We start from the raw sequence: 288,358 nt of genomic DNA, 5'->3' as shown, positions 1-288,358 counted from the left end.
ATATTAATCCTAAAATAGCAACAATATAATTATAATTTATATTGTAGCTATATTAGGGTTTATTTTACAGGTAAGTATTTAGCTTTAAATAGGAATAATTTATTTAATAAAGAGTTAATTTATTTCATTAGAATAAAATTATATTTAACTTAGGGGGGTGTTAGGGTTAGGGTTAAAATTAGCTTTAGGGGTTCAAAAATTTATTAGAGTAGCGATGAGCTCCGATCGGCAGATTAGGGGTTAATACTTGAAGTTAGGTGTCGGCAATGTTAGGGAGGGCAGATTAGGGGTTAATACTATTTATTATAGGGTTATTGAGGCAGGAGTGAGGCGGATTAGGGGTTAATAACTTTATTATAGTAGCGGTGAGATCCGCTAGGCAGATTAGGGGTTAATAAGTGTAGGCAGGTGGAGGCGACGTTGAGGGGGGCAGGTTAGGGTTTAATAAATATAATATAGGGGTCGGCGATGTTAGGGGCAGCAGATTAGGGGTACATAAGGATAACGTAAGTAGCGGCGCTTTGTGGTCGGCAGATTAGGGGTTAATTATTGTAGGTAGCTGGCGGCGACGTTGTGGGGGGCAGGTTAGGTGTTAATAAATATAATATAGGGGTCGGCGGTCTTAGGGGCAGCAGATTAGGGGTACATAAGTATAACGTAGGTGGCGGTCGGCAGATTAGGGGTTAAAAAAATTTAATCGAGTGGCGGCGATGTGGGGGGACCTCGGTTTAGGGGTACATAGGTAGTTTATGGGTGTTAGTGTACTTTAGAGCACAGTAGTTAAGAGCTTTATAAACCGGCGTTAGCCCAGAAAGCTCTTAACTACTGACTTTTTTCTGCGGCTGGAGTTTTGTCGTTAGATTTCTAACGCTCACTTCAGACACGACTCAAAATACCGGAGTTAGAAAGATCCCATTGAAAAGATAGGATACGCAATTGACGTAAGGGGATCTGCGGTATGGAAAAGTCGCGGCTGGAAAGTGAGCGTTAGACCCTTTCCTGACTGACTCCAGATACCGGCGGTAGCCCAAAACCAGCGTTAGGAGCCTCTAACGCTGGTTTTCACGGCTACCGCCAAACTCTAAATCTAGGCCATAGTGTCTCATTTAGAGATATGCAAAATTATGTGCATTTGGTAGAGTGTACTGTGTTTTTAGTGTCCTAAAACTCTTGATTGAGTTGTCTGATTCATCAAGAATATGTTGAATATTTCGGAGCCCTTCATGATGCCATATTTTGAAAGGTTGTGTAGTGATGCCAGCAATAAAGTTGGGGTTTCCCTTAAGTGGTAGGTTATTAGCGCAAATTTGTGGGATTTTAAGCCACTTACAAAGTGATCCCCAAGCTTTTAAAGGCCCTGTAAGAGGGAGTATTTCTCCTATGTGTCTTTGGATTTGCTGTGGAGTTAAATGAGGTAGTACTGCTAATGAGTAAGGTTTAATTAGTTCTTCTTCCAAAGTTTTGAAAGTGAAGTGATTTTGCTGACTTAGCCAGTCTAATATAAATTTTGAGAGGGCAGCCCAATTATAGAACAAAAGATTTGGTAGGGCAAAGCCTCCATGAGATACTGAACTCATAAGCTTTTGGGAGCTGATACGGTACTTCTTTCCGGCCCAAATAAAGTCTAGGATTTTAGAATTGAGTACCTTTAGGTCTTTTTTTTCTAATAGAATTGGCAACATTTGGAAGACATATAATAATTTTGGGAAGGTTATCATTTTAATTAAGTTTATTCGTCCAGATAGTGATAGGGGTAAACCTTTCCAGCTATTCAGTTAATCTGTTATTATCCCAATTAGAGAGGTATAATTAAGGGCGTACCAGGAGTTAGAGTTAAGTGATAGCTTAATTCCTAAATATTTAAATTCCTTTGAGACTACCTTAAAATCATAACCAAGGATATCTTTGGGGGCTTCCCTAGTTAACCAGATCAGTTCTGATTTGTCCTGGTTGATATGGTATCCTGAGATACTGCCATATCTTTCAATTAGTGCCATTATCTGAGGTAAATTAGAGTATGGGTCTGAGATGAATAAGATCATGTCATCTGCATATAGTGATAAATGCATTGAAGTGGTTCCAACCTTTAAGGGGTATTTGAGCAAGAAGCTCTATTGCGATGTCAAATAATAGTGGGGAGAGTGGGCAACCCTGTCTAGTGCCTTTAGATAAGGGGAATGTCGGGGCAATTCTACCACTTACTATGACAGCTGCTATTGGGTCTCTATAAATGTTTTGGATAGCCTGAAGGATGTTGCCGGCAATGCTGAAGTGTTCTAATGTGGAAAAAGGTAGCCCCATCCAAAGCTAACATACAGGCTTTAGTCTGATTCGATAACTGTGAGTCGTTTCTATGTTTCCAAAAATATGATAGAATTAATTGAACTTTTGTGATGTTTTTAAATGAGGACCTGCCCTGTACAAAACCTGTTTGATCTTCATAAATAATTGATGGTAATACCAGTTCTATCCTAGTTGCTAAAATTTTGGTCAGTAGCTTATAGTCTGTGTTGAGTAGTGAGATTGGGCGGTATGATGCTGGCTGTAATGGATCTCTTCCCGGTTTTAGAATTATACTGATATGGGCTTCAGTGAATCTTTGACTGGGATGAGTTTGTCCTCTAACAATACTGTTATACAAAGCAGTTAGGTTATCAGAGATCTCAGTTTTCAATAACTTATAAAACTCTGCAGGCATACCATCTGGACCCAGGGTTTTACCAAGGGCAGTATTTTGTATGGCCCTAAGCACTTTGTCTATTTCTATTGGGGCATTGAGTATTTCTACTTTATCTTCTGAAAGTTTAGGCAGTTTTAAGTTTTCTAGGAATCTATTAATCTGATCTTTATTCGGTTTATGGGGACTATACAGGTTAGCATAATAGTCAGTGAATACTTTTTGAATGTCGTCAGGTTTGGAGATTATGTTTCCATTATTGTTAATTACAGATATTATATTAGGTGGTCTGACTAATTTAGTTAGGGTTGCAAGGGAGTGACCAGTTTTGTTGCCAAAATCTATAAAATCTTGCTTGCATTTTGTTTGTAGCTTTTAATGTTTTTTTGTAATAAGAGATTATCCCTAGCAGATTTGACTTGTGTATAATAGTCTCTATTTTTTCAGTTGGGGTTTTAAGGTATCTATTTTGAGCGTTTATTAGTTGTTTAAACATTAGTTCCTCTTGGGCTGCAGATTTCTTCCGAACTCCAGCGGCATAATTTGTGATAACTCCTCTCAGAAGCGTTTTAGCAGTCTCCCTGAAGAGTAAGGGATTCTGAAGATGTTTTGAATTTAGAGAGTAATATGCATGCCATTCCCCATCATATAATTGAGGAGGTTGGGATCTTTGTATAGATAAGTTGGGAAAAACATCTATTTTCTCTAGGAGAAGTTAACTTTACTGGGAAGTGATCGGATAAGGTAACTATATAATTTTTAATGTTTGTGATATGAGTACTTAGTGTTTTGGATACCAAAAAGTAATCAATACGGGATAAAGTATGTTTAGAAGGGGCAATACATGTGTAATCTTTGACTTCAGGATTTTGTGACCTCCATATATCTATCAATCCAAGTCCTTTTTTAAATTTTATTTAAGGTCCTGGAGTCTTTTAGTATGTCGCTGGTCGGAATAGGAGTTGTGTAAATGCAGGGTTTCTTAATCTATCTAGCGGTACATGTGGTGCAATATTATAGTCACCCCCCACTATCAGCGGAAGGTGAGCAGATTTTAGTAGGTGTTCATGCATTTTGGACCAAAAGGTGTCTTTTCTGTTAAGTGGGCCATAAACTCCCGCTAGTACTATTCGGATGTCTCCAAATTCTAGGTGTAATAATGCAAATCTACCCTCAGGGCCCAATACAGTATGGGAAGATGGGAAGATAAACCCTTCCGAAATAGCAAAGCTACCCCTCTGGCTCTGCCTTCTGAGTATGAAGTACTAATAACTTCTTAGACCCAACCTTGTTTTAGCTTAAGATGTTCCTCTGTATTAAGATGTGTTTCTGTTAATATAGCTATGTCAGTTCCCTTACTCTTTAGTGATCTTAGTATACTTTTTCTTTTAGTTAGGGATGTAATTCCACCAACATTCCAAGTAACCAGGTTTACCTTAGTATTAGCCATTGTGGGTACAAAGGTGTATAAAATGGTGTATAAAAGCAACATTATGTAAATACAATCATTATAAATATAGTATATTGGGTTGATACTTGCAGTTTGACTTGGATATAAGGTATCTGGGCTTGATTATTACTCTTCTCACTTTGTTGCCTGTTTCTTTGTAGAAAATGCAATATATAAGGATTATGGAGTGGTAGAAACTTTCTGTATTCATACCTTTAAATAAGCATATGGTACATAATCAGAGTTATATTGTAAAACAATAACCAACAATAACATATATAACCTAACAACAATAGAACTTTAGACTTTTCCATTTGGCACTTTATGTCCTCTTAAGCATCCCCCCCTTTCTATGAAAGAAATTTGAAAAGGATATGGTATCAGCCTTCACCATTTCTTTACGGTCATCTTCTGCTAGGTGTTAAAGAAAAACAGAGATTTAACTCCCATTTGTAACTGCTCTATTTTGGGAAGAAATAAGGCCGATATTTGAGCGACTATCGGGTGTGGATCTTGGTTTGTGGTTCCCTCTTCTGAAGAGCCTGGTGTCCCTAGTATTGGTGGACCACTGCCTGGTGCCCTGCTCTTCAATCAGTGTATTTGTTCTTCAACGCCATTTTATATGTAGCTTTATGAAAGCTATTATAGTATTTCTGCATGCACTGAGTAAGTTAGAGAATTATTGCAGAGAATTGTGTTCATGGCTTGCTTTATTTTTGTATTGGTTTTCCTGGAGTAAAGTGTGACATCCAGTAAAGTAGGACCCAGCAGTGACTAGTGCAGTAATTGGTAGTTGCGTAGAAATGTGAAAGCACATAGAAAGCTGACGGTAGCTATGGAGGGGGAGGTGTCCAATCTCCCTTAGATCATTGTTGTATTAGCAGAGATACAAGTAGCTGTATAGCACATATTCTGGAGTATAACCCTTTAGAAGGAGGTGTAGGTTTTGCAGTGGCAATGAAGGCTAAATTGTGGTTAATCCCTCCCCTCCAGACCTGAATTTTTATTATTTTTATTGTTTTTTTTTAATATATATGTAACACTAGATGGCAGCAAAAGAACAGTTCCACAATTCTTAATGGAGAAAGCAGAGAACCTTCAATTAAACTGATCTAGGTCTGCAGTGTATTCACTTAACATTTATTCCTTTGTGAAGTAAATTGTTTTCAGTAGTGCAGATAACCAGTTTAGGCAGTCCACTTAGAAAGAATCAATCACTCAAATATATGAGGGGATAAAGATGTTGGAGGTGCTCTTTTTTTTTCTCCTATCGTTATAGTTATCTCCTTGAAAGTTTAGTCGGTTCGCCTCACACTCAAAGGCCATTTAGTGCAGCAAAGGCTATTATTAGTTTATATTATATATTTTGAGGGCATTCTAACTCTATGATGCAGTCTATGATTCATTCAGATATTACCCTTTTCCTTCGTCTGCCATGCGATATCAGACAAGATGCGTGTTTTCCTTCCAGAGCCACTCTGGGGATGTTGCTTTTTATTCAGCTGTATCTAGGAGCTGATGAACGTCTGTGATATCAGTTCAGGGTGTTGCGATCGCCATACGGTGTCCCAGCCAGATCCAAGATGGCGCCAACGTGCCCTCCCTCTATTCCTGTGACTTCGGCAGTAGGCAGTTGTAATAGCCTTCACGTTGTTTTGCCGGTGATAAAATACTGCTCAGAAGTCTTTTAAGCAGTTGTCCGCAAAGGCTTGTGCGTGGGAACGGTAGATGTGCTGTTTAAAGCAGTTACTATGGAGCGATAACACGGAGCTCACATAGCCTGCTACTGCTTACATGCTCCTCCCACCAGAGGTAATCCAATCTTTTATTAGCAAGTTTATATGGGGGGAGGGTCGCAAACCCAGAATAGCTAAGCAAACTCTATTCAGATCCAGATAAAAAAAGGAGGGATGGGAGTTCCCCATATCTTCCATTACTATCAAACAAACATCCTACAACAAGTTTTAAATTGGCATACAAGCTTGCAAGACAAAGCATGGATTTTGTTGGATACACATATTTTGAAAACCCCTCAAGTGGGCCCCCTATGTTGGTTACCAAATAATTACCAACCTCTAAAAACCAGAACATCCCCCCTATATAACCATATATTTTCCACATGGGATACCATTAATAAGCAAACACCAGGAATTTCCTATATATGCTCTCCTATATCTCCAATCTTTTAAAATTTCAAATATGCACCTTACCATGGGCAATACAAACTATAAAGTCCTAGGTTATTTATCACCTATGATTAATTTCCTTCATCAAGGGAAGCTGAGACCCAGAAATGAGCTAAATGAAATCCTAGAGGGCACATTAACTAAATGGTTAAAGTACTCACAATTGCAACATTTATTACATCTCTCCCCACATAAGTCCTCGCTCCTATGTCTCCTGACCCAGTTCGAGGAGCTCTGTAGACAAAATACCTCTCTGAGGGGATCCCTAGCTATGTCCAGACAAATCCTGGATGATTGTATTTATAAAACACCTCCAAAATGTACCCAATCCTGGCAGGATGAGTTGGGCGTATAGGTTTCCCCCCAAAAAATGGTATACATTTTTTGAATTTATATATAAATCTTCTACCTCCAACCAAATCTTGGAAATTAATTACAAAATCATATCAAGATGGTATTTGACCCCATCTAGGTTGAAATTGATATACCCTGGGGCATCCCCTCACTGCTGGAGGGACTGCAGTGACATTAGTAATTTATCCCATATTTGGTGGTCATGCCCCTGTCTGAGTGTCTTTTGAACAGTCTTGGAATAAACCCTGAGTCCCATTCTCCATCCGAATTTAAATTGACTTCTTTAATGATCTTATTTAATGAAAAACCTAGGCTAACATGCAAACTTAGACTCTCTCTCTTCCAAATCTGTTTAAATGGGGCTAAATATTTAATAACAAGGAAATGGAAATCTGACATAATACCCACTGTAGCAGAATGGACAGAGAAAATGCTGGAATTGCTGTTACTAGAGGGATATTCATACTTTAAACAAAATAGGAAAGACACATTTTTTAACATCAAATTATATTGGTAGTCTTTGCAGGCATGGTGGTGACAATAAAGATAATTTAGTTTTAAATGTCCTCGGTTTGAACATGCAGGACTCCAACCTATTCCTCCCTTACCCCAACTTTTAACAATAAAATCGTTCTCATTTTTATTATTATTATATTATTATATTTATATTATTATTTATTATATTCTTCCCTCCTTTTTCCTCTTCTCTCTCCTAATCAATTTCTTTCAATGTCCTTAAAAATCTTTTTATTCCCCTTCTTTGCTCTGTCTCTAGTTTTTTCTTTCCTTTTTTCTTCTTCTTCTCACTTTTTAACAATGTAGAAACAACAAAGTTAGTTTACCCATATTGTTTTTTCTTGTTGTGTCTACAGCATATACAAACTCTTACTTCTTGTAATACCTCTCTCATGAGGGATGAATCTATTTTTTTTTTTTTTTAAACTTTTAATGAAATATAATTGCGATACAATACAACACAGAATCTAGGAACAATTATACAGATGGTAAGTGGTTGCTAACATCCCCACGCTCTGTAAAAGTCCATGGAGTTTAATGTCCAAGTGGTCCTTGCATTGGGGCGTATTAAGTGAAGGGATCCAGAGACAACCCTCCAGACTATGGCAAGTTCCCAGCATATTATATAAATAACGCAATTAGAAGGTTAATGAGTCAGTACATTTCAAAACTGCAACGTACGTAACTATGAACAGTTATAAACAAACAAATAACTAATACCATTCTGTCCTTTAGTATAACCTTTCCTGTCTGTATGACATAAGAACAATATATGGTGAGGGGAGAAAGAGGGAGAGGAAAAGTGGGGGGGGGGGAGGGGGAGGGAAAGGAGGGGAGGGAGGGGGGGGGGAGGGGGGGAAGGGGGGGAGGGGGGGAGGTCTGGTCGGAAGCGTCGTTCCCTAGGGAATGCCGAGTGGGATAGAGTGTGTCGTCTCTCTCAGAGCATGGGAGAAAGACTCCCAATAGAATCGGACTTCATGGAAGAAGGCCAGATTGCCATTCTTGAAGAAGGAATACTCTTCCCCTTCCAAGAGTTCCGAGTTGTGGTGGAGCCACTCCTGGGTCGTGGGGACATTTGTGGTTTTCCATTTCCGGGCGATAAGTGCTATTAATGGTAATTTGTAGGAGCTTCCATCTGATCTTACAAACCTTTTCATATTTGTGCTTCAGGAGGGCAGTGAGGGGTGTTAAACTAAATGTTGGATCCATGAGCTCCTTGAGGAATTTCTCTACTCTCCTCCAGAAAGGGGATATCACTGGACAATGCCACCATATATGGGCCATCGTTCCCACCGCCCCACACCCCCTCCAGCAAGTGGAGCCTGCTCTCGGGTAAATTTGTTTAATTCTTTTGGGTGTGAGGTACCAACGGAATAGGACCTTATGATTCAATTCCAAGATTCTAGCTAGGGACGAAGACTTGGAAGTGCTATAGAGAATCGCCTGCCATTGCTCTTCTGATATTTCCCTCCCTAGTTCTGCTTGCCAGTGGAGCTTGTGTGAGGGGGGCTGTGCCATAAGGGTGTTATCTAGCATTTTCTTTGCTATAGAGAGGGAGCTATGGGGCGGGGAGCCCAACAGGCACAGCCCTTCAAATGGAGTTAGTTCTCTAGTTAAACTGTCCTTATGGGGTGAGATTTTCAGGAGGTGTGTCAGTTGGGCATATTTGAGCCAGGAGGAGAAACTCCCCGCAGCGACATCTGTCATTTGTGAGCGTGTTTTCAGTGTATGGTTAGAGACCAGGTTGGCAAATGGGGTTGTGTTTGACATGCCGCCTGGACAAATCCTCTCCGCCATTAAACCTCCCAAGAACTCGGCATTGTGTGATATTGGTGTCATCGGGGAGACAGGAGAAGAGATTCCCCTGTCTTTGGCTCGTATTAAGTCCCAGGTCTTGAAAAGGTAGGCATAGAGTTGGGATGTCTTTGCGAGGGGTGGTCGGGCTGAGTGTCTGATCCAGGTAAGGGGGTCCAGGTTAGGTGAGGTTAAAAGGAAAGAGTCAATAGATGCCCATGCTTTGCTATTTGTGCTGTCATGCCATTCAAGAACTCCCTGCATCACTATTGCCCTGTAATATTGCTGGATTGAGGGTACCCCCAGTCCTCCCGCTCCTAGTGGGGACATAATGACTTTTTGCTAATGCGTGGTTTAATACTTCCCCAGATGAATCAATTTAGCATTGACTGTATTTGGTGGAGGTATGTATTTGGTCAGTGTATCGGCACCGCCTGCATTATGTAGAGTATCCGCGGGAGGGCAGTCATCTTGACCGCCTGTATGCGGCCCCACCACGAAAGTGGCTTGTTTTGCCAGTTGTCTAGCTCTTTCTTGAGTCTGTGCATAATTGGTATATAGTTATGTTTAAAAAGTTTGCCACTATTCGGGGTAAGATAAACACCAAGGTATTTAATTTTGTCACAGCTTAGTTTGTAGGGGCAGCAGTTCGCCAAAGCTGCAAACTGCTGCTTTTCAATATTTATATTTAAGATTTCAGACTTCCTAGCATTGATGAGGAAGTTGGAGGGGGCACTAAATCTATTAAACTCTTCTAATAGGTAAGGGAGTGAGGCACTCGGGTGGGTGAGTAGGAGCAAGACATCGTTCGCATAGAGTGTTACTTTATATGTATTAGGACCTAGCTCGATTCCTGTAATGTTGGGGTTGTTTCTGATCTGAGAGGCCAGGACTTCCATTGAGATGGCGAAAAGGAGTGGAGACAGGGGGCATCCCTGCCTCGTTCCATTTCTTATCTCGAAGCTGTCGGAGAGAATACCATTAGCCTTAACCTTTGCTGAGGGTTGAGAGTATAAGCTGAGAATTCTTTGGATCATTACCTTTCCTATGCCAAAGGCAGACAGGCAAGAATGGAGGAACTTCCAGTCCAGCCGGTCAAAGGCTTTTTCAGCATCGGTTGATATTACAATTGACGGTGCGTTCAACCGGCTGGACTGTTCTATTAAGTGGAGTACCCGAATGGTGTTGTCTTGCGCTTCCCTTCTGGGAATGTACCCTGTTTGGTCTACGTGAATAATTTTGGGGAGGATTGTATTCAATCGTGTTGCTAATATTTTTGCATAAAGTTTAATATCAGAATTTAGTAGCAAGATAGGTGTATAATTTTCCACTTTTTGAGGGTCTCTATCCGCCTTTGGCAAAACAATGATATGGGCTTCTAGGGTGTGTTTGGGCCATGGTACCTGCTTATCTATTGTTGAAAACATGGAGGTTAGGTGTGGAGCTAAAAGCTGTCTAAACTGTTTATAGTAGATGTTGGTGAACCCGTTGGGCCCTGGGCTCTTGCATAATGGAAGGGATTTTATTGCTAAGAGTACCTCCGAGGTAGTTATTGGGGCCTCCAGGGTTTCTGATAACTCTGAAGGGAGTACCGGTAGGGCAGTTTCCTCAATGTACTGTTCCCGTGCCTGTGTGGTTGCCGCAAGTGGGGGGCTCGGCAGATTGTATAAATTGTTATAGAATGACCTGAATTGGTCAACGATTTGGTGGCTGCTAAAGGCTTGATGACCAGCTGAGTCGATTAGACTGTGTATGTAAGAGCTAAGTTTTTGTTCCTTAAGGGATTTTGCTAGGGAGGGGCCTATCTTATTGGAGTTGGCTAGATACGTTTTCCTGAGGAAGAGTGCCTTCGTTTGAGCCTCTTTATAAATTAGTCTGTTTAGTTCGTTCCTCGCCTGCCTCAATCTATCTGTTAAGTTCTTGTCTTGTGGGGACATTTTATGATTTAGCTCTATGTCGCGAATACTCTGTGTCGCGGATCTGTATGATTCTCGGTATTGTTTCGTCAGCTGTGCTTTGTGTTTAATTATTTCACCCCTGATTACACATTTGTGGGCCTCCCATAGGGTGTGCGGTGCTACACCTGGTGTGTTGTTTAATTCAAAATATTCTTTTAGTTTTTTTGCCAACCATGCAGAGAACGCAGGTTTTTTTAGCAGTGATTCATCGAGCCTCCACACGTAAGGGGAGAGGGGCCTATCTAACCAGTTTAATGTGGTTGTCACCATAGCATGGTCTGTCTAGCTAATAGGCTCTATGTCACCATCCCTCACTAGACTGTAGGTTATTTGGTCAGTGAAAATGTAGTCTATACGCGAGTAGCACCTATGTGGATTAGAGAGAAATGTGTAGTCGCGCTGACCTGGGTGTTTCGCCCGCCATGCGTCAATCAGGGTAAGTTTGTGGGTGGTCGTAGTTATGTCTTGTATGGTTTTAAGGGGCATGCTGCCTCAGCCTAGGGAGCAGTCAATACAAGGGTCAAGGGCTACGTTCAGATCCCCAGCCATGAATAGAGAGCCCTTCTGGACCTGGAGTATCTTATTTGCGGCTTTTATTAAAAAACTGTGCCTGTTTGGAATTCGGGGTGTAAATGTTGGCCAGGGTTATAGGTCGATTGTATAGGAGGCCAATGAGGATTAGCCATCTGCCCCCTGGATCTGCCTCTACTTGCGACAATTGAAACGGTAGTGATCTGTGAAACATAATCCCCACCCCCCTACGCTTGCTGGCGTGGGACACGAAATATGCAGTGGGGAAATCTCTATTTGAGAATTTAGGTGAATTATCTTTCGGGAAGTGCGTCTCCAGTATGAAGACCACATCCGCTTTAGCTCTTTTAAAACAGGAGAGAGCAACCGACCTCTTCGTGGGTGAGTTCAGACCCCTGGCATTAAGGGTTATCAGTTTGACGGTGTGTGTTCCAGTGGGGAGGGAGTACTGTGACACTTTGGAGGTAATTCTAAGCTATCAATGGGGTAGGGGAGGTGGGAGGAGTGGGAACCGTAATGACTCTGTGGTGTGTGCTCACAAGGGGGGTTGTACCTTAGGTCAAATGGATCCAGATCCTGGGAATGAGTTATAGGGTGAATCGTGCGGGTCCGACCAGACCAGGGAGAAGGAGGAGGAAAGGTAGGTTGCGGTAAGGGCAGTTCGAAGAAGGTATATCTGAAATGGTAAAAGGCAAAAGTGAACAAAACAACATATATAAAACTTAATCTAAAAGCATAAACGTAAAACATACTACGCTTTCAGGTGAGTAAAAATGAAAAAAAAAAAAAAGGGGGAGTAGGGGGGGGAATAAGTAGCTGCTACGACTTGCGGTAGCAGGTCGGCCTCAGAGTATGGGACTGGAATTACGAGGTATAGACACTGCTAAGAGGAATAAACTCTCTATTGAATGGTTAGCCTTTTGTTGTACTTATGGCGCATATGGCGCATTAATCACATACATAGTTTTATTGTACACATGGCGCATACGGCATATTAAACATATACACAGTTAAATATTAGTGCTGTGCAAAAACTGTGGGGTAACTGTAAAACCCCTTAAGGGGAGAAAAAACAAAAACAATAACAAAGCAGTAGATAGGTGCCTTGGATGTGACATAATGTCTATAAGGACCACGTAGTGCTGTGGCAATGTGTAACATGGCAATCAATAAATATAGGTTACTTAACACAAGGTAGTCCTCGCAATCAGGTGACTGCTCCTTGATTTGCAGGTATCCCCTTGGAGGGCTTGGTCTTTTTTCCATGGTGGACAGGTGTCCATTCTTGTCTGTGTTGTCTTGGTAGGCGCTGGTCTTTAGGAGATTCCTGTAGCGATGGGAGGCTGGGATGCGAGATCTTTAATGATGAGCAGAAGTCTTCCAAGTCCTCTGTTGATCTGTAGGTTGCAGTTGTATTATCCTTGATCACTTTGAGGCAAAATGGAAAGCCCCATCTGTAGGGGATTCCAAGATCTCTGAGGTGTAAAGTGAGGTATCTGGTCTCCCGTCGCTTGGCTAGTGTGAGCTTACTTAGATCTGCAAAAAATTGAAGTGCACATCCCTTGTGTGATATAGGTGATTTCTTCCTCGCCGCAGTGAGGATGTCTTCTTTGTCTCTGAAACTTGTGAATTTTATAATTATGTTCCTTGGAGGAGCTGCATCTTTTGGGGTTGGTCTCAAAGCTCTGTGGTATCGATCAAGCGGATACTCAATTTCTTCTTTATTATCCATAAGTGTGTTAAACAAGGTCTGTAGATAGGGGGGGAGCTCTGGAGTTTTGATGTTCTCAGTGACACCCCTAATTCTAATGTTCTGGCGTCTCCCCCTATTATCCAAGTCCTCCACTTGGTTCTGTAGTTGTGTTATTAGGGTGGAATGGTGGGATGTCTGCTGTGACTGGACATCCAGCAGCCTATCTGTGTGTTCTGAATCATCTTGTAGTTGTGCTATTCTATTGCCAATTTCGCTTATCTCTTTTCTGACTTCAGATAAGCTGGACTTTAACATAGAGCTGACTTGGGCAATAAAATTGTTGAAATCCTCTTTGGAGGGCAGAGATTGAAGGTCTGCTTTAGTGAGCATTGTCTCTGTTATGCCTGTATCTGATGCAGATGTTAAAGAAGGCAGTTTATCTGAGTGTTCAGTCGGATCTGTAGCTGCCATTTCCACTACTTTGAAAAAATTGTGAACTGTGGGGGCTGTGCTGCTCTTACTGGACTTTTCAGCTCTAGGTGCCCTACTGGCTGACATAGTGAGAAGGGAGCCCTTCTGTTTCAATACACTGATTCAATTGTTGTGATTAGGTATAAGTGTATTGAGAGGGTTAATGTTCATAGTTGAAGCACCTGTAAGTGTGTATTATCTCCCTCTTCTCTAAGTATAGTGAGGCTGTGATTCCTGTACTGATGTGTCTAACGGCGCCATCTTTGTGTCATGCAGCACAGTGGGCTATGTAGAATGCAGGGATATTTGCCGGGTAAAGGAGGTTGGATAGGCTGCATAACGTGAATTGCCCGGTTGTGGGAGCAGTTTCCCCTGTGTGATTACAGTGTTGAGGCCACAGTATGTGTATTATATGGTAATGGAGACTATCATGTCTGCATTACGTTCTCACCCCTCACATGGTGTCCGCGTGGCTGGTTAGATGGAAAGCACTGATCGTGCGGTGTAGAATTGTTCCTCCGGTGAGCGGTGTGAAGGCTTCTGTGTGCGCCGCACCTCCGTAACGGATGCTGTTAAGGCTCGATGTGGGCCATGTGGGTAGCCGTCGGAAGGCCGCGGGAGGCCACGGTAGTGTAGGGTGCTAGTTTCAACACCGGGTCTTCTCCGCCTCACCTCATATGATCCCTGGGCTACTAGGCAACAAGTGCACTTGTTTTTAGCTTCCAGCTCGCAGGTTCTGTGGTGCTAAGGCTGTTTTTAGGCCGACCCTACTTCAGAGCTCTACATGCTAGCGACCATCTTGGATGCCAGCTAGCTCCGCCCCCGGGATGAATCTATTTTATTGTACTTAAGAACATTTATCCCTTCTCCTTTTCTCCTTTTCCTTCTCTAAATGCTGTTCACTTCAAAACCTTTCAATAAAAAATTATAAATAAAAAATAAAACTGTCAAATTGCACTGAGATAAGAGGAGGCCTTCAATGGCTTAGAAATTAGCATATGAGCCTACGTGGGTTTAGCTTTAAACAAAGAATACCAAGAGAAGAAAGCAAATTTGATGATAAAAGTAACTTGGAAAGTTGTTTAAAATTAAATGGAAATTAAAGTGGAAGAGCTTTGTTATATCTTAACAGTGTTTTTTCTGAATAATAGTCTCTGATGAACATTATTATTTTTATTATAGCACAAATACTGCCTGACTACTAGGGGTTAACACTTTTGACCCTAAGTTTTAAGTTTGGAGCTTTGAACGCAGGAGATCCGACCTACCTACATACAGCCACATCTCCAGACTACATACCCACAGCTATCCTGTCATCTACATCTCTGGAGGTTCGGGGCTCTGCTCCAGAGCCGTCCCTACAACGCCTGGATGTGCACAAAGGATCATCCTACCTAAACCGTCCTGGTCGCCCTGTCACCACTAGGGGCCTATACATATAAGACTTGTGGCGGGGTGCAGGCTGCAGTTGGGGCCAAACAGACAGACACTATTGGTTTACACAGCGGCAATACGCTGCCAACACTTTACCCCTTCCACTGGGAGCTGCCTCTAGCGGACCTCAGGAATTCCCTTATATGCAGACTGACCTCACTGGGGAAGAGCGGAAGGCATGAACGGCCACCATCTTGGCTGCGGCCTAACAGGAGAGGTTGCGGGCTAGCGGTTCAAATGACCGGAGGGTGCACTCTGCTTCCCCGGAACTTTGGTTACACTGCCTATCTGTTACGCACAGACACCAGCAGGACCTAGAGATTCTGGCTACACATAGGGAATGCATCATTCTCAGGTAATACCTAGAAATAAAGGGCAGCAAGTATAACAACTCAGACTTGCAACTGAGCACTTCTCTGACACCACACAAAAAGACTTTCAGGCGCCCTCTTATCCTAGTAGTGTGACTGCAGTCCCCCCACCACCTAGAGCCTTTGAGGAGGGCTGGGCCAAATTGGGGAAAAACATTTAGACGGACCAACATTTTTAAGATTGGCCGGTAATTATAGGGCACAACTTTGTACTGCACCAGATTTACTACAGCCCTACCAGGGTCCTGCACCACCTTAGAGCTATTTTCTAATCCTGAGTGACCAAGCATCCCCCTGGATGTAACATTGCCCTGATTCTTATTAATAGCATTTGAGCTGTCTCATCATTGTACTAAGGTCAGAGAACCTTCTCCCTGCAACTTACTGAGACAACTTCACTCTCATAACCCCCCTGTACCTGCAGGCTACCATCTCCATCTGCTCACAATACTCGATAGCACTCTCTCCCCCCCCTTTTCCCGCTGCCTTCAGTGACAGCGGGTCATATCCCTCTTCCCCTATCTGTGATCACCCTGTGAGGGCAACTTCCCTGGGGAGAGTGTGTAGGGGGAACCCGATACCTGCCTCAGGACACTACAGTAGTTGGGAATTAGCAGCATCCTTATAGCACAGCTATAACATTCGGTCCCACTTGGGGCATGCCTGTTAGGCACACAAGGATGGCTCGCTGGGCATAAAAATGCACTAGGGCATGGGCCCAGGGGTGAACTAAAATTAATCTACAGCACTATGGGAGCAACTTTCAGCACACTTCATCTTCCATAATCCATTCTGAGGGTACCTGTCACTTCCTACAACACCTGTCTACAAACATTACGCTTGTGGAATAATGGCGAAGGCCCAGAGGAGGAAATCAAAATGTCTCACAAGCCCGAAAAGAACAATGAAAGAACATTTTCAGCTACCCCGAAGAGAGCAGGAACAATGCTCAGAGGATGATTTGTCTGACTCAACTTGTCATTCAGAACCAAGTAATGAGAGAGACCACAACGTCACCTCCCAACCCGCAAGCCTGGCAGATATTGCTAGTGCTAATAACAACATGATGGTCCAGATAAAATCCATGCTGGCATCACACCACAAATCCATCTGCAAAAGGTTCGATAAATCATGTTCAGAACTGAGGAGAGATATAGCTGCAATCGGAGAATGCACTGACACCCTGGAGCGCAAACATGAAGACCTCTCAGTCGACCACACCAACCTGGTCTCATACTCAGAATGTCTTGCAGGACATATTTCAGCACTTGAATCCAGACTGGCAGATCTTGAAGACCGCTCCAGGCGCAACAATGTCCATTGAGGGGCATCCCTGAAAGTGTTCTCCCCAAAGATCTTCAAACCTATCTATAAGAAGTATTCACTGCTGCACTGGGACCTCTAAAAGATCCGGAATCCCTCATTGATAGGGCCCACAGAGCAATCAGACCGAGAACCATATCTGATGACAAGCCAAGAGATGTAGTTGTAAGACTACACTATTACACCTTCAGGGAGAAATTCCTGAGAGCAGTTAACTTGGGGTCCCAAAAATCCACAAGGTTTGATACTCTTCAGATCTTCCCAGACCTCTCCCCTCACACTCTACAACAGTGCTTTCCAAACTGTGTGTCGTGACACGTTAGTGTGTCAGCGGGAGTGTGTAGGTGTGTCCCTGCTTCAGCACTAATTTCTTTTAAGTGTCATTTTTTTACATTTTTTTGGGGGGTTTCCGACTTTCCACCTACCTGGTACGCATATCACATGGTTGACACGTGATTGATACATAGTGGGTCACAGATCATCTTAACCTATTGGCGCAGCTCAGTGGGAACTGAAACTATTCCCATTGGTGGCTTTGGCGGCACATTGGCTCCTGACTACACATGTAGTCTCCTCAATCGGCTCGTGACTGCATGTGTAGTCAGTGAGTGGGACAGCAGTGTGTTTGCTGCACAGTCACTAGTCAGTTGGACTTGCAGAGCTCTGAAGGCAGAAGCTTAAATGCTGAGCTGAAGTCAGAAGTCAAAGTGATTTGTTTTTTTGCAGCTAGATTCCAGTAGTGCATTGCTGCTCCGGCTCTTGATATATGCATAGGAAGTGGATAAAAATGCTTGATGATAAAATGCAATTGTCTTTATCTAATATTCCACCAAATATTCAGAAATGGTGTTCCTCCCATCAACCTCATACCTCCCATTAAAATATTAAGTAGCTATTGGTGTTATTAAACATTTTTAAATTCTTGCACATACATACTGTTACTTGTAAATACATTTCGGTATTATATCATTTGTGTATGTGTCCGTATCTCTTAAAACAATTTAGTGTGTCCTTCTGATTGCTACTACAACTGAACTACTGTGTTGCGAAACGATGTAGGTCTAAAAAGTGTCACCAACATGAAAAGCTTAGAAATCTCTGCTCTACAACAATGGAAGGCATACCAGGACTTTACAAGGATCCTTAGGAACAAAGATATTAAGTATAGGTGGGGTTTTCTGGTGAGATTACAGGGAGTGCAGAATTATTAGGCAAGTTGTATTTTTGAGGATTAATTTTATTATTGAACAACAACCATGTTCTCAATGAACCCAAAAAACTCATTAATATCAAAGCTGAATAGTTTTGGAAGTAGTTTTTAGTTTGTTTTTAGTTATAGCAATTTTAGGGGGATATCTGTGTGTGCAGGTGACTATTACTGTGCATAATTATTAGGCAACTTAACAAAAAACAAATATATACCCATTTCAATTATTTATTTTTACCAGTGAAACCAATATAACATCTCAACATTCACAAATATACATTTCTGACATTCAAAAACAAAACAAAAACAAATCAGTAACCAATATAGCCACCTTTCTTTGCAAGGACACTCAAAAGCCTGCCATCCATGGATTCTGTCAGTGTTTTGATCTGTTCACCATCAACATTGCGTGCAGCAGCAACCACAGCCTCCAAGACATTGTTCAGAGAGGTGTACTGTTTTCCCTCCTTGTAAATCTCACATTTGATGATGGACCACAGGTTCTCAATGGGGTTCAGATCAGGTGAACAAGGAGGCCATGTCATTAGATTTTCTTCTTTTATACCCTTTCTTGCCAGCCACGCTGTGGAGTACTTGGACGCGTGTGATGGAGCATTGTCCTGCATGAAAATCATGTTTTTCTTGAAGGATGCAGACTTCTTCCTGTACCACTGCTTGAAGAAGGTGTCTTCCAGAAACTGGCAGTAGGACTGGGAGTTGAGCTTGACTCCATCCTCAACCCAAAAAGGCCCCACAAGCTCATCTTTGATGATACCAGCCCAAACCAGTACTCCACCTTGCTGGCGTCTGAGTCGGACTGGAGCTCTCTGCCCAATCCAGCCACGGGCCCATCCATCTGGCCCATCAAGACTCACTCTCATTTCATCAGTCCATAAAACCTTAGAAAAATCAGTCTTGAGATATTTCTTGGCCCAGTCTTGACGTTTCAGCTTGTGTGTCTTGTTCAGTGGTGGTCGTCTTTCAGCCTTTCTTACCTTGGCCATGTCTCTGAGTATTGCACACCTTGTGCTTTTGGGCACTCCAGTGATGTTGCAGCTCTGAAATATGGCCAAATTGGTGGCAAGTGGCATCTTGGCAGCTGCACGCTTGACTTTTCTCAGTTCATGGGCAGTTATTTTGCACCTTGGTTTTTCCACACGCTTCTTGCGACCCTGTTGACTATTTTGAATGAAACGCTTGATTGTTCGATGATCACGCTTCAGAAGCTTTGCAATTTTAAGAGTGCTGCATCCCTCTGCAAGATATCTCACTATTTTTGACTTTTCTGAGCCTGTCAAGTCCTTCTTTTGACCCATTTTGCCAAAGGAAAGGAAGTTGCCTAAAAATTATGCACACCTGATATAGGGTGTTGATGTCATTAGACCACACCCCTTCTCATTACAGAGATGCACATCACCTAATATGCTTAATTGGTAGTAGGCTTTCGAGCCTATACAGCTTGGAGTAAGACAACATGCATAAAGAGGATGATGTGGTCAAAATACTCATTTGCCTAATAATTCTGCACTCCCTGTATTTGTGACTAAGGATGACATTCAACATATTATCACCTCTCTGAAGCAAGCCAGAAACCTCCTTTCCAAATGGGATCTTCTACCAGATAGACCCCCCACTTCATCCTCTAAATCCCCAGCTGGGGACCTGAGAGCTGAGGCCCCACCCTGGACACAACTCCCTCCTAGGGACTGCAACAAAACCCTTCAATGGACTTCCTCAACCGAGCCCCCTCTTCTAAACTCTGATTCGAGTAAAAAATCCATGCAGGTTTCTTCACCTTAGAATCTACCCCGCCCTGGAGACCCGGTGTGAGGTCTTGGGACATCCTTCTCTGCTATACTTTCTTTGGTTCCCCATCGAGCTGGAGTGTCTTAGCTCAGAACCAGGGACATTGAATTTTGAATTTAAATATCTTGACTCCCTTCCATTTTCATATACATCCTCAGGGATTATTGACTGAATGGTCCTTGAACTATACACTGTGGACAATTTAAAAATGGCCCACAGCAATGGATGCAAGAGAACTGATTATTTATGTGGCTAATGTTGCTGTTGCTTTTGATACCCCTTCTTTTTTTCAGGGACTTGGCTGCTTAAACTCGGAGGATCCATAGAACATGCAGGAGATTGATTTGGCCCGGATCCTGATTTCTTAAGAGTAAGATAAAGGGGTTGCTGATTTTAGCACCCCTTCTGACCACTCTGATAGACATGTTACAGTGTTATGGTTTAAATGTGTTATTATTTAAGTTACCTGGTTTAAAATTCAATATTATTAAGGGCCCACTACATGAGACCTCAGAGCTCCTTCCCTCTTCAGATACCAAGGCTGTACTTGAACCCTGGAAGGTAATGGTTTAACTCTTCCCCACTTTCATCGCATATTACTATTTTGGAGGCCTTCTTTAGATCTCATGCCCCACATACAGCTAGGTGGTCATCCCCTTCCCAGATTACACATAGAGAGGGATCAAGGAAGTAGGGTAAGGTCTCCTTTTAATCTATCCACACGTGAGGCCTTTAAATTTCCCAACTGTTAGGGCCTCTTGGGTTGAATTTCAGTAGCTCCCTCACCCACCTTTCATAGTAGTGGTTAAGGGGAGGGAGAGGAGCCTCACTATCACTATACTTATATTATTTTATAGTTATACTATATCAAGGTGAGGGTGTAATGTTAATTTTATCTAATTTTGGTTGTCCCAGGCTCACCTCTATTGCTATGCTCATTTACACCCCTGTTGCTCTCATGTCATTACTTACACGTGATGCTCAATCATTAACCTTTTGTTGTTCTCATGTTATCACATACATTTACTACTACACTCTAACTGAAAATTAACATTGATGTATTGTTAGAAACTGTTTGCTGTATTAATTGTCCTTTGCAAATGCCCATCCCAATCTTTCCAGTTCACCCCCTTGTGCCCATTTGGCCTTTTGCTGGTAGAAATTATTGCTTATTAGCTTGCTTCTGGTGCCATCGGCACTCTCCCCCCCACTTTTGAATCTGCTTTGGTCTTCACTGTTAAGGGAAGCACAATGCAGATATTGGCTGTGTTCTTTTATCACAGACCTCAGTTATTGATTCTTACCTGAAGCATATCACTTCTAAGCAGAGTCTAGGAAATTGTACTTTTATTTGTCTATGCCGTTTTGGTTAGAGAACAAGTCTCACTGACCCCTACCTTCCATTCCCCACTTTCCTCATCTACCCCCCCTTTTTTTTTTTTTAGTATGGCTCTCAAATTTGCCACTTTGAATACTCAGGGACTAAACTCTCCCTCTAAGAGAAGCCTCCTCCTTTGCTACCTTCAAAAAAACAATGTAGGGTTTGCCTTCCTCCAGGAGACTCATTGGCCCAAGGGCTCCCCTTTCCTTCAGAATTCTAAATTACTTCCGATTTGCTTGTCGGCCTCCCATTCAACATGGCCATCATAGTTCACAAGTCAATTGCATTTGTGGTCCAGCACGTGGTGAGAGACCCGGAGGGTCAGTTCTTGATAGTGGTCTGTACCTTGGAGGGCGCCCAATATACCCTTGTCTCGCTGTACGCACCAAATGTTGGTCAGATGGCCTTCTTAAAAGCGGTTCTCCCCCTAATAGAACAACTATATAGAGGCACTCTATTAATAGGGGGGACCTTAGCCTAGTCTGGGACCCAATTCTGGATAGGAAATCCCCCAAACACAAGCCTCTAGACCCCGCAGTCAAACGGCTCTCAAATCAGTTTAGATCATTAATGTATCAATAAAATCTGTATGATGCATGGCGCTGCCTGTCTCCTTTTAAGAAAGACTTCACTTTCTACTCAAATCCACATCTATGTTACTCAAGAATAGATTATTTACTATGCCGTTCCCCATTTTGGACATGCTGTCCCTCCCTTCTATTCGGGTCTGCCCCTGGTCAGACCATGATATGGTTTCCATTACGAAGATGGGTGCCCATCTTCAGGGACCTTTGCCCTCCTATGGGAGATTACACCCCTCGTTAATATCTGGCCCAGCTGGAGTTGAGGCCTCTAAGGCTATTTCTGAATTTCTGCTCACTAATGATAATGCACTTACTGATGACTCTGTATTATGGGCAACCCTGAAAGCATTTATGAGGGGTCACTTCATAAAACAGGCTTCAGTGAAACGTAAGCTATCGGGTAAACCCCTGGCCCAACTATATTCGGAACTACGGTCTTTGAGGAGTCTTAACAAGAATGGCCCCCCAAAACAGATAGCAGATCAAATAGCTGCCATCAGATCCAAAATTAACACGGCCAAATAAAAAAGGGTGCAATCAAACCTCCTGATCCTCAAACAGTTGTATTATTACAAAGGCAGTAGAGCCGACCGGCTCTTAGCTCACTAACTTAGAATCCGTAGACAGCAACGCCGAATTCCGTTGATTAAAACCCCTAGAGGGACGGTACAGGCCCTCAAAGATATAGCAAGTGCATTTGCTCACTACTACACCACCTTATACAACTTGGACTCTTCCCTAGAAAGTAATATAGCCCCTAAATGGAAAATATATCAGTTTCTGTCCTTACTCCCTCGGACGCGGACGCCCAAAGCCTAGCTGGCCCTCTGACTGCAAAAGAACTGAAACATGCGATTTCCTTGCTTCAGTTAGATAAAGCCCCGGGACCAGACGGGTTCACCACTTTGTTCTACAAGACCTATTCCTCGCAACTGACACCTCTCCTTACTAGATTTTTTAACCTCACCTTTAAAACAGGCAACCTGCGCCCCAAATTTCTTGAGGCTTCCATTATAACTCTGCCTAAAGAGGGTAAAGATCACTCTCTTTGTGAGAATTACAGGCCAATCTCTCTCATTAATGTTGATATTAAACTGTACGCGAAAATTCTGGCCACAAGATTAAATAGACTGCTCCCAGATCTAGTTAACCCGGATCAAGTTGGCTTCATCCCGGGTAGACAGGGCCCAGACAATATGAGTCGTCTCCTTAACATCTTTATGGAAGCCGCGGACATGGGGGTCCCTCTCCTCGCCCTGTCAATGGATGCAGAAAAAATGTTCGACAGGGTGAGGTGGGACTATATGTTCTCAACCCTACAAGCGTTCGGCCTTCCAGATTTCTTTATCACGGCAGTGAGATCCCTGTATTCTTGTCCTATGGCGAGGGTGAGGGGCCTGGTCTTTTGGTCAGACAAGGTGCAGATTTCTAATGGCACAAGGCAAGGATGCCCCTTCTCCCCTCTATTGTTCGCACTGGTTATTGAACCGCTGGCTGCGGCATTAAGGACCTCAACTCAAATTAAGGGCCTAATTCTACATGATACCCCCCAGAAATTAGCCCTATATGCGGATGATTTGACGCTGTTTATCACAGAGCCAGATGAATCGCTTCCTGCTCTTTTTGAACTCTTAGATAGATTTGGTAATATTTCTTACTACAAAGTGAACTTAAGTAAAACAGAGGCATATCCCTTAAACTTATCTGACCCCGAACTAAATTCACTCAAAAAGAGGTATCACTTCAAATGGTCCTTATCCAGTCTAAAACACCTTGGAATGTTTCTCTCCCACAAGATTAGCACAGTCCAGGCAAATAATTTTCATACTTTTCTCTCCCAGCTCCAGACAGATCTGTGTTCAAGAAGATATGATGAAATCTCCTGGTTCTGGAGAATAGCCATAGTAAAAATGATGCAGATTCCCAAATTAACATATTTCTTCCGATACTTGCCAATAAAAGTTCCACTCTCACTGCTGAACAAACTCCAAGCAGTAATTAATAGGTATATATGGAATGGGAAGAGGCCTCATATCGCTGCCTCCTTACTACAATGCCCAGTCTTGGCGGGTGGCCTCGGTCTCCTGAATATAAGGCTATACTACGAGGCTGCTCTCTTATCCCATATTTCAGAATGGAATTCAAAGAAGGCTTTCCCTCACTGGCTAGAACTTGAACAGGCTTTCATACCAGCCCACCTATCGCTGATGGACCTAATTTGGATCCCAGCTCACTGTGCCTCGGAATATCCAACGCACAATAAAATCATTTTGCATTGTAGGAACTCCTGGTCACACCTTCGTCACCATAATCCGGTCTCCCCGCACACATCGCCATATCACTCAATGTCAGGCCTCCTATTGGGACTTCCCTCTACTGGACCGGCAGCACGCCGGGCCCTGTCTACTCTGAAAATCACAGACTTCCTCTTGGGAAGTAATCAAGTGGCCCATGAAGTTCTGGCCCATAACTATGATATCCAACCCAAATTTAGATTTGATCCACTTAGACTCTCCTCCATACTAAAATCATGGGGCTTCCTGGATGCTCCCCACAGACCGCTAACACCTTGGGAGACTCGACTATCCACAGACTCCCAGCATATCTCCCACTTGTCCTTCCATTACCAAATTCTCCTGAATACTTCTAAACTTACTAAAACTAGGCAAATGGAGTAATGGGAGAGAGATTGGGGGGTGGATCTACCAACAGATGTTTGATCGGAGGCAATTCAACATACTAAGTCATCAATTCACTGCATAACACTCTTTGAGTTGTTCTATAAGCTGCTAACTAGATGGCATTATGTTCCTTCTAAGCTACACAAAATGTTTCCAAGCAGCTCACCCCTTTACTGGATAGGATGCCAACAAGTAGGTGACCCCCAACATATTTGGTGGACTTGCCCAGTCATAGCCCCCCTGTGGAGCAAGTTGGAGGCCTTGTGCCGCCGCTTGTGGTTGATTGTCTCCCTACCCCCGGAAATTGCCCTAGTTCACGCAGGACTGCGGTCTTTCCCCATGCCAAGCCGCTTTCTACTGATAACAATCATGATGGATGCCAAACTTTTAATCGCAAGGAACTGGAAGAAACTTGACTGCTCTAACTGGCAGGCATTGATCCATCTCATTTCCTACTTTTGGTCTATGGAACGTTACGTTTATAGCTCCCGCCAACAGACAGACCTGTATGCGTTGACGTGGGAGCCCTGGGACCTTATGGGAGAGAACAAGATTCTTCCTATTTGAAAAAGAATGCAGCCAATAACAACTGCTAAAATGTACTGATCGGGAGGGTACTGTATTATTCCCCCCTCCCCCATGATTGGTCTTACGAATGTTCCCCCCCTTTTTTTCCCCTCTCTCTTCCCCCTCCCCACTACCTTCCCTGTCCCAACCTATTTAAACACCCGCTAGTCAGTGAATGACACACGAGTCTTTGTCCATAAGCGCACTCTGTTATACACATGGATTTAATTTTGGTATTCTAGACTCTAGTCGAACAAATGTCTCTCTAATGCTTTACAAACTTACTTATAGGGGCCTAGTTATCAAGCCGTCAACCTCAAATACGTTGGAATTCCGCAGCGTATTTGTGGCGAGGCTGATTCGCCTTAGTTATCAAAGGCTAGATCCCGGCAAAAGTAGAATTTTGTGACGTAAACTTCGATCTGCCTGACTCTTACGTCACTCCAGATGTTCCGCACAATCTGACTACTTTTGCTAGTTATCAAAAAACTAGCAGGTACGCTCTGCACTTTTCCGTCCCAGCGTACCTGGTTTCAAACCGCCACCCTGGAGGCGGCGGATCCCATAGGAATCAATGGGAGTCTGACCATAGCGAAAGTACAAGTTCGCTGCTGCCCGACATCCCATTGATTCCTATGGGAGATGTCTGCACCTAACACCCTAACATGTACCCCGAGTCTAAACACCACTAATCTGTCTCCCCCTACACCGCCGCAACGAAATAAAGTTATTACCCCCTAAAACGCCGCTCCCGGAGCCCACCGCAAGCTACTCTATACATATTAACCCCTAAACCGCCACTCCCGGAGCCCACCGCAACTATAATAAATGTCTTAACCCCTAAACCGCCGCTCCCGGAGCCCACCGCCACCTACATTATACCTAGTAACCCCTATCCTGCCCCCTCTATACCGCCGCCCTCTATAATAAAGTTATTAACCCCTATCCTGCTGATCCCGCACCTCGCCGCAAATAAATAAATAGTTTAACCCCTAAACCGCCGCTCCCTCAACCCGCCGCAACCTATATTAAATTTATTAACCCCTAATATGCCCCCCCTACACTGTTGCCACCTATAATAAATTTATTAACCCCTATCCTGCCCCCCCTACACCGTAGCCACATATAATAAATTTATTAACCCCTATCCTGCCCCCCCTACACCGTCGCCACCTATAATAAATTTATTAACCCCTATCCTGCCCCCCCTACACCGTCGCCACCTATAATTAATTTATTAACCCCTATCCTGCCCCCTTACACCGTCGTCACCTATAATAAATTTATTAACCCCTATCCTGCCCCCCCTACACCGTCGCCACCTATATTAAATTTATTAACCCCTATCCTGCCCCCCTACACCGTCGCCACCTATATTAAATTTATTAACCCCTATCCTGCCCCCCTATACCGTCGCCACCTATAATAAATTTATTAACCCCTATCCTGCCCCCCTACACCGTCACCATCTATAATAAATGTATTATCCCCTATCCTGCCCCCCCTACACCGTCGCCACCTATAATTAATTTATTAACCCCTATCCTGCCCCCCACTACAACGCCGCCACTGTAATAAAATTATTAACCCCTAAACCTAAGTCTAACACTAACCCTAACACCCCCTAACTTAAATATTAATTAAATAAATCTAAATAATATTTCTATTATTAACTAAATTAATCCTATTTAAAACTAAATACTTACCTGTAAAATAAACCCTAATATAGCTACAATATAAATAATAATTATAGTGTAGCTATCTTAGGATTTATTTTTATTTTACAGGTAACTTTCAATTTATTTTAACTAGGTACAATAGCTATTAAATAGTTATTAACTATTTAATAGCTTACCTAGCTAAAATAAAGAGAAATGTACTTGTAAACTAAAAACTAACCTAAGTTACAATTACATCTAACACTACACTATACTTTAATAAATTATTCCTATTTAAAACTAAATACTTACCTGTCAAATAAACCCTAAGATAGCTACAATGTAATTAATAATTACATTGTAGCTATCTTAGGATTTATATTTATTTTACAGGTAACTTTGTATTTATTTTAGCTAGTTAGAATAGTTATTAAATAGTTATTAACTATTTAATTACTACCTAGCTAAAAGAAATACAAAATTACCTGTAAAATAAATCCTAACCTAAGTTACAATTAAACCTAACACTACGTTATCATTAAATAAATTAAATAAACTACCTACAAATAACTACAATTAAATACAATTACATAAACTAACTAAAGTACAAAAAATAAAAAAAGCTAAGTTACAAAAAATAAAAAAAATAAGTTACAAACATTTTAAAAATATTACAACAATTTTAAGCTACTTACACCTAATCTAAGCCCCCTAATAAAATAACAAACCCCCCAAAATAAAAAAAATGCCCTACCCTATTCTAAATTAAAAAAGTTCAAAGCTCTTTTACCTTACCAGCCCTTAAAAGGACCTTTTGTGGGGCATGCCCCAAAGAATTCAGCTCTTTTGCCTGTAAAAGAAAAAATACAACCCCCCCAACATTAAAACCCACCACCCACCACCCACATACCCCTAATCTAACCCAAACCCCCCTTAAAATAACCTAACACTAATCCCCTGAAGATCATCCTACCTTGAGTCGTCTTCACTCAGCCGAGCAGCGATGGAACCGAAGTGTACATCCGGAGCGGAAGAAGTTATCCTCCAAGGGGCGCTGAAGAAATCTTCCATCCGATGAAGCGATCCTCCAAGCGGCGCTGAAGAAGTCTTCGATCCGTGCGATGTCATCTTCCAAGAGGCGCTGAAGAAGTCTTCTATCCGGACGATGTCAAAAATGTGCATTAAAAAAAAAAAACAATACAGATGAATGCTGATCTCTGTATTTTAGTAAGGGATCTGGGAGGGGGAGGGATGTAGATTGTTGAGGGGGGCCAGCTACACTACAGAAAACAAATGATTTACATAAAAAAGTTAAAAAAAAAACTAATTTGGGGGGCAAATTGGGTACTGGCAGACAGCTGCCAGTACCCAAGATGGAGGCATATATGTAGAGGGGGTCCAGGGGAGTGTTAGAGAAATGTATGGGGGGATCAGGGAGGTTGTGGGGTAAGGGGGGATCCATCACTGCAGACAGTATAAAAAAAAAAAAAAAAAAAAGCTTTTTATTTCAGTACTGGCAGACTTTCTGCCAGTACTTAAGATGGCGGTGACAATTGTGAGGTGGGGGAGGGAAGAGAGCTGTTTGAGGGGGGTCAGGGGGGATCAGGGGGTGGGATGTGTCAGGTGGGAGGCTGATCTCTTAAATAGAGCTAAAAATTAACCCTACAAGCTACCTAATTAACCCCTAACTGCTGGGCATATTACAAGTGTGCTGCGCAGCAGCATTTAACGGCCTTATTATTACCAAAAAGCAACGCCAAAGCCATATATGTCTGCTATTTCTGAACAAAGGGGATCCTAGAGAAGTATTTACAACCATTTGTGCCATAATTGCACAAGCTGTTTGTAAATAATTTCAGTGAGAAACCTAAAATTGTGATAAATTTAACAGTCTTTTTTTTATTTGATCGTATTTGGCGGTGAAATGGTGGCATGAAATATACCAAAATGGGCCTAGATCAATAATTTGGGTTGTCTACTACACTACACTACACTACACTAAAATTAAACCTAAAAGCTCCCTACAAGCTCCCTAATTAACCCCTTCACTGCTGGGCATAATACACACGTGGTGTGCAGCGGCATTTAGCGGCTTTCTAATTACCAAAAAGCAACGCCAAAGCCATATATGTCTGCTATTTCTGAACAAAGGGGATCCCAGAAAGGTATTTACAACCATGTATGCCATAATTGCATAAGTTGTTTGTAAATAAATTCAGCGAGAAACCTAAAGTTTGTGAAAAAATTTGTGAAAAAGTAAACAATTTATTTTATTTGATCGCATTTGGCAGTGAAATGGTGGCATGAAATATACCAAAATGGGCCTAGATCAATACTTTGGGATGTCTTCTAAATAAATATATATACATGTCAATGGATATTCAGGGATTCCAGACAGATATCAGTGTTCCAATGTAACTAGCGCTAATTTTGAAAAAAAGTGGTTTGGAAATAGCAAAGTGCTACTTGTATTTTTTGCCCTATAACTTGGAAAAAAAGCAAAGAACATGTAAACATTAGGTATTTCTAAATTCAGGACAAAATTTAGAAACTATTTAGCATGGGTGTTTTTTGGTGGTTGTAGATGTGTAACAGATTTTGGGGGTCAAAGTTAGAAAAAGTGTGTTTTTTTCAATTTTTTCCTCATATTTTATATATTTTTTTATAGTAAATTATAATATATGATGAAAATAATGATATCTTTAGAAAGTCCATTTAATGGCGAGAAAAACGGTATATAATATGTGTGGGTACAGTAAATGAGTAAGAGGAAAATTACAGCTAAACACAAACACTGCAGAAATGTAAAAATAGCCATTGTCATTAAGGGTAAGAAAATTGAAAAATGGTCCGGTCATTAAGGGGTTAATGTAACTGTGCTTCCCAACTGTTTCTGTATGTATTTTGCAAACAGAATCATTGCTTCATCTTTCATTGTACAGCTCAATAGACTGTCACCACACCATAAATCAATGAACATAACAACGCTCTTGGGCCTAGATTTAGAGTTCGGCGGTAAAAGGGCTGTTAACGCTCCGCGGGTTTTTTTCTGGCCGCACCATAAATTTAACTCTGGTATCGAGAGTTCAAACAAATGCTGCGTTAGGCTCCAAAAAAGGAGCGTAGAGCATTTTTACCGCAAATGCAACTCTCGATACCAGAGTTGCTTACGGACGCGGCCGGCCTCAAAAACGTGCTCGTGCACGATTCTCCCATAGGAAACAATGGGGCTGTTTGAGCTGAAAAAAAACCTAACACCTGGAAAAAAGCAGCGTTCAGCTCCTAACGCAGCCCCATTGTTTGCTATGCGGTAACCCTTCCTACGTCTGCACTTAACACTCTAACATGTACCCCGAGTCTAAACACCCCTAACCTTACACTTATTAACCCCTATTCTGCCGCCCCACACTATCGCTGACCCCTGCATTACACTTTTAACCCCTAATCTGCCGCTCCGTAAACCGCCGCCACCTACGTTATCCTTATGTACCCCTAATCTGCTGCCCTAACATCGCCGACCCCTATGTTATATTTATTAACCCCTAATCTGCCCCCCACAACGTCGCCGACACCTACCTACACTTATTAACCCCTAATCTGCCGACCGGACCTGAGCGCTACTATAATAAAGTTATTAACCCCTAATCCGCCTCACTAACCCTATCATAAATAGTATTAACCCCTAATCTGCCCTCCCTAACATCGCCGACACCTACCTTCAATTATTAACCCCTAATCTGCCGACCGGAGCTCACCGCTATTCTAATAAATGTATTAACCCCTAAAGCTAAGTCTAACCCTAACACTAACACCCCCCTAAGTTAAATATAATTTTTATCTAACGAAATAAATTAACTCTTATTAAATAAATGATTCCTATTTAAAGCTAAATACTTACCTGTAAAATAAATCATAATATAGCTACAATATAAATTACATTTATATTATAGCTATTTTAGGATTAATATTTATTTTACAGGTAACTTTGTATTTATTTTAACCAGGTACAATAGCTATTAAATAGTTAAGAACTATTTAATAGTTACCTAGTTAAAATAATTACAAATTTACCTGTAAAATAAATCCTAACCTAAGATATAATTAAACCTAACACTACCCTATCAATAAAATAATTAAATAAACTACCTACAATTACCTACAATTAACCTAACACTACACTATCAATAAATTAATTAAACACAATTGCTACAAATAAATACAATTAAATAAACTATCTAAAGTACAAAAAATAAAAAAGAACTAAGTTACAGAAAATAAAAAAATATTTACAAACATAAGAAAAATATTACAACAATTTTAAACTAATTACACCTACTCTAAGCCCCCTAATAAAATAACAAAGACCCCCAAAATAAAAAATTCCTTACCCTATTCTAAATTTAAAAAGTTACAAGCTCTTTTACCTTACCAGCCCTGAACAGGGCCCTTTGCGGGGCATGCCCCAAGAATTTCAGCTCTTTTGCCTGTAAAAAAAAACATACAATACCCCCCCCCCAACATTACAACCCACCACCCACATACCCCTAATCTAACCCAAACCCCCCTTAAATAAACCTAACACTAAGCCCCTGATGATCTTCCTACCTTGTCTTCACCATGCCAGGTTCACCGATCCGTCCTGGCTCCAAGATCTTCATCCAACCCAAGCAGGGGCTAGACATCCACTGAAGAAGTCCAGAAGAGGGTCCAAAGTCTTCCTCCTATCCGGCAAGAAGAGGACATCCGGACCGGCAAACATCTTCTCCAAGCGGCATCTTCTATGTTCTTCCATCCGATGACGACCGGCTCCATCTTGAAGACCTCCAGCGCGGATCCATCCTCTTCTTCCGACGACTAGACGACGAATGACGGTTCCTTTAAGGGACGTCATCCAAGATGGCGTCCCTCGAATTCCGATTGGCTGATAGGATTCTATCAGCCAATCGGAATTAAGGTAGGAATTTTCTGATTGGCTGATGGAATCAGCCAATCAGAATCAAGATCAATCCGATTGGCTGATCCAATCAGCCAATCAGATTGAGCTCGCATTCTATTGGCTGTTCCGATCAGCCAATAGAATGCGAGCTCAATCTGATTGGCTGATTGGATCAGCCAATCGGATTGATCTTGATTCTGATTGGCTGATTCCATCAGCCAATCAGAAAATTCCTACCTTAATTCCGATTGGCTGATAGAATCCTATCAGCCAATCGGAATTCGAGGGACGCCATCTTGGATGACGTCCCTTAAAGGAACCGTCATTCGTCGTCTAGTCGTCGGAAGAAGAGGATGGATCCGCGCTGGAGGTCTTCAAGATGGAGCCGGTCGTCATCGGATGGAAGAACATAGAAGATGCCGCTTGGAGAAGATGTTTGCCGGTCCGGATGTCCTCTTCTTGCCGGATAGGAGGAAGACTTTGGACCCTCTTCTGGACTTCTTCAGTGGATGTCTAGCCCCTGCTTGGGTTGGATGAAGATCTTGGAGCCAGGACGGATCGGTGAACCTGGCATGGTGAAGACAAGGTAGGAAGATCATCAGGGGCTTAGTGTTAGGTTTATTTAAGGGGGGTTTGGGTTAGATTAGGGGTATGTGGGTGGTGGGTTGTAATGTTGGGGGGGGGGTATTGTATGTTTTTTTTTACAGGCAAAAGAGCTGAAATTCTTGGGGCATGCCCCGCAAAGGGCCCTGTTCAGGGCTGGTAAGGTAAAAGAGCTTGTAACTTTTTAAATTTAGAATAGGGTAAGGAATTTTTTATTTTGGGGGTCTTTGTTATTTTATTAGGGGGCTTAGAGTAGGTGTAATTAGTTTAAAATTGTTGTAATATTTTTCTTATGTTTGTAAATATTTTTTTATTTTCTGTAACTTAGTTCTTTTTTATTTTTTGTACTTTAGATAGTTTATTTAATTGTATTTATTTGTAGCAATTGTGTTTAATTAATTTATTGATAGTGTAGTGTTAGGTTAATTGTAGGTAATTGTAGGTAGTTTATTTAATTATTTTATTGATAGGGTAGTGTTAGGTTTAATTATATCTTAGGTTAGGATTTATTTTACAGGTAAATTTGTAATTATTTTAACTAGGTAACTATTAAATAGTTCTTAACTATTTAATAGCTATTGTACCTGGTTAAAATAAATACAAAGTTACCTGTAAAATAAATATTAATCCTAAAATAGCTATAATATAAATGTAATTTATATTGTAGCTATATTATGATTTATTTTACAGGTAAGTATTTAGCTTTAAATAGGAATCATTTATTTAATAAGAGTTAATTTATTTCGTTAGATAAAAATTATATTTAACTTAGGGGGGTGTTAGTGTTAGGGTTAGACTTAGCTTTAGGGGTTAATACATTTATTAGAATAGCGGTGAGCTCCGGTCGGCAGATTAGGGGTTAATAATTGAAGGTAGGTGTCGGCGATGTTAGGGAGGGCAGATTAGGGGTTAATACTATTTATGATAGGGTTAGTGAGGCGGATTAGGGGTTAATAACTTTATTATAGTAGCGCTCAGGTCCGCTCGGCAGATTAGGGGTTAATAAGTGTAGGCAGGTGTCGGCGACGTTGTGGGGGGCAGATTAGGGGTTAATAAATATAACATAGGGGTCGGCGATGTTAGGGGCAGAAGATTAGGGGTACATAGGGATAACGTAGGTGGCGGCGATTTGCGGTCGGAAGATTAGGGGTTAATTATTTTAAGTAGCTTGCGGCGACGTTGTGGGGGGCAAGTTAGGGGTTAATAGATATAATACAGGGGTCGGCGGTGTTAGGGGCAGCAGATTAGGGGTACATAAGTATAACGTAGGTGGCGGTCGGCAGATTAGGGGTTAAAATTTTTAATCGAGTGGCGGCGATGTGGGGGGACCTCGGTTTAGGGGTACATAGGTAGTTTATGGGTGTTAGTGTACTTTAGGGTACAGTAGTTAAGAGCTTTATAAACCGGCGTTAGCCAGAAAGCTCTTAACTCCTGCTATTTTCAGGCGGCTGGAATCTTGTCGTTAGAGCTCTAACGCTCACTGCAGAAACGACTCTAAATACCGGCGTTAGGAAGATCCCATTGAAAAGATAGGCTACGCAAATGGCGTAGGGGGATCTGCGGTATGGAAAAGTCGCGGCTGTAAAGTGAGCGTTAGACCCTTTAATCACTGACTCTAAATACCAGCGGTAGCCCAAAACCAGCGTTAGGAGCCTCTAACGCTGGTTTTGACGGCTACCGCCGAACTCTAAATCTAGCCGTTGGTATTTAAGCACTAGCGGCTAGATTTAGAGTTCGGCGGTAGCCGTCAAAACCAGCGTTAGAGGCTCCTAACGCTGGTTTTGGGCTACCGCTGGTATTTAGAGTCAGTGATTAAAGGGTCTAACGCTCACTTTACAGCCGCGACTTTTCCATACCGCAGATCCCCCTACGCCATTTGCGTAGCCTATCTTTTCAATGGGATCTTCCTAACGCCGGTATTTAGAGTCGTTTCTGCAGTGAGCGTTAGAGCTCTAACGACAAGATTCCAGCCGCCTGAAAATAGCAGGAGTTAAGAGCTTTCTGGCTAACGCCGGTTTATAAAGCTCTTAACTACTGTACCCTAAAGTACACTAACACCCATAAACTACCTATGTACCCCTAAACCGAGGTCCCCCCACATCGCCGCCACTCGATTAAAAATTTTAACCCCTAATCTGCCGACCGCCACCTACGTTATACTTATGTACCCCTAATCTGCTGCCCCTAACACCGCCGACCCCTGTATTATATCTATTAACCCCTAACTTGCCCCCCACAACGTCGCCGCAAGCTACTTAAAATAATTAACCCCTAATCTTCCGACCGCAAATCGCCGCCACCTACGTTATCCCTATGTACCCCTAATCTGCTACCCCTAACATCGCCGACCCCTATGTTATATTTATTAACCCCTAATCTGCCCCCCACAACGTCGCCGACACCTACCTACACTTATTAACCCCTAATCTGCCGAGCGGACCTGAGCGCTACTATAATAAAGTTATTAACCCCTAATCCGCCTCACTAACCCTATCATAAATAGTATTAACCCCTAATCTGCCCTCCCTAACATCGCCGACACCTACCTTCAATTATTAACCCCTAATCTTCCGATCGGAGCTCACCGCTATTCTAATAAATGTATTAACCCCTAAAGCTAAGTCTAACCCTAACACTAACACCCCCCTAAGTTAAATATAATTTTTATCTAACGAAATAAATTAACTCTTATTAAATAAATAATTCCTATTTAAAGCTAAATACTTACCTGTAAAATAAATCCTAATATAGCTACAATATAAATAATAATTATATTATAGCTATTTTAGGATTAATATTTATTTTACAGGCAACTTTGTAATTATTTTAACCAGGTACAATAGCTATTAAATAGTTAAGAACTATTTAATAGTTACCTAGTTAAAATAATAACTAATTTACCTGTAAAATAAATCCTAACCTAAGATATAATTAAACCTAACACTACCCTATCAATAAAATAATTAAATAAACTACCTACAATTACCTACAATTAACCTAACACTACACTATCAATAAATTAATTAAACACAATTGCTACAAATAAATAAAATTAAATAAACTATCTAAAGTACAAAAAATAAAAAAGAACTAAGTTACAGAAAATAATAAAATATTTACAAAGATAAGAAAAATATTACAACAATTTTAAACTAATTACACCTACTCTAAGCCCCCTAATAAAATAACAAAGCCCCCCAAAATAAAAAATTCCCTACCCTATTCTAAAATACAAATATTACAAGCTCTTTTACCTTACCAGCCCTGAACAGGGCCCTTTGCGGGGCATGCCCCAAGAATTTCAGCTCTTTTGCCTGTAAAAAAAAAACATACAATACCCCCCCCCCAACATTACAACCCACCACCCACATACCCCTAATCTAACCCAAACCCCCCTTAAATAAACCTAACACTACCCCCCTGATGATCTTCCTACCTTGTCTTCACCATGCCAGGTTCACCGATCCGTCCTGGCTCCAAGATCTTCATCCAACCCAAGCGGGGGCTAGACATCCACTGAAGAAGTCCAGAAGAGGGTCCAAAGTCTTCCTCCTATCCGGCAAGAAGAGGACATCCGGACCGGCAAACATCTTCTCCAAGCGGCATCTTCTATCTTCTTCCATCCGATGACGACCGGCTCCATCTTGAAGACCTCCAGCGCGGATCCATCCTCTTCTTCCGACGACTAGACGACGAATGACGGTTCCTTTAAGGGACGTCATCCAAGATGGCGTCCCTCGAATTCCGATTGGCTGATAGGATTCTATCAGCCAATCGGAATTAAGGTAGGAATTTTCTGATTGGCTGATGGAATCAGCCAATCAGAATATAGTTCAATCCGATTGGCTGATCCAATCAGCCAATCAGATTGAGCTCGCATTCTATTGGCTGTTCCGATCAGCCAATAGAATGCGAGCTCAATCTGATTGGCTGATTGGATCAGCCAATCGGATTGAACTTGATTCTGATTGGCTGATTCCATCAGCCAATCAGAAAATTCCTACCTTAATTCCGATTGGCTGATAGAATCCTATCAGCCAATCGGAATTCGAGGGACGCCATCTTGGATGACGTCCCTTAAAGGAACCGTCATTCGTCGTCTAGTCGTCGGAAGAAGAGGATGGATCCGCGCTGGAGGTCTTCAAGATGGAGCCGGTCGTCATCGGATGGAAGAAGATAGAAGATGCCGCTTGGAGAAGATGTTTGCCGGTCCGGATGTCCTCTTCTTGCCGGATAGGAGGAAGACTTTGGACCCTCTTCTGGACTTCTTCAGTGGATGTCTAGCCCCCGCTTGGGTTGGATGAAGATCTTGGAGCCAGGACGGATCGGTGAACCTGGCATGGTGAAGACAAGGTAGGAAGATCATCAGGGGGGTAGTGTTAGGTTTATTTAAGGGGGGTTTGGGTTAGATTAGGGGTATGTGGGTGGTGGGTTGTAATGTTGGGGGGGGGGGGTATTGTATGTTTTTTTTTACAGGCAAAAGAGCTGAAATTCTTGGGGCATGCCCCGCAAAGGGCCCTGTTCAGGGCTGGTAAGGTAAAAGAGCTTGTAATATTTGTATTTTAGAATAGGGTAGGGAATTTTTTATTTTGGGGGGCTTTGTTATTTTATTAGGGGGCTTAGAGTAGGTGTAATTAGTTTAAAATTGTTGTAATATTTTTCTTATCTTTGTAAATATTTTATTATTTTCTGTAACTTAGTTCTTTTTTATTTTTTGTACTTTAGATAGTTTATTTAATTTTATTTATTTGTAGCAATTGTGTTTAATTAATTTATTGATAGTGTAGTGTTAGGTTAATTGTAGGTAATTGTAGGTAGTTTATTTAATTATTTTATTGATAGGGTAGTGTTAGGTTTAATTATATCTTAGGTTAGGATTTATTTTACAGGTAAATTTGTTATTATTTTAACTAGGTAACTATTAAATAGTTCTTAACTATTTAATAGCTATTGTACCTGGTTAAAATAATTACAAAGTTGCCTGTAAAATAAATATTAATCCTAAAATAGCTATAATATAATTATAATTTATATTGTAGCTATATTAGGATTTATTTTACAGGTAAGTATTTAGCTTTAAATAGGAATCATTTATTTAATAAGAGTTAATTTATTTCGTTAGATAAAAATTATATTTAACTTAGGGGGGTGTTAGTGTTAGGGTTAGACTTAGCTTTAGGGGTTAATACATTTATTAGAATAGCGGTGAGCTCCGGTCGGCAGATTAGGGGTTAATAATTGAAGGTAGGTGTCGGCGATGTTAGGGAGGGCAGATTAGGGGTTAATACTATTTATGATAGGGTTAGTGAGGCGGATTAGGGGTTAATAACTTTATTATAGTAGCGCTCAGGTCCGCTCGGCAGATTAGGGGTTAATAAGTGTAGGCAGGTGTCGGCGACGTTGTGGGGGGGCAGATTAGGGGTTAATAAATATAACATAGGGGTCGGCGATGTTAGGGCAGCAGATTAGGGGTACATAGGGATAACGTAGGTGGCGGCGGTTTACGGAGCGGCAGATTAGGGGTTAAAAGTGTAATGCAGGGGTCAGCGATAGCGGGGGCGGCAGATTAGGAGTTAATAAGTGTAAGGTTAGGGGTGTTTAGACTCGGGGTACATGTTAGGGTGTTAGGTGCAGACGTAGGAAGTGTTTCCCCATAGGAAACAATGGGGCTGCGTTAGGAGCTGAACGCTGCTTTTTTGCAGGTGTTAGGTTTTTTTTCAGCTCAAACAGCCCCATTGTTTCCTATGGGAGAATCGTGCACGAGCACGTTTTTGAGGCCGGCCGCGTCCGTAAGCAACTCTGGTATCGAGAGTTGCATTTGCGGTAAAAAATGCTCTACGCTCCTTTTTTGGAGCCTAACGCAGCATTTGTTTGAACTCTCGATACCAGAGTTAAATTTATGGTGCGGCCAGAAAAAAACCCGCGGAGCGTTAACAGCCCTTTTACCGCCGAACTCTAAATCTAGGCCTAGGTAAATAAATGCATCTTCTGTTACACTGATCATTTTTTATATTATTTATCTATTTGTTTATTTAAATATACTATTGCCAATACATTGTTTTTTTTCTGGACAGAAAATTAATTGAACTGGAGTTTATTTTTCAGCTTTACTAATTTGCTAAATAGGAGACTTATTTTCGCCTAGATTTGGAGTTTTGTCGGTAAAGACCTGCGGTGCTAACGCGCTTTTTTTTCCAGTGCACCCTTAAGACAACGCTGGTATTATGAGTTGCCTGAATGGCTGCGTTAGCCTCAGAAAAGTGAGCGTTGAGCAAATTTAGCTCCACTTCAACCCTCAATACCAGCGTTGCTTACGGTAGCGGTAAGTTGGAAAAACGTGCTTGTGCACGATTTCACCATAGGAAACAATGGGGCTGAGCTGGCTGAAAAAAAACCTAACATCTGCAAAAAAGCAGCGTTCAGCTACTAACGCAGCCCCATTGTTTCCTATGGGGAAACACTTTCTAAGTCTACACCTAACACCCTAACATGAACCCCGAGTCTAAACACCCCTAACCTTACACTTATTAACCCCTAATCTGCCGCCCCCCCGCTATCGCTGACACCTACATTATACTATTAACCCCTAATCTGCCATTCCGGACACCGCCGCAACCTACATTATAGCTATGAACCCCTAATCTGCTGTCCCTAACATCGCCGACACCTATATTATATTTATTAACCCCTAATCTGTCCCCCCCCCAACGTCGCTGCCACCTACCTACACTTCTGCTGACCGGACATCACCGCCACTATAATAAATGTATTAACCCCTAAACCCCCACACTCCCGCCTCGCAAACACTATAATACATTGTATTAACCCCTAATCTGCCCTCCCTAACATCGCCGCCACCTACCTACAATTATTAACCCCTAATCTACCACCCCCAACGTCGCAGCTACTATAATACATTTATTAACCCCTAAAGTCTAATCCTAACACCCCCCTAAGTTAAATATAATTTAAATAAAACTAACTAAGATTACTATCATTTAATAAATTAATCCTTTTTAAAACTAAATACTTACCTATAAAATAAACCCTAATATAGCTACAATATAATTAATAGTTACATTGTAGCTATTTAAGGATTTATATTTATTTTACAGGCAACTTTGTATTTATTTTAACTAGGTACAATAGCTATTAAATAGTTAATAACTATTTAATAGCTGCCTAGTTAAAATAATTACAAAATTACCTGTAAAATAAATCCTAACCTAAGTTACAAATAGACCTAACACTACACTATTAATAAATTAATTAAATAAATAAATTAACTACAATTATCTAAACTAAAATACAATTCAATAAACTAAACTATAATACAAAAAACAAACACTAAATTACACCTAATCTAAACCCCCTAATAAAATAAAAAAGCCCCACAAAATAATAAAATGCCCTACCCTATACTAAATTACAAAGTAATCAGCTCTTTTACCAGCCCTTAAAAGGGCTTTTTGCGGGGCATTGTCCCAAAGTAATCAGCCAATAGAATTGAACTTCAATCCTATTGGCTGATCCAGTCAGCCAATAGGATTGAGCTCGCATTCTATTGGCTGTTCCAATCATTGCATCAGCCAATAGGAATTTTTCAACCTTAATTCCAATTGACTGATAGAATTCTATCAGCCAATCAGAATCTAAGGGACGCCATCTTGGATTTCATCACTTAAAGGAACCTTCATTCATTGGGTAGTCGTCAGAAGAAGAGGATGCTCTGCGCTGGATGTCTTGAAGATGGACCCGCTCCGCTCCGGATGGATGAAGATAGAAGATGCCATCTGGATGAAAACTTCTGCCCGTCTGGAGGACCCAGTGGCGTCACTAGGTTTGGTGTCACACAGTGCGGTAAGTTATGGTGTCACCCCCCACCTCCCCCAGAAATCAGACACACACAAACACAAAAACACAGGCACACACACATACAAACACTCTGACACACTCAGACACACTTAAAAACACACTCAGATGCACACACAAACACTCGGAAACACACTCAGAGACACTCAAGCACACACACACAAACACTTAGACACACACACACTCAAAACACTCAGACACGCACAAAAAAGCACTAAGACACACACACACAAAAACTCAGACACACACACATACAAAATATGTAAACTGCACTGCATTCATTATAAAACTCATGCCTAGAGCTTCTCCTTGGCTCAGCAGAGCATCAAATGAAAGATAAAAAGAGCACTCTAAAAATAAATCACTAAAGAAAAGGTTTCGGCATGCAAACTATGAAAATTCTGCTCTTATGGCCAAGCACCTCTGCTCTCTGCCCACCCCCAGACCCCTGCCTGCCCTCCCCTCCTACCTCTTCAGTTTGAACTTAGTGTACCGTAACCGTACTGGTCTGGTGGGCATTATACGTGGCTTCTTCACTTTAGAGAAAGTGTCAGACAGTCATGCGGTCAGGTGCCAGGCATCCCCCTCAGGATTTCCCAGTTCCTGTTTAGAGAGACAGCACAGCAGTGAGTGACTACACTGCTCCACACGCGACTGAGCAGTGAGCATAGATAGGCAGGCAGGTTTAGGCTAGCAGCGCAACTTTGCATGCCCCACGGCACGCCCACAACATTCATAGTAAAATTGGGCAGGGAAGGAGCAAAGTACAAGCAAGCAAAAGCAGCCGGGAAAACTATTTGTTGAAATTGCAGCGGTGGCTCAAGGGGCAAAAAAATGAAGTGTCTACAACTTCCCCAGTCCCACTAATGTTCACAAATGCTGGACCCTCTAATATAAAAATACACTGGAGGGTGACACCCGGGCCCGCACCCCCCACACACCCCTAGTGATGCCACTGGGAGGACCACTTCTCCCGGCTTGGATGAAGACTGTAAGTGGATCTTCAGGGGTTAGTGTTAGGTTTTTTTTAAGGGTTTATTGGGTGGGTTTTATTTTAAGGTTAAGGCTTTGGGCTGCAATAGAGCTAAATGCCCTTTTAAGGGCAATGCCCATCCAAATGCCCTTTTCAGGTCAATGGGGAGCTTAGGTTTTTTTAGTTAGGGTTTTATTTGGGGGGTTTCTTCTGTGGGTGGTGGGTTTTTCTGTTGAGGGGGTTGCTTGTATTTTTTTTTACAGGTAAAAGAGCTGATTTCTTTGGGGCAATGCCCCGCAAAAGGGCTATTGGTAGTTTAGTTTAGGCTAGGGATTTTTATTATTTTGGGGGGGCTTTTTTATTTTGATAGGGCTATTAGATTAGGTGTAATTAGTTTAAATATCTTGTAATTTCTTTTTTATTTTGTGTAATTTAGTGGGTTTATTTTGTAATTTATAATTTAGGTATTTGTATTTAATTTAGTTAATTGTATTTAATTTAGGTAATTTATTTAATTGTAGTGTAAGGTTAGGTGTTAGTGTAAGACAGGTTAGGTTTTATTTTACAGGTAAATTTTTATTTCTTTTAGCTAGGTAGTTAGTAAATAGTTAATAACTATTTACTAACTATTCTACCTAGTTAAAATAAATACAAACTTGCCTGTAAAATAAAAATAAACACTAGGCTAGCTACAATGTAACTATTAGTTATATTGTAGCTATCTTAGGGTTTATTTTAGAGGTATTTCATTTTAAATAGGAATTATTTAGTTATTAATAGTAGGTTTTATTTAGATTTATTTTAATTATATTAAGTTAGGGGGTGTTACGGTTAGACTAAGATTTAGGGGTTAATAAATTTAGTATAGTGGCGGTGACTGGGTCGACAGATTAGGGTTTAATAACTGTAATGTAGGTTGCGGTGATGTTAGGGACAGAAGATTAGGGTCTAATAATATTTAACTATTGTTTGCAATGTGGGAGTGCGGCGGTTTAGGGGTTAATATGTTTATTATTGTGGCGGCGATATCTGGAGCGGCAGATTAGGGGTTAATAATTTTATTTTAGTGTTTGCGATGCAGGAGGGCCTCGGTTTAGCGATTAATAGGTATTTTATGGGTGTTAGTGTACTTTTTAGCACTTTAGTTATGAATTTTATGCTACAGCTTTGTAGTGTAAAACTCATAACTACTGACTTTAGAATGCTTTACGAATCTTGCAGGATAGGCTGTAACGCTCAATTTTTGGCCTAAAAAAAAAAGCTTGTAATACCAGCGCTATGGAAGTCCCATTGAAAATATATTTTATGCAAATTGCAAAAGTTAATTTGCGGTACGGCCAAAAAAGTGTGCTGGACAGCTGTACCTACAAGACGCGTAATAGCAGCGGTAGTAAAAAAGCAGCGTCATGAGACTTAACGTTGCTTTTTTACTCATAACGCAAAACTCGTAATCTAGCCGTAATTTCTCAGATTATCATTTTTTCTACATTCTCTTGGTATCTTTATTTGAAAAGCAGAAATATAAGCTTAGGAGCCAGACCATTTTTGGTTATGCACCTAGGTAGCGCTTGCTAATTGGTGGCTAAATGTAGCTGCTTTATGAGGTCCCTTATTAAAAGTACTTACATGGGTATATTACAATAAATAGGTTAGATACAATGAAATGTTTATTATTAATGAGTAAATCTAAATGTTGGGGGGAAAAAGCAATGGATTGTTGTATGTTTATGAAATTGTGTACAAGAAAGACTAGGTTAAAGGGAGTATGTATTTTTTTGTTTTAAAATATAGATAATCCCTTTATTACCCATTCCCCAGTTTTGCATAATCAACACTTAAATTAATACACTTTTTACCTCTGTGATTACCTTGTATCTAAGCCTCTGCAGACTTGACAGAATTGCATTTCAGCTAATCAGTGCTGACTCAAATAACTCCACAGGAGTGAACATAATGTTTATCTATACGGCACACATGAACTAGCACTGTCTAGCTGTGAAAAACTGTCAAAATCCACTGAGATAAGAGACGACCTTCAAGGAAATAGACGTTAGCATATGAGCCTACCTAGGTTTAGCTTTCCACAAAGAATACCAAGAGAACAAAGCAAATGTGTTGACAAAAGTAAAACGGAAACTTGTTTAAAATTGCATGCCCTATCTGAATCATGAAAGTTTCATTTTTACTAGACTGTCTATTTAAAAAAAATATATATATATTGCATTTTTTTGGTCCTAAGTCCACATTCCAGCTCCTATGTCAAGGTATAACACCATATCCTAATAGATCTCATTTAATAAAAGCTGGTATTCAGTATTTTTCTCATATTGTCCCAAATAATTGAATACAAATAACTGATAATCTGTGAATGTTGCACTTTTATTTAACGGCTAATTGATGACGAGACCTGCATTATTTTACAAATTATAAATGGTTGAGTAAAAATTGTAGCTATACTTTTTTTTTTTTTTAATTCTTTTTTATTTCCAACACTTGTTACAGCGATAAACAATCATAATTGTCAAGACATGATATTAACTACAATAACATTAAACTTGCACTACAACAGTGTTGGGCTTTTATCTTTTGTTGTTCCCCTTTAATTCTCCTACTTCCCTCCTCTCCCTCCTCATTCCTCTCCCTCAATCTTAGGGAGTCGACTAGCTTGTTGAAGTGATAATTACCCAAAGTCAGTGTTTCGGACTCCATTCTTTCTACTTTCCCATATTTCCAGGTTTCTGTTGGTTCACAATGATTATAGATATTTGTCCATATTGCAGGAGTGAAAGTTGTGGAGTGTTATAACCTTGGAGTAAGCTGTTGCCTGGATAAGTCTTCAATATCAGTCTTTGATTGTTGACCACCCTAGATAAAGTTGTGTGATTGAAGATCTTCGTGAGATCCCCTCTAGTGTGGTACTGTAAGCGTCTTATATTATCTCTTAATAATCTTATATAGGGCATAACATCCATTGCAAATAATAAGTCTTTGATTTTTCACTAAACTTCTCTCAAAATATTTGTTTCTCTCCCTGTTAACAAACATTCAATCTAATTACCGATCTCTAAACTCTTGATTCACTTCTCCGAGGCATCACTCCTGATTCCCTTCTCTAATCTATGTTCTCACCATAATTGCTCTTAAAACCTTAAGTTAAGTTCTTAAAAGGCCATCTTCCATTTCCCATTCAGTTGAGCATTGAGTATGTACTCTGAGTCTTTAAAAGGGTATATAATCTGTTACTGATGTGTTGGGTCTTGGCTGCGTATTAGGGGCTCCCATTTAGTCATAAAGTGTCTTGTCCGCTGTGCAATGTCCCCTTGTGTGTCTATTCATACAGCATTTGTTTCATTAAGGATTCCCTGAGCTGAGGTAGACTAAGTGGTTTGTTTGTCAGCCATTGTTTGAGGATTAGCTTTCTAGCTTGCAAAATTTCATTGTGTACAAACTTTATGTGTGATTTATGCACAACCTGTGTGTGTAGTAAAATTACTGTTTCTAATGTTATCTTGACTTTGTCTTTATTATCTCTATCCATCTGTGTATCATGGCCCAAAGTTTTGTCAGCCTTGGACACTCCCATATCATGTGTATAATGTTTGGGTTGGAATGTGAGCATTTTGGGCACAGGCCAGAGGCATCCTGATTCCATTTGTTAAACAATCTAGGTGTCACATACATGTTGTGTCATAGTTTTATGTGCAATTTACACACTTCAGCCAATAAAGGCGTTTCTGACTTTTGTGAAGCTTTGTATGAATCTGGGATCACCTTTCCCGACAATGTGTCCCATGTGATTTGAAGTTGAGCTTTAGTGGATGTGTTAGTTATAGCATGAAGGGCACTGTAAGTATAAGAGATAGATGTCATCCCTCCTTTCATCAGGGTCAGAAGTTTATAAATGTCACAGTTCATGTTCGGCATATCCTTTGCTTTTAGGAGGTCATTCATATAATGCCTCATCTGGAGGAAAGCAAAGTGTTGAGTGTTGGGTATATCAAACTCTCTTTGCAGTTCTCTAAAGGATTGGATCGATTTTCCATCCTCTGAAAGTACCTGTCTTAGTGTTGTCACCCCCCTCTCCTCCCATTGTTTGAAAGGTTTTGTAGTAAGTCATGTTTGGAAGTCCAGATTACCCTGGAATGGCAGATATACGGTGTGTCATTGTGAGAGGACAGGAGGGGGAGGTCCCCAACTATGGCCTCAGCCTGTGAGGGTGTGAAGTGAGGAAGCATTTGCAATGACCATGGTTTAATCATTTCTGTTTCAAGTACATTATTTGTGAAGTGGTTTTTATGTGTCAGACAATCCATGATATATTTAGCTAGGGTTGCCCAGTTGTAATGTTCGATATTTGGTAAGCGGAAACCTCCCACAATTGTTGGGGTGGTCAGTTTTGAGTAGCTTATTCTGTGTTTCTTTTTGTTCCACAGAAACATTAAGATGTCTCTGTTTAGGGTTTTGAGGTCTTGCTTATGTATGAGTTCAGGGAGCATTTGGAGCGTATATAATAATTTGGTAAATACAGGGAGTGCAGAATTATTAGGCAAATGAGTATTTTGACCACATCATCCTCTTTATGCATGTTGTCTTACTCCAAGCTGTATAGGCTCGAAAGCCTACTACCAATTAAGCATATTAGGTGATGTGCATCTCTGTAATGAGGAGGGGTGTGGTCTAATGACATCAACACCCTATATCAGGTGTGCATAATTATTAGGCAACTTCCTTTCCTTTGGCAAAATGGGTCAAAAGAAGGACTTGACAGGCTCAGAAAAGTCAAAATAGTGAGATATCTTGCAGAGGGATGCAGCACTCTTAAAATTGCAAAGCTTCTGAAGCGTGATCATCGAACAATCAAGCATTTCATTCAAAATAGTCAACAGGGTCGCAAGAAGCGTGTGGAAAAACCAAGGCGCAAAATAACTGCCCATGAACTGAGAAAAGTCAAGCGTGCAGCTGCCAAGATGCCACTTGCCACCAGTTTGGCCATATTTCAGAGCTGCAACATCAGTGGAGTGCCCAAAAGCACAAGGTGTGCAATACTCAGAGACATGGCCAAGGTAAGAAAGGCTGAAAGACGACCACCACTGAACAAGACAAACAAGCTGAAACGTCAAGACTGGGCCAAGAAATATCTCAAGACTGATTTTTCTAAGGTTTTATGGACTGATGAAATGAGAGTGAGTCTTGATGGGCCAAATGGATGGGCCCGTGGCTGGATTGGTAAAGGGCAGAGAGCTCCAGTCCGACTCAGACGCCAGCAAAGTGGAGGTGGAGTACTGGTTTGGGCTAGTATCATCAAAGATGAGCTTGTGGGGCCTTTTCGGGTTGAGGATGGAGTCAAGCTCAACTCCCAGTCCTACTGCCAGTTTCTGGAAGACACCTTCTTCAAGCAGTGGTACAGGAAGAAGTCTGCATCCTTCAAGAAAAACATGATTTTCATGCAGGACAATGCTCCATCACACGCGTTCAAGTACTCCACAGCGTGGCTGGCAAGAAAGGGTATAAAAGAAGAAAATCTAATGACATGGCCTCCTTGTTCACCTGATCTGAACCCCATTGAGAACCTGTGGTCCATCATCAAATGTGAGATTTACAAGGAGGGAAAACAGTACATCTCTCTGAACAGTATCTGGGAGGCTGTGGTTGCTGCTGCACGCAATGTTGATGGTGAACAGATCAAAACACTGACAGAATCCATGGATGGCAGGCTTTTGAGTGTCCTTGCAAAGAAAGGTGGCTATATTGGTCACTGATTTGTTTTTGTTTTGTTTTTGAATGTCAGAAATGTATATTTGTGAATGTTGAGATGTTATATTGGTTTCACTGGTAAAAATAAATAATTGAAATGGGTATATATTTGTTTTTTGTTAAGTTGCCTAATAATTATGCACAGTAATAGTCACCTGCACACACAGATATCCCCCTAAAATAGCTATAACTAAAAAACAAACTAAAAACTACTTCCAAAACTATTCAGCTTTGATATTAATGAGTTTTTTGGGTTCATTGAGAACATGGTTGTTGTTCAATAATAAAATTAATCCTCAAAAATACAACTTGCCTAATAATTCTGCACTCCCTGTAGTATCATCTTCACTAATCCCACCCTTCCCGACACAGTCAATGGAAGGGAAGACCAGTTCACTAATATTTGTCTTAAGTCTTTTAGGAGTGGCCACTAATTGGATTCATACCATTGGTTAGGATTTCTGGTCAGGATTATACCTAGGTATTTAATTGTATTATTAACTATTTTAACTATTTTGAAGTTAGAAGAATGGGGTCTTGGTTCCGCAGCCACAGGAGCTCCGATTTATCATGATTGATCTGGTATCCAGATATTACGCCAAAATCAGTAATAATCTGCATAATTTTAGGGATATTCTTTCTTGGTTCCCGCGTATACAGAACCATATCGTCCGCAAATGGAGAAAGGTGGACATTCTATATCCCTATATGCAAGCCTTCTGTGTCCTTTCTAATCTTGCATGAGAGAGGCTCTAGTGCCAGATAAAAAAGGAGTGGGGAGAGAGGGCATCCCTGTCTTACCCCCCTTAGGAGTAAAAAAGGTTTGGAAGGTTTAGCATTAATCAATATCGCTGCCTGGGGTTCCCTGTAAATAGTGTGAATGGCTCTTTTAAAGGGTCCTTGAATACCACATTTTCCCAAGGTAGTAAACAGGTAAACAAAGAGTATCTTGTCAAACGCTTTTTCAGCATCCACAAAAATCAGACAAGCTTCCTCAGGATTTACCTGACAGCCGTTATTGCTACCTTTCCAATAATGTGTGAGTATTAACTGTAGCTTTCTTGTGTTTTTAACATAGGATCTGCCCTTCACAAACCCTGTTTGGTCGTCATGTATTAAATGAGGAAGTATGTCCACTAATCTGTTGGCCAATATTTTTGTGAACAGTTTATAGTCAGAATTCAGTAAGGATATAGGTTGGTATGAGAAGGTTAGTAGTGGGTCTCTGCCAGGTTTGGGGATGACTGTCACATTGGCCTCAGAGAGTCTGTTTGATAGTCTTGCCTCCCCCTCCAAGATCGCATTGTTAAGTAGTTTAAGGGTGTCAGAAGTCTCTATTATCAACAATTTATAAAATTCTCCTGTCAGTCCATCAGGTCCTGGGGTTTTCTCTAGGGGGAGTGTTTCTATGGCACAAATTACTTCAAGAGATTGGATTGGGGCATTTCATTTCTGATTTTGGTCTTCGTCTAGTTGCGGTAACTGCAAGTCTTTTGCCAGAAATGTTACTTTTTTCCCATATTTACTGCTTGATGGCTATATAGTTTAGAGTAATAGTCAGTGAATGCCTTATGTATGTCAATCTCTTGTGTGAGGATTTTGTCTCTTTCTCCCTAATGGTTACTACTGTATTTGGCTTTCTGTCCAGTTTAGTAATTTGTGCAGGTAATTTACCTGTGTGATTCCTGTATCGATAAAATTTGGCGTGTAGTCTATTTTGGGCACAAACTGATGTTTGTGTGATATGTGTATCTAGTAGCGATTTCTAGCATTTAAGAGTTGTCGCAGGAGCAGTTCTCCTCTTACTTTTCTTTTTTTTGTTACTTTTGCAGCGTATGCTGTCACTACCCCCCTAAGCACTGCTTTTGATGTTTCCCAGAACAATGAGATATCTTGTAAGTGCTGATTGTTAAGCTCTTTGTAAGCGATCCATTCCCCTATCAAATGTTTATGCAGGTTTTGATCATGGTAAAGATAAGTAGGGAATATGCATCTATTGGTTTGTCTGGGAATTGTGTTTGTGTTTATTGTTAGGAAGACTGGGGCGTGATCAGACCCCATATATGCGGTTGTGGGGTGTTGTGTTTTGGGTTGCGAAATCTGCTGGTGTAAGAGGAGCAATGTTATAATCCTCTCTTGCTATTATCGGAAGAATTGGGAACTGCATAATCTTATTCTGCAATTGGCTGAGGAATTCTTTCTTTTGAGTATGTAGACCATAAACCCCACACAGTATTAATTGGAGTGTGTCAATCTGCATTTTTACAATTAGGCATATACCCTCTAGATCAGCTATGGTTTGCAGTATCTTGTAATTTAGACCTCTCTTCCAGTATCGCTATATCTACTTTTTTAATGTTTAGATGTCTCAGAATTGCTTTTCTTTTGATTGGGGATGTAATCCCCCACGTTCCAAGTCATTTTCATTTTGCTAAGATAGTATCAACTGGCCTGTGCCCAATGCTCCACCCAAGAGAGCTTGTGTGCAGAGTGTAATGTACGTGCAGACTAGATTTATAAAAGTGTGTTGTGCTTACTTTTGTGGAGAGTTCATAAAATCCCCCCCCCCCCCCCTCAGGAGTGACACCTCTAGGTCGATGCTTAAGTCCTAATTTTATGTCAGGCAGGGGGAAAAAATAGACAGTGAACAATACAGTAAACGATAACTTTCCCTCCGTTCAACCCTGTAACTATTTAACAATAAACAATAAATCCAAAAAGAAAGGTCCCCCCCTCACTTGCAAAGGATATAATCTGTATTACTAAGTCATAAAGTTTCTTTCATTTCCTTCATAGCCTTGGTTCTGATCTTCAGGTTGGTGGTTCTGGACATCTCTGGGTGGATAGTTTTCACTCTCTCTCTGCAAGTATAGTTTGAGTTGTTTTGGTGACTCAAATAAAAGTGATCCATTTGCTGTTTGAAGTCTAAATCTTGTTGGGTAAAGCAGGGCTGCTGTTCTTTTTTGCTCCATTAGTTGTTTGCAGTAGGGCAAGAATTCTTTCCTCCTACTCGCTACCTCTGCAGAGTAATCCTGGAACAGGTACAATCTCCTTCCCTCATATTCCAGAGAGGATATCTTCTTGTACTGCTGCAAGATAGACATCTTAACCTTGAAGTTGAGGTACTTCACCATGATCTGGCGTGATTGTTGATTAGTCTCTCCTTGTCTCCTTGGCTTTCTCACCCTGTGAACTCTTTCCATCGTGCACAGCAGGCATGAGTTTGACATATGCAATAGGGTTCTGCAAATTCTACTAGTTGAGCATTTGGGAGTTACTCTGGTATTCCCACGATACAGATGTTATTTCTTCTCGACCTTTTTCTAGATTGTCGATCTTTGCCATCAGCTGCTTGGTCTGTCACTGAAGAGTCTTTACATTAAATTCTGTCTCTCGATGTCTCGATTCTCCCTCTGATATCTTTTTCTCCATTTGTGTCAGCCTAGTGTTGAAAGATTTTACTTCTGCTGTGAGCGAGTCCATGCCCGTTTGTAGCTGTTCTATCTTTGGCAAGAACAAGGCAGAGATCTGAGACACAATGGGGTGTGTGTCTATAAGGTTATATTCTAAAGAACCTTCTGGAGATGGTAGGTTAGATTGTGATTCCACTTGGTTCTTTTTCTTGTCAGCGTTCTTTAGCCTATTCAACATAGTGGCTGTTGTTTTAGTATATGAGTTGTAGTACTTTTGCATGCAGAAGTGTGGATATAACATTTTTTAGTAGATTAGTATGAGTGTCTTGAATAAGGTAAAACAATCTCAGAGGTAAATCAACAATGATGAAGCTGCTACCAGCCAAGCAGCATTTTCGTCTTTGTCCCACTGCCGAGCACTGGTATTCTTTTGCTTGTCTTGTGAGTCAAAGAACTAAGTTAAGAGTCTCGAGTATTGACATGATTAGGGATACCCCTAGGCCATAAATGATAGAGTATATTAAATCATACAGTTAAGTTTTATTCTGCGGCGGGTGAGCGGGGGCGTGGACTCATTTCGTCTAGTCTTGCATGTCTCTCTCAGAAAATCTCAATGTTAGGAGAAACTGAGAAGCTGCAGTATACAGACTTAGAACTGATGTGTGATACCTATTCAGAGTGTTACCTCCTCCATTGCTCTGTCTAAAAAGAGATTTGGGAGTGCGGGTGACTCTGTACAATTAATCTGCTTTTCTCAGTTTAAACTTCTGCTTTTCCCTAAGGCGTCCCAAAACTCCGGATTGGGCTGTCAAGGGTTAAGTTGTCTGTCTCTTTAATTGCTGGATAGCCTGCAGTTTAGTCATAGAAACATAGAAACATAGATATTGACGGCAGATAAGAGCCATAGGCCCAGCAAGTCTGCCCCACCTTACCTAACAGTATAAACTTATCTAGTTCATAGGATAGCCCTATGCTTGTCCCATGCATTTTTAAAGTCCCCCACAGTGTTTGTTGCTACTACCTCTTGAGGAAGTTTATTCCATAAATCAATCACTCTTTCTGTAAAGAAGTGCTTCCTCAAATTACTCCTGAATCTACTACCCTTTAGCTTGAGCTCATGACCCCTTGTTCTTGAATTTTCCATTTTATGTAAAATACCCACAGCCTCAGTTTTACTAAACCCTTTAATGTACTTGAAAGTTGCTATCATATCACCTCTTTCCCTTCTCTCCTCTAAGCTATACATATTTAGGTCATTGAGCCTATCCTGGTAAGTTTTATTTTTTAGACCATGTACCATTTTGGTAGCCCTCCTTTGCACAGATTCAAGTTTGTTAATATCCTTCTGAAGATATGGCCTCCAGAACTGCACACAATACTCAGGTAGTCCGCTACCTTCTGATAATTAATCGTAGCAGTTCAGTGCTCAACCCTCAGAGAGCACTCCAGGACAAAGCAGAGTCTGTGTGCAGTTTACATATAAAGTCATTTAGAAGGATACATTGCTTAGATACACTTCAGCCGAAACAAGGGGTTTATTGTGGGTTGAAGCTCCCCTACTGCCCGATTGAGAAGTAATTCTTTCTCCTACTTTCCTTTTCTATTTAAGTTATTTGAAATGAAGCTCTGTAATGCAATTTCCATGTGCATGTTATAGAAGTAAACCACTGTTGGGTAATTTGAGTTGATGTCACTGTCCCCACTTGATCTAATGATATAAAAGGATATATGGCTACAATCTGGTATTGTTAATCTTGACCGGAGTTCATACCCCCTGTGCTGCTATAAGTTACACTATTATGGATGACAGCAAGATGGCGGCTTCCTGCCAAGTGCACAACTCATTCACCGCTCTACTCTCTAGATGTTCCAAGCAAAACTGTCTGGCTGCAGGGTGACTGTGTTCCTTCTTCTTTTCTCCAGCTCCCTGGGATGCAATCTATTTGGCATCTTTGAAGCTGCAGCCGCAACCTCCCACTCTTTCGTCTTTACAGCGACTGTTGTGGTGGGGGAATTGATTGTTTGATTCCTCGCTATGTAGAGTCCAGGCAGCTCTTTCACCCTCCTACCAAGGATTTTAGCTGAGTATGGGGGTATTTAGAGTGTGATCTAGCAAGTTAGGGAGCCTTTGTCTCCGGAGCTCCGTTCCCTGCTTCCACTCTCTACGCCCGTCCACCGGAAGTTTCCATAGAAATATTTTTATAGCCACATTAGAACCATGGATTTTCTCATCCACAATCTGTGTAAATTTAGTCACATTTATCTCACTATTTCTGAAACATTTGCTATTGCATAATTTTTTTTTAAAATGCCTGTAACGAAAGAAAGCAAGAAATAGTGTAGACAGCAACCATAGACTTAGTTTATCAAATGTATCCTGCTCACAAACTTCTCTTCAAACAATAACACATGTTTAGCTTTGTTAATTTTTTTTTCAATTGAATAATTTGTATTAATTGTCAAAAGACAGACAAATCCAACATTAACAGTACAAATATGGAGTAGTTTAAAAATCATATGAGAAAAAAAAAGCTAAATTATTTGATTACAATGGTTACTACAAATACAAGACTTTCGCATTATGGACAAACACATCTTATGATACTCCCCGTCATAAACTGTTGATATCCTCCAAAAGAAAAGAGAAAATTATATTAGTGTGAATCCAATTGTTTACCCTGTAACACATATGCCAGATTGATCTGTGAATATGGGTGTTCTATGTTTATTGGCAGTGTCTGATCTAGGTCAGCAAGTATGTTCTTGATATGTATGTTCCAGACAATTTATTTCAAATTCTAGCATAGGCACTGGACAGGCTACCCCTTTAAGCACTCATATCCTTCATACTTTATTGATACAGTTAAAAATGGGTAACAACAAATTAGAACAAAATGCAGTGAGTGACTGAATCATATATATATATATATATATATATATATATATATATACATACACACACACACACACATACATATATTTATAAGACGGTTTCTGCTCTTTATGGATGTGCAGATCTGGTTCTATTTTATAATCAAATTGTCTTTGTTCTCTTGGTATGCTTTGTTGAAAGCTAAGCCTAGGTAGGCTCATATCCTAACTTCTAAGTGCACAGCTAGAGGGTGTTAGTTCATGTGTACCATATAGATAACATTGTGCTTACGCACATGGAGTTACCTAAAAGTCAACACTGATTAGCTAAAATTCATGTCGGTCAAAAGAACTAAAATAAGGGGGCAGTCTGCAGAGGCTTAGATACAAGATAATAACAGTTAAAAAGTATATTAATAACTGGGTTGAATATGCAAAACTGGGGAATGGGTAATAAAGGGATTATCTATCTTTTTTAAATAATGACAATTCTAGAGTAGACTGTACCTTTAAATAGCCTTGTGCTGCCTAGCAGGTAATAGTCCAGGCACTTCAATTACTTATTCATCTAAAGCAGCTTGCACTGCCTTTTATAAATGTGCAGATGCAATATTTAATCTAGATATCAAAACCTAATTGCTTGTGTGTATATTAAAGATGAAACTGTTCAAAACAGCCAATAGGATTTAAGCAGCTCTCATCCTATTGGCTGATTTGAATTTGAAGAATCAAATCAGCCAATAGGAATGCAAGGGACACCATATTTAAATGCGTACCTGGAATACACAGAGGATCCTCCATGCTCCATGGCTCTGCATTCGCCGGTCCTGCTCCATGCTCATTTACACTCCGGCTTGGTCATGGGTGAAGAAGGAAGAGGGTCCCGCTTGGAAGATGTCAGCTGCTTAGAAGACGGCTTCATCACCTGGAACAGGACCTTCTGCACCAGACTTCATGAATGGTGAGTTCCTATTTGGGGGTTAGACTTAGGGATTTATCGGGCACTCTTAAAAGAGCTGAATGCCCTTTTAAGGGCAGTAAAAGAGCTAAATGCCCTTATAAGGTGCAATGCCCATACAAATGCCTCTTTAGGGGCAATGGGTAGTTTAGAATTTTTTAGTGTTTTTTTTATTTTGGGGGTTTGGTTTGTGGTGGGACTTTACTGTTAGAGGGGGGATTTAGTATTTTTTAAGGTAAAAGAGTTGTTTAACTTAGGTCAATGCCCTACAAAAGGCCATTTTAAGGGGTATTGGTAGTTTAGTATTAGATTAGGGGGTGTTTTTATTTGGGGGGGCTTTTTTATTTTCATAGGGATTAGGTTTAATTTTTTTAATTTTGATAATTTGGTTCATTATTTTATGTAATGTTAGACTTTTTTATTTTTTGCAATCTTAGATTAATTTAAAGTTAGCTTTCTTAATTTAATTTAGTATTTTTTAATTGAGGTAATTGGGGTTAATTTAGGGGGTGTTAGGTTTTGCGTTGTGGGGGTTTGACGGATTAGGGGTTAATCGATTTATTAGGATTATTGCGTTGTGTGGGTTTGGCGGATTAGGGGTTAATAGGTTTATTGCATTGTGGGTTAATGGCGGATTAGGGGTTAATAGTTTTATTAGGTTTATTGCGATGTGGGTTAATGGTGGATTAGGGGTTAATATACTTTATTAGTTATTGTTGTGGGGGATTGCGGTTGACAGGTAGATAGATATTGCGCATGCGTTAGGTGTTAGTTAATATTTTCAGGCAGTTACAGGAGTTACGGTGCTCACATTTTCAGCATAAGGCTTGTGGTCTGTCTTTGTGTGGTGAGGTGAAAATGGAGTAAAATTTCTTCTTTTTCGCCACGTAAGTCCTTGTCCATAGTCTTTACAGATTACTGATATTACCCAAATTTGTATAATATTCGGTTGAATTTAGTCAATCCTGTCACTTAAAGTGAAAGTGACAGAATGTCTAAAATGGGACACAATAAATTGCAGTTTATGAAATCAGGGTTAATATATAAAATGTATGGTCTTGATTTAGCAGACTGTGTGTACAATGTTATCTTAGTATGAAAATGGATTTTATATAAACAACTTCTAATTTACTATTATCAATGTTTCTTCGTTCTCTTGGTATTTTTTATTGAAAAACAGGGACGTATGCTTAGGATCGTTCCCATTTCTGCATCACTATATGGCAGCAGTTTTGCAAGAATGTTATCCATTTCCATGTGGTGATCCAGATACTTACATAGGTAGCATTTCAACACATAATAGCATGGGAATGAAGCAAATTTGATAAGTATCTATCCCAGTGGCTTGACTCCATATTACAACCTTTTGTTGTTTCCATGCCCTCATATATTAAGGACACAAAACATGTTCTGAATTTGATGGAACATGTTAAATGGGAAAACACTTTTTGTTGGGTAACTGTTGATGCCATATCCTTGTACTCATCTATACCACACCAGGATGGAATTAAAACAATACAGTTTTATTTGAAAAAATACTCTGAGTTTACATCTGAGTTTCAGGCTTATGTTGTCACTGTCACCAAATTTCTTCTTACCCATAATTTTTTCCAGTTTCTGGATGTTTTCTATCTCCAGATGGGACAGCGATGGGGGCAAAGCTTGCCCCCTCACACGCCAACCTATTCTTGGGTTGGTGGGAATCGTCCCACATCTTTGGAGATAGAAATAAATACAACTACAAAATTCACACATATTGCAGATACATCGATGACCTCCTCTTCATTTTGAAGGGGAGTGAACAAAATGTTGTCTTCTTTGTAAACATGCGGTACAATAACACCATTGGTCTTAGTTTTACTTTTAAATTCAACCGGGAAGAAAATTAACTATCTTGATGTGACTCTAATAGGCTCTGGAGAAAAATGGGTACCATCTAGGATATACAGAAAGTCCATCTCAGGCAATCCTTGCTTCATGGCAAGAGTTGCAATCCCAAGCACACAGCAGCTGCTGTGGCTAAAGGGGAATTTATACATTTGAAATGGAATTGTACCAAGCAAGGTGACTTCTGTCATGAGGCCAGGGATTTGGAACTGAGACTGAAGGAGAGGGGCTATTCCCAAAAAACTATCAACACTGCCAGAAGACAGGTTGAGAACATACAGAGACCATCTCTTTTGGGTGACAAAACAAGCAAACATGACTCTTTTAAAGGTGTCAATTTTCTCACCAGCTACAGTGCACAGTTTCCTCTAATTGCACAGATAGTATGGAAACACTTTCACATACTGGCAGCTGATGATACATTGACTGAGTTGGCCAAAAATGGAGTCAGATGTAGTTAAAAAAAATGCCCCACTTTGGGGTCTTTACTCTCGCCTACACTACTGAGGTCAGACAATACCAGGACATCAACATGGCTAACCAGCTTGGGTATGTACCATTGTGACCACAGAAAGTGCAGGCCATTCGAATATCTTGAGAAAACTAAAACTTTCAACTGGTGAAGAATTTAAGATAAAGTCATGCAGTAATTGCATGTCAACAGAGTTAATATACATGCTGAGATGTCAAACTTGTGAAGTGCAATATATAGGCTTTACCTCGAGAGACATAAAGTCACGTATGAGGGAGCACTTTTCTACCATTTCCAGAGGAAGGTCTACCACACCATTAGTCTGCCATTTCATAGAAAAACATCAAGGAGAGATAACCTCTCTAAGATGGTGTGTAATAGAAAAAGTCAAGCTACCCAAAAGAGGTGGTGACTTAGACAAACTATTAGCTAAATGTGAGGCCTACTGGATGTTTAGGCTCCGAACTAGACATCCAGAGGGCCTCAATTCCAGGTATGACCTAATAAACTTTTGGGAATAGGCAGACAGTGGTTCTTAGGTGTATTCGGAACATAACTCTCAATAGACTGTCTTTGCTAACTTAATAGGCAGACAAACATTTTCTATTCTTCTTTGTATACACTATATACTTATGTTGTTACTGTAACAAAATAATCTGGTCTTGTGACCAAATTTATCAACAAAACCACAGTGGTATATTGTCAGTTACAAAGTGCTTGGTATTTCATTTTTTACTATAAATATTGTTAACTATTTTTTCCAGCCTTACTGTGGGTGTTTTTGTGTATTACTTACAACATATGTTTATTGGCATGTAGGTGTATATTTTAGTACACACAGTAATGTTTCATTGTATCTTGTACCCTTTCTACTCTCAGGTACCATTTGTCATTATCAGTGTCCATCTGCATGTATCAAAGCACTTCACAGCAATGTGTAATTTCATAAAAAAAATTCTTATTCTTTGGTATCTGTTGTCAATAATATTGTCCACTTTTATTGCCAAGATCGTGGTTAATTTACCAACTGTTGGGAACATCGCTCATGTTTATTGCCTGTACTAATGTTTCATGAATATTATATATTAGGTGTCCCAATTATGTATAAGGCAGACAATATTGGCTCTTTACTTATACTGGCATTTGTAAATAGCAAAGGGAGGAGCATTTTTGATTATCCAATTTTAACACAGGGGTACTGCATCTAATCAGGCTATGACTATGGCATTTTGCTGAAACGCGTAAGCCCGCTTGCTACGCTCCTCTCACTACATATGGTTTCAGTGATTGCTGTCCATAGATATTTTTAACCTAATTGGAATAAAGTCTTTATTTTATTTAAATAGCGATGGTATCTTTTCGTTTCTTTGCATTGATACTCATGATACCAGCTTTACCACGCTCAATAGTCTGTCTATAGTCATTGCCACAATAGGATTGGTTTTGCTGACACACACCCCTGGGAGGACATCATCAACACTCGCTGGGAGGATATTGGAAGTTTTGGACCTGTAATACAGATCAAGATAGATCGAGGATGCGGACAGCGGTGAGCACACATAGTGCAGTGGAGTCCCAGAGGGAATAGCCGCACCACATCGGACACAGGTACCTTCTGTTCTGAAGTTCCTCCCAAAGTCTTAAGGAGGTATGTCCCTGGGCCCACAGAGGTACTAAGTATACACAGTAACCTGTAATAGGAGGTTCATATGGGACTTTAGAGACATATCCCTGGACGGATATCCCTGGAGAGGCAATAGTTATGAAGTAACGCTTTACTTTTTATCACCATACTCTTTTTGGTTTATCAGCAAGTGGTTCATTCCTATGATATGTAAAGGGGTATAGGAGATGCAGTGTCGGTAAAGGTCTTTAGTATCAAACCAATCCTAACGGATTTTACAATATGCTATTGAAATATTTATGTATATAACCTTACTTTTCCTGATCTGCAAAAAGTAATAACCTCAAGGGACATGAAACCCACAATTTTTCTTTCATGATTCCCAAAGAACATATGATTTTAATCAGTTTTCCAATTTACTTCTATTATAAAATTTGCTTAATTCTGTTCCTCGGTAGAAAGAGCAGCTGTGCACTATTGGGAGCTAGTTAAATATATCAGTTGAACCAATTACAAGAGGCATTCATGTGCAGCCATCAATCATCAGCTAGCTCCCAGTAAAGAATTGCTGGCTCTGAGCCTACCTCGGTATGCTTTTCAATTAAGGATACCAAGAGAATGATACAAATTAGAAAATAGAAGTAAATTGGAAAGCTGATTACAATTGCATTCTCAAGTGCTGTTAGAAGACTGCTGCTTCCTAACCTCTCTTCCACCTCAGAGGAGGTAAAGTCTATTCACCCCAGTCTGTCTAATCAAGGAGAGAATAACTACCCCTTCTCTAGTACCTTTGATTGCACAAGCATCACCGATGATGAGCTCCGGGAGAGAGAGATTCCAAATGGGCAGTTAGGTGCATCAGAAATATACATGAATATATTTTGATTATTTATAACTTGTATATTTTGGACATTCCTATTAGAACCCAGTACTAGACAACAGAATCATTTATAAAAAAAAATAATAGCAATAAGAATTAGTGCAATGTTTGAGAAAAAGGCTGTCTAGCAATATGGACATCCAGGACATTTTATCTGACCTTGTACGCCACCATAAATTATATACTTGTCGTTATTTTGTAGATATTATAGTGACACATTTAGATATGATCCCACATATGAGACTCACCCATTCCACTAACTGCTACACTGGAGTTAACACTTGCTCTTCTTAACTGCCTCTGGCGCATTTCGGTCCTTTTTAGGAGGTTAAATACATATAGTACTGTGCAAAAATGTTAAATAAAAGCTATTAATCCAATCACTTAATATAGAAAAAATCAAAAGACAGAGTGCGCTCGGTAGAGGGTAAAGAGAGAAAAAAAAGGGGGGGGGTAATACTAAACTAAAAATACACAGAAAACCAGCAGAGTCCAAGGCTAGTATCAATAGTGGGCTGCAGTGAAATTCATGAAAGTCTCTTAAGTCAAATGTAGCGGTAGATAGTGAAAGGTCATCAGGCAGCTCTCCGGCTGGGAGTATCTTTTTGGGTTACGCTGTGGTGTATTTTTTCTTCTTGAAACTTTGTTCCTATCTCCTTTTTCACTTATAGCAGCATCCCCAGTAAGAATTCTTAATATGGATATCTTTAATTTGAGAGATAATCTGTTAGCAAATATAAATACAGATATACAACATATAGAAGAAGATGAACCAGATATAGAAGAATTAAGGGAAGAGTTAGAGAATATACTCATGAAAGAATTAAAACAAAAAACAGAGATTGCATTTTTGGATAAATACATAGAACATAAAATGGTACCGAGGGGCTTGAGAATAGATAAAAAAATGCACATTTAACCTCAATGAACCATTGCAGGAAGAATGGTTCCAAGTTCTAGAAAAAGCATCATTTGGATTAATAGAGATAATAAAGAAATCAAGGAAATTCACACTAGATACATTTAGTAAAAGAATTGATGAAATTAAGGGTCAACTTGATACACAAAAAGAAAATGAACAGTTTAAAGAAAAAACAACGCAATATTATAACACATATTACAGATTTAAACCTAAGTCTACAGAAAACAAAAATCAGAAAATGTAATAGAGACAAGGGAGATTATGAAACACAAACCACAGAGGGAGGCATGAAAGAAAATATGGAGGAACATAGCAACAAAGAAAGAGATAATCTTGACAAAATTTCCAATACAATTGACAAAAAACAACCAAGGGAAGAGAAGGTAATGAAAGACCTCATTACAACCAAAGAGAAAATTGGAGAGGATGGAATAGATATAACAGACCTAGAGAATATGAAGAGAGAGGTTGGGAAAGAAATTACAATATAAATAGAGCACAACATAATTACAAAGAAGAAGAATATGCTTTTAATGGAGTAAGAAATTATCCAAGAAAAGAAAGATATACTTCTCAATATGGAGATTTCAGAGAAAGGGAAGTTAGACAGTATACTACCAGACATGATAATAGAAGGGAGAATAAACAATATACCCCAAGGAAACATAATAAAACACAGAAAGAATGGAGAATACCTCTCAGAAATAGGTTTCAGCCAATAGAAAATATAAATGTAGATAATGAACAGAGAGGAAATTGCAGGTCCCAGCAACTCAAGTAATCAACAGTAACCTTGTTCCACAGCACCAATGATGAGGAGAAAATTAGTCCTTAAAGCATTTATTGATCCTTTTGCTTATACAAAGCGTAAGCACACAGCAGCAAATGCAACGTTTTGGGCTATTAACCCTTACTCATGCTAATACAGGACACCTGTATGCTGCTCCTTAAATACCATATGATTTAACCATTACCTCACCTCAGTACAAAAACATATGCATTTAAAACCACAATATACCACCACCTAGTGGTCAAAAACATTTTCTGTTCATACATGGAAAACTAATTTTACCATTAAAAACAAACTGCTGATACATGTATCTTTTATATTCTTATCATATGATAAATTCATTTATGCTGTATGTAGCCTATAAACAAAGAACCATATATCACCTCTTGTTAACTTTATCTACAAAAATGCTGTAATATCAATTTCCCTATTGATACCTTTAGGAACTACAACTACTACTACTGTACAACTACAACTACAACTACTACTACTACTACTACAACTACAACTACTTCAACTGTAGCTCCCTATTCCCTCCTCTCCTAAGGGGTCCTACACTATCAATGACTTGCCACCTTAATTGTGATATGTTATGACCTGCTTCAAGGAAATGACAGGCCACTGGAGCCTTCATATCACCACATCTTATATTTGATCTGTGCTGACTAAGCCGATCTCTTATTTTCCTTGCTGTCTCCCCTAAATATATTTTTGAACACAGACATTTTATTAAGTATATAACATGTGTAGAAGGGACAGCCATGGGGTCCAATGTCGCCCCATCATACGCCAACCTCCTCATGAGTTGTTTTGAGGACAAGTTTGTCTATGAAAATACATTATTTGTACAATATGGAACTGCCTGGTGGCGCTTCATAGATGACGTGTTTGGTGTGTGGTGGGGTGACATTGGATCCCTATTGGAGTTTGTCAATCAGCTTAACAGTGCAGTACAGGGTTTAAAATTCACTTTGAATTTTAGTGAAACTAATATGGCATTTCTGGACACTGAAGTACATAAGGATATGACTATGGGCAGTTTAAATATTGACATATACAGAAATTCCCTGTTAAAATATCATAGTTTTCATCATGAGTCCCTTAAAAATTCACTTCCAAAAAGTCAAATGATGAGAGTACATAGAATAGTGAGAATTCTAAAAAGGAGGTAAAACTTGATTAAATGACAGAAAGGTTTATCCAAAGGGGTTACCCATCTAGACTTGTTGAATTAGAAAGACATAAAGCTATTGATAGTCAGGGTACAACACATAAATCCAAGGACAGGCAAGACAGACTTGTATGTGTTACACAATACAACCCATATAGCAAAGAAATAGCACAGTACCTTAAGAAACACTGGCATGTTTTAAAAAAAATGCAATAAGGATATTAGCATATTCCAAAAATATCCTCTTATGGCTTATAGAAGGGTCCCTAATATTAGAGATCTGGTAGTTAAAAATGGCATAGGGTCAGTTAAAGTTAAACAACAAACATATATGTCCTCTAAGTCATATGGAACATATCCATGCCTTAATTGTGCTAGTTGTAATTCTGTGATTAAGAGTAAGGAATTTGTTCATCCTCATACAGGTAAAACGTTTAAGATAAATGGATTTTATACATGTGAATTTACACATGTTATATACTTAATAAAATGGCCGTGTTCAAAAATATATTTAGGGGAGACGGTAAGGAAAATAAGAGATTGGCTTAGTCAGCACAGATCAAATATAAGATGTGGTGATATGAAGGCTCCAGTGGCCTGTCATTTCCTTGAAGCAGGTCATAACATATTACAATTAAGGTGGCAAGTCATTTATAGTGAGGGACCCCTTAGGAGAGGAGGGAATAGGGAGCTACAGTTGAAGAGAAAGGAATCCCTTTGGATACATAAATTAGATACTTTAGTTCCTAAAGGTATCAATAGGGAAATTGATATTACAGTATTTTTGTAGAAACGTTAACGAGAGGTGATATATAGTTCTCTGTATATAGGCTACATACAGCATAAATTAATTTATCATATGATAAGAATATAAAAGATACATGGTAAAATTAGTTTTCTATGTATGAACAGATAATATTTTTGACCACTAGGTGGTGGTATATTGTGGTTTTAAATGTATATGTTTTTTGTACTCAGGTGAGGTAATGGTTAAATCATATGGCATTTAAGGAGCAGCATACAGGTGTTCTGTATTAGCATGAGTAAGGGTTAATAGCCCGAAATGTTGTGTTTGCTGCTGTGTGCCTATGCTTTGTATAAGCAAAAGGATCAATAAATGCTTTAAAGACTAAAGATTTTCTCCTCATCATTGGTGCTGTGGAACAAAGTTGATGTTGATTTACTGAGAGGTGTTTGCAGTGGCCCTCTGCCACTTGCATCAGGTGTGTGCTGTTTGTCAGATGTGAACAACAGCAACTCAAGTAATAAATAGTCAACTTTTTTTTAGAGACAGGCCCCCACAAACTAAGCAAAATGAGAACAAGAAAAAGAAGCTTAGAGGAAAGAGGGGGAAGTAGCGCAAACCCCCAAAAAATGGAAATGAAAAAAGATTATTACAAAGGTATTTTCAATATCAGCAAAGTCATGTTATCAGAGGAAGAGAAAAAAGTTTTAAATTTAGGTTTATCTTTTACCCCTATGGCAAAATTAAATAAATGTGAAACACATATACATGTTACCCAGTTTATACGAAAATTAACCTTAAAGAGATACTTCCTAAAAAACCCAGTAGAAAGAACGACTATTCAAAATACAGGTAAAGAAACACATTTGAAACAGAAATCTACATTTTATCCTACTCATGAAAAAGGAAACAGCTTGAGTGTATTCGAAAGATTAGTGCAAACAGATTTGGCAAAAATAAATACAAATAAAAACATCAAATACAATCTAACGAAAAAGGAGAGAGAAATTCTTACTAATCTAAAAAAAATCCAGAAATAGTCATTAAACCGGCAGATATAGTAGTAATGGACAACGAATACTACTTGCAGGAAGCAAACCGTTTATTGGGAGATACCGCCACTTATCAAAAAATTAAACCCCATAGAAAAAAACAAGAAAATCTTAAACAATATGTTAGAAGAAGCAAAAAAGAAAGAAATAATTACAAAAAAAGAATTTGAATATATAAATCAGAAATTCCAAAAAATGGCTTTTTTCTTCTTTCTACCGAAAGTGCACAAAAGCAGAGAAAATCCACCCGGACGGCCAATAATCTCTGGAATTGATTCCCTGACTGCCAATCTCTCAGAGTTTCTGGATCTACATTTACAGGATCATGTAAAAATCCTAACAACATACATAAAAGACACTGCTCATATTATAAATATATTAGATAACTTTCCATGGGATGAGAATTTTATAATAGCCACGTGTGATGTAGCATCACTGTATAGAAATATAGACCACAATTTAGGACTCAAAGCAATAGAACACTTCCTAAAAGGCACAAGGTCAGAATTGGGTTTATTAGGTCAGTTTATAATGGATAGTGTTAAAGGGACACTGAACCCAATTTTTTTCTTTTGTAATTCAGAAAGAGTATGCAATTTTAAGCAACTTTCTAATTTACTCCTATTATCAAATTTTCTTCGTTCTCTTGCTATCATTATTTGAAAAAGAAGGCATCTAAGCTTTTTTTTTGGTTTCAGTACTCTGGACAGCACTTTTTTTATTGGTGGATGAATTTATCCACCAATCAGCAAGGACAACCCAGGTTGTTCACCAAAAATGGGCCGGCATCTAAACTTACATTCTTGCATTTCAAATAAAGATACCAAGAGAATGAAGAAAATTTGATAATAGGAGTAAATTAGAAAGTTGCTTAAAATGTCATGCTCAATCTGAAACACAAAAGAACATTTTTGGGTACAGTGTCCCTTTAAGTTTATTTTGACACATAATATTTTTTCATTCAATAATGAGATGTTCCTCCAAATAAAAGGAACAGCCATGGGTATGAGGTTTGTGCCCAGTTATGCTAACCTGTTCATGGGCAAATGGGAACAGGAATTTATAGCACCATATTTACTGGGCGCAAACCTCATACTCTTTAAGCGCGATATTTTAATCATCTGGAGAGGAGATGAAAACAGTCTACTCAATTTTTTTATGGAAATGAATAATAACCAAGTAGGAATACAATTTACCTATAATTATAGCAAGAAGAATATTACCTTTTTGGATTTAGATATAATGGCAGAAGAAAATACATTAATCACAAAAAACCATTTCAAAGACATAGATGCAAATAACTATATTCACTCAAAAAGTTGCCATCTAAAAAGATGGATAGAGAATACTCCCAAGGGACAGTTCTTACAAATCAAGAGGAACTGTACCCGGACAGTAGATTATGAAAACCAAATCCAGACTTTGGAAGAAAGATTTGTGGAAAGAAATTATTATAAGAAGGTACTTGAGAAAGCGAAGTTAGAAGTAAGTAAGAAAGATAGAGCAGCCATCTTAAGGAACGATAAATCAGCTACTAATGAAAAACAGGGAATACCCTTTATAACCACCTATAATCACCAACATAAAATTATGGAAAAAATAATAAGGAAGCACTGGCATGTTGTTAAAGGGACACTCAAGTCAAAATTAAACTTCATAATTCAGATACAGCATGCAATTTTAAACAACTTTCCAATTTACTTCCATTAACAAAATGTGCACAGTCTTTTTATATTTACAGTTTTTGAGTCACCAACTCCTACTGAGCATGTGCAAGAATTCACAGCATATACGTATATGCATTTGTGATTGGCTGATGGCTGTCACATGATACAGGGGGAGTGGAAATTGACATAACTTTGCAATTTATTTAACAAAAATCTACTACTCATTTGAAGTTCAGACTAAGTGCTATTGCATTGTTTTATTATCATGCAGTTGATGCTTATGCAAATCTACTGTATTGACTGGTCCTTTAAATCAGATATGTTTTTGGAGAAAGAAATATCAGAAAAAACTACTTTTATATATAGAAAAGCAGAAAATTTAAAAAATATTCTGGCCCCAAGTGAATATAAGAAGAAAAAAGAGAAAATAAAAGAGGTAGACCTGAAAGGGAATACGATAAGTGATTTCTTCCCGTGTTACAGCTGTAAAGCCTGTGAACACAGCAAAAAAGTAAAAACATTCACATCAACAAGCACAGGCAAAGAATATCCAATAAAAGACACTATCAGGTGTAGAGACAAATGGGTACTGTATATATTACAGTGCTCATGTAATTTACAGTACCTAGGTGAAACAACTAGACCCTATAGAGATAGGATCAGAGAGCATCTGAACAATATAGAAAAGGGGAAGTTAGAAACATGGTTGTATGATCATTTCAAAAAAGTACATAATAATAGTACAAAAATATTACATGCTGGGCTATAAAAAAAGTAAAAAAAGAGTTGGAGAGGGGGGAATTATGAAAAACTAATTCTCAGAAAGGAAGCAGAGCTTATTTATGAATTGGGAACATTATACCCTTTGGGGTTAAACTCAGAATTTGACTAAACACCTTTTATCCTAGACACAAAATTGTAACAGATCAATCAATTTGAACCCCTAATACAGAGCTTTCCAAACTTTTCATGTTGGTGACACACTTTTTAGACCTACATCATTTCGCGACACAGTAATTAATTCAGTTGTACTAGCAAAAAGGAGGTTAAACTAACTTGTTTTAAAATATACGGACACATACATAAATTATTTAATAATAATATGTATTTACAAGTAACAGTATGTATGTGCAAGAATTAAAAAAAAGTTTAATAACACCAATAGCTACTTACTATTTTAATGGGATTTATGAAGTTGATAGGATGAACACAATTTTTGAATATTTGGTAAAGATACTCGCATTTCATCATAAAGCATTTTTAAGCTTCCACTTCCTATCCATATATCAAGAGCAGGAGCAGCAATGCACTATTGGGAGCTAGCTGCAAAAAAACCCCTCTGACTTCAGCTCAGCGTTTAAGCTGCCGCCCTCAGAGCTCTGTGAGCCCTACTGACTACTGCCTGCGCTGCAAACACACCTAAAAAAAACCCTAAAAAATGTTTTTTACAAAAATGACATTTTAAAAAAATTGTGCTGAAGCAGGGACACACCTACACACTGCTGCCGACACACTAGTGTGTCCTGACACACAGTTTGGAAAGCACTGCCCTAATAGAACAACAAGATTAAGAAATATATATGTATGTAAAGCTATTTTATAGTACGTATGCATCCTGTGAAATATTTAAGGTTGATAGAGATGATAAATGTTTCAGCTAAACCTTTTTAATCAAGCCTCAAAGTCATATGGAATAGTCAAAAAAAGCCTGAAAATATTTGCAATCTGTTTACACCGTGGTTAATATGGAAATAAAAAAGAAATGTAATGCTCTATTTATAAAGAAACACGGATGAAGTTGAAGACTGTAAAACATTAATGTACAAATAAATGGAGAGGATTATATAATTCACCTTAAAGAAAGATTCCACCTTAAGAGAATTGAATAGGACGAATGGACCAATTACTGCCCAGAACAGTGGTATATAAGGACTCAACAGACACTCAGCACACATCTTGAAAAAGCCTTCATGTAAGGCGAAACGCATCGATTGGATGCCAGTGTCTGTTCTATATGCTCATGCCTAAACCCTGTACCTTGTATCCTCCCGTTTTTGAAGGACCGTGATTGGCCAGCGTGTCACTCGTAATGCGGAAGAAGCCAGGACCAACGAACACAGCCGGAATACACAGTGTGGAGATGCGGCAGCATCTGGAAGACAGGACTACACTAGAAATTACCGGAGGTGAGAGAGAGCAATATTTGAGCTCATAACACAACAGAGTTTTTTCCTTTGCCTGCAAAGTAGGAGACCGGAGCATTGTCAGTTTTACTCAGCATCCGGGTCTGTATAAAAGGGAAAACACAGAACTTTGAACTGTATATTGGCATATGGTAATTAACAAAATCACATATACTACTTTACTCCGGGAGGCACGCAGGACACCTTCGGTCATTTTGCAGCAGCAGGTCTCGTATAAACATTATTATATAGTTGCACTTGTTTGCACTTTTTGTGTCTTTTGTCTTTTGTTTTTTCTTTAGGATATTTGTTTGTCTTCAGGAGTTTATGTGTTTTTTATTACTTTTATCCTTTTGCATTTGAATTTTCTTTTGTTAGCCTGTTTGGTCTATTTTTATATGTGCTGTATGTATATGCTCATATATGCTTGTTAAGAAAGACAAGTAGACATTCATTATAAGTGGCTCTCAAATAATATACGCAAATCCATTTTATTTATTTATTATTTTTTATTAATTTTTATTATTATTATCTACTTCACTGAATTTGTGTTTATTGCTTTATATCATAGAAATTTTGAATCATCCCTGGCAGCTAGCGCTGTTTAATCAGTGTGTTTTGTAACAAAATCACATGTGTAAAGGCAATAGAAACAGTGTGTAACTAACGCTATATGTAGTATGCGGTGTATAATGATGTACATATAAAGAAGCTTTTTGTAAGAGATTATTTGAAGTAAAACAGAGGTTTGTTTTTTAAGATATTTTAAATAAGGTTTTTTATTAGTGACCGGTCACTTATTCAAATATTAATTCGTTAAATCATCCACCAATGCATTTATGAATTTTAGAAGATCGTATACATGTTAAAATAAAAAATATTTATACTTTCAGATTGATTGATCTTTCTTGCTATAGGAGCATTTAAGCATATATCAAAGCATATTTATATATTCTCGAAGGAAGTGTTAATACATTTTTCATTTTCTTACTGATTGATCTTCCTTGCTGTAGGAGCGCTGCTCAAACCTTTTCATTTTTGCGTATTACTGTCTTGATACAACTGTTAAGGAGAGTTGTAATTTGGAGCGTCTGAGAGTATCTTTTTGGGTTGCACTGTGGTGTATTTTTTCTTCTTGAAACTTAGCTCCCCAGGTGAGGTCACAGCTGTCCCCCTGGTAGAAGCTAAAAAAAAAATGCAAAAGACTGGGGCGACCAATGGCCTAGCACATTGGTAGTAGCGGATGGTAGTGTCTAGGTGAAGATAAAATACTCACAAATAAGCTGCACCTGCAGATGCTATATACACCTACTGGGATATTGCAGCCTCCCAGCTGACTGGTCACCGCTCAATCTCCAAGAAGGATTGGTCACTTCCACGTGAACTGGAATATAACAAAACACAACATGCAATAGCCTAGCACAGTTGGAATAAGGGGTGATAGTAAGTTCATCAGCAAAATACTCACAAAGAAGGCACAGTCAGGTGCTATAAGAGCAGACAGGGAACTCACAGCCTCCCAGCTGACTGGTAGCCCAACATACTCCAAGAAGGGGGAGTGGAGTCTCCAACAGTGTGAAAACAATTAAATTGTATCATAAAAAACAAACATAACTGCAGGAATGAAAATTGTATAAAAAATGGTTTACTAAGATTAGAATAACAGGCGAGGTGTTTGTCATCTAAAAGGCTGTTTAATCAGGCCTAAATATATATATATATATATATATATATATATATATATATATATATATATATATATATATATATATATATATATATATATATATATATATATATATAGTTAAAATCATCCTACTGCAGTTCAACAATATAAAACATATTACAACCATACAAAAATAAAAATATGAGGTGTGTGAGATATCCCTTTAAAAAATTCCAACTTATTCCAACTGTCCTAGGCCATTGGGCGTCCATTGTGTTTTGTTATATTCACACGGTGTGACTAGTGACCGATCCTTCTTGGAGATTGAGCGGTGACCAGTCAGCTGGGAGGCTGCAATATCCCAGTAGGTGTATATAGCACCTGGAGGTGCAGCTTATTTGTGAGTATTTCATCTTCACCTACACACTACCATCCACTGCTACCACTGTGCTAGGCCATTAACCGCCCCTATCTTTTCATTTTTTTCACTTAATATAGACACAATATATTATTAAAACAGAGAAAAATAAACATTGAATACAACATAAACTATGTTGTATGATTTTAAAGCAAGTCAATTTTTTGTTTTTTTTGTGACATCCTTAAAAATGACAAACAGTAACAACATGTTACACTGCTCTGCTACATTCTTACAAGGTTCTCACAGGATTTCCCATAACAGTTGTGACTTTAGCTGCTGTTTAATTCTTTTCCTTGACCAAGTGATTCTTTACAGCTGAGATGGCTACTATGTTAATGTGAGTGCTCTATCTGCAGAAAACTGCTCTAAGTAGGAATTATTCATGTTTGTTTTTTGGAATATTTATGATAAAAGTTACAATCTCATACATTTGCCACTATCCTAAATGTACAGCAAGATTTATATTTGTTTTCATTCATAAATCCATTGATTTTGCCTCTACCATTTGATGCAATAAACCCAAGCACCATGATAGATGATGTGCACCAAAAACACTGCAAAGAGGCATCCAATATATTTTGACAACTTTTCCGGCATTTAGTGGCTTTTTTATCCAAAAATATCAAATTATCTGTCCCCTAATACTTTCTGCTAATGATTGTTGTTCTATGCCTTATGGTTTTCCTTTGCTGCTATCAATTGTGTTTGATGGATTTCTACGATAACTAATTTATCTTAACTGCAAAACACTCTATAATATATCTGGTATAACATCTTACAGTTAAACAATGTACTTTAGTATCAAATATGACTGCAAATGAAGAAGCTATTCTCTGAATTTATTTATCTCCCTCAAGGTTCCTAAAGACAGCAAATTGGTTCTCCCACTATTAATTAGATTCAAACATGCCTGACTATGTAGTGGCCACTGTTGTACTCAATACAGATGAAGCTATATGTGTATTTTGACTTGTGGTGTAATATGGGTCGACCTAAAAGGCTGGTTGAACCCCCAGATGCTGTTGGAGGAAACCCCTGCTCCCTGCACCCCTTTTTTCTAAATAACATAAGGGGCAGGTAGATATGGCGTTTCATTAACAGTCAGTGTAGCAGATGTATTTACTTCTGCTGCTCCCTATGATGATAAATATTATGTTTCCCTAAGTCTGACAAGTCTAAACTTCTGCTTTCACTCCAATTAGGACGGATACTAAAACAAAGAGCTTGGACTCCTGACAAGTTAAATATTTGTGCAAAAGTTTTTATATGGAACCAAAGGAGCTCTCTAGAAAAGAGCTGGAGAACTTGTGTAGTGTATTTTAGTGCAGATTTACATGGAGGAAACAAACTTACTTTCTTGAATAGACATCTAGACAATACGGCTGCAAACATTGCAAGTCTCTATTGATTCCTGCAACAACAAAAAACTCCTGAGGAAGAGCCACAGAGTTCCCCAAGTAATGCATGAAACTGCTATCATACAAATGAGTTAGAATTGTGGCTGCCATACTTAACAAGTTTTAACATGCATTTTGCTACCTGCATTTTTAAAGAGATTTTTGTCTTCTTTTGATTTTATTTTTTTAAAAAACAAAGGGGCCGATTTATGAAGCAATCATAAGACCGCTGCTCCTTAACTCGTCCACCCCCTGCTGGAAGCCGATTGGCCGCAAATGTGCAGGGTTTGGGATTGCACAAGTATTTCACATGATTGTGCATACGCTGTCGACATTTATCGATGTTGAGCGGACATGATCTATTACAGCAGATCATGTACGCTCGACAGTTGATAAATCGGCCCCATAGGCTTTAGTAACTCTTCCCTGTATAAATACTTTTTAAAATTTCTACCAAAAATACAAAATTTGTCAATGTCAAAATACAAATTTCTCAAACTGTGAATAAACTGAAGTTTTTATATGAGAAGGTATTAGCTGATCTTTATATCATTTGAAAAAAAATCCACATATTAAACAAAAAATAGATAATGCAATTGAGTTTGAGCTATCACATTCATTTTCAACTTGTATTATGAGCATAAGTTAACACGATCGCCATGTTGCAATATCGCGTTTATGTTACCACTCCACTAATCTAGCCCAGAATGGGGTAATTTCTTTGCCATAATTTAAATAGAAGGATAAAATAAATGCCATCTAGTAGGAGATTTTCACATTCATATTACATTGTAATTACATGCTGCACAAATCTTTTAGCAGAATATTATAAAGCATTATACTTTTTAAGAAAGGAGCGCTGTGTATAGAATAATGTTTGATTCACTGTGGATCCGGTAAGAAAAACATACAAGAAGGTATAATGGCATGCATGTGATTTTCTGATATCTGAAGGATGGAGAATGTCTCATCAGTTTACTTATGGATCAAAACAAATTAAGGCCCACTAATGATCTCATAAAAATATTAATACCTTTATATTATTATTATGAGATCATTAGCAAGCCTTAATTCATTTTGATGCATGAGTAAATCATTGGTGTCAGTGGCAACTTACGTTCTTTTCTGCTAGCACATGGTCTTCTGACTGGGCACACAGGTGATCTGGTTTTACCGCTCCCTATCCTTGTGCTCCTTGCTCGACACCACCAGTGCTGAATCTTCAGGAGATCCTCACACTTCCTTCTGGACAACCCACTGCTAGCACATCCCAGAACTCAATCTTCAGGTCCCAAAGATCATCATGCTTCCTGCAGGAAACATGACTTCAGGGCTGCTGGCACACAAAATACTGGCTACAGGAACAACGCCAGACCACTTAACTGAGTTAGTGGACTTATAGGTGACACTTGCACACAACTACATTCCCTATCATAAATGGGAAATGTAGTTAGGAGCTTGGTGGTGCAGCAAAACGAAAAGAGACTGCTGCAGACTGGACTATTTAAAAAAATACTGCTTGCCCGGTGCCTATAACTTAATGTCCCTGGTGTTGGGGGATATGATTTACACACTCCTGCTCTACATTGTCAGATACATTTGTAATACCAGAATTAACCTGAGAGTGCTAAGTTTTTACTTAAAAAAAATGTATTGCTCCACTTTTAATCTAGGCCAATGTGTCAAAATATGCAAAACACTTATTATCCTTGTAGCAAAATGACTACATGTGAAAATAAAAATTAGTGTAAGGTACATGCTGAAGGCAAAGTAATATAATTTGTTTAGGCTGTAGAATTTAGTTTTAAAGTGTGCCCCCTGCTTCCTTCTAACTTCTCTCTCCCCAGCAAAGCTTCCATTTTCAGACAGCTCCATTTTTTTGTATGAGAGACATCTCACTACTCACAGGTATGAGGGCATAACTTGTTAGTATCAGAGAGGTTTTCCATGTATAATCTAGCAAATTTGCCTCAAGTGTCATACTTGACTTGCAAATGTTGTATTACTTTTAAGAACATATTCGTGTGTGTTTTTAGAAAATTTACAAGACAAATGAACTATTTTAACATTGTTAACTTTGAAAGTGATTTTAAACAAATAAAAATGTAAGGCCCCTTGATCTAAACTTCGCCCAATCAGATGTGATTGTTCTCGCTGACCCTCACAGGGGCTCCCCTCTTGGATCTATCTTTAAAAAGGGGCAGTTCCTGTGAGTGGCAAGATGTCTTATAGAAAGTAATGGAGATCGCTGGAATAGGGAAACCTTGCTAGGTAGAGAGAACTTAGCAGTAAGCAAGGGTCACACTTTAAAGATTCAATCATGCATCAAAAAGAAATTGCATTGTGCTGCTCTCTGCAACTTACAATCGGCTTTATTTTCATATGCATGTGTTTTTCTAATAAGCTATTAAGGGTCAGATTACGAGTGACTTGCTAACAATTATGCACAAGCAAAAAGGGGTTTATCGTGTCTGTGCACATCAGGTGATGCGTTCGAATTACAAGTTGAAAGTAAAAATGATCGCTTGAGCACAATTAAAGTTAACACTCGTCAACATAGCGTATCCTCAGAGCTTAAATGATTTGCGGAATAAAAAAGGTCACAAAACACATCAATTACACATTACAAAGTACAGTTACATTCATAATAACACTCACCTAGATTACGAGTTTTGCGCTATAGAGGGTACAAAACAAAAGCTATTTCACCCTCCATAGCACTGCCATTACAAGTTTCTGTTCCTTGTGCATGCGATATGGTTGCGATATGCTCCATACCGCACAAAATCCAAGGGCTGCTTTGACGTGCTTGTGAACGCTTTCAACATAGACATCAATTGGGAGAGAGTGTTAGAGATAAAAAACTAACACCTTTGATCGCGGAATGAAAAGTTCGGTAATGCAACCCCATTGATGTATATGGGGAAAAAAAATTACGTTTAAACCTAACATAAACCCCAAGTCTAAACACCCCTAATCTGCCGCCCCTAACATCACCAACGTCTAAATAAAGTTATTAACCCCTAATCTGCCGCTCCCGACATTGCCTCCACTAATAAAAGCTATTAACCCCTACTCTGCCGCTCCCCGACATCGCTGCCACCTTAATAAAGTTATTAACCCCTATTCCGCGCACCCCATTGCTCCCCGACATCACTGCCACTTATAAAGGTTATTAACCCCTGAACCTCTGGCATCTCACATCACTGCCACTAAATAAACTTATTAACCCCTAAACCGCCAGCCCCCCACATAAAAAAAACTAAATTAAACTATTAACCTCTAAACCTAACTTTATATTAAAATTACAACTATGCCTATCTTAAAATAAATAAAAATTTACCTATGAAATTAAAAAAACCTAAGTTTAAACTAACAATTAACCGAACTACTATAATACTAAACTATTATACTGAAATTAAAATAGTTAATTTAATTTTAGTATAATAGTTATGTTAGGTGGCAGGGATGTAAGCGGGTGGCAGATTAGGGGTTAATAAGTTTTAAATAGTGTTTGCGATGTGGGAGGGTGGAGGTTTAGGGGTTAATAGGTAGTTTATGGGTGTTAGTGTACTTTGTAACAGTTTAGTTATGAGTTTTGTGAAACATTTCTGTGGTGCAAAACTCCTAACTACTGGTTTCAGATGGCGGTATGGATCGTGTCGGTATAGGGTGGAACACAAGCATTTTAGCCTCACTGTACAACTTGTAATACCGGCGCTATGGAAATCCCACGCAAAAACGTCATTTTTTTGAGTGCGGGATTGACGTTGCATTACAGGCTAAAATGCTTGCGGTATAGCTATTCCGACAAGACTCGTAATGGCTGCATTACTGTTTTGACGCAGAAATGGCAATTTTTTCAGTGTTACAACCGTAACGACTATCTAATAAATTTTAAACATAAGAGAGCACCAATATTCTGTTAATTTTTGTCAAAAGTAAAAGATTTCTTTCCAATACACACACGAGAAAGAAAAAAAATGGGATGCCAGAAAAATGAATAGTAAAAAATCAATATGCAATAACAATATATAATATATTACAAATATATGTCCAAAAACATATTTATTTATAAAGCAGCTATCATAGAATGAAGCAAGTAGATTATATAACCATCGCCCTTCTAAGAGGGAAATAAAAGACAGCGCTTATAAAAAAGAAATTCAATTCATTGAAAATATTGAGAAAGTTTGATAAAAACATCAAATATACAATAACTGTGACAGATCCCTCTGTCCTGGAACTATTTGACGTGAGTTACCAAGATCTGAGGGCCTGTTATGGAACATTCTTTGGGCTGGAGGTACATGGACTTAAGGATACCCAGAAACTGCATGGAAATGTAGAATTTTATATTCTGGACACCCCATGTACTTTCAGAACCCTGTCATATGTCCATGTCACCCTGTATCCCCCTGTGGGAGCAATTGTGACTCTATAAACCAAGGGGGCATAACGGACTTAATAGTTAATAAGAGCTGTTTTTATATTCTGTAATAAGATATTTTTTTATGTTTCTGATCTGATTGTGTCTCAGGAGTCTGTCTGGGTAAACTGATTGTGTCCCTGTGTGATTATGTTAACTAGACAGCCCAAGATCAGATTGTCTGAGTAAACTTTCTTCCCCAGTTAATTAACTTGATATGTTAATCTGTTTTACCTGTGAATAGACAATTGTTAGAGGTTTGCTGTATTGTTCATATAATTAGCTTTGCTGTTTAACCAATTTCCTATGTAACCTGAAGCTCTGTGACTCTGGAATGCCAGGGTGTATAAATCTGTGTTCTACGTTCAAATAAAGTGTTCATTTCTTGTGTTCAGAAAACTGAGCGGTGTCTCAGCTCTGTTCCCCTACATAACTTTATACTGCGGTCAAAGGGAGATACCAGGAGCTATTGCTCTGGGTAAAGGGATGTCCAGGACAAGGGAAGAGATCTGACGGAGGTACTCATTTGGGGTACCAAGCATACCGTAACAATAACATACAAACATTACATTAAAAAATACTAAAAAAGTGATGTGTACTTGTAATATTGCAATCAAATTTGGGATGCCATGGTCCACAGTTCATAACAAGCAACCGAGCAAGCAGGATAACGGACGGAAAATCCTAGACAGTCCTGTGTTGTATACATATACGGTATATACATTTATAAAAGTGCATTGGAGTCATTTGTAGTCAAATGATGAAAACATGAAAAAACATGTTATGCAATATTCATATTTAGGGCTAGATTACAAGTGGAGCAATAATTTAGTGTGTGGGCAAATTCGCTTATGGTAGCAATTAATTAACCAGAGATCAGATTTCTGGTTAATTTTCTAAAAGTGTCTCAAATGCCCCAAAATAATGAGTCTTTTAGTTCTTTATGATTTTTTTTTAGCTTTTTTTATTATTTTTTACAAAAAACGACTGCACTAGGCAGTTTTTAGGGGTTAAAAGTGTTGGGTGTGGGTTGTTAGAAAAAACGGCACTGAAAAGTGCCTTTACATCGCAGTCTATGGGAACTGTGTGTTCCCTGTAAATTTATATGTATATGTACATATATATTTATGTGTTAATATGTGTATATACAAATATTGCAAGAAAGGGAAATCCGATCCGCTTCCAGGTAATATAAAATCCAACTTTTATTGAAGACAAACTTTAAAACAAAAGAGACAAGCACCTTTACAGATTGCAAGTTGTAGCAGACAAAGCACTTGGCTTACATGTTTCGGCTTAGTGAGCCAGGCTATGATTACGGCTCACTAAGCCAAAACGCGTAAGCCGAGTGCTTTGCCTGCTACAACTTGCAATCTGTAAAGGTGCTTCTCTCTTTTGTTTTAAAGTTTGTCTTCAATAAAAGTTGGATTTTATATTACCTGGAAGCGCTTTGAATTTTCCTTTCTTGCATCTAAACGCATCTCAGCAGATCAGTTCTTTGGTTCCAGAACGGAACGATTCATTGCCAGCACCTTCGGCTGTTTCCTACAGGCTTCAGGCCAACAATAGTGACGTCACTGGAGAGCGCCAAGGAGGAAGTACCGGAGAGCGCCAAGGAGATGGATGCGGTTTGACGCGGCTTGTACATGGAGACACGCTGACACAGGGTGAGTGAGGTAGGGAGCACGGCTCTCTTCGCACCACAGGGATAGCGGAAGGTCCTTCAACCAATACAAACAGCGTGAGTCTGCATAAAGTGTTAAGCCACTTCTCTGTCATATTGTTTTATGTTGCCTGAACCTATTAAGGACTGCAAGAGGACTTGTATATGTATTATTGAAAGCACTTATGAGGAATCGTATGCCAATTCACACACACAACCCCCTTTTTGTATATACAAATATTAACAGATAACTATACATTATATATTCATATTAATATATCTTTAAAATTGCAGCCCATCGTTGTGACTTACCCCCTTCGCTGCACTAGCTCTGTCTGACGGCAAGAGAACAAGGCTTCTTTTAGAACCTATGGAAGCGCGCTTTCACACTTGGTGTTGGGTCTGGAGAGTGAAGCTCATTCACAGAGGCATATTCAGTTACAGGCTATAGTTTATTCACTGGGGCTAATATAGCCTTCTTACTTTTAGGCATAATGACAGATTAGGAATACAAGAGCTATCACAGGTATCACAGCACAGGAACTTGGTTTCAGGCAAGCAAGAGGGTAACACAGGTCCTGGCAGTTCCGGTAAGCAATAGGGTAACACAGGTCCTGGAAGTTCAGGCAAGCAAGAGGGTAACACAGGTCCTGGCAGTTCAGGCAAGCAAGAGGGTAACACAGGTCCTGGCAGGCAAAAGTTAAACAAAAGACCTTAACAGTCCAGGCAGGTAAAGGTTAAACACAGACCTTGGCAGTTCAGGCAGGCAAAGGTTAAACACAGACCTTGGCAGTTCAGACAGGCAAAGGTTAAACACAGACCATGGCAGTTCAGGCAGGCAAAAGTTAAACACAGACCATGGCAGTTCAGGCAGGCAAAGGTTAAACACAGACCATGGCAGTTCAGGCAGGCAAAGGTTAAACAAAGACCTTGGCAGTCCAGGCAGGCAGAGGTTAAGCACAGGCCTTGGCAGTCCAGGCAGGCAGAGCTTACGCAAAGGCCTTGGCAATCCAGGTAGGCAGAGGTTAATCACAGGCCTTGGCAATCCAGGTAGGCAGAGGTTAAGCACAGGCCTTGGCAATCCAGGTAGGCAGAGGTTAAGCACAGGACTTGGAAGTCCAGTCAGGCAGAGGGTAACCACAGGCCTTGGCAGTCCAGTCAGGCAGAGGTTAAGCACAGGCCTTGGCAATCCAGGCAGGCCGAGGTTAAGCAAAGACCTTGGCAATCCAGGTAGGCAGAGGTTAAGCACAGGCCTTGGCAAATCAGGCAGGCAGAGGTTAAGCACAGGCCTTGGCAATCCAGGCAGGCAGAGTGAAGAAAAACGTCAAGGAAGAAAATCCAGCAGGAAAGTCAAAATCAGGCTTTAAGGCAAATAGATTCTTATTTAAAAAAAAAAAAAAGGCACAGACTGAGTAGACTCAATGTCAGACCAAAGACTGATCGGCCAGGCAGGTTTAAATAGTCTGTTAGTAATTGCACATTACCAACAGCTGACATGAGGTGGAGCCAGAGAGCCTGAGAGAGAAAGCAGAAAACAAAAAGGAATGCATTCACAACTAGAAGCCCTCTGGTGGCCCAGTGACAAGTTACTGCACGGGTGTCAAACACAAGGCCCGCGGGCCGAATCCGGCCCGCTAGACCTCGTCATGTGGCCCGTGTAGCCGCCGCCGGCCGCCAGCCTTCACCTTTTATTCTCGCTTTTTTTTTTTTTGACACAAGAAAGCCGCCTCTTCAGCGCATGCTTTGCAGCCTACAAGCCAGCCCTCTAGCGGCGCCGGACGTTCTACACAGGAAACCTCCACTTTATGCATGCATTCACACTTGTTTTTATATTGAGCGCATGCCATCCTGTGATGTGACATATCCAACGGCTGCCTGAACCCTTCTCTCCTGTACTGTAAGTACATATGATGTATGTGGGGGGGGAGGGGGGTCTGCTTATTAGGGGGGTCTGATTATTATTCTGCTTAAAAGTCTGAGCAGTAAACTTTGGATATACTGACCACTTCCGTGTCACTTTACAGTGGTATAACGTTTCAGAGTGCTCTTGTGCTGTAGCAATCCGCAAAACAGCATGGAGGTTATCAAAGCTGGTAAAGGTTAAGTTCTGTTCTTTAAAGTCAGAAAAGCGTCAATTGAATTCATCAATCAGCCGATTCACTTTGGTACCATGCCGTTTTGCGGATTGCTACAGCACAAGACCTAACGCCAGACATCGATGGACTGACCTCAGGAAAACGATGTCAGCCATCTAGTCAGAAAAGTTAAAAAAAAGTTAATGCCTTGTGTTTGCCATATGTGTAATAAACAGTGTTTGGCAATATTTGTATGTTTAAAAAAAAATAATAATTACTGTCTGTTACCAAAAATCATTTTTCAATAAATTGTACAATAATTGTACATTTGAATATCTACTTGCCATTATTCTTATTATTAACAGTAATAATTGAATGCAGTGACAATAATTTATGATAATAAAGAGTGGACACATAGTCCTACAGATACAACCGGCCCTTTGAGGGTGACCAAACTGCTGATGCGGCCCACGATGAATTTGAGTTTGACACCCCTGAGTTACTGGGATACAACATGGGAGACCAGAGTTCAAGACACAATGGGGGCATGACACGCGCTCTCGTGAGCACAATGCAAATGCAAGGATGCGTTTGCATTGCACCTAACTTGTAATACCAGCGCACATTTGCGTGCACAGGTATTTCTCAGCTGAGCTCAAATATATATATATAAATATACATTGTACCAAAATACCATTAGATATATGTAGAAATAGGAATAAATAGAACATATTCTACTATGTGAAGAACATTGGAATGTGAAATATTCCTATTTTCATGTTGGGTTAGCGTACTTGAGGTTTGCACATGAGTAGGGTGTTTTTTCCGGACTTTTTTGCTCCATTGATTTCTATGGGAGAATACGTTAATGCATGCGCTATATTCTAAGTTCACCTTTTTCCAAACATCAGGTTAGCGCAATTGCGAAAATTCTTTACTTTCAACTTGTAAAACTAATGCTACCCAACTCTTGTAAAAATCTCACTTCTATCGGAGTTAGTGTACTAGCGGAAGCGTTAAATACTGCTCCATTTATAATCTGTAATCCTAAATAGTTTGTTTATCTTATCACAACCTGGCCACCTTTTAGTTTGCAATAAAAAATAGAGAGATCTGATTTTTAAATTACAATTTTCATTGTGCACTTTTTCAAAGTATTCATCTCCTTCACATACAAAAATGCAGTATACGCCCCATAGCGAGACACCCTGTTTTCAAGGTAAAAGTGGCTTTAGATAATTCCACCAGGGAAATAGAAGTACTGGCAAGCATTCTTAAGTAATCTCGCCAGCCCAGAGACCTTTAGATCATCGGGCCCTTACTGTTCAGATAACCAATTTTAATTTAGAATGTTTAGACTATTGCACAGTACTGTATACACCTGGGTATTGGTGTATAGATAGATTTCTGCTATTTTGTGTGCATGTGCTATGCCATTCATCATACAAAGATATTGCTCTTTGGGTTATTTTTAAAATAAGTTTATAATTTGCTTCATTGATAACATTTATGAATTTGTTTATGGGTCCTACAAGTAACAAAACAAATCTGGTTAAGTAGGTATTTTGTGATGATCTAAGATGGTTGTTCTAGAATATTCTGTTTACTGTTAGAAACTTCAATGGCTTAGGGAAATTAAATTATTTGCAAAAAAGTAGTAAATTATGTGTATGCATGATTAATCATGTCTGCAGTTGGAAATCAAATTGCTTTTACTTTGTTTTGTTTTAAGTAAAAAAACTACTTATGGTGCACAGTTTATGATTAGTCAAGAAAATCTTAGAGGGTAGGGGTGAAACTATCGAGGGTGCAGGATCGCAACTGCGACTGGGCCCCTGAGGGTGGGGGCCCAGCTTAAAAAAATATATGCTGTATATATATATATATATATATATATATATTTTATTTTTTCAATTAAAATCGTTGACCTGCCACTGCCTGCACTGATATCATGGAGTGTGACATGATGCTTTACTAGTGTCTCTGACTACATGTGTTAGTGTTTCTGTTTTACCCATTGGTGTTTATGTGTGTGTGTGTGTATGTATGTATGTATGTATGTATGTGACTGTGTGTGTATTTATGCATGTATGTGTGTGTGTATGTATGCGACTGTGTGTGTATTTATGCATGTATGTGTGTGTGTGTATGTATGTATGTGACTGTGTGTGTATTTATGCATGTATGTGTGTGTGTGTGTATGTGACTGTGTGTGTATTTATGCATGTATGTGTGTGTGTGTATATATGCGACTGTGTGTGTATTTATGCATGTGTGTGTGTGTATGTATGCGACTGTGTGTGTATTTATGTATGTGTGTGTGTGTATGTATGTGACTGTGTGTCTATTTATGCATGTATGTGTGTGTTTGTGTGTATGTATGTGACTGTGTGTGTATTTATGCATGTATGTGTGTGTGTGTGTATGTATGTGACTGTGTGTGTATTTATGCATGTATGTGTGTGTGTGTGTATGTTTGTGGAACCAGCAAATTGCAGACCTTGTTTCTACAGCATGGGGGGCAGGGGGTAAACAGTGTCACTATACAGTACCACTATATCAGTATGGGGTGGGGGGGGGGGCTAGACCATGTTACTGACTACTGTGGTCACTTTATAAAGTACTGGGGTGGGTAGGGTCAGGCCTGCCATCTCACCGGCAGATTACAAACTGTGTCATCAACTCACTATATACAGTACTGGTGGATTAAACAGTGTCACTATATACAGTAATAGGGGGTCAGACCATCTCACAGACTGTGGGCACAGACATGTAATCTGATTCACATTTTTTTCCTGTGCTAAAAGTAAAAAAAAAAATATGTATCAAATTCAATTATTTTTTTTTTGGGGGGGGGGCTTCTTAGATTCTTGCACCTGGGCCCTGTGGTTTCTAGTTATGCCTCTGTTAGAGGGTATTGAAGATTATATTATTCATATTATCATTTTCTGTCAACAAGGTGACCAAGAGAATACCACTGGTCAGCACATCTTATTCTATTTCTTTCTTTGAGAAATTGTCACTCTTAGTATAAAAAAATAATAATATTGTAGCTAAAGAAACCGCAGGCAACATCTCTGTTTAGAAATAAATACAGATAAACTGTGCTCAGTTGATATCGAGCTATTCTGAGGCCTGACAGGAGTTTTTGCTCTCTTCAATAGAAAAAAATGCCAATACAAAGACTACAAAACGAGCAAGTTGCCATTGAAAGGCAAGATTGTTAAACTAAATGACAGAGATAAGCAAACCTTATATAGGTTTGTAAAATGATGTCCCTCATAGATCAGCCATATATTTTACATCTGTATTTAAAAAAATATTTGTTCTCTACTGGAAAATGAATGGCAGCTTCAACCTTTTTACTATTAGAGATCCATAACTTGTCCAGAAATAGTTATTTCTAAGGAGAAAATATAAAGCTATTGATAAAAATGCTATTTTATTTTATTATAAAATTTATTTATTTTTTAAAATAAAATGGTATTAGTAGCAAAATGTTAAGTTAAATCAAATTTGTCTTTGCATGTAATTTTATGTTTATGTGTTGTAAAATACGGCATGTACTGGAAGGCCGAAGGCCTAACTGTTAGCCATATATAACAACATAGATCTGAAAACTAGTAATATAGTTAAAGGGACACTGAACCCATTTTTTTTGTTTTGTGGTTCAGATAGAGCATGCAATTTTAAGCAACTTTCTAATTGACTCCTATTATCAATTTTTCTTTGTTCTCTTGCTATCTTTATTGGAAAAGAAGGCATCTAAGCTTTTTTTGGATTCAGAACTCTGGAGAGCATGTTTTTATTGGTGGATTAATTTATCCACCAATCAGCAAAGACAACCCAGGTTGTTCACCAAAAATGGGCCGGCATCTAAACTTACATTCTTGCATTTCAAATAAAGATACCAAGAGAATGAAGAAAATTTGATAATAGGAGTAAATTAGAAAGTTGCTTAAAATTTCATGTTCTATCTGAATCCTGAAAGAATTTTTTTGGGTGCAGTGTCCCTTTAAGAGATAGTAAAACTATCTACTGTGGATCAAGTTTGCAACAAACCAAGATACTTGATTTCTCAGTTTTTTTGTTTTTTTTCTCATTATAAAGTAATTGAGTTCACTTTTAAAATGAGTTAATTTTAAAACCATTCTCACAACATAGCTGTATGAGAGCTTCTCAGTGCCAGATCTTTGGCCATTATGTGCACTCTGGTGGTGACATTTGATTCTAGTAACACTTTAACTTAACCCTTTCCCTGCTGCTATTGTAGAATGCAAAAGGTTTTTATAAAGATGCTATTTGTTTTATTGAAATGGACCTAAACTCATTTACACTCAAAATGAATTGAGCATTGTTTCACTTATGTCTTCTAGTATTTGGTTAGCGGCTGTTTCTCCCATTAACACCAATAATTGCATTAGGAGTGTGAGATATAATATCTTGCACACCAATCTATCGCCTAGATTTAGAGTTTGGTGGTAGCCGTCAAAACCAGCGTTAGAGGCTCCAAACGCTGGTTTTTACCGCCCGCTGGTATTTGTAGTCAGTCAGGAAAGGGTCTAACGCTCACTTTCCAGCCGCGACTTTTCCATACCGCAGATCCCCCTACGCCATTTGCGTATCCTATCTTTTCAATGGGATTTTTCTAACGCCGGTATTTAGAGTCGTGGCTGAAGTGAGCGTTAGAAATCTAACGACAAAACTCCAGCCGCAGCAAAAAGTCAGGAGTTAAGAGCTTTCTGGGCTAACGACGGTTCATAAAGCTCTTAACTACTGTGCTCTAAAGTACACTAACACCCATAAATTACCTATGTACCCCTAAACTGAGGTCCCCCCACATCGCCGCCACTCTATTAAATTTTTTTAACCCCTAATCTGCCGACCGCACACCGCCGCCACCTACGTTATCCCTATGTACCCCTAATCTGCTGCCCCTAACACCGCCGACCCCTATATTATATTTATTAACCCCTAATCTGCCGCCCCCAACGTCGCCTCCACCTACCTACAATTATTAACCCCTAATCTGCCGACCGGACTATATATAAAGTTATTAACCCCTATATATAAAGTTATTAACCCCTAATCCGCCTCACTCCCGCCTCAATAACCCTATAATAAATAGTATTAACCCGTAATCTGCCCTCCCTAACATCGCCGACACCTAACTTCAAGTATTAACCCCTAATCTGCTGACCGGACCTCACCGCTACTCTAATAAATTTATTAACCCCTAAAGCTAAGTCTAACCCTAACCCTAACACCCCCTAAGTTAAATATAATTTAAATCTAACTAAATAAATTAACTCTTATTAAATAAATCATTCCTATTTAAAGCTAAATACTTACCTGTAAAATAAACCCTAATATAGCTACAATATAAATTATAATAATATTGTAGCTATTTTAGGGTTTATATTTATTTTACACGCAACTTTGTATTTATTTTAACCAGGTACAATAGCTATTAAATAATTAAGAACTATTTAATAGCTACCTAGTTAAAATAATTACAAAATTACCTGTAAAATAAATCCTAACCTAAGTTACAATTAAACCTAACACTACACTATCAATAAATTAATTAAATAAAATACCTACAATTATCTACAATTAAACCTAACACTACACTATAAATAAATTAATTAAATAAAATATCTACAATTATCTACAATTAAACCTAACACAACACTATCAATAAATAAATTAAATAAAATACCTACAAATAAATACAATTAAATAAACTAACTAAAGCACAAAAAATAAAAAAAGCTAAGTTACAAAAAATAAAAAAAATAATTACAAACATAATAAAAATATTACAACAATTTTAAGCTAATTACACCTACTCTAAGCCCCCTAATAAAATAACAAAGCCCCCCAAAATAAAAAAAAATGCCCTACCCTATTCTAAAATTAAAATAGAAAAGCTCTTTTACCTTACCAGCCCTTAAAAGGTCCTTTTGCGGGGCATACCCCAAAGAATTCAGCTCTTTTGCCTGTAAAAAAAACATACAATACCCCTCCAACATTACAACCCACCACCCACATACCCCTAATCTAACCCAAGCCCCCCTTAAATAAAACTAACACTAAGCCCCTGAAGATCTTCCTACCTTGTCTTCACCATGCCAGGTATCACCAATCGCTCCAGGCTCCGAAATCTTCATCCAAGCCCAAGCGAGGGCTGGAGATCCATCATCCGGCTGAAGTCTTCTATCAAGTGTCGGCTGAAGAGGTCCAGAAGAGGCTCCAAAGTCTTCATGCTATCCGGGCAGAAGAGTAGATCCAGACCGGCAACCATCTTCTTCCAAGCGGTGACAAGCGGCTCCATGTTGAAGACATCCGGCGCAGATCCATGCTCTTCTTGCGATGTTCTAAGTCCGAATGAAGGTTCCTTTAAATGATGTCATCCAAGATGGCGTCCCTCAAATTCCGATTGGCTGGTAGGATTCTATCAGCCAATCGGAATTAAGGTAGGGAAAATCTGATTGGCTGATTGAATCAGCCAATCAGATTGAGCTTGCATCCTATTGGCTGTTCCGATCAGCCAATAGAATGCAAGCTCAATCTGATTGGCTGATTGGATCAGCCAATCGGATTGAACTTGAATCCAAAAGGCCCTATTAAGGGCTGGTCAGGTAAAAGAGCTTTTCTATTTTAATTTTAGAATAGGTTAGGGCATTTTTTTATTTTGGGGGGCTTTGTTATTTTATTAGGGGGCTTAGAGTAGGTGTAATTAGCTTAAAATTGTTGTAATGTTTTTATTATGTTTGTAATTAATTTTTTTATTTTTTGTAACAGCTTTTTTTATTTTTTGTACTTTAGTTAGTTTATTTAATTGTATTTATTTGTAGGTATTTTATTTAATTTATTTATTGATAGTGTAGTGTTAGGTTTAATTGTAGATAATTGTAGGTATTTTATTTAATTAATTTATTGATAGTGTAGTGTTATGTTTAATTGTAACTTAGGTTAGGATTTATTTTACAGGTAATTTTGTAATTATTTTAACTAGGTAGCTATTAAATAGTTCTTAACTATTTAATAGCTATTGTACCTGGTTAAAATAAATACAAAGTTGCCTGTAAAATAAATATAAATCCTAAAATAGCTACAATATAATTATTATTTATATTGTAGCTACATTAGGGTTTATTTTACAGGTAAGTATTTAGCTTTAAATAGGAATAATTTATTTAATAAGAGTTAATTTATTTAGTTAGATATAAATTATATTTAATTTCGGGGGGTGATAGGGTTAGGGTTAGACTTAGCTTTAGGGGTTAAAAAATGTATTAGAGTAGCGGTGAGGTCCGGTCGGCAGATTAGGGGTTAATACTTGAAGTTAGGTGTCGGCGATGTTAGGGAGGGCAGATTAGGGGTTAATACTATTTATTATAGGGTTAGTGAGGCGGATTAGGGGTTAATACATTTATTATAGTAGCGGTGAGGTCCGGCCGGCAGATTAGGGGTTAATAATTGTAGGTAGTCGGAGTCAACATTGTGGGGGGCAGATTAGGGGTTAATAAATATAATATAGGGGTCGGCGGTGTTATGGGCAGCAGATTAGGGGTACATAGGGATAATGTAGGTTGCGGCGGTGTACGGAGCGGCAGATTAGGGGTTAATAATAATATGCAGGGGTCAGCGATATCGGGGGCGGCAAATTAGAGGTTTATAAGTGTAAGGTTAGGGGTGTTTAGACTCGGGGTTCATGTTAGGGTGTTAGGTGCAGACTTAGGAAGTGTTTCAACATAGGAAACAATGGGGCTGCGTTAGGAGCTTAACGCTGCTTTTTTGCAGGTGTTAGTTTTTTTTCCGCTCAAACTGCCCCATTGTTTCCTATGGGGGAATCGTGCACGAGCACGTTTTTGAAGCTGGCCGCGTCCGTAAGCACCGCTGGTATTGAAAGTTGCAGTGGCGGTAAATTATGCTCTACGCTCCTTTTTTGGAGCCTAACGCACTGAAAACGCAGCCATTCTGTGAACTCTAAATACCAGCGGTATTTAAAAGGTGCGGGGGGGAAAAAAACATGCGTTAGCTACGCGGGTCGTTACTGACAAAACTCTAAATCTAGCCGAATAGCAGCTAGCAACATAAAAAAAAAAACAACAAGAAAAAAACAATAATTACAACTGCAACATTTGAAAACATATTTGGTTTAAATCTGTTTGTAATTGTAAAATATTTGCACATCAGTTTAATTATAGTAAAATAGTCTTGGTGGAAAGAATAAAGGTGTCTATAGGGGCTGGCAGTAGATGTTCTGGGGTGCTCCAGGGGTGTGGTCAGACTTTTTCACCAACATCTTGATCCAGTATTTGGAATTTATAAAGAATGCATTTGCCCTGTGCAATATCTCATTTTAAAGCTGAAGACTATGGGGCCAAATTATCAAATGGCTGTAGAGAATCATGTCCGCCCTGCATCACTAAATGCCAACAGAATACGTTGTCGGCATTTAACATTGCACAAGCAGTTCTAGTGAACTGCTTGTGCAATGCCACCCCCTGCAGATTCACTAGCAGAGGGTGTCAATCAATCCAATCTTATCCGATCGGGTTAATTGCTGTCCGCCACCTCAGATTTAAGGAGCAGCAGTCTTAAGACTGTTGCTTCTTAACTGCTGTTTCCGGTAAGCCTGAAGGCTCACGCGGAAACAGGGGGATCAGGGGCCATTCAGCCCTTGTTAAATCTGCCCCATTGTTTCTTTTCTTAAAAAATGTATTTATTTCTCAATGAAAGTTTTCAAGTTTTTTTTTTTTTTAATATATTTAAATGTTGAATATATGGGGGGGCGGAGCTAGCCTGAGAAGTGTGAAGACGTAACTTGACAGAGCCCCTGCTTGTTTTTTAGATTTAAAGTTTAGAATTGGCCACCTATATATAATTGGGGATATATTAACAAATTTAAGTGTTGGAGGACTTATAGCAGTATAGGACTGGAAACATACTATCTTTCTCCCCTGCCTGAGGATACAAGATAAGTGGATAGCGGTCTAAGTGCCTGACAGGGACGACTGTAAAGTCCTAACCACCCCTTCTGACTTTCTACAAAGCGGCTGGATGTGGGAACACCCGAGGGATGAGGTGAGGTAAAGCTGGGAAAAAAAGGAAAAAAAACAACAACTGCCAAGTGTAACTGTAGCCGGGGAGCCCAAGTAACAAGTGGCATGAAAAGCGCCATTACTAAATGACGTCACAGGGAAGAAACTGCAGAGAAAGCTCCCGCTGTTTTAAAGTGACACAGCAGTGCGATATGAAGGACTGACTTAGCGGTCGGGAGATTAGAGGATTTCCGACATCCATACACACCATCAGAGCTATCACACAGGGTTCTAAGGAGACAGACCTATCTTGCTACGGTATAAGGTGACACTGCCTGTTCCGGAGGGTCGGGGCTTCGCTCCGGAACGAATCTTGCATAACACAGAGAGCTTGGGAGCTAGATGTCTGCCAGCAGCCGTAACAAAACAGCAAAGAGGTTATCAGACAGTTAGCTGCTCAAGGGAGACAACACCTGAATTAGGTACTGCTCTGAGGAGGAAATGCAGTCATACCCACGCGGCTTACAGTGAGTACAACTCCTTCATTTTATAAACAGGAGAGGTTATCTAGAGACACAGCACCACCTCACATAACTCCCATGATATTATAACTGTACCTATTAACCCCCAGCACATCTGACCTACACTAGTATCCCTGGACCATCTTATGCAGCAGGGGCAGTTTTCTTAGTTAACTCACAGGACTCAATTATACGTGTGAAAGCTTGTCTGCAAACATTTCACAAGACTTAACCTGCAATACAGGAATTTACAACTCACAGATCCCACATGGAGTGGGTCTTTCTTTTGCTTTAAAGTTTTCAAACTGCATTGGGGATACAATATTAACTGCAGCAGCCAGTATTGCTTCCGAATAAAGAACAGAACCCTAAAGAGCATCTGGCTGTTTGATTCTGCTAATAAAACCTAAGGCCTAGATTTGGAGTTCGGCGGTAGCCGTCAAAACCAGCGTTAGAGGCTCCTAACGCTGGTTTTGGCCGCCCGCTGGTATTTGGAGTCAGTGATTAAAGGGTCTAACGCTCACTTTTCAGCCGCGACTTTTCCATACCGCAGATCCCCCTACGCCATTTGCGTATCCTATCTTTTCAATGGGATCTTTCTAACGCTGGTATTTAGAGTCGTTTCTGAAGTGAGCGTTAGAGCTCTAACGACAAAATTCCAGCCGCCTGAAAATAGCAGGAGTTAAGAGCTTTCTGGCTAACGCCGGTTTATAAAGCTCTTAACTACTGTACCCTAAAGTACACTAACACCCATAAACTACCTATGTACCCCTAAACCGAGGTCCCCCCACATCGCCGCCACTCTATTTAAATTTTTAACCCCTAATCTGCCGACCGCCACCTACGTTATACTTATGTACCCCTAATCTGCTGCCCCTAACCCCCGCCGACCCCAATATTATATTTCTTAACCCCTAACTTGCCCCCCACAACGTCGCCGCAAGCTACTTAAAATAATTAACCCCTAATCTTCCGACCGCAAATCGCCGCCACCTACGTTATCCCTATGTACCCCTAATCTGCTACCCCTAACATCGCCGACCCCTATATTATATTTATTAACCCCTAATCTGCCCCCCTCAATGTCGCCGACACCTGCCTACACTTATTAACCCCTAATCTGCCGAGCGGACCTGAGCGCTACTATAATAAAGTTATGAACCCCTAACCCGCCTCACTAACCCTATCATAAATAGTATTAACCCCTAATCTGCCCTCCCTAACATCGCCGACACCTAACTTCAATTATTAACCCCTAATCTGCCGACCGGAGCTCACCGCTATTCTAATAAATGTATTAACCCCCTAAAGCTAAGTCTAACCCTAACACTAACACCCCCCTAAGTTAAATATAATTTTTATCTAACGAAATAAATTAACTCTTATTAAATAAATGATTCCTATTTAAAGCTAAATACTTACCTGTAAAATAAACCCTAATATAGCTACAATATAAATTCTAATTATATTATAGCTATTTTAGGATTAATATTTATTTTACAGGTAACTTTGTAATTATTTTAACCAGGTACAATAGCTATTAAATAGTTAAGAACTATTTAATAGTTACCTAGTTAAAATAATAACAAAATTACCTGTAAAATAAGTCCTAACCTAAGATATAATTAAACCTAACACTACCCTATCAATAAAATAATTAAATAAACTACCTACAATTACCTACAATTAACCTAACACTACACTATCAATAAATTAATTAAATACAATTCCTACAAATAAATACAATTAAATAAACTAGCTAAAGTACAAAAAATAAAAAAGATCTAAGTTACAGAAAATAAAAAAATATTTACAAACATAATAAAAATATTACAACAATTTTAAACTAATTACACCTACTCTAAGCCCCCTAATAAAATAAACAAAGCCCCCCAAAATAAAAAATTCCCTACCCTATTCTAAATTAAAAAAGTTACAAGCTCTTTTACCTTACCAGCCCTGAACAGGGCCCTTTGCGGGGCATGACCCAAGAATTTCAGCTCTTTTGCCTGTAAAAGAATAAATACAATACCCCCCCCCCAACATTACAACCCACCACCCACATACCCCTAATCTAACCCAAACCCCCCTTAAATAAACCTAACACTAAGCCCCTGAAGATCTTGCTACCTTGTCTTCACCATACCAGGTTCACCGATCCGTCCTGAAGAGCTCCTCCGATGTCCTGATCCAAGCCCAAGCGGGGGCTGAAGAGGTCCATGATCCGGTCAAAGTCTTCATCCAAGCGGGGCAGAAGAGGATCTTCCATCCAATTGAAGTCATCATCCAGGCGGCATCTTCTATGGTCTTCCATCCGGAGCGAAGCGGCAGGATCCTGAAGACCTCCAGCGCGGAACATCCATCCGGACCGACGACTGAACGACGAATGACTGTTCCTTTAAGGGACGTCATCCAAGATGGCGTCCCTCGAATTCCGATTGGCTGATAGGATTCTATCAGCCAATCGGAATTAAGGTATGAATTTTCTGATTGGCTGATGGAATCAGCCAATCAGAATCAAGTTCAATCCGATTGGCTGATCCAATCAGCCAATCAGATTGAGCTCGCATTCTATTGGCTGTTCCGATCAGCCAATAGAATGCGAGCTCAATCTGATTGGCTGATTGGATCAGCCAATCGGATTGAACTTGATTCTGATTGGCTGATTCCATCAGCCAATCAGAAAATTCCTACCTTAATTCCGATTGGCTGATAGAATCCTATCAGCCAATCGGAATTCGAGGGACGCCATCTTGGATGACGTCCCTTAAAGGAACAGTCATTCGTCGTTCAGTCGTCGGTCCGGATGGATGTTCCGCGCTGGAGGTCTTCAGGATCCTGCCGCTTCGCTCCGGATGGAAGACCATAGAAGATGCCGCCTGGATGATGACTTCAATCGGATGGAAGATCCTCTTCTGCCCCGCTTGGATGAAGACTTTGACCGGATCATGGACCTCTTCAGCCCCCGCTTGGGCTTGGATCAGGACATCGGAGGAGCTCTTCAGGACGGATCGGTGAACCTGGTATGGTGAAGACAAGGTAGGAAGATCTTCAGGGGCTTAGTGTTAGGTTTATTTAAGGGGGGTTTGGGTTAGATTAGGGGTATGTGGGTGGTGGGTTGTAATGTTGGGGGGGGGGGGTATTGTATTTATTCTTTTACAGGCAAAAGAGCTGAAATTCTTGGGGCATGCCCCGCAAAGGGCCCTGTTCAGGGCTGGTAAGGTAAAAGAGCTTGTAACTTTTTTAATTTAGAATAGGGTAGGGAATTTTTTATTTTGGGGGGCTTTGTTATTTTATTAGGGGGCTTAGAGTAGGTGTAATTAGTTTAAAATTGTTGTAATATTTTTATTATGTTTGTAAATATTTTTTTATTTTCTGTAACTTAGATCTTTTTTATTTTTTGTACTTTAGCTAGTTTATTTAATTGTATTTAATTTGTAGGAATTGTATTTAATTAATTTATTGATAGTGTAGTGTTAGGTTAATTGTAGGTAATTGTAGGTAGTTTATTTAATTATTTTATTGATAGGGTAGTGTTAGGTTTAATTATATCTTAGGTTAGGACTTATTTTACAGGTAATTTTGTTATTATTTTAACTAGGTAACTATTAAATAGTTCTTAACTATTTAATAGCTATTGTACCTGGTTAAAATAATTACAAAGTTACCTGTAAAATAAATATTAATCCTAAAATAGCTATAATATAATTATAATTTATATTGTAGCTATTTAGGATTTATTTTACAGGTAAGTATTTAGCTTTAAATAGGAATCATTTATTTAATAAGAGTTAATTTATTTCGTTAGATAAAAATTATATTTAACTTAGGGGGGTGTTAGTGTTAGGGTTAGACTTAGCTTTAGGGGTTAATACATTTATTAGAATAGCGGTGAGCTCCGGTCGGCAGATTAGGGGTTAATAATTGAAGTTAGGTGTCGGCGATGTTAGGGAGGGCAGATTAGGGGTTAATACTATTTATGATAGGGTTAGTGAGGCGGGTTAGGGGTTAATAACTTTATTATAGTAGCGCTCAGGTCCGCTCGGCAGATTAGGGGTTAATAAGTGTAGGCAGGTGTCGGCGACGTTGAGGGGGGCAGATTAGGGGTTAATAAATATAATATAGGGGTCGGCGATGTGTAGGGCAGCAGATTAGGGGTACATAGGGATAACGTAGGTTGCGGCGGTTTACGGAGCGGCAGATTAGGGGTTTAAAAAAATATGCAGGGGTCAGCGATAGCGGGGGCGGCAGATTAGGGGTTAATAAGTGTAAGGTTAGGGGTGTTTAGACTCCGGGTACATGTTAGAGTGTTAGGTGCAGACGTAGGAAGTGTTTCCCCATAGGAAACAATGGGGCTGCGTTAGGAGCTGAACGCTGCTTTTTTGCAGGTGTTAGGTTTTTTTTTCAGCTCAAACAGCCCCATTGTTTCCTATGGGGAATCGTGCACGAGCACGTTTTTGAGGCTGGCCGCGTCCGTAAGCAACTCTGGTATCGAGAGTTGCATTTGCGGTAAAAATGCTCTACGCTCCTTTTTTGGAGCCTAACGCAGCATTTGATTAAACTCTCGATACCAGAGTTAAATTTATGGTGCGGCCGAGGAAAAAAAGCCCGCGGAGCGTTAGCAGCCCTTTTACCGCCGAACTCCAAATCTAGGCCATAGTTTCCCCCCTCACCCTTTCCCGATCCTAGCATAAGAGCGGGTCATATCCTCTTTCCCTTTCTCGTCAGGGCCCAGTGATGGCATAGTCCTTGAGGGGAGACACATATCTAAGACGGACAGCAGTCTAGGCCCAGACCTGGTTTAGACAGTGAGAACAATGACCACCTACTCCATCACTGAATATCTATTTTTATAATGCTTTGCTGAGAACCCTCATGGCTTAATACTCCACGGCTATATACACCTGGGGGAAGACGCAGAGTCTGTGGGGGCCCTATAGAACCAGATTCCAGACTGTACTGAACTTAACATGCCACAAGGCAATAGAAAGAAGCATTCTACTACACTACCTAAAAAGTCTCTAGCTGATCACTTCAAAGCAGCTGTTATACCTGAAGTTACGCCACAAAGCCCTGAGATAGTACTTCAACCTGAGTCCCAGGCTAACATTACGACAAAACCCCTCGCTACAACTCCAGCTTCTTTAATTAAGATGACTGACACTACAGTTTCTGAAATTTTTGATACTCTCACTGAGAGAATGAAGACTCTAGAAGAGACGCTCACTAAAACTATAAGGGGATCTGTTGCTGAATTGAGGAGAGACATTGGTGCTATAAACTAACGCACTGAAGCCTTAGAATGCAAGCAGGATGATTTAGCCATAGAACAAGCCAATTTAATTTCCTACTCACAAAATATAGTGGATCATGTTGATATTATTGAGGCGAAGGTGGCAGACCTCGAAGATCGCTTGAGACGAAACAATCTCAGGTTCTGGGGTATTTCTGAAGATGTATCGCCCAGTGAACTGGGAGACTTTATACTAGAATATTGCAAACATCTCAACCAAACAATAAATACATCGGAATCCCATTTAGACAGGGTACACAGACTTCCGCGAGGCAGGAATATCTCAGCTGACAAACCAAGAGACACTATTGTGCGATTTCACTACTTCACATACAAAGAACAAATACTTAAAGCAGGATTCAACACCTCCTCTTTACCGGAAGGAGTCAGACATATTCCAGTTTTCCCGGACTTATCTCAGTATACTATGAAAAAACATAATTTATGTAAGAACTTACCTGATAAATTCATTTCTTTCATATTAGCAAGAGTCCATGAGCTAGTGACGTATGGGATATACATTCCTACCAGGAGGGGCAAAGTTTCCCAAACCTCAAAATGCCTATAAATACACCCCTCACCACACCCACAATTCAGTTTACGAATAGCCAAGAAGTGGGGTGATAAAAAAGTGCGAAAGCATATAAAATAAGGAATTGGAATAATTGTGCTTTATACAAAAATCATAACCACCACAAAAAAAGGGCGGGCCTCATGGACTCTTGCTAATATGAAAGAAATGAATTTATCAGGTAAGTTCTTACATAAATTATGTTTTCTTTCATGTAATTAGCAAGAGTCCATGAGCTAGTGACGTATGGGATAATGATTACCCAAGATGTGGATCTTTCCACGCAAGAGTCACTAGAGAGGGAGGGATAAAATAAAGACAGCCAATTCCTGCTGAAATAATCCACACCCAAAATAAAGTTTAAAGAAAAACATAAGCAGAAGATTCAAACTGAAACCGCTGCCTGAAGTACTTTTCTACCAAAAACTGCTTCAGAAGAAGAAAATACATCAAAATGGTAGAATTTAGTAAAAGTATGCAAAGAGGACCAAGTTGCTGCTTTGCAAATCTGATCAATCGAAGCTTCATTCCTAAATGCCCAGGGAAGTAGAAACTGACCTAATAAAATGAGCTGTAATCCTTTGAGGCGGAGTTTTACCCGACTCAACATAGGCAAGATGAATTAAAGATTTCAACCAAGATGCCAAAGAAATGGCAGAAGCTTTCTGGCCTTTTCTAGAACCGGAAAAAGATAACAAATAAACTAGAAGTCTTTCGGAAAGACTTAGTAGCTTCAACATAATATTTCAAAGCTCTAACAACATCCAAAGAATGCAACGATTTCTCCTTAGAATTCTTAGGATTAGGACATAATGAAGGAACCACAATTTCTCTACTAATGTTGTTGGAATTCACAACTTTAGGTAAAATTCAAAGAAGTTCGCACACCGCCTTATCCTGATGAAAAATCAGAAAAGGAGACTCACAAGAAAGAGCAGATAATTCAGAAACTCTTCTGGCAGAAGAGATTGCCAAAAGGAACAAAACTTTCCAAGAAAGTAATTTAATGTCCAATGAATGCATAGGTTCAAATGGAGGAGCTTGAAGAGCCCCCAGAACCAAATTCAAACTCCAAGGTGGAGAAATTGACTTAATGACAGGTTTTATACGAACCAAAGCTTGTACAAAACAATGAATATCAGGAAGATTAGCAATCTTTCTGTGAAAAAGAACAGAAAGAGCAGAGATTTGTCCTTTCAAAGAACTTGCGGATAAACCTTTATCTAAACCATCCTGAAGAAACTGTAAAATTCTCGGGATTCTAAAAGAATGCCAAGAAAAATGATGAGAAAGACACCAAGAATATAAATCCTCCAGACTCTATAATATATCTCTCTGGATACAGATTTACGAGCCTGTAACATAGTATTAATCACAGAGTCAGAGAAACCTCTTTGACCAAGAATCAAGCGTTCAATCTCCATACCTTTAAATTTAAGAATTTGAGATCCTGATGGAAAAAAGGACCTTGCGACAGAAGGTCTGGTCGTAGCGGAAGAGTCCACGGATGGCAAGAGGGCCATCCGGACAAGATCGCATACCAAAACCTGTGAGGCCATGCCGGAGCTACCAGCAGAACAAACGAGCATTCCTTCAGAATCTTGGAGATTACTCTTGGAAGAAGAACTAGAGGCGGAAAGATATAAGCAGGATGATACTTCCAAGGAAGTGATAATGCATCCACTGCTTCCGCCTGAGGATCCCGGGATCTGGACAGATACCTGGGAAGTTTCTTGTTTAGATGAGACGCCATCAGATCTATTTCTGGAAGCTCCCACATTTGAACAATCTGAAGAAATACCTCTGGGTGAAGAGACCATTCGCCCGGATGCAAACGTTTGGCGACTGAGATAATCCGCTTCCCAATTGTCTATACCTGGGATATGAACCGCAGAGATTAGACAGGAGCTGGATTCTGCCCAAACCAGAATTCGAGATACTTCTTTCATAGCCAGAGGACTGTGAGTCCCTCCTTGATGATTGATGTATGCCACAGTTGTGACATTGTCTGTCTGAAAGCAAATGAACGATTCTCTCTTCAGAAGAGGCCAAGGACTGAAGAGCTCTGAAATTGCATGGAGTTCCAAAATATTGATCGGTAATCTCACCTCCTGAGATTCCCAAACTCCTTGTGCCATCAGAGATCCCCACACAGCTCCCCAACCTGTGAGACTTGCATCTGTTGAAATTACAGTGCAGGTCGGAAGCACAAAAGAAGCCCCCTGAATTAAACGATGGTGATCTGTCCACCACGTTAGAGAGTGTCGTACAATCGGTTTTAAAGATATTAATTGAGATATCTTTGTGTAATCCTTGCACCATTGATTCAGCATACAGAGCTGAAGAGGTCGCATGTGAAAACGAGCAAAGGGGATCGCGTCCGATGCAGCAGTCATAAGACCTAAAATTTCCATGCATAAGGCTACCGAAGGGAATGATTGTGACTGAAGATTTCGACAAGCTGAAATCAATTTTAGACGTCTCTTGTCTGTCAAAGACAGAGTCATGGACACTGAATCTATCTGGAAACCCAGAAAGGTTACCCTTGTCTGAGGAATCAATGAACTTTTTGGTAAATTGATCCTCCAACCATGATTTTGAAGAAACAACACAAGTCGATTCGTATGAGATTCTGCTAAATGTAAAGACTGAGCAAGTACCAAGATATCGTCCAAATAAGGAAATACCACAATACCCTGTTCTCTGATTACAGACAGAAGGGCACCGAGAATCTTTGTAAAAATTCTTGGAGCTGTAGCTAGGGCCAAACGGCAGAGCCACAAACTGGTAATGCTTGTCCAGAAAAGAGAATCTCAGGAACTGATAATGATCTGGATGAATCGGAATATGCAGATATGCATCCTGTAAATCTATTGTGGACATATAATGCCCTTGCTGAACAAAAGGCAAGATAGTCCTTACAGTTACCATTTTGAACGTTGGTATCCTTACATAACGATTCAATATTTTTAGATCCAGAACTGGTCTGAAGGAATTCTCCTTCTTTGGTACAACGAAGAGATTTGAATAAAACCCCATCCCCTGTTCCGGAACTGGAACTGGCATAATTACTCCAGCCAACTCTAGATCTGAAACACAATTCAGAAATGCTGAGCTTTCACTGGATTTACTGGGACACGGGAAAGAAAAAATCTCTTTGCAGGAGGTCTCATCTTGAAACCAATTCTGTACCCTTCTGAAACAATGTTCTGAATCCAAAGATTGTGAACAGAATTGATCCAAATTTCTTTGAAAAAACGTAACCTGCCCCCTACCAGCTGAGCTGGAATGAGCGCCGCACCTTCATGTGGACTTAGAAGCAGGCTTTGCCTTTCTAGAAGGCTTGGATTTATTCCAGACTGGAGATGGTTTCCAAACTGAAACTGCTCCTGAGGATGAAGGATCAGGCTTTTGTTCTTTGTTGAAACGAAAGGAACGAAAACGATTATTAGCCCTGTTTTTACCCTTAGATTTTTTATCCTGTGGTAAAAAAGTTCCTTTCCCACCAGTAACAGTTGAGATAATAGAATCCAACTGAGAACCAAATAATTTGTTACCCTGGAAAGAAATGGAAAGTAGAGTTGATTTAGAAGCCATATCAGCATTCCAAGTCTTAAGCCATAAAGCTCTTCTAGCTAAAATAGCTAGAGACATAAACCTGACATCAACTCTGATAATATAAAAAATGGCATCACAGATAAAATTATTAGCATGCTGAAGAAGAATAATAATATTATGAGAATCATGATCCGTTACTTGTTGCGCTAAAGTTTCCAACCAAAACGTTGAAGCTGCAGCAACATCAGCCAATAGCAGGTCTAAGAAGATTACCTGAACACAGATAAGCTTTTCTTAGAAAGGATTCAATTTTCCTATCTAAAGGATCCTTAAACGAAGTACCATCTGACGTAGGAATAGTAGTACGTTTAGCAAGGGTAGAAATAGCCCGATCAACTCTAGGGATTTTGTCCCAAAATTCTAATCTGTCAGACGGCACAGGATATAATTGCTTAAAACGTTTAGAAGGAGTAAATGAATTACCCAATTTATCCCATTCTTTAGAAATTACTTCAGAAATAGCATTAGGAACAGGAAAAACTTCTGGAATAACCACAGGAGATTTAAATACCTTATCTAAACGTTTAGAATTAGTATCAAGAGGACCAGAATCCTCTATTTCTAAAGCAATTAGTACTTCTTTAAGTAAAGAACGAATAAATTCCATTTTAAATAAATATGAAGATTTATCAGCATCAATCTCTGAGACAGAATCCTCTGAACCAGAAGAGTCATCAGAATCAGAATGATGATGTTCATTTAAAATGAATCTGTAGGGAGAGAAGTTTTAAAAGATTTTTTATGTTTTCTAGAAGGAGAAATAACAGACATAGCCTTCTTGATGGATTCAGAAACAAAATCTCTTATGTTATCAGGAACATTCTGCACCTTAGATGTTGAAGGAACTGCAACAGGCAATGGTACATTACTAAAGGAAATATTATCTGCATTAACAAGTTTGTCATGACAATTAATACAAACAACAGCCGGAGGAATAGCTACCAAAAGTTTACAGCAGATACACTTAGCTTTGGTAGTTCCAGCACTAGACAGCGATTTTCCTGAAGTATCTTCTGACTCAGATGCAACGTGAGACATCTTGCAATATGTAAGAGAAAAAACAACATATAAAGCAAAATTGATCAAATTCCTTAAATGACAGTTTCAGGAATGGGAAAAAATGCCATAGAACAAGCTTCTAGCAACCAGAAGCAATAAAAAATGAGACTTAAATAATGTGGAGACAAAAGCGACGCCCATATTTTTTTGCGCCAAATAAGACGCCCACATTATTTGGCGCCAAAAATGACGCCACATCCGGAACGCCGACATTTTTGGCGCAAAAGAACGTCAAAAAATGACGCAACTTCCGGCGACATGTATGACGCCGGAAACGGAAAAGATTTTTTGCGCCAAAAAAGTCCGCGCCAAGAATGACGCAATAAAATGAAGCATTTTCAGCCCCCGCGAGCCTAACAGCCCACAGGGGAAAAAGAGTCAAATTTTTAAGGTAAGAAAAAATGTTTGATTCAAATGCATTATCCCAAATATGAAACTGACTGTCTGTCAAGGCAAATAAATGTTTGAATACATATATTTAGAACTTTATAAACAAAGTGCCCAACCATAGCTTAAAGTGTCACAAAAAATAAGATTTACTTACCCCAGGGCACTCATCTACATGTTTGTAGAAAGCCAAACCAGTACTGAAACGAGAATCAGCAGAGGTAATGGTATATATATAAGAGTATATCGTCGATCTGAAAAGGGAGGTAAGAGATGAATCTCTACGACCGATAACAGAGAACCTATGAAATAGACCCCGTAGAAGGAGATCACTGCATTCAAATAGGCAATACTCTCCTCACATCCCTCTGACATTCACTGCACGCTGAGAGGAAAACCGGGCTCCAACTTGCTGCGGAGCGCATATCAACGTAGAATCTAGCACAAACTTACTTCACCACCTCCATAGGAGGCAAAGTTTGTAAAACTGAATTGTGGGTGTGGTGAGGGGTGTATTTATAGGCATTTTGAGGTTTGGGAAACTTTGCCCCTCCTGGTAGGAATGTATATCCCATACGTCACTAGCTCATGGACTCTTGCTAATTACATGAAAGAAAAAGAAATACTTTTTGGGAGATCACAACTATACTTTGGAAAAAAGGAATCAAATATAGATGGGGATACCAGACAAAGCTTTTGATTCATAAGGCTCGATAATTAATCACTCTTGAAGACTCCTCCTGAGGAAAAGGACTTCTAGACAGGTGGTTCCAGGAGCCCTCAAGGCCCCTGGATTCCACGTGGACTCAACTTCTAGAAACTCAGGATACCATAACCTCAATACATCTCAGACTTGAGAGACTCAGCCCTATGGCTAAGGAGTGGGATCCTCTCCCACAGAGACTACAGGCCCCAAGTGCAAAGCGTCAAAATCAGGAACTGGACTCGGTCTTGACCTGATTATGCTGTATCTGTTTTTGTTTGTTCCTAGATTAAATAAGCCACGAACTCAGTTACTGCTGATCTGTAATGTATAATTTTTCTTCTTCTTCATGTTAAAATGTTTTTCTTTATTTGTTATCTATGTTTACATATAGAACCATATCTGTTGAATGCTTTGATGATGGGTCCCAAATGGACCTCTATTGTACATTGTGATAAGGATAATTCCAACATGACTATGAGTTTAACCATGAGGACACACCACTAGATACAGAAACCTCATGCTCACATTCTCAACTGACATGACACCATATCCAGGATACACTCTCAGGCTACTTAAGGAGGACAATACCACATACAGTACATGTCTCTCTAGTTACAAGACACACCGACACTCGCTAGTCAGTGAAGTCACAAATGGTAACAGCTATCAAAAGATAAGGGTAGTCTGATACTTTCAAGAGCTTTAGATACGTTCTCTAGAAGAGATCAGTGCTTCACTAAACCCACAGACAGCTGGTTAAACACTTTCTGACACATTAACTTAACAAATGATGTGACAAACTACAGGAAACAGAACCAGCTACCCTCCTTAGACGGCGTTTTCCCGACAGTGGGAGACCCCATATTAACATAATCCAGCTTTAATATGTTAAAATATTTTCCGGGTTAATTCCTCTCAATGTAAAGTTATGCCTAAAATGTGTTTATTATGGGATGTTATTTCATGTTCTTTCTCCTATTTAGCAGTAGTCAAACTTACTTGATACCCCCCTCGCAAGCTTTGTGTTAATATTAATAAGAGGTTCTGTTTTGTGACGCCTATTTGGTGTTCACTGTTTTTTACCCATATACTATTATTATTCCATGAGGTAAATTATTCCTCGGCCCCACAAGACACCGATTGTTTCATTATAGTATTCATTTCAATATGCCCCCCAGGGGATAGGCCCCCATATTACTAATATCTTTCTCATTATCACTATTTTTTTTTTATTGTTCTATGTTAAACCTGGAGTCTTGCAATGATCCAGACTCCATTTGGCTGCATTTAAGTACCCACCTCCCTTCTAGGCTATTAGCCCAGGATAACTACAAGCTTAGGCGGATCTGTCTTTTAAGACTCCGCCCCCCACCTCTTCTCCATTCCCTAATCCCTAACCATTCCTCCCTTCCCTCTGCCTCCCACTGACTTCTCCCCTCCCTTACCCTTCAACTGAGTGTGACAATTATTGAGTTTCTGACATTCCCTACCCTACCCTACCCTAGCATTCCCCCTGTCAGGGTGCCAGGAATCAGACTTAGACGAGAAGTGCAAAAATAATCACACCTTTATTAATAGCAAAAAATAATAAAAAGTCCACAAGTCAAATAACAAGCCAGGAGTCAAAACCAGAGCTGGTAGTCAAACAAGCCGAGTCAGGAGCCAAAGCAAATAGTCAGACGAGACGGAATCAGGAACAAGGAAAACCGCAGAGTCAGGAACAAGCCAGGTATCAGGAACCAGGAAGGACGTCAGGCAGCCAGGTAATACACAGGAACTCTCACAAACAGGTCTGAGACAACGCAAAGGCAAAGCATACTGAACAGAGGCCCTTTAAATAATAAGTGATGACATCACAATTCTGAGACTGCATCCTGTCTTACCTGGATGATGCACACCAGTCTGGCCATAAAAGGAAGTGCAGGAAGTGAGCAGCATACCCCACAATGCACCAAGTCAGGAAGAGAGGTGAGTAAAATGGATGCCACATGGCAAACACAACAGGAAAGCAAACCCTGACAGTACCCCCCCCTCAACAACCCCTCCCCCATGGGAGGACAAAAGGCTTATTGGGGAAACGGGCATTGAAGGCATGGAGGAGGGGGGAGGCATGAACATGAGAGGAGGGAACCCAAGAACACTCCTCCAGACCGTAGCCCCTCCAGTGAACCAAATACTGTACACGGTCCCTGAACATACGAGAGTCAATAATGCTGCTGACCTCATACTCCTCATGGTTGTTAACAAAGATAGGACGGAGACGAGGCAACACAGTGGTAAACCGATTACAAACCAATGGTTTCAAGAGGGAGACATGAAAAACATTGGAGATGCGCATAGCAGGAAGAAGGTCAAGAGCGTAGGCCACAAGATTAACCCGTCGGAGTAATCGAAAAGGACCAACATATCGGGGAGCCAATATATTGGAAGTCACACGAAGCTTCAAGTTGCGAGGGACAGCGAAACTCTCTCACCAACCTGGTAGGAAGGAGCGGGCAGATGCCTACGATCAACCTGGAACTTTTGGCGCTGCATAGAATGATAAAGGCAATATTGAATCTGCACCCAAGTGGAATGGAGTTGCCAAAGATGCTCCTCCAAAGCCGGAATACCCTGAGACATGAATGAATCGGACAACAAGGATGGTTGAAACCCATAATTCGCCATGAACGGGGATAACTTGGAGGAAGCATTAATAGCACTATTACGAGCAAACTCTGCCCAAGGTAACAGTTCAGACCAATTATTGTGGTGATTTGAGACATAGCAATGGAGGAACTGTTCTAGAGCTTGATTAGACCGCTCCGCAGCCCCATTGGATTAAGGGTGATATGCAGAGGAGAAGGAAAGCTGGATCCCCATTTGAGCACAAAAGGAACGCCAAAATCTGGAGACAAACTGGCTACCCCGGTCCGACACTATCTCCTTGGGTAACCCATGTAAATGGAAGACCTCCTGGGCAAAAATTGAAGCAAGCTCCTGAGCGGTAAGCAGCCTCATCAAGGGAATGCAATGTGACATTTTAGAAAAACGGTCAACCACCATAAGGATAACAGTATTGCCATTGGAAACAGGGAGATCGACAATGAAGTCTGTAATGGACCGTTTTGCACACAAGGGGTTACACTCCTGGCAATCTGCCTCTAACAGCATACAGTAAATCCCCCCCAAGAATGAGACAAAGCTCTGTGTTGAGGATCAAGCAGTGATCAGCCAGAGCTGTGGGTTTATTGTTCTTATATACACATTCTTACACATTAGTATCACCCACAGGCAGGGTCGGCTCCAGAACTAATGAAATGGGGGGGGGGATTTTTTTTTCACAAGGGGGCATTTACAAATCATGTATGAGAGTCAAAATAAGAGCAGACCTACATATTCTGCAAGAAAGTGTAGCTTTAAAACTTGAGACCCCCAGTGCAATAGCTCCTTAAAAACAATTCACCCCTTAACCACCATGATCCAAAACCCTTAAACTCAATCTCAAATCTCAATCATGTCCCCTAAACAGCCATGCACCCCCAAACCCCCCAATGCAATTAACTCCTTTGTTTGCACTAGCAGTGAGGATACTAGGTTTTTAGGTACTGGAAATTTTGTAGATTAGATTTAGCTATACCTGTTTTACAATAACAAATTGATATCAGGCTACTTAATACAACCTATGTACTGTGAACCTTTAAGAACCTATAAGAATATGATTGTATCATATAAATATAAGTCTATAAATGGCTACCAGCTTCTATCGATGCCTCAAAAGTGCACTGTGATCTTAGGGCCCGGCCTCTCTCACTTCTCTCTCTCTCTCTCTCTCACTTCTCTCTCCCTCTCACACACTTTTCTCTCTCTCACACACACTTTTCTCTCTCTCACACTCACTTTTCTCTCTCACTTTTCTCTCTCTCTCTCACGTTTCTCTCTCTCTCACTTTTCTCTCTCTCTCTCACTTTTCTCTCTCTCTCTCACTTTTCTCTCTCACTTTTATCTCGCTTTTCTCTCTCTCACTTTTCTCTCTCTCACTTTTCTCTACCTCTCACTTTTCTCTACCTCTCACTTTTCTCTCTCTCTCACTTTTCTCTCTCTCTCACTTTTCTCTCTCTCTCTCACTTTTCTTTCTCTCTCACTTTTCTCTCTCTCTCACTTTTCTCTCTCACTTTTCTTTCTCTCTTACTTTCTTTCTCTCTCTTTTCTCTCTCTCTCACTTTTCTCTTTTCTCTCTGTCTCCAATCACACACAAAGATTAAACACACACATATTGCAGTAACATGGACTACTTTTCTTTTTCTTTTCAGCGAATGCAAGTACATGTTTGTTTTTTGTTTTATAACAAAATCGCCATGTCCTTAAATCAATTATTTTAAAAGAAAATATTCCTGCGCTAGTTAACTAAACCATTAACACATCTGCTTTGCCTGTGTTCACATAGCAAAACTGATTAAGTAGACCCTTGCCTAAAAGAAGCAATAGCCTTACACATACTTAGTTCTAAAGGTATAGTTGCTCTAAATATATAAAAACTGTCAGCTTGTGACATAGAGCAGCATCTCTTGCTTAACCTCCTCACCTCCTTACAGCTTGTGAGCATCATTTAACCCCATGTCTGCCAAAAAAAGGCTACAGTGCATTGTACAGGAATACACTGCTATCCTCCTTGGTAGCCATGGGGTTAAATAGTGTTTTTCTTGAAAGAATGCTGAATTGAGAGAAATAAAGCCTCACCTACTCGGCTGCTTCTGGTGTCTGTATTGAGGACAGCACTTCTTTCCTCTGACATTCTTGTTTGCTGGAAGTGGCTGTCCTTATTATTTACGGAGTTTTACTAATATACTTGTGTAATGCATTGTGTCTGCTGCTCTCCCTGTTTAAATTTTCCCGGTCCCTGACAGCGCTGTGTGATTTATGCACACAGCTGTCAGTCAGTTTAGGTCCTTCCCTCTCAGTGTGAGGACTGGAATTCAGGAACTAGCTGTGCTGCACGGGGATGTGAAAATGGCTTTGTTTATTTTTATTTCCGCGTCTTGCTGCACAGTTTCCTTAAGAGGTCAGCACTGTTGGAAAAAAATAATGAGCTTTTCACCTACCTCTTGTGTTGCACGGCCTGATGTTCTGCCTGTGCGACACCGAGAAGGAAGACCTTAGAGGGAACATTGCCCCTGGGTACCTGCACATATTTTTATCGCAGGACAAAACTAAAATGTTAGATACAGTGGATCTGTGACAGTAGTCAGTGCCAGATACAGTGGATCTGTGACAGTAGTCAGTGCCTTGTGTCCACGGTGTCTTCCTTGAGAGACAGTTACTGCGCAATACTACTACTGGCTGCTTGGCTTTAATCTTCACTCGCTAGTACAAAGGCTGTGCACTGGGGAAATTATATATTTTATTAATTAGCACATTGAGCAGTGCAAGTGTACAGAGAAATAACAGTAGCTCTGTACACCTGCACTGCTCAATGTGATAATTAATAAAATATATAATTTTCCCAGTGCACAGCTTCTGTACTAGCGAGTGAAGCTAAAGCTAAGCAGTCAGTAAGTAGTGATTGCGCAGGTAACTGTCTCTCAAGGAAGTCACCAGTGAATTTTTATGGTCCGCGGTTGTCTTCCAGAGTGTGAACGTGGGATGTGAGTGGAAAAAGGCAGATCACTATTTCTGCTCTGCATAAATGACTTCCCCCCCTTCGCTTGTGTCATAGTAAATTCAGTCATTTTTAGCGCGGTACAAAGCCCCCAGAAAGGTTGCGGGGCAAAATTTTTTTTTTTACTAAAAAAATAATTTTAAAAAATCCTGTGTTTTGAGGGGGCACAGATTCCATTTGGGTGGGCATTGCCCCCCCAAAGCCCCCCCCTTGGAGCCCGAACCTGCCCACAGGGTTTTGTTAAAACAACCAATAAACACATAAAATACTCTCAGACACTCCCATCATAAAATCCTCCCCTCTGCCTGTGATACAATTACCTTACACAATGGGTTACAAAATCCTACCATCTGCCTGTGATACAATTACCTTACACAATGGGTTACAAAATCCTCCCCTCTTGCCTGTGATACAAGTTACCTTACACAATGGGTTACAAATCCTTCCATCTGCTGTGATACAATTACCTTACACAATGGGTTACAAAATCCTCCCCTCTGCCTGTGATACAATTACCTTACACAATGGGTTACAAAATCCTCCCCTCTGCCTGTGATACAATTACCTTACACAATGGGTTACAAAATCCTCCCCTCTGCCTGTGATACCAATTACCTTACACAATGGGTTAATGTAATTATCACAGCAGAGAAATACAGTTTCCTTTGTGACCAAATGAAGCATGGCTTTTCTGCCCAAATCCAGTTCCACAGAGTCTTCTATCCTGGAGATAATTGGGAAGTAATCCAATTAATCTACAAGGACAGAGGCAAAACTCCATTGAACATATGGTAGCAAAGGACAATAATATACATAAAAATATATCACTGTGCAGCTATTGCATAAACAGGTACATTCAACATATCCCCATATAGCGTAGATCTGAGCGCACATTATTACTGAATGGTGCTCAGGTCACACACATACAGTTCAATTGCCATGGAGCCAAAGTCATAGCTATCTGGGGTATTACTGTTCAAATAGGGCAAGCACCGAACGACCCGCCTTCGTTTCCCTGCAGGGGAAAATCAAGTGTTTCAACATGGGGCCATAGTCTAAAGCAGAAGGCGGGCAAACCAGGCTCCTCCAATGCACAGTGGCGAGATTAGTCTTGTCACAAAGTCCATGGAAAGATGTAGTCCAAGGATGCTCATCATTAGCAATAGGTTGAAGAAGACCCACAGGAAGACGTCGAGGAGTCTTATTCTGTGCACAAACTGAGCAGGAGGCAACATATGCAGCAACATCAGAACGAAGACCTGGCCACCAGAATTGTCGAGTGACAGACCAAATCATTTGGTTCTTGCCCAGGGTGACCTTCGGCTTTAGGATAGTGGTAAGTGTGCAAAAGTTTAGTTCGAAGATTCTCAGGAACAAAACACTTACCACTAGATTTCTCAGGAGGTGCATTGTTTTGTGCAGCCAGGATGTCCTCCCCCAAGGGAGAAGTCAAATTAGTACGTATGGTAGCCAAAATATGGTCAGGAGGTATAACAGGAGTAGGTACAGACTCCTCCTTGGACAGAGGAAAAAATTGTCAAGAGAGGGCATCAGCCCCTAACATTCTTACTACCAGGCAGGTAGGAGACCACATAATTAAACCAAAACAAAAATAGCGCCCATCTGGCCTGTTGGAGAGACAAACGTTTTGCTTCAGATAGATAAGTTAAATTCTTGTGGTCAGTAAGAATGAGCACTGTCACACTAGTACCCTCGAGAAGATGCCTCCATTCCTTGAGTGCCAAAATTATGGCCAGTAATTCCCTGTCGTCAATTTCATAATTGCACTCCACTGGAGACAATTTCTTAGAGAAGAAACGACACGGATGCAAGGAACCGTCAGGCGTAGGACTTTGAGACAAGAGGGCAACTACTTCAGTCTCAGACGCATCAACCTCAAGAACCAAAGGCAGGACAGGGTAAGGATGAGCCAAGACTGGAGCGGCAGCAAAGGCAGTCTTAAGACTATCAAAGGCCTTAATGGCAGTAGGTGACCAATGGAGTGGATCATTCTCTTACGGGTCATGTCTGTGATAGGTTTGACCAAGGAAGAAAAGTTTTTAATAAACTTTCTATAGTAATTGGCGAACCCGAAAAATCATTGAGTAGATTGAAGACCAACTGGGCGAGGCCACTGCAGAGCTACAGATAACTTACCAGGATCCATGGAGAACCCCTGCAAGATAACATAACCTTAGAAGGTTACTTGAGTCTGATGGAACTCACATTTCTCGAGTTTACAAAACAGGCCGTTCTCACATAGTCTCTGAAGAACCATGTAACATCAAAACGATGAGCCTCAAGTGTGGGTGAGTGTATGAGGATGTTGTCTAAGTACACACACAACACACTGTTGCAACATATCTCGTAGGAGATCATTAATAAATTCCTGAAAAACAGCAGGAGCCTTAAATAGGTGACAAGGGCATTAACAAGATACTCATAATGCCTGCTCCTGGTGTTAAATGCTGTTTTCCATTCGTGGCCCTCTTTAATCCTAACGAGATTGTACGCACCTCTCAAATCAAGTTTAGTAAAGACCGAAGCTCCCTTGAGGCGGTCAAAGAGTTCCGTAATGAGCGGAAATAGGGTAAGCATTCTTAATGGTAAGACGATTAAGACCCACTATAATCGATACATGGTCATTAACTCTCCACCCTTTTTCTTCACAAAGATGAAGCCAGCCCTGCAGGAGAGCAGGATTTGCAGATGATTCCCCATGACAGAGCATCAGCAACATACTCCTCCATAGCACAATTCTCTGCAACAGACAGAGGGTACACCTGGCCCCGAGTAAGAATGGCTCCGGGTTGCAGGTCTATGGCACAATTGTATGACCGGTGATGAGGCAACGTATCGCACGCACCTTGTCAAACACGTCTAGGAACTCTCGGTACTCCTCTGGCAATTGAGATACCAAAGAAGTGCACAAGACTTTAACTGGTTTCTGAAGACAAGTGGAAATACATTGCATGGACCACGACAAAATTTCGGGACCTGCGCCAGTCAAGACTGGGATTGTGATTTTGGAGCCAGGGATAACCCAGAACAACCATAAATGCAGAGAGTTTATCACCTGGAACTGGAGGGTTTAAAAATGGAAGAGCCCCCAACAGCCATGGACAACGGAGCAGTTTCGTGAGTAACGCGTGCGGGCTGAAGGGGCCCTGCCATCAATGGCCTCAATAGCAAGTAGGATGGACTGAGGCAAAAACAAGAATGGAGTGTTTTGATACAAAAGCAATGTCAATGAAATAGCCCGCCGCACCGGAGTCAACAAGAGCCAGAGTGACTATGGAGGAGTCCACCGAGGAAAGGACAAACCGTGACCAAAGGATTTCCTTTAGAAGTTCCAGGGACGAGGATAAATAACCCAAAGTTTGCCCCCGACAGGACCTTAGGGTGTGAGCATTTCCCGGCCTGTGTAGGACAAGACTTCAAAAGGTGGCCCTGTAACCCACAATAGAGGCAGAGCCCCTCCCCTCCTCCTAAAGGCCCCTCTCTGCCGCGGAGAGACGTGTGAATCCCAACTGCATCAGCTCAGCAGTACCTGGTGACTCAGGGCCAGGAGGCATGGGAGGAGAGGGAGGCATGGGTGGGAAACAAACACGTAGGAGACAACGGAACAGGAGGCTTCCGCAAGTGCTCCTTGAAAGAGGGCCTCTCTCTGAGTCTGATGTCATTAGGATCAAAAAATACACCCAATGCCTCAAGATCCTCTGTTAAATCTCTAGGCAGCAACTTCGTCTTTATTCACATCAGATAGTCCATGAAAGAAGGCTGGGCAACAAGAGCTTCATTGTTCCAACCTACCTCTGCAGCAAGCGTACGGAACTCAATAGCATACTGAGCAACAGATCTTGTACCTGCTGAATGGACATGAGTCATTTAGCAGAAGAGGAGGAGCGGAGTCGGAACATCAAATACCCTTCGAAAGGAGGACACAAATTCAGGGTAATTTGAAATCCACAGGTTTAATTAGTCTCCCACAAGGATTTAGCCCAGGCAAGAGCTGTGTCAGAGAGTAACGAGATGAGAAATCCCCACCTTAGCTCTGTCAGAGGGAAACGCCTGAGGTAACATCTCAAAGGAAATGCCCACCTGATTCAAAAACCCTCTGCACTGAATAGGATCGTCTCCATATCGCTGAGGTAGAGGTGCAGAACCGGACATGCTCCTGATAGGCATAGGTGCAGCAGCAGAAACAGGAGCAGCCATAACTTGCGGGACACTTTGGTCCAAATGTGCAGTGTGATTCAGCAAGGTTTGCAGGGCTAGTGCAAGTTGATCCAATCGGTGATCCTGTACATCCATCCTGGAAATGATGGCAGGTAAAGGTGGATTATTAGCACCATCAGGATTCATGGCTTTTGCATAATGTCAGGGTGCCAGGAATCAGACAGACGAGAAGTGCAAAAATAATCACACCTTTATTAATAGAAAAAATAATAAAAAGTCCACAAGTCAAATAATAAGCCAGGGATCAAAACCAGAGCTGGTAGTCAAACGAGCCGAGTCAGGAGCCAAAGCGAATAGTCAGATGAGCCGGGAATCAGGAACAAGGAAACAGCAGCGTCAGGAACAAGCCAGGTATCAGGAACCAGGAAGGACGTCAGGCAGCCAAGTAATACCAGGAACTCTCACAAACAGGTCTGAGACAATGCAAAGGCAAAGTATACTGAACAGAGGCCCCTTTAAATAATAATTGATGACATCACAATTCTGAGACTGCATCCTGTCTCACATGGATGATGCACATCAGTCTGGCAATAAAAGGAAGTGCAGGAAGTGAGCAGCATCCCCCACAATGCACCAAGTCAGGAAGGAAAGGTGAGTAAAAATGGCTGCCAGCAGCACATAGCAAACACAAAGGGAAAAATTGGCAGATTGGAGGGTGAGCAACTAGCGCCTGAATTTATTTACCTGCTACGCTATAAACAGACCCCCTAATAGGTCCTAAAGAAATCTGATGTGTACGGTTTGTATAACTCTTACTATTGGGTTATTTATCAGTGCCTGATTCGTATGCATTATTATATCAATGCCTGATTCCTTTCTGTATTTCTTAATACAGTATATTGGTTAACTTCTTCGGAACACGATTTTAAAAAATCTTTTATCAGCATAATTTTTATAATTAGTACGCTTTTGCCTAGGCAATTTTTTATATCGTATTTTTTGCATTTCTATTAGATAACTATATCCCTAGTTTTGAGGTCTGATGGTCATATTGACTTTCCATAGTTTTTATGTATGATTATATGTATATGTTAATAAACATTTAGAGCAACAACACCTGTTGGTGGAGATAATTTATACACCATTAGAATACTAATGGTGGTGTCGGTATATTAACCTGTCGTTTACCTTAGCCTGTGGCCCTCCTATACAAACCGTACACAACAGGGAAAAAACCCTGACACCCCCTCCCCCTTACTCCTGTACTGCAATTGTTTTTATTTCCCCCACTTCTACTAACCTTCTCCCACAACTTTCTTATTTACTCGTATTCTTCTAGTTTGGTCCCCTATATAATTTTTTTTCTTCCCCCCCCCCATTCCTTTTCCAAACATGATACGCTCCCCCTCCCCTTACGTTTACTACATTAAATGTTAGAGGATTAAATTCCCCAACTAAAAGGAGCCATCTTGTTAAATATTTGACATCACCTAAAACTGATGTCGGCTTCCTTTAGGAGACCCACTGGATCGCAGGTGACGAATTGAGACTTAAAACTCCGCTTTTCCCCTATGTACAGTCATCGTCCTATATTAGGCAAAAGTAGAGGAGTTGTGATCTTGATCAACAGAAATCTCTCTTCCCAATGTTTGCATACAGAACAAGATAAAGAGGGACGATATGTCATGATAGTATGCAAGCTGAATAATTGCACGTACACCCTAGTCAATCTATATGCTCCCAATCAGGGACAATTGACATTTTTGAGAAAGACCTTAGCCTTAGTTTATCAAATCTAAACAAGGCAAGTCCTTATTGGAGGGGATTTTTAACCTAGTGTGGAACCAAGTTAGATAAGAGGTTTTCGGTCCAGGATCTAGAGTTACCTATATAATTCACTCCGCCCCCAAGGTTCCGGGACTTGGTCTTACCAATATCAACTCTTCAACATCTGGCGCTCCCTAAACCCTACCACAAGAGATTATTCATATCTGTCCCCGACTCATAGATCCTATTCCAGGATAGACTTTTTTTACAGATTCTTGGACGTTAAATGAAGTCTGCACAGCTTTTATATCCCCGTGTTCATGGCGGATCATGACTCAGTGGACTATTACATGCCAAATAATACGTTGCTTACGTCTAGACCAAGTTGGAAATTTTCACACAATTTATGGTGAACAGACCCCCTTTTTTCTGGGGTCACTTCAGGATGCGACAACTGACTTCTTCTGACATAATTCAGAGGATGACACCTATTAGCAAACTAGATGGGGGGTATTTAAAGCATGCATCAGAGGCTTTTGTATCAGCAAATAGCTAAGGCTAAAAAAGATAAAGGAGGGCCCCTCTGGGAAGTTGGTGTGCGACCTACAAAAAGCAGATAGGTTGAACAAATCAATTCCCAGCCCAATCCTTTTAAATGAAATTCTTCACCTTAAATCCCTCATTAAAGAGAGGGAAACAAAGAACTGCAGGAAGCTTGTAATGCGGTTTTAGGCAACTTATGTATTCTAAGATTAATAAAGCTGACTACGCTTTTAGCGAAAAAACTTGCACGTATCCCCTTCCTATCCCATGAGGGCTGAACTGTATCCACTCCAGCAGACATCAGCACCCATGTTTGCAGATAATACTATTTTAAATTGTTCAATATAGATGCACATGAGCGCCCCATCGCAGACCCAGTTCCGGATATCTCAGATTTCTTGAAACTTTAAAACTACCACAACTGACGGAGGGAGATGCGGAGATCTTGCTGCAGCGTTTTCGTCTAGGAAGTTGAGAATGTCTTAAAACAGATACAAAACAACAAATCCCCAGGCCCAGATGGCTTCACGGGAACATTCTATAAGAAATTTAAAGCCAGCAGCTCCTGGGAGTCTGTCGGGTGAGATACGTAAGGAATTTCTGGAGGATACGATTATCCCCATTCCTAAACCAGGAAAAGACCAAACAGAATGTGGTAATTACCACCCTATTTCACTTATTAACTTGGACACCAAGATTTATTCAAACCTAATCACCAACTGTAATCATCCACTTACTCCCCACAATATTACACCATGGCCAGGTTGGATTTACAGACAAGGACCGGACAACACAAAAAGGTTGACCTCGGTCTTCACAGAGGTGAATAGACTGGACATTCCCATGTGGCCCTGTCGCTAGATGCCAAAAATGCCTTCGACAGGGTCAGATGGGATTACATCTGGGAGTTTTTCCGCTCTTTTGGATTCGCCAAACCCTTTATCACTGCAGTTGGACCCTATACTCGGCCCCATATGCGAGAGTGAAAGTCATGGGATTCTATTCTGCTGGAGTTTCCAATTAGCAATGGTACTAGGCAGGGCTGCCCTCTCTCTCCACTCATCTTTGCGCTGGCAATGGAACCATATGCCCAGAGAATCAGACAGTTTGACCAGATAGTAGGGGTACCAATCATATCCCCCCAGAAAAGATAGTTCTTTTCGCTGATGATGTGACCCTGCTTTTAACGATGCCATTGACCTCATACCCGAAGTCTTTAATGTGATTCATAACTTTGGTGAACTCAGTTATTATAAAATCAATTTCGCTAAGACTGAAGGATTCCCCCCATTCAGATAGACCAATCCATTTTGACCGTTTGCAGTCCCTATACTCATTCTCATGGTCTACACAAAACTTGAAACATTTAGCTATCCAAGAGTAGGAGGGGGGGGTGTGTCTCACAGCACCCTATCTGTTTCCTTCTGGCTCCCCAAAAATCAAGATACCTAGTATATCTTGTGGTTAGATAAGTGTCAGATCTAGGGAGCACCTCAAAGTGGGCGAAGGACATAACTCGGATAAGCTATTATAGATGGTGTACACATTTTTAAAAGTTGTAAAAATATTACAAATTTTATTATACAATGTATGCACAACTAAAAAATAATGACCAGTCATGTAAACTTAACATAAAAAATCAGCATAAAATACTTAGATATATAATCATGGATCCATGTCTCATATGTTAAAAAAACTGTTAGCGTTCAAAACTAGTTATCACAAATAGTTAAAAGACAAGGATAAAACGCAATTGATACAAAACATAAGATCTAGTCTGTGGTTGATTGAATATAAAATACAATACACTCCTCTCAGGTGTGAGCGGGTAGTATTATATCAATACATATGTAACAATAATTACAAAAATATAAAAATAAAGATAGATAGATAGATAGATAGATAGATAGATAGATAGATAGATAGATGATAGATAGATAGATAGATAGATAGATAGATAGATAGATAGATAGATAGATAGATAGATAATGGTACTAATATAAAAGACATGTGTTAAATGTGATACGTGCGTATCCGCACTGAATGTTGCAAGGTCCCTAGTGATAAAATAATGTCCAAGTCTCTCTGTGACGCCAAAATAAGAAAAAATAAGTTGCACTTTATCCTGTATGAGTGATGAGTAATATGTGAAGATGTCCAAGAGATGGTGATGAGGTTAAAAACAAAACGTGAAAAATCACAAAACCTAGAAAAAATGAAAAAAATCACAATTGTGAAAAAAATTACCAAAATCAAAAAATTCCTTGGTGAAAAATGAGTGAAAAAATTATAATGCTGCTATCCTTGGTGTTTTTGGGGTAAATTCCATATAACAGTAAGTATATTAAGACCAATGATAGAATAAACATTCCAGTGAACCTGTGGAATACAAAAACAAAGATCGTGCAAGACTGCTTCTTAAATCCTAAATATAAATGAATGCGGCTTACCATAAATAGCCATCACGTTTCGGCCCCTTCCTTAGGCCTTTTTCAAGACTGTATTTATCGTAAGTCAAATAAGCCTCCTTAAATATAGTGATGTATCCAATCAAAAAAGCGCCAATTTTTTTTTTTTAAATTCTGTTTAATTGAGGACAAAGAGATATTGCAAAAATACAGTTATGTCCTTACATCCAGGACAACATTGACATGAATAAATAGGCAGGTATACAACTGAGTAAACGTGTTGCAATGTACAAAAATGTCGTATATCATATATCAATCTTCAGGTCCTTCTTTCTGGTTTTTACAGTTATTCTATGACAGTTTTCCTTTAGGATAATAACTTTCCCTTCCCCAGTCCCACCCCCCTTAAAACCTTAATTAACACCAACATTTGCGCCTAGCATTAATGCGCAGCCATTTCCAACATTCTATATAAGGTTGCTGTTTCAATTTATACTGTGCGGTCCGGATAAAAGAGGGAGAGGAAGAGAGAGAAAAAAAAAAAAAAAAAAAATCCACTCACACATCAAAGGGTCTACAAGGGTCAGGGGTAGGGGGTAAGCAGGAGGGGGTAGGGGCCATAGAGCAGCTTCATCATCCTAGATAGCGGTATTCTCTCTCCCCCCCCCCCGCCCCCTCGTGTTTGTTGTAGGAATGTCCATTCTCCCTTAAAGAGGCCGTCAACATGTATTCAGTATGCGCAAATGGGAGCAATAATTGTTTTTGTGAATCCAATGGTAGAGTATCAATGTACTTCCGCCATTTAGTAATGAAGTGTCTAAGCCTTCTGTCAGTGTCCATTTTGGTGTCTAATTGTTCAGTGAGTAATTGCTTATGCAAGTTGTGTTTAAATGCAATAAAGGTGGGAGCAGCGTTTTCGGTCCAAACTCTCAGTATGACCTTTCTGGCAATCAAGATCATAGTGGTGAGTAGTGAGGTGTGTCTAGTATCTTGTTCTTCCCAACTCAGGAAGCAGACTTGCTCTATCCCTATCTTGACCTTGATTTTAATTACCCTTGTGATCCATAAGGCTATTTTACCCCAGAAACTGGTGAACCTCGTGGGCAGGTGTAGAAGTAATGAAGAAAGTTCGGGTCACCAATCCTACACTTACTACACTCATTCCTCACCCATGTTCCATTTAGCTAGCCTGCGATGGTATAATGTAATCTTTTATGCAGCATTCTGATCTGGGACTCTTCAATGTCATGGACAGCGTTGCTTTTTTAGCGTTTTCTACACTGCGCTGGATTAGCTCTGGAAGATCCTCCCTTTCAAGTGGCCTCTCCATCTATTCTCTAGCAGGGCCAGATGTTTAGATTCAATATGGCTCAGCAGTGTTTTGTAAATCCCCCGAGATAGAGAAACTTCCAAGCTTAAAAGTAGACATTGACACAGTAAATATGTGCGGTTCCCAGATTGTGGGTCCTCTCTAATAGTGGTTCACGTAATGCCTCATCTGAAGATAGGCGTAGAAGTGGGCCCGCGGTAGCCCAAATTGAGTTTGCAATTCCTCAAGGACTTAACGCATTTTTAGAGATGTCAAGAGCATCTCCCACTGAGCATAAGCCTTTGGTTTCCCAGTTGGGTAAACGGGGAAGTATCAATCCCAGGAGGGAAGCAGGTATTATTTCGCAGAGGATTAGCCTGGGGGACGCGTGACGCCGGCCCAGGTATTTTAGGGTTTGCCCACCATGCCCGCAGTACGTCCTTATAGAGGAAACTATCATGACCCCCGTCGGGAGGTTATTAGACGGGGTTGTAAGGCAGAAGTGAGGTTCAAACCCTTTTTAGTGCATTCCTCTCGAGGTTCGGGTGTGTAGAAGTGGTCCGTCTTTAATTGCCAATCCAGCATTAGACGGTTGAGTGCTGCCCAGTTGTATAGCTTCAGGTCGGGGAGACCCAGACCACCGAGGAGGGCCGTGCATATAATTTCTTGAGAGCTATTCTAGATCTGCCCCCCCTTCCATAAGAACTTAGATAGGGCTTTTGAGTAGATCGCCAGGTCTTTTCGGTGTAATCAGAAAAGGGCAGCATCAAGAGAGCATCTAGTATCCGTTGGTAGGATGACCATTTTTCACCAAGTTGATTCGCCCAGTGAGAGAGATCGGTAAGTTTCTCCATCCTTCTAAGGTTTGAGCTATGTCATAACACACCCGCGTGATGTTATTACGGTATAAGGTTTGCCTATTGGTGGACAATTTAATGCCCAGATAGGTCAAGGTGTCCCCAGCCTCTTGAAATGGATAGGAGCGTGACTGTGCCTTATGTCTCCAAAGCCATAAGATTTCTGATTTTGTTTTGTTTATCCTATAGCCGGAAAAGGACCCAAAGGCCTCAATGGTTGCCAGGATTTTTGGGATATGCTTTGCAGGATGTTCCACAAATAAGAGCATGTCATCGCATATAATGCCAGATGCATCCTTCCTCTCCCATCCTCATACCCGGATAGACTTTACGCAACTTAACAGCCAGTGGCTCAAGGGCTAGGTTGAAAAGAAGGGGGGATAGAGGGCACCCTTGACGGGTGCACTTTGTAGTGTGATACGCGGCGAGAATAACCCGTTAGCCATGATAGCAATCCATGGGGCCTTGTAGATATTGCTGATATATTGGGGAAATGATCCCGAGAAGCCAAAGCGCTGGAGTACGTCCTGCAAGTGGCTCCACTCAACCCTGTCGAAGGCCTTCTCTGCATCCAAAGATAGCAGGAAGGCCTCTGGTTGATCTGCCGTCTCGGGAATTCCAGTCCCCCCTCATAGTGAGCAATGGCATGTAGTACCCTTCTCACATTAGTCACTGATGTTCTGTGGCTCATAAATCCCGTTTGGTCCGGGTGGATAATGTCGGTCAGGACTTCTTTTAGTCTATCAGCCAAGATCTTCATCAAGATCTTGTAGTCCGAGTTGAGTAGGGAGATGGGACGATAAGATTCGGGCGACCTGGATCCTTCCCCGGCTTCGGAATCAATGACACATGTGCATTGTAAATGTTTGAGAGGGAAGGTATCAACTCCTTGTAATATAAGTTGTATAATTTTGTTAGAGTCGGTGTGATCTGGGTCTTCAATAGTTTGAAGAACTCAGCCGGGAGGCCGTCAGGACCTGCCGCTTTCCCATTGGACATAGAGGAGATGGATTTAGGATCTCTTCAGGGGCTATGGGTGAGTTGAGAACCGCCAATTGTTCCTCCCTGAGCTGCGAAGATCAAGCTCCTTCCAGAAGGATGCTATGATCTCCCGAGGCGGTTTCTTTTGACTGGCATATAGGTCGGCGTAATAATCCGCTAAAGCCGTCACTATAGACTCTGGTGTTTTATGAGTCTTATTGCGGTAAGTAATTGCCGCTATAGGCTTGCAAGCAGTCTTCTTATTTACCAAGGAGGCTAATAGTCTACCTGATCTGTCCCCCTCTCTGTAATACTTAGCCTGGGTTCTAAGTAGCCGTGAGACAGCCTGGTGGCCAGAAAACACATCTAACTCTCCCTTCCTTCAAGGTATTTATCCCTTAGGGCTTGGCATGGACTTCCACAGTATGCTTGGTAGGCTTCCGTTAAAGCCTCCTGCAGGTTTTGCAGTCTAGCCTGAGTTTTTCTCCGTAGGGCGGATACATAGGAGATGATATCCCCCGTGAGAAACCGCTTTTGCCGCGTTCCAAAACAATTTGGATTGTCCTGGTGCGCCAGATTGTCTGTGTAATAGTCATTCCATGCATGCGTTAAATGCTTGGAGAATGCGTCAGAAGTGTAAAGGAAGCTTGGGAACCTAAGCGTTCTGCTTATTGGCAACTATGGTTCCAAACTGAGAGCACTAGTTCAACCGGTGCATGGTCGAGACCACAACATTGTGAATCCTAGTTCCAGTAACCCTAGGGATTAAGCTAGAGGACGTCATAAAGAGGTCTATGCGCGACAGTGTTGGAGTGGCCTAGAGATACAAGTAAAATCTTTACTATCCGCGTTTCTTAGCCTCCAGATAATCAACAAGTTGTAGGGATTCAGAGATTCTAGAAAATGTTTTCTGTTCGAAAGTGTTGTTGCACGTCGAGCGATACTCTCGGTTGTGCGATCTGGATCCCGCATCTGTCACATGCTGGGTTTGGAGTCAAATTAAAGTCTCCTCCTCAGGATAATCTCAGAACCCGAGAAGGGGACAAGTGCTTGTATGAGTCGCGTCCAGAAGGTTTTAGATTTACAGTTGGCGCGTATATGTTACATATCACTAGTACCCTCTGATTTATCTTAACTTTGACTATCAGGAATCTGCCCTCCTTATCTTTGAGTGTGTGCAAAATTTCAACGTTCCCTCTTTTCCCAAATAGAATAGCAATGCCCTACTAGAGTTAGTGAATGAAATGTGTTCTATTGCCCCCACCCAGTCTCTCTTTAGTTTCTCGTGTTCTGTCTCAGATAGATGGGTTTCTTGTAGTAGTGCTATGTCAGTTCCCAATCGTCTTAAGTGTGTCAGTATAGTGCTCCTCTTAGTGGGAGAATTAATCCCTCCCACATTCCATGTCATAAACCTTACCGCCATTCAAGCGATGTCATGTGAGTTAGGATCTCTCCGGTATCCTGCGGGAGGGGAGAAATGGGGAAAAGACAACAAAAAAAAAAAAAAAAAAAAAAAAAAAAGGAAAAAAATAATAATAATAATGCATGCATCCTAACTCTCTCTCCCTCCCCTCCCCCCGCACCCACAGCAATTTCACATTACCTTCTGTGATATCCTAGATGAAAGCAGAATCATGACCTGCAGACCACAAAGGACATTTGACAAGTTATAAAGCACTCTGGAGAGGGGCTTGTGATTTACATTTATATTGTAATGAGCAGTTAAACTAATGAACCTTGGAACGCCACATCCAGGCATAGAATCATTGGGCCGTCCCTGAGTGAGTATATCAATATATTGGTTGCAGTATTTAAAAAGGTAAACATATACAAACTCATGCAGGAGTCATTAAAGTAGTCAGTAACATAATAACATAATATAAATTTCTAACCATTGAACCTACAACATTAGGTTTGACCAAAACAGTAACGGTACTTACAATTCTGCTTTGAACAAGTGGTGTCGTTGCATCAGATAATTTCAACCATTGTACCTACAACGTTAGGTTTAACCAAAACAGTAGCGGTGTTACATTTCTGCTTGAACAAGTGGTGTCGCTGCATCAGATCTCTAAAGGTTTCCATTATCATGGATAAAAGTGTGATAGTGACCTGCAAGCCAGAAGGAGCACTTGACAGGGTATAAATCGTTTGGAATGGGGGTTATGTTTTACATATACCTTGTAATGAGCAGTTAAACTAATGAACCCTGGTACGCCACATCCGGGTATAGAATTAATGGGCCATTCCTAAGAGAAGATATAAGTAAATTGGCTGAAATTTTTAAAAGAGGTAACATACGCAGAAAATCATTGAAGTAGTCAATAACATTGCAACATAACCTAAATTTCTAACAGTTGAACTTAGAACAGTAGGTTTAACTAAAACAACAGCATTGTTTATATTCCCCCCTAAACAAGTGGTGTCGTTGCACCGTGTCTCTAAAGGTTTCCATTAACCCTTAAATTCAAAGAAAAGAGATAAGAAGATCCCTTAGTACACAATATGGACCCCCCATCTCTCATCCCGGGTCTGAATGCGCTGATCTGGGTGAGCCTGCCATTGAGCCCCTGTGTTCTCTACCCAGGAAGTCAGTAACCTCTTGTGGGGTATCAAAAAACTTAGGTCCTGAGGGGGTTAGTAACTTTAGTCTGGCTGGATATAAAAGGTACACTTTTTCTGCCCTCTCCGTTTAGTTGAGAGCAAAGGGGGGAGAATCCTTGCGTTTACGCATGAGTTCGGAGGAGTAATCTTGAAATATTAGCAATTTTGATCCCTCATACAAAACTGGGGAAACCTTTCTGTAAGCCTCAGCTATCTCTATTTTGAGCTGAAAGTGTAGAAATTTTACCATGACCTGCCTAGGTGCGTGTTGCCTCTGTCTTGCTGTCTCTCGGGGCCTACTCTATGCGCCCTCTCTACGCCTACCCCTGACAGTGCAGGGGTTAGATTAAGTAGTGTAGGTAGTGTATCCTGAATGAAATGAATGAGGTCTCGGGGCTTAACATTTTCTGGGATCCCAGGATGCGCAGGTTATTGCGACGGGATCTATTTTCTAAATCCTCTAATCTTTGGTGTAGGACTACATTTTGCTTCAGTAGAACATCTAAATGTGTATCATGTGTGACCGATGTGTCTTCGAGCCCTGACACCCTGTCCTCATCTCGGTAAATCTGACGGAGAATTGTTTCATCTCCCCTGTCAAATGATCAAGACCTTTTTTGTAAACTTTCAATTTTGGGGAGAAAGATGGAGGAGAGCTGCCGCACCACCACATGTGTGTCCAAAGAGATTGTCTGCTCATTTTGTGGGACAGAATTTGACTCCTGTGGATGGTCTGCAGCTCCCCTCGTCCTTCCAGAACTCTTGTTCTTCCCTGACATTCTACTGCCTGTCCAGGAATTTATCCATAAAAGTTACCTAGGCACAGAAATAGTTTACCTATGCATACAGTATCAATATGTACCCAGCACACATAAAAAGGTTATTGCAGAATCAGTAACGTAACAAGTAAGCCTAGGATATAATATGTCTCAACAATAATTATCTTATGCTTTAAAAGACATTATATAGGTGCAAAGTAGACAGTAGGTCAGCCCAGATTTAGTTATGCTTTGATATTACAAGGTGAGCCTAGGCAATACATCTGTGTTCCAGCTGACAGCACCTAAATTTTGGTTTTGTATAGCTGTAAGAAAAACTATCAGTCACACACTGAAGCACTGGGTTTTGCCCCGCAGAAGCACTAGACTGTTATGCCAGATAATATATTCATCAATCAGCCGGGTTTAATGGTGCAGGAAAGGGCCAGCTATGTTGGATCAGTCCCTTGAAAGAGTTAATTATTCTTAGCTTGCCCTTATGGAGAGAGTCACACAATGCAGTCTTTAACAGTTTTCCCCTTGAGCAAAGAGCCTTTACAGAGGGGGACCAGCAGAGCTGTGTCGCTGTTTGTGTCCGGGGAGGGAGGGTAGGCTGCCACTGGTCTAACACCCAACTATGTCTCTGGTAAACCAAAAGCCCTTTCCCTTTTTGTCAGCCCTCAGTGTCTGTGCGGTCGATAGGTCGTTTACCTGAGCCGGAGTCGACACTCCACAGCGGCAGAGGCCCTATCCGCACACCAGCAGGGCAGAACGTTCTCTTTTCGTTGTTCCTTGCAGGACCAGTCCCTCCGGAGGTGCGATGTCAGGGTCCCGGTTAGGCTGGCCAGCAGTGCACACCCCGCCCCCCAGTGCAGCAAGATGCGTTGCCGCCTCAGCACTACTCTTCTTCCCGGCAGAGGTATGGTAGCAATATGGCGGCAATATGGCGCTCACCGCTTTCGCGCCTTTTTGCCTCAGTCTGTGTTCTCTTGGCTTTGCTCACTCTCTAGCCGCCCGCTCCCTCCCGTGATACTGCAGACTCTGGGGATTCACCGAATGCTCCGCTTGGGGTGCTGTTGCTGCCGGTTCTCTGATCTCGGTCAGTGAGACGTGTGGGGGAGTCTCCGCACCCGCGTGTTCCGTGGCTGCAGGATTCCGAACTGCTCCTAGGCCCGAATCCGGTATGAGCCTCACTCCCTCTCCTCTAAGCCAGGCCTAGGTATGGGAAGCGTGTTGTCCGTATGTTTACACTGCTGGGCAAGTTCAGTCATTCAGGCAAAGATAATTTATCAGGGAGCCTGTTTGATGTGGTCGCACTTCCATGTGCAGGTCAGCTTGCCGGGGGGGCGGAGATGGTTGTCGCCTGTGCTCAAACACGCCGGAGGATACCAGCTGTATCAAGGCTATCATGCACTCGGTCAATTCAGGAGCTTAGTTTTATATGTTGTTGGGGTATATAAGTATTAATTATGCATTAATATGCCAACTAACTCAGGAGCTGTTAGCACTAGCTGCCTTCTCCTTGGCCCGCCCACCGGAAGTCCAAAAAAAAAAAAAAAAAAAGCGCCAATTTTTTACGCCAAAAACATACCTCTGAACCGGAAGTAATATTTTCCAGTCCGTTTTTTTTTTTTAAATTAGTCAAATATACACCTAGTTATTAACAAATGTAGTGACCAAACTTTCTCACTGTTGGTATAATATAACCGCAATCATCTTGAAGCCTAATGTTGCTTCTCTAACTCAAGAGTTTATACAAGTATCCATGTTCATTTCATCAAACCGGAAGTGGAATCATGTATCTAGCATCACTTCCGGTTCAATGGTACTTTGTTTACTTATCCGGAAGTCTGATTAAATCTTAGCCCTAATAATATGTGTTAAGTTGTGTGACCTATATCCTTTGGTTTAGAGGGTCCTGTAATGGTAGGTTGTGATAACGTATCTACAAATCGTTTCGTCAAACCGAAACACTGTTCAATACATAATACTGTCCAAAATATCTAGGCTGGGGGTTAGCTTACTTAAGGGGACCTCGCATCAGAGGTCATCGTTGCAAGTTAGGGATCTAATGGAAAGAGATGTTTAAAAATAAATGTAATTAACACCGCCAGACTGGAAGTGACCTGATTACCCGTCACTCACGGCATCCCCAGTGCATCTAAATCTTAATCTCCAATAGGGTGATAGCGTAGAATGAGAACATCATATGTGTGATGTTCATCTATCAGAAGTTGAGATCATTTCTTGCCATAAGGGTATAAGAATACTTACGGTTCCTTCAAAATAGTTCATATATATAATGAATGAATGGTCAGTGTATGATCGGCCATAGTAAAACAAAATTAAAAGATGTGTGGGAGACTGGGCTTATTTAAACTTTCTCTTTAAAAATGATAAATTTCATTGTGTCTAAAATTGGTTGCTAAGGGGTCCCAGAACCTTATAGTTCAGTTTATACATATACCTAGGAATCTGTATGAGATTCTCATTCCTCATAATTTAAAATTTAAATTGTGCGGAGTAAGAAAGATTAGTTGGAACATGGTGTTAACTGATAATCTAAAAATGTGAATTTTTGAGGGTAAAAACATTACTAAGAGAGATAAAATGGAGAGATATGCAGGAGATCTGGTAAATTTATAAAAATATATAAGAAGATAACTGTGCATATCAGCTCATAAAATGAGATTCGTACGAGCAGATTGTGCCTTCCAACCTAAAGAAGTGTTCAGATGACACCCAGAAAATAAACATCTTATGCTATACTCTACATTTAGGAATTATTCAATACTAAAAATACTAAAAATACAAAAAATTTGGAAAACAAGGTTTTGTAACTGTACTGGGAATCTAGGAGATGTGGGGAAAAAAAAGGGGGGTAATGCTCAACCTAAAACACTGCTGATGTTAGACATGTATCTAAATCTGGATGGTCCCCATGTATGAATATAAAACTCTTAGACTATGGGACACAGGACTCAGTTACGCTAGTATGAAAATACATGCTAATAAAAGGGTTATGTGTTCACCTTAGTGAGTGTATATGTAAGGGGATTATCTCAGGTTAAATAAATGTGTAGGTCTTCCTTATTATTTAGACCCCTGGGATATAAACAGTCTAAATTAAAAATCCATCTAGATTCCTCTATTAGTAATTTCTTTTCTTGGTCTCCTCCTATCCAACTGGGAGTTACCAGTTGTATACCACAGTAGCTGAAATAAGGGTGAGTGTATATGTAAGGGGATTATCTCAGGTTAAATAAATGTGATAGGTCTTCCTTATTTCAGCTACTGTGGTATACAACTGGTAACTCCCAGTTGGAGAGGAGGAGACCAAGAAAAGAAATTACTAATAGAGGAATCTAGATGGATTTTTAATTTACTGTTTATACCCCAGGGGTCTAAATAATAAGGAAGACCTATCACATTTATTTAACCTGAGATAATCCCCTACCATATATACTCACTAAGGTGAACACATAACCTTTTTATTAGCATGTATTTTCATACTAGCGTAACTGAGTCCTGTGTCCTGTGTCCCATAGTCTAAGGCCTAGATTTAGAGTTTGGCGGTAGCCGTCAAAACCAGCGTTAGAGGCTCCTAACGCTTGTTTTTTACGGACTCCGGTATTTAGAGTTCAGTTACCGACACTCAAAAATCACCCAACGCACAAATCTCTACCGACAGCTCAAACCCAAGTAGTTAACATATACCAAACAAAATAAACATCACGAATCACAAAACAATATTACACAAGTACACTTACACTCATACAAACACTACGCTATATTTATTTTTCATATTTAATAATTTTTCATCAAAATACAAAGGATCAAAGTTGCGAGAGCTCGGGTGTTAGAAAAAAAAACAACACAAATCCATTTTACCATTGACTTACATTGACACACGGGAAAAGACCCTCATATAGCTACATCTAACTAATAAGATTATCACAAACATACACTCATCGATGCATACAAACAATATACACCACATTACATACACAAAAATGTTATTTATTACAAAATGAACACGATTTAGTTACTTTTTCACACAAGCTCATGACGTTACTCACTTTACGAGGAAAGCCAGTCTTTGAAAAAAATTTGTTCAAAATTTTGAGCCTCCATTGACTTCTATGGGGAAGACGTGCTTGTGCACGCGACAGACAGATTTCCCTAACGCACGCAAATAGCGTAGACAAAAAAACTCCAAATACCAGCGCTAGAAATAGGAAAGAAATACATGCTTTTCTGCGTTAGACCCAGCTATGATAAATAGATTAAGAAATTACTATTTCCCTATGGTGGACTTATGGATTGTACTTATTGAATATTCACAACAGCATTAAATTGTTTCATACTTTTATATTACATCAACTACAAATCAACATCACTACTAACAAACTTTTTTACCAAAAAATCACATTTAAACGGACACAAAAATAATTTAAACTTTTCAGGATTCACAAACAATACACAATGGGAAACACCTCTCATTTACCTTTATTATTGCATTTCATTTATTCAACTCATATGCTTGCAGCAACTGCATATCTACATAGGCTTAACACATGATCAGTCATGGATGCACATACATTACTTTTAGCTTTCACTCATACATGTGCATTCAAATGATGGGGGAAAACACATTACATTCTCTTTAGGAATCACAAAACAGAACATATGGATTTTACTGTACTTTTAACATCATGATTCCATTACAATAAACCATTAGGAATTACGTACAAGAAGAACATCATTACACCAGATTACAGATGTCACTTTATGGGAAGGAACAACAATGCCAGACCGCTATATAGAAGTCAGCATATGTGGGACACAATCACAATATATACGTATATGTACATAACACGCATCACCCATCACGCAACCACAAAGCACACATTTAGATTTTATTCAGCACACAATAACAATGTAGCACAATACAACAACACAATGAGGATTTCAGAACTACATAGGCAGGTTAATAATATGATGACGTCATTAGAAGATTCAACCATACACATTACAGATTCGCGACTGTACCGCCCCTTTCTGAACTTTAACACTCAATACTACAATACAACATATACGTAAATAACAGTTTGGAACAGCATTATTAGGGAGATTTGAATGGGACAATTAATAAATATTGTCAGATCGCAAATCACTTATATATATAATACTACAGATGACAGCCGGAAGTTATTCAGTATTAGTGCCATTTGAATGGGACGCATACAATATTGACAGCTCGGCAATCACTTATATATACAATACTACAGATGGCAGACGGGAAGTTCTGAATTATTATTGCGATTTTAAAGGGACGCGTACAATATTGACAGCTCGGCAATCACTTATATATACAATACTACAGATGGCAGACGGGAAGTTCAGAATTATTATTGCGATTTTAAAGGGACGCATACAATATTGACAGCTCGGCAATCACTTATATATACAATACTACAGATGGCAGATGTTACTTTATCGTTTTCAAACAATGTTGCAGCAACATTGATCGATCACATTCGATGCACATTATACACAACTATGCACTTTCATTCATGTTAGCCTGGACGTGTGCTTGTTACTATAAGATCGCGTTTAAGAAATATTGATTACGCATATGATCAAACATTACAAACATGCACTGTATGTGTGATATTTGACACTTTCACATTGAGATTCATTGTGGGAAAACAACATTTCAGCAAACAACAAAAAAACGCCCACTGTGAAAGCATTCGCGCCGCTCACATACAAACAAGTGAATACAATCAGCAATCATTACAAACTCACTACCATTGGACTAATTGTACTATAAATCCCCCAAACAACATGGCCAATGCATCACTTGTGATCCACATCAGATCAAGTGCATACCTTGTTACGCTGTTTTGAAAGATGGATGACGATGACATGGTAGACACTGCTTGTGCTGCTATTGGTGAACTAGCTGTTGATCGAATCAGGCAGCCTCGGCGGCTCAGACTGAGACGAAGGGGTCGTCTGGTTCGAGGTCCTCGTGTCTACAGGGTGAGACCCACCTTGGAAAAACATGAGCGACTTTGAGGTTTATGATAAGTATCGGCTCAATCGCGAACAGCTCATTGGCCTTTACGATCTTCTTAAACCTCATTTGAAGCCACGTATAAGAATAAGGACTGCTGTTCCCGCCATGAGTAAGATGCTAAGTTGTCTATACGTCCTGGCCTCCGGGAGTTTCAATCCGGAGAAATGTACATGCATGGCCTGGCTCAAGGTACATTCTCTGTGGTGTTTGATAACTTTCTGGATGCCATGGTACGTATCAGTAAGCAATACATAGGATTCCCACAAAATGATGGTGATTGGAGGTGCCTGAAGCGGGAATTCTTTGATATTGCTCAATTGCCCAATGTCTTGGGAGCCATAGATTGTACCCACATTGCGCTGCATGCTCCAATTGATGACTTGCCCTTCAGAAATCGCAAACATTTTCATAGCCTCAACGTGCAGTATGTTTGTGACGCACAGATGAGGATTATGCATGTGTATGCGAATTTTGGAGGAGCTTGTCATGATGCCCGCATCCTCGCTCAGTCGTCCTGTGGAGACCGTTTGAGAAAGACAAATGCCCCCTGGGTATCTCGTTGGTGAGTATTTGTGCACAAAATGGTTAATTAGTTTGACAATTGCCACTGTAGTTTTAAAATGTTAGCGTAATGTTCAGCTATAGGATGCAATTTAACCATTTATTTTTTTTCAAGCAAATGTCTACTTTTAGTTCAATGCAGATATGTAGCATGTCTTACCTTAAATGCTCAGATAGAGAATGCAATGTAACCATTTAGTTGCCATTTTAACAATGTCTGGTTTAGGAGAAATACGCATATGTAGCATGTCTTAGCTGAATGGGAAGATATTAGCTAATGTAATTTAACCATGTCATTGTCTCTTTCCGCTAATGTCTACTTTTAGTTCAATGCAGATATGTAGCATGTCTTACCTTAAATGCTCAGATAGAGAATGCAATGTAACCATTTAGTTTGCATTTTACACAAGGTTTGGTTTAGGAGAAATACGCATATGTAGCATGTCTTAGCTGAAATGGGAAGATAGAGAATAATATTTAACTAGATTATTCTTTTAAAAAATAAACATTTGTTAGTGGATTATCGTGTACAAAAACTTTTATTGGACTCGAAATACTATTTTGATGATTCAGTTTGAATTATGTTCTGTTCATCATTTATAGGTGATTCTGGGTACATGAGCCGGCCTTGGCTTATTACCCCCTTGCGTAGCCCGACTGATGTGTCTGAGGAGCGCTACAATAGGGCTCATAAGAGAACCAGGGCGGTGGTTGAATGAATGTTCGGGCTCCTGAAGATGAGGTTCAGGTGCCTGGACAGGTCAGGAGGAGCCCTCCAGTACAACCCAAAGAAGGTGGCTAAGATCGTTATAGCCTGTAGTGTCCTGCATAATATTGCACAGCGGGCTGGGATGCTGCAGGGCGTCCAGGCACACCGAAACCTCCTCAGAGATGAGGAGGATGATCCTGTTCTAGAGGGGCCATTCCGGGACGAGGGGCTCAATGTCAGAGCAGACATCATCAACCGCCACTTTAGACGGTAAATAATAGAAGTTAGACTGGAGTATTGTCAATAGATGTGAACGCTAGGGAAATGACAAGTAGAGAATTGTGCAAACATGTTAGGATTGTTCATCAAATGCTAAAAATGTGTTTGATTTCTTAATATAGGTGATGCTCTGGTCATTGGGTCCTGTAGCGAGTCTTTGCCACCTGGTTTTTAAAGAGGACATCAGCTGGTAAGTATAAATGTATGGACTGTTGCTGGCATGAATTGTACACAAATACATCATATGGCATACATTTTCTAAACTAGTATTTAGTTTACACATTACTTAAAATGTAAATACTCAGAAAGGGATCATCTAGCATAACTATCCTCTAGCATGACTATGGTTCAATGTCACACATTAGAGGTTCGTTCTGCTCAATATGTCTCATCTTCACACTTGATAGAACATAACACAAGATGCTACACATGCTTAGTAAGCTAGTGACAGAAATATATCAGAAATGGGGGGTGGGAGAGGGGTACAGAACTGATTCACACACTTGTATTAGTAATTTTAAAAAACAATTTTATGCCATTAGGGAGATGACTTCACTGTAAAGACTGAAAGGGAAGAATTCGAAGAATGACAGTGAAGAATTCCCAGACTGACAGTGGAAAAAGACAAGATTGAAATTGAAGAATACCAATGGGATCATGTCTGGCATTATCTTTCAAATCTGCTGACCTTGAAAACCATACAAAGACATGATCACATGGTAAGTGCCAACTATTTTTTTTTTTTTTTTAAATAATTTTTTTATTGAAGTTAAAGCATGAATCAACAAACAAAGACTCGCCCTTAGGCCAAAATTACAACAAGAGAGTAACACCTTTGTCTATACGAGGCATTATTGAAGAAGCAATATGCACATACAGTAAAATGAATACATTTCAAATCTGAATATAAAGATAGACAATAGCTTAGGCGAGATGAAATAGAACTTCATTTTATGGTAAATTATTGGCGTATGATCTCCACAGTATAATAGTATATTATCTAAGACCAAAATAACTGTCTGCAAAGAATTACCTTAAGTAACGGCCACTCTTGGGCCCGAGTTATATAGGGGGGGGGGGAGATTCAGCGGATAAGCACCGCTATATACTATAGGAAAAGGGATGGAGGGTCGGAGCCATATATATGTGCAAGTAGAATAGAGAACATGGAGTGGGTCTAGGAGTGCCCGATCACTGAGATCTTAGGCCTGTCGACGGGTTCACCGTAGTATAAGTTAAGTATGTCTTGGAGAGTTAACTATACTTAGAAATAGATTATGGTATACAGTGACCTCTTAACCCAAAAAAAAAAAAGAGTAGTTATATAGGGGCCCCTAAGGCTATGTCTGCTAGTTAAACATCAGCTTACATCGTAGTGGAAGAGGAGAGTCTGTACTATTATAGTTAGTATTGCATATTCAGTACTTATAATGTACTCCAGTGGAGTGAGTATGGACTGTAACATACTATTTCTATAGGGGCAATAACTTAAAACTTCACCCTACCTCCTAAGGGCAGGAGCCTATCCTACTTTAGCTTTTTGCACATCAATAAATGTTAAGTGCAATAGCTCACACTGGCAGCAAAAAATATACTAAATACAGCTTCTATTAATGAGCAAAATAGTTTGTTTTAGTCCACGATACATCACCATATATATCTATTATTCAATGCAACAGGCATTTAAACTATAACAGAAAAATATATCATACAAACTGTAATATATATTTACATAAGGCATTCTGGAGCTTAGAATTCTGTCAGCCTCTATGTAAGCTTAAACTGTAGAGGGGTTTAACAGAACTAGGGTTTCTATTTAATATAGGGAGTATTAGCCTCCTTTAATCACAGCATAGAAAATTACTTCTAGATCTCAAGTCACTCTCCTGATAAGAACATGAATAGTGAGAGTCTGTTTACTTTTAGCTGGCAATCTGCCAGGACATATTGTATATCTGTCTAACACTCTGAATACTTAGTGTGTTTTAGGGTATATAGAGTATTGTATCATTATGAAATAGACTGCAAAATTCTAAGATATAACTCCTGACATATAGAGTATATTCTGTCTTTATAAGGCTCGACAGTGAAGAACATAGTCAGCGCCACACTTACCTCTCTGAAATAATATAATCCTATATCATATTGGCGGTTTAATATGGCTGCGTGTAAAGGCAAAGTTAGCAAACTAGGGGTACTATAGTAGGAAGGTGTGGGGTGAGATGCGATCCCCTATAGCGATTCACTACGGGCAGTAATGCTTGATTTATTAAAAACATATGCCTTTCAGATTATTTTAGTGAGAGTCAGACCTCTTCATTAGGTTCCTTGCTACAATATTATCAATATATATTAAAAAAAATCATTCCCAGCTACCTCAGAGATTGCTAGGCGTGTAATACTGCCACTATACGATACTACTTATGTAAGATTATCTATATAGCTACCTAAAAATTTAAAGGAGGATATTTGCGTCAAGAAGTGCCGCTATTAAAGTTGGAAGTTGAGCACTGCATTATAAACAGGCAATTTAGTATAGTAAGTGGCCCTAAATGAGCCATATTATTTGCTTATACAGCAACCTTCAGGCAGCATAGTTTTCCTCTGTGTGCATAAATTTACACTGTCTCGTTCTACACAAAAGGCTATGCTATATTCTTAATTGACAGATACACAATACTTCAATACAAACATATAGGTTGGCAATAATATATAACACATACTTTCAAGCCGCCTAGCTAGCTTAGTCGATGTATTGAATATTTTAACCATATTTGGGGCTAAGCATACATGAAAAAAAAAAAGGAATAAAACATATTAAAAGATAAAAAAAATTCCCAAAGCTGCCTACCGAAATTTTATCTGCTTCTGACTGCAAATATAACAAATATCGCCATATATTAGACTTATCAATGCAAGTATATTATAAAGGAATAGAAACATTGCACTAAATTACTGGTGTGTAATAGAAATTATTATAGAGAACATCAAACATAATAATAAATGTGATGGCTTAAAATATAAACAGAGTAAAACACTTTGGTGTTAGTATTACTAACTGATGAGAACAGTCCATGTGCGTTATGAAGGGCATCGCTTCAGCATAATGCCTAAGAGCAGGGAATTTATCCTATGCCAACATTCTGCACAGTTCCTGAAGCCAAAGCTGCTATCCAGCAGGTACTATCATCATTGGCCATAAGGAGGGCTAGTGTCTGTGTCTATGAGACCCTTGGAGCTTATACTCCCGGTGTGTAGAGAGAAGAAATATTATAGTCTGCCCTGGAGAGAACTTACATATTTGGTGTGTGCATCACCATGTACTCGCAGCCAGATCTGTGTGTGCTGAGCCGCCTGGAACTCTGCTCCCAAGGGAGGCCATTCTACCTCCGCGCTGCACAAGGTCTGTCTGAGGAGGGATCGCATGCTCCCTCTGGATTGCGGCCAAACTTCGTGCTGAGAAAGTGCTCCCTTGAGCCGTATAGATCCAACCGCTGACCGTTCTGAATCCAATAGCCCCATCTCCGCTGCCACAGGTAGTGTATGTGCTGCCTCTCTCTTGCGCTCTTCTAAATAGATACTGGGCCCCGGGTCTTCAGCTGATGTAAGCACCTGTACGCCAAGTTCACTTCGCCTTTCACTCAGAGTGACCTGAGGTGACTCATAGGTGGTTAGCGCACGACTGTTTGTTTGTGTAGCCCTAGTAGTATCGGCTTTCTCAGGGATAGTGGGTTCTGAGTCTCCCATGAGCTGGGTATTAGTGGTGTAAGACGGTCTCCGCTGATCGCCGCCATCTTGACTCCCACGTGGGCCAATGAGCTGTATACTGAGCTGTACAAGTAAGTCATTCATCTCCAAATAATGAACTTCCAGGGTCATACAGCAGCGATCCTCAAATTCATCTAGTGCTGACTCTAGGTCCATCTTCTTAGTGGCAAAGCAAGGTTTCATCGAGCCCTTCATAAAAAATTGCACCTCACCCGGTCTGATCTAAATGCAAGGCCTCAAACTTCACTGCATTCTATATAGGTTGACACGCCATAAATTCAGGGTCTGTTCACAGAGTAATAAGCAGAAATGATTGTCCTTGGAATCTGTAAAGTTTATAGGTCTGGTTCACTTGAGTACTAGATGCAAAAATCTTTAATTAGACATAGTACAGGAGCTCCATGAATATGCGTCTGCTCTCTTTGCCAGCCGGCTCCGCCCCCCGGTAAGTGCCAACTATTTGATAGAATAAGGCTGTGGAGGCATCCTATTGGAGACACTTAGATTATTTTCTAATTTTTAGATGGTATTTCACAGTCCTCTATTTTTGAAATGATGAATAAGACACCTATTGAAGATCAACTGTTTACCCCTGAATTGACTTTCAAAGACCATGCATTATCCAGGTTGGTGTACAAATGCATGCTAGTTAAGAATCACAGGAAGAATGTCGAATATTAGTAGCTTACATACATTAGTCATATTTAGTTCATAATTAGATATTTAGGTATCACAATCAGACACTTAGATGATTTTACTTTTTTAGATGGTATTTCAGTCCTCTATTTTATGAAATGATGAATAAGACACCTATTGAAGATCAACTGTTTACCCCTGAATTGACTTTCAAAGACCATGCATTATCCAGGTTGGTTTAACAATGCATGCTAGTTAAGAATCACAGGAAGAATGTCGAATATTAGTAGCTTACATACATTAGTCATATTTAGTTCATAATTAGATATTTAGGTATCACAATCAGACACTTAGATGATTTTACTTTTTTAGATGGTATTTCAGTCCTCTATTTTATGAAATGATGAATAAGACACCTATTGAAGATCAACTGTTTACCCCTGAATTGACTTTCAAAGACCATGCATTATCCAGGTTGGTTTACCAATGCATGCTAGTTAAGAATCACAGGAAGAATGTCGAATATTAGTAGCTTAAATACATTAGTCAGACTTAGTTCATAATTAGATATTTAGGTATCACAATCAGAAAAAGGAATACATATTATAGTTGATATAGAGGTATTTGAATGGACATGAAATATTACATTTATGTTCAGCATACATATATATTTATTATTGAAATGTGATATACATTATTATGTATAATTAGAAATTCTGATATTTAAATTTAATTTTTATTACACAATATAATGGTGTATGTTTATTGTATTTATTTTTAAATTTAAATCATAAATATCTTGATAAAATGTTGCACAAAGTTAGAGCATAGACACAAGATGATTGTAAATGTATTTTATGAATATTTGACGTGTGTATTAACTTTGTAAAATTTTGTTTTTTAATTTCAGATTGTCATCTGATGACTTTAAGGAATATGTTTTAGTTTTTGTTTAAAAACTTTTTATTTTTAAATGGTAATAATCAACATTTTATTATTAAATACACTCTTTTGAACAGATTATAATAAATATCCATATAATCTGTCAATAAAAAACAATTTGACTCCCATGACTGGTAGTTGGCTATTTGACAAGCACATGCATAAGATCAAATTATGCATTAATTTTAGAAAATCCACTGATTCAGAGAATATTAAATTAAACTATCTTTTTAAAATTAATTGGGGAGTGAGATCCATTGATGCTTTTCTTTTGAAATTCTTAGATGTTAAAATAATTTCGGATATGTAGTCAGAATTTGACCTAAATTTTTTCATTTCACTTTTAAGAAGGGGAAGTAGTTCACTTACATTAAAGTGACAGTGTTGTTGATTAATTTTATAAGATCTTGTATCTTCCTTAGGTATGTCAAAACATTATTTTATTAAATTTATAAATATTTACATTTATAAATGGTAGGTCATTTAACTTCATATTTTTCACAAGCTAGTTATTGGATGCCATGTTAATAGATTTTATTTTCTAGTGGAGTCATTTAAAGGGACATTTAACTATAGTTATTAATGTAGCTTTTAAAATCTTACCTCTTGGGTTAGACATCACATATCTATATATAATTTTCATTCCCCTTTAGTTTCTTTCGACAATGTTAAATCAACATTCCGAATGTTTTGGTCCTTAAAGGGACATTCACAAAGTATATTGTGTATTGATTTTTAAAAAATCATAAAAAATTTAAACATATTTAGAAAGTAGTATAGAATTACATTCAGTCTTTAAATATACTTTGAAAAATATACATCAATGCACATATCTTAGTCAATTACATAAGGCATCTATGTGCAACCAACAATCAGCATCAAAATAGCCTATGTAGATATGTATTTAATACAAGAATATATATAATTACAATCTAATGATTGAATACCAAAACATATTAAGTTGTTCAAATATTATAATCTTATCAAAAATGCATAAATAACATATAGCTTAATGTCCCTCTAAGATGAAGACTGCGAAATACATCCATTACAATATATATTTTAGTCAGTGTGTAAAACAATCCAGAAGTTAATCTAAATATGCTTTACTCATATGTTATACTAATTTAGCAAAAGGAAGGTGCCTAGGTTTATGATTTTTCAAGCATTATTGTGAAATGTCTCTTTAAAGGGACATGAACTCAAAATATACTTAAAGGGAGACAGTTAAAAAATTAATGATTTATACATTCTGAATGAGTATTCTATTTTAAGCAACTTTGATAATTTATTTGCTTCAGTACTCTGGACAGAACTTGTTTTTTTTTGGTTGGATTAATTTATCCAACAATCATCAAGGACAACCCAGGTTTGTTGCAAAAATTGTCCGTAATCTAAAATATCATTATTGATTTGCAAAGAAAGATAACAAGATAATTCTTAACATTTGAGAATCGGATTAAATTATAAAGTTGCTTAACATTTCATGCTCAATCTGAATCACGAACGCTAAATTTGTTTGGACAGTGTCCCTTTAAGAGATTTAAAGAGTGTATTTACTTCTCATTCTTATCTTGACATACTTTGCCTTGAAAAGCATATCGAGATAGGCCTCAGTAGATGAAGATTGGTGGATGCACAGAGATGCCTTATGTGATTGGCTCACCATGTGCATTTAAATTTCATCTGTTGAGGATATCTAAATACTAAGATAAATTGAGTTACATTTTAAAGTCCTAAACATTTTCGATCTCTACAGATCATTTGATACAATTGTTTGTTTGTAATGTCTATTTAAAAATAAATACGCCATTGCACAATAAAATATATGAGCAGTTCAGACAAATACAAGCTCGAGGTTTATTTACTAATAACAAACAAACAAACAGTTTAACATCTATAACAGATTAACCAAGTTACTGACATTATAACCTGAATTTGAACATTCAGAAATGTTGCGTGGGAAACCGGATCTTGAAACACCAGATTTGCATCTTTAAACATTAGAGTCCTAATGTCACGCAATAGCACACAAATCAAATGTGCCCTTATGAAATATTTAATAGAGCAATGTCAATACTTCACAATAAAGTCAACAAATTGATTTTTATGAACAATAAAGACATACAATATTAAATGTGTATTTGTATTAAAGAAACAGACCATTATTAAACCGAAAAATGTATACAACATTTAATAATGTGACAGTATTAGATTTAACGATAAATGCTAAACATTAATATTTAACGGATCACGGATATTAAATCTGCGTCACACATATTCGCATGACAGGCCCATGAGTTACAAATAAGTGTACATGAAAAATGAAGTAACAGCACCACCCGGAGGTATGTGTAAGGAAGTTACTAAGATATGAAACATTAAGGAACGGCCAATCAGAGTTCATCACACAAACACAACTTGAGTCAAGGATGGTCTCACAGACATTCTAACAATATTTCAAACTTTATCAATCAGATGTACAGATAACTTGTCCCATGGTGCATCTCATTGTTTACTTCACCATATAAAGTCCAATACCACGTTGCCCATCTTTGTCAGTCTCTCCAATGCTGCAGGCAGTTTATATTATTATAATATACTTTATTGGACAACCCAGCAGGCATGTCATCTCCCAGGTTCACCAAGCAGGAGAGCGCTGCACTGGTCCACGCCGTCAAGGACTTTTATCCCCAGCTGTTTGGGAACAAGAGGAGGTCGACAGATGCGCCTGTTAGAAGGCCCTCTGGGAGTCTATCACCAATGCGGTTAAATTGGTGTGTGGCGTCCCAGAGGAGCCAGGATTAAATCATGAGGAGATTCGGAGATATGAGGTTGCGCTTGAAAAAAAAGTCAACCACATAAGGCGACTGGGTACAAGCCCGAAAAAGAGGGGGCTAAAGAAACGGCCCCGCGGAAACTATACCCTACTCCCTTATGAGGTGACTTTATGCGAGCTCCTCAATCTCCGGGTCCCCAAAAGATTTAGATCCTCGCCATCCTCGGCCTCCTCTTCTTCCCTCCCAGCTGCGGGATCTGAAGTCCCTGACGCGGGGGCCAGGGCAGCTGCTTCTCCGTCCGGTGGCCTTGGGAGGAGATGAAAGAGAATCTGAACCAGGTAACTATCCAACTTCTATAATATCTTAATATTTGTTAGAATTTTAGAAAATGTGTATATAGTCAGATACTAAACCTATACAGATCTCACAACCATACACTACATATGATGTTTAGATATATGATTTTAGATTAGTGACACATGAAATAGGAATGATGTTTCTTGCGCTCTACAGATATGCGTCACAGAGCGAAAATTGAATTGCGCATACACGTTAACATGGGTTTGCTGTAAGTGGCATTGCTTTATACATGTTGGTCAAATGACGGATGCCGTACATTCCGCTTGGAATCATTGCGCAATGATTCGCGAAAATTTGAATTGCGCATACACGTTAACATGGGTTTGCTGTAAGTGGCATTGCTTTATACATGTTGGTCAAATGACGGATGCGTAATTCCGCTTGGAATCATTGCGCAATGATCGCGAAAATTATAATTGTGCATACACGTTAACATGGGTTTGCTGTAAGTGGCATTGCTTTATACATGTTGGTCAAAATGAAATGTGAATTATTATATATGTGAAGAATACAGTATTCTTATTTTCAATATTATACATAATAAAAAAAAAAATAGCAGAATCCAAAAAAAAATAACATATACCCATCAATTGATGAGAATGAAATAACACAAAAAAATAATTAAAGCTACAGTAAACAACACAACTGATTGAAAATAACAGTACAGGATATATTTATCATGAATTGAATTGAGGAAACAATTAACTCATGGGACTACCAAAAGATTAATAGTTTTTAATTGATTTGCTAATAATGTAAAGATTTTAAACATGGCATGATTTGTATTAATGATATCCAATCCTCATTTAATATATTACAGATCTGGATGTTGGTGCTGGATCCTCAAGCCAGGGCTTGTCACAGTATGGTATGTCTCATTTTAATTGACATTTGTCTTAGAAACATGGACAGAACATTACATACTAAATCCACATTGTTCAATATTTATATGTATCTGCAAAATGGATTAGTAAAATATTTACAAATAAGAATAAAAAAAACAACAACATAGGATTACATTGTAAGACTACTCTGAATTTTTTTCAAATTTAAAATATCCCATCTATTCTGGATATCTTAATTTTAATGTAAGATTCTTTGAATGTCCAATTTATATTCTTCCCTTGTGTATTGCTTAATCTTATTTGTATACATTTTGAAAAAATTCACACACATTTGCATATGATTTGTTTTTAAAAATATAGATTCCATATTTGAAATTGATCACGTCATTTAAGGGACATGCCAACTAAATTTTACATTGAATGATTTGTAAACGTGATTTTATTTTTTTGTTTAAACATTTTATGAGCTACATTGGTTCAGTCTATTGTTTTAGTTCTTCTACATTACTGGTATTATCCGGCTGTTTTTTTATGCATATATTGGCATTGGGTCAAAAGTTAAAATCATGTGTTCAGATAACAGTAGTACATAGTTTCAAAAAGTATACAATTACACATTTAGAGCTTCATGTCCCTTTAATAGATGAAAATTAAATAATTCTTAGGATATCCTTAAATAACATATTAGATTCGAATTGCATGCTCAATCACATTCATTACATCAACATATGGAGTAGAGAATTCATTAACACCAACCTTGTCAAATCAATATATTTTTATATTAAAGGGACACTGAGCGAAAATTATTAATGTTGTCATTCAGATAGAGCATGCAATATTAAGCAACATTTAAATATAATACTATAATCATATGTGAAATATTCTATTGCTAAATGTATTTTAAAAACAAGAATGTACGTTTATCTGCAGCTCAATTTTGGTTGACCAACCTGGGTTTTTATTGATGATTGGTGGATACTTTCAACAAACAATATTTATTGAATCCAATATTGCTTATCTGCCTTTAAGATTAAAATGTATCAACATTAAAATTATAATAGGAGTCAATGTTAAATCATTTGGAACAGTTTGAACAGTGAAATCAATGATTGAAATAAATCATGTCAGTGTCCCTTTAATAAACAATTGATTCATTAATCCTTACATTCTTTGGATTAGACAATATTGATATATAATTCACATATTCACTGTTGGAGTTACTTTATAGATATAAGCATACTCTAACAGCACCATGATTACATATTTGTACTAATCAATTTGGTTTGGTATTGTGATCAATATGTGTTGTGTCCTAAACAAGATTACTGTACATTGCACAAATGGCTCGATGTGCCACATGTCTTTGTTTATATTTGTCAACAGCTGTTATTCAAAATGTGGTTTGTGTGTATTCTTTTAAGAACATTGATCAATGGGTATATTTAGATATGCAATAGCATCGTATGAGATGAGTTTGATGTCTAATATAGTCAGAAATTAAACATATGTTCAATACATAATTTTTTACAGAATCCCCTTGATTCAATGAAGCAAATTTTTTTTATAATGACTGCTCTATTCTTCACATTTTCAAGTTGATTATTCTTATAAATCGATACAGATGTGATTTAGTGCTATCCCAAATGTGTTCACTAATATATATCTATATCAATCATAGAGAGAGTTGGTGTGGGGAGCCCAGAGGAATCCAGCACCAACACAGAGCTGCCTTTGCGGTCTTCTGGTAAGTCCATTGACTCATTTATATGTCATTGAAGGTGTATTGGTAATCAATATTATGAGCATGATTCTGATGAAGCATAACATTTGAAACAAACATATAATTGACTCCTCTGATTATATATTAATTTTATTTGAATATTGAAAGATTAATAATTAAAACTTTCTTAGTCTACACCTTTGTTATTCAGAAGATGTATAGCATATGTTTGTTTCCAGGTTCATTTTTGACAACAATCATCAAGTGATACACACATGAGAAATCTTAAATGTTCAATGTACTATGCTTTTATGATTTTAAAATTAATACAAACAATAAATAGAAAATCTGAATCATTGAGAATAACAAATCTAATGTCATTTGTATGCTCCATCAAAATGATGTAAATCATAACTTTGGGTATGTATATCTTTAATGCAACATTGATGTGTGTCTTTGAGCAACAGTAACATATGTTATAATATCTGATCTTAACGTGTACACAACATGTTATGTTTTACAGAGATTGATTTAACATGTGGGACGGAGGAGGAAGAGGCTCCCTTGAAGTCTGATGGTATGTGAAATATATCTAACATGTTTCCAACATGTTGCTTTATTGGAAATCATTTTATTGAAGACATTCAAAGTCTACAGCTTTTGCACTTTAAAAAGGAATATTATTTGTCTGTTCAAATACACTACTGCCCCCTTTATATATCAGGCAGCATGAAGATATTCTTGGATTTGTTTAAATATTTGGATTTGAAATTCATGCCATCATGATGTCACATGCATATTCTAGGCCAAACCACAATAATAATTTTAGAATTGTACAGACAGTCATTGATATTCATGTGAGTGCCTATATGCATACCATATCCTCATGTCATCATTGTTTAGAAATTCAAACACACTCCTAAGTATATTGCAAACATAATCAAGTTGAAATGCGTTGATTTGATTTCATGATGTATGAGATGTTAATATATTTATTATATTTATTTCAGATGGATCATCTGCTTCTGGTCATCATTGTTCCTCCCCTGCCCAGTCCCCTGCCCAGCCCCCTGCCCAGTCCCCTGCCCAGCCCCCTGCCCAGTCCCCTGCCCATCCCCCTGCCCAGTCCCCTGCCCAGCCCCCTGCCCAGTCCCCTGCCCAGCCCCCTGCCCCTCCCGGCCCTTACCATTTGTCCTGTCGTATCCCTCCCAAAAAACGCCCCTTCGTCCCCCTTCGCCGCTCTCCCCGTCTTTTGGCCCATACAGCTACCCCAGCTGCCCAGCCCCCAACTCACCACTCCCCAGCAGTACGGGCTACCCCAGAGCAGCAGCCCATCCCTCCCCAACCCAATCCCATCCCTCCCACCTGTCTCAACCTTCATTGTCCTGGGTGTCGGATTGTCCTTCCCAGGCACAGCTGTAAGTATCATTCAAAATCAACATTATAAGATACTTAAAGGTACACTGAATGAATATTTTTCAATTGTGATTCAAATAGAGCATGCAATGTTAATCAAATTTATAATTTACTACTCTTATCAATTATTCTTCATTCTCTTGCTATCTTTATTGAAACAAAGAAATGCCTATATATTTTTTTTATTAATAAAAAAATTATGGACATCATTTCTTTATAGTTGGATGAATGTATCCATCAATCAGCAGGGACAACTAAAGTTGATAACCAAAAATGGCCTGCCCTATAAACTTACATTCTTGCATTTAAAATAGAGCTCGAGAATTCAAACATTTAAAGAATACGAGTAAATTAATAATTCTTTTTAATGTCATGCTCTATCTGAATCAGTAACTAAAATATTTAGGTTTACTGTCCCTTTAATTTGATATCACTACATATACCAATCACCACTATTTGGATCCAAATATTTATGTCCAAATGATCATACATTATTTCTTGTATAACCCAGTGGGAATGTAATTTCTTCTGGTTGCTATGTTTAAACAGCTTGTCCTCAACGCCAAAATGTTTAAGGATAGGTGTGCCTACCACAGTATAACTAAAATCTTAAAATTGCTAATGTAAGTACAATGTAAATCCTTTAACAAGATTTTAGACACTCAAGCTGTAAAAGTGGATCATCAAAAACCAATTAAAGGGGACAACATGTTGGATTAAAATGTCCATTTAATGGTTTAGGTCTGTCTGAATAACATATTTCATGTGTAAATAATCAATGTCAACAAATTAATTTAAAGAATTATTTGTCTTTATGATGACAATGTATCTTTGCTTTTTATTTTGTCTGTTGTGTAATTATCATTAATATTTTATTTATTCTTTATTTTAGGCTGTGACTCAACATGGCTCATGCTCGAAGGTCTAGCACGCATAGAGCAGGCCGTGTTGAGGAACGCAGCTGTCCTGAGAGGGATGGCCGACACCATGCAGGCCCAGCTATAGGTTCAGCATATGACTTTACGTCAGATGAGGCGGTGGAACTCAATGCTTGAATCTGTAGCTGGACATGCACAGGACGATGAAGGGGATGACCAGTAAGTGGAGGATCTGGAGATGCTCCAAGGGCGCAGATAAGAATCCTCCGTCCACATGTTGATGTTTTTGTTATGGTTGCCATTTGGCCTTTTTTTCTGATTATTGTTGTGCCTGTTGCACTCTTTTACCTTGTCATATGTCTCCAATGGGGCTATGCTGGCCCTTGGCAACTCTCTTCATGGACTGTGATGCACTCTGTTACCTTGTCATATGGCTCCAATGGGGCTATGCTGGCCCTTGGCAACTCTCTTCATGGACTGTGATGCACTCGGTTACCTTGTCATATGGCTCCAATGGGGCTATGCTGGCCCTTGGCAACTCTCTTCATGGACTGTGATGCACTCTGTTACCTTGTCATATGGCTCCAATGGGGCTATGCTGGCCCTTGGCAACTCTCTTCATGGACTGTGATGCACTCTGTTACCTTGTCATATGTCTCCAATGGGGCTATGCTGGCCCTTGGCAACTTTCTTCATGGACTGTGATGCACTCTGTTACCTTGTCATATGGCTCCAATGGGGCTATGCTGGCCCTTGGCAACTCTCTTCATGGACTGTGATGCACTCTGTTACCTTGTCATATGGCTCCAATGGGGCTATGCTGGCCCTTGGCAACTCTCTTCATGGACTGTGATGCACTCTGCTACCTTGTCATATGGCTCCAATGGGGCTATGCTGGCCCTTGGCAACTCTCTTCATGGACTGTGATGCACTCTGTTACCTTGTCATATGGCTCCAATGGGGCTATGCTGGCCCTTGGCAACTCTCTTCATGGACTGTGATGCACTCTGTTACCTTGTCATTCGGCTCCAATGGGGCTATGCTGGCCCTTGGCAACTCTCTTCATGGACTGTGATGCACTCTGTTACCTTGTCATATGTCTCCAATGGGGCTATGCTGGCCCTTGTCAACTCTCTTCATGGACTGTGATGCACTCTGTTACCTTGTCATATGGCTCCAATGGGGCTATGCTGGCCCTTGTCAACTCTCTTCATGGACTGTGATGCACTCTGTTACCTTGTCATATGTCTCCAATGGGGCTATGCTGGCCCTTGTCACCTCTCTTCATGGACTGTGATGCACTCTGTTACCTTGTCATATGTCTCCAATGGGGCTATGCTGGCCCTTGTCAACTCTCTTCATGGACTGTGATGCACTATGTTACCTTGTAATATGGCTCCAATGGGGCTATGCTGGCCCTTGGCAACTCTCTTCATGGACTGTGATGCACTCTGTTACCTTGTCATATGTCTCCAATGGGGCTATGCTGGCCCTTGTCAACTCTCTTCATGGACTGTGATGCACTCTGTTACCTTGTCATATGTCTCCAATGGGGCTATGCTGGACCTTGGCAACTTTCTTCATGGACTGTGATGCACTCTGTTACCTTGTCATATGGCTCCAATGGGGCTATGCTGGCCCTTGGCAACTCTCTTCATGGACTGTGATGCACTCTGTTACCTTGTCATATGTCTCCAATGGGGCTATGCTGGCCCTTGTCAACTCTCTTCATGGACTGTGATGCACTCTGTTACCTTGTCATATGGCTCCAATGGGGCTATGCTGGCCCTTGTCAACTCTCTTCATGGACTGTGATGCACTCTGTTACCTTGTCATATGTCTCCAATGGGGCTATGCTGGCCCTTGTCACCTCTCTTCATGGACTGTGATGCACTCTGTTACCTTGTCATATGTCTCCAATGGGGCTATGCTGGCCCTTGTCAACTCTCTTCATGGACTGTGATGCACTATGTTACCTTGTCATATGGCTCCAATGGGGCTATGCTGGCCCTTGGCAACTCTCTTCATGGACTGTGATGCACTCTGTTACCTTGTCATATGTCTCCAATGGGGCTATGCTGGCCCTTGTCAACTCTCTTCATGGACTGTGATGCACTCTGTTACCTTGTCATATGTCTCCAATGGGGCTATGCTGGACCTTGGCAACTTTCTTCATGGACTGTGATGCACTCTGTTACCTTGTCATATGGCTCCAATGGGGCTATGCTGGCCATTGGCAACTCTCTTCATGGACTGTGATGCACTCTGTTACCTTGTCATATGGCTCCAATGGGGCTATGCTGGCCCTTGGCAACTCTCTTCATGGACTGTGATGCACTCTGTTACCTTGTCATATGGCTCCAATGGGGCTATGCTGGCCCTTGGCAACTCTCTTCATGGACTGTGATGCACTCTGTTACCTTGACATATGGCTCCAATGGGGCTATGCTGGCCCTTGGCAACTCTCTTCATGGACTGTGATGCACTCTGTTACCTTGTCATATGGCTCCAATGGGGCTATGCTGGCCCTTGGCAACTCTCTTCATGGACTGTGATGCACTCTGTTACCTTGTCATATGGCTCCAATGGGGCTATGCTGGCCCTTGTCAACTCTCTTCATGGACTGTGATGCACTCTGTTACCTTGTCATATGTCTCCAATGGGGCTATGCTGGCCCTTGTCAACTCTCTTCATGGACTGTGATGCACTCTGTTACATTGTCATATGGCTCCAATGGGGCTATGCTGGCCCTTGTCAACTCTCTTCATGGACTGTGATGCACTCTGTTACCTTGTCATATGTCTCCAATGGGGCTATGCTGGCCCTTGTCAACTCTCTTCATGGACTGTGATGCATTCTGTTACCTTGTCATATGTCTCCAATGGGGCTATGCTGGCCCTTGTCAACTCTCTTCATGGACTGTGATGCACTATGTTACCTTGTCATATGGCTCCAATGGGGCTATGCTGGCCCTTGTCAACTCTCTTCATGGACTGTGATGCACTCTGTTACCTTGTCATATGTCTCCAATGGGGCTATGCTGGCCCTTGTCAACTCTCTTCATGGACTGTGATGCACTCTGTTACCTTGTCATATGTCTCCAATGGGGCTATGCTGACCCTTGTCAACTCTCTTCATGGACTGTGATGCACTCTGTTACCTTGTCATATGGCTCCAATGGGGCTATGCTGGCCCTTGTCAACTCTCTTCATGGACTGTGATGCACTCTGTTACCTTGTCATATGTCTCCAATGGGGCTATGCTGGCCCTTGTCAACTCTCTTCATGGACTGTGATGCACTATGTTACCTTGTCATATGTCTCCAATGGGGCTATGCTGGCCCTTGTCGACTCTCTTCATGGACTGTGATGCACTCTGTTACCTTGTCATATGGCTCCAATGGGGCTATGCTGGCCCTTGTCAACTCTCTTCATGGACTGTGATGCACTCTGTTACCTTGTCATATGTCTCCAATGGGGCTATGCTGGCCCTTGTCAACTCTCTTCATGGACTGTGATGCACTCTGTTACCTTGTCATATGGCTCCAATGGGGCTATGCTGGCCCTTGGCAACTCTCTTCATGGACTGTGATGCACTCTGTTACCTTGTCATATGGCTCCAATTTTCCTGATCTTTACCAGATTATTTATAAATGTTGTTGCTGTTTTCTGACATACTAATAAAAGACATGTCATTGCACGAATCTTTGTCCTCCTTATTCATGTCATTGATTGAAATCTCTAGTTTATCTGGTGTATCCTTAAAGGTACCTACCAAAATAATGGTGTTTCCTGAATCATATATGTAAAACAATTGTAAATGACTTTAAGATTAACATCTGCAAAGTAATTTTATTATTTGTCTTTATATATTTTTCTAAAAGCTTTATCATTGCATGATTATGATTAGCATAGTAATTATTTTATATATGTATATATAGATTGTTATTTGTGTATATATATGTATATTTCAAATTTCACATCCATGTGTGTATTTATAAACTCTGCATGAATTGATGCACCTTTAACAAATGATCTGAGGATTGATACAATGATATAATCCCTGTAAAGTGTTCATTTTATTGAAATAGTATTGTCTCTGTGTATCCTCTTTTTAAAAATAAAAATCATGTCCCTTTAAGTGATGGTGAGCACAATTGTTAATGAATGGATTTCCATTTCTAAAGCGTTTTTGTCCTTTTTACATGAACAAGGACATATAATCTTATTAATAAACAATCTTATTGTAATGTTGACAGCACATGTATTTCATTTTCAATTCTATCTTATTGTAAAAGTGTAACCAAATCAATCTCTGTGTGTAATGCGCATATTTTAGATGAAGAATATGTTTTGACAAATATTGTAGGCTGACCATATTTCAACTTGAATAAATGACTCGCTTGATCAATACATGTGTCATTATTGTTATTCCAAAACAATCTAAACATATCTTAAAACATCAATGGCATATGTATTTCTCATATGTATCTTTTAAATGTTAAAGATATACACCATAGCTATAGTTAAAGGGACAGTCAAGTCCGAAAAGATGATTCATGATTTCATGACATTCCTAGATAGCAATCTAGACCCATACTAGTTACTAAAATATAATTACGTTTCTTATTGATATGCCAAGCTGTCAACTGAGTCCTTGTATTGGCTGCGGTTTTTCCTTGATCTCGGATGCGCCATGTTGCTTAAGATGTCACCTGCCAGGCTGTCCAATGATTCCTTGTATTGACTGACGTTTTTACGTGATCAAGGATGCACCTTTTATTGGATGGCGTTTTTACGCGATCAAGGATGCGCCTTTTTTTGCTTTGCATTCTTACGTAATCAATAATGCGCCTTTTATTGGATTGCATTCTTACGTGATAAGGAAGTGCCATGTTAATTAAGACGTCACATGCAAAGGTAAAAAAATGTCTGATTGTATTACGTAGTCCCGCAATATTTGTTTGTGCACGTTAAACACGTTTTTGAATGAGAAGACAAGTTTAAAAACATGGCGAATATGGATTGTTTGCATCATGTTACATTGTTGACCCATAGCTGATAAAGACCACCACATTCTCTCTTGCTGGATGTCTGGTTGAATAAATGAACGAAAGCAAAATGTTTTCATGCATAAGATATTTCGAGGCAAGTGCAAATCTCTATAGTCCATGTTGTTTAATATGTTTGTCAACAATATGTTCCTTTTTATGAAAAATGACTGTTGTGTTTAATGTTAAAGATATCTAATTCATAAATATGTGCCATTGTGTTAGAATAAAGTAATCAATATGCATTTATCTTTATCATATGCTAAATATATGATTCCGACTTCTTCTAAATGTAATTTCGTCGTATATTTTATTAAAGGTTCATTAGACACTCACATTAAAAACCAAAATATTTTATTTGGTCTCTAGTTATATAGTCCATTGTTTACCAAATACACGTCTCATTTTGCTTCTGTTCAAATAAAATTTAAGTACTTTTCAGACTCCTCGCCAAGCCTCAAAGTTTCATGTGAGTACCATCTCCAGCTTTCTCCAGTTTGTGTAAAGGATCTTTTCATATGTTAATGATGGGGTATTGTCTTGTTTTACTTTTGTAATGGGGGTTCATCTATGTTTTCAATAGAGATAACCCGAATTTATTAGAAAGTGTTTAAAGCTTTCTAATATTGATATCAGTATATGTTAATCTTGTTGTTTCTAGTAGTGTCTATTACATGCAGTTCTGTTAAAAAGATAGTATACTGTCCCTTTAATGCAAATGTTGATTTTTGAGTTCCACATTGGTTAATCTCCAAATATATTATTGTTAGCATATTTCCCCCCCCCCACACTCCTAAAAGGACTTTAAACCATATTCATTGTTAAAACAAATGTCTTAAAAAAAAAAAAAAAAACAATAATGTCTCTTTAAGAAAATAGACTTTATTTAACACGTCAATATAAATATTTTTTCAAAATGTATTGTTTGAACAAGTACATGTAGATATACGAACAATCTGCAAATATTATGTTAGCATATGTAATTTTGTTAAAGGGACAGTTTAGAAAACAAATAATGTTTTGCATTATTAAAAAAGTCAATTTTGTAATATCAATGATATCAAAGGTTTCTCACCAATTAATCATTTGTGTTTATTTTAAATTGCTAGCTAAACCTATGAGGTTCGTGTGCTCATTTCTTAGAGCTTGAAGAGTGCATGTAATCATTATGCAATTTGACCACTAGAGGGCATTTGGATAGCATTTGTATATGTAAATCCTTGAGCTCATACAGCATATTTACCATGTATTGATCATTGATGTCTAAAATGTTGTTATGTCAGAACAACAAATAAGTGGTCATTTTTCATAGGCATAGATACAAGGGTAAGCACATAAGTCACACGTATTTCTCCATGTTTTGTTGTTTCCAACTTTATAATGCGTAATACAGTGTTTTCTTTGTAATCAATAATTCTGACTGTCCCTTTAAGCTGTGTTATTGTCATTCAAACAGTAATATGCCATCATGGATAATTGTAATGTTAATTTTTTTTGCGATTCGGGAAACAGTTTGGTCATCACATCACAGAAACCAATCAATATCATGAACAAGGATAGGTATGTGATGTGGTTTTCACACACTTATAACCCACATTCTGCAAACAATATGCCTCCATGGACCCGGTCCCATAGAAGTAGATTATATACAGAGTGTGGTCCACAAGTGTATGAAAACCACATCATCACATACCTATCCATTACACATTAAATAAAAAAAACATTAAACATGAAAACAAATACTTACTTCCTCTTCCTTCCCCTCTTCCCACGGGGCAGAGGCTCTGGGAGGGTCAACTGCCAACTCCGACGAGTTCTCATTGGAGATGTTGTGGGAAGAGTGGAAGGAAGAGTACTGGGACGACCAAGGTGAGGAGGAGGAGATGGGCCAGCAGGAGGAGATGGGCCGGCAGGAGAAGATGGCCCGGCAGGAGAAGATGGCCCGGAAGGAGAAGATGGCCCGGCAGGAGAAGATGGCCCGGCAGGAGAAGATGGCCCGGCAGGAGAAGATGGCCCGGCAGCAGGAGGCCCAGCAGCAGGAGGCCCAGCAGCAGGAGGCAGACCAGCAGATGGCGGACCAGGAGGCAGACCAGCAGGAGGCAGACCAGCATGTGCCTCCCGGAAGAAATTAAACATCTCTTGTTGGAGATTAAAGGTTCTGTTTTGGCCTTCTTCTATTCGAGTAAGGATGTTTATTATTTGGTTTTGGCCTTCAATGATTTTGTTTTGTCCTTCAAGAATTCTAGTTCTGCCTTCTATATTTTGTATCCGGGAGTTACGCATCTGGTCAATGTAGTCTGGTAGAACCCGCGCCTCCGCTATTTCCTCTTGTTGTGCACGGCGGGGTGCCCGTGCACGGCGGCCTGCTGGTCCTTGAGGGGCCTCTGGTTCCGCGGCCTCTTCCTCTGCTTCCGGGGCCTCTTCGTCAAGGGTGGCCTCTTCGTCAAGGGGGGCCTCTTCCCTCTGAGGTGGAGATTCATCCCCACCACTCTCATCCCGGGGAAAAGGAGGAGCCTGTATTTGCTGTGCTGCCTCCTCCCCAGACTCTGTATATTTGAAAAAGAAAGAAATGTATATATTAGCATATTTCCAAATAAAGCTTTAAATTACTTAGCTTACGATACAATTACAAATGCAGCCTCATTAATCCACTTTGAAATCTAACAATCAATACGATTTCCGCATTTTCTAAACCGTGTTTGTGATATCTCTGGTCAATCTGAATGTTTTAGCGTTTGTTTTCAGTCTGTTTAAATGCACACCTAACCTATAGCCTAGATACTGATGTAACCGCAAAGTAACTGTGAATGCGTGTAAACAACGTTATAGCATTAATCTGATCCTTAAAGGGACATGAAACCCAATGTTTTATCTTTTATGATTTAGAAGCATACAATTATAATCAACTTTCTAATGTACTTTTCTTATCTAATTAGCTTCATTCTCTGGATATTCTTTGCTGAAAAGCATATCTAAATATGCTTAGAAGCTGTTGATTGGTAGCTGAATATAGCTGCCTCCTGTGATTGGTTCACCGTGTGCATGGCTATTTCTTCATTAAAGTATATCTAAAGAATGAATCAAATTAGGTAATATAAGTAAATTTGAATGTTTTGTAAAATTGTATTCTCTACCTCAATCATGAAAGTAAAGGTTTGCGTATAGTGTCCCTTGAAATACATTCGTATGTTAATTTATTCTTAAATGAGCTTACCGTCAGATGAGAATGGCAGGTTCCCGGTATCAATTCCTCCGATACCGACTATATCCACCGCGGAGATGCTGGGACGCAACATTTCCTCCCATCGGCAGTAATCGATTTCCAGTGCAGGGCCGCCACCGGTTCCTGCGGCATGTCGGGCCTCCCGGCTTAACTTTTTCTTAAGATCCATCTTGCAGTCCCGGTATCGATGTTTAATAGAGTCCATATCTCTGTTCCGGCCACCCACTGCATTGACTGCATTCCTTATCTCATGCCAGAGCTTCCTCTTCTCAGTCGGGGTGGTTTTCTGATGCTGCAGCCTCCTATACCTGGCCATATAGGCTTCTACGAGGGCCTCCTTCTCCTCCATCGAAAACCTCGCCTCCCTAGTCGCCTTGGCCTTCCCCTGTGACGATGCCCTCTGTTTCCCGGACTGTGAAGCCCTACTCTGTCCGCCACTGGGCCCAGCCACTTGTTCATCTTGAACCAAGTGGCTGGGTCCACCCACAGCTTCCACCCCCGCTTCCTGCCCCCCTTCCTGCCCCCCTTCCTGCCCTGTTCCTCTCCCCCTCCCTCTCCTCCCCCTCTACCTCTCCCCTGCCTGCCCTCCATCTCTTCCCTAAACTAAACCCCAACTAAGCAAACAAAAAGTGAGTGTGATCAAATGAAAGGGGGTCAAAATAAAGAACTAAAAGACCAAAAAAAAGTGCTGAAAGTGTGAAAGGGATATAAATAAAAGAGGGTAAGGAGTATTTAAATGAACAAAATGAAGAAGAAGACTAAAAGGAGGATATGTAAACTAAATGTAACTAGGGGATGGGTATGGGATGGGGTATGGGATAAGAGTAAATGGGATGAAAGGGAATGGGACTACAGGGAATGGGGTATGGAGTGTAGTATGAGAGGGTATGGGGTATGGAGTGTATGTAGTGTTATTGATAAGTGTATGTATGTATTGAATGTGTTTGCGTGTAAATGTGTTAAGTGTACAGAAAAAGCACTCGCACACTCACCCAAACCAACTGTCGTTCACTAACTCACACTAGCACTAACTCTCTAACTCACACTAGCACTAATTCTCTAACTCACACTAGCACTAACTCTCTAACTCACACTACCACTAACTCTCTAACTCACACTAGCACTAACTCTATAACTCAAACTACCACTACCACTCTAACTCACACTACCACTAACTCTCTAACTCACACTACCACTAACTCTCAATAACTCACACTACCACTAACTCACTCACGATAACACTAACTTACTCACAATAATGCACAAAATCTCTAAGCTCCAATCTCCAAAAACCCACCAGCAACACAGTGAAAGAAGCCATGCCTTGTGTGAGTGCTTTATACCCTTGTGTAAATGTTTAATGATGTACCAGTTTGATTTGTAAATTGTGTTCAGGTGTGCTTTATTCTTACTGATTATTTGTGCAATGTGTATTAGGTGTGTGAATTTGCGCATGCCTCATGCTCATTTGGAAGTTAGTATTTGTGGAATGTGTAGAATGCGATGATTCATTAGTGCTCATTTTTCTATAACAATGAACCAATAGTATATGGTTAAAGTTTAATTTGCGATGGTGTGGTATTAGTGAAGTTTTGTATATGTATGTTTGTCCTAATATATAGTAATATGAATGCGATTATTTTGCTAGTGTATGTTTTTTTTTTTATTTTCCTTGTTGTTATTTTGCGTATTTCCGCATCTTAAAGTATATGCGTATTCCCTGTATTTTATTTAAATAAAATTCCCCCCGCTTGTGAATGTGTAATGCTTATGTGCTTTGTTTAGTGATTGTTGTTGTGACATTTGCGGCGTGTTATTGTTGTGCATGATGTGGTATGCGTCATATGACCGAGCTGTGCGTATTTCTCGCGAGATCGAGTGTTAGATGACAAAAGCGTGTTTGTTTGCCTTTCCATTGATCTCTATGGGAGACTGTCTAACGCGGGCAGGATTCCACGTGTGAAATACACTCGTTGGGAGTATCGTTAGAAGGTTTTGTTTGAACTCTAAATACCGGAGTCAAACAATGCCGTGTGTTAGACATAAACCATGCGTAGCGTTAGCACCCCATCTACCGCCAAACTCCAAATCTAGCCGTATGAGTTTTATATTCATACATGGGGACCATCCAGAGTTATATTCATGTCTAACATCAGCAGTGTTTTAGGTTGAGCATTACCCCCCTTTTTCCCCCACATCTCCTAGATTCCCAGTAGAGTTACGAAACCTTGTTTTCCAAATTTTTAGTATTTTTAGTATTGAATAATTCCTAAATGTAGAGTACAGCATAAGATGTTTATTTTCTGGGTGTCATCTGAACACTATTCTTTAGGTTGGAAGGCACAATCTGATCGTACGAATCTCATTTTATGAGCTGATAGGCACAGTTATCTTCTTATATATTTTTATAAATTTACCAGATCTCCTGCATACCTCTCCATTTTATCTCTCTTAGTAATGTTTTTACCCCCAAAAATTCACATTTTTAGATTATCAGTTAACACCATGTTCCAACTAATGCAAGGCTTTCTTACTCCGCACAATTTTAAATTTTAAATTATGAGGAATGAGAATCTCATACAGATTCCTAGGTATATGTATAAACTGAACTATTAGGTTCTGGGACCCCTTAGCAACCAATTTTAGATGCAATAAAATTTATCATTTTTAAAGAGAAAAGAGAAAGACCATTCATTCATTATATGCATGAACTATTTTGAAGGAACCGTAGTATTCTTATACCTTATGGCAAGAAATGATCTCAACTTCTGATAGATGAACATCACACATATGATGTTCTCATTCTACGCTATCACCCTATTGAAATTAAGATTTAGATGCACCGGGGATGCCGTGAGTGACGGGTAATCAGATCACTTCCGGTCTGGCGATGTTTATTACATTTATTTTTAAACATCTCTTTCCATTAAATCCCTAACTTGCAATGATGACCTCTGATGCGAGGTCCCCTTAAGTAAGCTAACCCCCAGCCTAGATATTTTGGACAATATTATGTATTGAACAGTGTGGAACCCAGAAGTGGTGTCACTTCCGGTTTGACGAAACGATTTGCAGATACGTTATCACAACCTACCATTACAAGACCCTCTAAACCAAAGGATATAGGTCATACAACTTAACGCATATTATTAGGGCTAAGATTTAATCAGACTTCCCGGATAAGTAAACAAAGTACCATTGAACCGGAAGTGATGCTAGATACATGATTCCACTTCCGGTTTGATGAAAATGAACATGGATACTTGTATAAACACTTTGAGTTCAGAGAAGCAACATTAGGCTTCATATGATTGCAGTCATATAATACCAACAGTGAGAAAGTTGGTCACTACATTTGTTAATAATTAGGTGTATATTTGACTAATTTAAAAAAACGGACTGGAAAATATTACTTCTGGTTCAGAGGTACATTTTTGGCGCAAAAATTGGCACTTTTTGATTGGATACATCACTATATTTAAGGAGGCTTATGTGACTTACCATAAATACAGTCTTGAAAAAGGCCTAAGGAAGGGCCGAAACGCGTTGGCTATTTATGACAAGCCTCATTTCATTTATATTTAGGATTTAAGAAGCAATCTTGCACTATCTTTGTTTTTTTTGTATTCCACAGGTTCACTGGGAAGGTTTATTCTATCATTGGTCTGAATATACTTACTGTTATATGGAATTTACCCCAAAACACCAAGGATAGCAGCATTATAATTTTTTCACTCATTCTTTCACTCATTTTTTCACCAAGGAATTTTTTGATTTTGTAATTTTTTCACAATTGTGATTTTTTTAATTTTTTTTCTATGTTTTGTGATTTTTCACATTTTGTTTTTAACCTCATCACCATCTCTTGGACACCTTCACATATTACTCATCACTCATACAGGATAAAGTGGAAGTTACATTTTTTTATTTTGGCAGTCACAGAGAGACTTGGATATTTATTTTATAACTAGGGACTTGCAACATCCAGTGCGGATACGCACGTATCACATTTAACACACGTCTTTTATATTAGTACCATTATCTATCTATCTATATATCTATCTTTATTTTTATATTTTTGTAATTATTGTTACATATGTATTGATATAATACTACCCCTCCACACCTGAGAGGAGTATATTGTATTTTATATTCAGTCAACCACAGACTAGATCTTATGTTTTGTATCAACTGCGTTTTTATCCTTGTCTTTTAACTATTTGTGATAACTATTTTGTGAACGCTAACAGTTTTTTAACATATGAGACATGGATCCATGATCAAAACATTTAGGTATCCTCCTAAGTGCAGACCCCGAACAAATAATTCATGATAATTACAGTTTATTATTTTGTAATCTTCAAGACTTAATAGAGAAATGGGACTTCAAAGAGCTGTCTTGGTTAGGAAGAGTAGCCGCAGTAAAAATGTCCCTGATCCCAAAGGTTTTATATATATTCAGATGTATCCCACTCAATGTTCCAAAACCCACCCTATTTCAGATACATAAACTCTTTGCTAACTATATATGGCAAAACAAAGCCCCCAGAATTGCCTTTAACACACTGCATAGATCTTTTTCCAGAGGGGGTATAGCGGCATCTAATATCTTCATGTATTATGAAGCTACAAGATTATTTAGTTTCTGAGTGGAGCATCAAAGAAGATAGACCAGGCTGGTATCTCCTAGAGGCCTCGTGGATACCGGAAGACCTAGGTCTGATGGATTTAATTTGGGTCCCTAACAGAACCAAACTCCAATTGCGTTTGCATAATGTTGTAGTGAAACATAATTTAAACATTTGGGAATCTCTAAGACATAGATTACTGATCGCCCCCCACACTTTGCTAGTACATGGGACGGTGGCATTATTCTGGGACCTCAAAAATATCAATTCAGGTGATTGGGTATTGAAAGGTTTCGCCACTATTGGAGATTTTTTCACACATCAAACCCTAGACCTTTCGCTCCTAAAAACCAGATTGAACCCAAACCCACCTTGGTTTCCTTTTGAATACATAAGAGTTATTAGTTTCCTGAAAAATTGTTTTTTTTTTACCTCTACCATTAGAAAACTCTTACCATGGGAAGTCGGTTGGAACAGGGGTTGTAAACAACCTAAACCTCTTGCATTGTACTATAACCTCCTCCTTACAGACCTCACCCAAGGAATTCCGTGGCAATATAAGGCCTGGATCCGAGAAGTAGGCACCAACATTCCTGATCAAGATTGGGAAAAGGCTATCTCTCTTACAAAGAAAACCATACATTCTGTCACCATGCTAGAAGTATATATCAAGGAATTGCTAAAATGGCAGAGAACCCCTTTTAAACTGTCCAAAATGTTCCCAGAGTCCTCTCCCATGTGCTGGCGAGAATGTGGAGACGAGGGTACCGACTTTCATATCTGGTGGAAATGCCCCAAATTATCTCCAATGTGGAGAGAAGTTGAAGACATGTGTTAATAAATCAGATTTCACCATTTAGTGCCCTACTACATATACTGGGAGACGATGCAACGCAAATGTCGAAGAGAATGTTGGTGTACATTTTCACGGCAACAAAACTTTGCATAGCAAGGTCTTGGAAATCCCCCAAACCCCCTAGCCTCTCAGAAATCAAAGGTGTAATTGACTATATGGCCATTATGGAGAGACATTTCTACAATTCGATTGATCAGATGGACATATACTGGCTAGTGTGGGACGCTTGCCTACAAAAATAGGATGAACCCTACACATATATACACATTGAGATATTTAAGCACCTACATGTTTGTGGATGTATGTTTTCTTCCTCTTCTAACTCCCCCCCTTTTATTTCCTCTCTCTTTCCCCTCTACCCCCTCCCCCTTTTTTCTAATCCCTAACCTCTTCTTTACCATACTAGTTACTCAATTTAGATCCAGGCATCTCTGACCTGATCATAATTTTCCACAGTCCATCCCCCCCTACTTTAGATCCAGTTTATCTACTATGACTTTTGGTAGTTAGTTATTACTGGTTGACCCCAGTGCAGATTGTTTCATCAGATTAATGTTTCTGATAATATGACATACATCACGTTTCTATTACTATTTCTAAATAATGTGAATAATGTTTGTTCCAGTTTTCCACTACACGTAATGTTTATATAACATTGTACTTTTTGATTAAGATCACGTATTTTATGTTTTCCAAACTTTATTCGTTAATTTTTTGTACACATTTGAATACGACAATTATGTGTATTTGTTTTTTACCTTTATTATCTTTCAGTAAAACAGATTTGAAAAAAAAATTGTTGAATATATTAGATAGTTTTACAAAAGACATTTTTTTTGCTTTAAAAACAACAAAATATGGCAGCACTCCAGTGGCTCAGAAGGTATTTAAAACATCCATCTTTATTCCATACGATTTAAAAACTGTACAACATACAAGAGGAGAAAGGAATAATCCTCACATGTTTCCTGCCATGCAGTACTTAGTAATTTTTTTAGCTTTAAATAGTTTGTTGTGGCCAAAGGAATGAAGGCAATTGTTCCACAATTGGTCCATCTGGACCAGGTGGGTTTTGTGACGGAAAGGGAGGCACCAGACAATGCAAGAAGAACTGTGGCTTTGGTGGATTACTTGGTGGGCACTAAAACGCCTTCTCTGCTCCTGTCTTTGGATGCAGAGAAGGCGCTTGACAGGGTAAATTGGATATACAGTATATGGAAACTATCTTAACTGAAATGGGATTTGATGGGAACTTTATGAGAGCTCTGAAGGGAATCTACTCCACTCCAACATCAGGGCTGTCATCAGGGCTGCTGGTTATCAATCGAGAAATTTTAACATTCTTAATGGTACGAGACAGGGCTGCCCGCTATCCCCAATTCTGTTTGCCCTCTGTATCAAATCACTAGCAGCATGCATTAGGAATACCCCAGGAATAACAGGCATTAAACTTAAAAACGTAGAACATAAACTCTCGCTTTTTGCAGGTGATGTTCTATTGACCTTGACTAAGCCTTTAGTGTCTCTTCCACATTTGTACCAAGTTCTACATGACCTTGATTTCCGGTTATAAATTCAACTTAGATAAATGCAAAGCTTTGCCCATAGCATTACCACAACATACTAGGAAAATCATTGAAGCTAACTTGATTTGTCCTGGACCAAAAAAGACATTACCTTTCTTGGGGTAAAGATAGCTGACGCATATGCAAGTCTATATTTATTAAACTATGTCCCTTTAATTAAAGCAATTAATAAAGATCTGAAAAAATAGAGAACGTATAGATTCCCTTGGTATAGTAAGCTGTCTGCCGTTAAAATGAATTTTCTCCCTCAGATTTTATACTTATTCAGAGCTTTACCAATTGCTGTCCCTAAGTCAGAATTATATAAGATGCAATCAATGATAAATAACTATTTAAGAGGAGATAGACAAGTTTGAATAGCCTCATATACTCTAATGCTACATAAACAGATGGGAGGGATAGGCTTCTCAAATTTGACTGACTACTACCAAGCAGCTAGAATATCACAGGCATCCTTACTGAGTAAAAATAACAAAAACATCTTATGGACTAAAATAGAAGCTTACCTGGGGAGATTTGAGAACCCTGCAGATATATTGTGGGACTCTACACAAAAACAAGACAAACATGGTTTTAGTTCAACTATCAATGCTGAAACTTTTAGGCTGTGGAGGTCCTTAACGGGATCATTGGCTCAAGACTTTTCCAGCCACTTAATTTACAAAATCAACTCAGAAACAAAATTCGCTCTCAGCATAATTCCATTCTCTCACCCACCTCAAAGCTTCCACAATTGGTCCATCTGGACCAGGTGGGTTTTGTGACGGAAAGGGAGGCACCAGACAATGCAAGAAGAACTGTGGCTTTGGTGGATTACTTGGTGGGCACTAAAACGCCTTCTCTGCTCCTGTCTTTGGATGCAGAGAAGGCGCTTGACAGGGTAAATTGGATATACAGTATATGGAAACTATCTTAACTGAAATGGGATTTGATGGGAACTTTATGAGAGCTCTGAAGGGAATCTACTCCACTCCAACATCAGGGCTGTCATCAGGGCTGCTGGTTATCAATCGAGAAATTTTAACATTCTTAATGGTACGAGACAGGGCTGCCCGCTATCCCCAATTCTGTTTGCCCTCTGTATCAAATCACTAGCAGCATGCATTAGGAATACCCCAGGAATAACAGGCATTAAACTTAAAAACGTAGAACATAAACTCTCGCTTTTTGCAGGTGATGTTCTATTGACCTTGACTAAGCCTTTAGTGTCTCTTCCACATTTGTACCAAGTTCTACATGACCTTGATTTCCGGTTATAAATTCAACTTAGATAAATGCAAAGCTTTGCCCATAGCATTACCACAACATACTAGGAAAATCATTGAAGCTAACTTGATTTGTCCTGGACCAAAAAAGACATTACCTTTCTTGGGGTAAAGATAGCTGACGCATATGCAAGTCTATATTTATTAAACTATGTCCCTTTAATTAAAGCAATTAATAAAGATCTGAAAAAATAGAGAACGTATAGATTCCCTTGGTATAGTAAGCTGTCTGCCGTTAAAATGAATTTTCTCCCTCAGATTTTATACTTATTCAGAGCTTTACCAATTGCTGTCCCTAAGTCAGAATTATATAAGATGCAATCAATGATAAATAACTATTTAAGAGGAGATAGACAAGTTTGAATAGCCTCATATACTCTAATGCTACATAAACAGATGGGAGGGATAGGCTTCCTCAAATTTGACTGACTACTACTCCAAGCAGATAGAATTATCCACAGGCATCCTTACATGAGTAAAATACACAAAAACATCTTATGGACCTAAATAGAAGCTTACTGGGGAGATTGAGACCCTGCAGGATATATTGTGGACTCTACACAAAAACAAGACAAAATGGTTTTAGTTCAACTATCAATGCTGGAAACTATTTAGGCTGTGGAGTAGTCCTTAACGGGATCATTGGCTCAAGAACTTTTCTCCAGCCACTTAATTTACAAAATCAACTCAGAAAAAAAATTCGCTCTCCAGCATAATTCCATTCTCTCACCCACCTCAAGCTTCTCAATCAACCACAAACCCACATAACCTTAAATTTAGCTCATTTTGCCATGTTACTACGGAAGAAGTTAGTTGGCACTTATACTGCGCTCTCACCTCACTACCTGTCCCCTTGACCCTATCCTCTCACAGCTACTCCCCTCCCTCTCTGCTACCATTACCCCTATACTCACACACATTTTCAACCTCTCCCTCAGCACCGGTATATTTCCCTCATCTCTGAAACATGCACTAGTCACACCTATCCTCAAAAAACCTTCCCTTGATCCTACCTCCCCATCCAACTACCGCCCTAGTTCCCTACTCCCTCTTGCCACAAAGCTTCTTGAAAAACTAGTATATGCATGCCTATCCCATTTCCTTACATCAAACTTCCTCCTTGACCCACTGCAATCTGGATTTTGTCCACATCACTCCACAGAGACAGCAATTGTTAAGGTTACCAACAACCTACTTACAGCAAAATCAAAAGGCCATTTTTCTCTGCTTATCCTACTTGATCTGTCCGCAGCCTTTGACACTGTTGACCACCCTCTTTTGCTCCAAACCCTCCAATCCTTTGGCATCTGTGACACAGCCCTCTTGTGGCTCTCTTCCTACCTGTCAAACCATACCTTTAGTGTAGCCTTCTCTGGAGCCTCCTCTGCCCCATCAACAGTTTCTGTCAGAGTACAGCAAGGTTCTGTCCTCGGTCCCCTTCTCTTCTCAATCTACACGTCATCACTAGGTTACCTAATAAAGTCCCACAGTTTCCAATATCATTTATATGCTGACGACACCCAAATCTACTTCTCTGCACCAGACCTATCTCCTTCCTTGCTAACTCATGTCACTAACTGTCTTTCTCACATCTCTTCCTGGATGTCCACTCACTACCTCAAGCTAAATCTCTCCAAAACTGAGCTCCTTATTTCCCTCCTTCTTCCAAAATCTCCACCCCCAATCTCTCTATAACTGTCGACAACTCCATCATTACCCCTACCCCGCATGCCCGATGTCTCTGGATCACACTTGACTCAGATCTTTCTTTCACTCCTCACATTCAGTCCTTGGCTAAAGCCTGCCGCGTCCACCTTAAAAACATCTCTAAAATTAGACACTTCCTTACACAAGACACAACTAAGATTTTAATCCACTCTCTCATCCTTTCCTGTCTCGATTACTGCAATTCTGTCCTCTCTGGTCTCCCCACCTGCTGCCCAGCCCCTTTACAATCCATAATGAATGCGTCTGCCAGGCTCATCTTCCTTACACGTCGCTTTTCATCTGCTGCACCTCTCTGCCAATCCCTTCACTGGCTTCCTCTTGCCTCTAGGATCAAACACAAAATTCTCACTCTGACATTCAAAGCCCTCAACTGCTCTGCTCCCCCCTATATCTCAGACGTTGTTTCCAGATACTCTCCCTCCCATCCCCTTCGCTCTGCTCATGACCTCCTACTCTCCTCATCTCTTGTTACCTCATCACACTCCCATTTACAGGATTTCTCCAGACTGACTCCCATCTTGTGGAACTCTCTGCCTCTCTCCACAAGACTCTCCCCTAGTTTTGAAAGCTTCAAGCGCTCCCTAAAGACTCTACTGTTCAGGGATGCATACAACCTACGCTAACCTTTCTTTATACCAGTTCCTCTCTTCCATCGCTGTCCCCTGAACCCCCTTAGCATGTAAAGCCTAAGAGTCCAGCTGTTTGTAGATCACCTTCTTAAGAGTTGACTACAATAATGCAACTCTTGGCAGGGCCCTCTACCCATTTGATCAATATAATTGTTTTGTTTTGGGGAATCTGTTGGCGCTCTACAAATAACCAATAATAATAATAATCCACTTGAGATCACAAACTATTCCCCTGAAGTACCTCTTGAACCCAGATTTATATCAACAATTAGGGAAATGGTTTAATAAGGGGTTATATAGAGTGGCAGATATTTTAGATGGTGGGAGAATTCAGACTTACACTCAGATACAAGAGAGAGTTCAACCATTGAAGCTACAGTGGTTTTTATATCTTCAGATTTCCTCTGCCATAAATAAATATTGTCCCCATGGCCAATACAAACGTATACTATGCTAGAACGTTTATGTTCCACCGCCCAAGAGACAAAAAAGATAGGCCTCTAGTTATGAAAGTCTGGCGGACCTGATCCGACAGTGCGGGTCAGGTCCGCCAGACCTCGCTGAATATGGCGAGCAATACGTTCACCATATTCATCATTGCACCAGCAGCTCACAAGAGCTGCTGGTGCAACACCGCCCCCTGCAGACTCGGCCAATCGGCCACCAGCAGTGGGGTGTCAATCAACCCAATCGTACTCGATTGGGTAGTATTGTGGCGATGTCTCTCCGCCTGCTCAGAGCAGGCGGACAGGTTATGGAGCAGCGGTCTTTGTGACCGCTGCTTCATAACTGCTGATTCTGGCGAGTCTGATGACTCACCAGAAACACGGGGCATCAAGCTCCTTTCAGAGCTTGATACATATGCATCATAATTTCCACAATATACTTAACCTTACAGGAGGTGGAATCTACTGATACCTCACTACTTATATATAAATGGAGAAGACACATTGGTTAAGACCTCCCAAAAGATTAATGGATTCAAATGTTCTCTGATTCATGTAGAGGGTTGACAGGAGCTGATTTAAAAGAAAATTGTATCAAAACAGCCTTCAGATGGTACCTCATCCCAGAGAGAACTTCTCACATCACCAGGGAGGGTTCAAGACACTGCTATAGAGGTTGCAGACAAATAGGAACTTACCTACACATGTGGTGGGAGTGTACTAAGATTAGGGTGATATGGGACAAGTTACAGAGACTGCTAAGTAGGATTGTACAAGAACCAGTTCCCCTAACTCTAGCTCAAAGTCTTCTAAACCAAAGACTAGCTCAGTTCAATGTGACAATTAACACATTTATTAAAACTCTTAGCACAGCAACTAGAACATGTATTGCCAGACGTTGGAAGGTGGGGGCTCCAGAGTGGCAGGAAGTTTTGGATAAAATTAATTATATATATATATAGAATGTCAGAATTATCAGCCACACTAACAGGAATGAGAGAGCAGTTTACCAAAATTTTGGTTCTATTGGATCATGCAGTATGATGTGATTTATATAACTGTACATGTCAGCCATGCCCTTTCAATTTAAATTTTTAGTACTGGGAACCAAGGCGATAAAATTCATTATCCTCCAACCATACCCTGGAAAATAATGAATTAGCTAAAGTTGGATTCTAATGTAGACAACCGCAAATTAAGACAATGTAGTTGTTTTAAATTGTTTTAAAGTGTTTTATTTGTTATAGAAGTTTGTTTTTATGAGAGTATTAAAATCACAGATGTTAATTACATTTATAGGATGCGATTTGGATGAGGGGCTAGGTAACATCTAATGGGGTGACTTCATCCAAGAGGTTATTGAGTGTGTCAGGGTGGAGAGGAGGAGATGCCAATTTGCTTCCTTCTGCAATGAATAAGGATTGCTAAGTACCCAAAAAGAGACTGTAATTCAACAAGTGGCACAGATAAAGGATACAGTACTTACTTATATGGACATTGGGATGCCCTCGGTGCTCCACACTTGAACACATTCATCTGCATATGCTTATGTAATGAGGGGGGTCGCCCAGTCTAGATGATAAAGATTGCATAGTATGTTACTCTCTGTTGTCTGACCTGTTCCCATTGTGTGTCATTTTCTTTCTTACGGATGTGATAAAATAAAGAAATATTTCAGCTAAATAGTTTGTTCTGTTATGTTTTGAAGGTGTTTTAAAGAGTGCTAATGACGGCTCAGAGCAGTCATTAGCACTCAACTAGCTTTTTTTGCAATCTGGAGGCCCCCATCTGCTCCTACCCAGGCAATTGGGCCTGCATAGTGACAGGCATCACCGGGGCTTCCCGCTACGTGCAGTGACGTCACGGGCAATGATGTGATGATGTCACTGCGCAACTTTATTTAAAATTGTCAATGCAAAGTATAGGGAAAGGGGGCATGCTGGTTAGATACCTGTATCTCAGGGATCTAAGCAGCTACAGACCCACAAGACCTACCATTCATCCATAGGCAATCACATAACCTTTCCAATGGTATAGATATTGGGGGGGGGGGAATAAAAAAGTAAAAAAAAATGTTTTTTGAAAATAGTAAAAAACAGAAAAATATTAAATTCAGCTTAGCACTCAAAGGGTTAATGATGCCACTTTTTTTTAGGGTGATTGAAAGGCCCTGAACTCATATGACTGGTTGCACAAAAAGAGGGCAGCGGACACTACTTATCAACTTCCCACCAGGGCCGGTGCAAGGATTTTTGTCTACACAGGCAAGGGTGTATTTTGATACCCCCCGCCACAATCCCATAACCATAAAGGTGCCTTTATTTTAAATGCTCCTTTTTTCAATGAGGTCACGTTTCCACTTCTTAGCCAACAGACATGCATTCCTACAGCATAATGCCGATCAGCCCACATAGCTATTGGCTAAGAAAAGGGAAGTTCACTTCATTGAAATTAGGGTTGCACCGATACCATTTTTTTAAGACCGAGTACAAGTACCGATACTTTTTTTCAAATACTCGCCGATACCAATTACAGATACTTTTTTTTAATGTCATATGACAGTTTACCAAGCACAATACAGACGAATTATTTAAGATTCCTTCTTTATAATTATGAAGGGCTGTAGCTCAAAAGACATTATAAAATAATAAAACAGATTTTATTTGTCACAAAGTTCACAGAACATGTTTAGAAATAAAAATATTACAATAAAATATATTAACAACAACAATAAATAACAAATATAAAATTGCAACCAACCAAAAGTGCAATACAGTAAAAAATAGAACAGAATACTGTTTAATCATGGCGAACAACACTATGAGCTAGATTGCATTTGACTGGTAAGCTTTACCAATGCTCTCATTACACGTCCTACTCCATTAAAGGCTATGAAGTTGGAAATGTGAACAGAGCATTGGTAAAGCTTACCAATCAAATGTTATCTAAATCTAGTCATATAATTGCAGGATGAATGTTCATTGGGATTAATTTAATTTTTCCTATGAGTAGTCTTCCTGCAATTATATGAGCTAAGATGTTCCTCAGAGTACAGTATGTTTTGAACATAATTGTGCAAGATGAGAACTAGCAGTATAAAAGGCAATTAGAATAATTTTTCAAAAGTTCTTTTTAAGGAACAGAACAGAAGCATCTCTGCATGTTCAGCTATAAGTCTGTGTTTGCTATCAGTAAGGAGGTTCAACTTTCCACACTACTGCATGGGGCAGAAAGATATTTTTGGGCCATTTTAGCCAGAGCTGGAAATCACAGTTTATTAACTGCCCAGTACTTCAGGGGTTTGTCTGAATGCATTACAGTGATCTCTCCTACAATAATACAAATAACAGCAATTTGTATTGGCAGAACAGTAGTAAACAATTTTTAGTTTAGTCCCCACTCCAGCTTTAAATTAAATGGGAACATGCAGTTTGAAAAAAAACACCACAAGATAGCATATGGGTAGTAAGTGGAGGTATCGGTTTAAGTATCGGTGCATTTGCACGAGTACAAGTACTCATGCAAGTATTTGGTATCGGTACCAATACCGATACTAGTATTGATATCGGTGCAACCCTAATTGAAATAATGACCAGTGCTGTGGGCTGTTAGAGCTGCTTAGCTAAGCAGTAAATCTGTGGCGAAATTAAAAAAAAAAAAAAAATTTAGTATTTATTTTAAACTAATGAATGGAGGTAGCCTTTATTTTTAGTGATAGTTAATCCTAGCATTTTTTTTAAATGCTAGGATTTACCATCACTTTAAGGACAAGGTACTGCACAAGTACAACACATTATTAACTATGCTTTAGTGTTCTCCCTGCAGCATCTGGCAGTGGCCATGCAGCCCTATATGAAGCACAATATTGATGTAACATATATATTAAAACATTCCATATATTTAGAAGAAGAAAATGTACTCACATTTAGTAAAGGGCACTAGGATCCTGTTTCTTTAGAATACACAACTTACTTTTCGCTGAGCAGAGACCCATCCTGTATAGCTGAATGCCTGTGCGAGCAATTTGACCCTTACACAGAACAGACTAACGATCCCTGCTTCACTGATTACAGTAAAAACAGACAGAGCAGCTTTAAATTTGCCAGGAGGATGTTAAGCCCCTAGAATACATTGCACAGATTTTTAAAGCTGCTCTTCATTTCATTTGTGATAAGGGCTGGCCTGTAAAGGAGGTGACCTGACTGCAGTGTGCCACTATCTGTCCAGGTACACACACACACACTCTATGGCAGCTCCCTTCCAAGCCCAGCTGCTTCAGCAGGTGTCTAGGTAGACCAGTCCGGCCCTAGGCTGTGTGTAGGGCTCACAGCAGTCAGATTTCCCCACCCACCTTCACCATCTATTTGAGTAATACATTTCACTGACATGCTGTGTACTAAACCTGAACGTCAGGATGTAAGGTCAGGAAAAAAAGTTGTGCACAGCCTAAAATAATGTGTGCTCTCTAAAGGTCCTGCTGTTCTGTGGATTGGGGGCGGGACTCGGGAGGTAAGCAGCAGCACCAATGTTTATTCTCTGGAAATTAACTTGCACTCCATCCGGGAGCACAGATTAGTGCTGCTGACTGCTGTGTGCGCACTACTGCATTGTACAAAATGTTTCTCACGTGGTGCAAGGCAGATAAACCTCCCGCTTTCTGCTCCCCCCGGCAGGGGGAGATCTAAGGCAGCTGCATATCCAGCCTTAACAAGCGCTGGCCCTGCTTCCCACATGCTTCAAACAGGGCCAGAAAGGCCCAGACAAGTTCCCTAGCTGTGAATCTTATTAACTCACCCTTTAATAAATGGAACCATTTAATACACAAAGGTCAAAGGAAAATGTCAGGAAACCAAATTACTGACAACTTTTCATTAAATAAGGCTCTTTCACATGTAGATGGTTCTTGATTAGTGATAGCAGTGAGGGAAACTAGATCAGTTAAATAGTTTATGCTGGATAAATCAGTAACATCAGCTGTTTATAACAGAATTTAAGCACAAATTAAAAGAATTCACTATAACAGGACCTTTGTTTCTATATTTATTCTTTATTATCTACATTGACTTAAACCTTATAATTACCAGGCACATCCGTAATATACCTGCTATATGACCTAACTTCATATTATATGGGCAAGATTACATATGCGGTGTCGCCCGCAAAAGCTGGTGACGCCGGTTTTAGTATCACATATACAGCGCCGCATATAAATGCGGCACGTATATTTCACCCGTTGGTTGCAATTTTTACTCCCATAAGCTAACATAGAACCGCGTCGTAAATCATTTTCACCTTGCCACACATAGGCAGTCGCAGCAAGTCTTGCACTGAGTATGTGAGCACCGTAACTCCCGTAACTGCCTGAAAATATTGACCAACACCTAAAGCATGCGCAATATCTATCTACCTGTCAACCGCAATCCCCCACCGCAATAACTAATAAAGTATATTAAACCATAATACGCCATTAACCCACATCACAATAAACCTAATAAAGTATATTAACCCCTAATCCACCATTTACCCACATCTAAACCTAATAAAGTATATTAACCAATAATCCACCATTAACCCACAACGCAATAAACATAATAAAAATATTAACCCCTAATCCGCCAAACCACACAACGCAATAATCCTAATAAATTATTATTATTATTATTATTATTATTATTAACAGGTATTTGCAGCTCACCAACAGATTTTGCCGCACTATAAACATAGGCGGTATACTAGGTAACATTTATAGGGGGTCATATGGGTAGAGGTCCCTGCAGAGAGTTGCACTGTTGTAATCGGCTCTTATGCGGGTGGTCTACAAACAGCTGGGCTCATGGACTTACATGCTAAGGGGTTCAAGGGGATAGCAGTGTAGTTAGAAAAGGTTAGTGTAGCTTGTATCCATCCCTGAATAGTACAGTTTTTAGGGAGCGCTTGAAGCTTTCAAAACTAGGGGAGAGTCTTGTGGAGTGAGGCAGAGAATTCCACAAGATGGGAGCCAGTCTGGAGAAGTCTTGTAAACGGGAATGTGAGAAGGTAACAAGAGAGGAGGAGAGTAGGAGATTGTGGGCAGAGCAAAGGGGTCGAGAGGGAGAGTATCTGGAGACAAGGTCTGAGATGTAGGGGGGAGCAGTGCAGTTGAGGGCTTTGTATGTCAGAGTGAGAATTTTTTGTTTAAGCCTGGAGGCAAGAGGAAGCCAGTTAAGGGATTGGCAGAAAGGTGCAGCAGATGAAGAGCGACGTGTAAGGAAGATGAGCCTGCCAGAGGCATCCATTATGGATTGTAAATAAGCTCGGCGGCAGCTAGGGAGTACAGAGAGGAGGGAGTTACAGTAATTGAGGTGGGAAAGGATGAGAGATTGGATTAGAATCTTAGTTGTGTCTTGTGAAAGGAAATGTCTAATTTTAGAGATGTTTTTAATGTGGAAGTGGCAGGCTTTAGCCAAGGACTGAATGTGAGGAGTGAAAGAAAGATCTGAGTCAAGTGTGAGGTAGGGGTAATGATGGAGTTATCGACAGTTATAGAGAAGTTGGGGGTGGAGAGTTTTGAAGAAGGGGGGAAAATACAGAGCTCAGTTTTGGAGAGATTTAGTTTAAGGTAGTGAGAGGACATCAAAAATAATATATGAGATAGACAGTTAGTGACATGGGTTTGCAAGGAAGAAGATAGATCTGGTGAAAAGAGGTAGATTTTGGTGTCATCGACTTACAAATGATATTGAAACCCATGGGACTTTATTAAGGAACCTAAAGATAATGTGTAGATTGAGAAGAGAAGGGGACCAAGGACAGAGCCTTGTGGTGCCCCAACAGAAAGTGGTAACAGGGCAGAGGATGCCCCAGAGAAGGCTACACTAAAGATACGGTTAGACAGATAAGAAGAGAACTACAAGAGAGCTGTGTGACAAATGCCAAAGGATTGTGGGGTTTATAGCAGAAGAGGGTGGTCGACAGTATCAAAGGCTGCATACAGATCAAGGAGGATAAGCAGAGAGAAGTGGCCTTTGGATTTTTGGATTGGCTATACTTATTTTACTATAAGTAGGTCGTTAGTAACCTTACTAATTGCTGTCTCAGTGGAGTGGTGGGAGTAAAATCTAGATTGTAGTGGGTCAAGGAGGGAGTTTAGTGTAAGGAAATGGGATAGAGGTACATATACTAGCTTTTAGAGAAGCTTCGAGGCAAGAGGAAGTAGGGAAATAGGGCGGTATTTGGATGGGGAGGTTGGGTCGAGAGGAGGTTTTTTTGAGGATAGATGTGACCAGTGCATATTTAAGAGATGAGGGAAATAAACCAGTGCTGAGGGAGAGGTTGAAGATGTGTGTGACTATAGGGGTAAGGGTAGAAGAGAGCACGGGGAGTAGCTGTGAGGGGATGGGTTCGAGGGGACAGGTAGTGAGGTGAGAGGATAGTATAAGGGCAGAAACTTCAGCCTCTGTAACGGGGCAACAGAGATACATTTATGCTATGTGAGGTTTTGAGGGGGTTTGAGAATGAGAGCTGATTTAATTTCTGATGGAGTCTATTTTGTTATTGAAGTAGGGGGTATGATTCACAAACACAACAACATACTATAAATGAAATAAAAACAAGTCCCTTACAAGCAAATACTAATCTAGACAATTATTCAAAACGAAGGTATTCATTTAATAATGAAACAGTTGTATTTTCAACTGAGTTTTCACTACAATATAACGATCTTTGTAACATTATTAGAAAGAACTTGCCTCTTTTGAAGGGAGATGATTTGTTGGCTGGTGTGGTTGAAAATATTAGATTTGTATCAGAGAAAGAGCCAACTCTTGCCAATTGGTTATCCTCTAGTTTAATTACAAGCAGTACAAGAAAGGTAGAAGGTAATTGGTTGTCTAGGAAGGGTACTTTCAAAAGTTGGTCATGGAATTGTGCTACTTGTGAAGTCATATCATCGGGAGCAGAGTTTAAAAGCACTGCTACTAATGAAAACTTTAAAATAGAGCATGATGCTAATTGCAGCACAAGCTTTGTAGTCTATCTCTTGAAATGTGAACTTTACAAAGACCAGTATGTAGGACAAACCTTGTGTTGCCTACGATCAAGAATAGGGGAACACAAGAGAGACATTAAAAATTATAACAAGGACTCAAGTGTAGCAAGGCATTTTAATGGTATTCATTTCACTAATGAGTCAAAATTCCTTGTTAGGGTTATAGACATAGCAAGAAAACCACTGAGGGTTGAAATAGATATAAGATTCTCACCAAAAAAGAGTTATATTGGATTTGGAAACTAGAAACTAGGATACCCTCAGGACTAAACAAGGAATTGGATATTAGTTACTTTGTGGAATAGGTCCTGATTTAGAAAATATTGATCCTTTTGTTTTAGTATTAGTGTTTTCTTTAAAAGAGAACTATCATATAATAATAAAAACTTACACATTGATGATTTCTGCTATATTTATATTTCTTACCTAATTTTGGTGTTTAGTATATTTATATATATCTATGGCTATTTCTTGACAGACAAAGTTAAAAATTACAAATTTCATCATTAGCAGGGAATCTGGGCAGCGATCCGATATAAATCGTCGCCCACAAAAGCTGACGACGACAAATTTTGCACTGGTTTGGTATCACATATACGGCGTAACATAGAAGTTACGTTCGTATATTTCTGTCTTCGGCCATAGTTTTTTGGCCAATAGACAGGTATACCAAACCAGCACAGTTTGGTATCCAATATACAGCGTAAGGACTTACGTGGCGAAAATGGAGAAATCTTACTCCATTTTCACCTCGCCACAAATTGCAGGTGTAGTAAGCCTTACGCTGAGTATTGGAGCCCCGTAACTCCCTAAACTAGCTGCAAAATAAAACCTAACACCTAACACATGTGCAATGTCTATCTACCTGTCAACCGCGATCCCCCGCCGCAATCCCTAATTAAGTGTTTAACCCCTAAACCGCCACTTCCGGACCCCGCCGCCACCTACATTAAATGTCTAACCCCCTAATGTGATCCCCCTACACCGTCGCCACCTACATTTAAAATGATTCACCCCCTAATGTAATCCCCCTACACCGCCGCAATCTATATTAAAATTATTACCCCCTAATGTGAGACCCTACCCTGCTGCCACCTATTTTAACTATATTACCCCCTAATCTAATCCCCCTACACCGCCGCAACCTATAATAAATGTATTAACCCCTAATCTAATCCCCCTACACCGCCGCCACCTATATTAAATTTATTAACCCCTAATCTAATCCCCATACACCGCCGCCACCTATAATAAATGTATTACCTCCTAAAATACTAAAATGTCCCTACCATAAACTAAATTAAAAATAGCCCTTAAAAGGGCTTTTTGCGGGGCATTGTCACAAAGTAATCAGCTCTATTACCTGTAATCTAATCCCCCTACACCGCCGCCACCACCTATATTAAAATTATTAACCCCTAATCTAATCCCCCTATACCGCCACCACCTATATTAAATTTATTAACCCCTAAAATACTAATATTTCTCTACCACTAAACCTAAGTCTAACCCTACAAATAGCCCTGAAAAGGGCCTTTTGCATGACATTGCCCCAAAGTAACCAGCTCTATTACCAGCCCTTAAAAGGGCCTTTTGCGGGGCATTGCCCCAAAGTAACCAGCTCTATTACCAGCCCTTAAAAGGGCTTTTTGCGGGACATTGTCACAAAGTAATCAGCTCTTTTACCTGTAATCTAATCCCCCTACACCGCCGCAATCTATAATAAATGTATTACCCCCTAATCTAATCCCCCTACACTGCCGCCACCTATATTAAATATATTAACCCCTAATCTGACCCCCCTACACCGCCGCCACCTATAGTAACTATATTAACCCGAATTATATTAGGGTTAATATAGTTAATATAGTTATTATATATATATATATATATATATATATATATATATATATATATATATATATTAACTATATTAACCCTATCTAACTCTAACACCCCTAACTTAATTATTATTAAAATAAATCTAAATAATATTAATAATATTAACTAAATTATTCCTATTTAAAACTAAATACTTACCTATAAAATAAACCCTAAGATAGCTATTACAGTAGCTTTTATTCTATTGGCTATTCAAATCAGCCAAAAGAATTAAAGTAGCTCGCATCGGATTGGCTGATTTGAATCTGAAGGCTCAAATCAGCCAATAGGAATTCAAGGGACGCCATTTTTAATCGCGTACCTTGAATTCCTATTCAGTGTACGGCAGCGATCGTATGAAGAGGATCCTCCACGCTCCGGCTCCGGTCGTCAGTTCCAGCATCGCCCATCTTCAGTTCCAGCATCGCCGGTCTTCAGTTCTAGATGGACGGTCTTCAGCTCCGCAGTCATCGGTATTCAACTCCTCCGCTCCGCGCCGGTCTTCAGGACAGGTAAGGAGCACTTGGGGGTTAGACTTAGGTTTTTTTAAGGGGGGATTGGGTGGGTTAGAGTAGGGGTATGTGGGTGGTGGGTTGTAATGGGGGGTTGTTCTTTTTTTTACAGGTAAAAGAGCTGATTACTTTGGGGCAATACCAGACAAAAAGCCCTTTAAAGGGCTGGTAATAGAGCTGATTGCTTTTGTAATTTAGATTAGGGTAGGGAAATTTTTTTATTTTGGGGGGCTTTGTTATTTTATTAGGGGGCTTAGAATAGGTGTAATTAGCTTAAAATTCTTGTAATCTTTTTTATTTTTTGTAATTTAATGGGGTTTTTTTTGTAATTCAGTTTAGTGTATTTAATTGTATTTTAGTTTAGATATTTGTAGTTTATTTAATTAATTTATTGATAGTGTAGGTGTATTTGTAACTTAGGTTAGGATTTATTTTACAGGTACATTGGTAATTATTTTAACTAGGTAGCTATTAAATAGTTATTAACTATTTAATAGCTATTGTACCTACTTAAAATAAATACCAAGTTACCTGTAAAATAAATATAAACCCTAAAATAGCTACAATGTAATTATTAATTATATTGTAGCTATTTTAGGGTTTATTTTATAGGTAAGTATTTAGTTTTAAATAGGAATAATTTAGTTAATATTATTAATATTATTTAGATATATTTTAATCATAATTAAGTTAGGGGTGTTAGAGTTAGATAGGGTTAATATAGTTAATATATATAATATAATAACTATATTAACTATATTAACCCTAATATAATTAGGGTTAATATAGTTAATATAGGTGGCAGCGGTGTAGGGGGGTCAGATTAGGGGTTAATATATTTAATATAGATGGCGGCGGTGTAGGGGGATTAGATTAGGGGTTAATATATTTAATATAGGTGGCGGCAGTGTAGGGGGATTAGATTACAGGTAAAAGAGCTGATTACTTTGTGACAATGCCACGCAAAAAACCCTTTTAAGGGCTAGTAATAGAGCTGGTTACTTTGGGGCAATGCCACGCAAAAGGCCCTTTTCAGGGCTATTTGTAGGGTTAGACTTAGGTTTAGTGGTAGGGAAATTTTATTATTTTAGGGGTTAATAAATTTAATAAAGGTGGCGGCGGTATAGGGGGATTAGATTAGGGGTTAATAATTTTAATATAGGTGGCGGCGGTGTAAGGGGGTCATATTAGGGGGTAGTACATATAATATAGGTGGCGGCGGTGTAGGGGGCTTACATTGGGGGTTAATATAGTTTAAATAGCTCTCGGCGGTGTAGGGGGATCATATTAGGGGGTAATATAGTTTAAATAGGTGGCGGCGGTGTAGGGGATCATATTAGGGGTTAATATAGTTTAAATAGGTAGCGGAGGTGTAGGGGGATCATATTAGGGGGTAATATAGTTTAAATAGGTGGAGGCAGTGTAGGGGGATCATATTAGGGGGTAATATAGTTTAAATAGGTTTTGGCGGTGTAGGGGGATTATATTAGGGGGTAATATAGTTTAAATAGTTGGCGGCGGTGTAGGTGGATCATATTAGGGGGTAATATAGTTAATGTAGGTGGCGACGGGGTAGGGGGCTCACATTAGGGGGTAAAACATTTAATGTAGCTGGCGGCAGTGTAGGGGGATCATATTAGGGGGTAATATAGTTTAAATAGGTGGCGGCAGTGTAGGGGGATCATATTAGGGGTAATATAGTTTAAATAGGTAGCGGAGGTGTAGGGGGATCATATTAGGGGGTAATATAGTTTAAATAGGTGGAGGCAGTGTAGGGGGATCATATTAGGGGGTAATATAGTTTAAATAGGTTTTGGCGGTGTAGGGGGATTATATTAGGGGGGTAATATAGTTTAAATAGTTGGCGGCGGTGTAGGTGGATCATATTAGGGGGTAATATAGTTAATGTAGGTAGCGACGGGGTAGGGGGCTCACATTAGGGGGTAAAACATTTAATGTAGCTGGCGGCGGTGTAGGGGGATCATATTAGGGGGTTATATAGTTAATGTAGCTGGCAGCGGGGTCCGGGAGCGGTGGTTTAGGGCTTAATACATTCATTGTTAGGAGTGAGAGGGGGTATTGCGGATAGAGGGGTATATGTGTCGGGCTATGTTTGGGAGGCGTGTTAGACAGTAACGGGTGATTTTATAAAACTTAGTCAGTTTTTTTATGCGGCAGCAGTTTCTAAAGTGCCGTAAGTCACTGGCGACTCCAGAAATTTGTAATTACGCAGTTTTCTGGACATCGCTAGTTTGTCAGACTTACGGCACTTTAGCATCTGACGGAGCCGTTGCAAGCTGAAACTACGGGCGGTGCAGGTTTCCACGCTTGCGCCAAAACCTGTGCCGTATATCGGATTGCGCCCCTGATGTGTGTGTGTGTGTATATATATATATATATATATATATATATATATATATATATATATATATATATAGGGAGTGCAGAATTATTAGGCAAGTTGTATTTTTGAGGATTAATTTTATTAATGAACAACAACCATGTTCTCAATGAACCCAAAAAACTCATTAATATCAAAGCTGAATATTGAATATTTTTGGAAGTAGTTTTTAGTTTGTTTTTAGTTTTAGCTATTTTAGGGGGATATCTGTGTGTGCAGGTGACTATTACTGTGCATAATTATTAGGCAACTTAACAAAAAACAAATATATACCCATTTCAATTATTTATTTTTACCAGTGAAACCAATATAACATCTCAACATTCACAAATATACATTTCTGACATTCAAAAACAAAACAAAAACAAATCAGTGACCAATATAGCCACCTTTCTCTGCAAGGACACTCAAAAGCCTGCCATCCATGGACTCTGTCAGTGTTTTGATCTGTTCACCATCAACATTGCGTGCAGCAGCAACCACAGCCTCCCAGACACTGTTCAGAGAGGTGTACTGTTTTCCCTCCTTTTAAATCTCAAATTTGATGATGGACCACAGGTTCTCAATGGGGTTGAGATCAGGTGAACAAGGATGCCATGTCATTAGATTTTCTTCTTTTATACCCTATCTTGCCAGCCATGCTGTGGAGTACTTGGACGCATGTGATGGAGCATTGTCCTGCATGAAAATCATGTTTTTCTTGAAGGATGCAGACTTCTTCCTGTACCACTGCTTGAAGAAGGTGTCTTCCAGAAACTGGCAGTAGGACCGGGAGTTGAGCTTGACTCCATCCTCAACCCGAAAAGGCCCCACAAGCTCATCTTTGATGATACCAGCCCAAACCAGTACTCCACCTCCACCTTGCTGGCGTCTGAGTCGGACTGGAGCTCTCTGCCCATTACCAATCCAGCCACGGGCCCATCCATCTGACCCATCAAGACTCACTCTCATTTCACCAGTCTTGACGTTTCAGCTTGTGTGTCTTGTTCAGTGGTGGTCGTCTTTCAGCCTTTCTTACCTTGGCCATGTCTCTGAGTATTGCACACCTTGTGCTTTTGGGCACTCCAGTGATGTTGCAGCTCTGAAATATGGCCAAACTGGTGGCAAGTGGCATCTTGGCAGCTGCACGCTTGACTTTCTCAGTTCATGGGCAGTTATTTTGCGCCTTGGTTTTTCCACACGCTTCTTGCGACCCTGTTGACAATTTGAATGAAACGCTTGATTGTTCAATGATCACGCTTCAGAAGCTTTGCAATTTTAAGAGTGCTGCATCCCTCTGCAAGATATTTCACTATTTTTGACTTTTCTGAGCCTGTCAAGTCCTTCTTTTGACCCATTTTGCCAAAGGAAAGGAAGTTGCCTAATAATTATGCACACCTGATATAGGGTGTTGATGTCATTAGACCACACCCCTTCTCATTACAGAGATGCACATCACCTAATATGCTTAATTGGTAGTAGGCTTTCGAGCCTATACAGCTTGGAGTAAGACAACATGCATAAAGAGGATGATGTGGTCAAAATACTCATTTGCCTAATAATTCGCCACTCCCTGTATATATATATATATATATATATATATATATATATATATATATATATATATATATATATATATATATATATATATATATATATATGTGATCTAATGAGTATATATGAACCAACTTTTTTCAAACACATTTCTGAACATATTTGTGCCTTCTAAAATTAATTTCCTACAATTAATTAAATTCCTAAAATTAATTTCTTATAATGAATTTATTAAGAATATGTTGGTCAACAGTTTTAAATATTCATTATCAGCGATCCTTCTTTATCCTATTGATGCATTTTCCCTGATCCATGTTTAGATTAAATTGAAAATAGAATTGATAAAGAATGATATATAATATTAATAACAAAAAAATATGTGTAGAATATGTATTATTATGATGAACTGATTCAATTTTCTAGATCAAATTAAAGCTAACAACAAGAATACAATATTATATTTGTTATTATTATCACATATAGCTATATATTTGTAATCTTAATTTTGTTTTTAACAATTATTGCGCATATATGTATTCGTAACATACGCTGAGCTTGTGTATACCTGATCATCGTTTCTAAGGGAACCACTTTTGTAACTTGGGATTGGTTGAAGTCACTATAAAGGTATAACTGGTGTATGTGGAGATATCCTATGAGTTAATGCCGTATGGCACAAAAAATGTTAGGACTCCTCCTCCGACCATGATTGTATCCAGACTGCTGGTTTTATGTTAATAAAATACTGTTTTTTAATTAAGATTCTCTGAGTTCTGCCTGCATCTTTCTTAAGGAAATATACCAGCGCTGAGGGAGAGGTTGAAGATGTGTGTGAGTATAGGGGTAAGGGTAGAAGAGAAAGCAGGAAGTAGCTGTAAAAGGATAGGGTCAAGGGGACAGGTAATGAGGTAAGAGGATAGTATAAGGGCAGAAACTTCATCCTCTGTAACGGGGCAAAAGAGATATGGCTATGTGAGTTTTGGATGATAGTGAGGTTTTTAGGGGGTTTTTGTCAGGGTTTTTTTCCCCTGTTTTGTTTGCCATGTGCTGCTGGCAGCCATTTTACTCACCTTTCTTGCTGACTTTGGTGCATACTGTGTGATGCTGCTCACTTCCTGCACTTCCTTTTATGGCCAGACCGGTGTACATCATCCATGTGACACAAGATGCTGTTTCAGAATTGTGATGTCATCACTTATTATTTTAAGGGCCTCTGTTCAGATTGCTTGTCCCTTGCGTTGTCTCAGACCTGTTTGTGATAGCTCCTGTGTATTACCTGGCTGTCTGACGTCCCTCCTGGTTCCTTATCCCTGACTTGTTCCTGACTCTGCTGTTCTCCTTGTTCCTGATTCCGCCTCTTCTGACTACTCACTTTGGCTCCTGACTCGGCTCGTCTGACTACCAGCTCTGGTTTTGATTCCTGGCTTGTCATTTGACTTGTGGACTTTTTATTATTTTTTGCTATTAATAAAGGTGTGATTATTTTTGCACTTCTCGTCTCAGTCTCATTCCTAGCACCCTGACATTACACAAGGGCCATGAATCCTGATGGTGCTAATAATCCACCTTTACCTGCCATAATCTCCAGGATGGATGAACAGGATCACCGCTTGGATCAATTTGCACTAGCCCAGCAAACCCTGCTGACTCGCACTGCACATTTGTCCCACAAGTTATGGCTGCTCCTGTTTACGCTGCTGCACCTAGTCCTACCAGGAGCATGTCCGGGTTCTGCACCTCTACCTCAGCATTAAGGAGGCGATCCTAATCAGTGCAGAGGGTTTTTGAACAAGATGGACATTTACTTTGAGATGTTACCTCAGGCGTTTCCCTCTGACAGAGCTAAGGTGAGATTTCTCATCTCGTTACTCTCTGATACAGCTCTTGCCTGGGCTAATCCCGTGTGGAAGACTAATAAACCTGTGATTTCAAATTACCCTGAATTTGTGGCATCCTTTTGAAGGGTATTTGATGTTCTGGCTCACTCCTCCTTTGCTGCTAAACGACTCATGTCCATTCAGCAAGGTACAAGATCTGTTACTCAGTATGCCATTGAGTTCCATACGCTTGCCGCAGAGGTAGGTTGGAACAATGAAGCCCTTGTAGCCGCCTTCTTTCATGGGCTCTCTGATGCGATTAAAGACAAAGTTGCTGCTAGAGATTTACCAGAAGATCTCGAGGTATTGGTGTCTTTTTTTATCCTAATTTACATCAGACTAAGTGAGAGGCCCTCTTTCAAGGAGCGCTTGCAGAAGCCTCCTGTTCTGTTGTCTCCTACGTTTTCGTTCCCACCCATGCCTCCCTCTCCTCCCATGCCTCCTGGCCCTGAGTCACCAGGTACTGCTGAGCCGATGCAGTTGGGATTCACGCATCTCTCCACGGCGGAGAGGGCCTTTAGGGGGAGGGAGGGGCTCTGCCTCTATTGTGGGTTACAAGGCCACCTTTTGAAGTCTTTTCCTACACGGCCGGGAAACGCTCACACCTAAGGTCCTGTCGGGGGGCAGACCTTGGGTGGTTCAACCTGGTCCCCGGAACCGCTAAAGGAGAAACCTTTGGTCACAGTTTTCTTTTCCTGGGTGGACTCCTCCATAGTCACCCAGGCTCTTGTTGACTCCGGTGCTGTGGGCTATTTCATTGACAGTGCTTTTGTATCAAAGCTCTCCATTTCTGTTTTGCCTCGGTCCATTCCGCTTGCTATAGAGGCCATTGATTGGAGGCCCCTTCAGCCCGCACTCGTTACTCACGAAACTGCTCCATTATACATGGCTGTTGGGGCTCTCCATTTTGAAACCCTCCAGTTCCAGGTGATTAACTCTCCACATTTTCTGGTTGCTCCAAAAATACAATCCCAGTCTCGACTGGCGCAGGTCCGAAATTTTGTTGTGGTCTCCGCAATGTATTTCCACTTGTCTTTGGAAACCAGTTAAAGTCTTGTGCACTTCTTCGGTATCTCAATTGCCAGAGGAGCACCGAGAGTTCCTAGACGTTTTTGACAAGGTGCATGCCAGTACGTTGCCTCCTCACCAGTCTTACGATTGTTCCATAGACCTGCAACCCGGGGCCATTACTCCTCGGAGTTGGGTTTACCCTGTCTGTTGCGGAGAATTGTGCTATGGAGGAGTATGTTGCCGATGCTCTGTCGTGGGGGATCATCCGCAAATCCTGCTCTCCTGCAGGGGCTGGCTTCATCTTTGTGAAGAAAATGGGTGGCGAGTTAAGACCATGCATCGATTAAAGGGGTCTTAATCATCTTACCATTAAGAATGCTTACCCTATTACGCTCATTATGGAACTCTTTGACCACCTCAAGGGAGCTACGGTCTTTACTAAACTTGATTTGAGAGGAGTGTACAATCTCGTTAGGATCAAGGAGGGCCACGAATGGGTATTTGATGTTCTGGCTCCCTCCTTCTCTGCTGCTAAACAAATCATGTCCATTTAGCAAGGTACAAGATCTGTTGCTCAGTATGCCATTGAGTTCCGTACGCTTGCCGCAGAGGTAGGTTGGAACAATGAAGCCCTTGTTGCCGCTTTCTTTCATGAGCTCTCTGATGCGATTAAAGACAAAGTTGCTGCCAGAGATTTACCAGAAGATCCAGAGGCATTGGTGTCTTTTCTTATCCTAATTTACATCAGACTAAGTGAGAGGCCCTCTTTCAAGGAGCTCTTGCAGAAGCCTCCTGTTCCGTTGTCTCCTACGTGTTTGTTCCCACCCATGCCTCCCTCTCCTCCCATGCCTCCTGGCCCCGAGTCACCAGGTACTGCTGAGCCGATGCAGTTGGGATTCATGCGTCTCTCTGTGGCGGAGAGGGTCTTTAGGAGGAGGGAGGGGCTCTGCCTCTATTGTGGGTTACAAGGCCACCTTTTGAAGTCTTTTCCTACATGGCCAGGAAACGCTCACAACTAAGGTCCTGTCGGGGGCAGACCTTGGGTGGTTCATCCTGGTCCCCGGAACCGCTAAAGGAGAAACCTTTGGTCACAGTTGTCTTTTCCTGGGTGGACTCCTCCATAGTCACCCAGGCTCTTGTTGACTCCGGTGCTGCGGGCTATTTCATTGACAGTGCTTTTGTATCAAAGCTCTCCATTCCTGTTTTGCCTCGGTCCATTCCACTTGCTATAGAAGCCATTGATGGCAGGCCCCTTCAGCCTGAACTTGTTACTCACGAAACTGCTCCATTATACATAGCTGTTGGGGCTCTCCATTTTGAAACCCTCCAGTTCTAGGTGATAAACTCTCCACATTTTCCAGTTGCTCCAAAAGCAAATCCCAGTCTCCACTGGCGCAGGTCCGAAATTTTGTCGTGGTCTCTGCAATGTATTTCCACTTGTCTTCGGAAACCAGTTAAAGTCTTGTGCACTTCTTCGGTATCTCAATTGCCAGAGGAGTACCGAGAGTTCCTAGACGTGTTTGACAAGGTGCATGCCAGTACGTTGCCTCCTCACCAGTCTTACGATTGTGCCATAGACCTGCAACCCAGGGCCATTACTCCTATGGGCTGGGTTTACCCTGTCTGTTGCGGAGAATTGTGCTATGGAGGAGTATGTTGCCGATGCTCTGTCGTGGGGGATTATCCGCAAATCCTGCTCTCCTGCAGGGGCTGGCTTCTACTTTGTGAAGAAAAAGGGTGGCGAGTTAAGACCATGCATCTATTAAAGGGGTCTAAATCATCTTACCATTAAGAATGCTTACCCTATTCCGCTCATTACGGAACTCTTTGACCACCTCAAGGGAGCTACGGTCTTTACTAAACTTGATTTGAGAGGAGTGTACAATCTCGTTAGGATCAAGGAGGGCCACAAATGGAAAACAGCTTTTAACACCAGGAGCAGGCATTATGAGTATCTTGTAATGCCCTTTGGCCTATGTAATGCTCCTGCTGTTTTCTAGGAATTTATTAATGATGTCCTATGAGATATGTTGCAACAGTGTGTTGTGGTGTACTTGGACAACATCCTCATACACTCACCCACACTTGAGGCTCATTGTTCTGATGTTACACGGGTTCTTCAGAGACTACGGGAGAACGGCCTGTTTTGTAAACTTGAGAAATGTGAGTTCCATCGGACTCAAGTAACCTTCCTAGGTTATGTTATCTCCATTGCAGGGTTCTCCATGGATCCTGACAAGTTATTTGCAGTTCTGCAGTGGCCTCACCCAGTTGGTCTTCGGTCTATTCAACATTTTTTGGGGTTCACCAATTACTATTGAAAGTTTATTTAAAACTTTTCTTCCTTGGTCAAACCTATCACAGACATGACCCATAAAGAGAATGAACCACTCCATTGGTCACCTACTGCCATTAAGGCCTTTGATAGTCTTAAGACTGCCTTTGCTGCCACTCCAGTTCGGACTCATCCTAACCTTGTCCTGCCTTCGTTCTTGAGGTCGATGCATCTAAGACTGGAGTAGGTGCCCTCTTGTCTCAACGTCCTACGGTTCCTTGCATCCATGTGGTTTTTTTCTCTAAGAAATTGCAATTATGAAATTGGCAACAGGGAATTGCTGGCCATAATTGTGGCACTCAAGGAATGGAGGCATCTTCTCGAGGGTACTAGCGTGCCAGTGATTATTCCTACTGACCACAAGAATGTAACTTATTTATCTGAAGCAAAACGTTTGTCATCCCGACAGCCTAGATGGGCGCTATTTTTGTCTCGGTTTAATTATGTGGTCTCCTACCTGCCTGGTAGTAAGAATTTTAGGGCTGGTGCCTCTCTCAACAATTTTCCCCTCTGTCCAAGGAGGAGTCTGTACCTACTCCAGTTATACCTCCTGACCATATTTTTGCTACCTATTTTGACTTCTCCCTTGGGGAAGGAGATCCTGGCTGCACAAAACAATGCACCTCCTGAGAATCCTAGTGGTAAGTGTTTTGTTCCAGAGAATCTTTGAACTAAACTTTTGCACACTTACCACTATCCTAAAGCCGCAGGTCACCAAGGCAAGAACCAAATGATTTAGTCTGTCACAGTCTGGTGGCCAAGTCTTCGTTCTGATGTTGCCGTGTATGTTGTCTCTTGCTCAGTTTGTGCATAGAATAAAACTCCTCAACTTCTTCCTGTGGGTCTTATTCAACCTATTGCTAATGGTGAGCATCCTTGGACACATCTTTCCATGGACTTCATTGTTGAGCTCCCTGTTTCCAATGGCAATACTGTTATCCTTATGGTGGTTGGCCATTTTTTTCTAAAATGTCACATTGCATTCCCTTGAAGAATTTGCCTACCGCTCAGGAGCTTGCTTCAATTTTTGCCCGGGAGGTCTTCCGTTTACATGGGTTACCCAAGGAGATAGTGTCGGACCGGTGTAATCAGTTTTTCTCCAGATTTTGGCATTCCTTTTGTGCTCAAATGGGGATCAAGCTTTCCTTCTCCTTGGCATATCGCCCTCAATCCAATGGGGCTGCAGAACGGTCTAATCAAGCTCTGGAACAAATCCTCCATTGCTATGTCTCAGATCACCACAATAATTGGTCTGAACTGTTACCTTGGGCAGAATTTGCTCGTAATAGTGCTATTAATGCTTCCTCGAAGTTATACCCGTTCATGGTGAATTATGGGTTTCAACCATCCTTGTTGCCCAATTCATTCATGCCTCAGGGTATTCCGGCTTTGGAGGAGCATCTCCAGCAACTCTGTTCCACGTGGGTGCAGATTCAGGATTGCCTTCATCGTTCTATGCAGCACCAAAAGTTCCAAGCTGATCGTAGGCGTCTGCCCGTGCCATCCTACCAGGTTGGTGAGAGAGTTTGACTCTCCTCCCACAACTTGAATCTTTGTGTGCCTTCCATTTAACTGGCTCCCAGTTATGTTGGTCCTTTTTGAATACTCCAACGGGTCAATCCTGTGGCCTACGCTCTTGACCTTCCTCCTGCGATGCGCATCTCCAATGTTTTTCATGTCTCCCTCTTGAAACTATTGGTTTGTAATCAATTTACCACTGTGTTGCCTCGTCCCCATCCTATCTTTGTTGACAACCATGAGGAGTATGAGGACAGCAGCATTATTGGCTCTCGTATGTCCAGGGGCCGCGTACAGTATTTGGTTCACTGGAGTTGCTATGGTCTGGAGGAGCGTTCATGGGTTCCCTCCTCTGATGTTCATGCTCCGCCCTCCTCTGTGCCTTCCATAAGCCTTTTGTCCTCCCGCGGGGGAGGGGTCGTTGAGGGGAGGGTACTGTCAGGGTTTTTTTCTTGTTTTGTTTGCCATGTGCTGCTGGCAGCCATTTTACTCACCTCTCTTGTTGACTCTGGTGCATACTGTGTGATGCTGCTCATTTCCTGCACTTCCATTTATGGCCAGACTGGTGTACATCATCCGTGTGAGACAGGATGCAGTCTCAGAATTGCAATGTCATCACTTATTATTTAAAAGGCCTCTGTTCAGTATGCTTTGCCCTTATGTTGTCTCAGACCTGTTTGTGAGAGCTCCTGTGTATTACCTTTCTGTCTGACGTCCCTCCTGGTTCCTGATCCATGGCTTGTTCCTGACTCTGCTGTTCTACTTGTTCCTGATTCCGGCTTGTCTGACTACTTGCTTTGGCTCCTGACTCGGCTCGTCTGACTACCAGCTCTGGTTTTGATTCCTGACTTGTTATTTGACTTGTGGACTTTTTATTATTTTTTGCTATTAATAAAGGTGTGATTATTTTTGCACTTCTTGTCTCAGTCTGATTCCTGGCACCTGTATATCTATTGTTGTATAGATTAAGGGCAGAATAGTAAAAATTCAAGATGAACGTGTACTGAAGAAAGTCAGCTGAACTTCTAGATTTTTTCCAGTGTGGCTAAGCAGTACGGGAACATCTGCGTAGGTACTGTGTCAGAGGAGTATGCCAGGGCTGAGGATGAGTGTATGATTTCCGAGCTATGGTAAGTTGGGCCAGATTGTCAAGGACCGATGTAAAGGTGGAGTTATAGTGGCAGATAGATTCATCAGGGCAAAGAGAGTAGAGGTTTGATAGAGCTAGCAAGCTGTTTCTGATCTAATAACTTGATGCTTCTGTGAAGATTTGTGTGAGTTGTAGAGGGAGGGGTGATTGAAGGGAGGGAAGTGATGTTGCAAGTGAGGAAATGATGATCCAAAAGTGGAAAAGGGGAGTTTGTGAAGTTTGAGATAGCTGAAAATCAGATCAAGGAAGTGACCATCTTTGTGAGTGGGAGAGTAATTCCATTGAGACAGGCCGAAAGAGCAAGTGAGTTGCAGAAGTTGTTTTGCAGAGGAGGCATTGGGGTTATCAACAGGGAGGTTGAAGTCGCCAAGAATGAGGACAGGAATGTCTGAGAAATGGAAATAAGGTAGCAAGGCAGCAAAGTGATCTAGAAATAAACTTGATGAGTCAGGGGAGCGGAATATGACTGCAACACGTATAGAGAGAGGAGAGAATAAGCAAATCTTGTGTGTTTCGAATGAGGAAAATGTTAGGGAAGAGAAGGGTTGTATTTGTTTAAAGGTGCAATGAGAGGAAAGTAAAATATCAACACCACCACCTCCTTGTCTATTATCAGACTTAGGAGTGTGGCTGAAGTGAAGAACCCCATGTGACAGTGCAGCAGCAGAAGTTGTGTCTAAAGGAGAGATTAACCCCTAATTGGTCAAACCCCCACAATGCAAATAACTAATTAAATTACTAAGCCCCCTAACCTAACACCCCCTAAATTAACCCCAATACCTAAATTAACAAATACTAGGTTACAATTAAAATAAAAAAGCTAACATTACTTAAGAATAAAAAAACTAACTTTAAATAATTCTAAGATTACAAAAATAAAAAAGTCTAACATTACATAAAATAATAAACCAAATTATCAAAAATAAAAAAATAAACCTAATCCCTATGAAAATAAAAAATCCCCCCAAAATAAAAACACCCCCTAATTTAATACTAAACTACTAATAGCCCTTAAAATGGTCTTTTTGTAGGCATTACCCTAATGTTCAAATCAGCCAACAGGATTTCAGTAGCTCTCATCCTATTGGCTGATTTGAATTTGAAGAATCAAATCAGTCAATAGGAATGCAAGGGACGCAATATTTAAACGAGTACCTTGAGTTCACTATTTAGTGTATGGCGGCAATCATAAAAAGAGGATCCTCCATGCTCCACGGCTCTGCGTTTGCCGGTCCTGCTCTGCACTCAACTCCACACCATGCCGGCTTCATCCTCGATGAAGAAGGAAGAGGTCCCCTCTGGGAAGAAGATGTCAGGCCGCTTGGAAGAAGACTTCACCGCCTGGAACGGACCATTCTCCGCTGGACTTCAGGAATGATGAGTACCTATTTGGCGGGTTAGACTTAGGCTTTTTTTTATGTTTTGGGGGTTGTTTTTTTTTAGATTAGGGATTTCTGGGCTCTCTTAAAAGAACTAAATGCCTTAAAAGGGCCTTTTTGTAGGGATTGCCCTAATGTTCAAATCAGCCAACAGGATTTCAGTAGCTCTCATCCTATTGGCTGATTTGAATTTGAAGAATCAAATCAGTCAATAGGAATGCAAGGGACGCCATATTTAAACGAGTACCTTGAGTTCTCTTTTTAGTGTACGGTGGCAATCGTACAAAGAGGATCCTCACAATCCATGGCTCTGTGTTCGCCGGTCCTGCTCCGCCGGACTTCAGCAACGATGAGTACCTATTTGGGGGGGTTAGACTTACGCTTTTTTATTTTTTGGGGGTTTGTTTTTTTTTAGATTAGGGATTTCTGGGCGCTCTTAAAAGAACTAAATGCCCTTTTAAGGGCAGTTAAAGAGCTGAATGCCCTTTTAAGGGCAATGTCCATGCAAATGCATAGGGGCAATGGGTAGTTTAGGAATTTTTAGTGTTAGGTTTTTTTATTTTGGCGGGTTTGGTGGGTGTTGGGTTTTACTGTTAGAGGGGGGACTTAGTATTTTTTGTAAGGAAAATAGCTGTTTAACTTAAAGCAATGCCCTACAAAAGGCCATTTTAAGGGCTATTGGTAGTTTAGTATTAGATTAGAGGGTGTTTTTATTTTGGGGGGGCTTTTTTATTTTCATAGGGATTATGTTTATTTTTTTATTTTTGATAATTTGGTTTATTATTTTATGTAATGCTAGACTTTTATTTTTTGTAATCTTAAATTAATTTAAAGTTATTTTTTTTTATTTTTAAGTAATGTTAGCTTTTTTATTTTAATTGTAACTTAGTATTTTTTAATTTAGGTAATTGGGGTTAATTTAGGGGGTGTTAGGTTAGGGGGCTTAGCAATTTAATTAGTTATTTGCATTGTGGGGGTTTGGCAGATAAGGGGTTAATAGATTTATTAGGATTATTGCGTTGTGTGGGTTTGGCAGATTAGGGGTTAATAGTTTTAGTAGGTTTATTGCGTTGTGAGTTAATGGCGAATTAGTGGTTAATATACTTTGTTAGGTTTATTGCGATGTGGGTTAATGGCGGATTAGGGGTTAATATAATTTATTCGGTTTATTGCGATGTGGGTGAATGGTGGATTAGGGGTTAATACATTTATTAGGTAGTTTGCGATGTGGGTGAATGGCCTATTAGGGGTTAATAGTTTAATTAGGCATATTGCGTTGAGCTGAAGCCTGCGCCGTATATGCAATCTAGCCCTACGTGTTTTGTTCTCACAACATTGCATAGATTTTGTTGAAGTTTTACAGTCAAACAATTTACTTTTAAAGAACAGAACTACATTTAGTATGATGAACGCTTAGCCTTATTTTATTAATGTGTCTGTTACCAGTGGTAAACTTAAAATGCAACATATTCTCATTTAAAATAATTTTCTGTCTGACTTTAATCTTGCATATTTTATTAAAGATTACAGCATTAGGCCCAAATCTAAAAAAATGGTATAAAAAAAGATTGCATAGGAGATATATGCTGATGAGGCCTTTATATTCTCCAAATTTATGCACCATAAACCTTAGGTTGTTTTGTTGTTCTATTAAAATGTATCTCACTGAACAATATAAATCAACTAGCAGGAATAAAGTTGAGACAAGCAGAGAGAAATGAGGAAAGCAAATCGAGACAGTATAGTGCTTGCATTTATATAAAGATGTTCACTCTTATTTTTCTCTGCTTGAGAAAACATAAATTGTATTTGTTCTTAACTGTTTTATTGCACACTGCATTTCAGATGGTTAATGTTAATGAACAGTATAAGAGATACTCTGCTAACTCTCGGCTAGATTTAGAGTTGGGCGGTAGCCGTCAAAACCAGCGTTAGAGGGTCCTAACGCTGGTTTTTACCGCCCTCTGGTATTTGGAGTCAGTCAGGAAAGGGTCTGACGCTCACTTTACTGCCGCAACTTTTCCATACCGCAGATCCCCCTACGCCATTTGCGTATCCTATCTTTTCAATGGGATCTTTCTAACGCCGGTATTTAGAGTCGTGGCTGAAGTGAGCGTTAGAAATCTAACGACAAAACTCTAGCCGCAGAAAAAAGTCAGTAGTTAAGAGCTTTCGGGGCTAACGCCGGTTTATAAAGCTCTTAACTACTGTGCTCTAAAGTACACTAACACCCATAAACTACCTATGTACCCCTAAACCGAGGTCCCCCCACATCGCCGCCACTCTAATCAAATTTTTTAACCCCTAATCTGCCGCTCCGTACACCGCCGCCAGCTACGTTATCCCTATGTACCCCTAATCTGCTGCTGTACCCCTAATCTGCTGCCCCTAATACCGCCGACACCTATATTTATTAACCAATAATCTTCCACCCCCAACGTCGCCACCAACTACCTACACTTATTAACCCCTAATCTGCCGAGCAGACCGCACTGCTACTATAATAAAGTTATTAACCCCTAATCCGCCACACTCCCGCCTCAATAACCCTATAATAAATAGTATTAACCCCTAATCTTCCCTCCCTAACATCGCCAAAACCTAACTTCAAGTATTAACCCCTAATCTGCCGACCGGAGCTCACCGCTACTATAATACATTTATTAACCCCTAAAGCTAAGTCTAACCTTAACCCTAACACCCCCCTAAATTAAATATAATTTAAATCTAACTAAATAAATTAACTCTTATTAAATAAATTATTCCTATTTAAAGCTAAATACTTACCTGTAAAATAAACCCTAATATAGCTACAATATAAATTATAATTATATTGTAGCTATTTTAGGATTAATATTTATTTTACAGGCAACTTTGTATTTATTTTAACCAGGTACAATAGCTATTAAATAGTTAATAACTATTTAATAGTTACCTAGTTAAAATAATTACAAATTACCTGTAAAATAAATCCTAACCTAAGTTACAATTAAACCTAACACTACACTATTAATAAATAAATTAAATAAACTACCTACAATTATCTACAATTAAACCTAACACTACACTATCAATAAATTAATTAAATACAATACCTACAATTAAATACAATTAAATAAACTAACTAAAGTACAAAAAATAAAAAAGAACTAAGTTACAAAAAATAAAAAAATATTTACAAACATTAGAAAAATATTACAACAATTTTAAACTAATTACACCTACTCTAAGCCCCCTAATAAAATAACAAAGCCCCCCAAAATAAAAAAATGCCCTACCCTATTCTAAATTTAAAAAGTTTAAAGCTCTTTTACCTTACCAGCCCTGAAAAGGGCCCTTTGCAGGGCATGCCCCAAAGAATTCAGCTCTTTTGCCTGTAAAAAAAAACATACAATACCCCCCCCAACATTACAACCCACCACCCACATACCCCTAATCTAACCCAAACCCCCCTTAAATAAACCTAACACTAAGCCCCTGAAGATCTCCCTACCTTGTCTTCACCACACCGGGTCCCGATCTGTCCAGAAGAGCCTCTGAAATCTTCATCCAAGCCCAAGCAGGGGCTGAAGAGTGACGTCCATCCTCCGGCTGAAGTCTGGATCCAAGCGGCAAATGAAGAAGTCCATCTTCGGGAAGAAATCTTCATCTTATCCGGGCAGAAGAGGACCGGCAAACATCTTCATCCAAGCCACATCTTCTATGTTGTTCCATCGGATGACGAGCAGCTGATCTTGAAGACCTCCGGCGCGGATCCATCCTCTTTGTTCGACGTCCAACTGAAGAATGACGGTTCTTTAAAGGGACGTCATCCAAGATGGCGTCCCTCAAATTCCGATTGGCTGATAGGATTCTATCAGCCAATCGGAATTAAGGTATGAAAATTCTGATTGGCTGATGGAATCAGCCAATCAGATTCAAGTTCAATCCGATTGGCTGATCCAATCAGCCAATCAGATTGAGCTTGCATTCTATTGGCTATTCCGATTAGCCAATAGAATGCGAGCTCAATCTGATTGGCTGATCCAATCAGCCAATCGGATTGAACTTGAATCTGATTGGCTGATTCCATCAGCCAATCAGATTTTTTCCTACCTTAATTCCGATTGGCTGATAGAATCCTATCAGCCAATCGAAATTCGAGGGACGCCATCTTGGATGACATCCCTTAAAGGAACCTTCATTCCTTGGACGTTGGAAGAAGAAGATGGATCCGCGCTGAAGGTCTTCAAGATGGAGCCGTTCGTCATCGGATGAAGATAGAAGATGCCGCTTGGATCAAGATGGTTGCCGGTCCGGATCTCCTCCTCTTCCCGGGTTGGATGTAGACTTTGGAGCCTCTTATGGACCTCTTCAGCCGCGGCTTGATAGAAGACTTCAGCCGGATTATGGATCGCCAGCCCCCACTTGGGCTTGGATCAAGACTTTGGAGGACGGATCGGTGAACCTGGCATGGTGAAGATAAGGTAGGAAGATCTTCAGGGGCTTAGTGTTAGGTTTATTTAAGGGGGGTTTGGGTTAGATTAGGGGTATGTGGGTGGTGAGTTGTAATGTTGGGGGGGTATTGTATGTTTCTTTTTTACAGTCAAAACAGCTGAATTATTTGGGGCATGCCCCGCAAATTGCCATTTTCAGGGCTGGTAAGGTAAAAGAGCTTTGAACTTTTTAATTTTAGAATAGGGTAGGGCATTTTTTTTATTTTGGGGGTCCTGTTATTTTATTAGGGGGCTTAGAGTAGGTGTAATTAGTTTAAAATTGTTGTAATATTTTTTAATGTTTGTAAATATTTTTTTATTTTTTGTAACTTAGTTCTTTTTTATTTTTTGTACTTTAGTTAGTTTATTTAATTGTAGGTATTTTATTTAATTTATTTATTGATAGTGTAGTGTTAGGTTTAATTGTAACTTAGGTTAGCATTTATTTTACAGGTAATTTTGTAATTATTTTAACTAGGTAGCTATTAAATAGTTATTAGCTATTTAATAGCTATTGTACCTGTTTAAAATAATTACAAAGTTGCCTGTAAAATAAATATTAATCCTAAAATAGCTACAATATAATTATAATTTATATTGTAGCTATATTAGAGTTTATTTTACAGGTAAGTATATAGCTTTAAATAGGAATAATTTATATAATAAGAGTTAATTTATTTCGTTAGATTTAAATTATATTTAACTTAGGGGGGTGTTAGTGTTAGGGTTAGACTTAGCTTTAGGGATTAATCCATTTATTAGACTAGCGGCGAGATCCGATCGGCAGATTAGGGGTTAATTATTGTAGATAGCTGGCGGGGACATTGTGGGGGGCAGATTAGGGGTTAATAAATATAATATAGGGGTCGGCGGTGTTAGGGGCAGCAGATTAGGGGTACATAGGTATAATGTAGCTTGCGGCGGTATACGGAGCGGCAGATTAGGGGTTAAAAAAATATGCAGGTGTCAGCGATAGCGGGGGCGGCAGATTAGGAGTTAATAAGTGTAAGGTTAGGGGTGTTTAGACTCGGGGTACATGTTAGGGTGTTAGGTGCAGACTTAGGAAGTGTTTCCCCATAGTAAACAATGGGGCTGCGTTAGGAGTTGAACGCTGCTTTTTTGCAGGTGTTAGGTTTTTTTTCAGCTCAAACTGCCCCATTGTTTTCTATGGGGGAATCGTGCACGAGCACGTTTTTGAAGCTGGCCGCGTCCGTAAGCAACGCTGGTATTTAGAATTGCAGTGGCGGTAAATATGCTCTACGCTCCTTTTTTGGAGCCTAACGCAGCCGTTCAGTGAACTCTAAATACCAGCGGTATTTAAAAGGTGCGGGGGGAAAAAAGCATGCAAAGCTAACGCATCCCTTTGGCCGCAGAACTCTAAATCTAGCTGTCTGTATCTTAATATTCTCTTTTGAACCATACTACTGAAGATTAGCGGCTATTAATTATTTCTAAGGTCACAAACATTCTATCATGTATCTTTTGTGTGTCAGTTTCAGGGCGAGTGCAAGGATTTTTGTCTACACAGGTGAAGGTACATTTTGACACCCCCCCCCAACACAATACCTCCCTACCCTCCTCCACCCCCATACCAAGTGCATTTTATTTGAGCTCCATTAAACTAACTTATTTTTATTTTACAGGGAAAAAAAATATTTGTGGTTTTGTATACAATATTTTAATCAGCTGGACTTCCGAAAAGTGAGTGAGTCTTAAATGTCACTTTAAATTAGTATCTCTGGTTGGTAACAACAAAGGAGACTATAACATGAGCTCCACCATAATTTTTGCGGTGTCCCTGAAAATCTTTGATAATAGCAACACACTTCTACTTCAGATCTACAAACTGTAGATCTGGTGTATCCCAAACGAAAACAGAAGAACATATACATAGTGTAATACTCTAGAGTGTGAGTACTGTGTCTTGACATCAGCTGCAGAGGACAGCAATTTTAGAGCAGTCTTACAGTTTGTCTAATGCATATATTCATTCAAAATAATAACATAAACAAACATTGCACACTCAGTTTGTTTACTTGAATTATTACTTTCAAGTTCCTTCCCATCACCACCAGACTAGTCACTCACAGTGCCTGTGCTGCACCCGGGCCACACCGCAATCACACTGCCGTCTTTGGCCCTGCCTGGTCCCAGTGCCACAAACTTGTCAGTCACCAATTCCCTTCACACCACAGTCAATACTGTCCTCACTGCATGCTATTTAAAGGACAGTTAACACCCAATGTAACTTATGGCCATACCTTAGATCAGGGATAGAAGATGCAGCTACACCGCATTGCATGTTGATGAGCTCTAATGGTATTGGAGTAATCAATGAAAATACATAGGTTTATTCCATGAAGATACTGTATGGCTGCCAAACTCCTCCCCCTCCTCCTTCATCCCCCAATGTTTTAACATGCTCGTTCATATTTCAAAGGGTGCTGGTTCTGTTTTGATAATGCGCATGCGCATTATCATCTGCATGCTCGCAAACCGACTGAGGATTTCATTGCAATTGGAGGATTCAATTAAAAAAAAAGGATTATATGTAATAGTGGGGGGAGTTTGGCAGCCATATTTTCAAGGAATAAAGCTATGTATTTTTGGTGATTACTCCAATACCGTTATAGCTCATCAACACTGATGCAGTGTAGCTGCATCTTCTATTCCAGATCTAAAGTATGGCTACATCGGGTGTTGACTGTCCCTTTAAGCCCTGTGCATTCTAATTTCTTCCAGGCGTCTGCCACCCCAGCCTGCCGGCTGCCCCCGGCTGCTGCTCTCAGACCCCAACCCTGACATCCTACCTCACTGCATTGCTTTCAGTGCTCTGACCATCTGGGTGGGTGTCAGCTGGGTCGCTCTCATGGCTCAGGCATCCCCGCAGATTTCTCTCACATAGCAGCTTAGGAAGGCAGGCAGCACAGCTGTGCAAGCCATCTACAATCCTCTCCATGCCACGGCACACATGACATGCCCACAATGTAGCCGGCCCATCATGTTGATGTAGGATCCGGATGGAAGTTGCAGCCAGCAACTTCAGCCAGGTGATAGATTTTTGTGTCACTTAGTGTTTCGGTGTTTGCAATTTAATATTCAATTTGCTGTGGAACACGTCCCAGGGGTGAATAACACTTTTACGGATGCCTTGTCTAGATTCCAATGGGACACTTTTAGGAGACTGGCGCCATTGGCCAGGGATGTTGGGTTACCTTGTCCACCCTCTCTTTGGCAGTTGGCGGGGCAGGAGCGACCCTCTTTCCATTAATTTGGGCTTCATTGGCGCCATCCACATGGCGATCGTATACTAGGCACCTGAAGGGGCATAGGGACTTAGCAGGTAAGGGCTATCAGGTAATATTATTGCAATGGATGGCCAACCTTAGACACCGGGGGTCAAGAAAGCAGCGGTATGCGATCAGTTAGCAGCTGTGTCTTTTTTCTGCAGCTTACTGGGATACCCCAACATCACCAAGGGGTTCATGGTTCGCAAGATTTTGAAAGGCTGGGATAGGACAGAGTTCAGCGACATGATGGCTAAGAGCCTATCACTTTAAATAGACTAGGGACACTGCTGGCAGTCTTGGATAAAGTTTGCCCGGGGGAATATGAGAGGACAATGTTTTGTTTCGCATTCAAATTAGCATTCTTTGGGGCGCTGCGGCCGGGGGAGCTAGTGGCTTCCTCTAAGCAGGCACGGGACACTGGCATTCAAGTTCATCATATCAGATGGACGGGGGATAAAGTGCTGATATATATCCCCCGGTCTAAGACGTATCAAGAAGCCAGATGCACCAGGACAACCCTGGGTGCCTCGGATCAGGGTCCATGCCCAGTGAATCGGCAAACCAATTTCATCAGTCTGCAGCAGTCTTGTGTAAGGCTGTGGATATATCTAACCTGAAGGGGTGTCTAATCACGCCAAACTCCTTCAGGATAGGAGCGGTGACTAGCGCTGCAGCACTGGGGTGGAGCCCGGAACTAATAAAAAATCTGGGTAGATGGAAGTCACAAAAATACAAACTTTATGTTGGTCCACCATTATAGAAGGGACCTAACTACTGGGGGTAGTAGGGAACATAACGTGAAGGTAGGGGCCAATCATTTGGTTATGTGTTAACAGTTTTGTTGTGTTGTAGGTCTTGGGAAGGCACCCTCACGGGTGTGGGTAGTGGAACACTCCTATGTCCACTGGGCTGCTTTAAGGGCACTATCCCTTCCAGACGGTCAACAACTTGGACTGCCAGCGTCAAGAGCATCTGTTAGATGGCTGGTTCATAGAGGTTTGCTGTGGAATGGATTGCCGACCCTCCTTCAGGACGCTAAATGCAGGTGGGGCCAACCCCATGTAATTCTACTCCACATGAGGGGGAACGACCTAGGGTCAGCGGCGGCGTTAGACCTAATCAACAACATGAGGTCTGATGTCCACTGGATTTGCACCATCTTCCCTGGGGTGAGGTTAGGGTGGTCCAATATTATTCCTCGTCTTAGATGGAGAAATTTTCCGACGCCCAAAACTGCCTATAGGGTGAGGAAGAAAGTTAACAGGGAGGTAGGTAGAGCTATCATGGCCACAGGGTTTTTGTGATCCGCCATGAGCAGATCTCCGCTGATAAAAAGCAGTTGTACTAACCCAGGTGAAGGCTTGCGGATCTTCTTGGCGGACCTCAAAAAGGGGTTAGTTACACATATTTAGGTGATGGCAGCAAGAGGCTGCCTTTACAGGTAAAGTTGTCTCTTGTGGCGGGAGGTCATGGCTATAAGTGGAAGTACAGGGCCTGTAGGGGTGATAGCCGAGCTAATGGGCGGGGTGATGACCCCAGGTTGTGACCTGGGGTACCCCATCCCGCGGGCCTGCTGGCTGGAGATCCTTTAGGGCATCTGGGACTATCAAGGAATGGGTTGGAGTGCAGTTTTGGCCTCCCCCTTTACGTCATCAATTCCAGATATCATTAGCCATGACCTCTAGCTGTATGGAGTTAATTTCCTAGGCCTCGAATGCCGCCAAACGTTATATTGCGACCTTAGAAGTCGGAATAGTTTATTTAATCAAGTTAAATAAATGCGACCATGATATGGTTTTAGTCTCTCTGTGTGCTATTTATTTACAAGTTTGTTAGGTTAAGTTTAAAGTTAAAGGGGTGGTTAACTATCAAGTAAGGCATCAACCATTTTGGGAGTGTAAGGTAGAATAGTCTCCTGTAACAGAATTAATGGGCTGTGCCATCTATTGGTAGTTTAAACCCCTTAGTAGGTTAGGTTGCAACATTGTTGCAGTTTGGAGGGTGGGACCTACTCACCAAATATAAGATGAGACTTGAGGAAGGCCCAGCCTCTTTTCCTTTGGATCTGCACTGGTGAAAGTTTTTCCCAGCCCTCCCTTCCCTTGTTTTGTGTTATGTACGTGTCGTTATTCAGGCTAGAAAGGCTTCCGCAATGGTCGCTGGTTAGTTAAAACCATGGACAGGGATAGGGTTAGTTGGCCTAATCGCCATAAGTCCTTTTGGTTAATGTTTGGGGCTCCCTCGGGAAGGGTTTGCTGCAGGGCTCACCCCCCGGGCTCCTTATAGGTTGGAGTTACCTCTTCATATACGTAAATCTCCTAGCGGCGGGAGGTCATGGCCATAAGCAAAAGTACAGGGCCTGTAGGGATGACAGCCGAGCTAATGGGCGGGATGATGACCCCAGGTCGTGACCTGGGGGTATGCCGCCCCACGGACCTCCTAGCTGGAGATCCTTTAGGGCATCTGGGACTATCAAGGAATGGGGCAAAGCGCAGTTTTGGCCTCCCCCTTTATGTTATCAAATCCAGATATCATTGGCCTTGACCTCTGGCTGTATGGAGTTAATTTTCTATGCCTTGAATGCCGCCACAAGTTTTATTGTGACTTTAGAAGTCGGAATGGTTTATTTAATCAAGTTAAATAAATGCGACCATGATATGGTTTTATACCCAGCTCTGAGTCTCTGTGTGCGTTATTTATTTACAAGTTTGTTAGGTTAAGTTTAAGGTTAAAGGGGTGGTTAACTATCAAGTAAGGCATCAACCATTAAGAAAATAATAAGTTATAGAAATATATCCCCCATAAGCATGTATCTGTACCATGACTTTTTTTTATAAAAAATATTATGTAAGCAGAAAAAAAGTGAGGAAGAAACAGCAAGTAAAAAATTGAAAGATGTATCTAGTTTGTATTTGTTTAGATTTACGCAGTAACTCTAATGCTTCACAGAGCCTCCAAATTTTTTTGACTCCAAATCTGTATTTTGACTTATTGCAAATTTGGAAACTGTGCCCTAAGATCACTTTAATATCACACACCAAAACATGAAACCGCTGAAAAAATACTTAACTTCCCCCAAAGTCTATCTTCTCTCCATCCAGACTCCAGTGCTGACCTCTCAGCCCCACATGGGAACACCTTGAATAAACTGTGGGTCACTGTGATCTGTGAGCATATATTTTGTATTCACTGTTTATACCCCACTAGGAGTAGGGTAGGATTATTGTCGTCACTGGTCTAGACTTTATTGGATAAAGTAAGCACAAACAGGAAGAGATGGTTTAGGGTTATTGAAGTTAAAGAATTTTGAACAAGAAAAAATGTGCTTGTTTGCATTGCCCATACTCTACGCATGTCCTATCAGCAGAAAGTCAGAGTCTGTTCTCCGATAATTTTTTTCTCTAGATTCCAGGAAGTTAAGAACTGAGGCTGCAAATCCAGGAGTGGCATCTAGATGGGGGTAGAGGCTTCATTAACAGAGCCAAGGAACAGCTGGGGCATAACATAGGCCTGCACATTTTAAGGCAGATCAGCTCATTCCCTTCCATCAATATTTATTGAATCATGCACCAAAAATGACAAGTACAATGTAGTAGATTGATTTACAAAAAAAAACGTTTGTACCAACCTTCTATGTTCTTCTTCTCTCCAAAGTGCTTTTGGGTTAAAAGAGTAGGTCCAAGGTTATTCTTTAATTTAGCATGTGAGAGTGCAGGAAAAAAAAAGCTCACCCAACTTTTACTATAAACCAATAAAGTATGTTTTACCTACCTGCTTTATCTCTCTGCTGAGATGTTGAGAACAGAAGTTGAGTTGTGATGGTTTGATGGGACTAGGTTGTACAGGAGGAAATAGTAGTAACAATTCTGCCTCCTTTTGTCTCAGTTTAACCTCAGAGGCCACAGCAATGACTGCCAGCCCATCACAAGTCAATCAAAAGCAACACAATTGCTTGCTGTGAACAATCCGGCAGCCAGCCACCCTCTAGGCACCAATTTTAATAACTCTATTGCAGGAGACAGGAATTGAATAGCATTCGCAGAGTACATCAATGAGGGAATTTTAACAAGACAGAACTTCCAAAACATTATAATCATGAAACAAAAAGGACATTAAAGGGACAGTCTAGGCCAAAATAAACTTTCATGATTCAGATAGAGCATGTAATTTTAAACAATTTTCCAATTTACTTTTATCACCAATTTTGCTTTGTTCTCTTTGTATTATTAGTTGAAAGCTTAGCATAGGAGGTTCATATGCTAATTTCTTAGACCTTGAAGGCCACCTCTTTTCAGAATGCATTTTAACAGTTTTTCACCACTAGAGGGTGTTAGTTCACGTATTTCATATAGATAACACTGTGCTCGTGCACATGAAGTTATCTGGGAGCAGGCATTGATTGGCTAAACTGCAAGTCTGTCAAAAGAACTGAAATAAAGGGGCAGTTTGCAGAGGCTTAGATACAAGATAATCACAGAGGTTAAAAGTGTATTATTATAACTGTGTTGGTTATGAAAAACTGGGGAATGGGTAAAAAAGGGATTATCTATCTTTTAAAACAATAAAAATTCTGGTGTAGACTGTCCCTTTAAATTCAAAAGTACATTTTCATGATTCAGATAGGGCATGTAATTTTACACAAATTTCTAATTTACTTCTATTATTACATGTGCTTTGTTTTCTTAGTATCCTTTGTTGATTGGTGGCTGCCCATACCATATATGCCTCTTGTTATTAGCTCACTTGATGTCTTCAGCTAGCTCCCAGTAGTAAATTGCTGCACACTTCAACAACGGATGCCAAGAGAACAAAGCAAATGTGATAATAGAAGTAAATTTGAAAGATGTTTAAAATTTTATGCTCTATCTGCATCATAATGGTTTAGAGTTCACTTTACTGTCCCTTTAAGAAAGGGGTCAGTTTAGGTAAGAGAGTCTTGAGGAAGGTTTCAGTTTGAGTAACAGGTCTTAATGTAGGGGTCGGTTAAGGTTATGGATCTTAAAGGGACATAGGTGAAATTAAACTTTAATGACTCAGACAGAACATGCAATTTTAAACAACTTTCAAATTTACTTCCATTAACAAAATGTGCACAGTCTTTTTATATTTACACTTTGTGAGTCAGCAGCACCTACCGAGCATGTGCAAGAATTTACAGAATATACATATATGCATTTGTGATTGGCTGATGGCTGTCACATGATACAGGGGGAGTGGAAATAGACATAACTGACATTTTTTAGAAAAAAATCTACTACTCATTTGAAGTTCAGACAAAGGGGTAGATTTAACAATGTGCGGGTGGACATGATCCGCTGTAGCATACGTTGTTGGCATTTATCATTGCACAAGCATTTCTAGTGAAATGCTTGTGCAATTCCGCCCCCTGCACATTCACGGCCAATCGGCCGCTAGCAGGGGGTTTCAATCAACCCGGTTGTATCCTATCGAGCTGATTGCTGTCCGCTTCCTCAGAGGTGGGGGGTGAGTTATGGAGCAGCAGTCTTATGACCGCTGCTTCTTAACTTACAATTTTGTTGATCCGGAAAGTACGGCGGTGCATAGCAGCATCCACTGCTTGGTAACTCTACCCCTAAGTGCTATTGCATTGTCTTTTTATCATGCATTTGTTGATTAAGCAAATTTACTGTATTTACTGGTCCTTTAAGGTAGGAGTCAGTATAGGTGAGGGAGTCTTGGGGTAGGGGGTCAGTTTAGGTGGAAGGTCTTAAGGTAACAGTACGTTAAGGTGGGGAGTCTTAAGGTATGGGGTCCATGATGAAGGATTGATTAGTGGTTAGGGTTTAATAGTGAGAGAATTTTAGAAATTGATAATGGTGACCAGGGTATAATTGCAGTAGATTGGTTTATAGCAGGAGAGGGCTACTGAGATTGACGCTTTGGTAATTAAAAGGTTTAGCTGTTAGGAGATGTATCATTGAGTATTAATGCAATGAGGGTTGTTTAAGGGTTAAATTGGTTTAGAAGGTTTAGCAGTGAGGGATTATTGTAAATGTTAAATGTGATGGGTTATGAAGGTTTGAGCGTGAATAGTGTGAAGTTGGGGAAAAAAACACTTATTTCTGGGTCATAATTTTGAGCCTTTGATAGACATTGGCCCCAAGTTATCAAGGTCTGTCGGACCTAATCCAACAGTGCGGATCAGGTCCGACAGACCTCGCTGAATACGGCGAGCAATACACTAGTCGTATTCAGCATTGCACCAGCAGCTCACAAGAGCTGCTGGTGCAACGGCCCCCCCTGCAGACTCGCGGCCAATAGGCCGCCAGCAGGGGGGTGTCAATTAACCCGATCGTACTTGATTGGGTTGATATCCGGCGATGTCTGTCCGCCTGCTCAGAGGTCTTTGTGACCGCTGCTTCATAACTGCTGTTTCTGTTGAGTCTGAAGACTCGCCAGAAACAGGGGTCATCAAGGTCCTTACGGAGCTTGTTAAATAGAGGCCATTGTGGTAGCACAAAATACTTTATTTGCTGTAGCATATTGTACATCATTATTTAAATTATCAAGAGGCACAAAAACATTAACAAACTACTTTAATACAAAAATGGAAGTGGTTTTGTGCAGGTGGTACTGGCACTCCATATTGTTTTAATTCCTCTGCTCAGCTTGAAATTCAGTCATATAACTTTTATTGTTCCTACAAGGTTTACAGGAGAACTGTTTCACCAATTGACTATCCTTTCTGTATGGTAGACATATGTGGAAATAAGTGACTTAAACTCAGCTGGTTAAAATTTGCAGTTATAGCGGCCTATTTATCAAATTTCTGTCCGACATTATCCAATCTGTGGATCATGTCCGACAGACATCCCTGAATGTGGACAGCATTACGCTCTGTGAACTGCTGGTGCAATGCCGCCCCCTGCAGAGTCACGGCCGCTAGCAGGGGGTGTAAATCAACCAGATCGTATTCGATCAGGTTTATTTCTGGCGATCGCTGTCCGCCAGACAGGTTATGGAGCAGCGGTCTTTACGGAGCTTGATAAATATACCCCATAAAATGTTGACCACAAAACTAAATATTTGGAAACACATCTTCTATAACAATTTTTATTTATTCTTTTTTAATTCACCCTTTCTCTCTATTACCTTTTTCGTTGCCCCATGTAAAGCATTAAGCACGTGAAAGTGTACTACCTTGCAAATTATTGGCAGCTGGCACCTCTGAAGTTAGGGTGTACTACAATTAATGTAGGTCCTCTACTGGCTCTTACAATACTGTACAATACTGTGCGATATATGCAGTATGGTTCCTTTGTGCCTGTGGCTGTGTATTATATTATATACAGAATATTTGGTTGATTCATATTACTCCATCTGTCCGATATTTACAGAGGTGTCTCACGTTTTGTACAAAAAAAAATGTCCCTAAAGCCTCTTTGAACTAGTGCACTGAACATAAATTGCTTTGTGTAATGTTGATGTCAACATTTCTAGTAACTTTTGTCTTTTTATTACTTCTCTGATCACCAGAAGTGTACACTCTAATGCTTAATAGAATGCTAATTGTGGGAAATTTACAGTCTGCTTCATTAGTGCAATGGCTTTGGATAAACATCATGCTGTGTGAAAGTTTACTAAATGCTATTACATTTCAGCTTCTTTCTAATGTATACTGTAGTGTAGTCTGTAGTATATACATTATTGTTTATATCTTTCTCTTCTATTGACCAGTAACTTCAGCAGTTACTGACATTAAATACTTTCAGATTGTACTATAAAATGCTGAATTATTTGTAGTAAAATAACTTATTATATCCCTTTCCTGTTTTTGTAATTTAAAGGGACACTGCATCCAAATTTTTTCTTTTGTGATTCAGATAGAGTATTCAATTTTAGGCAATTTTCTAATTTACTCCTAATATCAATTTTTCTTCGTTCTCTTGCTATCTTAATTTGAAAAAGAAAGCCCAGGACCTTGGACAGCACTTGTTTATTGGTGGATGAATGTATCACCAATCAGCAAGAACAACCCAGGTTGTTCACCAAAATGGGCCAGCATTTTCAAATAAAGTTACTAGATAAGAGAATGAAGAACATTTGCTAATAGGAGTAAATTAGAAAGTCACTTAACATTGCATGCTCTATCTGAATCACAAAAGAAAAAATGTAGGTTCAGTGTCCCTTTAATACTGAAAATTGTGAGTTTTCCCAATTCCTGTTAAAAGTGCAGACTCCAGGCTTAACATTGTTATATTTCACACAACAAGAAATAAATCTAACATAACATGAAAAAAAATAACATATGAAAAAATGCTGTGTTTACAGAAAGTTAGGGGGTGTTTGGTTAGGGGTGTTAGGGAGGTTAGCTGGTTAGGGGGTTTAGATGATAGTGGGTATTTTTTCGATGGGGGTTTGTGGTGGTTTAGGGGTTAATAGAATAGTGGGGTATTATGCGATGTGGGAGTGTGGTGGGTTAGGGGTTAATAATGTAGTGGTTACTTTGCAGTGACCTATGTGGTGGTTTAGAGTTTTTTGAGTAGAGGGCTTAACCCCTTAATGACAGCAGCACTTTTCCATTTTCTGTCCGTTTGGGACCAAGGCTATTTTTACATTTTTGCGGTGTTTGTGTTTAGCTGTAATTTTTGTTTTACTCATTTACTGTACCCACACATATTATATACCGTTTTTCTCGCCATTAAATGGACTTTCTAAAGATACCATTATTTTCATCATATTTTATAATTTACTATAAAAAATTATAAAATATGAGGAAAAATTGAAAAAAAACAAACACTTTTTCTAACTTTGACCCCCAAAATCTGTTACACATCTACAACCACCAAAAAACACCCATGCTAAATAGTTTCTAAATTTTGTCCTGAGTTTAGAAATACCCAATGTTTACATCTTCTTTGCTTTTTTTGTAAGTTATAGGGCCATAAATACAAGTAGCACTTTGCTATTTCCAAACCATTTTTTTTTTTCAAAATTAGCGCTAGTTACATGAGAACACTGATATCTTTTAGGAATCTCTGAATATTCATTGACATGCATATATTTTTTTTTAGTAGACAACCCAAAGTATTGATCTAGGCCTATTTTGGTATATTTCATGCCACCATTTCACCGCCAAATGCGATCAAATAAAAAAAATCATTCACTTTTTCACAAATTTTTTCACAAACTTTAGGTTTCTCACTGAAATTATTTACAAACAGTTTGTGCAATTATGGCAATAATAAATTCTTCTCTGGGATCCCCTTTGTTCAGAAATAGCAGACTTATATGGCTTTGGTGTTGCTTTTTGGTAATTATAATGCCACTAAGCACCACACGTGTATTATGCCCAGCAGTGAAGGGGTTAATTAGGGAGCATGTAGGGAGCTTGTAGGGTTAATTTTAGCTTTAGTGTAGTGTAGTAGACAACCCCAAGTATTGATCTAGGCCCATTTTGGTATATTTCATGCCACCATTTCACCGCCAAATGCGATCAAATTAAAAAAAACGTAAAATTTTTCACAAATTTGTGCAGTTATGGCACAAATGGTTGTAAATGCTTCTCTGGGATCCCCTTTGTTCAGAAATAGCAGACATATATGGCTTTGGCGTTGCTTTTTAGTATTTAGAAGGCCGCTAAATGCCGCTGCGCATCACACGTGTATTATGGCTAGCAGTGAAGGGGTTAATTGGGTAGCTGGTAGGGAGCTTGCAGGGTTAATATTAGATTTAGTGTAGAGCTCAGCCTCCCACCTGAAACATCAGACCCCCTGATCCCTCCCAAACAGCTCTCTTCCCTCCCCCACCCCACAATTGTCCCCGCCATCTTAAGTACTGGCAGAAAGTCTGCCAGTACTAAAATAAAAGCTATATATTTTTTTTTTTTATGATTTTTTTAACTATATTTACATATGCTGCTGTGTACGATCCCCCCTTAGCCCCCAACCTCACTGATCCCCCCCAAACAGCTCTATTCCCTCCCACTCTAACTTAATGGGCGCCATCTTGGTACCCAGTTTAGAAGAAAAAATTGGGGTTTTTTTAAATTTGTTAAAAGTTTCTGTAGTGTAGCTTCCCCACACACAAAACCAACCCCCCACCCCTCCACGATCACTTTTTGTGCTTTTGCACAAACAAGATTAGGCCAGTTTTATTAAAACATTTTCCGTAGTGTAGCAGTTCCCACCCGCTCCCACCCGCTCCCGCCCCGTGCACGCGCCCGCCCGCCACCCTCCGTGCACGCGCGCGCGTCCGTGCGTGCCCCCCGACGGTCCCGCCCCCCTTGACGTCACACCGATGGCCGCCCACCCGCCTCCCAATTCGGCTCCCACGCACCAACGATACCGGCCATCGATGTCCGGTGCAGAGAGGGCCACAGGGTGGCTCTCTCTGCATCGGATGGCCATGTGAGGTTATTGCAGGATGCCTCCATATCGAGGCATCACTGCAATAACCGGAAAGCAGCTGGAAGCGAGCAGGATCGCTTCCAGCTGCTTTCCACACGAGGACATGCAGGGTACGTCCTCAGGCGTTAACTGCCTTTTTTTTGAGGACGTACCCTGCACGTCCTCGGTCATTAAGGGGTTAAGGAGATTCAGGTTAGTGTGCGAGTATGGGTGTTAGTTTTTTCCAATTTTCTCGCCCCTTAAAAGTTTTTGGGGGAGTACGTTAACGTGGTTGTTATATTCTAAATTCAGCTCTTTGTGGGTTAGTGTGAGCAAAAAAAAAATACTTTTAACTTGTAATATGCATGCTACCCGATGAACGCAAAGAGCTGAAGTTGAGTGGAGTTAGCGTGCCAGCAGGAGTGATAAAAAGCGCTCCACTTGTAATCAACCCTATATATATATATATATATATATATATATATATATATATATATATATATATATATATATATATATATATATATATATATATATATATATATATATATATATATATATATATATATATATATATATATATATATATATATATATATATATATATATATATATATAGGGAGTGCAGAATTATTAGGCGTTGTATTTTTGAGGATTAATTTTATTATTGAACAACAACCATGTTCTCAATGAACCCAAAAAACTCATTAATATCAAAGCTGAATAGTTTTGGAAGTAGTTTTTAGTTTGTTTTTAGTTATAGCTATTTTAGGGGGATGTCTGTGTGTTCAGGTGATTATTACTGTGCATAATTATTAGGCAACTTAACAAAAAACAAATATATACCCATTTCAATGATTTATTTTTACCAGTGAAACCAATATAACATCTCAACATTCACAAGTATACATTTCTGACATTCAAAAACAAAACAAAAACAAATCAGTGACCAATATAGCCACCTTTCTTTGCAAGGACACTCAAAAGCCTGCCATCCATGGATTCTGTCAGTGTTTTGATCTGTTCACCATCAACATTGCGTGCAGCAGCAACCACAGCCTCCCAGACACTGTTCAGAGAGGTGTACTGTTTTCCCTCCTTGTAAATCTCACATTTGATGATGGACCACAGGTTCTCAATGGGGTTCAGATCAGGTGAACAAGGAGGCCATGTCATTAGATTTTCTTCTTTTATACCCTTTCTTTCCAGCCACGCTGTGGAGTACTTGGACGCGTGTGATGGAGCATTGTCCTGCATGAAAATCATGTTTTTCTTGAAGGATGCAGACTTCTTCATGTACCACTGCTTGAAGAAGGTGTCTTCCAGAAACTGGCAGTAGGACTGGGAGTTGAGCTTGACTCCATCCTCAACCCGAAAAGGCCCCACAAGCTCATCTTTGATGATACCAGCCCAAACCAGTACTCCACCTCCACCTTGCTGGCGTCTGAGTCGGACTGGAGCTCTCTGCCCTTTACCAATCCAGCCACGGGCCCATCCATCTGGCCCATCAAGACTCACTCTCATTTCATCAGTCCATAAAACCTTAGAAAAATCAGTCTTGAGATATTTCTTGGCCCAGTCTTGACGTTTCAGCTTGTGTGTCTTGTTCAGTGGTGGTCGTCTTTCAGCCTTTCTTACCTTGGCCATGTCTCTGAGTATTGCACACCTTGTGCTTTTGGGCACTCCAGTGATGTTGCAGCTCTGAAATATGGCCAAACTGGTGGCAAGTGGCATCTTGGCAGCTGCACGCTTGACTTTTCTCAGTTCATGGGCACTTATTTTGCGCCTTGGTTTTTCCACACGCTTCTTGCGACCCTGTTGACTATTTTGAATGAAACGCTTGATTGTTCGATGATCACGCTTCAGAAGCTTTGCAATTTTAAGAGTGCTGCATCCCTCTGCAAGATATCTCACTATTTTTGACTTTTCTGAGCCTGTCAAGTCCTTCTTTTGACCCATTTTGCCAAAGGAAAGGAAGTTGCCTAATAATTATGCACACCTGATATAGGGTGTTGATGTCATTAGACCACACCCCTTCTCATTACAGAGATGCACATCACCTAATATGCTTAATTGGTAGTAGGCTTTCGATCCTATACAGCTTGGAGTAAGAAAGCATGCATAAAGAGGATGATGTGGTCAAAATACTAATTTGCCTAATAATTCTGCACTCCCTGTGTATATATATATATATATATATATATATATATATATATATATATATATATATATTCTTTCTATAGGATCTGCACTCTCACAGACAAATGTCAAACAACCAGGGGGCAGGTAAACAAAACAATTTAAGCAGGTGCAAAAAATAAAAAAGCTATTTATAAATATGATAACGTTTCGGGGATAGTCTCCCCTTCCTCAGATCAACCAAATCTGCACAAACAAACAAACTTTTGAACCCAATAAGCCCCTCCCCATGCAAAAAATGCATATGCATATATATATATATATATATATATATATATATATATATATATATATATATATATATATATATATATATATATATATATATATATATATATATAGATATATATATAAAAAAAAAAAAAATATATATATATATATATATATGCTGTATATATAGTAAACTGGAGATAAGCACAAAACTCACCAGATTTTCAATAGAGTTTATAATATCACCTTTAATTCACTTAATTAAAATCGTAGATTCAGGGGGGCAGAGCTTGCCAGGATACAGGGTGGCTGCACTCAAGTATAGCTCTGTGGACCAAGCATTAAATAATATATGTTTTTAACCCACTTTACCCTTCTACCCTCAACCACCTAACTCCTACATCCAACATTACTACTCGGGCTAAAGGACAGCTAATTAGAAGGCAGCACAGAGAGCAAATTAGGAGCCCTTCGTTATACTGGAAACTTTACCAAGCAGCGGGAACCAACTTCCGGCTCCATCTCAGACCCACTTTGGCGCCAAATCAACTTTTCAGTTGCCTTCTCGATTTCCCCCTCTCTCATCGCTCACAACTGCTGAGCTCCGTTTGTCCACCTTATCCCACCTAGAGCCAGAGATAGAGAGCCTCTTCAGCAGTGGGGACAGGAGGGACATTGAAACGAAGGGCAGTGATCGCCCAGACGGGACTCCATTACACTGACAGTGTATAATCCGCTGCTCAACCCAGAGACTGAGACCTGAGGAGGCACGTCGACACAGTTTGTGTACTCATCTGGAGCTCTCCATTATACACATAGGGAGCTTTTAGACAGCGGCAGATAGAACATTAGGGGTGTTGTGGAGGATCCGCCGCCATCTACCTTATCTATCCCCTAATCTGACCCCTTACACCGCCGCCACCTATATAAAAATTATTAACCCCTAATCTAATCCCCCTATACCGCCGCCAGCTATATTAATATTATTAACCCCTAATGTAAGCCCCTTACACCGCCGCCATCTCTATTAAAATGATTAACCCCTAATTTAATCTACCTACCCCGTCGCCAGCTATATTATCTATATTAACCCTAAGTATATTATAGTTAATATAGGTATTACATTATATATATTAACTATATTAACCCTAATTATATTAGGGTTAATATAGTTAATATAGTTACTATAGTATTTATATTAACTATATTAACTCTATCTAACCCTAACTAAATCAGATTGAGCTCGCATTCTATTGGCTGTTCCGATCAGCCAATAGAATGCGAGCTCAATCTGATTGGCTGATTGGATCAGCCAATCGGATTGAACTTGAATCTGATTGGCTGATTCAATCAGCCAATCAGATTTTTCTAACTTAATTCCGATTGGCTGATAGAATCCTATCAGCCAATCGGAATTCGGCGGACGCCATCTTGGATGACGTCATTTAAAGGTACCTCATTCGTAGTACAGCAGTCGGCCGGGATGGATGCTCCGCGGCGGCGGAGCGAAGAAAGAAGATTGAAGATGCCGCCGGAAGAATGAAGACTATGCTGCCGCTTGGAGGAAGACATCGCCGGAGGAAGAATTCTTCTTTGTCGCTTGGAGGAAGACATCGCCCGGATCGGATCAGGAGTTCGGCCCGGTGTGGTGAAGACAAGGTAGGGAGATCTTCAGGGGGGTAGTGTTAGGCTTTTTTAAGGGGGGTTTGGGTGATTTTAGAATAGGGGTATGTGGGTGGTGGGATTGTATTTGTTGTATGCAAAAGAGCTGAATTCTTTGGGGCATGCCCCACAAAAGGCCCTTTTAAGGGCTGGTAAGGTAAAGAGCTTTGAAATTTGTTTAATTTAGAATAGGGCAGGGAATTTTTTTTATTTTGGGGGTTTATTATTTTATTAGGGGGCATAGAATAGGTGTAATTAGCTTAAAAATCTTGTAATCTTTTTTTTATTTTTTGTAATTTAGTGTTTGTTTTTTTTTGTAATTTAGTTTAGTTAATTTAAATTGTATTTTTAGATAGATGTTTGTAGTTTTATTACATTTATTGATTGTGTAGGTGTATTTGTAACTTAGGTAGGAGGTTTGATTTACAGGTAATTGGGTAAGTATTATAACTAGGTAGATATTAAATAGTTAATAACTATTTATATCTATTATACCTAGTTAAAATAATTAACAATTTACCTGTAAAATAAATATTATCCCTAACATAGCTACAATGTAATTATTAATTATATTGTAGCTATCTTAGGGTTTATTTTATAGGGTAAGTATTTAGATTTAAAATAGGAATATTTTAGTTTATAAATGATTAGATTAATTTAATATAAATTAGTTTAGGGTTAGATAGAGTTAATATAGTTAATATAAATACTATAGTAACTATATTAACTATATTAACCCTATAATAATTAGGGGTTAATATAGTTGATATATATAATGTAATACCTATATTAACTATAATATACTTAGGGTTAATATAGATAATATAGCTGGCGGCGGGGTAGGTAGATTAAATTAGGGGTTAATCATTTTAATAGAGATGGCGGCGGTGTAAGGGGCTTACATTAGGGGTTAATAATTTTAATATAGATGGCGGCGGTGTTAGGGGCTCACTTTAGGGGGTTATAGATATAATATAGCTGGCGGCGGGGTACGGGAGCGGCGGTTTAGGGGTTAATAACTTTATTAGGTTGCGGCGGGGTACGGGAGCGGCGGTTTAGGGGTTAATAGCTTTTTTATTGTTAGGCTAGTGAGGGGGGATATCGGATAGAGGGTTAGACGTGTCGGGCTATGTTAGGGAGGCGTGTTAGACAGTGCGGGCTATGTTAGGGAGGCGTGTTAGACAGTGCGGGTGTTTTAGACTTTAGTCAGGTTTTAGAGGCGCCGGCAGATTCTAACGTGGCGCAAGTCACTGGCGACGCCAGAAATTTGTACTTGCGCAGATTTCTGGACATCGCTGGTTTGTCAGACTTATGGCACGTTAGCATCTGACGGCGACATATATGGGATAGCTCGAGTTGTGAGCTGAAACTGCGGGCGACGCCGGTTCCCTCGCTTGCGCCGCAAACTGCGATCTATATCGGATCGCGCCCCTGATCTCAAACACAATCTTACCTGCCTTAAGGTCCCTCTGCCGGACTGCCTTTTGTGACCTCCTGTCACGACTTGAAATTAGACCGTGCACACATACATTCTAGGAGGATATTTGCACTTGTAACAATACCTCATGGCCTGCAGCTAACAGGGGCCTTCAGCTCACTAGACTCAAAAATCCCCAATACATTTCTCGTTGCCAGTCCTGAGTAATTTAAGGCCTATTACAACCTCCTGCACACACACAGCTCACCTGTACTGCTGTTAAAACCCCAGGCAGTCTAGTAGAATATAAGAAGACACTAAGAGAAGCAAACAGTGTAATATAACAAGTCCAGGGATCTCCCTCGATCATATACAGACTCAACTCTACCCTCTATACAACCTTCAGAGCCAAGATGAAAGACTTCATTGTGTATAGTGTGAGCCATATAGATAGATAAAGCTACATAGCCTTACTTGATCTCCTACTGTTCTCTCCCCCCCCCTTTCCCATCGGCCCTTTTTGCCTACGGGTCATATCCCTGGTTCCATTTACCCAATCTGCTCGGAATAGAGCAAATTCCCCTGGGGAGAGAAAGACCTAAAATACTCTATATGATTAATTAGCATCCATCCCAAAATGCTACTGAATGCAGTAATTCATTTTTCATAGACTCACTGACTTCCTATGTAATGAGTTCCTAAGCCACCATTTAGGGGGGTGCTGAATTTGATCTCTCCACCTGCCATTTACTATTGAGATTCTCCCATTTGTCTCTGCAAGGATACTGGTAGTACCTATACATACGGATCTCATTAAAATGTCTAACTCCCAAAGGAAGAAACAGAGACAGTCAGAAGTCCCAAAACGGACCCTCTCAGATCATTTCTCTAGTAAAGCCCTCTATGAACAGGACATCTCAGATGATGACTCTAGGGAATCAATAATCTCTGCTAAAGGAACCCACAGAGCTACAACTCATTCCAGTGAGAGACCCACTAACACCTATGCCTCTATCCTATACTCCATAAAGAAGTTATTAGAAAAAATGGACTCCCACCATGCGTCCCTTAAACAGGATTTAAAAATGTCAGTTTCAGAACTGAAACGAGATATCTCATCTCTAGGCGACAGAACTGAAACATTGGAAAGGAAACAGGAAGATCTCCACCTAGACCACTCTAATTTGCTGGCCTATACCCAAGCACTTGCTGAAACAATCTCAGATTTGGAGTCCAAAATGGTGGACATGGAGGATAGGTCACGCCATAATAATCTTCGGATACGTGGTATCCCGGAAGATATAGAAACTCCATACCTTTCTAATTTCTTAATGGATTTATTTAGTGAACTTCTGGGTCCTGTACAAGCCCAGGAGGCTACTATGGATAGAGCCCACCATGCCCTCCGCCCGAGAAATTCACCCTCCAGATCATTGAGAGATGTAATAGTTGGGGCTACACTATATTCTTTTAAGAGAGAGGATCCTCAGAGCTTCGTTCCAGAATAAAAACCTGAAAGACCCTTTTCATACCATCCAGATCTACGCCAGACCTCTCAACACATACCCTGTCTAGGAGGTGTTCCTTTCAACAGGTTACTCAATGTCTCTGCCAGAACAACATCAAATACCTCTGGGGGTTTCCTGTCAAATTTATTTCCAAATAGAGGACGCTTCTACACCATATCCACCCCAGACCAAGGGACCAAGCTTTTACAGTCCTTAAAACTATTACATTCTTCAAACCAACCGAAAGAATCAGATAATAACCCAGAGCAACTTTAATGCTTCTGCTCCAGCTTGGCATCCCCTAACGCAAAAACCTTCAGTTATCAAGCCAAGAGGAAAGACATCCCACAGTCTACAGAGGATACTTGATCGTTGATGACACAGCTTTATACAGCATAATGTGTCTTTTGGACATTATATTCTCCACCCTCACCACCACTCCTTTTAGGCATTATTTTATTCCCCTTTATTAAAGGGGATATACTTGTGGGCTCGCTTCATCTGAACTATCCTGATAGAACTTTGGTCACCTGGGTAACATATTGCTTATAATATAACTGATGGTTTGAACAGTTATTTGTTTTCAGTTCATGTTCTAATTGTATTTGTTTGCTATTTTCTTATTTTATTCCTCCAGGTTACCTTTATAACATAAAAATGCCATCCTTTTATTTTTCATGGGTCATACCTCCACTTACACACACAAACTTCCCAGATTGACACCCGTCATTAGACCTCTCGCCTATCATATAGGTAGGGCTCTCACTGATATTAACATATAAGTATAAGGCAACTGTTTAAACTTCACCTCACTCACATACTTAACTGTCTCTCCACCTGTCTCATACTCTGCCCACTAGATGGAGGTTCAAATCCAATAGATCAGTATGATGAAAGTGCCTACGCGTAGGTACACTTATACCTACTCCAACACTTTACCCATGTAGTTTACCCTTTCAACTAGACCACTGTAACAGTGAATTGCCCCCAAAGAGAAGTAGAAGTTCGATTATCCGATAACTTATATGTTCCATCCTACTGTTTCACGACTACTTGGTAGAGTTCACCTATTTCAAGAATGAGCACCGTGTATAACCTCCCTCACACTTTGATCAGTAAATACCAATACAGATCTTGTGGAGATCTCCATCTCTACTACACCTACATATATCTGTTCCCGTTATGTAGCGTTCATCCCACCACACACTTTCTCAATTGTTTTATATACTGGTTTGTATTATTTCACATGTTTACCTGTTATATTATGTTTTGTGATTATCTGCTTCCTGAGACATGGCTGTTTTTCTAGGCTTACATTAATGTATATTATGATGAGGACAGGTAACTTCCTATCCCCTCTCCTTCTCATTACACCTAGGTTCCTTGAATATAATCACCCCAGGTGGAGACCCCCCCCCCCTTCCCCCGGCACCCCCCTTACATTTCACACTGTTAGTAGCCCTATCCCTACTCGACTCATCTCCTTGAGTCTTCCTCTCTCGCTAAAGTACTTATCTGTATAAGTCTCTTAATTTTAACTTAACATAGTTTGGTCCACCATATACGCTTAACATCCAGTGCACCCCCAAGAGCACTGCACTTAAATTCCATCCGCAACTCCCTTTGTCCCCCCACCCTCCCAATTACTTTCGAGCGGCTTTTGCCTGCTGAATTTCCCCACTCCATCTTTTTCATGACTTAACATTCTCACCTACTTAAAGGGTCTATCTAATCTCGTAGACTGATATATATCTAATCCAGTTTATTTTTTTCCCCCTCTCTTCCACGTTACTACCCCTCGTTTCTTCCCCTGATCATGGCGCAAATATGCATTCTAACACTTAACTCTCAGGGCCTCAACTCTCCCACCAAGTGCAGATTTTTACTTAACATGCTCCAACACTCCAGAGTAGATGTAGTCTATATCCAAGAGACACACTGGCTAACAAACACAGATTTTCCTAGATATTTTAGGAAATTCCCCGTTGTCATTTCTGCCCCTTATACATCTAAATCCAGAGGGGTTGTGGTCCTAATTAACTCTCTTCTCACATAAAAACCCATATATGTAGAACGGGATCCACAAGTCAGATTTATAATCCTTGTCTGCAAATTGAACGATAAGCTAGTCACCCTTGTAAATGCCTACGCCCCTAAAACGAGACAAATCAAGTTTCTCAAACAACTTCTGAACTCAGTGTCAGCAGTCAAACAAGGGGAACTAATTTTGGGAGGAGATTTTAATCTAATATGGGATCCTAATTTTGACAGAATGGGCCCTAGGGTTTCTCTGATGGAGAGAGCTACCCATCCCCTCTCTGTAGCATTTCAAAAATTATTTAATCAATACAAATTTTACGATATCTGGAGAGCCTTTCATCCTACGGACAAAGAGTTTACGTTCTACTCCCCCCCCCCGCATAAATCTTACACTCGTATAGATTTTTTTTTCTAAGCTCCTGCGCCCTAGAACATGTCACTTACGCTAGGATCTCCCCTGTATCATGGACTGACCATGACTCTTTGTTAATGATAATAGGTCCTAACCTCGCAAGCCCCTACCCCCATATGTGGCGCCTTAAAGACATCCAAGTCACTCACCCCACCCTCCAACTTGAAACTCAAGAGATTATCTCCAACTTTCTCACTATAAATGACACACCACAGATTACTTCAGAGGTCCTGTGGGCCTCTATTAAGGCTTTTCTTGGGGGACATTATATTACTAAATCATCACAACTGCAGAGAATGCGGGGAGCATCACTAGCGTCACTTAACTGCCAACTTAGATCACTTAGAAACCAACTCTCTATATCCTACTCTATGACACTTAGCACTCAACTCACAGAAGTGATACGGCAGATCAGAACGCTTGAATATCAGAAAACACAAACCAATCAATGGAACTAAAAAAAACGGACAGCTCAGGATAAAATAACCTACATAAACACACAATATGATGCAGTGACTTCCCCCGAGAGAGATTGGAGAAGCCTTTAAGGTATTTTACTCCAAACTCTATAATTTAGAGGCCAGCGAACCCAACAATTTACTTCCACTAGTAGAAGTTTCCTCATTCCTGAAGTCTCTAAACCACCCCTCTCTGCCCCAGGAGGTAGGGCAAGAGCTTAATGCCCCGATTACACTTGACGAAGTACACTTAAGTATAAAAGATCTTAAACTAGCTAAATCCCCGGGCCCAGACGGCTTTACTGGACAATTTTATAAAACTTTCAACCCCATTATCGCTCCCAACTTATGCAGAACCTTTAATGAAGTAAAGCATAACGGACACTTTTGCAAAGAATATTTAGAGGCCACAATCACCACCATTCTCAAACCCAGCAAAGATGCTTCAGACTGTGGTAGCTATTGTCCCATCTACTTACTTAATTTGGATACCAAATTACATGCCAAAATCATTTCTACGCATCTATCTAGGATAGTCCCAAACCTGGTTCATTCAGACCAGGTGGGATTTATCCCACAGAGGGAGGGACCCAATGCTAAGAGATGGGTTTTGAACGTCTTGATCGAAGCGGCTAGGAGAGAGATGCCCCTGCTCGCCCTGTCACTTGATGCTGAGAAGGCCTTTGACAGGGTGAGCTGGGAATATTTATGGGAGATACTTCGATCATTTGGGCTTCCAAATGAATTTATAGTCGCTATACAGGCTCTATACTCCAGCCCATCAGCTAGGGTCAAGGGCATAGGTTTTCAGTCAGGTCTTTTTGAGATCTCCAATGGGACCAGACAGGGGTGCCCCCTCTCGCCACTTTTATTTGCTCTCTCTATAGAGCCTCTGGCGCAAGCCATTAGATTAGATCCAGACATTTCTGGTGTCTCTTTTATGGAGACCCAACATAAAATTGCCCTTTACGCGGACGACATCACGCTTCTTTTAACCAACCCTTCCAACTCTCTCCCTTTCTTTAAACTCCTCAGCCATTTTGGATCCCTCAGCTATTATAAATAAAACATAAACAAGTCGGAAGCTCTTCATCTGAACATTTCACCTCATGAACTGACCTCTCTTCAGAAACAATTCAAATTCCAATGGTCCGCACACTCTATTAAACTCCTAGGCACTTATCTTAGCATGTCCATAGCCACTGTTATTGCTAAAAACTTTTCCGACAGACTCCCTGAATGGCAGAGACTTCTAGAATCCTGGGAATTCCGAGAGGTTTCGTGGACTGGAAGGATAGCTGCTATTAAGATGTCTTTCATTCCTAAAATTCTCTATCTCTTCTGTTCCCTACCGATTAATGTTCCTAGACCCATACTTAACAGATTACAAAGCCTCATTACCAAATATATATGGGAAGGGTAAAAAAACCCAGGACTTCTACACAAACCCTACAGAGAGATACCACTAATGGTGGACTTAGTTTGCCAAACATCATTCTCTATTATCAATCGGCGAGGTTATTGCACCTAATGAGTTGGAGTGACACAGTGGGCGTTTCCTCTTGGAGGGAAGTGGAACAATCGCTTCTTCCGCGAGGGTTACTTCTATGTGATTTACCCTAAATCCCCTCACATAGTTGGGGATATCTTAAAAATACTCATCACGTAATACTGGATACTCTACAGTTCTGGAACCAGATCAGACACCTCTCTACTATTGCCCCACATCCCTCTCCATAGCAGACAATTGCCAGCTCCCTTTTCTGCCTTCCTGACTCTCATATTTTAACTTGGCGAAAATTTACTGACACCTTTATCTCAGACCTCTATGACCATACAAACAAATTGTCACATAATAGCAAATGTGATGACTTACAGATACCGACTACACTTCGATTCGAAGAATTCTGCCTATGTTCTTTTTTTAAAGCGTGGGGGTTCCCTAGAAAGGATCTTAGTGAGTCAACTGTATGGGAACAAAACTGGACACAAGCCCATCTACCAGGGGGTCCCTCTCATTTCATTATAGTCTCCTCCTTGAGCCTCACTCACACCACAAGATATCACAACATCTTGCTTGGGAGAGAGAACTACATTTTACTGCTGACACTGAAACCTGGCATAGGGAGATCCTTTTTACTAGGAAACTGTTACACTGCGCAACATTATGGGAGTTATATTACAAGATCACAGTTAGATGGCATTTAGTGCCTATTACCTTGCACAGAATCTACATCAATCACCCTCCTACCTGCTGGAGAGGTTGTGGCCTATTAGGCACGCAGAGCCACATCTGGTGGTACTGCCCAAAAATTACACCTGTTTGGACACAGATGTTTCACATATGCAACTCCATGCATATTACCTCTGCACTTAGCCAACAATTTTCCAACAATGTCCTAGGCCCAAAAATCCCTTACTATCTATCTGCTTATGTCCATTAAACTTGAAATAGCATGGAAGCAGAAAACTCCTCCCATCATCCCACAAATCATAGCCACTGCACGCTTTCTTCAGAAAATGGAATCATACTCTTATTCAGTTTTAGACAAGTTGGACTCATATCTAGACATCTGGTCTCCATGGTTGGAGAAGTTCCCACACTGAAGAACCGCATGATATTCTAATCCTTATTCCCTCCTCCTTCCCTCCTTCCCTCATCTTTCCTCTCTCTCCCCCCCCCCCTTCCTTTTTTTCATGTTTTTCCTCCACTCCCTCTCATCCCTGTAGCAGTCTACGAGAAGTACATTACTATAAGATATTAAATACTATGAGATATTAAATGTAAAATGAGAACCCATCTGATTGATTTTGCTTTATAGGCTTGCAATTCTAGCTTTGATGTCATAAAAGTTATCACATGCTTACTGGATCATTTATTGTTTTTCACATATAACGTGCTACCCTATCTACTGCTGTTTATGTTTAGCATCTATTTAGCAATCTACAATGTATATTCCCTGTTTTTTGTAACGTTTATAACTGTATGGACATACATATATCCCTGCGTGGATACATAAGATGGTAGCATTTGTATTTTCTTGTATACCTTGTTCTCTCAATAAAAAGAATTTAAAAAAAAAAAAAAAAATCGTAGACTCATAAACACATACACCAGTGGTTAGTATTTGAACCACTGCATGGCTAATTTGCATAGCCAATCATAGAGTATCAAAATAGATATACCATTTGGAGTCTGTGGCCCCTAAAGGACTGAACACGCATTAGTTGAGTGATCATTAGCTTGTTTGGCACTGTTTTTAACTTATTATAATGATTATGTTTTAATTTTGATAATATATACATTAAGTGTACTTAGTTACCTCATTCCGTTTGTGTGATCGTATGCCTCTCTCCTAGAGTATTGTTTGTCTATGAAGTAAGTGTCACGTGATACTCTATAATTGGCTATGCAAATGAAGTGCCATGAAGTGGATCAAATGCTAACCACTGATGTATGTGTTTATGTATGATGCGGATGACGATGTCAACACTATGGCCTCTATTTATCAAGGTCCTGTCGGACCTGATCCGACAGTGTGGATCAGGTCCGCCAGACCTTGCTGAATACAGAGAGCAATAAGCTCTCCATATTCAGCATTGCACCAGCAGCTCACAAGAACTGCTGGTGCAACGCCGCCCCCTGTAGACTCGGGGCCAATCGGCCACCAGCAGGGAGGTGTCAATCAACCCAATCGTACTCGATTGGGTTGATTTCCGGCGATGTCTGTCCGCCTGCTCAGAGCAGGCGGACAGGTTATGGAGCAGCGGTCTTTGTGACCGCTGCTTCATAACTGTTGTTTCTTTCCCAGAAACACGGGACATCAAGCTCCTTTCGGAGCTTGATAGATAGGCCCCTAAAGCTACAGAAATTAGGTCACTACCATATGTGTATAAATTGCTGATAGGATTTGTATATGGGACACGGCTGTCTGTGCCTGTTATCAGAACCATTGAAAAAGGTGTCAGTATGGACACCGAAACTTCTGGAGTCTACGGTTTTCAATCAAATTAATTAAAGGTGACAATTTAAACTCTATTGAAAATCCAGTGAGTGTTTTTTTTTACATCCAGTTTACTATCTACATATTCTACTACATTGAGCAACCCGGTGGATGTGAACTATCCAAGTGAGTGCACTTTAACGTATTGCTATATATATATATATATATATATATATATATATATATATATATATCTCTAGTAATAGTGAGCAATTATCAGAGGCAACTTCAAAAACACTATGCAAAGAAAAACAGTTGAAATGATAATGATTATATACTTCAATTCACTAAATTCTGGACTAAATGTAGACTCTGGATTCTTAACACATTATAAAAATTTCTTGTAATGTACTTTCATATAGTCTATTACACTGTATATTCCACACTCTTTATACATAGGTCAGGTAAGCCTATGTAAATACTTTTGCTATTATTATTATTCCTTTTTTATATTCTTCTCCTTCTTTCCTATCTTATTTTTTGACTATTTTATATTCCTCCTGTATACACAATTTTGCATATTTATATATAACTTCCTGTCTGTATATGCTCTATGTAAAACTATATATTCCCCCTGTCTGCTCTCCTACACTGGAAACTGTCTGCCTCTGTCACCTAAGCCCCCTCCTGATTTTTACGACACCCCCTCCTCTCCCTGTACTCAGACCTCTGTAACACTTTCTGTCCTTTTTAGCCTTTCTGTGTTTCAAGATATAATGTGTAAATTCCATTGAATTGGTCAGCATTGCTTCAGACTTGAAAAAGGAAGGAACACTTCCAAAAGCTTGTCAATTAATACATGAATAGTTAGTCCAATAAAAAAGTATCATTGCCCAATGCAATACTCTTGTTATTTTGTTATCTAAATCACTGGAGTAACACGGCTGCTCCAATTGACACACACATATATATATATATATATATATATATATATATATATATATATATATATTAAAAATTTGTTTAAGATGAATGGACTCAAGAGTGTGTATACATGTATAAAACATATAAATAACATATATAAACATGTATACAATTGTATACTCATAAATATATACACAAATACAGTCAAACACCCCTTTTAAACCCTTTAAAACCTATATTTCACATTGAATATGTATATAATGAGTGTAATACTTTATTTTAATATGTTTCTGTTAAACTTTTATTGTAGATCAAACACTTTCATCTATGTCAAGTTTTGCTAACTTTCGGCTAGATTTGGAGTTTTGTCGGTAACGACCCGAAAAACTAACGCCGGCCTAGATTTGGAGTTTGGCGTTAGCCGTGAAAACCAGCGTTAAAGGCTCCTAACGCTGGTTTTAGGCTACCGCCGGTATTTGCAGTCACTCAAAATAGGGTCTAACGCTCACTTTTCAGCCGCGACTTTTCCATACCGCAGATCCCCTTACGTCAATTGTGTATCCTATCTTTTCAATGGGATCTTTCTAACTCCGGTATTTAGAGTCGTGTTTGAAATGAGTGTTAGATATCTAACGACAAAACTCCAGCCGCAGGAAAAAAGTCAGTAGTTAAGAGCTTTCTGGGCTAACGCCGGTTTATAAAGCTCTTAACTACTGTGCTCTAAAGTACACTAACACCCATAAACTACCTATGTACCCCTAAACCGAGGTCCCCCCACATCGCCGACACTCGAATAATTTTTTTTAACCCCTAATCTGCCGACCGCCACCTACGTTATCCTTATGTACCCCTAATCTGCTGCCCCTAACACCGCCGACCCCTGTATTATATTTATTAACCCCTAACCTGCCCCCCACAACGTCGCCTCCACCTACCTACACTTATTAACCCCTAATCTGCCGACCGCAAAGCGCCGCCACCTACGTTATCCTTATGTACCCCTAATCTGCTGCCCCTAACACCGCCGACCCCTATATGATATTTATTAACCCCTAATCTGCCCCCCACAACATCGCCTCCACCTGCCTACACTTATTAACCCCTAATCTGCCGACCGGACCTCACCGCTATTCTAATAAATGTATTAACCCCTAAAGCTAAGTCTAACCCTAACACTAAAACCCCCTAAATTAAATATAATTTTAATCTAACGAAATTAATTAACTCTTATTAAATAAATTATTCCTATTTAAAGATAAATACTTACCTGTAAAATAAATCCTAATATAGCTACAATATAAATTATAATTATATTATAGCTATTTTAGGATTAATCTTTATTTTACAGGTAACTTTGTATTTATTTTAACCAGGTACAATAGCTATTAAATAGTTAAGAACGATTTAATAGCTAAAATAGTTAAAATAATTACAAATTTACCTGTAAAAGAAATCCTAACCTAAGTTACAATTAAAGCTAACACTACACTATCAATAAATTAATTAAATACAATTCCTACAAATAACAGCAATTAAATAAACTAGCTAAAGTACAAAAAATAAAAAAGAACTAAGTTACAAAAAATAAAAAAATATTTACAAACATAAGAAAAATATTACAACAATTTTAAACTAATTACACCTACTCTAAGCCCCCTAATAAAATAACAAAGCCCCCCAAAATAAAAAAATGCCCTACCCTATTCTAAATAACTAAAGTTCAAAGCTCTTTTACCTTACCAGCCCTGAACAGGGCCCTTTGCGGGGCATGCCCCAAGAAGTTCAGCTCTTTTGCCTGCAAAAAAAAAATACAATACCCAAGCCCCCCAACATTACAACCCACCACCCACATACCCCTAATCTAACCCAAACCCCCCTTAAATAAAACTAACACTAAGCCCCTGAAGATCTTCCTACCTTGTCTTCACCTCACCGGATTCAATGATCTGTCCAGAAGAGCTCCTCCGATGTCCTGATCCAAGCCCAAGCGGGGGGCTGAAGAGGTCCATGATCCAGCTGAAGTCTTCATCCAAGCGGGAGCTGAAGAGGTCCATGATCCGGATGAAGTCTTCTATCAACGGCATCTTCAATCTTCTTTCTTCCGGATCCATCTTGCAGACCTCCGACGCGGAACATCCTCTTCTCCCGACGCCTACTAGCCGAATGGCGGTTCCTTTAAGGGACGTCATCCAAGATGGCGTCCCTCGAATTCCGATTGGCTGATAGGATTCTATCAGCCAATCGGAATTAAGGTAGAAATATTCTGATTGGCTGATGCAATCAGCCAATCAGAATCAAGTTCAATCCGATTGGCTGATCCAATCAGCCAATCAGATTGAGCTTGCATTCTATTGGCTGTTCCGATCAGCCAATAGAATGCGAGCTCAATCTGATTGGCTGATTGGATCAGCCAATCGGATTGAACTTGATTCTGATTGGCTGATTGCCATCAGCCAATCAGAATATTCCTACCTTAATTCCGATTGGCTGATAGAATCCTATCAGCCAATCGGAATTCGAGGGACGCCATCTTGGATGACGTCCCTTAAAGGAACCGTCATTCGGCTAGTAGGCGTCGGGAGAAGAGGATGTTCCGCGTCAGAGGTCTGCAAGATGGATCCGGAAGAAAGAAGATTGAAGATGCCGTTGATAGAAGACTTCATCCGGATCATGGACCTCTTCAGCTCCCGCTTGGATGAAGACTTCATCCGGATCATGGACCTCTTCAGCTCCCGCTTGGATGAAGACTTCATCCGGATCATGGACCTCTTCAGCCCCCCCGCTTGGGCTTGGTTCAGGACATCGGAGGAGCTCTTCTGGACAGATCGTTGAACCCGGTGAGGTGACGACAAGGTAGGAAGATCTTCAGGGGCTTAGTGTTAGGTTTATTTAAGGGGGGTTTGGGTTAGATTAGGGGTATGTGGGTGGTGGGTTGTAATGTTGGGGGGCTTGGGTATTGTATTTTTTTTTTTACAGGCAAAAGAGCTGAACTTCTTGGGGCATGCCCCGCAAAGGGCCCTGTTCAGGGCTGGTAAGGTAAAAGAGCTTTGAACTTTAGTTATTTAGAATAGGGTAGGGCATTTTTTTATTTTGGGGGGCTTTGTTATTTTATTAGGGGGCTTAGAGTAGGTGTAATTAGTTTAAAATTGTTGTAATATTTTTCTTATGTTTGTAAATATTTTTTTATTTTTTGTAACTTAGTTCTTTTTTATTTTTTGTACTTTAGCTAGTTTATTTAATTGTTGTTATTTGTAGGAATTGTATTTAATTAATTTATTGATAGTGTAGTGTTAGGTTAATTGTAGGCAATTGTAGGTAGTTTATTTAATAAATTTATTGATAGTGTAGTGTTAGGTTTAATTGTAACTTAGGTTAGGATTTCTTTTACAGGTAATTTTGTAATTATTTTAACTATTTTAGCTATTAAATAGTTCTTAACTATTTAATAGCTATTGTACCTGGTTAAAATAAATACAAAGTTACCTGTAAAATAAATATTAATCCTAAAATAGCTATAATATAATTATAATTTATATTGTAGCTATATTAGGATTTATTTTACAGGTAAGTATTTAGCTTTAAATAGGAATAATGTATTTAATAAGAGTTAATTTATTTCGTTAGATTAAAATTATATTTAATTTAGGGGGGTGTTAGTGTTAGGGTTAGACTTAGCATTATGGGTTAATACATTTATTAGAATAGCGGTGAGCTCCGGTCGTCAGATTAGGGGTTAATAATTGAAGTTAGGTGTCGGCGATGTTAGGGAGGGCAGATTAGGGGTTAATACTATTTATTATAGGGTTAGTGAGGCGGATTAGGGGTTAATAACTTTATTATAGTAGCGGTGCGGTCCGCTCGGCAGATTAGGGGTTAATAAGTGTAGGCAGGTGGGGGCGACGTTGTGGGTGGCAGATTAGGGGTTAATAAATATAATATAGGGGTCGGCGGTGTTAGGGGCAGCAGATTAGGGGTACATAAGTATAATGTAAGTAGCGGCGGTTTACGGAACGGCAGATTAGGGGTTAAAAATAAAATGCAGGGGTCAGCGATAGCGGGGGCGGCAGATTAGGGGTTAATAAGTGTAAGGTTAGGGGTGTTTAGACTCGGGGTACATGTTAGGGTGTTAGGTGCAGACTTAGGAGGTGTTTCCGCATAGCAAACAATGGGGCTGCGTTAAGAGCTGAACGCGGGTTTTTTGCAGGTGTTAGGTTTTTTTTCAGCTCAAACAGCCCCATTGTATCCTATGGGGGAATCGTGCACGAGCACGTTTTTGAGGCTGGCCGCTTGCGTAAGCAACTCTGGTATCGAGAGTTGAAGCTGCGTTAAAAATGCTCTACGCTCCTTTTTTTGGAGCCTAACGCAGCCTTTATGTGGACTCTCAATACCAGAGTTGTTTTTATGGTGCGGCCAGAAAAAAGCCGGCGTTAGTTTTTCGGGTCGTTACCGACAAAACTCCAAATCTAGCCGGCCGGCTTTTTTCTGGCCGCACCATAAAAATAACTCTGGTATTGAGAGTCCACAGAATGGCTGCGTTAGGCTCCAAAAAAGGAGCGTAGAGCAGCTTCAACTCTTGATACCAGAGTTGCTTACGCAAGCGGCCAGCCTCAAAAATGTGCTCGTGCACGATTCCCCCATAGGAAACAATGGAGCTGTTTGAGCTGAAAAAAAACCTAACACCTGCAAAAAAGCTGCGTTCAGCTCCTAACGCAGCCCCATTGTTTGCTATGCGGTAACCCTTCCTACGTCTTCACTTAACACTCTAACATGTACCCCGAGTCTAAACACCCCTAACCTTACACTTATTAACCCCTAATCTGCCGCCCCCGCTATTGCTGACCCCTGCATATTATTATTAACCCCTAATCTGCCGCTCCGTAAACCGCCGCTACTTACATTATCCCTATGTACCCCTAATCTGCTTCGCTAACATCGCCGACCCCTATATTATATTTATTAACCCCTAATCTGCCCCCCACAACGTCGCCTCCACCTGCCTACACTTATTAACCCCTAATCTGCCGACCGGACCTAACCCTATAATAAATAGTATTAACCCCTAATCTGCCCTCCCTAACATCGCCGACACCTAACTTCAATTATTAACCCCTAATCTGCCGACTGGAGCTCACCGCTACTCTAATAAATGTATTAACCCCTAAAGCTAAGTCTAACCCTAAAACTAACACCCCCCTAAGTTAAATATAATTTACATCTAACGAAATTAACTCTTATTAAATAAATTATTCCTATTTAAAGATAAATACTTACCTGTAAAATAAATCCTAATATAGCTACAATATAAATTATAATTATATTATAGCTATTTTATGATTAATATTTATTTTACAGGTAACTTTGTATTTATTTTAACCAGGTACAATAGCTATTAAATAGTTAAAGGGACAGTCTAGTCAAAATTAAACTTTCATGATTCAGATAGGGCATGCAATTTTAAACAACTTTCCAATTTACTTCTATTATCTAATTTGCTCAATTCTTTAGATATCCTTTGTTGAAGAAATAGCAATGCACATGTGTGAGCCAATCACACAAGGCCTCTAGGTGCAGCAACCAATCAGCAGCTACTGAGCATATCTAGATATGCTTTTCAGCAAGTGATATCAAGAGAATGAAGCAAATTAGATAATAGAAGTAAATTAGAAAGTTGTTTAAAATGACATGCTCTTTCTAAATCCCGAAAGAAAAAAATTGGCTCTCATGTCCCTTTAAGAACTATTTAATAGCTAAAATAGTTAAAATAATTACAAAATTACCTGTAAAATAAATACTAACCTAAGTTACAATTAAACCTAACACTACACTATCAATAAATTAATTAAACTACCTACAATTACCTACAATTAAACTAACACTACACTATCAATAAATTAATTAAATACAATTCCTACAAATAAATACAATTAAATAAACTAGCTTAAGTACAAAAAATAAAAAAATGCCCTACCCTATTCTAAATTACTAAAGTTCAAAGCTCTTTAACCTTACCAGCCCTGAACAGGGCCCTTTGCGGGGCAAGCCCCAAGAAGTTCAGCTCTTTTGCCTGTAAAAAAAAAACATACAATACCCCCCCAACATTACAACCCACCACCCACATACCCCTAATCTAACCCAAACCCCCCTTAAATAAAGCTAACACTAAGCCCCTGAAGATCTTCCTACCTTGTCTTCACCTCACCGGGTTCAACGATCTGTCCAGAAGAGCTCCTCCGATGTCCTGATCCAAGCCCAAGCGGGGGGCTGAAGAGGTCCATGATCCGGCTGAAGTCTTCATCCAAGCGGGAGCTGAAGAGGTCCATGATCCGGATGAAGTCTTCATCCAAGCGGGAGCTGAAGAGGTCCATGATCCGGATGAAGTCTTCTATCAACTGCATCTTCAAACTTCTTTCTTCCAGATCCATCTTGCAGACCTCCGACGCGGAACATCCTCTTCTCCAGACGCCTACTAGCCAAATGACGGTTCCTTTAAGGGATGTCATCCAAGATGGCGTCCCTCGAATTCCGATTGGCTGATAGGATTCTATCAGCCAATCGGAATTAAGGTAGGAATATTCTGATTGGCTGATGGAATCAGCCAATCAGAATCATGTTCAATCCGATTGGCTGATCCAATCAGCCAATCAGATTGAGCTCGCATTCTATTGGCTGTTCCGATCAGCCAATAGAATGCAACCTCAATCTGATTGGCTGATTGTATCAGCCAATCGGATTGAACTTGATTCTGATTCGGTGTTAGGGGGAGCAGATTAGGGGTACATAAGGATAACGTAGGTGGCGGTCGGCAGATTAGGGGTTAAAAAAATGTATTCGAGTGTTGGCGATGTGGGGGGACCTCTTTTTAGGGGTACATAGGTAGTTTATGGGTGTTAGTGTACTTTAGAGTACAGTAGTTAAGAGCTTCAGAAACCGGCGTTAGCCCAGAAAGCTCTTAACTACTGACTTTTTTCCTGCGGCTGGAGTTTTGTCGTTAGATGTCTAACGCTCACTTCAGAAACGACTCTAAATACCGGAGTTAGAAAAATCCCATTGAAAAGATAGGATACGCAATTGACGTAAGGGGATCTGCGGTATGGAAAAGTCACGGCTGAAAAGTGAGCATTAGACCCTATTTTGAGTGACTCCAAATACCGGCGGTAGCCTAAAACCAGTGTTAGGAGCCTCTAACGCTGGTTTTCACGGCTAACGCCAAACTCCAAATCTAGGTCTTTTTTAGCTCAGTTATGTATTGCGCTGAAGCACAGCACACAACTTTAAACTTGTAATATGAGCAATGTTTAGCACATTGGAAGTAGGGCGCACTAATGGGACGTTGGCTGCGCTAAACATTCTCTAATTATTCTTCTTTCCATGGACTTGCAATTTCATTTTGCACTCTAATTCTACCTAATCCCAGCAATATTAATAGCACACTGCACAATCAATAGCGTAGTAGAAAGGTAAAATATTCTACTTTGCTCCTTTTTTATCCAACTGGTCTGTATGTCTGGATATAAGGATATACCCCTACCTGATATTATTATTATTATTATTATTATTATTATTATTATTATTATTATTATTATTAACAAATATATGTTTAGCAAAATACAGCACTTTGAATAGACTCATTTTTGTTAATAAATACAAAAATACATCTACAAAATATATCATATGCATTTCAGTCTACAGTATTGTGTCTTTGAAGAACAGATTAACATAACACAGCTCCAAATCCACAAAATACTCATTATTTATGCATGTAGTAAATAGATCTTATATGAGATTATGAATGTGACATTGATTATAATTGTGTATGGAAGCAGTGGAAAACAGGCAGTGGTGTATATAGATTTTGTGCTGTACTAGGCACCATTAATTCTTCTATCATTGTCACCCCCACCTTTTTCATATCATATTTGTCTCATACTTATTTCATACAACTGAGCAGTATTTAACCACTTTCTCCCAGATACATAAGGAGCACTTATTAACCTCTATTGTCTTCCAAGTGAATAAGGAACAATGAATATTCTTTTTAGAACGCAGGGGAAGGTATTTCCTGATGAACAAAAACAGAATAATGATTAATTTCATTCTGCCCAGCACAAAGAGACATTAACTAATTTATGAAGGAGACAAGCAAGATTAAACCTGAACAAACAGAACACAGATACATCCTTTATTTCAGGAAATATTCAACAGCCATGTATATAAAATGTTTATATATGCAAAGCAAAGCAACATTGTAATATATTTCCATTATTTATTTTTCCCCTTTTCATTTAATTTAGCTCTGAACATTGAGCAATTTCTAATGCCCAGAAATGCACCCTGGTGACTTCTCAAGGCTAACACTGCTACATCTGTCCTTAATTGGCTTTTTCTGAAAACGACAAAACAATGCTTTTAAACAAATTTTTATATGTTATTCTATAGCAACAAAACAGAAATGTCTTGTAACCACAAGTTGTTTACTGTCCCTTTAAAAGGCATCTCCATTAGAGCTCCAGCTAAAGAAGTAGACAAAAGAGAAGGGGTAGAAATCATCCTGATATGATACGCCCAAGATAATTGACAGCCCCTGCTAGAGACTGATTGGCCACCAGTAAGCAGGGGGTGGCATTGCACAAGCATATACTGTCCGCATTTAGTGACGTCCAGAGGATAAATCAAGCCCATTGGTGAAGAATCCTCTCTGAACACTCAGAGAACTGCTTTAAGCACTGGATCACTGCAAATTACTTATTTCTGCTCAGTTACAAAAAGGGCTATTTTGTGCCTGCTCGAACCTTTATCTCTTTTGAGCACCACTTTATTCTATTTGCTCAGTAGTCTCCTTTTACTTTGCAAACCCATTTTAAACCTTTGGTTCTTAAAAGGGACAGCCTACTTGAAAATGTTTATTGTTTGAAAAGATAGATAATCCCTTTATTACCCATTCCCCAGTTTTGCATAACCAACACGGTTATATTAATATACTTTTTAACTCTGCGAATACCTTGTATCTAAGCCTTAGCAGACTGCTTCCTTATCTCAGTTCATTTGATAGACTTGCATTTTAGTCAATCACTGCTTACTCATAAATAACTCCACAGGAGTCAGCACAATGTTATCTATATGACACACGTGAACTAGCAGTGTCTAGCTGTGAAACACTGTCAAAATGCACTGAGACAAAAGGAGTTCTTCAATGGCTTACAAATTAGCATATGAGCCTACATAGGTTTAGCTTTCAACTAAGAATACCAAGAGAACAAAGCAAATTTGATGATAAAAGTAAAATTGAAAGTTTAAAATTGCATGCCCTATCTGAATCATGAACGTTTAATTTGATTTGATTGTCCCTTAAAAAATGAAAATGCTACTATCAGGTATCTGAGCAGGTATGGTGTTTATATGAGAGTACTCAATAAACCCTATTACCTTTTGTCTCTATCCAATAAAACATTTGTTTAGCAGCTGAACAAGCATCTATTGTGACCCTTTAACAATTCTATTATGTATTACCTCTTTAACATATTACATAAAATAAAATCCCTTGATTAATTTGCATTAAACAAAGATGCATTCAACCAGCTAGTACAGAGATTAAACTGATTATAATCTTTTACTGTTACACGTGAATAAAAACAGATTGCTAGTATTTAGTCATATCTCTTGTTGTATACAACCAGAACAAGAAAGGATTCAGAGGAGAGCTACAAAATGAATAAGGTAAATAAAGGTTTTAAACTATAAGAAGGGCTAGCAAATAGGGTCTTTGTACTCTAGAAATGAAGCACATGATAGGTGATATGACTATTTTATATAAATATGTTGTTTATTATTATTATACTTTATTTATGAAGCGCCATCATATCCCGCAGCGCTGTCCATAGATACAGTTCATTTAAATAAAACAATAATATAAAACTTCTAAGAGACAGGACAGAATTTACAAACACATAAAGGAGGAATCGAGGGCCCTATTCCCGTGGGAACTTACAATCTAGAAGGGTAGGAGGTTGAGAAACAGGAGGTGAGGACTGCAAGTTTGAGAAAGATGTTAATGCAGAGTTAGATGAGGGAAATGTTAGGTAAGAGAAATATTATTGAGTTGGGTGGTAGACTTCTCTGAACAGAAAAGTCTTCAGAGATCATTTAAAAGAAGAAATATTAGGGCAAAGCCTGACAGCACGAGGGAGAGTGTTCCAGAGGGTAGGTGTTGCATGACAGAAGTCTTGCAGTCTAGCATGAGAGGAGGTGATGCAAGGAGCAGGTCATTTTTGGATCTTAGTGGGTGGGCTGGAGTATACTTGTTGATTAGAGAGGATAGGTAGAGGGGGGCGGTGTTGGTGAGCGCTTTGTATGCAAGGGTGAGAATTTTGAATTTTATTCTGCTGTGTATGGGGAGCCAATGAAGGGACTCGCAGAGAGGTGCAGCAGATACAGAGTGACGGGAAAGGTGGATCAGCCTGGCAGAGGCATTAAGGATGGATTGAAGGGGGGAGAGGCGGGAAAGAGGAAGGCCAGTAAGTAGGTTATTGCAGTAGTCAAGTTGGAAAATAACAAGGGAGTGGATTATTTGCTTTGTGGTGTTATCGCACAGAAAAGGTTGAATCTTGAAAATGTTGCGTAGATGGTTGCGGCAGGATGTAGAAAGCGATTGGATATGGGGGGCAAAGGATAGATTTGCGTCAAGTGTAACTCCGAGGCAGAGGACTTGGGGCGATAGAGAAATGGTGATGCCGTCAACAGGGATAGAGAAGACACAAGTCAGCGTAGAGCTTGAGGGGGGATAAGAAGGAGGTCAGTCTTGGACATGTTAATCTTTAGGGGGTGAAAGGCCATCCAGGAAGAAATACCAGATAAGCAGTCGCTGACATGAGAAAGGACAGAGGGAGAGAGAGCAGGGGGGAGAGGTAGATCTGGGTGTCATCAGCATAGAGGTGATATTTGAAGCCATAACTGTTGATAAGTTTACCCAGTGAAGAAGTATAGATTGAGAAGAGTAGAGGACCCAGAACAGATCCTTGAGGTACTCCAACAGACAGAGGCATAGGAGAGGAGGAGTCGCCTGCAAATGACACAGAAAATTACCTGTGAGAAAGATAGGAGTGAATCCAGGAAAGAGCAGTGTCACAGAGACCAAAAGAGCAAAGGGTCTGTAGGAGGAGGGGGTGGTCAACTGTGTTGAAGGCAGCTGTGATGTCAAGTAAGATGAGTATAGAGTAGTGGCCAATATTTTTAGCAGAGAGAAGAGAAGATCCATTTAGAGCAGTGTTCCCTCTAACGCCAGTTTTGTGAACAACCCAGCAGTGAAACAGTTAATTAGAGCAATTAGCAAACAATGCAGACTGCTAGGTGAGGTTCCCTTATTAAGTGGTGTGCTATTTATCTCTCTTGAACATGCACTAAACACTGTGAGAAGTAAGCTTTTTGCACGTGTTGGATTGCGCTTGTATTTCAAGTTGAAAGTAAAAGGTTTGCCCTCGCACTAACCTGACATGAGTAAAAATGGCGTATTCCCCCATAGACTTCAATAGAGAGTGAAAATTGGAAGTGTACCTAACACTCTACTCGTGCACAATCCAGATCGCATTTTCTGAAGTGTGCAAACATGACATGAAAATATGAATATTTCAAATTTCAATATTGGTGGTATTTTGGTAAATATATATATATATATATATATATATATATATATATATATATATATATATATATATATATATATATATATATATATATATATATATATATATATATATATACAAAACACGGAAGGGGATTGTACTCTTAGACCGGATTGGGTACACATCCAATGACCTTGCAACATGCACAGCCCTGGGTGCACAATAGCACTCTCAGGAAGCTGCACTGTCCCTAGAGTCACAGGCAGTTAACCCCGGACAGGTCTGGGTGCAAGGCCCATAGGGAAAATTACAAAACAAATTAATACAGCATACAAAGAAAGACCAGAACTGACTTACAATCTCTCAGCTAAGATTAAAAGCAAAAATGGAAGTTAGTTACCGCATCTGGCCAAATGGGATAAGATATATTATATATATCAATATTAAAATTATATTTTTTATTAAAATAAATAAATATATATATATAATAGTTTATTTTAATATGTTTTTGATATGTTTCGTGATTTTTTTTATACCTGTGCACTTTACTTTAGGTCTTAAGTAGCACTAAATATTCTACCATAGTTTCGACTTACGATCAAGAGCAACTTATTGCTTTCAACTTGTAATATCAGCGCCATTTAGCGTGGTCGCAATATCTATTGAAAGTATAGGTTGCACTAGGGTGATGTCAGTCATGCTATCCCATGGGATTTATCATGGACTTGTGCTATCAAGTTGCGCATTAATGTTAGCGTGGTCCAGCCATATTGCTTATCGCGTCCCGCATTATCATTAGTCTCTCTTCCGGAGCAGTTCCGGCTCATCTGCCCACAGTTAGGTGTCTGTCAAGGACATGTTTGAGCGTAAGAAGCCAATGTCACAAAGTCACCCCTTTGCCCGGCGTCTGACAGCTGGCTTGTCTGAACTCTTAGCCCGCCAGCTTTTACCATACAAGCTGGTGGAGTCTGAGGCGTTCAAAAAATTTGTAGCTATTGGGACACCACAGTGGAAGGTACCCGGCTGAAATTTATTTGCACAAAAGGCAATCCCCAACCTGTACTCGATTGTGCGAAAGGAATAAATGGCATGTCTGGCACACAGTGTTGGGGCAAGGATCCATATGACCACTGATAGCTGGTCTGCAAAGCATGGTCAGGGCAGGTATATCACCTACACTCCGCATTGGGTAACCTGCTGACGGCTGCCAAGCATGGAATGTGTGGCTCTGCAGAGGAGGAGTTGGTGACACCGCCACGACTTGCAGGCAGGCCTGCTGCCACCTCCTCTACTCCTACTCCATCCTCTTCCATAACCTACTCAGCTGAGTCCTCTTCTGCTGCTGCGTCTTGCTCCACATCAACGGCATACCCCAACTCCCCAGGTACTATTCCACATCCCAGATATGGCAGTGTCACGCCGTCTTGGGGTTGACTTGCCTGAAAGCAGAGAGTCACACCGGACCAGCACTCCTGTCCGCCCTGAATGCACAGGTGGATCAGTGGCTGACTCCGCACCAACTGGAGATCGGCAAAGTGGTTTCTGACAATGGAAGTAATTTGGTGGCGGCATTGAAATTGGGCAAGTTGACACATGTGCCGTGCATGGCACATGTGTGTAATCTGATCGTACAACGCTTTGTGCATAAGTTCCCAGGCTTACAGGACATCCTGAAGCAGGCCAGGAAGGTGTGTGGCCATTTGAGGCATTCCTACACGGCCATGGCGCACTTTTCCGATATCCAGCGGCGAAACATGGCAGTGAGGCGCTTGATTTGCAACAGCCCAACACGTTGGAATTCAACACTCCTAATGTTTGACCGCCTGCTCCAACAAGAAAAAGCCATTAACGAGTATTTGTATGACCAGGGTGCTAAGACAGCCTCTGCGGAGCTGGGAATTTTTTTGCCATGTTACTGGACGCTAATGCGCAATGCCTGTAGGCTCATGCGTCCTTTTGAGGAAGTGACAAACCTAGTCCGTCCCACCAAAGGCACCATCAGCGACATCATACCATTTGTTTTCTTCCTGGAGCGTGCCCTGCGAAGAGTGCTGGATCAGGCCATAGATGAGCGTGAAGAGGAAGAGTTGTGGTCACCATCAGCACCAGAAACAGCCTTATCAGCATCGCTTGCTGGACCAGCGGCAATGCTGGAAGAGGAGTCAGAGGAGGAATGTGGCTTTGAGGAGGAGGAGGAAGACCAACCATAACAGGCATCCCAGGGTGCTCGTTGTCACCTATCTGGTACCCGTGGTGTTGTCCGTGGCTGGCGGGAAGAAGATACCTTCAGTGAGATCACTGAGGACGAGGAACGGGACATGAGTAGCTCGGCATCCAACCTTGTGCAAATGGGGTCTTTCATGCTGTCGTGCCTGTTGAGTGACCCTCGTATAAAAAATCTGAAGGAAAACGACCTGTACTGGGTGTCCACGCTACTAGACCCCCGGTATAAGCATAAAGTGCCTGAAATGTTACCGAATTACCGCAAGTCGGAAAGGATGCAGCAGTTCCAAAATAAATTAAAAAGTATGCTTTACACAGTGTTTAAGGGTGATGTCGCAGCATAACGGGAATCTAACAGGGGAAGAGGTGAAAGTAATCCTACAACTCCCACGACCACGCCGGCAAGGACAGGATGCTTTACAGACGTGTTGTTGATGGAGGACATGCAGAGCTTTTTAACTCCTATGCATTGCCACAGCCCTTCGGGGTCCACCCTCAGAGAACGACTCGACCAACAGGTAGCAGACTACCACGCCTTACCTGCAGATTTCGACACTGAGGAGTGATGAACCCCTTGACTACTGGGTGTGCAGGCTTGACCTGTGGCCTGAGCTATCCCAATTTGCGATAGAACTTCTGGCCTGCCCCGCTTCAAGTGTCCTGTCAGAAAGGACCTTCAGTGCAGCAGGAGGTATTGTCACTGAGAAGAGAAGTCGCCTAGGTCAAAAAAGTCTAGATTACCTCACCTTTATTAAGATGAATGAGGGATGGATCCTGAAGGGACTGACATTGGGCGATACATTCGAGTAAAAAAGGCCTGATGAGATGAGCTGCCTTGGGCTAAAAATGGTCCACACGCTGCTGTATTTTATCTTCGAATGCCGGATGACTTGCGTGACTTATCCGCCACCAACTAGGGTTCAAGCCACAATGTTTTAGGGCACTTTCTGCCTGGGAAACAAATATCAATTTTTCTGGCCGCTGCTACAGCAGCGGCTGCAACAATACCTAATTTTTCAGGCATGTGTACATGCCTAATTTTTCTGGCCTCTGATGCAGCACTGTGGCTTCAAAAACCAAACCAATAAAAAAGGCACATAACAGGGATTAAACTGATAGGAATAGTACTACTTAACACACAACTCCTATCTGGTGCAACATTAGATTGCACGCGCAGTGCCCCAAATTTGAAGTAGGAGGACCGACCAAGCATCTTTTTCCATCTCCCGGTTCCTAAAATCCATGCCATATACACGTCCACTGATAGGGGACATAACAGGGATTAAACTGATAGGAATAGTACTACTTAACACACCTTATAATAAAGCAGAGAGAGGAGTCTAAAGAAGAGGAGTCAGAGGAGGAAGGTGGCTTTGAGGAGGTGGAAGACCAAACACAGCAGGCATCCCAGGGGGCTTGTTGTCACCTTTCGGGGACCCTTGGTGTTGTACGTGGCTGGGTGGAGGAAGAGACCTTCAATGACATCAGTGAGGACAAGGAACGGGACATGGCTAGCTTGGTATCCAACCTTGTGCCAATGGGGAGTTTGCGGTTGTGCAAATGGACTGTTTGCGGTTGTTTGCGGTGCGTTAAACGGGGAGTTTGGTCTGTCACTGTGAAGCGGGCGTAACCCGTACACTACCTGATCGATACAACATCATACCTGATGTTTTAAAGCACGTTATTCCAAACAATTTAGGAATGTTAGGTGATTTATGCCCTTTATGGATTAAAACCAGACTCTGCATCAACTATGTGGGAGTTTTGCCATGGATCCCCCTCCGGCATGCCACAGTCCAGGTGTTAGTACCCTTGAAACAACTTTTCCATCACTATTGTGGCCAGAAAGTCCCTGTGGGTTTTAAAATTCGCCTGCCTATTGAAGTCAACGGCCGTTCGCCCGGTTCGCCCGTTCGAGAACTTTTGCGGACATTCGCATTCGCTGTTCGCGAACGGAAAATTTTAATTTTTAAAATTAAGTTTGTGACATCACTATTAGTTATATTGTAGCTAGTTTAGGGTTTATTTTACAGTTAAGTATTTAGTTTTAAATAGGAATAATTTAGTTAATGATAGTAATATTTATTTAGATTTATTGTAATTATATTTATGTTAGGGGGTGTTACGGTTAGATTTAGGTTTAGGGATTAATAACTTTAATATAGTGGCGGCGGCGTTGGGGGCGGCAGATTAGGGGTTAATAAATAGTATATAGGTTTTGGCGATGTTGGGGGCAGCAGATTAGGGGTTAATACATATAATGTAGGTGGCGGCGGTGTCCAGAGCGGCAGATTAGGTTTTAATAATTATAATGTAGGTGTCGGCAATGTTGAGGGTGGCAGATTATGGGTTAATAAATATAATGTAGGTGTCGGCAATGTTGGGGGTAGCAGATTAGGGGTTCCTAAATATAAAGTAGGTTGCGGCGTTGTCCGGGGCAGCAGATTAGAGGTTAAAATTTTTATTATAGTGTTTGCGATGCGGGAGGGCCTTGGTTCAGGTGTTAACAGGTAGTTTATGGGTGTTAGTGTACTTTTTAGCACTTTAGTTATGCTTTTATGTTACGGCGTTGTACCATAAAACTGATAACTACTGACTTTTAAATGGACTATTGGAGGTAGAGGGTGTACCGCTCACTTTTTGGCCTCCCAGGACAGACTTATAATAACGGCGCTATGGAGGTCCCATAGAAAATGACTTTATGAAGTTTGCGTAAGTCGTTTTGCGGTAAGGCCAAAGAAGTGTGTGGTGACCCTAAACATTCAAGTCTCGTTATACCAGCGGACCTCTTAACGCTGCTTTTTTACCCCAACGCACAACTCGTAATCTAGCCGTAAAAGAGAATACTACTAGATGACAAAGCCTAACCTATAGTTCAAAGGCAGAAGCCCACTAAGTGACCCCACTGCAATACAAAATGTACTACAATTTTAACAGTACTACTATATAAATGCACTGTGTGTAATAGATCATTAAAATTATTTCATAAAAAAAAAAATGAAAGATATGCTGCCTAACAACCAAGCCTCATCTATAGAGCAAAGACAGGAGCCCACTATGTACCCCCTTCCAATAAAAAATACATAAATCATAGCAGTACTACTTTCTTTCAGGCTAGATTACGAGTTTTGCGGTACAGCTATACTGCTGAAAAATTGTCCATTGCGCGTGTAATGGCCGGGAACAGAAATTACGAGTCACGGCGGTATAGATATACTGCAAGCATTTTAGCTTGTAAACCAACGTCTATTCTGCACTCAAAAAAATGACGTTTGAGTATGGGATTTTCCATAGTGCCCTACTACAGGTTGTGCGGTCTGGCTAAAATGTTTGTGTTAGCCTATACCGAAATGATCCATACTGCCATCTGAGACCAGCAGTTTTGAATTTTGTGTAACAAAAATGTTTCACAAAACTCATAACTAAAATGTTACAAAGTACACTAACACCCATAAACTACCTATTAACCCCTAAACCGCCACCCTCCCTCATCGCAAACACTACATTAAACCTATTAACCCCACACCACATTGCGACTATTAAATAAATCTATTAACCCCTAATCTGCATCACCAACACAAACTAAACCTATTAACCCCTAAACCGCCGGCCCCCCACATCGCCAACACTATAATAAAGTATTAACCCCTAAACCTCCAGCCCCCCACATTGTAACTAATAAACTAAATATATTAACCCCTTAACCTCCAGCCCCCACATTGTAACTATTAAATTAAACTTATTAACCCCTAAACCACCAGCCCCCTACATCACAGAACACTAAATTAACCTATTAACCCTTAAATCTAACACCCCACTAACTTTAAATTAAAATTACAATATAACTATCTTAAAATAAATAAAAACGTATCTGTGAAATTAAAAAAAAGCTAAATTTAAACTATAAATTAACCTAACATAAATATTCTAATACAATAAAAAAACTACCAATTAAAAAATCTAAAATTACAAAAAATCATAAAACGAAATTCTGAAAAATAAAAAAACTCTAAGATTACAAAAAATAATAAACAAACTTATCATAAATAAAAACAATTACACCTAATGTAATAACCCTATAAAAATAAAAAGTTCCCTGAAAATACAAACACCCCCTAACCTACAATAAAATGGCCTTTTGTAAGTTAAAAAGCTATTTTACCTAGAAAAAAACAATAAAACCCACCACCCAACCAACCCCTAAAATAAAAAACCTAAGTCTAAAAAAAAATCCTAAACTACCCATTGCCCCTAATAGGGCATTTCAAAAACCCCTAATCTAAAAAAAAAAAATGAAGGAAAAAAAAAAAACTAACACTAACCCCATATAATCTACTCATGATTCAAAACAGCTAATATGATGGGAGCTACTGAAATCCTATTGGCTGATTTAAACAATGGATTTCAATGGGTAATTTAGGATTTTTTAGAGTTAGGTTTTTTATTTTGGGGGGTTGGTTGGGTGGGGGGTGGGGTTACTTTTAGGGGGGATTTAGTAATTTTTAAGGTAAAAATGCTTTTTGACTTCCCACAATGCCCTACAACCGGCCCTTTTAAGAGCTATTGGTAGTTTATTGTAGGTTAGGGGGTGTTTTTATTTTGGGGGGGCTTTTTTATTTTTATAGGGCTATTAGATTAGGTGTAATTCTTTTTAATTTTGATTATTTTGTTTATTATTTTTTGTAATCTTAAAAGTTTTTATTTTTCGTAATTTAGTGTTTATTTTTGTAATGTTAGATTTTTTTGATTTTTTTTTTCTCGTAATTTTAGGTTTTTAATTGGTAGTTTTTTTTATTTTATTAGAATAGTTATGTTAAGGTTAGGTTAATTTATAGGTTAAACTTAGTTTTTTTAATTTCACAGGTAAGTTTTTTTATTTTTTTAAAGATAGTTATATTGTATGTTTAATTTAAAGCTAGGGGGGTGTTAGGTTTAGGGGTTAATAGTTTAATTTTGTGTTTTGCGATGTGAGGGGGCGGTGGTTTATAGGTTTAGTTTAGTAGTTACGATGTGAGGGCTGGAGGTTTAGGAGTTAATACTTTATTATAGTGTTGGTGATGTTGGGGGTGGCAGTTTAGGGGTTAAAAGGTTTATTAAGGTGTCGGCAATGTTAGGGCGGTGGATTAGGGGTTAATAGCTTTATTAGTGTCGGCGATGTAGGGGAGCAGCAGAATAGGGATTAAGAACTTTTATTAGTGTCGGTGATGTAGAGGAGCAGCGGAATAGAGGTTAATAACTTTTTTTTATGCCGGCGATGTCGGAGGCGGAGGATTATGGGTGTTTAGACTAGGGGTTTATGTTAGGGTGTTAGGTTTAAACTTAACTTTCTTTTCCCCATAGACATCAATGGAGTTGCGTTATTGAAAGTCTCAATTCCTCTATTCCAGGTGTTTGTTTTTTCTCTAACACTCTCTCCCCATTGATGTCTATGGGGAAAAACGTGCATGAGCACGTAAACTCAGCCCTTGGCTTTTGTGCGGTATGGAGCTTAATGCACCATAACACACGGCACAAGGAGGCTTTTCAGTAACTCTTAATGGCAGCGCTATGGAGAGTGCAATAACGCAAATTTATTGGTGTTATTTTCGCACCCTGTTTAGCCCAAAACTCGTAATCTAGGTGTTTATAAATAAAAAATGTAAATGTAAGGTATGTCGCTAAATGAAAAAAACCTAGCCTGTAGCGCAAAGGCAGGCTCAGACAGAAGCCCGCATTGCAATTAGAATTAAATGTTAAAGCTGATACTCAGAATCAGAATTAACAATAAAAATGAACACAAATACCTCCTTTGCGGCAAAAAAATGAATGTCCTGACAGTACTAGGCTGTTACACTGTGTGCAGTGCACTACAAAAGAAAAACTTTACTTCTGAATTACACACAAAGACATCACTAATTAATTAGATCAGTAGTTCCAGCATCTGTTCTTGGTCTTAGCAGTGCAAGACTTTTTCCTGGTTTCAACAGGGGTATACAGCATTCTTAGTTTCAGTAGTCATCGCTAGTGTTCTAGGTCTGTGTTTCTGGTATAACCCAACATTTCTGGTCTTTCCAGGTGAAGCCTGTTGTAATGTTAACCAAATGAACTTATAATAAATCTCTGGGGGACAGACACTGTTGAGCAATGAGGGAATTGTCTCTCTTTTGGTTAAGCAGAGTTCATAGGCTGTCTCTAATGTTGCTAGAAATTGTGCTGCCCACACCTCAGCCCCATCGGTAGACATTTGATCACCGAAATCCACAATGCTGCAATGTAAACCCAAATCCTCTGTGTAGCAATATATGAATGTGGTTGCTGTGGTCCTACTCAATGGATGCAGTCTGGCTTGTTTCAGGGCTCCACTCTTTGTTTCAGGGCTCCACTCTTTCCTCATTCTGCACACATCACATTCCTGAGAAGACCACCATGTGTATGGCAGATTTCAGTAGAGTTTAAGCCTTCGTGTGGATGCAGCTCTATGGATGCAATGCTCCAAAGCTCTATCACCAGCTCATTAGCCCAACTACTGGAAGTTCCTATAATTGCTTTTACATGTCCACATGTGATTTAAAAGAGAGCCCCCAATATTTGAGTAAGGGGTCTATTGCAGAGTTGTCAATAAACCATATAACTATTTGCACCAATGTGGGTATTGAATAGCGATGTCGCAAACTTAAAATTTTCCGTTCGCGAACGGCGAACACGAACTTCTGCAAATGTTCACGAACGGGCAAACCAGGCGAACCGCCATTGACTTCAATAGGCAGGCAAATTTTAAAACCCACAGGGACTCTTTCTGGCCACAATAGTGATGGAAAAGTTGTTTCAAGGGTACTAACACCTGGACTGTGGCATGCCGGAGGGGGATCCATGGCAAAACTCCCACGTAAAATAACATAGTTGATGCAGAGTCTGGTTTTAATCCATAAAGGGCATACATCACCTAACATTCCTAAATTGTTTGGAATAACGTGCTTTAAAACATCAGGTATGATGTTGTATCGATCAGGTAGTGTAAGGGTTACGCCCGCTTCACAGTGACAGACCAAACTCCTCGTTTAACGCACCGCAAACAGTCCATTTGCACTACCGCAAACTCCCCATTTGCACAAGATTGGATACCAAGCTAGCCATGTCCCATTCCTTGTCCTCACTGATGTCATTGAAGGTCTCTTCCTCCACCCAGCCATGTACAACACCAAGGGTCCCCGAAAGGTGACAACAAGCCCCCTGGGACGCCTGCTGTGTTTGGTCTTCCACCTCCTCAAAGCCACCTTCCTCCTCTGACTCCTCTTCTTCAGACTCCTCTCTCTGCGTTGCGCGTGCAATTGTGGCTGGATTTTTAGCCGACGGACATTTGGCCGATGGACATTTGGCCGACGGACATTTGGACAAAACACAAGTGGCTGTCAGATAACAGTCCGGCCACGAGATAGATAGATTTGATAGATAGATAGATACATTTGATAGATAGATCAATAGATGCAATAGATACATTTGATAGATAGATAGATTTGATAGATAAATAGATAGATTTGATAGATAGATAATTTCCCAGACAGAGAATTATAAGACGTGCATTCTGGGACCCATGGTAAGGTTCCCAGAGGCAGTTGCGGCGCCAGGAGACATGTACATGGCATGGATTTTAGGAACCGGGAGATGGAAAAAGATGCTTGGTCGGTCCTCCTACTTCAAATTTGGGGCACTGCGCGTGCAATCTACTGTGCCACCAGATATGAGTGGTGTGTTAAGTAGTACTATTCTTATCAGTTTAATCCCTGTTATGTCCCCTATCAGGGGACGTGTATATGGCATGGATTTTAGGAACCAGGAGATGGAAAAAGATGCTTGGTCGGTCCTCCTACTTCAAATTTGGACACTGCGCATGCAATCTACTGTGCCACCATATATGAGTGGCGTGTTAAGTAGTACTATTCTTATCATTTTAATCCCTGTTATGTCCCCTATCAGGGGATGTATATATGGCATGGATTTTAGGAACCGGGAGATGGAAAAAGATGCTTGGTCGGTCCTCCTACTTCAAATTTGGGTCACTGCGCGTGCAAGCTTCTGTGCCACCAGATATGAGTGGTGTGTTAAGTAGTACTATTCTTATAAATTTAATCCCTGTTACGTCCCCTATCAGGGGACAAGTATATGGCATGGATTTTAGGAACCGGGAGATGGAAAAAGATGCTTGGTCAGTCCTCCTACTTCAAATTTGGGGCACTGCGCTTGCAATCGTGTCTGGACTTTTAGCCGACAGACATTTGGCAGACGGACATTTGGCTGAAACACAAGTGGCTGTCAGATAACAGTCCGGCACGAGATAGATTTGATAGATAGATACATAGATTAGATAGATAGATCAATAGATGCAATAGATACATTTGATAGATACGATAGATAGATAGATAGAGATAGATTTGATAGATAAATTTGAAAGATAGATAATTTCCCAGACAGAGAAATACAAGACGTGCTTACTGGGACCCATGGTAAGGTTCCCAGAGGCAGTTGCGGTGCCATGGTACGTGTATATGGCATGGATTTTAGGAACCGGGAGATGGAAAACGATGCTTGGTCGGTCCTCCTACTTCAAATTTGGGGCACTGCGCGTGCAATCTACTGTGCCACCAGATATGAGTGGTGTGTTAAGTAGTACTATTCTTATCAGTTTAATCCCTCTTACGTCCCCTATCAGGGGACGTTTATATGGCATGGATTTTAGGAACCGGGAGATGGAAAAAGATGCTGGGTCGGTCCTCCTACTTCAAATTTGGGGCACTGCACGTGCAATCTAATGTGCCACCAGAGAGGAGTGGTGTGTTAAGTAGTACTATTCCTATCAGTTTAATCCCTGTTACGTGCCTTTTTTTTGGTTTGGTTTTTGAAGCCACAGTGCAGCACCAGAGGCCAGAAAAATTTGGCATGTACACATGCCTGAAAAATTAGGTATTGTTGCAGCCGCTGCTGTAGCAGCGGCCAGAAAAATTGATGTTTGTTTCCCAGGCAGAAAGTGCCCTAAAACATTGCGGCTTGAACCCTAGTTGGTGGCGGATAAGTCACACAAGTCATCCTGCATTCGAAGATAAAATACAGCAGCGTTTGGACCATTTTTAGCCCAAGGCAGCTCATCTCATCAGGCCTTTTTTACTCTAATGTATCGCCCAATGTCAGTCCCTTCGGGATCCATCCCTCATTCATCTTAATAAAGGTGAGGTAATCTAGACGTTTTTGACGTAGGCGACTTCTCTTCTCAGTGACAATACCTCCTGCCGCACTGAAGGTACTTTCTGACAGGACACTTGAAGCGGGGCAGGCCAGAAGTTCTATCGCAAATTGGGATAGCTCAAGCCACAGGTCAAGCCTGCACACCCAGTAGTCAAGGGGTTAATCGCTCCTCAGAGTGTCGAGATCTGCAGTTAAGGCGAGGTAGTCTGCTACCTGTCAGTCGAGTCGTTCTCTGAGGGTGGACCCCAAAGGGCTGTGGCGATGCATAGGAGTTAAAAAGCTCTTCATGTCCTCCATAAACAACACGTCTGTAAAGCGTCCTGTCCTTGCCGGCATGGTCGTGGGAGTCGGAGGATAACTTTCACCTCTTCCCCTGTTAGATTCCCGTTGTGCTGTGACATCACCCTTATACGCTGTGTAAAGCATACTTTTTAATTTATATTGGAACTGCTGCATCCTTTCCGACTTTATGCTTATACCGGGGGTCTAGTAGCGTGGACACCCAGTACAGGTCGTTCTCCTTCAGATTTTTTATATGAGGGTCACTCAACAGGCACGACAGCATGAAAGACCCCATTTGCACAAGGTTGGATGCCGAGCTACTCATGTCCCGTTCCTCATCCTCAGTGATCTCACTGAAGGTATCTTCTTCCCCCCAGCCACATACAACACCACGGGTACCAGATAGGTGACAACGAGCACCCTGGGATGCCTGTTGTGGTTGGTCTTCCTCCTCCTCCTCAAAGCCACATTCCTCCTCTGACTCCTCTTCCTCACAATCCTCTTCCAGCATTGCCGCTGGTCCAGCAAGCGATGCTGATAAGCCTGTTTCTGGTGGCGATTGTGACCACAACTCTTCCTCTTCACGCTCATCTACGGCCTGATCCAGCACTCTTCGCAGGGCACCCTCCAGGAAGAAAACAAATGGTATGATGTCGCTGATGGTGCCTTCGGTGCGACTGACTAGGTTTGTCACCACCTCAAAAGGACGCATGAGCCTACAGGCATTGCGCATGAGCGTCCAGTAACATGGCAAAAAAAATTCCCAGCTCCGCAGATGCTGTCCTAGCACCCCGGTCATACAAATACTCGTTAACTGCTTTTTCTTGTTGGAGCAGGCGGTCGAACATTAGGAGAGTTGAATTCCAACGTGTCGGGCTGTCGCAAATCAAGCACCTCACTGGCATGTTGTTTCACCACTGGATATTGGAAAAGTGTGCCATGGCCGTCTAGGAACGCCTCAAATGGCCACACACCTTCCTGGCCTGCTTCAGGATGTCTTGTAAGCCTGGGTACTTATGCACAAAGCGTTGTACAATCAGATTACACACATGTGCCATGCACTGCACATGTGTCAACTTGTCCAATTTCAATGCCGCCACCAAATTACTTCCATTGTCAGAAACCACTTTGCCGATCTCCAGTTGGTGCAGAATCAGCCACTGATCCACCTGTGCGTTCAGGGCGGACAGGAGTGCTGGTCCGGTGTGACTCTCTGCTTTCAGGCAAGTCAACCCCAAGACGGCATGACACTGCCATATCTGGGATGTGGAATAGTACATGGGGAGCTGGGGGGTGCCATTGACGCAGCAGCAGAAGAGGACTCAGATGAGGAGGCTATGGAAGAGGATGGAGTAGGAGGAGTAGAGGAGGTGGCAGCAGGCCTGCCTGCAAGTCCTGGCGGTGTCATCAACTCCTCCTCTGCAGAGCCATGCATTCCATGCTTGGCAGCAGTCAGCAGGTTTACCCAATGCGCAGTGTAGGTGATATACCTGCCCTGACCATGCTTTGCAGACCAGGTATCAGTGGTCAGATGGACCCTTGCCCCAACACTGTGTGCCAGACATGCCATTACTTCCTTTCGCACAATTGAGTACAGGTTGGGGATTGCCTTTTGTGCAAAGAAATTTCGGCCGGGTACCTTCCACTGCGGTGTCCCAATAGCTACAAATTTTTTGAACGCCTCAGACTCCACCAGCTTGTATGGTAAAAGCTGGCAGGCTAAGAGTTCAGACAAGCCAGCTGTCAGACGCCGGGCAAGGGGGTGACTTTGTGACATTGGCTTCTTACGCTCAAACATGTCCTTGACAGACACCTGACTGTGGGCAGATGAGCAGGAACTGCTCTGGAAGAGAGACGGAGTGGCGGATGGTTGAGAGGGGGCAAGGAGGACAGCAGTGGTTGACGTGGCTGAAGATGATGGACCAGGAGGAGGATGGCGGCTTTGAGTTTGTGTGCTGCTTCTTCTCATGTGTTGATCCCATAGGCGTTTGTGATGTGCGATCATGTGCCTTCGCAAAGCAGTTGTACCTAGGTGGGTGTTGGACTTCCCACGACTCAGTTTCTTTTGGCACAGGTTGCAAATGGCATCGCTGTTGTCAGAGGCAGACACACAAAAAAAAAATGCCACACTGCTGAGATCTGCAATGACGGCATTCTGGTGGTGGCAACAGTATGCGTTGATTGGCGTGCTGTCTGGCTGACCCCGGGTGCCAATGTATGCTGTCTGATTGTGCCACTAGCTCCTTGCGATGACCTCCCCCTGCTTCCAGCTCATCTCCTCCTCTCTGTCTCCCCATCTGAACTTTCCCCCTGTTCTTCTTTTCTTCTAGCAGGCACCCACGTGACATACACGGACGCATCGTCATCAACCGCTTCACTTGTATCTGACAAATCAACAAAGGAAGCATCAGCGGGTACAACATCATCATCATCACACCGTACATCAATGTCTGTAATGCTGCCTGACTGAGACATATCACTGTTATCTAAATCCTCTGTCAATGATGGTTGCTCATCACTCATTTCTTCCAACTGATGTGTATAAAACTCCTCTGACTGATCAAGTGAAGTGGCTGTGGTGCTAGTGTTGGTGGTGGCGGCAGGCGGGCGAGTGGTAACTTGAGAGGCACCCGAAGATAAGCTGGAGGAGGATGGTGCGTCAAGGTTCGGAGCGGAAGCCATAGAAGATTGTAGTTTTTGAAAACACAAATCCCTGTTAGGTGAATGCTAACGTTTGAGAAAACATCTACAGCCAGGCACTATACATTTTAATAACAAACTCTGATTTGGGGACTCAATGGACCTAAACTACCCAGAGGGACATAAACAACTGTTGGCCACCCCAAGGTTCTTAAATATTTACAAAAAAAATATGTTTTATAGTGATTGGACATCTTCAATAAGAACAATAACAAGAAGACATAATACATTAATATCTTAATATCTATGGCGGACCTAGAAATCTATGTTATGAGGAAGTAGGTACATTACAATAAGAAAAGCTAGTTTTGTTTTGATGTAGGTAAGTTGGTTGCTTGCCACTAGGGCTAATTAGAAAACTTTCCCAAATGTATGAATTTATAGGGGCCAAATCAGTTTATTTTAAAGGATAAGCTAAGAAACCTATGGTGTCTTTATTAAGTGGAGGCCAGATAAATATTTAGTTTTGTAAGAGAGTAATGCTGTACAGAAAAAGCTCTGCAAAGGTAAAACCAGTATCAATATAGCAAGTAAAGTGTATTATCTGCTATGTAGGAATATCATATTATATTAATCCCCCCAATATTGAGGTGGTAAAAAAAAGGTGAGCATACTTTTGCCGTCTCGGCCGCTGACAGCTCAGCATTAATGGTATAATGCATAGGGGTAAAAGTTATAGACATATCATAAATGTAAGCCCCTAGAATCCAAGTTTAGAAAAAGGCTATTCAATAAAATATTTATGGGAAAAGCTTTGACTGGCCTCTATTTTACAGGAACAGGGTACCTAACTTAGTGCAGTTAACCTTTATAACGTTCAGCAGGAAAAATTAGTTAAAATATTGTAAACTTATTATGTCTAAACACTAAGTCCAAATGTTGATCTATACCCTAGTTGCAAACATAAAAGGTGGAGAGTTATACACACAGTTCTCAAGCTAGGATAGAATGCAGCAGTGCTCAATCATGTGTCATCTCTCAGACCACAGGGTCTAATGCCGCCATAAAGGTTCCTATGAGTGTTAGCTGGAATAGGCATGTCAGGCTTAGCTTCAAGTGAGAGTTCCTATAGCAGAGAGAGCAATAAACAAAAAAGAAAGAAAAAAAATACCAGTTCCCAAAGTTGTCCGGCTGGAGATATATTAATGCGCACACTTCACTGTCACTGACTCTCATACCTCAGCCACTTGCACAGTATCCTCAACCAATTCCGGAACACTATGCCTCAGTAAACACAGTCGGAACATGTCCCAAAAACACGGAAAAACACCCTCTGAGCTTAGAGACCAGAATCTCCATGCAAACTACTTCCAAGTCATCAGCAGCCCTGCCGCCTCGTGTCCAGTAGAGTGGAGGTAACTTCGAAAGCTCCGTCTTTAGATTATTGATAGTGGTATTACGGCAGTTGGTATAACAGGGGTCTGTTGTGTGATTTGGTAATGTGGTGTTCTCCGGGTAGAGCTCGCTAGGAATGTCATCGTCACTGGATGTTTCGGATGGCTCTAGTGTCTGGTGATCTAATACTGTTGGTTGAAGGTGGCAAAGAGATACTGCCCAGGCATCTTGCTGGGATTGAAGTTTTACGTTAGTTTCCTCTTCAATAACAGCAGGATTGTAAGCAGCCATCTTTGTGATGTTGAAACACCGATCCACAGTAGAATGTAGCCTGAAGAAATGCTCTTCTAGTAGTAAGCCAATTGCTTCATGTAGTTGTTGCATGTTTGCCCCCAGGATAGAAAGGACCTGGCTGTAGTTTAGTATCTGAGGGATATATATGAGAATAAACAATAGGCACAAGAAGTGCTGCTTAACGACAGTGCACAGAGAGCCCCGCCGGGGGTATAGTTGTTGCTTAGATGTTGTAGCAGTTCCGAGCGCTGATGCCAACAGCAATTCAGACAGATTGTGGGCTTGTTTTGTACACCATCATCAGGAGAGTTAGATTCTACAAGTTATTTCTCTGAATAAAGTTGGTGGCAAGCGATTTGCAAAGATTGCAGATGAGCAGCATGCAGTGATGCGTCCTATCATGGGCACTGCCCGGAAGTTCCCCCATGTAGGGTTTTTGATTATTGTAATGACTTATTTCATTAAAAAAAAAAAGCTTGATACCAGGACATTAGCTATTAGAACTTCATCTCTATATATAGTTCAATTAACCCTTTTTTTAATTAAATAGGACAACTCAAATTTTATTTTTCCCACCCATTAGATTTTAGCAATATAAATAAATATATGGGGCTTCATTTATCAAGCAGTGGATGCTGCTCCGGAGCCCCATTGTTTCAGGCTCCCATTGTTTCAGGCTCCCCTGAAATGGAAGTTAAGACAGTTGCTCTTTAACCTTTCCCCCACCTTTTAGGTGGTGAATTGAAATCATCCCGATCTGATATGATCAGGATGATTGACAGCCCCTGCTAGCGGCTGATTGGCCGCCAGTGAGCAGGGGTCGACATTGCACAAGCATTTCACCAGAAATGCTTGTGCAATGGTAAATGCGGACAGAGAATGCTGTTGCATTTAGCTATGTCGAGCGGACAAGATTCACTATAGTGAATCATGTCCACTCGACATATGATAAATCTACCCCATGTTCTCTTTATGTGTAGTGGAGCAAGAAAAAAGACTGTAACAAACGTTGAGAAATATAGCAATACATGTGAGATGACAATATCAATATAAAAGGTGAGGTAGCATTGCTTAATATCTAAAGTATCATCAACAAAGGGGGGGCTGGAACTCTATAGGAGTAGATAGTTGGAGTTCTGGACTGACACAATCTAATTATGTTGGTTCTTAGACTTGGGAGTTGGGATTTGGAGGTGGAGGTTCGTAGTACTTAAATTATAATTGCTTGACCTAGCTTTTAAATGTTGAATTGGTTATATGTTCGCTCAAGGCGCCGATTTTGAATTGACAATAGTGTATTCATGTTACTATTTCTGTATCATTATAGCAATGTCATTTTTGGCATTCATAATATGTCAATAAAAAGAAATATAAATAATTAAAAAAAAAAAAGAATAAACAGCAATGGGTAACTACCAGTGTTCCCTTTGAGATTGCATTTTGTGTGCAGCCCAGTGGTTAAAGGGACAGTCAACACCGACAAAAACGTTATCCCATACCTTAGATCAAGCAAAAAAAAGAGCCTGCACTGCATCCTATCTTCAATAACACTAATGTTAGGTGGCTAATCTTCAATTAACATTTAGTTAACAACGGCAGAAATGGCCGCCAAACTCCTCACCCTGTTACATAGGAGGCTTCTTCTCTAACTTTTCATCCAATGCGAATCAAATCCTTGGCTGGATTCTTTAGCCGCGTTCACGGAGACACTGCTCTATTTCTAATAGCGAGCGTGCGCATTAGAAATAAAACAGTGTCCCTGTGAACGAGTATGGATTTAAAACAAGAAACCTCCTACGTAACAGGGGGCGGAATTTGGCGGCCATATCTGCCGCTGTTAACTAAATGTTCATTGAAGATTAGCCACCTAACGTTAGCGTTATTGAAGATGGGATGCGGTGCAGGCTCTTTTTTTTGCTTGATCTAAGGTATGGGATAAAGTTTTCATCGGTGTTGAATGTCCCTTTAATAAGGGAACCATACTTTGCAGTCTGCATTAAGTAGTGTAGCCTTGAAGAGAACACCGGTCCCAACCCAGTTACCCCCAAAAAGGCTCAAAATATACAATTATGTTTTATAGGAAAACACAAGCAATTTTAAATAAAAATAACAATATTAAATATATAATCAGTATTCTATATATTTACAGTAGATGGAAATTAGATTTAGATAACTAAATACTGAAATATGTTTTATAACAGATGTATATATTGAATAAACTCTATATTTCAAATAAAAAAAAAAGAAAGGTGCATCCTTTCATATTTAGACTACACTATCCCAACGTTATTGCTTTTAAATGTCTTAGTTCCTGCGGTTAATGAACTTATAATTGTATTTAGTAGGTACTTTAGGGCAATAATGTGAAAAAAACATATACACAGTGCTGTTGATCATTTACAATTTGTCCATATTATCTAATCCACTACTGAAGTGGGTTGTTAATTTGCTGCATTAACAAGGAAACAGAAAATCTAATTTTATCTATAAAGCTAATGGTATTTATTTGAAATTATGATGTTTCTCTTTTCATTAAAAATTGTTGCCATTCAAAGAAGCAAAAACACGTTCCCTTCAGCAATGTAATGTTGAGCATTGCATTGATTAGATGCATTTACTCCGATTCCCTGTACCATTCCTTATGCTTTAAGTTTGCTTCATTTTATATTTATGATGACCTGTTTGAAGTATTTTACTACCTGACCACAGTGCAATTGCCCATTATAGAGGCAATCACTTTACACTTGCTATTCAGGGAACACTGAAATTATATGAAGGAAATATTGCTGTAGGCATTTAAGAGCTTGGAGGTTTACAGTACGTCATGCTTAGGGAGCAGCTGAGAGCATTAACAAAGTACGTTTACTAAATTTTGATATATTAAAATAGCACAACTTTCAAGTGCAGTGTAGAAGCAGAGATGAAATCTTAGTTCCTTGCAGAAACAGAATTTAAAATAGGGAGAAATAAACCGTGAAATGGCAGTGCATCTGAAGTTAAAAGACATTACAATCATGTGAGATAATTTGTTAAAAAATGGCTTTAAATTTCTGACCACACTATGATCAAACCAGGAAAGAGCTGCCGCAGCCTATCCGTCCCCCTCTTAATCTCGTCCACCAACTCCTTCTGGGACATGAAATCTAATTCTTTCCCCCCTAAGTGAACTACCAAAAATCTGGGGAGGCAAAAACAACCTGGCATACTCTACCACCTTCCCCACCAATTGACCCCACTTCATGCCCCTAATTCCGAACCATTTAAATACAATTGTTTCCATAGGCAATCCCAGTTGACTTCCATCTTCCTTCACGGCAGCAGCATTCCTGGCCCAATAAACATAAGAATTCCTGATCACCCAGCACCTCACTGGACCTGTCAAGAAAAATAAAGCTGTATCAGCTGCCACCCTCCCCAATTATGCCTCCATCCCCAGCCTAACATACCACCGGTACCTTTCAGACTTCCATCTCCCAATCCCCTTAATCAACAACACATCCAGTCCATAACCCCGCTGCCTCAGTTGCCGCCCCAATTCAAAATGAATGGGACCCAAATGCCGTACACTCCATACCCAACACCTCCAGCGCTTTCCTGAAAACCAAGATAAACTGGTATCGGGGTAAGACCGAACCATCCTCGTGAATAAAAAAAAGGAGCACCCCTTACAGGGCGAAGACTGAGAAAAGATCGTACCACAGCTATCGGGCAACAACCCCCCACTTCCCTCAATCTAATCAAACAACCCTTTCCCAACTGATCCGTCTTGGATCTTCTCAACCACACCTCCACCACACCTTCCTTCATGACCACCTCTTCCATACTAAGGCCTCCTTCGTCCTTCCTGTTCTTTCCCACCAATTCAGACACTCTGAATACCCCAAAAAATGCCAATACAAATGCTGTCTTGAAAAGCACCTCTTCAAATTTAGAGAAACACAAACCCCTCAAACAACCCGTCACTTTTTCCAACACTGCAAACGTCACAGGTGTCATGCTATCCTTCTGCTCCTTACCTCGACAAAGACCCCTGATTGCCATTCTTACCACAAACACCTTTGTCAGATCCTCCCACCCCAACAACTGAAACAAGAAGGCTAATGCCGCCACCCTTTTTCTTATCTCAGAGGTTGACAGCCTCTCCTCTCCCCACCATTTTACCCAGGCCAACAAAGCCCCCAATCGCTTCCTCCTGTCTCCTGACCACAGTACACCTCCATCCCATTCATAACACTTCTTCCACACATGGGAGTACGCCTTCCATGTGGTCGGTGCCAATGCTCCTCGCACCATACTGACTATTCCAGACCACCCAAGCTCCACAGGTCCCTCAGGCAGGCAACCCCTTCCTCCTCCGCATCTGGAGCCACCATGCGAAACCAGTCCCACTGAAAATGGAACAAAGAGTCAGCGATAACATTCAACTTGCCAGGAACGTGGACCGCCCTGAAGCAAACATTGCTTCGCAAGCATTCCAGCACAAAAACTCTCAGTAACTTAACCACCAGCGGTGAATTAGCTGTCAGTCTGTTAACAGCCATGACCACCCCCAAGTTGTCCGAATGAAAGCTGACCCTCTTGTCCCGCAAAATGTGAGGCCATACCCGCAGTGCCACCACCAGCGGAAAGAGTTCAAAGAATGTTAAATTCCTCGTTAAGACCGCCTCCCCCCAACTGGCAGGCCACGCCTCCGCACACCATTTACCCTGTAAATAAGCCCCGAATCCATGGGCCCCTGATGCATCCGTGAACAAACACAAACTGTCCTCCGAATGCCCCCATTCCTGAATGATCAATCTCCCATTGAACTCCCCCAAATATAGTAATGACACCCTCAGATCCTCCTTCATTTCCTGAGTCACCCTGATGTGATGCCTCGTTTCCTTCACCCCAGCTGTCGCCAATGAAAGTCGGTGGCAAAATACTCTGCCTATCAGGATAATCCGACAAGCAAAATTGAGCTTACCCAGCAAAGACTGCAACTGCCGCAGTGTGACCTTCTTAGAGGCTAATGCCTTCCCCACCCCTCTCTGAGGTCCCAGAGCTTGTCCTCTGGGAGCCTGCACTCCATTCGGATGGTATCCAGCTGAATACCTAGGAAGCTCAATGAAGTTACGGGCCCTTTTGACTTATCCGCCGCCACCAGGATACTGAAATCCCCTGCAACCTCCCCGAAGGCCTCCATCAACTGCTCGCACACCCCCGAACCAGCCGCTCCTACAAATAAGAAGTCATCCAAGTAGTGAACCACCGATGACTTCCCGGACCACTTTTTTACCACCCATTCCACAAATGTACTAAACTTCTCGAAGTACGAGCAAGAGATGGAGCATCCCATTGGCAGGCACAGGTCAACGAAAAACGATCCCTCGAAGTAGCAACCCAACAAATGGTGACACCTCGGGTGCACCGGCAACAACCTAAATGCAGACTCCACGTTGGCCTTAGCTAACAAAGTCCCAGGGCCTGCCACCCTTACCAGCTCCACCGCCTTATCAAACGAAGCATAGTTCAAAGAAACCAGTTCCAGATCAATACCGTCGTTGACCAACAACCCTTTAGGGTGCGAGAGGTGATTGATCATACGGAACTGCCCAGCCCCTTTTTTAGGTACCACCCCTAATTGAGAAATCCGCAACCCCACCAATGGTGGACCCTCAAACGGCCCCGCCATTCTCCCCAAAGCCATTTCTTTTAGCAATTTCTCTCTTACCACCGCTGGGAACTCCCTGGCCGATTTTAAATTACCCCCAAAAACGCCCCCCTCCTGCTACTTAAATGGAATAACAAAGCCTGAACTAAAACCCATCAACAATAAATCAGCATCCCCCGCATACCCCTTCCTACTGGCGTAATCCCTTAGCCACGGAACCATCCTTTCTCCCCTCACCGGGGTCACCGCTCGTGTTACCCACTTCCCCTGGCTTGAGCCCTTGCTGGGCCTTCTTAAAACATTTTGCGAAGGAATGGATTCCTCCACAAACTGAGCATTCATGCTTATAATTGCATGACGCCCCAAATATGCACTGTCCTTCATTGAACTGAAGCAAAAAAAGGGGGTTAAGTAAACTAGCGCTTAAGAGTTAATATCCCTTGCCTTATTCTCCTACTATCTACTTCCCAGATAGGAAGGTGTATAAAGTGAAAAAGTTATGGAGATTAGGCGCTTAATCTGCAAAAGGGATAAAGGTGTGTATGGAAGTCGTTAGCTAAATATGTAGAAAAAACTGGACCTTGGACAGAATAAGTGAAAAATTCTTCTACAATTTATTTTCAAAATAAAAACATGATAATACCAAGATAAAATAAATCACAATCCCTAAGTGTTGCAACACTATATCGATCAATTCATAAAATTTCTAAAATTCAGATATACATTTGTTTCATACACAAATAAAAGGATTTATCTGCTCTTTTGTATCCTTTGTTCAAAGATTTTAGATAGAATGTATTCTTTTATTTCAACACAATTAATAATATTTGTCTCTATTTGATATTTTATATCTATATTTCCTCAACTTTAAAATTACAAATATGTAGCAAAAACTAACAATTAGTTAAAACAATTTAAATGCAAGACTGAATATAAATGGTGTCCCCACAATGGCTATTTACTTATATTGGTTGTAATTTTGTGTATCTAAAAAGTTCATCAAAGCATTTGTAAGTAATTGGAGATAAATTACTGAGGGCTGTGTTCTTTATCCTTATATTTATGTTGTGATATATTATGGTTTCACAGTTACCTCTTTGTATCCTCAGTGAGCTTAATTTGTAGAAAAGGAATGTTCCAAACAGTGTTTAGGGGTGATTTTCTTACCCTCTCTTGTGAGCTGTTACTACTCAGGGCTTCCCGGCGGTTCCTATGTGTCCTCAGTTTGACTCTCAGACAAGGGGTTCCGGTAGGTAATTTTCTTTGTGTTACCTTGTCACTGGTCTTTGTAGAAGTGCTCTGATTACAGCACCAAACTGTAGACAATCCTTTTGTTTCTGTAACTTGCGCAAGTTAGCTTTTGTGTTTGTAGTTCCTCAATCTCCTGCACTTAAGTACTTCTGTACGCAGGAAAAAAACAGGCTTTTTCTTTCTTGGTGTTCACACAGATATCAACATGTTTCGCCAGCAACCCTGGCTTTATCAAGATAAAGTGTGATCACACCTTACACCTTTATATAGCACTGACTTGATTTCCATTGGTCCATTCACTGTTTCTGTTTCTCTTTTCCACTGGGTCCTAGAGTCCTTTTGTTCAAATACCCTATTTTGTTTTCTAACTTTTTATTTCTTATTCAGTGAATGGACCAATGGAAATCAAGTCAGTGCTATATAAAGGTGTAAGGTGTGATCACACTTTATCTTGACAAAGCCAGGGTTGCTGGCGAAACATGTTGATATCTGTGTGAACACCAAGAAAGAAAAAGCCTGTTTTTTTCCTGCGTACAGAAGTACTTAAGTGCAGGAGATTGAGGAACTACAAACACAAAAGCTAACTTGCGCAAGTTACAGAAACAAAAGGATTGTCTACAGTTTGGTGCTGTAATCAGAGCACTTCTACAAAGACCAGTGACAAGGTAACACAAAGAAAATTACCTACCGGAACCCCTTGTCTGAGAGTCAAACTGAGGACACATAGGAACCGCCGGGAAGCCGTGAGTAGTAACAGCTCACAAGAGAGGGTAAGAAAATCACCCCTAAACACTGTTTGGAACATTCCTTTTCTACAAATTAAGCTCACTGAGGATACAAAGAGGTAACTGTGAAACCGTAATATATCACAACATAAATATAAGGATAAAGAACACAGCCCTCAGTAATTTATCTCCAATTACTTACAAATGCTTTGATGAACTTTTTAGATACACAAAATTACAACCAATATAAGTAAATAGCCATTGTGGGGACACCATTTATATTCAGTCTTGCATTTAAATTGTTTTAACTAATTGTTAGTTTTTGCTACATATTTGTAATTTTAAAGTTGATGAAATATAGATATAAAATATCAAATAGAGACAAATATTATTAATTGTGTTGAAATAAAAGAATACATTCTATCTAAAATCTTTGAACAAAGGATACAAAAGAGCAGATAAATCCTTTTATTTGTGTATGAAACAAATGTATATCTGAATTTTAGAAATTTTATGAATTGATCGATATAGTGTTGCAACACTTAGGGATTGTGATTTATTTTATCTTGGTATTATCATGTTTTTATTTTGAAAATAAATTGTAGAAGAATTTTTCACTTATTCTGTCCAAGGTCCAGTTTTTTCTACATATTTAGCTAACGACTTCCATACACACCTTTATCCCTTTTGCAGATTAAGCGCCTAATCTCCATAACTTTTTCACATTATACACCTTCCTATCTGGAAAGTAGATAGTAGGAGAATAAGGCAAGGGATATTAACTCTTAAGCGCTAGTTTATTTAACCCCCTTTTTTTGCTTCAGTTCAATGAAGGACAGTGCAGATTTGGGGCGTCATGCAAATATAAGCATGAATGCTCAGGGTGTGGAGGAATCCATTCCTTCGCAAAATGTTTTAAGAAGGCCCAGCAAGGGCTCAAGCCAGGGGAAGTTGGTAACACGAGCGGTGACCCCGGTGAAGGGAGAAAGGATGGTTCCGTGGCTAAGGGATTTTTTCTACATATTTAGCTAACGACTTCCATACACACCTTTATCCCTTTTGCAGATTAAGAGCCTAATCTCCATAACTTTTTCACTTCATTGAACTGAAAACACAGGCCCTTTCAGATGGCCGTGGATGTGCTCCCACTAGTTCCCCCGCTGCCTGCTCCCTGACCCCCCACCCGAAAGGACTGACTCCCTCGCAGAGGCGTCATGATCTCAAGCCAATTGCCCATGTCCCACCGCATCTCTGGCCGCACCGCCATCCTTTGCCTAATCCTCTCATCATACCGCCACCAAGCCATCCCACCATACGTCCTATACGCGCTAGCAATTTCATCATAATAACAAAACAAGGACGACCCCTGTTCCAAAAACTTCTCACTTACCACACTCGACAAAATTCAAAATGCCCTCGACCAGTTCCCAAACGTCTTAGGCAGCTTCCTCCACCGTTTCTTCCTCTCCTCCTTCTTCCCCTTCTCCTTTTCGTCCTCCTTCATCTCCAGCACATTATCCAAAGGAAGTACTGATAAAATCTCCAAAAATTCTCTCTTCCAGATCTTCTCCCTCATCTCACTGGGAAGATGGATACCCAACGGCCCAATCGAGCATAGACACAGTCTCCTCAAAGCATTCTCCAGTACCTTCAATTTGTCCCCTCCACAGCTCGTTCCCACATTCCCCCCAGCCACCGTACCGCCTGGTGGTGGGGCTATCACCTGCCCCTCTCCTCCTGGCTGCACCCATGCCACCGCTGGCAATCCCCCCAACCCTCTGGCCTTCTCCAAAGTTGCAATCATACTTTTCAACCCCGCTAACAACACCTCTCTTTCTCCAGTCAAAGCACCATCCACACTAGGAAGCAGACCAGTCGCCTCACCTGCCCACTGCCCTTCTGCTGCCGGTCCTTCTCTCCATCCTTCGTCCGCAACCCCTGTTTCCATCCTAGTACTCCTGTCCTGGCTGGGGCCCCCAGGTCTCCTGGCCGTATCCCCTCTGTCTGATTCCAGAAGGCATCTCGCCGGCCCCCTCCTGGCAGGGGACCTCCCTCTGCCGTGCCTGCTCCTGTCCCTGGACCTGTCCACCCTGGCCCATGTTGGTGATAGCACATCTAACCCTCCACTCCTCCTGCCCAATGTTGACCTGGACCTCCTGCGTCCTCTAGCCGAATCCCGCCTCCTATGGGGGGTACTTTCCCTCCCTGTCCCAGGTCCAGATCTTGCATCCTGTGATGAAGTGGAGCCAGTCACATCCATTCCCCTCTGCTCCCTAGCCCTCCTCTCCTCCCTCTCACCCCCTTCCCTACCTATCCCTCCCACCTCCCCTCCCCTTTGTGGGGACAACAACCTCAGCAGCTGCGCCAATGTAGTCATATCTCCTACCTGGCCAGCCGTCACCACTCCTGTTGATGTCCCTTCCAATGGATCCTCTTCCCACTGAAGTCACCGCTAGCCTCCAGTACCAGCGGTGACTCCATCCACAGCTCTGGTTGTTCCGCCAACTCCTCATCCCTGGCTTCGCCAGCCGCCTCACCCTCGTTCGTACTGGCCCGTCCATCTGCAATAACAACATAAAAAGTCAAACACTATCCCCATATACTCCGCCATACATCCCCCTCCTTCCCTGCCCCCCACCTCACCCTGGTTGCCCACCTATGGCCTGCCCCCCCTCCTACCCCCCTACCCATGATCCCCCTAACGGCACCCCTTTCATCCTGGAATCCACCCTCCCTTGTAACTCTCCCTAACCTCCTTTACATAGAGCACCCAAGCATGTATTTGAACTTTCCTATGAAATTCCACCCTTTTTTTTTTTTTTAAATTCACCCCCCTTTTTCATACCCACCCTTCACCCCAAATTACCCTTACTCTGCATCATTTGGATGTAAGTACCCTGCATGGCAAATACCCCATACCTAATAACCGCTGTCACCCCCACTGCTACAACACCAAACCAACCTTCTCAACATATCCCCTTCTAACATAAGGCTGTTCCCTCGCCTACACACTTATGGACCCTGAGAACCACCCCTGACTCCTTTACCTCCCTCTGTGCACCTTGCCTCAGTGTGCCCCCATCACCTCCCACCCCCCTCCCCAAGCAAACTAACCACTACCGCTGATTATGACACCTCACCCTTTATCTCCAGCGACCACTGTGCCGACTCCTACACCTATCTCTTCCCTATTTTCCAGCTTGCTGAGCTATCCCCCTCACCTCCATGTCTTCCCTCACAACAGGCCAAAGCTCCACCCCCCGGCTCCGTCTCCCACACTGTCCGGCATCAGCCTCCACCTCCTCCATCCTGCTCCACAGCACCCCCCCCCCTTTACCCCACACCCATACCTGCTGCGGCCCTCAGTGTCTCTGACCGGCAACTCCGACGTCTGCCTCTCACTGCGCTAGGCTGACGCTGGTCCATGACGTCATCCACTACTGCCGCGCTAGGCCTCAACCCCATCCTGGGCCTAGCTGTTGTCCCTGCTCCTGCCTCCTGAAGCACACCATCTGATGCCCCACCGCTAGGCCTGGCACCCCTCTCCTAGGTCTAGCTGTGCCCAGCTGCGGGCTGAGCCGTTCTGGCGGCCTAGACCTCCTGGTCAGCCATTCACTCCTCCTGCCTGCTGCCTCCCTTGGAATGGGACTCGCCTCCTCCGGACCAGTGGCTGCCTCTCCAGCAGTCAACAACCGCTCCTGTATCCAGCTGACCCCCTTCTGCCTGGCCACCTCCACCAGCTCAGCTAACAAGGCCTCCATCACAGGTAAGAGATAAGATGCTCCCACCGTGCTGCTCCAGCAAAAGTGACTGCCTCTACTTCCTGTTGGGGGCTTATAAACCCCCTTCCTGGCTCAGCCCCCTGTCCTCTATCTCACCCCATGCCCTGCTTCCTAGTGGGGTCATTTAACCCTTCTTTCAATTGCTTTCTTCCAGGGTTATTCCTTTCTTCTTGCATTATTTGTGACATTGCTACATGAGTTTAGTAGATTTATCAGAATAAATAAACATTTTTCTATGGTGTTTATGATAAAGGTTATTTAAATAGTATACCGAATATTTAACGCTCACACATGGATGTGAATATATCTAATATTTAGGAGAATCATTAATCACTTATTTTATATTTTATTTGTTCTTCAGAAAGATAATTTAAATTCTTTGTATGCAATGGTGTTAAATATTCAACTATAGACATTAGATTACAAGTGTAGTGCTAAATTATTTTTTCGCTTGTATTAAAAGTAAAAAGTTAGTGTGCGAGCAAAAGATAGGCGCACGCTTACTTTACGACTTCGAATACTGTGACCGTGTTAACTTATTCTCCCCATAGACTTCTATGGGGTGCGCTAAAAAAAACCAACAGTAAGTGCTCTCTGCTAGATTTATACTCTGTTGTAGTGTTAACCCTTTTATGCAGAGTAAATACTACATATCTCAGAAGGCTGTTCCTCTTGAGCAGCAGGAATCAGGATCTGTAACAACTCAGAAAAAGAGAGCCTGGTTACTGGGAGCATCCATTTGGAAATATATATATATTTCAGACTAGTTAGGGGATGTGCACTACACAGGGGTGCACTGCTTACAGGGCTGTGTACTTTTTAACAATAGCATATGTTCACATTTTCCAAGTGAACATTTTATAAGTGAGGCACTAATTTTTAAGAATTATACAAGAATTGGACAAGGATTGGGCAAGGGGCAAGACACAAGGCAAGTACTCTTGTAATACTATGTTTTATGTATCTCATTGTATCCTTTTGCAAGTGCTGCTGTAACACTGTGTCTTATGTGTTTACTTGGTTCCCACTTTAAGATTAATGCTCAATATCTTCATATTCCTTTTTGCTACCTCTTGTCTCTATAACAAACTACATTACTCACTTACTCCTTCTCCCTCTCCACCTGCACTGTTCATTAGCCCATCTCTCTTATACTCACCTTACTTTTGTACTCATGAACTCTACCTATTCCTAAATACTCTTTCTCCCCCCTGCACTTCAGCCAAACAACAGTCTCATTATGCAAATCTGCTTCTCATCTCATGTCACTCTCCCTCTTGCTCATACTAGCTGCTGGCAACATCTCCCCTAATCCTGGTCGCTCACAACCTCCTAACCTTTCACATCCTTGTGTGTCTTTCAATAGACTTCATAAACTAAACTCTGGTAACCTTAATCGCATTCCTCTTACATCTAAAAACCCCTCCCCCTTCACTTGTGCACTCTGGAACTCTCGCTCTGTTTGCAACAAGCTCACTTCTATCCATGATCTCTTTATCTCCCACTCTCTTAACCTTCTGGCTCTTACAGAAACCTGGCTCTCTGCTTCAGACACAGCATCCACTGCTGCACTGTCACATGGGGGTCTCCATTTCAGCCACACTCCTAGGTCCGGCAATAGACAAGGAGGTGGTGTCGGTATTTTACTTTCCTATTGTTGCACCTTCCAACAAATACAGCCCTTCTCTTCACTCACATTTTCTTCATTTGAAGCACACATGATTTGGTTATTCTCTCCCCTCTCTATACGTGTTGCAGTCATATACCACCCCCCTGGCTCCCCAACTCAATTTTTAGATCACTTTGCTGCCTGGCTTCCTTATTTCCTTTCCTCAGACACCCCTGCCCTCATTCTTGGTGACTTTATCATCCCTCTTGACAATCCCAATGCCTCCTCTGCAATACAACTTCTTCAACTGACTTCCTATTTCGGCCTGTCACAATGGACTGACTCTCCCACTCACAAAGATGGTCATTCCCTTGATCTGATTTTCACCTATCGATGCACTCTTTCAAATTTAACAAACTCCCCTTTTCCTCTCTCTGACCATCATCTCCTAACTTGCAACATCACTTCCCTACCTACAACTTCCCCTCCCTCTACCCCTCACGCCAAACTTGACAGAAGCACTAAGTCACTAGATCTGCATCAGCTCGCTAGCTCTCTCAAACCTCTCCTCTCATCCATCACCTCCTTTTCCTGCCCTGACCAATCTATCTGCCAGTATAATTCCACCCTTACATCGGTCATTGACACTCTGGCCCCTCCAACCTTAGCTCAGAAACCACACTCTCATCCTCAGCCCTGGCATACCCCTCTGACACGATACCTACGCAGATGCTCCCGTACTGCTGAGCGACATTGGAGGATATCTCGGAGTTCAGCTGACTTTCTTCACTACAAGTTCATCCTGAACTCCTACTATTCTGCCCTTAATCTTTATAAGCAACAATATTTTTCTAATCTCATCTCTACTCTTTCCTCTAACCCTAAACATCTGTTCAACACGTTCAACACTCTTCTCCGCCCACCCCCACCTCCTAACACAACCACTCTCTCAGCTCAAGATTTTGCAAACCACTTCAACAACAAAATTGACTCCAACAGAAGTGAAATCAGCTCTCAACATACTTCCAATCTCCCACCCCCTCAAAAGCTCACGATCACCCAAAACCCAAATATCCAAAAATGCAGCTCTTTTGCCCCTGTTAATGAGGATGAAGTTTCTTCCCTTATACTGTCCTCCCATCTCACTACCTGTCCCCTCGACCCCATCCCCTCACAGCTACTCCCCTCCCTCTCTTCTACCCTCACCCCCATACTCACACACATTTTCAACCTCTCCCTCAGCACTGGTATATTTCCCTCATCTCTAAAACATGCACTGGTCACACCTATTCTCAAAAAACCTTCCCTTGATCCAACCTCCCCTTCCAATTACTGCCCTATTTACCTACTCCCTCTTGCCTCAAAGCTCCTCGAAAAGCTAGTTTACGCACGTCTATCCCATTTCCTTACACTAAACTCTCTTCTTGACCCACTGCAATCTGGATTTTGTTCCCATCACTCTACAGAGACAGCAATTGTCAAGGTTCCCAATGACCTACTTACAGCAAAATCCAAAGGCCACTTCTCTCTGCTTATCCTCCTTGACCTGTCTGCAGCCTTTGACACTGTTGACCACCCTCTTCTGCTCCAAACCCTCCAATCCTTCTGCATCTGTGACACAGCTCTCTCGTAGTTCTCTTCCTATCTGACTAACCGTACATTTAGTGTAGCCTTCTCCGGAGCATCCTCTGCCCCGTTACCACTTTCTGTTGGTGTACCTCAAGGCTCTGTCCTTGGTCCCCTTCTCTTCTCAATCTACACATTGTCACTAGGTTCCTTAATAAAGTCCCATGGGTTTCAATACCATTTGTATGCCGATGACACCCAAATCTACCTCTCTGCACCAGACCTACCTCCTTCCTTACTAACCCGTGTCACTAACTGTCTTTCTCACATCTCATCTTGGATGCCCTCTCACTGCCTTAAGCTTAATCTCTCCAAAACTGAACTCCTTATTTTTCCCCCTTCTTCCAATGTCTCCACCCCCAAAATTTCTATAACTGTTGATAATTCCATCATTACCCCTACCCCGCTTGCCCGATTTCTTGGGGTCACACTTGACTCAGATCTTTCCTTCACTCCTCACATCCAGTCCTCCTTGGCTAAAGCCTGCCGCTTCCACCTTAGAAACATTGCTAAAATTAGACATTTCCTTACACAAGATACAACCAAGAATTTAATCCACTCTCTCATCCTTTCCCGCTATGACTACTGCAATTTTGTCCTCTCTGGTCTACCTAGCTGCCGCATAGCTCCTTTACAATCCATTATGAATGCCTCTGCCAGGCTCATCTTCCTTACTCGTCGCTCTTCATCTGCTGCACCTCTCTGCCAATCCCTTCACTGGCTTCCTCTTGCCTCTAGGATTAAACATAAAATCCTCACCCTGACATATAAAACTCTCAATTGCATTGATCCCCCCTACATCTCAGAACTTGTCTCTAGATACTCTCCCTCCCATCCCCTTCGATCAGCTCAGGATCTCCTCCTCTCCTGCTCTCGTTACTTCCTCACATTCACGTTTACAGGACTTCTCCAGACTGGCCCCGTGGAATTCCCTGCCTCGCTCCATAAGACTCTCCCCTAGTTTTAACAGTTTCAAGCACTCCCTAAAAACTCTAATATTCAGGGATGCATACAACCAACACTAACCTTTCCTAACGCCATTGCTTTCCCCTTGAACCCCTTAGATTGTAAGCCTATGGGCCCAGCTGTTTACAGATCGCTTCATAAGAGCCGACTACAACAGTGAAACTCTCGTCAGGGCCCTCTACCCACTTGACCCCTACAAAAGCTATCCTGTACACCGACTATGTTTACAGCGCTGCGGAATCTGTTGGCGCTCTACAAATACCTAATAATAATAATAATAATAATAATAATAATAAAATTGCACCAGCTAATAGAGCAGGATTAACATCCAATATAAAAAATATCTTCTTTAATTGGTTTTTTTGATGTTTGAGTTTTTTTTATATTTTGTTATTAAAGGGATAGAATTGTTGTTGTTTAAAAAGATACATAATCCCTTTATTACCCATTCCCCAGTTTTGCATAACCAACACAGTTATAATAATACACGTTTTACCTCTGTAATTATCTAAGCTTCTGCTGACTGCCCCCATATTTCAGTTTCAGTTCTTTTGACAGACATGCAGTTTAGCCAATCAGTGCTCACTCCTAGGTCACTTTACGTGCATGAGCTCAATGTTATCTATATGAAACATGTGAACTAATGCCCTCTAGTGGTCAAAATGTATTCAGATTAGAGGCAGTCGTCAAGGTCTAAGAAATTAGCATATGAACCTCCTAGGTTTAGCTTTCAACTAAGAATACCAAGAGAACAAAGCAAAATTGGTGATAAAAGTAAATTGGGAAGTTGTTTAAAATTGCATGCCCTATTTAAATCATGAAAAAAAAATTTGGACTTGACTGTCCCTTTAAGGTTTCCAAGTAAAATACAGTATAGGAAAGACATTGTACAATGATTTCAATCTGTAGTTAAAGTCAGAAATAGTTAAGTCTGTGGCCCATATTTATCAAGGTCTGTCGGACCTGATCCGACAGTGCGGATCAGGTCCGACAGACCTCGCTGAATACGGCGAGCAATACGCCATATTCAGCATTGCATCAGCAGCTCACAAGAGCTGCTGGTGCAACACCGCCCCCTGCTGACTCGCGGGGGTGTCAATCAACCCGATCGTACTCGATCAGGTTGATTTCCGGCGCTGTCTGTCCGCCTACTCAGAGCAGGCAGACAGGTTATGGAGCAGCGGTCTTTGTGACCGCTGCTTCATAACTGCTGTTTCTGGCGAGCCTGCATTCGGAGCTTGATAAATATGCCCCTGTACCTCTCTAGCATCTTAATGGAGTCCTGCATAACCCATATTATTATATAGAATAGCAAAATCATTGTAACTTCTTCAGCCAACATAATATTATTAAAAGGAAACTGAACCCAAATTTCTTTCTTTCATGATTCAGATAGAGCATGAAATTTTAAGCAACTTTCTAATTTACTCCTATTATCAAATGTTCTTCATTCTCTTGGTATCTTTATTTGAAATGCAAGAATGTAAGTTTAGATGCCGGCCCATTTTTGGTGAACAACCTGGGTTGTTCTTGCTGATTGGTGGATCATCAATAAAAAAGTGCTGTCCAGAGGGCTGAACCAAAAAAAAAACCGCTTAGATGCATTCTTTTTCAAATAAAGATAGCAAGAGAATGAAGGAAAATTGATAATAGATAGATAATAGAAGCTCTATGATTTATATATCTAGCTTTACCCTTTTATGCAGAATAAGTTCTAAACATCTCAACAAGCTGTGATGTAAATATATTAAATCTGAGAGAGGGAAATTGACAACTGTGTGAAGTTCTCACCCGATTCCTGACCTATTCCCCTCAAATGCAGCATTCATCTGTTCCAGTCTGCGCTTTTCAATAAGTGATGTAGTGGCGTAAATGATTTGTTAGCACTGGTATCGTTACCATGATATCTCTTTTGTATCTTCTCTTTCATTTAAGCAGCAAATTTAACTTAAATAGGTTTCAATGTTTGAAAGAAGTTATTAATATTATGATACAAAGGGTTCCATTTATCAACTGCCATGCTGCTTCTGCAGTGCCACTCCTGTTTGCACGTTCAATCGTGTGGGAGTTGGTGCTGTCAATCATCTTATTGGATCTGATTAGCATGATTAAAATCTGCTCACACAAGCCTGAAACGATGGGGTCCAAAGCTGCTCTCAAATCTTGATAAATGGAGCCCAATAGCACAACTACAGTTTAAAGGGACAGTATACACCAATTTTCATATACCTGCATGTAATAAACACAACTATAAAGAAGAATATGCACAGATACTGATGTAAAAATTCAGTAAAAAACATTTTAAAAACTAACTTAGAAGCTCCTAGTTTAGCACTGTTGATGAGGTTAGGCTGTGACACCCATTGGAAATGACTGAGAAAGCAGGAAGAGAAGAACCGTTACACAAAAAGGAGCAAACAGGAATCTGTAGACTTAAGTCTACATCTGATACTTTGGGTCTTGGTTAGGAGTCTGAAACTCAGCAATATGTTATTAAAAAATAAGCAAAACTATACATTGTTTCAAAAACACCCCTAGATGGGCTATACAAATGGATTATCTACGCAACATTTATGCAAAGAAAAATCTAGTGTACAATGTCCTTTTAAGTTCAAATAAGTATTATATATTAGACGCTAAATTCTGTTTATATATTTATTTATTTATTTATTTATTTGGTATTGGGAGTTAATAAAAATTATTGAAAATGTGAGGTAAATTAGATCAGTACATTTGAGTTATAAACGTGAAAAACTGACATTTTTCATTATGGTCAAAGCTCCACCAAAACCACCGTACATATCTTCATGACATTCTGCATGGAGATAAACAATAAAAGGACTTGTTTCCTTATTTAGAAACAGGTAATAAAAAAAAATGATTTCTAGGTCCCTAGATTCAAAGCTTCATAGTGGCTATAGGTTTTTTATAAGCATGTGCAAATGATCATTTTAATACCAGATTCAAATAATGTTATATCTAATCTGTTTTCAATACCAGATCAAAATACAAATAATAGCACTGTACTGTAATCAGTGGAATAAAAAGATCTTATTTGTATTTATCATAAACATAAATGATACTGTACAATTTAATTTGAAGATCTGATTCTATATTGCATGAAATTGTACTAGTTAATCCAAGAAATACTAGTGAAATTGGCGCGTTAAATGAACATGTAAGGATTGTGAAAATAAAAAAATAAAAACAAAACATGATTTTTAATTTTATCTCTTTATCTCTTTAGACAGTAAAAAATTATTATAAAACACAACAGCATTTGTTTAACAGTTGTGCATATATTTTTAATGTCTATAACACACTGTTTTCTTAAATTGTGTGCAACCCTTACTATGCATTTTTGTCATTAATTATGTTTATTAGCAGCTTCAATTACTTATGATATTTATTTACATATTTTTCTCTTCATTTTGTATGAGGTTTAAGATAATGGCCTCTATTCATCAAGCCGTCGACTTTCTTGCATTCAACGTCACCAATACGCTCACCTAAGATCGCCTAACATTGCCGCCGCGGACCTGAATACGTTCTCCAAAATGATAAAAAAAAGCTGTCATAAAGCCGTGCACCAAGTACGGTGCGATGAGCAGCGGACTGTTGTTAACTAACAGTCATCGATCTCGCTGCTCTTCGGCTTTTTCACAGCTTTCTTGCTACCCTGTCACTAAACACCCACACTATACTAAACTGTTTTACCCCCTAAACCGCCGCTCCCGGATCCCCCTGCAACTAAAGTTATTAACCCCTAAACCGCCACTCACGGACCCCGCCACAACTCTAATAAATGTATTAACCCCTAAACCGCCGTTCACGGACCCCGCCGCAACTCTAATAAATGTATTAACCCCTAAACTGCTGCTCACAAAGCCCACTGCCACCTACATTATACTTATTAACCCCTAAATCTGCTGCCCCATACCGCTGCCACATACATAAAGTTATTAACCCCTATCCTTCCGCTCTCAGACCCCGCCGCAACTAAATACATTGTTTAACCCCAAAACCGCCGCTCCCGGAGCCCACCGCCACCTACATTATATTTATTAACCCCTAATCTGCCCCCCTACACCGCCGCCACTATAATAAACATATTAACCCCTAAAACCTAAGTCTAACCCTAAACCTAACACCCACTAACTTAAATATAATTTAAATAAATCTAAATAAATATTCCTATAATTAACTAAATTATTCCTATTTAAAACTAAATACTTACCTATAAAATAAACCCTAAACTAGCTACAATATAACTAATAGTTACATTGTATCTAGTTTAGGGTTTATTTTTATTTTACAGGCAACTTTGTATTTATTTTAACTAGGTACAATAGTTATTAAATAGTTATTAACTATTTAATAGCTACATAGTTAAAATAAAGACAAAAGTACCTGTAAAATAAAACCTAACCTAAGTTACAATTACACCTAACACTACACTATAATTTAATTAATTCCCTAAATTAACTACAATTAATTACAATTAAATAAAATTAACTAAAGTACAAAAAAAACCCCACTAAATTACAGAAAAAAATAAAATAATTACAAGAATTTTAAACTAATTACACCTAATCTAAACCCCCTAATAAAATAAAAAAGCCCCCCAAAATAATAAAAAGTCCTATCCTACACTAAATTATAAATAGCCCTTAAAAGGGCCTTTTGCGGGGCATTGCCCCAAAGTAATCAGCTCTCTACCTGTAAAAAAAATTACAATACCACCCCAACATTACAACCCACAACCCACACACCCAACCCTACTCTAAAACCCATCCAATCCCCCCTTAAAAATCCTAACACTAACCCCTTGAAGATCACCCTACCATGAGAAGTCTTCACCCAACCGGGCCGAAGTCCTCAACGAAGCCGGGCAGAAGTGGTCCTCCAGATGGGCAGAAGTCTTCATCCTGTCTGGGCAGAAGAGGTCCTCCAGACGGGCAGAAGTCTTCATCCAGACGGCATCTTCTATCTTCATCCATACAGAGCAGAGCGGGTCCATCTTCAAGACATCCGACGCGGAGCATCCTTCCAGGCCGATGACTACCCGACGAATGAATATTCCTTTAAATGACATCATCCAAGATGGCATCCCTTGAATTCCGATTGGCTGATAGAATTCTATTAGCCAATCGGAATTAAGGTAGGAAAAATCCTTTTGGCTGATGCAATCAGCCAATAGGATTGAGCTCGCATTCTATTGGCTGTTCCAATCAGTCAATAGAATGTGAGCTCAAACCTATTGGCTGATTGGATCAGCCAATAGGATTGAACTTCAATCCTATTGGCTGATTGCATCAGCCAATAGGATTTTTCCTACCTTAATTCCGATAGTCTGATAGAATTCTATCAGCCAATCGGAATTCAAGGGACGCCATCTTGGATGATGTCATTTAAAGGAATATTCATTCGTCGGGTAGTTGTCGGCCTGGAAGGATGCTCCGCGTCGGATATCTTGAAGATGGACCCGCTCTGCTCCGGATGGATGAAGATAGAAGATGCCGCCTGGACCTCTTCTGCCCGGATAGGATGAAGACTTCGGACCGTCTGGAGGACCACTTCTGCCCTGCTTCGTTGAGGACTTCGGCCCGGTTGGGTGAAGACATCTCAAGGTAGGTGATCTTCAAGGGGTTAGTGTTATTGGGTGGGTTTTAGAGTATGGTTTGGTGTGTGGGTGGTGTGTTTTTGGGGGGGGTATTGTAATTTTTTTTACTGGTAATTTTTTTTACTGGTAAAAGAGTTGATTACTTTGCGGGCAATGCCCTGCAAAAGGCCCTTTTAAGGGCTATTTGTAATTTAGTATAGGGTAGGGATTTTTTATTATTTTGGGGGGCTTTTTTATTTTATTAGGGGGATTAGATTAGGTGTAATTAGTTTAAAATTCTTGTAATTATTTTATTATTTTCTGTAATTTAGTGTTTGTTTGTTTTTTGTACTTTAGTTAATTTTATTTAATTGTAATTAATTGTAGTTAATTTAGTTAATTTAGTTAATTATAGTGTAGTGTTAGGAGTAATTGTAACTTAGGTTAGGTTTTATTTTACAGATATATTTGTATTTATTTTAACTAGTAAGTTATTAAATAGTTAATAACTATTTAATAACTATTGTACCTAGTTAAAAAAAAATACAAAGTTGCCTGTAAAAAAATATAAACCCTAAGATAGATACAGATGTAACTATTAGTTATATTGTAGCTATCTTAGGGTTTATTTTATAGGTAAGTATTTAGTTTTAAATAGGAATCATTTATTTAATGCTAGGAATATTTATTTAGATTAATTTAAATTATATTTAAGTTAGGGGGTGTTAGGGTTAGACTTAGGTTTAGGGGTTAATTAATTTAATATAGTGGCGGCGACGTTGGGGGCGGCATATTAGGGGTTAATAAATATAATGTAGGTGGCGGCGGGTCCTGGAGCAGCTTATTTAGTTGCGGCGTGGTCCGGGAGCGGCAGGATAGGGGTTAATAACTTATATTCAGGTGGCGGCGGTGTAGGGGGGCAGATTAGGGGTTAATAAGTATAAAGTAGGTGGCGGCGGTGTAGGGGGGGCAGATTAGGGGTGTTTAGACTCGGGGTACATGTTAGGGTGTTAGGTGTAGACATTCCTATAGAAATCAATGGGATATCGGGCAACATCGAACATGAGCTTTCGCTGCTTTCCGACTCCCATTGATTCCTATGGCCAGAATAGTGCCAAGCCTACTTGGTAGAAATTTGATAACTTCCAAAAGTAGTCAGATTGTGCCAAACTTGCGTTCGGAGCATCTGTAGTGACGTAAGCATCAATCTGTGTCGGACTGAGTACGGAGGATAGTATGTTACGTCGCTAAATTCTACTTTTGCTGGTCTGTAGGGTTTGACAACTAAGGCGAACCAAGCTCGCCACAAATACGCTGTGGAATTCCAGCGTATTTGCGGTTGACAGCTTGATAAATAAAGGCCAATGTATTGTATACTCTGTATTTCCATTAGCAATAGATCCTGTTAGCATAATTTAGTTCAGATGGTTAAGGAATATACAATGGGTCTAAATAGTTGGGTATTACGTTTATTTGAGGTCTAAGAGTATGGCTGCAAAGATTGAATATATAATATAATATAAAAATGTCCTGTCCTTTCTAATGTGTCTTAATTTAATTTCTTAAAGGGACGCTGAACCCAAATTTTTTCTTTCGTGATTCAGATAGAGCATGCAATTTTAAGCAACTTTCTAATTTACTCCAATTATCATTTTTTCCTTGTTCTCTTGCTATCCTTATTTGAAAAAGAAGGCATCAAAGTTTTTTTTCTTGGTTCAGTACTCTGGACAACACTTTTTTATTGGTGGATGAATTTATCCACCAATCAGCAAGGTTGTTCACCAAAAATGGGTCGGTATCTAAACTCATTCTCATTCTTGCATTTCAAATAAAAATACCAAGAGAATAAAGAAAATTTGATATAATAGGAGTAAATTAGAAAATTGCTTAAAATGTCATGCTCTATCTGAATCACGAAAGAAAAAAATTAGGTTCAGTGTCCCTTTAAGTAAAAGCGCACAAATATTCTATAGGGACACCTGTAACATATCAATATTTTAATAAATGGAGATTCTACTATTTTTTTTTTTAATTCATCTAATAAGGAATCAATGGATGTTACTGATCCTAGTGAAAAAAAAATCTTTTATTCCTCTCTCAACCTTCATAGATTTGTTACTTATAGGCAATAGTTTCCTAGGTATTAGCAATGTACACATATGCATTTCTTAATAATTTCAACTTCAAGGGGCATGAAAACCGGTTCTTACTTTCATGATTCAGATGCCGAAAATAATTTTTAATAACTTTCCAATTGATTACTATTATAAAATTTGCTTCATTTTCTTTGTAACCTTTCTTAATAGAGCAGCAGTGCACTTCTGGGAGTAAGCTTAATATATTAGGTGAGCCAATGGCAAGAGGCATAATAATATTATTATTATGTGCAGCCACCAATTTGCTGCTAGCACCCAGTAGTGCATTGCTGCTCTGTCAAGAAAGGATACCAAGAGAATGAAACAAATTGTAAAGTGGTATTAAAATTGCATGTTCTCTTTCAATCATTGATGTTTAATTTAAAAGTAACTGACTGACCCTTTAAACTTAAAGGGCTAGATTACAAGTGAAGCACTAATTTAATGTGCGCCTGTTTATAAGTGGCTGGTTAATGCTACCGTGCTGGTTACCTCCTTTTAATAAAAAAATATCCCCCCAAAATAAAGTGTACAGTTACTTTCTGAAAATAAAAAATAGTAGCATCTTTATTTTTAAAAACAATAACTGCATTAAGCAGGTATAAGGGGTTAAAATGAGGGGATGTGGGGTGTTAGAAAAAAAAATGGTTGCACTGCCTTTACAGTGCGTTCTATGGGGACTGTGTTTTAAACTGTAAATATATATGTATATGGTTATATACATATATATGTGTTAATATGTGTATACAGGTGGCCCTCGTTTTACAACGGTTCAATTTACACCGTTTCAGAATAACAACCTTTTTTTTCCAGTCATGTGACTGCCATTGTGGAGCAAAGCCAAGCAAGCTGAAATTAATCAGTTTAACCAGACCTGAGCTATTGAGCAGATTTCAAAGGAACAAGAACTTCCTGTCTGTAAATCAGTCCAGATTGGAATGCATAGAAAGAACTGTTTGCAGAAAAATGCAAGTGAAGTCTGTGTTGTATGATTATTTTATTAGGTTTATAATGCTGTTTAGCAAATGTTTTTTGTTCATTTAACTTAGTTTAATTATATATTCTGTGTTGTGTGATTATTTTATTAGGTTTATAATGCTGTTTAGCATTTAAAGTCTTCATTTCAAAGCTTTAAAAATAATGTATTAGGTGTTACTTATGACAATTCTGAGAGGGGCCTGGAACCTATCTCCCTCACTTCCCATTGACTTACATTATAAACTGGGTTTCAATTTACAACGGTTTCGATTTACAACCATTCCTTCTGGAACCTAACCCCGGCGTAAACTGAGGGCTACCTGTATACACATATAAACACATACAAATATAAGTATTAATTCATATACATATATATTTTAAATTTGTTGACCAACGCTGTATGACTTACCCTCTTTGTTGTGCTAGTTCTCATGCCGTGTCTTAGCCTATGGAAACGCGCTCTCATGAGTGCATTGGTTCCAGGCAATGTGAATGTGAGTTCATGTGCGCGTTGCGCTTAACTAGTAATAACATGCAGATGTATTTTTTAAAGTTTCTTCACTTGTTTAAATAGTGACAAAATAAGTGTAAAGTTTTAATGTCTATAAAACAATGGGAGCTGCCATGTTGTAACTTAGGTTACTTCCTCTGCTGTGGCCAATTAGGGTCAGTTATAAAATAGGTCATTAGAGTGTGCAGCCAATGGCTTTGAGGACTAAAACAGTGTTCTGCACTTCCATTTCTAACAGCAACTGAAATGTTCACAATTTCAGAATGGGATTACAGGAAAACGGAACAAAATAAATAATTAAAGTATATTGTAGAGAGTGTGTGTGTATATATAAATATATGTATATATATTACCATCTCAGAGTGTTTAATGTCCCTTTAAACAATTTTGCTACTACTGTTTTCCATTAAAATACAATTTTAATAGGGTTATTTGTTGCCCTTTCATGGGCCAATTTTCACTCAAAGAAAAAAGCTAAATTACATAGAAACTAACCCTATTATGAGCCTTGTGGCAATTTGTGTATCAACTATTCAAAAATGTTTTTCAGTGATATAGATTATATGAATTATGAGTACTTAGAGGAAATGCTGTGTTAAAACTCTATATAATGGTCACAAATACCTTGTGCACTGATTGGTTGAAAGGGTTTACAGATCATGTAAAGTGATTCTGAATCTTGGCAGCACTAAATTCTACATGGATGCATTGTATGGCTCTGATGAAATGTGGTATTTCTCTTTGTGTGTAGAAAACATTTTTTTAATCTATGTCCTCTCTTTGGTACTAATAATCGAAAATACCATGAGGAGACTAAATATTTAAAAGGGATCTGTCATGGTGTTGAGAAAGACGGCTAAATATAAAAAATGGCTGACAGTACTGTTTAAAGGCAGCATTACTGAGAGGCGTTTAACAAATATATTTCAGTGGATGGCGATGCTTCTCTGATACTGCCACCTACATCTAAGGTGTAATGTATATAATTTAAACTCTCTAGTTAACAATATATAGCATAGATGTGTGAATAATACCTCAGAGAATCATGTATCTATATGTGAAACATTATACTTGGTTTGTATAATATCAAGCAGTAAGATACAAACATTATCTTTTGTAGCCGGCTATTAATAAATTCAGAAATAATGCTGTAAAAAGAGGACCTGTAATATGTGAGATTACATATAGAGTATTAGCTAGATAGCTTTAATCTCATAATCTGACAGCCCACATATTACAGGTCCTCTTTTTACAGCATTATTTCTATAGCCGGCTACAAAAGATAATCACCATTACGAGTTTTGCGTTAGAAGCTGTTCGGTGCTAACGAGCAGTTTATGCTCACCGCTCACTTACAGACAGCTCTGGTATTACGGGTTTTTAGAAACCCGGCGTTAACCGCAAAAAAGTGAGCGAAGAGCAAAATTTTGCTCCATATCTCACCTCAATACCAGCGCTGCTTACGTTAGCGGTGAGCTGGCTGAACGTGCTTGTGCACGATTTGCCCATAGGAATCAATGGGGGAGAGCCGGCTGAAAAAAAACCTAACATAGTAACATAGTAGATAAGGTTGAAAAAAGACTGAAGTCCATTGAGTTCAACCTATACAAATCTAAAATACTTACAAAAAGCTCCAGTTAAGCTTAAATAACCCCACTAAAAGGTGACTCATTTAATACTAGCAATCATATCCATGAATTTTGTTTATATACAGAAATGTATCCAGACTATTTTTAAATGTATCTAGGGTATTGGCATTCACTATCTCCTTTGGTAATGAGTTCCACAATTTTATTTCTTTGACAGTGAAAAAACGTTTCCGTTGCAGGAGATTAAATCTCCTTTCCTCCAACCTTAAATTGTAACCTCTTGTCAGAAACAATTTTCTAGGAATAAACAGAGCTTCTGCCATCTCTGAATATGGGCCTTGAATATATTTATATAAAGTAATCATGTCCCCTCTAAAGCGCCTTTTTTCTAAAGAAAACAGACTCAGTTTGGCTAGCCTCTCCTCATAGGTTAATTTCTCCAATCCCCTTATTAGCTTTGTGGCCCTTCTCTGAACTTTTTCTAGTTCTGCAATATCTTTTTTTGCGATCGGTCCCCAGAACTGCACTCCATACTCAAGGTGAGGTCTTACCAGGGCTTTATATAGTGACAAAATGATGCTTTCCTCCCTTGAATCAATGCCTCTTTTACTACATGCTAGTATCTTATTAGCCTTTGAAGCCACTGCCCTGCATCGTGCACCCATCTTTGGCTTGTTATCTATTACTACTCCCAAATCCCTTTCCTCCTCTGTTTGGCTAAGTCTTGTCCCATTTAAAAAAAACGTTGCCTGCTTATTTTTATTTCCAAAATGTAGAACCTTGCATTTTTCCGTATTAAATCTCATTTTCCATTTACTTGCCCATACTTCTAATTTTTGCAGATCCCTTTGTAATGAAAGTTCATTCTGCTCTGACCTAATTACCTTACTTAACTTAGTATCATCTGCAAAAATAGAGATGTCGCTATTTAATCCTTGCTCCAAGTCATTTATAAAAATATTAAAAAAAACGGGGCCCAGTACTGATCCCTGGGGGACTCCACTGATTACCTTCCAATCTGAGTATGATCCATTTACTACTACTCATTGCTCCCTATCTTTTATCCAGTTATTTATCCATGAGCTAACATTTTCAGCTCTTCCCAATCCCCTAATTTTGTGCATTAATCTCTCATGTGGTACTGTATCAAATGCCTTTGCAAAATCTAAGTATATCACATCAACTGATTCACATTTATCTATATTTTTACTTACTTCCTCATAGAATCTAATTAGATTAGTTTGACATGATCTATTTCGCCTAAAACCATGCTGATTAGAACTCATAATCTTGTTTACACGAATATGCTCATCAATATATTCCCTTATAATCCCTTCAAATATCTTACCCACTATTGATGTCAGACTAACTGGTCTATAGCTTCCTGGATCATCCCTGCTTCCCTTTTTGAAGAGTGGCACCACATCAGCTTTACGTCAATCCTGGGGTACCATGCCTGAGGAGTCTTGAAAAATTAAGAGTAGAGGTTTGTCTATAACAGTGCGAAGTGCCTTAACACCCTTGGGTGTATGCCATCTGGGCCTGGAGTTTTAGTTACCTTAATATTATCCAGTTTTTTCCTGATATCCTTTAAACATAACCCAGTTAATGGTATGGACTGGCATGTTCTATTTTGTTCCAAAGTATCATCCAATGGTTCCTCTCTTGTGTATACGAAAGAAAAAAACTAGTTTACTACCTCAGCCTTCTCCCTGTCATTATTTATCATGCTACCCTCCCCTCATTTTAATGTACCTATTTTATCCTTCTTAGATTTTTTGCTATTTAGGTACTTAAAGAACCTTTTAGGGTTAGATTTAGAATCCTTTGCTATTAATTTTTCATTTTCAATTTTGGCTAATTTGATTGCTTTTTTGCATGCATTGTTACATTCCTTAAAAATGTTGGATGTTGAGTCTGTACTATTTTCTTTGAATAATTTAAATGCACTACGGTTTTTCCTAAATTCTCTTAACACATTTTTATTTATCCACAATGGCTTTGAATTTTTATTTTTATAACCATATGGTATTTGTTGATATGTATATTTATTTAACAAAGTTTTAAATATTATCCATTTATCCTCTGTATTTTTATTAGAGAATACATTGTCCCAACTTATATTATTTAATGATTTCCTTAAATTGTTGAAATTTGCTTTTTTGAAGTTAAAAGTCTTAGTTAAACCTTTAAGACACTGCATATGAAAAGAGACTTCAAATGTGACCATGTTATGATCACTGTTACCCAAATGTTCTTTGACTTCTATGTTTGATATTATATCTGTATTGTTTGCTAGCACTAAATCCAATACATACTCCTAGTTGGCTCCTCTATTAATTGTGACAAGAAGTTATCCCTGAGAACATTTAAAAATCTATCCCCCTTAGCTGAATTACTAGTTTCATTGGCCCAGTTTATATCAGGGTAGTTAAAATCTCCCATAATTACAGCACTGTTATTAGCAGCCTTAACTATTTGCAGTAGTAGTTGAGTTTCCTCCAGGTCACTAATGTTAGTGGGCTTGTAGCATGTTCCTAGTAATATTTTTTTAGGATTTCCCCCCCCCCCACTCTTTATTTCAACCCACAAGGTCTCTACTTTGTCACTTGTATCATAAATATCTCCCCTTATTGTAGGTTTAAGGTTAGGTTTAATATACATGCAGATTCCTCCACCCCTTTTATCATTCCTTTCCCTCCTAAATAAAGTATACCCCTCTAAGTTAACTGCCCAGTCATGTGAATCATCCCACCAAGTTTCAGTTATACTGATAACATTATAGTCCTCTTCTGCAACTAAGAGCGTCAGCTCCCCCATTTTACCCATCATGCTTTTTGCATTTGTTGCCATACATTTAATTTTCATGTGATTTCTGCTGCTACTTGGTGTGCTTTCCCTTATACTTTCTAATGTGACATTTCTTAAGTCACCCCTTCCATGAGATATTAAGGGAGTGACATATTCACAGACTTATCTCTCTGTTCTATTGTGTTCTAACTGACCCTCCCCCCTTTGCCTAGTTTAAAAGGTTCTCTAAGCGTGCTACCATCCTTTCCCCCCAACACACCAGCACCCATGTCATTCAGGTGCAATCCATCCTTACTGTACAAATTATACCCGAATGAAGAATCAGCCCAGTGCTCTAAAAAGTCAAACCCCTCATTTTTACACCATGTTTTTAACCATGAATTACCAGACCTTAGCTCTTTCTGCCTTACTGAGTTAGCACATGGCACTGGTAATATCTCAGAAAATATTACTTTGGAGGTCCTTGCTTTAAGCTTGCTACCTAACTCCCTGAAGTAATTTTTTAGGACTCTCCATCTCCCGCCGATTCCTTCATTAGTACCAATATGCACCATGACTGCAGAATCAGACCCACATCCATCTAACAATCTATCAATACGCTCCACAATATGCCTAACACGAGCCCCTGGAAGACAGCAAACTGTTCTAAAAAAGCAGCGTAAAGCTCCTAACGTAGCCCCATTGATTCCTATGGGGAAATAAAAGTTATGTCTACACCTAACACCATAACATGAACCCCGAGTCTAAACACCCCTAATCTTACACTTATTAACCCCTAATCTGCCGCCCCCGACATCGTCGAACCCTACATTATATTTATTAACCCCTAATCTGCCGCCCCCAATCTCGCTGCAACCTAACTACATTTATTAACCCCTAATCTGCCGCCCCCAATGTCGCCACCACTATAATAAAGTAATTAACCCCTAAACCTTAGTCTAACCCTAACCCTCCCTAACTTAAATATAATTTAAATAAATCTAAATAAAATTACTACAATTAACTAAATAATTCCTATTTAAAACTAAATACTTACCTATAAAATAAACCCTAAAATAGCTACAATATAACTAATAGTTACATTGTAGCTATCTTAGGGTTTATTTTTATTTTACAGGCAACTTTGTATTTATTTTAACTAGGTAGAATAGTTATTAAATAGTTATTAACTATTTAATAACTACCTAGTTAAAATAAAGACTAATTGTAGTAATTTTATTTAGATTTATTTAAATTATATTTAAGTTAGGGGGTGTTATGGTTAGGGTTAGACTTAGGTTTAGGGGTAAATAACTTTATTATAGTGGCGGCGATGTTGGGGACGGCAGATTAGGGGTTAATAAATTTAGGTAGGTGGCGGCGATGTTAGGGCCAGCAGATTAGGGGTTAATAATATTTACATAGTGTTTGCGATGCGGGAGTGTGGCGGTTTAGGGGTTAATATATTTATTATAGTGGTGTCGATGTCCGGTTCGGCAGATTAGGGGTTAAAATATTTATTTTAGTGTTTGCAATGTGGGAGGGCCTTGGTTTAGGGGTTAATAGGTAGTTTATGGGTGTTAGTGTACTTTTTAGCACTTTAGTTAAGAGTTTTATGCTACGGCGTTGTAGTGTAAAACTCTTAACTACTGACTTTAAAATGCGGTACCAGTCTTGACAGAAGAGTGTTTACCACTCACTTTTGGTCAGACTCGTAAAACCGGCGCTATGCAAGTCTCAATGAAAATATAGGATACACAATTGACGTAAGTGGATTTGCAGTATTTCCGAGTCTGGACAAAAAAGAGAGCGGTACACCTGTACCTGCAAGACTCTTAAAGGGACCCTAAACACCTGCTGGAAATGCTTTAAACTAACTTTTACTGATTATCCTAAATAAACTGATTGTAATTCTGTATGCAGTCTTTATCTTACTGCATTATATTGTAGATGAAAGCTTTACAATATAAATGTTGATCTGCAGCATTGTATAAGCTATGCAAGCTGCAATCTTGTAACGTGCGTTCCTCAACACTGTGTCACGTGATTAGCTATTACTAAATCATAGTGAGCCCTGCAGTATCTGACAAGAACGGCTTCAGGCACTGTTATGTTTATAAATAGCACGAGGAGGGAAGGAAGTGTGAGGGGGGAGGAGAGGTGGAGAGAGCGAGGCACAGGGGGAAGAAAGAAAGCAAACTCACGCTGCACAAAAATTGTAACAAGAGATTCATCTACCTTACATATGATCTCCGGAGCCTTTCTTCCTCCTGTGCCTCCCTCTGTCTTCACCTCTCCTCCCCCTTACACTTCCTTTCCCTGCTCGTTCTATTTATAAACATAACAGTGCCTGAAGACGGTCTTGTCAGATACTGACTGCAGGGCTCACTGTGATTTACTAATAGCTGGTGCCGTGTGCATCACGTGACACACTGTTGTGAAACATACTTTAACAAATGGCAGCTTGCATAGCACATCCAATGCTGCAAATCAATGTTTAAATTATAAAGCTTTTATCAAAAACAAAATGCAGTAAGATGAAAAGACTGCATACAGCATTGCTAGTTAGTTTATTTTGCACAATTAGAAAAAGTTAGTTTAGAATATGTTAATCAGGTGTTGAGGTTCCCTTTAATACCAGAGGGCATTAAAAAGCCTAACTCAAGACTCATAATCTAGCCGAATGTTTGTATCTGACTGCTTGATATTATACAAACCAAGTATAATGTTTCACATATAGATACATGATTCTCAGAGGTATTATTCACACATCTATGCTATATATTTATATCTAGAGAGTTTAAGGGCTCCATGTACTAAGCCGTCAATTCATCCGTCATTGTAGACGCGGATAAACTCGCCGTTACTCGCCGCGGGCGAAATGGTGTCCGCTGTCGCTATGTACTAATATTCCCCCAATAAATAGACAAGTCTAGCCCGCCGCGAGCAGTTGCGGATTGTTGATAAATGTGACGCCTCGCTCGCCGCGACTAAGCTGATGTACTTAACTTTCAGTTGAATTGTCTGGCCAATTATTAACACGTGACATGCAAGGTGTCACGAACATCATAGTAGTCACGGGAATAGAATTTTGCTCCTATAAAAGTTCAACTTATCTAAACAACTTTATTATTGTTCAAAATTTTTTGAAGAGTGATAACAGAGCGTTATTTTTGTAATATTTATTTACAATTTGGATATGGCTTCATCTGGATCTGATAATATATAAATATTAATATAAAAATAATTATAAAGATTGACAACTATACAATACAAATTTAAAATATAGATTACTCTTTAATTACAGTCGACAAATTGGGCGCAATTTATGTACATGGAAATGAGAGACAAATTAGACGCCAGTTATGCTGTAAGTACAATGCTGATATTACTGCCTTTTATATATGTCTAGACTGGCGTCTAGATTGACTTTCCTATTGTTTTGTACCTTGCCCGCCACCTAAAAGGTGGCGAGGCAAAAATAACGAGGTGGGAGCGGAAATTGTAGCGAGCGGACAAATAGATTTTTTAGTACATTCGTTTTTGGCGAGTTGGTGGTCAAATGTGTCTAATTACAGTGAAAAATGGAGCGGTAGCGAGGTTTGGCGGATAAGTACGCTCGCAATTTTAAAGATGCGAGTTTTAACATAATTGACGGCTTTGTACATATCAGTTTGCAAATTTTGACGCAAGATTTGTTGCGGGTAGCTCGCTGACTGCTTAGTACATGGAGCCCTAAGTGTTTTTAAACGTAATTGAATAGTTAAACCAATAAAGATAAAGTATGAATGGTTAAAAATCGTTCCTGTATTATTCAGTGAGAATTTTTCCTAAATAATTGCAGGGGTAAAGCACTCTTTTTTGTTACAGACTTTGTAGCTCATTTATCTATGAGTCTCTTTAGTGCTTTATTGCCCCCCTAACAGGTGCTTGTTGATTACAAAAATATTTGGCACCTATAGGTACTTACCATTAGTACTACTTTACCTACTATCTTGTTACTATAGTAATGTAAATCATCCCTTTACACAGTACTGTAGATATATATTAATATCAATATAGAACAAGTTTGCTACAGTGTGATTGCAATATTATAAGTAAAACGCAATCTTGCAATCGTGATAACAATATTATGAAATATGAATATTGAAAACACAACATCGCGATTACAATACTGTGAAATAGGAATATTGAGAAAATGCAACAGCAATCTAAACACACCAAAAGACACTATAGAAGATTAGTACAATCATGCTTACAGTTTTCATACATATACATTATACTTTAAAGGTCCCATTTCCTATACTTTTAATAGGAAGTTGTTTGTTTTTTGTCTTTATTAGCAAAGTTGATCTCAGACATGACAAATATATAGGCGTTCTGTGGGAGTTTCAAGAATGCTCAATCAGAGTAATATGTATTTTAATGGGGAAACATTGCTTGGGTTTACTAATATTCAAAGCACTTCCATTTTAGCTATACTTTTCAGCCGTATCAGTCTTTTCAGTGGCAATATTTCCCAGTGGGACAACCCTAGTGAATGTACAGTGAAAACAAATTTATGTATGCAAAATTAAAGTGGTACTACACAGTCTATTTTGTGTAAAAACACTTTAAAGACAGCCCCTCCCCCACCAACATCACTTCTCATTGGCGAAGTTGCGATCGCCATTATAACCTAAGGGAGACATATCGCCACTCGTCAGCACAACAAGGTTCGGTTTTTTAGAATATGTATCCAGACCGACGGACTGCAAGCCTGGTAAACCCAGACAGGCAATTTCTTGATGGCCTGAGAATGCTTTGAATATCTGGACCTTTGTGAGAAAGGAATGGAAATTTCAGGCAATGCCTACTAGAAATATCTGACTATTTCATATAGGTTGTCCACTTGGGTGTTGTTAACCTGAGACTGTGGGTCCAAGTTATACTCGAGGATCTATTAGAGATTAAGGAGACTTGGACAGGTTGCCCTTCTTTAATTTCCACACCTTTTAATCCATGAAGCAAAACTTACTGATGCAATTTTTGAGGGGATCTTACCAGTGTCTGAATATGCTCTGAATTTCTGGGTTCCCTGGCATGCTGGAGATTCTTTCACCCTCCCTCTACTATCCTGTCCTTTCTCACAGACTGTGAATCTCTCTCCCACTCTTGCTCATCCACTCTCCATCACAAGTTTGGCCACTCTTCGTTTTTTTACTCTAAATTCATCCTGCAGCATCATGCTAATACTTTATTTATTTGCTTTTTATTAAATTATTAAAGTACATTTTCTTACGCTTCAAACAATCTTAAACATGGTTAAACATTTAGTCGATAATATATATCAAAAAAGTTTTATTGCTAAAAGTTGTATTTTGATACATTTTCGCATAGATTACGAGTGGAACAAAAATATCGCTTTTGCAAGCACAATATTTGTACTCCACTCAGTAATACCAGCACACGCAAATGTGCTCTGGTATTACTAGTTTAGCACAATGCGAACGCAACCGCACGTTCGCATTGTGTGAAAGCATTGTGCTCATGAAAGCGTGCTTTCATAGGATCTAATGGGAGCCTCGCACTGATGCTGTCAGACATGGCAAATAACCAAGCGCAGGGGGTAAGTTGCGCAGTGTTGGACAGCAAATTTAAAATATATATGAATACATATATATATATATATATATATATATATATATATATATATATATATATATATATATATATATATATATATGTTTATGTGTGTATATACACATATATTAACACATAAATATACCTGTATATGTATATAAGTATATATATATATATATATATATATATATATATATATATATAAACAAAGAAACAGTATTAACAGCGCAACTAAATGGATATATGATGTTTTAAGTGGGGCTGGAGATAGTGTGGGTGGTCTAGAGTATAATGCCAATATGTACAATGCCAATATTTGTAATCAAACAATAAATAAGAATTTTGGAATTTGATTCATATAAAAAAGACAGCCTTACTGATAATATTAAAAACTTATTAAAATAAAATAGACAATAAATGACACAAATACACTAATTGAAACACTGGCTGCAACACAAACTAAAATTACAATTATGTTGGCAATGAAAAACTTGCAGTTAAAAAACCTTGGATTAAAAAATAGCAACATATATCAAAACTTGTTTGCAATTCAATATTAAAACAATACAGTTACCAATTTCAGATTAAAGGGACGAATAGTCCTCAAACGTTAGGTATTCCCAATAATGTCTTTTATTTACAAGATTCCAGGGTTCTCCAGGTTTCCTTTAATCTGTGGGGTGCTGCTATACTCAGAGGTGTGTCACTAAACACTCTCAATAAAACAATCCTGTAGCAAAACAAAAGAGGAAAAGTGCAACCCCACATCAAGGTAGAAGATTAACTTTATTTTGCACACTGCATACGGTTAAAAACACTTAAAGGATAGATGTGTAAAAAAGGCATATATCACAATCGGGGAGAGGAAGATCTCAGTCCGGTTCTTTGTAGTCCACAAAATCACAGAACTTCATTCCTCTTGAGAAAGTTTGCTTAGGGGCGAACGAAACGCATTGAGGGCGGAGCTTTGTTTGTTTGCTCCTGGTAAAAGCAAGCTATAACAGAGATAGGTACCGGTATACATACATTGGACTCCAAAGAACCGGACTGAGATCTTCCTCTCCCTGATTGTGATATATACCTTTTTTACACATCTATCCTGTAAGTGTTTTTAACCGTATGCAGCGTGCAAAATAAAGTTAATCTTCTACCTTGATGTAGGGTTGCACTTTTCCTCTTTTGTATTGTATTCACCACCGATTAATATAAAAGTTCAGCTATAGGCTGTATATTCACAGGGACAGCTCTCCTAAGCAATTGCTTAGGGCTGTTACAGGTCCTTATTTCCTTCTGGCTGTAGGCATTTTGTCGGGCAGACCTCCCTTATACCAGCGTCATCAGCAAACTGTTTGTAATGTAAATAATGTAGTACCTCTTTTTTTTTTTTTTTACATCCACAAGCTTCCAGGTATGTGTTCCAAGGCTCTCAAGGCACTTATTGGTACTCAACGCCTTTTTCACTCTTTCACTCTTCAATTACGGGGGGCAGTCGAGTATGATTATCCTGGGGTTCAAAACTAAGTCAGAGGTGGGCAGCTGTAACCTCAGCCAGGAGAATCCAGCCTACTCACTCAGCTGGAAGAAGCCCACCTACGTGCGTAGCTGTTTGCTTGGATCATCGGAGGGGTTACAGCTGCCCACATCCAACTAAGTTTCGAGCCCCAGGATAATCATACCTGACTGTACCCGTAATTGAAGAGAGAAAGAGTGGAAAAGGCGTGGAGTACCACAAAGTGCCTTAAGAGCCACGGAACACATACCTGGAAGCTTGTGGATGTCAAAAAAAGAGGTACCACATTATTTACATTACAAACAGTTTGCTGATGACGCTGGTATAAGGGAGGTCTGACTGACAAACTGCCTATAGCCAGAGGGAAATAAGGACCTCTAACAGCTGAAATTTTATATTAAGTGGTGGTGAATACTCCTGTCCGATTAAACCAGTCTCCTTTCCCAGGATTATGTTCAGTTTAATATCCTCACAGAGTTTGCGGACACTTTAGCCTAAGTCTATGGGGTCACATTATGGCATTTGTTCACCTTTACTTTACCTATGAACTTATAAAAAATTGAAATAGAACTTTGTGACCCACAACTAGAGTCCTCTAAGGGTACAAATTATAGAATTATCTAAATCTCACTAGTGATCCGAGAACTATTTGGGTCTCTCAACTTTTGATAAGTTTGCCAACTATTGTATTATTTTGTGTATATTAAATAATTTCTTTTCTTTTTTATAAGCATACCTGGATTCACGTTGCAATTATTTTGCCCTAAGTGTAATCATTTTCTTTTATACCCTTGTGCTGGTCAAGAATCGCTATTTGGTCTTTTTCTTTATATTTAAACTTTTGGATTCTCCGTGCACAGGGAGGCAGTGATTATTAGGTTTTCCTACACCATCGACTCATGGGCAATTTGACAACTTTTGTGTAGTGCTGGTACTATCTATATACATATATATTTACAGTTTAACCCCTTAATGACCGGACCATTTTTCAATTTTCTTACCCTTAATGACAATGTCTATTTTTACATTTCTGCGGTGTTTGTGTTTAGCTGTAATTTTCCTCTTACTCATTTACTGTACCCACACATATTATATACTGTTTTTCTCACCATTAAATGGACTTTCTAAAGATACCATTATTTTCATCATGTCTTATAATTTACTACAAAAAAATAATAATAAAATATGAGGAAAAAATGGAAAAAAAAACACTTTTTCTAACTTTGACCCCCAAAATCTGTTACACATCTACAATCACCAAAAAACACCCATGCTAAATAGTTTCTAAATTTTGTCCTGAGTTTAGAAATACCCAATGTTTACATGTTCTTAGCTTTTTTTTGCAAGTTATAGGGCCATAAATACAAGTAGCACTTCGCTATTTCCAAACCACTTTTTTTCAAAATTAGCGCTAGTTACAGTGGAACCCTGATATCTGTCAGGAATACCTGAATATCCCTTGACATGTATATATTTTTTGTTAGAAGACAACCCAAAGTATTGATCTAGGCACATTTTGGTATATTTTATGCCACCATTTCACCGCCAAATGCGACCAAATAAAATTTTTTTTTTACATTTTTCACAATTTTAGGTTTCTCACTGAAATTATTTACAAACAGCTTGTGCTATTATGGCACAAATTGTTGTAAAAGCTTCTTTGGGATCCCCTTTGTTCAGAAATAGCAGACTTATATGGCTTTGGCATTGCTTTTTGGTAATTAGAAGGCCGCTAAATGCTGCTGCGCACCACACGTAAATTATGCCCAGCAGTGAAGGGGTTAATTAGGTAGGTTGTAGGGAGCTTGCAGGGTTAATTTTAGCTTTAGGGTAGAGATCAGCCTCCCACCTGACACATCCCACCCCCTAATCCCTCCCAAACAGCTCTCTTCCCCTCCCAAACAGCTCTCTTTTATAAAAAAAAAAAAAAATATTTTAGCTGTGATGGACTCCTGCCTTAGCCCCAACCTCCATGATCCCCCCCCCCAGCTCTCTAACCCTCTCCCCTATCTAATTGCGGCCATCTTGGGTACTGGCAGCTGTCTGCCAGTACCCAATTTGCCCCAAAAACAAAAGTATTTTTTCCTCTTTTGGATTTTTTTTGTTTTCTGTAGTGTAGCAGCCCCCCACAATACCCCTATCCCCCTCCCAGATCCTTTTATATTTTTTTTTTAAAATCTTTCCCCCCCCTCTTTCCTCCTCATTGGTGTCAGTGGGCAGCTAATGCGCGCGCACGCACGCGCGCCCCCCGCACGCTCCCGGCACCCGGCGTGCACATTGCACTTCTAGGAACCGGATGCCGGGTAGCGATGGGCCGCCCACCCGCCTCCCTGTTACGCTCCCACCCACCAACGAACCGGCACCATTGCTACCGGTGCAGAGAGGGCCACAGAGTGGCTCTCTCTGCATCGGAGTCTTCTAAAAAGGTATTGCAGGATGCCTCCATATGGAGGCATCACTGCAATACCCTGATAGCTGCTGGAAGCGATTGCGATCGCTTCCAGCACTCTGTTAGACAACTGACGTATCAGGTACGTCCATTGTCATTAACTGCTTGTTAATGCATGACGTACCTGGTACGTCAGTTGTCATTAAGGGGTTAAAGCACAGTCCCCATAAACCGCTATGAAAAGTCACTTTTCAGTGCCATTTTATTTTTCTAACATTCCACATCCCCTCACTTTAACCCCTTATAACTGTTTTGTGCATTTATTTATTTTAAAACGATGCTTCTATTTTTTATTTTAATAAAGGAAATGCACACATAATTTGGGCTATTAGGTACATTTGTTCAATTAACCAGAGGTCTGACTTTAACAGGCACATGTTAAATTAGCGCTCCACTTGTAATTTAGCTCAACATAATAAACAGCTACTAATTTTTCTTTAAACAAGATGAGCCTATTAGCCAATGTTGGGCATATTGCTTTAAATGCCTGTATAGGCGAGCCTTTCATGTAACAAATAAGATTGCAAGCTCAATGGATACAGATTGTGCATTTTCAATTTCCCCTTGTTATTGTACATAAATATATATTTTATAAGGGAAAATAATATTTCATTATACAGTGAGCCTGCTGTTGGGGAAAAAAGACATCTAATGCCAAGTTGGAAAAAAAGATTATTTTTTTGGCTCTCATCTCAGTTAGAGAATACATTTCCATAAACCATGTCTTCCTTTTATTTTATTTTATTTATTTATTTATGTATTTATTTCATTTTTAGAACATTTCTGCTTTTGTGGAGTCAGTATGAGATGCTTTAAAAATGTCTTAATTCATTTTGTTCAAGTATATTTTTTGTTTCCAACAGAACTAAGAATTTTTACAAGTCAAGGAAAAAATGGCTGTTGATAGCAAAACCAGGCCAATTTGCAAGAAACTCTACTAGGTGTTATCAAATGTAATTTACTAATGTCATTTATCACACTCTTAAATATACCATTTGAGGATAGGAATTTTATAGAAATACATTCTATTTAAACAATAGTTCAAGCAGTTTATTATTACAGTGCCATATTTCCTGTATCTTTGAAATGCTGTCAGTGTTCAAATTAATCTCTGCCATCAAAGTTAATTTGCTTAATATGTAGGAGGATAGCTTTGCATGAAAAGATCTGTTCAGGAAGGGAAGGCAGCATATTTTAAAAAAGTTTGCCAAATATATTAATACTTTATCATATATAAGTTAACAACAGAGGCAACAACTTTTTAAAGTGATTGGCCGCATTCCAAAATATCTGAAATCATGTAGAAAACTTTATTATTTAATCAATTTCAAAGGTATTCCAATCAATAAGAAAAATAAAAACTATCTTAAACAGTCACATTACAGACTTTTCAAGTATGTTTTCTTTTCAAAGACCTTCATTTAAGTAAATTAAACACAGCTAAAGCAAAAGTAAAACATAACGAATAAACTGCCAGTGCCTTATTTGTTATATTTAGATAGTTTTTTCAACTTAACCAATGGGCCAGATTACGAGTGGAGTGTTATTGTTTGCGTGCGACCAATATCGGGTATTTTGCGTTCGTTTAGGTGCAAGTTAAATTGCACTTATATTACAAGTTGAAAGCAAATGAGAATGCTTGAGCACAATCGTGATTTTCACTAGAATGATTACAGCGACTTCAAAGCTCTGGTTAATTACGCCTAGATTTAGAGTTTTGCAGCCAAAGGGGTGCGTTAGCTACACGTGTTTTTTTCCCCCGCACCTTTTAAACAACGCTGGTATTTAGAGTTCTCAGAAGGGCTGCGTTAGGCTCCAAAAAGGGAGCGTAGAGCATAATTTACCGCCACTGCAACTCTAAATACCAGCGTTGCTTACGGACGCGGCCAGCTTCAAAAACGTGCTCATGCACGATTCCCCCATAGGAAACAATGGGGCAGTTTGAGCTGAAAAAAAACCTAACACCTGCAAAAAAGCAGCGTTCAGCTCCTAACGCAGCCCCATTGTTTCCTATGGGGAAACACTTCCTAAGTCTGCACCTAACACCCTAAGATGTACCCCGAGTCTAAACACCCCTAACCTTACACTTATTAAACCCTAATCTGCCGACCCCGCTATCGCTGACCCCTGCATATTATTTTTAACCCCTAATCTGCCGCTCCGTACACCGCCGCAACCTACGTTATCCCTATGTACCCCTAATCTGCTTCCCCTAACACCGCCGACCCCTATATTTTTTTAACCCCTAATCTGCCACCCACAACGTCGCCGCCACCTACCTACAATTATTAACCCCTAATCTGCCGACCGGGCCTTACCGCTACTCTAATAAATGTATTAACCCCTAAAGCTAAGTCTAACCCTAACACTAACACCCCCCTAAGTTAAATATAATTTTCTTCTAACGAAATAAAATAATTCTTATTAAATAAATTAATCCTATTTAAAGCTAAATACTTACCTGTAAAATAAACCCTAATATAGCTACAATATAAATAATAATTATATTGTAGCTATTTTAGGATTAATATTTATTTTATAGGCAACTTTGTATTTATTTTAACCAGGTACAATAGGTATTAAATAGTTAATAACTATTTAATAGTTACCTAGTTAAAATAATTACAAAATTACCTGTAAAATAAATCCTAACCTAAGTTACAATTAAACCTAACACTACACTATCAATAAATTAATTAAATCTACAATTATCTACAATTAAATCAACTAAACTAAATTACAAAAAAAACCAAACACTAAATTACAAAAAAACAAACACTAAATTACAAAAAATAAAAAAAGATTACAATAATTTTAAACTAATTACACCTATTCTAAGCCCCCTAATAAAATAACAAAGCCCTCCAAAATAAAAAAAATGCCCTACCCTATTCTAAAATAAATATTTTACAGCTCTTTTACCTTACCAGCCCTTAAAAGGGCCTTTTGCGGGGGCTCTTTTGCCTGTAAAAAAACATACAATACCCCCCCCCAACATTACAACCCACCACCCACATACCCCTAATCTAACCCAAACCCCCTTTAAAAAAACCTAACACTAAGCCCCTGAAGATCTTCCTACCTTATCTTCACCACGCCGGGTATCACTGATCCGTCCAGAAGAGGGTCCGAAGTCTTCATCCTATCCAGCAAGAAGAGGTCCAGAAGAGGGTTCGAAGTCTTCATCCTATCCGGCAAGAAGAGGGCATCCGGACCGGTAGACATCTTCATCCAGGCGGCATCTTCTATCTTCTTCCATCCGGCGCGGAGCGGGACCATCTTGAAGCAGCCGACGCGGATCCATCCTCTTCTAATGACGTCCTAAGTCCGAATGAAGGTTCCTTTAAATGACGTAATCCAAGATGGCGTCCCTCGAATTCCGATTGGCTGATAGGATTCTATCAGCCAATCGGAATTAAGGTAGGAAAAATCTGATTGGCTGATTGAATCAGCCAATCAGATTCAAGTTCAATCCAATTGGCTGATCCAATCAGCCAAACAGATTGAACTCGCATTCTATTGGCTGATTGGAAGGGGATCTGCGGTATGGAAAAGTCACAGCTGGAAAGTGAGCGTTAGACCCTTTCCTGACTGACTCTAAATACGCGGGCGGCCAAAACCAGCGTTAGGACCCCCTAACGCTGGTTTTGACGGCTAACGCAGAACTCTAAATCTA

This window comes from Bombina bombina, chromosome 1, assembly GCF_027579735.1.
Source record: "Bombina bombina isolate aBomBom1 chromosome 1, aBomBom1.pri, whole genome shotgun sequence".
NCBI lineage: Eukaryota > Metazoa > Chordata > Amphibia > Anura > Bombinatoridae > Bombina > Bombina bombina.
Note: the sequence above shows the minus strand (reverse complement) of the source record.